This window comes from Mustela erminea, chromosome 12 (genome assembly GCF_009829155.1).
Source record: "Mustela erminea isolate mMusErm1 chromosome 12, mMusErm1.Pri, whole genome shotgun sequence".
Classification (NCBI taxonomy): Eukaryota; Metazoa; Chordata; class Mammalia; order Carnivora; family Mustelidae; genus Mustela; species Mustela erminea.
Genome location: NC_045625.1, coordinates 49,301,163 through 49,521,762, shown reverse-complemented (window position 1 = coordinate 49,521,762; position 220,600 = coordinate 49,301,163). Strand labels below are relative to the sequence as shown.

At 39.7% G+C, this 220,600-nt stretch overlaps 3 protein-coding genes across 4 annotated transcripts; 1 reads left to right on the top strand and 2 right to left on the bottom strand.

The window, feature by feature from the left end:
• Window positions 1–30,847: 30,847 nt before the first annotated feature.
• LOC116571134 (proteasome subunit alpha type-2-like) lies at window positions 30,848–31,728 on the bottom strand. The gene has a single exon (XM_032308923.1). It carries the CDS (start codon window positions 31,712–31,714, stop codon window positions 31,160–31,162), a length of 555 nt encoding a protein of 184 aa, XP_032164814.1. The 5' UTR covers window positions 31,715–31,728; the 3' UTR covers window positions 30,848–31,159.
• A 43,091-nt stretch (window positions 31,729–74,819) lies between these two features.
• Window positions 74,820–215,763, top strand: DENND4C (DENN domain containing 4C). 2 transcript variants are annotated; one of them, XM_032308920.1, is made up of 33 exons: window positions 74,820–74,912; window positions 112,223–112,544; window positions 122,390–122,642; window positions 124,435–124,504; window positions 126,249–126,418; window positions 137,793–138,031; window positions 140,001–140,067; window positions 141,138–141,196; window positions 142,229–142,373; window positions 145,627–145,802; window positions 152,188–152,288; window positions 152,618–152,836; window positions 159,827–159,972; window positions 161,141–161,176; window positions 161,255–161,385; window positions 163,391–163,523; window positions 166,381–166,587; window positions 170,481–170,609; window positions 170,803–170,947; window positions 171,223–171,369; window positions 176,812–176,934; window positions 180,440–180,586; window positions 183,207–184,372; window positions 187,219–187,396; window positions 188,079–188,188; window positions 188,478–188,653; window positions 193,204–193,386; window positions 194,197–194,392; window positions 196,620–196,865; window positions 197,947–198,064; window positions 210,748–210,898; window positions 212,596–212,660; window positions 212,874–215,763. In XM_032308920.1, the coding sequence occupies exons 2-33, from the start codon at window positions 112,240–112,242 to the stop codon at window positions 213,008–213,010; spliced, it is 5,874 nt and encodes a 1,957-aa protein (XP_032164811.1). In that variant the 5' UTR covers window positions 74,820–74,912; window positions 112,223–112,239; the 3' UTR covers window positions 213,011–215,763. The 2 variants fall into 2 exon arrangements, with proteins under 2 accessions (XP_032164811.1, XP_032164812.1); XM_032308921.1 differs by lacking the exon at window positions 171,223–171,369.
• Window positions 215,764–216,057: 294 nt separating this feature from the next.
• On the bottom strand, window positions 216,058–220,249 carry RPS6 (ribosomal protein S6). The gene is made up of 6 exons (XM_032308922.1): window positions 220,154–220,249; window positions 219,492–219,623; window positions 218,834–219,044; window positions 218,317–218,463; window positions 216,285–216,442; window positions 216,058–216,194 (listed from the first exon to the last, which is right to left on the bottom strand). The coding sequence occupies exons 1-6, from the start codon at window positions 220,157–220,159 to the stop codon at window positions 216,099–216,101; spliced, it is 750 nt and encodes a 249-aa protein (XP_032164813.1). The 5' UTR covers window positions 220,160–220,249; the 3' UTR covers window positions 216,058–216,098.
• Between the last annotated feature and the right edge of the window lie 351 nt (window positions 220,250–220,600).

The window sequence follows — 220,600 nt, the reverse complement described above, 5'->3', positions numbered from 1 at the left end:
TAAAATAAAATAAAATAAACTCTAACTCAAGCTTACTTACCAGGAGCAATGCTAGAAAAATAACCAATTCCCAACCTCAAGGCCTAATAACCCAAGAACTTGGGATTTGGGTGTTACTAGAGCATAGGAGTTTGCAAAATTAGTGACTTTGTCCCAAGTAACCTAAGCAGCTCTGCCTGAAGGTCACAATCCATTGTGTAGCCAGGTCCACAACAATCAGAACTTGACCATGAGAAAATTGAAGCAGGCAAAGTGTTTTCTGAGGGCTCCGAGCCTACTTTTCCACCCCTTTTCTCGCCTTAAAAAAATTTCCTTTCCCAAGGTGGTTTAATGTTCTTTGTCTGCTTTAAGTCTCTGCTACAGTATCCTCCCCAACACACTCCAATCCTAACAAGCCTGTGATCTCAGTGTAAAAGTCAAATGCGCTTTGTAGATGAATTCGAACCAAAATGCTAAAGACAAGTCCAGTAGGTCCTCTTTTCTGGGGGCATTTACAGGTTAATAAAAATCTTTTTCTTTTCTTTTCTTTTTTTTTTTAAGATTTTATTTATTATTCATAAGAGATAGAGAGAGAGAGGCATAGGCAGAGGGAGAAGCAGGCTCCCCAAGGAGCAGAGAGCCTGATGTGGGACTTAATCCCAATTCCCTGGGATCACGACCTGAGCCAAAGGCAGAGGCTTAACCATCTGAGCCACCCGGGCCCCCAGTCTTTCTCTTTTTTAAACAATTTACAAAATACACTCTCACAGGAGGAGGAAGGACCTGCTTTTCCTATTCTGTGCTCTGGCTCAAGGTCACCAGTTCAGGCATACCCGGTTTATAAGTGCTGGAGTTGGGTCTCAGATCGTGTCTGCAACCATCAGAGCCAAAGTTCTTTCAGCTGTCATGCTATCTTGGTGGGAGGAAGGCCTGAAAGTTCCCAGCAAATGTTTGTGGAATGAATGCTCATATAATGCTCAAGAGGGAATGAGGTAGTAAGGAAGAGGGAAAAAAAAGGTGAGGACCATTTCCTTAGAGGAAGGACCAGAAAGGAACTGTTTTTGGTAGATGGTGAAGAAGAAGGCTATATGAAGTTAAGAAAGTCTACCCCCAACACACACACACACACACACACACACACACACACACCCCTTCTCCCATATAAGACCTGTGTGTCAGTCTCTAGGCCTGATCAGTTCCCCAAGGACATCAGATCTGTGCTTACCACGTTTATATCCTTTTTGCTCTTCCTCAGGAGTTAAGAATTGTAATCAGGTCATTTTAATTTGCAGCCACAAAGCCCAGATGACAGCCATGGAATTCTAGATCAGGAAGAAGCCCTATTGATTATCTATCTAATTCGGTGGGTCTCTCATGCTTCTGTGTGCATGAAAATGGCCTGGGGCACAGACCTTCAGTCCAAGCACCTCCTTATTCTTCAGATGGCTGCCTCAGCAGTTTTGTCGGAAGCAAAAATCTGTGGCCAGGCACAGCTGTCCCTGTGGTCTGTCCTTGGAAAACCTGTCCTTGTGGCCTGATCCTTCCATGTTTGAGTCTTCCTATTAGGAAGGTAGGAAGTAGGGGCAGGAAAGGAGTGATTTGTTTTGTTTTTTTGTTTAAGTATGTTAATTTTGGAACGATGACTGAGTCAAAAGTTTCAGGAGCGACTTAGCTATTATATCCACTGTCATTCCACATCCTAGCTCTGGAATGTGATTGGGCAAAGATTATTTTCCTAGCCTGGCTTCTGACAGGGCCAATATGAACAGTCCTTGATGACTCAACAAAGAACTGAGAAAGTTAGGGGAAACATGACTTTACCAACCACTGCCAGGGCCACTTCCAGAATCATCCCACCCTCTGAGTGGTAGAATGAAACTCTCAAGGTGAAGTTCAGTTTGTGTCATCCAAGGATGAGTCATTCCTTTGATCTGAGCCAATTAACTAAAGTTCTACATTCAACTTAATATTTTATTACAGAAAAATCCAAAAAGCTTCCCTAAGTAAAGACAAAGGGGTATATCATGATCTCCCAAGTTCACTAGATATGCAGAAACACGCTGATACAAATACTACAAAATTCATCAAGAATTCAGGGGCGCCTGGGTGGCTCAGTGGGTTAAAGCCTCTGCCTTTGGCTCAGGTCATGATCCCAGGACCCTGGGATCGAGCCCCACATCGGGCTCTCTGCTCAGCAGGAACCCTGCTTCCCCCTTTCTCTGCCTGCTTGTGATCTCTGTCTGTCAAATAAATAAATAAAATCTTTAAAAAAAAAAAAAAAAAAAGAATTCAGAGCTGACCTAAAATTTAAGACCAGACTGGGGCTAAGTAATTCTGATGTCATTTTAACTGATCAAAACAAACAAAGCAACATAAACCTGTCATTGATGATCTTCAAATGTTAGAACACTGAAATGAAAAAAAAATAAAAATAAAAAAGATATGTGACACAAAGTTATGCTGTTGAAAATGAAATCTATGATAGCTACATTGCTTTTCCAAGGCTGCTGAAATTTTCATGTTTGACTTTAGCGAACTAAAACCATTCTGATCTACCGTCCCAGGAGAAAGGACCATTTTTCTGAAACTGAGATGTAGATCAGCCAACTACCACCATACCCCCCCTTCACCATTTACACTCATTTCTTAGATTCTGATTAGTTATAACAGGATGGTTATGGAATATGGACCCAAAAAAACTCTGTTTCCTCCTCTCCCACATTAAGGGGCTTTGGGCTGGTTTTACAGATTGAAAAATATAATCTTGAAAATGCAGACAAAGAACTAAATACATACGTACTTAGGTAATATACAGCTGAATTAAATTGAATGTCATGCATATCATACATGCTGGTGTTTTATTCCTCTTCCCACTCTGCTCTTTTTTTTTTTTTAAAGATTTTATTTATTTATTTGACAGACAGAGATCACAAGTAGGCAGAGAGGCAGGCAGAGAGAGAGAGAGAGAGGGAAGCAGGCTCCCTGCTGAGCAGAGAGCCCGATGCGGGGCTCGATCCAAGGACCCTGGGATCATGACCTGAGCTGAAGGCAGCTGCTTAACCCACTGAGCCACCCAGGTGCCCCCCAACTCTGCACTTTTTACAAATTTTCTGCTCCTCAAAACCATTTCAGAGTTGAGGAAACCACATAGCACTTAGTTTGACAAAAGTTTTAGATAAGGAGGAGAGTTATTGGGAAGGAGAATATGTTGGAAATAAATGCAATTTCCTTTTTTGAAGTGTTATTTTATTTTTGATCAATCAATCTGCTCCTAGGATCTTACCATGAAATTTTGATTATAAAAATAATATGTGAGGAAAAAATAATATGTGAAAAATGTACTATATGCCTATTGAAAAAACTTTTAAATCTAAAATTCAGTGAAATAATAATAATCACCCATAACTCTATCACCTAGAGATAACAACTGGTAATATTTTGGATTACAGCATATCTATATGTGTTCCATGTAAATGTATTTATCTAATCTTATACTTTCATGAAAGTAGATTTATATTATCAGTATTATTTGGTAGCTTGCTATTTTGGTAAATGTATGGTGAACATTAAATTTTCTATAGCTATGTGTCCACGTACCTCCTTTCTGTTACCCAGTTACCTACATAACTCCATTCTGAGTAATATGATTCTTCAGTTGAATAAATCTCTTAGAAAACAAAAGACTTACAGGGTGCCTGAGTGGTGCAGTTGGTTAAGCATCTGCCTTTGGCTCAGGTCATGGTCCCAGGGTCCTGGGATCAAGTCCCACATTGGGCTCTCTGCTCAAGCGGCGAGCCTGCCTCTCCCTTGCCTTTCTCTCTCTCTGTGTCTCTCATGAATAAATAAATAAAATCTTAAAAAAGAGAGAGAGAGAGATACAAAGACTTAACAAAAACTCAAGGAGGGAATACAGAAACAACCCAAGTTGAAATTTAGAGGATAGAAATATTATAGCCTCTTTTCTTTCTGTTTCTTTTTTTAAAAAATATTTTATTTATTTATTTGAGAGAGAGCATGAGCAGAGGGAAGATGGAAGATGGAAGAGGGAGAGATGTTTAACCGACTCAGTCATCCAGGCACCCCCCATAGCCTCTTTTCTGTTCAAACTAAAGCAATGCTAAGCACAGTCCAAGAACTTTTGTCTGGGGATCAACATAAAGCTCTTTTTAAAACATCACCTTCCTAAAAAATATATATATAAGTCAAAAAGAATGCCAGTTGGACAAAACATATGTTTAAATAACCAAAGTAAACCGATTTTTCATCTGCTTCTCAACCTGTAGGTAATAGAATGATCTTAATACTTTCATAAATAAATATCATAGCTCTCAGTGTCTATCCAGAATATAAGGATTCAGATGTTTAAAACCCTCAATGTTGTCATTAAGAAGAACAAAAATAATTCATGGTCAACTGCATTTTTTTTTTAAGATTTTATTTATTTATTTGGGGGAGCAAACACGAACGGGGGGGGAGTGCAGAGGGAGAGAGAGAGAGGGAGACTCCCTGCTGAACAGAGAGACCCCAACATGGGGCTCCCTCCCAGGACCCCAGGATCATGGCTTGAGCCGAAGGTAGAGGCTTAACCAACTAAGCCACCCAGGTACCCTATGATCAACTGTCTTTGAAAAATACAAATAATATAGCAAGTCTGCAGAAAAAAAAAGAAAAAAGAAAAAGAAACAAAACATAGAAAGAAACATCATAGCTATTCCTAAGTTGAAATAAAAAGAGGAAGGATAACTTTCTGATGTAACTATAAAATATTTATTGAAAGGTTATTAAAGTATGGGAATTTTACAAAGAAATCTACCAAAATGTTAATTATAGTTATCATTTGGTGGGAGGATTATAGTTCATTTTTTCATATAGTTTATCTCCATTCTCTAAAATGAACTATATTGCAGGAAATTAATTAATTAACTAATTAATTAATTAAATGAACTATATTACTTGTGACAGAATAAGAAGCCTTTATAGTGAATACTTTTTTTTTTTTTTAAAGATTTTATTTATTTATTTGACAGAGAGAGATTACAAGTAGGCAGAGAGGCAGGCAGAGAGAGAGAGGAGGAAGCAGGCTCCCTGCTGAGCAGAGAGCCCGATGCGGGACGCGATCCCAGGACCCTGAGATCATGACCTGAGCCGAAGGCAGCGGCTTAACCCACTGAGCCACCCAGGCGCCCCTATTGAATACTTTTTTAAGGTTGAACTTAATGCTCAAAAATTAAATACCTAGCTGCAGGAGTCACTGATGATTGCTAAACTGTACCTAGCAACTTGATTACAGAAAGCTAATAACTGGGTAGAGCTTACCTGTCCTAGAAAATCCACCTGAGAATGTTACACGAGTACCTGAGTCAGGAGGCCCCATAGCTGCTTGGAGATGGCCGGTTAGGAAGTCTCAAAACTGCAAGTCTAATTCATGAAAGAAGGCATATTCTCTCAAATGTTCTGAAAAAGGTGGGTATGGGAGTACAAACTGAGCAGAGGCAGCAGCAAGATAACAAGACCCATTCCTAGTCCCCTTTAGGTCTCTACACCTGCCTTCTCCAAGCAACATGCATTCCCAACCAGCCAGTACCAACCTCCAGAACACCTTGGTGGTGGGGCATCCCCAAGGGCACAAGGTTTCACTTCCATAAGAGGTCTCCCAACCAATCATTTCCTTAAGAATTCTTCCTAATTCTTCCAGGGCATCTTTGCTAAGCATCTAAGACATGACTCCTCCCCTTCATGTATTTGTAAGAACTTCAAGGATCCTGGGCCAGAAGCCACACATAGGCCATCATGTTCTTGACAGCTCCCCAACAGGTGAGCACATATGTGGGTCACAACTTATAACCTGTCACTTATTTAAAAGGTTTTTTTTTTTTTGTTTTTGTTTTTTTTTTTTTTTTTTTTAGATTTTATTTAATTATTTGACAGAGAGAAATCACAAGCAGTTGGAGAGGCAGGCGGAGAGAGAGGAGGAAGCAGGCTCCCTGCTGAGCAGAGAGCCCGATGCGGGACTCGATCCCAGGACCCTGAGATCATGACCTGAGCCGAAGGCAGCGGCTTAACCCACTGAGCCACCCAGGCGCCCCAACCTGTCACTTATTTAATTTATCTATTTATTTATAGATAATTCTTATTAGGGTGCTCTGTAACTGAAGTAAATTTTAACATATTCATGTTAAATAAATGATCTGGATACCTAATTCATAATACGATTTCCTATGAAAGATAGAAATCAAGAACTGAAGAGCATTTCCCAGAAAATGAGTAAGGGTGATTTTATCACATTTATTCTGTGAATGTGTGTGTCTCTCTCTTTTTTACACACAAACATACACCTAGCTTGATACCTATACTCCAAACTACTGAGAAATCTCAGTTTGTGGTGCAATTTATTTTTAGTCAGAGATATACACAAATAATTTGTTTCAAAATTACAAAGTATGTATTTTTGTTTTGTTTTGTTTTGTTTTGTTTGAGAGAGAATGGTAGAGCACATGTGCAGGGGGGATGCAGAGAAGAAGAGAGAGAATCTTAAGCAGGTTCCATGCCCAGCATGGAGCCCAACTTGGGGCTTGATCTCATGACCCTGAGATCATGACCTAAGCTGAAAAGTCAGATTATTTTTAAAGATTATTTATTTATTTATTTGACAGAGAGAGAGAGATCACAAGCAGGCAGAAATTTGGGGTGGGGGGGAAGCAGGCTCCCTGATGAGCATAGAGCCTGATGCAGGGCTCGATCCCAGGACCCCAAGATCATGACTTGAGCTGAAGGCAGAGGCCCAACCCACTGAGCCACCCAGGTACCTCTGAAGAGTCAGATTCTTTTTTTTTTTTTTAAAGATTTTATTTATTTATTTGACAGAGAGAAATTACAAGTACACTGAGAGGCAGGCAGAGAGAGAGAGAAGGAAGAGCAGGCTCCCTGCTGAGCAGAGAGCCCGATGCGGGACTCGATCCCAGGACCCTGAGATCATGACCTGAGCCGAAGGCAGCGGCTTAACCCACTGAGCCACCCAGGCGCCCCTGAAGAGTCAGATTCTTAACCAAGTGAGCCACCCAGGTGCCCCACAATGTATGTCATCTTGAGAGACATATCAAATAACTGACAATGGTAACTTGAGGTAGGTAGTTAGGGACCAAAAAAAACCCTCCCATTTTTCATATCACATATTTCTAAAAACATTTGAAAATGCATAATGAGCCTAAATTTCTATTTTTGTAGGCAGAAAGCATAACAAATTTTAAAAACAAAAAGCTTCAAAATGTGAGTGACTTAAAGCTTTCCCACAAAGATCGGGTACATGGGAAGGATGTCCCCTCCCGCCATTTCCTTTAATATTGTTCTGGAAGTTCTAGCTAATACATTAAGACAAGGAAAGGAAATAAAATGTATACAGTTCGGGAAGGAAGAAATAAAACTGTCTTTGTTCACAGATGACATGGTAGTCTATGTAGAAAACCCAAAAGAAATGCAAAAAGAATTTCTAGAGCTAGTAAGTGATTATAGGAAAGATTATTGCAGGATACAAGGTTAATACACAAAGAACAGCATGCATGACACATTTTTCATGGCACCCAAAAGAACAATACACGTATTCAAGGAGGCCCCGTCATGCAACCAAAACAACAGGTGGAAAATTCATGACCCCTGCTTTTGGAGAGCTCCAAATACAGTTACTGTCTGAGGCTTCTGACGTTATAAAGCAGAAAGGGAATATTGGTCCGTGTGTGTGTGTGTGTGTGTGTGTGTGTGTGTGTGTTTGTATGTGTGTGGCACTTGTACACAGAAAGAACAGATTCCTGCTAATCATCATTTGATAAAGTACAATTATATTTTTAACAAGATAGAATAACTTCAACTTATATGCCCACAGAATATGCCAGACATAATTATATACACATAAAAATAAATATCATAAAGAATTAAAAATAACAAGCTGGTAGGAAAATGATGTGCCCATCTAATGACTCCAGTTAAAATGAATTTCATGAAAAGAAAGACAATATAGTGCATTGATTAGAAGCACAGCCTAGGGGCGCCTGGGTGGCTCAGATGGTTAGGTCTCTACCTTCAGCTCTGGTCATGATCTCAGGGTCCTGGGATCAAGCCCCTCATCAGGCCCCCTGCTCAATGGGAAACCTGCTTTCCCTCTTCCACGCCCCCTTAAAGAGACTTTCTTCATTTCTTCACCAAACCAAGAGCTGCTGCTCAAGCTCTCATTTTCCTTTGGATGTTCTGCCTTTGACACTCTCCTATTCTCCAGCCACACTTCCTACCTGTAAGGATATATGAGCAGGAGGTAAGTATTATAATGCTCAGGTCGGCTGCTATGAGGGTTGAAAAGACTCAGCTTTTCAAGTTGCTCAAAATCTCCACCGTCCTTATCCTGTCATCTTCTTCCATGCATCATTTCAGGGCCAACAATTCCTAGAACACGGAAGCATTCTTGCTTTCTTTCCCAGCCAAGAACACTTGAGGAAGGAAGCCCTGATCGTTCTGACAAAACATTCTGTCCATTCAGAATGAACTCCCAAAGGAATTCTGGGAACTCAAGCCAACAGTCTCCTGGATTGCTGCTGGCCAGTTCCAAGAAGAGCCTAGAAGGAAGAGCCTGCTGATGCTTCTGCCTCCCCTCCCCCCACCCCACCCTATGTTGTATGGTGTCAAGCTCCCAGCTTACAATGTCCCCATTCTTCTGGTGACACCATTTCAAGAGACTTACACAGCTTCCTCCTTTGACTAGCATTTGTGGGTTTATGACATTCTCTGCCAAACCATAAGGGTGACCTGCAAATAGTAGTTTTTCTGGCCTGTGTACATTCCTAGAATCTCTAGGTTGACCAGCATAATTACAAACCCCAGAACATTAATAAGAACGATGAAAAGTGGGATGAAGAATCGTAGACGGCAATTGTTAACAAAGAACAACAATAGGGGGCGCCTAGATGTCTCACTCAGTAGGCCATGCAGTGCTTGATCTCAAGGTTGTAAATTCAAGGCCCACATTGGGCATAGAGTTTACTTAAAAATAAGTAAACAAATAAAATCTTTTAAAAAAGAATAACAAAAGAAACCTCAAAGTCTGCACATAAACTAAACAGAAAGCTTTGTGAAACTGAATCTTGTAAGTTTACATAATTTAATAAAGCCTCGGGCGCCTACTGACTCTGTCAGTAGACCAAGCAACTCTTGATCTCAGGGCTGTGATTTCAAGCTTTATGTTGGGTGTGGAGCCTACTTAAGAGAAAAAAAAAGGGAGGGGCACCTGGGTGGCTCAGTGGGTTAAGCATCTGCCTTCGGCTTGGGTCATGATCTCAGGGTCCTGAGATTGAGCCCCGCATCCGGCTCTCTGCTCAGTAGGGAGCCTGCTTCTTCCTCTCTCTCTCTCTGCCTGCTTCTCTGCCTACTTGTGATCCCTGTGAAATAAATAAAAGAAATCTTAAAAAAAAAAAAAAACTTAAAAAAAAAAGAATAGTCGGGCGCCTGGGTGGCTCAGTGGGTTAAGCCGCTGCCTTCGGCTCAGGTCATGATCTCAGGGTCCTGGGATCGAGTCCCACATCGGGCTCTCTGCTCAGCAGGGAGCCTGCTTCCCTCTCTCTCTCTCTGCCTGCCTCTCCATCTACTTGTGATTTCTCTCTGTCAAATAAATAAATAAAATCTTTAAAAAAAAAAAGAATAGTGATTGATCATAATTTAATAAATTATAATTATATTTTTAAGAAGATAGAATAATTTCAACTTATATGCCTATGGAATATGCCAGACATAATCACATAACCATAATATAATAAAGAATTAAAAATAACAGCAAGCTGGTCAAAAAATGATGGGCCCATCTAATGACTCCAGTTAAAATGAATTTCATGGGGCACCTGGGTGGCTCAGTGGGTTAAGCTGCTGCCTTCGGTTCAGGTCACGATCTCAGGGTCCTCGAATCGAGTCCCGAGTCGGGCTCTCTGCTCAGCAGGGAGCCTGTTTCCCTTCCGCTTCTCTCTGCCTGCCTCTCTGCCTACTTGTGATCTCTCTCTCTCTCTGTCAAATAAATAAATAATCTTTAAAAAATAAAATAAAATAAAATGAATTTTATGAAAAGAAAGACAATATAGTGCATTGATTAGAAGCACAGCCTAGAATCATCCAGATCTCTGTTTGATGCCCAAACAGTATCCTACTTGCAAGAAATGCCTCTAAGAGAAAATAGACGGGAACCAGGAGAGGTTGATAGAGCCCTCGGACTGTGCTGTAGGGCTCACCCGCAGCAAGGAAGAGAGGGAAGGAACTGTGGGTGAGCAGAAGCATGTTAGTTCACAGTGTTTTCTAAGGTAAATTCAGCAAGGCTGGTGGGGAGCACTCAACTCTCCAGAGAAATCCCATCTCCAGCTAACGAGCCTGCCTTTAGAACCCTGTGCACCCCACCCCTGGCCTGGGGCAGCCCATGGGTAGCACGGTCTTAGCTCAAATACATTGTGGTGCATTTCACAACCCAGGAGGGCCCTCCAGTCAGTTGCTTCCTGCAGCTGGAAGGATATCTGAGAGGTGTATCTCATGGCCACCACACTTAGCTTCCTCTTCAGTGAAACAAGACAGAACCCATACTCACCAACTAGAGCGGTTGTGTTGCTTAGAGGAAGCGGTGTTTATGAACACTCTGTAAACTCGAAGGTATGTGATATGTAAACCATTATTTACCCAGAACTGTGCCCCAGTCATGAGGTGTGGTTCTCACTTCCTATCTCTGTCTGCCTCCTTTAATGAAAGTCTGCAGCAGTCTAACTCCAGTCTGCCTCTGAACCCCTCATTCTTTTTCTTTTTTCTTAAAGATTTTAGTTATTTATTTTTAGAGAGAGATAGAGGGAGAGTACGAGCAGGGAGAGGGGCAGAGGGAGAGGGAGAGAGAGAATCCCAAGCGGACTCCCTGCTGAGCACAGACCCCAGTGCAGGGCTCAATCCCAGGACCCTGAAATCATGACCTGAACTGAAATCAAGAGTCGGACACCTAACGGAGTGAGCCTCCTAGGCATCCCTGAACTCCTCATTCTTCTGGGCTACCCAACTAGTTATTTCCTGGGCCCAGCCCTGCCTAGAAAATGGGAATGGAAAATGTAGAGCTTTGGCTCATAGTCAAAACATCCTCAAATAGACAGGCAGGCAGCTGGGTGCTGACTGGTCAGTCTAGGCCCATAATGCCCCACTTCATGAAGCTGGACATTGACTTCCTTGCTTCCATGCACATCAAGTTCTGTAATTTAACACTTGCTACACCACTTGGGAAAGAGGCAGACCATTGGCTTTGAGAGCTCTACATCTGTTTTTTATTTTATTGATTTTTTAAAAAAGATTTTATTTATTTATTTGACAGAGAGAGATCACAAATAGGCAGAGAGAGAGAGAGGAGGAACCAGGCTCCCTGCTGAGCAGAGAGCCCGATGCGGGACTTGATCCCAGGACCCTGAGATCATGACCTGAGCCGAAGGCAGCGGCTTAACCCACTGAGCCACCCAGGCGCCCCTATTTTATTGATTTTTTTAAAGATTTTTTAATTGACTTATTTTAGAGAGAGCGAGCAAAAGCAGGAGGAGGTAGAGGGGTGAAGGGAGATTGAGAAGCAGACACCCTGCTGAGCAGGGAGCCCAATGCGGGACTCGATCCTGGGACCCCGAGACCATGACCTGAGCTGAAGGCAGCGGCTTAACCCACTGAGCCACCCAGGTGCCCCCTGAAAGCAATTTTTTAAAAAAGATTTTATTTATTTAACACAGAGAGAGAGAGATCACAAGTAGGCAGAGAGAGGGGGAAGCAGGCTCCCCACTGAGCAGAGAGTCCGATGCGGGGCTTGATCCCAGGACCCTGAGATCATGAGCAGAGCCGAAGGCAGAGGCTTTAACCCACTGAGCCACCCAGGTGCCCCTCAAAGCAATTTTCTAACACATGTTTTACTTTTGCTAATGGCTTCTTTTTTTCTTACTATTTCTACCGTAACCTGGAGTCATTGACCAAGTGTTGACTATTCCAAAGGGAAAGATTTAACAAATAATCTCTAACATTACAGTGTCAGTGTTAATCCTCATGTGCTCACAAGAATAAAATTTTAATGGTATGTAAACTTTATTCATACCCCACTGATCTGTACGAATTATCTTTCTAGAAAACAGAAATTTCTGCTAGCGACCAAAATAATCTATATCTGTGCTAAACACATACTAGCCAGTAGCCATGTGAGGCTGTAGAGCATCGGAAATGTGGATAATGTGACTAAGGAACAGAAGTTTACATTTTATTTACTTTTAAATTATTCAAACTCTTAGCTACCTGTGGCCACGGTCATCTGATCCCACAGTGCGATTCTAGAGCCTTTCATCCACACCTGAAAGATACCACCTCATTCATGAAGAGAGGAGCACCACCTGTTACTGTGACCTACCTCATGAACAGGTGATTTACGAAATGTTGCCTGGCATTTCTTTTACTCATAAGAAATAGACTATTCAAGGGGGCACTTTGAGAGTCTCTCCCTCTGCCCACCCACCTGTGCTCTCATGCGCGCTCTCTCTCAAAATAAATAAATCTTTTTTTTTTTTTAAGATTTTTATTTATTGGGACGCCTGGGTGGCTCAGTTGGTTAAGCAGCTGCCTTTGGCTCAGGTCATGATCCCAGCATCCTGGGATCGAGTCCCACATCGGGCTCCTTGCTCCGTGGGGAGCCTGCTTCTCCCTCTGACTCTGCCTTCCACTCTGCCTGTGCTCCCTCTCGCTCGCTCTCTCTCTGACAAATAAATAAATAAAATCTTTAAAAAAAAAAAAAAAGATTTTTATTTATTTGACGGACGGAGATCATGAGTAGGCAGAGAGGCAGGCAGAGAGAGAGAGCAGAGAACCAGGCTCCCGGCTGAGCAGAGAGCCCGATGCGGGGCTCAATCCCAGGACCCTGAGATCATGACCTGAGCTGAAAGCAGAGGCTTAACCCACTGAGCCACTCAGGTGCCCCAAATAAATCAATCTTTTAAAAATATATATATATATTTAATCTATTTATTTATTTGACACAGAGAGAGAGATCACAAGTAGGCAGAGAGGCAGGCAGAGAGAGAAAAGAAAGCAGGCTCCCCGGCGAGCAGAGAGCCCGATACAGGGCTCAATCCCAGGACTCTGAGACCATGACCTGAGCTGAAGGCAGACGCTTTAACCCACTGGGCCATCCAGGTGCCCCAGTAAATCAATCTTTTAAAAAGAGACTATTCGGGGCACCTGGGTGGCTTGGTTGGTTGAGCAACTGCCTTTGGCTCAGGTCATGATCCTGGGGTCCTAGGTTAGAATCCCACATTGGGCTCCCCCGGCTCTCTGGGGAGCCTGCTTCTCCTTCTCCCCCTGCCTGCCACTCTCCCGGATTGTGCTGTCAAATACATAAATAAAAAAATCTAAAAAAAAAAAAAAACTATTCAAGGGGTGCCTGGGTGGTTCAGTCAGTTGAGGGTCTGAGTCTTGATCTGGGCTCAGATTGATGAAGTTCTAGAACATATGTGAGGTTGAGTGGGGTGAGGTCCGGAGCCGATGACCAAGAAAACATTCTTGAGACATCTTCGATGCAAAATGGTGGTTTATTAAAGCACGGGAACAGGATCAGTGGGCAGAAAGAGGGGCTGCCTCGGGGTTCTCAGAAGCAGCTGGTTGTGTACCCTGAGTTGGGAGGAGGGAAGGAAAAGGAAGTTTACATAGAACTTTCATATGCTAACGAGGACCTACAAGATACCAGATACCAGAGGCCCTGCCCTTGCTAAGGTCATTTTGCCCTCCAGCAAGGTATTAACATTAAGATGGGTGGGAGATTCCTAAAGAATGTCACAGATGTTCCACCCAGGAGTGGGGGTTGGAGAAGGTTGGAGGGTGTCAGCTTTTGCTTTGTCCTCAGCCAGCCTTCTGTGCCCTCGTCAAGATCATGATTTCAGGGCGCCTGGGTGGCTCAGTGGGTTAAGCCGCTGCCTTCGGCTCAGGTCGTGATCTCAGGGTCCTGGGATCGAGTCCCGCATCGGGCTCTCTGCTCAGCAGTGAGTCTGCTTCCTCCTCTCTCTCTCTGCCTGCCTCTCTGCCTACTTGTGATCTCTCTCTGTCAAATAAATAAATAAAAAAAATTAAAAAAAAAAAAAAAGATCATGATTTCAGGGGGCGCCTGGGTGGCTCAGTGGGTTAAAGCCTCTGCCTTCGGCTCGGGTCATGATCCCAGGGTCCTGGTATCGAGCCCCGCATCGGGCTCTCTGTTCAGCGGGGAGCCTGCTTCCTCCTCTCTCTTTGCCTGTCTCTCTGCCTCCTTATGATCTCTGTCAAATGAATAAATAAAAATCTTTAAAAAAAAAAAAAAGATCATGATTTCAGGGTCATGGAATGGAGCCCTCCATCAGACTTCACTCAGCTCCAAGTCTGCTTGGGATTCTCTCTCTCCTCCTTCTGGCTCTCACCCATTTGTGTGAGCTCTCTCTCTCTAACATAACAACAAAAGAACAACAAAAAGAAATAGACTAGGGAATTTCCAGTTGGTAAGGGAGGAGAAGGCAAGTTGAAAGCAAAGCACAAATTGACCGCCCCACCCCCCATTCCCCGCCCCTTCCAAGTGGGATCTGTGTGACATTCCCCAGGCTTTCCTGGCTGCCCTAAGGCTAAGGGAAGGGGAAATGAACAACCACTAGGAGTTAACTTACAGTTGTACTCCATCATTTACAAAAGTCTTAGTGATATACAAGAAAAAAAGCAATCTTATCAATCGCGTAACTTTCAGAAAACCGTAGACTCAATTTCCCGGAGCCTTAATGTCACCCTCCGCTCCATAGTGATGTGGGAAACAAAGGCAGAAGGGAACTGAAGTAAAATTCAATGTCCCTATAACCTGCAGCCCATTGACAAATACTTGAGGACTTGAGGTAGGTAAACTATAACATTCCTCCAGAAGATTCCCAACGGTCTTTAAAGATTTTTATTTATTTGACAGAGACCACAAGTAGGCAGAGAGGCAGACAGACAGAGAGAGAGAGAGAGAGAGAAGCAGGCTCCCTGTTGAACAGAGAGCCTGACGTGGGACTCGATCATGAGTCGAGTGATCTCATGATCTCATGAGGACCCTGAGATCATGACCGGAGCGGAAAGCAGCAGTTTAGCCCACTGAGCCACTCAGGCGCCCCCAACAGTCTTAATGTTAATGCCTTGCTAGAGGGAAAAACAATCTTAGCTTGATCATAGCCAGGCCTCCAGAATCCTGCAAGTCCTTTTGGGCACCTTTCTTTGCCCTTACCTCCCCCAACTCCAAAGTATATAATCAGTCACTCCTCGCAGCCCCAGTGCAGCTCTTTTCTGCTCACAGGTCCTGTTCCAGTGATTTAATAAACCACTTTTTTACACCAAAGACGTCTTAAGAATCCTTTCGTGGCCATCAGCTCTGGACCCCAATGACACTCCAAACAACATCACAATGGAAGTGATCTCTGTACCAGTTACTTTAGTAGAACTTGGAAAAGGAGACAGAAATGAAATAGTGTCCTTCACCATTCTCAAGGAGGCTACAGTCTGTTCGAGGAGAAAAGACTTATCAATTAATAACACTAGTTGAAGATACAATGTAATGGAAACAGAGACTCATAGCCTCAGGAGAGCTGAAGCTGCCCCCCACTTAGATTAGGGGTGGGGTGGGAGGGAGTTGGAGGGAGTTGCAAGGAAGTGCTCATAAAGGGGATGGCGTTGAGGTGGGGGTTTTTAAGAACAGGTGAGGAACAGGAAAGGGAATGTTATTAGCAAATAGCATGATACGCATGGGGAAGGCTTAAGTGTGCTGAGGCTGTGGGAGAAGGTACTCTGGAAGGTAATAGAAGATGAGACTAGAAAGATAGATCTGGGAGATCCCTGAAAAGCATGCGAAGGGACTGACTAGAACAGAGGTGACTCACTTCATTATGGAAGGGAGTGAAATGAAGAGTATTTGGAGCAGTGGCGGACAGAGAGGCAGGGACAAGATCCTTACTGCTTGCTGTGATGAGCTTAGGAGTTTAAATTCACTCCTTTTTTTTTTTCTTTTAAGATTTATTTATTTATTTAACAGACAGATCACAAGTAGGCAGAGAAAGGGGGGGGCAGGCTCCCCGCTGAGCAGAGAGCCTGACATGAGGCTTGATCCCAGGACCCTGAGATCATGACCCAGGCAGAAGGCAGAGGATTTAACCCACTGAGCCACCTAGGTGCCCCAGTTTCCTTGCTTTTTACAAAACAAAGGTAATAATAGAATCCGCCCCTGTGAGTACTACCCAAAGGGCTTACAATAATATCTAGCATGCAGTAAGAGCTCAGTAAATTCTTAATTATTACTATTACCACAGAATGAAAAAGATAGGCAAAGGCTCAGGGCGCCTGGGTGGCTCAGTTGGTTGAAAGTCCAAACCTTGATTTCAGCTCAGGTCATGATCTCAGGGTAGTGAGATCGAGCTCTGTGTGGGACTCTGCACTCAGCCGGGAGTTGAGGTTCTCCCTCTCCTTCTGCCCCCTCCTCTACCTCCTCTTTAAAATGAACAAATAGGGCGCCTGGGTGGCTCAGTGGGTTGGGCCGCTGCCTTCGGCTTGGGTCATGATCTCCAGTCCCACGTCGGGCTCTCTGCTCAGTGGGGAGCCTGATTCCTCCTCTCTCTCTGCCTGCCTCTCTGCCTACTTGTGATCTCTGTCAAATAAATAAATAAAATTTTAAAAATAAAATAAAATGAACAAATAGAGACGCCTGGGTGGCTCAGTCAGTTAAGCGTCTGCCAGCGGCTCAGGTCATGATCCCAACTAGGATCAACTCCAGCATCCTCTCCCTACTCAGCGGAGAGCCTGCTTCTCCCTCTCACTCTGCCTGCTGCTCTTCCTGCTTATGTTCTCTCACTCTCTCTCTCTGGCAAATGAATAAATAAAATCTTAAAAAAAAATAGGGTGCCTGGATGGCTCAGTTGGTAAAGCAACTGCCTTCAGCTCAGGTCATGATCCTAGAGTTCCTGAATCAAGTCCCACCTGGGGCTCCCAGCTTCATGGGGAGTCTGCTTCTCCCTCTGACTTTTGCCCTCTCCTGTTCTCTCTCACTGTCACTCTCTCAAATAAAGAAAATCTTCAAAAATAAATAAATAAATAAATAAATAAATAAATAAATAAATAAAACAAAATGAATAAATGAACCTTAGGAAAAAAAGATAAGCAAGTTCTGTTTTCTATGGCTGAGATAGAAGCGTGGTTTTACCTTTATTTTTTGGTTTGTTTTTATTTCTTTTTTAACTTTATATGTATGTGCTAATAACATTGATGAAGTATTTAGTTGTCTCAAGTATCAATATATAGTACTAAAAAGAATTCTTGGGCCCATATACAGTCCTATTAATAACTAAGTATCTAGGTAACACAAACTGGACCAAAGTTCAGAGGCAGTTAGAGTTGCTGAGTTACTCATTTATGAGACCAGTAAACCTTTGAGGACCACAAGGTGGTTGTAAAACTTAACAGGAAATGACTCAAATCTGGAACAAAGTTAGTCTCATGTACAGTGAGAAGTTGTGCAAGAGAAAAATGATGAATGTTAAATGCCAGGATGATGTGATACATTGCTCAACATACTGGTATGCAATCTGTCTTTGCAGGGGTCAAGATCATCATCTCACTTTAGAAAAGGTTTTCCCTGGGTTGGGGTGGGGAGGGATGGGGTGGCGGGGTGATGGACATTGGGGAGAGTCTGTGCTATGGTGAGCGCTGTGAATTGTGTGAGTCTGATGATTCACAGACCTGTACCCCTGAAGCAAAGAATACATTATTTAATTTAAATAAATAAATAAAACGTTAAGAGAAAAAAAAAAAGAAAAGGTTTTCCATTTACCCTCGACAATTTCAGCCTCTGGGTCACTTCTCAAAGTACATTTGCCTTAAACCAATAAGCGAAGAAAATCTTTCTCAAGTGCTGTGAGTGTACAATTTCCCTTTTCTAGACTTTGTCATCAGGGTCATAGGCGTGTGAATGAGGGTCCAGATCCCCTGAGGAGACTGTTCACGAATATAAGAGTTGTTCAGAAGTGACTATGATGGGGGAAACAAAAGCAATAGAAATGTAACTTAAATTAAAATCTCCTTAGAGATAGGGGTGCCTGGGTGGCTCAGGGGGTTAAAACCTCCGCCTTCAGCTCAGATCATGATCTCAGGGTCCTGGGATCGAGCCGCCCCGCATCAGACTCTCTGCTCAGCGCGGAGCCTGCTTCCCTTCCCCTCTCTCTGCCTGCCTCAAAAAAATCTTTAAAAAAAATCTCCTTAAGAGATTGCTTACAGCCAGTGACAGACACCTGAAACTTGAAGAATGTGACCTTCCTCAAGGAGCTCAAGGCTGCCTTCGTACCTTTACATTTAAAAGGAACCTTATCTTGGCAGCAGCTGGCCCCTCAGGGCCCAGAAAGTCTTGCTTCCAGATTCCTTGGAGAGTTGTGGTACCCCTGACCCCCACTAACTGAAAAGTACACAATCAGTCACTCCTCACAATCCCAGTATAGCTGTTTCCGCCCACAGGTCCTGTCCCATGAATAGGGAAGGGGTGAAGGACAGGGAAGGGGCGAAGGTCTAGCAGGAGAGAGAGAGAGGAGGCCCTTGACTCCCCTGACTGGGTTCTGGAACTATTCCTGGCAGGAGGAGACACTGAGGCAGAGCGGAACAAACGGAGACACAAGAATGTCAAGGCCACAAGCTTCCCAGTCAGTTCTCAATAAAAGACTGCCACCGAAAACCCTCAGTGGCAATCCTTTCCGGACTCCTCTCACTTTAAAGAGGCTTTCTTTCCCCCTTTCTGCTGTCATCTTTACTTCATAAACTTTGACTTCATTTCACCCTTTTGTGTTCTCCAGATTCATTCTTGGACTCTATGAGACAAGAACCCTGCCATCCTGCAACACTTAACACCGGGCACTGGGAGACAACAGTCACAGGGGTAAAGACACACACTCTCACAAAACTGAGAGGAGTTCCGAAGAATGACCCTCTCAAATCAGTCAACAACATAGGGGAGGCAGTGTGGTGTGGAAGTAAGTAGCTTTAAGGCCAGACAGATGTAGGTTTTAGTGCCAGCCGTCACCTTTGCCCATGGTATATTCACAAGGTAATTCATTGCAGAACTGTTGATAATAACAAGTAACTAGACATATACTAACATCTACCTAACTACATATCTACCAATAGGGGACCAGTTAAATAAATTATGGTGTAACCACATGGAAAGTTACCCAAATGGAAAAACAAAGTACAAAGCAGTGTGTAAAGAGGGAACTATTTTCTATCTTATATCTGCTTGTTTAGGCAATAGAATATCTCTGAAAGAGTGTTCAAGAAACCAGTTAAGACTGATTGCCAGCGGGAGGGAAAGTGGATAGCTGAGGAAAAAAAAGTTGGAAAGAGAAACTTGGCATTTCACTTTTAAATTATGTGATTCTGTCACCTGTTCTAAAATTAAAGAATGGTTGGGATGCCTGGGTGGCTCAGTTGGTTAAGCGGCTGCCTTCAGCTCAGGTCATGATCCTAGCATCCTGGGATCGAGTCCCACATAAGGCTCCTTGCTCGGCAGGGAGCCTGCTTCTCCCTCTGCCTCTGCCTACCACTCTGTGCTAGCATGCTCAATGTCTCTCTCTCTCTCTCTCTGACAAATAAATAAATAAAATATTTTAAAAAAATAAAATTAAAATAAAGAATGGTTAAAAGGAGATATGTCTGGAGAAAACTTACAAAAAGAAAAAAAAAAATCTTTCCTTTTTACTAGTTACGCAAACTTGAACAAGTTACTTAACTTTTACAGGGCTCGGTGTCCTTAGGTCTAAACGAGGATAACAACAGGACCTTATAACCTAGGTTTGAGTAAAGATTAAATGGTCAAATATAAATCTACATTAAAAGATTAATTTTACATTTACATTACTGGTGCTTTGCCTGGCACATAAATTAATAGACACATAATAACATTATTATATTTGTTGGGATTCTGATAATGAAGGCTAGAGAGAGGTTGCAAAGAAAGAAGATACTGGCTCTTCCTGTATGGAGCTTACAGATACATATATATCTGTAATGTATATATATCTGGATAATCTCATATATGTGTGTGTATATATATATATCATGTTTCTCTTGCACAGTTGTGCATATATATAAATATATTGGTATATACAGATATGTTTATATTTTTATATATTTTTAATATATTACATATATACATATATATAACATATCTCTCTATCCCCTCACCCCTACCCTGCTTTGTAATCAGTAATTTCATCCTTGCAGTAATTCTGACCAAAAATCTTAGAATCATCCTTGAATCCTCTTTCTCTCACAGCCCACATTTAAACTATTAGCTATATCTGTTGCTTTTTGACGTCATTATCAAAATATTTCCAGAATTCAGACCTTCCTCCTCTTTTCTTTCTACACACCCTAAGCCAAACCATCATCTTCTCTTGTCTGATCTTCCACAATAGTCTCTTAGGGCACCCCACCCCCGCATCCTGTTCTGTTCTCAGCACAGCATGGGTGTAATCCTCTGCTCATAATCCCTAATGATGGTTCCACTCACTCTCATTGTAAAATTCAGAGCCTTGAAGACATGACCTGGCCCTACGGCTTCTTTGACCTCAACTCCCCCTTACTGTGTCTGAGTCACATGCTGGCCTCCTTGCTGTCCCACATGCATGACAAGCTAGGAGATTACAACAGATATTTCAAAAAATGAGAACTCCAGCCAAAAAAATACTTTAAGAGTGTGAAATTTGTACAACACAAACACCTCCTCAAAGGACAGAGAGGGAGCTCTGAAGTCAACAATTAGAGGGGGAAAAAATACTTTTAAAGCACACAGTGACCATTTAATAAAACTGACAATGTAGTCAGCCAAAAAGGTGTCCAAAAATTTTTAAAATATCAATATTATATAACCAGATCCTCAGATCACAACACAATAAAATGAAAAACTCGTTACAAGGGTGTCTGGTTGGCTCAGTCGGTTAAGTGTCCAACTCTTGATTTCGGTTCAGTTCATGGTCTTGAGGTTGTGGGATCGACCCCCGTGTTGGGCTTTACAATCAGTGTGGAGTCTGCTCGCCCCTCTCCCTCTGCTCCTCCTCCATTCTCTCTCTCTAAAATAAATTTTTAAAATCTTAAAAACAAACAAACCAACAAAACCTGAGAACTTCTGGTCATCAAATGACACCCTCAAGGAAATGAAAAGGCAAACCACACATGGGGGGCACATATTAGCAAAGTTAATATATCAGTTAAAAGTTTGGTATCCAAGATCTATAAGGAATTCCTACAGTTCAATAATAAAAAGACAAAAACCTCATTTTGCAAATGGGCAGAACATTTGCATAGTCACTTCACCAAAGAAGATAAGAGAGTGGCCAGTAAGACAAGAAAAGGAGCTCAACCTCACTAGCCATCATGAATGTAAAAGTGGATGGGGTACCCAAACATCTGCTGCGGTACCCAGCAGAATAGCTAAAATGTTTCGACCAAAAATTCATACATTGCTGGTGGTAACTAGACTTAAAAGCATTTTAAGGGGTGCATGGGTAGGGCTCAGTTGGTTGAGTATCTGACTCTCGATTTTGGCTCAGGTCGTGATGATCTCAGGGTTCTAAGCAGGAGCCCCACATTGGCTTCCATACTTGGCAGGGAGCCTACTAGACACGCCCTCTCTTCCTTTCTCTCCCTCTGCGCTTTCCCCCACTTGTGCACATGCGCGCGCGCTCTCTAAGATGAATAGATCTTTAAAAAAGAATTTTAAGATATTTAATATTTATTTTAATTTTAAGACATTTAATACTTAAGATATTTAATATTTAAGTGTTTTATTTGTAACTTTCCTATGAATTTTGTTCACATTGATCAATATACACAGAAAACAGGCAAAGAAGAAAAAGATGGTGTGAGGGAGGGTCCCAGAAAAAATAAAAATAGGTGTCCAAGGACTGAGTGTTGAAACAGAGGAAACTAACGGGAACAGAGTAACAGAGGAAAGGAATAGGAGTCAGAGGCAAAATGTGAGCTACCAGAAGGAAGAAGGCAGTTTGGAGGAGGGGAATCCAAGTGGGAAGCCAGAGGAAGGCTTAAATGAGGTGACACATGACATGCCTACAATATTGCCTGACACATAGGATACACAGTATCCAAATATATTTATTAACTATAAATCAGGAGGAAAACTGAAAGGGCAGGTATTCAATTAACTGTTTTATTCAATAAATGTTTAGTTGCTCTGGTGGTATATAAAATAAATTGGTTTTAAGTGTTCTGTGCTAAATTAACATTGCATTTTTCCATGATTCTATTTTTACTGTAGCCCCCCTCCCCCACTGTGTGTTTTAGATCTATTGTTGAGGTAGCAATAAATATTTGAATGTAACTTGGGTTTCTCTTTTTCTGGTAACAACCCTACAAGAGGTGAATAAGTGCGACTGCCTTTCAGAACAATGTATTTCTTAAAATATAACCCCTGGAAGATTTTACTAGTTACATAGCACATTTAGATATGGCCTTAAGAAAAACATTACTGGCAACAGGTCTTTAAAGGGGGAAAGGACAAAAGACGACCTTGAAGCTGAGCAGCTGGGAATGCCCAGCCTACTCAGGGCGGAGTAGGAAAGCTACCTGCTTCCCTTTTTTAGTTATCTCCCCTCTCTCCTCCCAAAAGTGCCTGTTGTTGGTTAGATGAATCTTTTGAATGTGCTTGTTTAAATATAAACTTTACCCTCCTTCTTGTTTGTCCACAAGACACCTGACTAATGTCTGACCTTCATCGACTTTTCTATTGGTTATTGTTTCTATCTAATAAAAGTGAGACTGAGGAGTTATTTGGGGCAGCGGTCTTTTCTAGTGTTGTCCCCCATTCTCTTTCTCTTGCAGCTGACTTGTTTGTGCCTAATTTCTTCTCCCATTCCCCGCTGGAAGTGGTGCCCGAAGAGGGGCCAGAAACAAAACAGGAGAAGAAGCCCCAACGTGAGTTCTTGCACGGCTGTACCTTTTTCCCGCTGGTGAGTTGTGGGTACTTACTGCAGGGTATGGGTAATCTAGAGAGCACAAACGATTATCACCCTTACGTTTGCTTACTGAGACAGATCCTAAAGGCGGGAGGAGCAAAAGTCAGCGAGGGCCAACTTACAGAGCTTTTAAAGGTAATTAAAGAACATTGCTCCTGGTTCCCTATATTACAGATTTTAGATTTACAGACATGGGAAAAAGTAGGTCATGAGTTAAAACTTTTGTATACTAAAGGAAAACCAATTCCATTGACTATATGGCCTACTTGGACCCTCATTCACTCCGTTCTGGAGACTTTACAAACCCCTGATTCAGAGAGCGATAATGAATGTTCAGGAGAAACTAAAAAAGAGGAACCTGAACATGCCATTCAGGAGGAGAAAGAAATTACTAAGGTCATCAGAAAGGAATACATAAAAGAGGAATATTCTTCTTCTCCTCCAGTAACGGAACAAAAGGTGCAAATGGCACTGCTGCCATCGGCTTCATCCTATAAGAAGGCACCATTTAATGAAAAAGATGAAAAATATATGCTATCAGCTATTGAGAAAGGCCTCCTTGAAGCACAGCGAGCGGGAGACCAAGATGCCTTACATTTTAATATCCCAGTTACTACCGAACATGTCCTTCCAGGACATGACCCTAACAACCCTAATGGTGTCTATGAGGCCAAGCAGGAGCCGTTTCCCTTCAAATTATTGAAGGAACTAAAACAAGCAGTCCGAAACTATGGAGTTAATTCCCCATTTACAATGGGAATCATTAAAGGCATCGCAGAAGGCAATCAACTTACTCCAACTGATTGGTCATTGTTAGCAAAAACGGTTCTATCTTCAAGTGAGTTCTTACAATTTAAAACATGGTGGCAAGATCATGCAGAAACAGCAGCTGCCCATAACAGAGCTCGTAATGTTCCTATTTCCATGGAACAGCTCATGGGTGTTGGGCCATGGGCCCAGGTGAAAAACCAGGTACTGATGAACGATCAAGCTGTTGAGCAGCTCCGGCGTTGCTGTTTGAGAGCCTGGGAGAGAATAGAATCTCAGGGAGAGAAGTGCTCCTCTTTTCAAAAAGTGGTACAAGGTCCAAAAGAACCCTATACTGATTTTATTGCGAGATTACAAGAGGCTGTCAAAAGACAGATAAATACTCTTGAGGCTGCGGATACCATTCTGCAACTATTGGCTTATGAGAATGCTAATTCTGATTGTAAGGAATTGATAGCACCCTTTAAAGGCAAAGGAACATTGACAGATTACATTAAGCTATGCCAAGGAGTAGGAACAGAGACCTATAAAGCTGATCTGTTAGCTCAAGCAATGGCTGCTCTGACCACAGGAAAATTTAAAGGACGATGTTTCAACTGTGGACAAGCAGGACATACTAAAGCTCAATGTAGACAAAAAGGAAAAGTCTTTCTGCAAAGTGTAAAAAATAAAACGCCTGGTCTCTGTCCCAAATGTGAAAAGGGAAATCATTGGGCAAGTCAGTGTCGCTCCAAATTTAGCAAGGATGGAGTCCCCCTTCAGGTAAATTTATTTCAGGACAAGCCTTCAACCCTGAAAAACAAGGGGGCCAATTCTCCCATAACACCCAGCTTTCGGACAGATGTACCATTTTAAATTTATTACATGACACAACTGGTAGTGCTGGATTAGATATCCCCATTCCCAAAGATTATTTTCTGATGCCTACCAAGCTTCCCATTAAAACTCCAACTAATATTTATGGCCCCTTACCAAAGGGGACCACTGAGTTACTTGAAAGGAGAGCTAGTTGTACTTCAAAGGGAGTACTAGCTTACACTGGCATTATTGATTGCAGATTATGCTGGTGAAATTTCAGTTGATGATAACTACTGTGGCTCCATATCACTTTCAAAAAGGAGACTGCATTGCCTAGTTGTTACTTTTACCCTATCTCCAGGGTCAGTCTAAAAACAAAATCCAATGGGTTTGGAAGTACTGGAAAAACTGGAGTGTATTTAACTGAGAAAATTTATCAAGATAGACCAATTTGTCATCTTAAAATACAAGGAAGGGAATTTTCAGGCCTAATTGATACTGGAGCTGATGTCTCTGTCGTAAGCTCACATTACATTGGTCTAAAAAAATGGCCATATAATTCCTCTTCCTGCTACAATTACCGGATTAGGACAGGCTGGCAATGTGCGTCAAAGCTCCCAAATTTTCTGTGAAGGACCTGAGGATCAAAAGGGTTATTTACAACCATATATTGTAGACTTACCCATTAACCTTTGGGGGCAAGATTGACTAAGTGGGAAGCCTCTCTGGTTATACCTTCTTCTAAGGAGGATTCCCAGATTTTTCACTGAGGGTCACTGCTCCTGAACCTGTTAAATTAAATTGGAAGAATGACAAACCCATTTGGGTGGAAAAAGAAATTACTTACTTTGCAAGCCTTAGTAGAGGAACAGATAGAAAAGGGACATATTAAAGAATCTCACAGCCCTTGGAATTCACCAGCTTTTGTTACTAAGAAAAAATCAGGAAAAGACCTGCGTGTGGTTATCTGCTATCTAACCCATGGGGTTTCTCCAGCCTGGGTTGCCTTCGCCTAATCTAGTCCCACGTGAATGGCCAATAATTAATAACTTCCAGGATTGCTTTTATCTTATACCACTTGCTGAGGAACACAGTCCCCATTTTGCTTTCACTATGCCTAGTGTAAATTCAAAAGAAGCAACCAAACGGTATCGATGGAAAGTTGTTCCACAAGGAACAGTGAATAGGCCCACAATCTGTCAGGAGTGTGTGGCAAAAGTTATACAGCCAGTTGGAAATCATTTCCACAAGCTTATTTTATCCATTATACGGATGATCTGTTATGTGGAGCCTCTGACAATTCAGAGGAATTGCAGGAGGCATTCAGAATGCTTCAAGGCAGTTTGAAAAATACAAATTATAGCTCCAGAAAAAATACAAGTCACCACACCTCTCTCACATTTGGGGTTCATGATGGACAGAACCTCAGTTAAACCCCCAAAAGCTCAAATCCGTAGAGGTAAAATTAAACAATCTTGAATGATTTGCAAAAACTACTGGGAGACCTCAATTGGATGAGAACTAAAATTGGAATTCCCACTGAAGCTTTACAGCATCTATTTGCCTCTTTAAAGGGAGATCCTAATTTAAACAGCCCTAGGACCCTATCAAAAGAGGCCTTAAAATAATTACAATTGGTTGAAAGCTGGATTCATTCAATGCAAATGGATAGAGTCCCACCTGCGGGTACCGTTAGATCTTCTCATTTTTCATACCCCACATACACCCACTGGGTTAATTATCCAGGAAAAACTAATTATAGAATGGATTTTTCTCCCAAATACTGGTAAAACACTCAACTACCTATATAGACCATATTGGCAGTATTACTCAATTATGAAGGAAAAGAACTCGCCAAATACAGGGGCATGATCCACAGGTTATTGTTCTGCCTTTAAATAAGACACAAATTGAAACGGCATTCCAAAATAACTTAAATTGGCAAATTGCCCTTAGTGGCTTTACTGGAAACACCTCATTATTTCTCTTGACTTGTTTCCTTTTTTTTTTTTTTTAAACATACTGCATTTTTTCTTCCTAAAATTACTTCTAAAAATCCAATAACAAATACCCCTACTTTTCTGATGGCTCTGTCAAAGGTAAAGCTTGTTATTATGGTTCTACTTCGAAGGTCGGATCTACTACCGGTCTCTCAGCACAAAAATAGAATTAATGGCGGTTATTGGCATTGTTTCAAGATGTTTCTTCGGCATTTAATCTGCTACCTAATTCTTGATACACAGTAAGTGTTCTGCAGCTTATCAAAACTACTACTGTTTCTACATCGAATGTAATATAATGACCCTCATCACGGTAGCCGTAAGTCTTCCCTGGATGTTACGCACAAATACGTAACTTTACTTACTGGGCTTATATAACCAATCCTCCTCTGCTCTGTCCAATAGAGTGGGGAGAAGATAGAATACCAATTTATTTAAATGCTTCAAAATGGGTACCTGGAATTTTTGGATCCTAGATTGCCACTATTTGCCCTTAGAGGAGGGCACAAATACTAATCTTACCTTAGGATATCAAAGTAGACCAATATGTATTGGCAATCATTCCAGTTGTCTTAATCCCTGATGATCAGAGATGGTTGGTGGACTTTGCTACTACTGATAAATAATCTGACTAAAGTTCAGTTACGCTTACTCTCTACTAAAGGATTCCTAGCCAGTGAATATCAGGGTCCTAGCTATAACATAGCAGCACCCCCTATTCCCAAATGGAAACACAAATACGGTCTGATGAGGGAATCGCCCTTTATGGGAGGATTGTCGAGCTTCTCATCCCAGTAATGATTCCTATGGAACTGTATGGGACTGGTCCCCTAAGGGGATGACAGTCACCAATTGCACTGGGAGACCCTGCTCCTCTCATCGAAATTTAAAATGGCAAATTTTGATGATCTCCTCTAACCACAAACCTTAACCTCAGGAGATTCGCCTCTGGTATGGCTTGGGCAAGGATTTTCTATGCCATCTTTTGTTAATCATAAAAGACAAAAGAATTTATGGAAGGTTACCACTGCTTTAAATGATACAAGAGTTTGGAATAGCATACATTCGTTAGTCTAATAACTATGCATTTCTTTTTTCCTAATGGATGAAGAATGGGGAAGAGCTTGTGTTAGAGATCCCTATGTTTTTGTTACTGATGAGAACAGTAGAGAAATAAGCTGTCTCAAATGTAAAATGTTCACCTGTGTAGATGAGGATGTTTATACAGACAATTCTATTATCCTCATAGCTTGAAGGATAGGCATTTGGTTACCGGTGAAACACCACCGTGTTCGGGAAAGCTCTCCAGATACAGCTACACTTTTCAACAGTTTAGAAGGACTGGGTCCATAGAACGAAAGATTTCATGGGTTGCTTATAACAGCTATTCTAGGAATTACAGCCATTACTGCTACAGCTACCACTGCAGGAATAGCCTTGCATCAAACTGTACAAACCACACAATGTGTACAAAAGTGGTAAAAAGAATGCTAGCAAAGCTTGGAATCAACAAATGATAGTAGATCAAAAATTAGATGAAAGTATCTCTGATGTAGAAACAGCCATGATATATATAGAAGATGATCTTCAAAATACAAAGCTTAGGCTTCATAATTTATGTGACTGTAATGTTTCTTCTTTCTGTGTTATACTCCCCATGCCTATAACGAATCATATCTTGGAGCAAAATTCGCCAGCATATTACTAATCATTATGGTGATAATCTTAACTTTAGATACTAAACAACTTCGAGATACTATTCAAAGTATTTTCACTCATCATTACAGTCAGCCCCAGGGATGAGTTTTACTCAAAGAATCAATGATACTCTGATTTAAACCCTTTTACTGGGATCAAACTGTGGAGGCCGAGAAAAATTAAGGCCATCCCACTTCAGGTTTAGCCTTAGCATAAGTAAAGCCATCTCAGACCCCTGTGCCCAAGGGCTGAACTTGCCCTACTTTGCTTTAGTTCCAGAAGCCCCACCCTGCTTTGGTAACAGGAACCCATAAATACCCCTGGCTTAGCTAAGCAAGCTCAGGGTCCAAGTCCCTACTCCGCTGTGCCGGGTATACTTGGGCCCAAGCGTAATTAAGCTTGTCAAAGAAACTCTCATGTGATTACATCTGTATTGGTTCCTTGGTGGTTAGATGCGAAAACTTGGCGCATAACATTTGGAGGTTCCACTGAGATCTGGGAGACTCTTAGGACCCCAATCCGGAGGGTCTAACACCGGATGGTGAGTGCCCTCATTGGTTGTGTTTTGTTTTTTGTTTTTTGAATTCTGTTTGGGCACATACTTTCAGGAAGCTCCAGTCTGCATTTTTACCTGTAGGAAGTCCAATCTGTATTGGGAGTCGACATTGGCTCAAGGGGATGCGCGGCGGGCTGTCGACCAGGGAGTCTTAGATGTCCCTTTGCTCCTGCCTGGAGGCTCTGGCTGCTGTTGCAGTTGGGGCTTAACTTCCTTCCAGTTTTGTCTTCACGGCCACGCCAGATCCTTTGTCTTTGTTAGTGTGTGCTTGTTAATTGTTGTAAGTGTATTTGTCGTGTTGCGGACTGAGGATGTGATAGGACAGATGCAGAAGAACCCTCTGTCTCTGGTGATGGGCCACTTCTCGGATGTTAGGGAAAGAGCTCATAACCTGAGTACGGAAAGGGAAAGTTTCGGACTTTTGCATGTCTGAATGGACATCCTTCAATGTTGGATGGCCGTGGGAGGGCCGCTGGGTCTGCGGCTGTCTTTTTTTTTTTTTTTTTCTTTTTGAGGATTTTATTTTATTATTTATTATTTTTTATTTGACAGGGATCACAAGTAGGCAGAGAGGCAGGCAGAGAAAGAGGAAGCAGGCTCCCTGATGAGCAGAAAGCCCAATGCGGGGCTTGATCCCAGGACCCTTGATCCCAGGACCCCGCGATCATGACCTGAGTAGAAGGCAGAGGCTTTAAAAACCACTGAGCCACGCAGGCGCCTGGGTCGGCGGTTGTCTTTGTCTTGTCTTTTTGTTGTCTTGTGTTGTCGCTGTGTTTGAAGAAATGGGGCAAGCTGAGAGGGTACTCTGCCTTTCATCTCTCGCTGTTCCTCCTAATAGATGTGGGGCTTCTCCCTTACTCATTTCTTGTGTTAACGGCTAGCTATAACTGGAGCCAACTGGGGTTGATCTAACCCGAGACAGATTTTAAGGGATCTGCCCAAGCAGCTGCCGAAACTTCTTTGTTCCGGGGAAATTCCTGTCTCTTCTGGCCGGACAGGACTGCTCAGCCCCTCCCCCTTGCAGGCGGGAAAGCATGGCGTCTGCTCCTCTGTTGGAGCTGAGGAGCCCTAGAACGGGGACCACTTTCTCTGCGTTCTGGTGGCACTTTGTTCTGTTCTTTACTGTCCGGAAACAAGAAGAGCGCCCCCTGGACCCAACCCCCCCCCCATCTTCCCATTCGTGTCTCAGGTAAACACTCAAGATGGAGTGGGCCCAGGTGGAGCGTAAAGCAGTATTCAATTAAAGTTTGTTGGTTTAATTAAGATATGCATGTCTTTTAAAGTATTAGCACTAAATGTGAAACTTCAAAGTTTACTGAAGGTCAAATAAGCTCGTGTTATTTGTTAAAATCTGTTAGCAAAGAAATGACTGATGGTTAATTGTCTAAAAGTTTTAATGGGTAAGTGCTGAGATAGCTTTCAAAGTCTTCGGTAATCTGAAAGGTCAAAGTTTTGCTTGGATGACAAATGGAATTTAAATTTGTTGGACATTTAGGTCTTTTCCAAAGAGGATAAAATGCTAAGTCATTGAGTACTGGATGTAGGTTTGTGCTTTTGACTTCTTACAGCAAAGAAAATAATACTTAAATTTGTTAGTGAGCATGGTTTGTGCTTAACTGATTCATAAATCGGCATCTAAAGAATTCTGTTAAAACCATTCACGGTTGATGAATGACTGACTAGAGGTTAATAACTAAAGGTGTTTCTAAGAGTACAAAATTCTAACTGTGCTAACTGTAAGACTGATGGAATTAAAGGAAGCAACTCTGTATGTAGGAAAGTAGAAGATTTGTAAGAAAGATTTAAGGAATGGGAATATGTTGAAGGGAAGGGAAGGTAATTTTGTCATAAATGAGACGGTTAGAAGGAAATGGCTTGGTGCAAAACCTGGATGCAGAAGAAAGTTGTGGAAGATTTGCAGAGGGATATCTTTGGAATGGAATCTAGGATGCTCAGGACGGACTAAGATTGAAATGAATGTTTTTTTTTTTTTGGATTTAACAGTTTATTATGATTTATAAGTGTCATTTTAAAAACATCAGTCCATTAAACCATGTAGAAATAAGTATGCAAAAAGTCTGCAAAACAAAACATACTTTAAACATGTTTGAGTAGAGGGATTATCTGAGATTCCAGATTTTTCAGTCACTCATTTATTATGCTATGGCTGCCAAGTAATCCTTAACTTCAGTCGGAGTGAGCCTCCTGAATCCGGCTTCATTGCAGATTCCAACCTCTATGTTGTCTTCTGTCATCTGTCCTTCAAAGCTTTCCTTTAGGGTTAATATGGCTGTATGAATAGCATCTTAAAGTTCCAGGTCTTCATTGTATCTTTTCTCAAGGAAAGTCTTCCCATTCACATAGTTCTTTCCCATTGCTGTGGCTTTCCAGGCAAAGTAAGCTCCAGACGGATCGGACTGAAATAAATATGGTCGCCCCTCATTCCAACCACAAATTAGTAGGGAAACTCCAAATGGACAGACACCACCTGACTGAGTGTATTCTTGCATCACTGAAGCGACTCTCTGCACCAGCTGAGCTGTGGGGATGGGTTTTTGGTAAACGAGATAGTATTGCTGAGCTAGTTTCCGGGCTCTGTGCACCAGCACTCTGTAATCTGGGCCCATGCCACTATACACCAGGCCAATATGCTTGGTAATTGGTTCCACTTTGTGTACACTTCGCTCATCATACAGAATGGATTTCTGTTTCTTCTCAGTTGCTAATACCACACCATTTGCAGCTTTAATTCCTACTGAAGGGGCTCCTCCAGCTACAGCAGCCAAGGCATATTCAATCTGGACAAGTTTACCAGATGGGCTGAACGTAGTCAGCGAAAAGCTGTAACCGCGCTCCGCCATCTTTACCTGGAGTGCCCAAATGAATGGGTTTTAAAGGTACATTGGTATAAGACTGAAATTCTCTGTTTAAAAGGACAAAGTTTTGGGGGCGCCTGGGTGGCTCAGTGGGTTGGGCCGCTGCCTTCGGCTCAGGTCATGATCTCAGGGTCCTGGGATCGAGTCCCACATCGGGCTCTCTGCTCAGCAGGGGGCCTGCTTCCCTTCCTCTCTCTGTGATCTCTTCCCTTCCTCTCTCCTACTGTGATCTCTCTCTGTCAAATAAATAAAATCTTAAAAAATAAATAAATAAAAGGACAAAGTTTTCTTAAATTGATCTGTTAAAATGTAAATGGTTTTCTCTTGGCCCGCCCAAAATTGTAAATGAGAGCGCTCTGACTCATAAGGCTTTTCCTTGATACACTAAGCTACACCTTGGGTTACATTTGGGTAAATGCTGTAGCTACTCTAGAGGTTCTGTACACTCTATACACTTCTAAAGTTTTAATGTTTTGATACGGTTTATCTATTGAGTTTCTGTCATTTATAATTGTTTTAATTCTCTTGTAAAATGAGTTTTATATTCAAGGAGATTCATATAAAGGACTTAAAGGACAAATACAGGTCTTTGATACATTAAAATTCCTAGAACTGAAATGGGTAAGAATTTCCCGAAGTAAAGGCTGCATTGGACTAAACCAGAATTAGCAACATGGGACTTACATGAACTGGAGCATATTGTAATGTTGCGTCTCTTAACGTTTTGTCTTATTTTAAACCTGACTTGTTCTGTAATGTTTGCTCTTCCAGAGTAGGGAAACTTTTCTTAAGTTCTCTGTAACTTAGAGCCGTAAAAGTATCCATTTGTAAACAAATCAAGGCATTCAATTTTTCTATCTGAATACTCTGAAACCAAAAGATCTCAGCAAGTATTCTTTCTTCCTTGGCAATCAGTCATTTGCATAAGTTCAATAAGAATCTGTTCTCCTTGTAACAGGACACCATTGGAAAAACTGGTTATTTTACCGAGGCTTTGACTGGAATGTCATATTTGAAAAGACTCAGATATGACAGTTTAAAGGAACTAAGGTTGACTTTTCCTGGAGCCGTAAAGCCCTTCGGAACTGTTGGCCTGATACCTTGCTTACAGAGTTCCCAGCAGCCTCACCAGGTGAGTAAAGAATGTCACTTCCTGGCAGGGTACTTTGGGAACCTCAGGAAGAAGTATTTGCCCAAATCAACAGGTATTGCAGGCATGTCTGGGCAACTATGTGGCTTGGCTTCCTGCCTGGAGAGGCTACTAAGAAGTTCAACCTAGAGATTCCTTACAAGAAGCTCCAGCAAAGCAGATTCTAAAAGATCTATATGATTATTCACTGTTCTTGCTGAGCTTATGTAAATAATTAGGCCAAGTTTGTTAAAACTGGACTTGTTTTTCAAATAGTCCTGATTTGACTATCTCTGGAAATGAGGGTTATTCTAGAGAGAAATTATGTTTTAATGACACACCTTTATGGGTGTTAAATTCTAAATTTGATTGTTTTTAAATGTATGTTTGTCTAAGCTAGACAACTGGAGGTAAACTTGAGAGAAGTTGCACGATAGCTCATTTAGACGATCTTGCTTTTGCCAGTCAGCCTGCCCCAGATACAAGCAGCATTTCAGGAATTAACAAACAGCCTTACTGTGTGCCCCCCACATTGGCCATCCCAGATGTTACCAAGCCCTCCCACTTCTATGTGGATAAAGAGGCAGGGGTGGACAAAGCAGACTCCGGGGCCTTGGCAAAGGCCAGTAGCCAATTGTAGCAAGAAACTAGATCCAGTAGCAGCTGGGTTCCCCCTTGTCTCCGCATAATCACTGCTACTGCTGCCTTGGTCAAGGCTGCAAGTAAGTTGACTTTGGGTCAAAATCTCACCTTGACCACCACTCACGCGGTGGAAGGCCGCCTCCAGACTCCTCCAGACCGGTGGATGACAAACGTTGGAGTGATGGGGTATCAGGCCCTCCTCTTAACAATGACTGATCAGTCTGTACTCCAGTCTGTACTCCAGTCGCTACAGGCATTCCAGTCTGTCTAGCCCACGCAGAGACCCTGACTGCCCACACTGAGACAGACGGAGCTGGAACCACATCCTTACCAACCCTGGGGACTTGATTTGGATGTGCTGCTGCCAAGTGGAAAACTTGGAGCCTTGCTGGAATGGACCCTACATCGTGATCCTGACCATTCCCACTGCTCTCAAGGTCAACGGGATTACTCCCTGGGTCTGCTACACCCACGTGTGACCAGCTGACCCACACGCCGTTCTGAAGGATTTCGTCCCAGTGGAAAAGTCAGCCTGACAAGGACAATCCCCTAAAGCTAAGACTGCACCATTCTCACTTACCTCACTAATGTTGCTTGATTTTGTCAAAGACAGTACAGTTCAGCTCATGGTATTCAGACAGCAGTACCAACCACTGGGCCTTGTTGCTTAGACCAGACTGGACCCATGATTGGGTCCATCCTTAGGTTCCTCTGTGAGGGGGAAATGTGGGGGCCGAGAAAAATTAAGGCCATCCCACCTCAGGTTTAGCCTTAGCATAATTACAGCCATCTCAGACACCTGTGCCTAAGGGCTGAACTTCCCCCTAACTTTACTTTGGTTCCAGAGACCCCCCACCCTGCTTTACTAATAGGAACCCATAAATACCCCTGCCTTCACTAAGCTCAGGGTCCAAGTCCCTACTCCGCTGTGTCAGGTATACTTGGGTCCAAGCTTAAGCTTGTCAAATAAACACTCAACGTGATTACATCAGTGTTGGCTCCTTGGTGGTCTCTCAGACATGAAAACTCCGGCATAGCAAAACAAACTGGTCACCGCGTTATAGGTGGAATAATTATTCTTTATATTGCTGTAATTTTTTGATGCTTAGTCCTCAGATTTATACGAAAATCCCTCTGATGACTGAAGAATCAAGAAGCTGCAAAATCAACTTTTCTACTACTTCACAAACAAAAAGGGGGAAATGGACTGCCTTTCAGAACAGTGTATTAACTTAAACCCCCTGGAAGATTCCAAGCACATTTAGATACAGCCTTAAGAAAAACACCTAACTGGCAACAGGTCTTTGGGGGAGAGGACGATATACGACCTTGAAGCTGAGCAGCTGGGGATGCCCGGCTCACTCAGGGCGGAATGGTGCCTGCTTCCCTTTTCTGTTATCTCCCCTTTCTCCTCTCAAAAGCGCCTGTTAGATGAATCCTTTGAATGTGCTTGTTTAACTATGAACGTGACCCTCTTTCTTGTTTGTCCACAAGACGTGTGACTATCTGACTTTCATGTGTGACTTACATCGACTCTTCTGTTGGGTATTGTTTCTATCTAATACAAGTGAGACTGAGGAGTTGGCTTGGGGCAGCAGTCTTTCCGACTGTTGTCCCCTGCTCCCTTCTCTTGCAGCTGACTAGTCTGTGCCTCATTCTTCTCCCGTTCACCAACTGGGAGTGGAAAATAAGAGTCTTTTACTGAAGGGCTTTTTTTTAAATAAAAAATGAGAGCAGGGGTGACTGGCTGGCTCAGTTGGGAAGCTGTGGGGCTCTGATCTTGGGGTGTTAAGTTGAAGCCCCATGTTGGGTATAGAGATTACTTAAATTTTTTAAAAAATGAGAGCAATTAAGAGGACAGCTGGCTTGCTCAGTCAGTGGAGCAGAGAGCTCTTTAACTCTTCCTCCCCGCCTCCCCCAAGTAGGCTCCACACCCAGTGTGGAGACCAGCATGGGGCTTCATCTCATGATCCTGAGATCAAGAGCCGGTCACTTAGCCAACTGAGCCACACAGTCACCCACAGCATGTAACTCTTGGGGTCATGAGTTCAATCTCCACGTTGGGTATAGAGTTTACCTAAAAGGCACAGAACAATTAAGTAATCCACCTGTGGTTAAAAATTGCAGTACTGAGGGGCGCCTGGGTGGCTCTGATGGTTGAGGAGCTGGCTCTTGATTTCAGCTCAGGTCATGATCTCCAGGTCGTGAGACTGAGCCCCTTTTTGGGCTCTGCCCTGGGCATGGAGCCTGCTGATGAGTCAGTCCTCCTCCCTCTGCCCTTACCCCGCCCACATCTCATACACACACACACAGACTTACTCTATAAAACACAAATTTGCTGCGCTGAAATTCAGTCTTCATCTGAAAGCACAGTTCAGGATGATCATGATTACACTCAAGATTGTGTACTGAAATGTGGTTGGTAAGGCTGGAGCACTTCATAGAGTCTTTGTGCCTCAGTTTCCCTGTGCAAGTTGTAAAATGCACAAATTAAAAAGGATTTTAAAGCACTGCTCAGGTATGAACAACATTTTGAAGAATGAAAGTGGGTCAAAGTGGTGAATACCAGATTTCTTCCCCAATCTCAGAATGTCAATTCAATGATCAAAAAGCTACCTACTGGAAGGTGGTAAGGACTACCCAAGACAGGTCTTGGGGTATCAGTGGCCCTTTGATCACCTACCTGCCAGCTCTCACACTTAGCACCACCTGTCTTCTCCAGGCCAACATTTGCCTTTCCCAACTCAAGTCTGTCAAAAACGCACTCAAGCTTCCTGTTACTCTTCCTCATACCAAATATTTTCAGTTTATTAGTCTAGGAACTGTTAATCATTGACCCGTGATGAATTTTTTACCCCTGGGCTGCCTAGTGTGTTCTACATCGTGGGAGTTTTCTGGAAAGCCCATCTTCAGCTGTTACACATCAGCAGAACAGAATGGTGATTGATGAACTTAAATCGATTTATTTCCGAAAGCATTTTATCCATAAATTGCTAACTTCTTTTTGACTTCTGGAACCTCCACTCTTTTACATATGAGACCACCAAGATGCTTTCATGCAGAATAATACAATGAAAGAGGAATGAAGATGCCAGGAACCAAAAGTAAAATATACTTAAATAATTGGCCACTATTTCTTTTTAAAAGACTATATTTGTTTACTTGACCAAAAAAGAGAGAGAGCACAAGCAGGGGGAGCAGCAAGCAGAGGGAGAAGCAGGCTCCTGAGGATCATAACCTGAGCCCAAGGCTCACACTTAATCAAGGCTGGCTGAGCGACCCAGGTGCCCCTGTTGGTTACTATTTATCAAGAAACAGATACAGCTTACAAATCTATATTGTATTAAGGACATGTTAGGCCAGAGGCTTTTTATATTATTATAAGGAAATAGAATGAACTCATATCAGGGTATGGGTAATTGAACAATTGAAGTATGTATATATTTGGCAAAAACATAGATGTTTTTGTTAAATTCATCTCATACATCAAAATTCAAAGAGATCATTTTTAGCATAATATACAAGTGTGTTTACCAGGAAACTGTGTTCTCCAGAGATCTGTGTTATAGGACTTAAGGCTCCCATGGGAGATTCTTTTTAAAGTGACACTATTGTTTTTTTATTTTTTTAAAGATTGATTGATTGATTTGACAGATCACAAGTAGGCAGAGAGGCAGGCAGAGAGAAAGAGAGGAAAGCAGATTCCCTGCTGAGCAGAGAGCCCCATATGGGGCTCGATCCCAGGACCCTGAGATTATGACCTGAGCCGAAGGCAGAGGCTTTAACCCACTGAGCCACCCAGGTGCCCCTAAAGTGACACTACTGTTTAAAAAAAAAAAAAAATTCAGGGGTTCCCTGTCTGGTTCAGTCAGTAGAGCATGTGTCTCTTGATCTTGGGTTTATGAATGTAAGTCCTATGTTCAGCACAAGGTTTGGGTTTTTTTTTTTTTTTTAAAGATTTTATTTATTTGACAGCGAGAGAGGGAACACAAGCAGGGGGAGTGGAAGAGAGAGAAGCAGACCCCGCTGAGCAGAGAGCCCGATGCAGGATTCAATCCCAGGACCCTGAGATCATGACCTGAGCCGAAGGCAGACGCTGAACGACTGAGCCAGCCAGATGCCCCTAAAGTTTACTTAAAAAAAAAATTTAAGGAGTGCTTGACTGGCTCAGTCCAGAGAGCAAGCGGTTTTTGATCTTGGGGCTGTGAATTCAAGCCCCACCTTGGGCGTGGAGCTGATTTAAATTTTTTTTTCCTCTTTATAAAGATCTTAACTTATTTGGAAGGAGTGAGAGTGAGCCGTGGGAGGAGCGGAGGGAGTGGGATAGGTGTGGGGCCCCGTTAGAACTCAATCTCACAACCTGATCTGATCGTGGGCTGAGTCAGAATCAAGAGTTGGACACGTAACCGATTGAGCTACTCAGGCAGTGATTCATTTTTTTTTTTTTAAGATTTTTTTTTATTTGACAGATCACAAGTAGGCAGAGAGGAAGGCAGAGAGAGAGAGAGGAGGAGGAAGCAGGCTCCCTGCTGAGCAGAGATCCCGATGTGAGGCTTGATCCCGATGTGAGGCTTGATCCCAGGACTCTGGGATCATGACCTGAGCCGAAGGCAAAGGCTTTAACCACTGAGCCACCCAGGTGCCCCTAGAAAGTGATTCTTAAGACCAAGTTCACATTTGAATCACTTGGGAAGCTTTGACTGAAATGCCAGTGCCTGGGCCCTTCCCCCAGAGTCTCATCCACTTCACCTACAACGGGCCTAGGCAACAGTAGTTTTTTTTATTATTATTTTTTAAAAGATTTTATTTCTTTATTTGAGAGCATGAGAGGGGAGAAGTTCAGAGGGGATGCAGTCTCCCCGCAGAGCTGAGAGCCCAATGCAGGACTTGATCTCCAGACTCCGGGATCATGACCCTAGCCAAATGTAGTCACTTCACGGAGCCACCCAAGCGACTGCAACAGTAGTTTCAGAAGCTCCCCTGGTGATTCTAATAGGTGATGAAGGACGAGACCCACCGGGACGAAAGTCTCTCTTCCATCCTTGGTCTAAATTTAGCTCCCAGTTCTGCGAGATGCAGCCAGCCTTACCACGCTTTTCTAGAGCCCCCCTATATCTCCCACACGACTGCACATAAATGAGGTCTGGTGATGAAGAGATCGTCTCCTGAAATCAAGATTATCTGGGTTTAAATATCAGTTCTTCTCATCACTAACTAGCATTTGGACAAATTATTTAGCTTCTCTCTGCCCAGTTTTATCTGTAATATGGTGATAACAATAAATGCCTATTTCCTAGGTTTTTTTTTTGTTTTTAAGATTTTATTTATTTATTTGATAGAGAGACACAGTGAGAGAAGGAAGACAAGCAGGGGGAGTGGGGGAGAGAGAAGCAGGCTTGCCACTGAGCAGGGAGCCCCATGCAGGGTTCAATTTCATGGCCCATGAGATCGTGACCTGAGCTGAAATTGAGGGCTGGACACTTAACCGACTGAGCCATCCAGGTGCCCCCCTTGCCATTTTGTGATGATACATTTTGTGGATAATTTAATTTTTTTATTTTTATTTATTTATTTATTTTTAAAAGATTTTATTTATTTATTTGACAGATAGAGATCACAAGTAGGCTGAGAGGCAGGCAGTGAGAGAGAGAAGGAAGCAGGCTCCCCGCTGAGCAGACAGCCCGATGTGGGGCTCGATCCCAGGACCTTGGGATCATGACCAGAACCAAAGGCAGAGGCTTTAACCCACTGAGCCACCCTGGTGCCCTGTGGATAATTTTATATTGACGTGTAAGTATACTTCCTTCTTTTAACAGCTGCATGGTAATTCACTGTAAGATGTACCATTTAAAACCAGTCTCCTGTTAATGAACATTTTGGTCTTTTTTAGTCTTTTGCGGCCACAATTTTGCAGTGAATATCTTTTTATACAGATCTTTGTGCATGTGTGCAAGTATCATCTAGCACCAGGACAAATGTATAGAAGAATTGCTGTCAATTTAAAAATCTTGGTGGAGGGCGCCTGGGTGGCTCAGTCGTTAAGCTGTCTGCCTTCAGCTCAGGTCATGATCCCAGAGTCCTGGGATGGAGGCCCACATCAGGCTCGCTGCTCAGCAGGAAGCCTGCTTCTCCCTCTCCCACTACCCCTGCTTGTGTTCCCTCTCTCTTTGTGTCTTTCTCTGTCAAATAAATGAAATCTTTAAATAAATAAAAATGAATCTTGGTGGATATTGCCGAAGTGTCTTCCAGAAAGCACAAACCAGTGACACTTCCACAAAGAATGTGTGAGAAAGGTGGTTACCCTCAAACAAATATATTATCAAAATTGTGGAGGGGCGCCTGGGTGGCTCAGTGGCCTTTGGCTCGGGTCATGATCTTCAGGTCCTGGAATGGAGTCCTACATCGGGTTCTTTGCTCAGCAGGGAGCCTGCTTCCCTTCCTCTCTCTCCCTCTGACTGCCTCTCTACTTGTGATCTCTGTCAAATAAACAAATAAAATCTTAAAACAACAACAACAACAACAACTGTGGAGTGGCACCTGGGTGGCTCATTTGGTTAAGCATCTGCCTTGGACTCAGCTCGTAATTCCACGGTCCTGGGATCGAGTCCTGCTTTGGGTTCTCTGCTCAGAGGGGAGCCCACTTCTCCCTCAGCCTGCCAAGCTCCCCCTGCTTGTGCACTCTCGTAAGCACTCCCTCTCTGACAAAAAAATAAGTAAAATCTTAAAAAAAACCACAAAAAAAAACCTGTAGCTATTTGCCAATCTCCTGCATAAAAAGGCTTCTCTTTTGTACGTTGATTGATTGATTGATATGGTGAAGGAGATTCAGAATTCCTTCAGAGATTTGTAAACAAACACAATTCAACAGCATCTTGACAAAGACTTTCCTGTGGTGCTTTGGGTTGGGAAGGAAGGTCAGATGCGGTTCCACGGAGGAGGGGACATGCGAGCTATGTTTGATCCCCGTATGGAGGAAGCCAAATTCTTACCAACTCTGGGTTGAGTGAAGTTGCAAACTCAAGACGGTTGGAAAACATGCCTTCCGGGTGGCTGAAGGGATTTGGGGTTACAAACAGCAAGGCACTGATGCGCAAATACAAATAAGCAAACCACAGATCAGATGGTGGGAAGGGTTGGGTCTGGGGGACCCACCAAGCGTTTTAGAATGTATGGCTGGTTTCTGGCACTTCCTGGATGTTGAGCGACATCTAATGGCCAAATGTATGAAGAGGTCTATATTTTCAGTATTGTATTTTCAAGGAAAAGTCTGTTGTAATGACATAAGGACAATTTAAAAAGGTTTACCTGCAGATATATATAAAAGTGGAAATTATATATATATATTTTTTCTTTTTCTTTTTCTTTTTTTCCCCTGTGAATAGAGGCGAAAACCGAACAAAAATTAATTTTGGGTGGTGTGGTGCACTGAAGGCTATAGAAGGAAAAAAAAGATGTTAGAATTGGAAGAAACCTTAGACCAGCATCCAGGCTCTTTATTTTGTCAATGAGAAAATTCACTTCCAGGGAGAAATAACATACCTACAGCTACACAGCTAGTGAATTATTGGTTCTCTGATAAAGTTACGATTTGGGCCCAACAAAGAACAGTGAATATTTACCCACCATTTACAAAACACAAGATGAAACAGATACTTTTGATTACACTACTGCCTGTTAATTCACAATATGGGGCATGTATGGAATTTAATGCTATCTACAGTACCTGAGATAATGAAATAGTCAGTTACTGGTTATTAGGCTCCTGCCTAGGGCTGTCTGATTTTTCAGTTACTGGTTATCAGGCTCCTGCCTAGGGCTATCTGATTTTTCAGATCAGTAGTGGACAAAAGCTGAGAAGTTCAATGGATATCAGACTATACTGCAAAAAGTCCAAGGAAAGATTTGACCTCTGTAACCTAAGAGTTAATTCCCTAATTTTTCTCTTTGCCTTATATCTGCTAACAGGCAAAGTTGGGACAAGAGACCAGGATCGATTCAATAAACTAACCCGCAAACACTCACTGACCCTTTGTGTATGTGCACCGTTGTAGATATTTTGTTGGAATTGACACAGTACAAAGCAAAGAACAAGTGACAGTGAGCTTACTTCTTCAACCTGTTGATCTGAGTTAAATCGAGGGTAGCTTAAATATGGAAAAGAATTTCTAGTTGTGCAACCATAACTTTGAAAAATACAGTTATGAATTCATCAAATAAATACATATCGAACAACATCTACCATGTACTAGGGACACTGCAGAGATCCAGACCCAGACTCTTGTAAAGCTTACAGCCTGGTAGTTTTATATGCTAGCAATTGTGGTAAGTACACAAAGAAAAGTACAGGTGCTATAAGTATAAAATACAGCTAATACTAACTGAGGACTTGCTGTGTACCATTCACTATTCTTAGCATTTAACATGCATTAAGTCCTTTAATCCATAAAGCAATAATAAAAGTTCCTTATCCTCATGTCATAGATGAGAAAATTGAGAAACACAGGGGCTTTTGTAACTTGTCCAAGGTTACACAGATGGTAAGTGTATCCTTGGCTATGTATCCTTGGGCCAAAAAAAGAATGGATGAGAGATTTAACCTACATGGGAGAATTAGGGTGTAGGTAAGAAGGAGTGTAATTGTTACCTGTCTTGCCTAGGAAGGGTTGATTGCAGAGACATCCAGCTGAAAACTCTCTGCTGAGCTCTTGATCCATAAATGCCATAAACTCCATGTGGATGTCCCATAGACACTGCAAAATCAATGTATTCAAAATCAAAGTCTTCCCTTCTCCTTAGGCTAGTCTTCCTATGTTCTCTCTCTCAGTAGACACACCACTATCCACTAAGTTACCCAGGCCATCAGTTTTAACCAACATGAATTTTGGACAATGAGTGCGAAAGTCAACACATGAAATATACAAATACAACCTTTATATTATTAAAAACATACTTGTTTTAAAAAGAGGGTTTTAGGGCACCTGGGTGGCTCAGTGGGTGAAGCCTCTGCCTTCGGCCTAGGACATGATCTCAGGGTCTTGGGATCGAGCCCCACATCGGGCTCTCTGCTCGGCACAGAGCCTATTTCCCTCTCTCTGCCTGCTTCTCTGTCTACTTGTGATCTCTCTGTCAAATAAATAAACAAAACCTTTAAAAATAAATAAATAAAATAAAATAAAAAGAGGGTTTCATTTATTTGAGAGAGAGAATGTGTGTGTGAGAGCACTAGCCGGAACGGGGCAGAGAGAAGCAGACTCCCCGCTGAGCAGGGAGCCCAATGCTGGGCTCAATCCCGGGATGCTGGGATCATCACCTGAGCCGAAGGCTGATGCTTAACTGACTGAGCCACCCAGGAGCCCCTTGCACAGTGATTCTTACGTATTTTGGTCCACTGCTTTCTAAAACCAGTCTTTTCAGAAATAACTATTTTGGGGCCGCCTGGGTGGCTCATTCCTACACCAGGACAATCCAGGAACAATATTGCTATTTCCTTAGCGCCTCCTTTTTTCCTCCTAGAGCAACCCACTACACTATCAGACGTGGCATCTTGAGGAGGACAGGGTGACATAACAGCATGCCTCTTCACTAGGACTGCCTCCTCTGGCCATCGCCAATGAAAGCGTGTGAACTTGGATTTAGCTGATTCCATTCTGTGCACGCAAACGAGTTGCACTGCTTGTTAAAATCAGATACCCGCTTCCTTCTCTAGAGATAGCGGGTCCTTAATCCCAGTGATTCTCCCTTATCCTGGGCCACACCTTGAGAAACAACGACTGAACCCTGGTAAAGAAAAGTCTGGAGTGTGGTCTCTTGGAATCGAGAGCTGGACTGCTGAATCCTGCCAGCTTCATTCTCCCAGCTAATGAAAATGAGCCCTGCTGGAAGGAATCGATTCATGTTGGGAAGAGTGGAGCCAGTCATCTCCGAAGCACAGAAACATTTTTTTCATCTGTCATGTGCAAACAGATTGCTGGCCTTCAGGAGGCAGAACAAGACAAAAATCTCAGCAGGCCCTTCTGGGCAGCATTTTTCTACAGATGAAATTGGGTCAAAGAGAAAATTCAAAGCAATTGAAGGAGAGGGGGGAAAAAAAGTCTCCAAACTGCAGCATAAAACTGGAGGGCCAGTACGAGACATCCCACCTGCTTTGTGTGCCCTGATGAAGGCCAAGGGTGTGTCACATGAATCTCATGCCTTCCTGTTCCCTGCAGCTGCCTTCTGAGTAATTGTGGTGGCTGGGGAGGGCCCCCAACAGTCAGAGGGGACGTAAAACCACTCGCTGACCATAGAACTTGTAGGTGAGGCTCTTGTTCCAGGCCAAAGTGAAAATCAGAGAGCAAGTGAATTGTGGCTTATTCCTGTTGACTTAAAGAAGTTCCTTAGTCTGGCTTTGTCTGCAACTGCAAATTAGCAAAAGGTGAAAAAAACCAATCTGGTAAGGAGACTTCACATCTGCTAAGTGAGAGCTGCTGCCAGTCCTATTAGTCACCAAAATCACTGAAGGGTGGATCACACCAGCAGGATAAACATTAAACCAAAACAACACTTCCTTCTAAGCGTTGGGGTTTCCTAAGAAATCCTTAAAATGAAAAACCTCAGCGCCAAGGCAGGCAGATACTACATTCCGAAAGCCAACCCTCATGTTTCTCTTAATGCTGTCGTCAGCTGTCACGGAATGGGGTTGGGGACACGATACTCTGTGAACTAAGATTGCTCAGTAAGCACGTTTACATGTTCCGTTGTTTACGTGGAAGCACTTAAGAACCACTCCAAGGGACAGAAGGAGCCCTGAGGTGTAATGCCTTTGCACTTGGAGTCCTGTCTCTGCCCCTCAATTCAGGGCTTACCTGGGTTTCAGGGTTGCTGTTCCTTTAGTGCCCGCAGTTCTCCTTCAGGCCACTTGGAAGAAGTAGACCAGGGTGGTGGGCAGCAAAACAAGGTTTACTGAGCGATAGGACAAAGCTCCCCAAGAGGGAGGGGCCCGGAGAGGGTTGCCATCGGAGTTTCTAAATGTAGGGGGTTTTATGAGATTGTCAGCCAGCTGTTATCTCATTAACCCTCCAGGTACCTGCCACCCAATCAGGTTTTTGTCCACGTGCTCATTTACCTATCAGGTAGATGAACTCTTGGTTTCAGCTCAGGTCTCTGATCTCAGGGTTGTGAGATGGAACCCCACCTAGGCTTGGAGCTCCACAGGAAGTCTGCTTGAGATTCTCTCTCTTCTCTCCCTCTGCGCCCCCTAAGATAAATAAATAAATCTTTTTAAAAGTGCATTATATATTTCTGAAAGGATATATAAGAAAGTGGAACTAGTGGTAATATCCAGGTAGGGGAACTGAGAGATAAGGGGTCATGGTTAGACAAAAGATTTTCTTTTCATTGTATGCACAGTATTTTCCACCCTATGGGAGAAAAAATGCATGTGTAAGAATCACTAGTATGAAATGTAGGCTTTAATAAAATCTTCATAAAATGGGCGCCTGGGTGGCTCAGTGGGTTAAGCCACTGCCTTCGGCTCAGGTCATGATCTCAGGGTCCTGGGATCGAGTCCCGCATCGGGTTCTCTGCTCCGCGGGGAGCCTGCTTCCTCCTCTCTCTCTCTCTGCCTGCCTCTCTGCCTACTTGTGATCTCTCTGTGTCAAATGAATAAATAAAATCTTTAAAAAAAAAAAAAAATAAAATAAAATAAAATCTTCATAAATATATTAAAATGCAGAAATATGTTATTTCATTTACATTTAGATCTTTTATGACTGCAATGCCTTGTAATGGAGTCTGGACTGAGTGTGTTCTACATGAGAATTAAAATTATACAGTAAATGGGCCTCTGGTTGACTCAGTCAGTGGAGCATGTGACTTTTGATCTCAGAGTCATGAGGTCAATCTCACACTGGTACAGAGATTACTTAAAAATAAGCTCTTGGGGGCACCTGGGTGGCTCAGTGGGTTAAGCCTCTGCCTTTGGCTCAGGTCATGATCTCAGGGTCCTGGGATCGAGCCCCACATCGGGCTCTCTGCTCAGTGGGGAGCCTGCTTCCCTCTCTCTCTCTCTGCCTTTTGCTTTACCCACCTGTGATCGCTCTCTCTCTGTCAAATAAATAAATAAAATCTTTTAAAAAAATCTTAAAATAAAAAAAAAAATTATACAGCAGAAAGCTGCATACTTTTTCGGGTTACATTTCTTATCTGATGAAAGTCAGTGCCCTTAAACTATTTCATACAAATGGAAATATTAGTTCAGAGACACTTGAAAAGGCAAGGCAGAAAGAACAGTTTGGAATTTATATACTGGAATTTGATATAGTACTTGTAAAACTAAACATTTTTTTATCCTGGCAAAGTCTGAAATGCAGAGATAACAAGATTACTTGTAATAACACAATAGAAAATATACCATAAGCTTATTGTGTGCCAAAAAATTTTACTCGTTTAATATTTTTGACATAACTACAATCTCTTTTTTTATTAGAACTTAACAAAATTTTTAAAATATTTTATTTCCTTATTTGAGAGAGATAGCAGGAGAGGGGGATGGGGGTAGGGGTAGAGGGAAAGAGAGAAGCAGACTCCCTGCTGACCAGGGAGCCTGATATGGGCTAGATCCCAGGAACCCCAGAATCATGACCAGCCAAAAGTAGATGCTTAACCAACTGAGCCACCCAGGTGGCCCTGATTAGAGCTTTGACTCTGAAATGGGTTCACTGAAAATTAAAACTGTATCAGAGAATACATCTGAATATACAAATTCTCATCTGGACATTTTAGTGGTCTGGCCATAACTACTCTATAACCTTCTAAAAAATAAATCCGAGTAGATGTGATGGTGAAATCTCTCCTTAAGTTCCTCTTTCTCATTAAACTATAATTCAGCAAACTTGAATTCTCACTTTACCAAGAAAAGATTGGGTAATAAATGTAATCATAGAATAGATAGTCATCAACTCTGTCCAAAGAATATATGCTCCTTAGGGTGCCTGGGTGGCTCAGTGGGTTAAAGCCTCTGCCTTCGGCTCGGGTCATGGTCCCAGAGTCCTGGGATAGAGCCCCGCATCCAGCTCTCTGCTCAGCAGGGAGCCTGCTTCCTCCTCTCTCTGCCTGCCTCTCTGACTACTTGTGATCTCTGGCTGTCAAATAAATAAATAAAATCTTAAAAAAAAAAGAATATATGCCCCTTGAATGATTCAGGAAACTAAGAAAAAAAAATGCAAGATTTGTTTCCCTGTAAGCAAGACATAAGATTATCTGTAACTATTACTGAGCATTAATGATTTGAGAATTTCCTTCCCATTAGCCTCAAGAGATTATCATGTCTTTTCCTTAGTGTCAGGAGACCTAGAGCTCTGTTCCAGCTTTGTCCCTATAGTCATAACTTGATCTTATCTTTAAAACTTTAAAACCCTTGTCTTTATTTTGAAACTGGGCTAACAGAAGAACATAGTGTGATTGTTGCAAAATCATAGAATCTTGAGCTGAAAGAACCTTAAAGATTATCTTGTTAGAGAGTTACTTGCTTATTTTTAAACAGAAGTCTTAAAAAAAGAAGATATTATTTATTTAGCAGAGAGAGAGAAAGCAGCAGAGGAAGGAGAAGGAGACTCCCCACTCATCAGGGAGCCCAAAGTGGGACTCCATCCTAGGACCCCAGGATCATGAAATGAGCCAAAGGCAGACGCCTAATCAACTGAGCCATCCAGGGGTCCCAGAACCCTTTTTTTTTTTTTAAAGATTTTATTTATTTATTTGAGAGAGAGAGCGAGCTCAATTGGAGAGAGGGGCAGAGAGGGAGAAGCAGACTCCCCGATGAGCAGGGAGCCCGATGCAGGGCTCAATCCCAGGACCCTGAGATCATGACTTGAGCTAACGCTTACCTGGCTGAGCCACCCAGTGCCCTTATCCAAACAAAAATCTAAGGAGTAAGAGGAAAGATAAACAGCTTTGGTTGACAGAGAGAGGCCGCTCAGCCTCTGCCTGCTGGCCTTGCCAGGCCCTCCTACTGTCCTACAGGGGAGTCCTGAGGCTCCGCCGCACGACCTAAACCAGACTTAGTCTAGTCTCATTTCACAGACTGATAAACCGAGGAACTTTGGGAGCTTATTGCAAAGTAATAGCCGATTCAGGACACCTTGTTCCATTGTTGTATCTATTTTCATAGCAACAAACATCATATGACACATTTGTGCTAAGCAGGGCTCTAAGTTCTTTACTTGCCTTATCTCCTTTAAGCCTTAAAATAACCCTCTGAGGTGTGGGTCCTGCTGAGATCAATGTACTAGATAAGAAAAAAAAGACAAAGGGAAAATAAGTAAATGGCCTGAGGTCGCACAGTCACCACCTTGTCTTTCCAGGCTTCAGCTGTTTCATCCATAAGGAACAGGATTAGGGGCGCCTGGGTGGCTCAGTGGGTTAAGCCTCTGCCTTCGGCTCAGGTCATGATTCCAGGGTCGTGGGATCGATCCCTGCATCGGGCTCTCTGCTCAGGGGGGAGCCTGCTTCCCCCCACTCTCTGCCTGCCTCTCTGCCTACTTGTGATCTCTCTCTCTGTGTCAAATAAATAAAATCCTTTAAAAAAAAAAAAGGAGCAGGATAAGAAAATTTCTTAAATGCACACTCTAAAACTTCGTGATTTTACGATTTCACGTTATGAGACTTCTTCTCCCAAGAACTGTTTCTTCAGAATCTGCTACATTCCTTTGAGACTCTTAGGTCTTTGAGGCCAACAGAGGGACATTTGACAACGTAATCGTTTCTGTTCATTGGTCAGTTGAGTCTGACAGTCTTTCTTCACCCGTGAGCAAGAACTGCCATTGACCCAGTTTTGGGGGGCTTTTTGTTGTTGTTGTTTTTAAAGATTTACTTATTCATTTATTTATTTGGCAGACAGATCACAAGTAGGCAGAGAGGCGGGGGACGGGGGTGGGGAGCAGGCTCCCTGCTGAGCAGAGAGCCTGATGCCCATTCAATCCCAGAACTCTGGGATCCTGACCTGAGCCAAAGGCAGAGCCACCCAGGCACCCTGACCCGGTTTGTTAATGCAAGAAACGGTGGTGCGAGGTGTGATGGTGGGATATTGCTTTGGTCTTGGTCTTTGTGGTCAGAGAACAATGAAGTAGGAAGCCACAGCATGAAAAGCTTCCTTTGAGATGACTGTGTAGCAACAGAAGGAGCAAGAGAATGCAGATCGTGACGGATAAACAGGAACCTGTAAGAGGAGTTTAAGAAACCGCAAGGGGGGGTGGGGGTGGGGGGCACAACTACCGGTCACTTGATCACGATAAATTTGGAGCAGTTTTTTCTACGCAAATGGACACAGATCCACCAAGGATACAGAAAATGATGTTGTCCATTCAACTTGGCTAAATTCATAACTTCTTTTGCGTAAGAAACGAAACTTATTACCCAAGTAATTCTTGAACTGCTGTGATGGCCTTGCAAAAGAGGAGAGCAATGTTTTTATAAAGATAACCAGTTCTTGAACTTTGACCGGTGTATTATATATAAAGATGATTACAGACATCAAAGTAATGTAATCATTCATCTTATTTATTTTATTGGTGCAAATAATATTTAAACTCAAGGATAGTTCACTTGGTTTGAATTTCCTGCACACAGGGTTGGAGTTCTTATCTCCCTGTAGACATGCCAACCTGAAGAATGTGTTTTTCACTCAAAGAGTAAAAGTACTGTGATTCTTTTTTTTTTTTTTTTAAAGATTTTATTTATTTATTTGACAGACAGAGATCACAAATAGGCAGAGAAGCAGGCAGAGAGAGAGGCGGAAGCAGGCTCCTTGCTGAGCAGAGAGCCCGATGCGAGGCTCGATCCCAGGACCCTGGGATCATGACCTGAGCCGAAGGCAGAGGCTTTAACCCACTGAGCCACCCAGGCGCCCCGAGTACTGTGATTCTTACAAGAGGAATTATGCTTTTGTTCTGTTCTGCCTTGGACCTCTTCTCTTCCAGCCTCTTCCCCTCCCACATTTACAGTGTCTCGTTTTCTCCAGTCATTCCCAATTTTTTTTTTTTTAAAGATTTTATTTATTTATTCATGAGAGGCAGAGGGAGAAGCAGGCTCCCCAAGCCTGATGCGGGAGCCCGATGTGGGACTCAATCCCAGGACCCTGGGATCATGACCTGAGCCAAAGGCAGATGCTTAACCATCTGAGCTGCCCAGGCACCCCATTCCCAATTTCTTATGGTTTCCCAAACATGGGAGTCTGTCACATCTCTGTATCTTAGTGCATGCTGTTCCCTCCCCCTCCGATGGAACAGGTTTTCTGCTTTGTATTCCCAATAGGCCTACTTATTTCCTGATCACCCTCTTACATTCAGCTCAGTTGTCATGTCCTCCTGGAGGCCTTTACTATTAAAAAATTGCAGTGAATACCCTTGTGTATACCTTTGCACATATTTCTGAATGTGCCTTTCGTGGAAATTATTAGAAGTAGATTTACTGTGACAAAGATTATTAACATGTATAAGGGTCTTAATACACAGAAGAGCTCATTCTCTTAAAATAGGGATGGATGGATAGAATGTTTCTAAAGTCAATCACTTCCTCACTTGAAAAGGACAGCACAAACCAGTGGCCCCTTCTGCTTCTCTCTTCTTGCCGCTGAGCTCTCCTGCTGCCCATACTATTTCCTTCTCATGATGCTCCCATTCCTGTTTCTCGGGGAGCGTGTAAAGAGCTGGTGCAGCTCCTTTCCTAGTGCTAGAAACCTACCCCACTAACCCCTTATTTGCCCTGGATCTATCCACCTGTCTCACCCACCTCCTACCACTGTGCTAGACAGAGGCTCCAGGTTGTAACATACAAGATTAAGAAGGGCCAAATGGTCAAACTGCAGGTACTTCCAGGGCCCTGGGGCTATGATTTATTACACTGGTGGCTTTCAAGGTCATGTTCTAGGATTTTTCAGTGGTGCTCTAGGGACCTCTAAAGGGAGAGACCGAAGGAAAGAGAAGTTCCAAAGCTAAAGCCCCAGGTGCTCCCTTCTGCACATCAGCCAGGGTCCAGTTTGCCTCTTTCACATGTTCTGTGCTGGAGTGAGGTTTCATTTGAAGAGGAAGTAGTAGAAGAAGAAACAAAAACAAAGACAGAAACAAAACTCTAAGCCTTAAAGAAAAAAAAAAAACAGTCTTACTATGATTTATGAGTTTATGAGTTTGCCAAGATTAAGTGGGCTGGCCTAGGAAACTCACCTCCCGATGACATTTCAACTTTGGTCTCTTGTGGAAAATGCATTCATTCGTTTATTCCTAAAGTGACCAGTTTGTTCTGGTTTGTCTGGGATTTTCTTGGTTTTAGCACTGAAAGTTTTGTGTCCTGGGAACCCCACTTGTTCCAGGCAATGTCACCTTATTCAAGTCATTCTTTATGCCCATTTATTAAAAAATAATAATAATAAAACCACTTAGCAATTTCCACATGCAGGGCACTCTACTAGACACTGGAGAATAAAGAAAAACTTGGACAAAAGTCCCTGACCTTGAGGAATTCAGAGGAGTGGGTTCAGAAGGACACTAATACTCAACAACAAAAATTTGGTAAGTGACACTACAGAGCAGTCTTCAAAAATTGTGTGTCTCCATCATAAAAATATTGAGCATTCACCTAAATATATTATATCTGTAAAGTATACTTTATTTTTAACACCATATGGCACTACGAAGTACTAAGCATTGTTCTAAATCCTCTACAAATAGTCGCTCAGGGGCGCCTGGGTGGCTCAGTGGGTTAAGCCTCTGCCTTCGGCTCAGGTCATGATCTCAGGGTCCTGGGATGGAGCCCCACATAAGGCTCTCTGCTCAGCAGGGAGCCTGCTTCTACCTCTCTCTCTCTCTGCCTGCCTCTCTGCCTGCTTGTGATCTCTGTCAAATAAATAAATAAAATCTTTAAAAAACAAAAAACAAATAGTCACTCAGTCAACCCTCTACAACAACCCCGAAGTAAGTACTATTATTATAACCACAGTGTTTTAAAAACAGCTGCAAATTCTTTGACATAACCATCAGGAGGTCTAATTCCTCATCCCTTGAAGCTGACCTGACCTTGGTGACTTGCTTGGTTAATAGAATGCAGGAGGTTTGACATTTGGGGACCCCTGAGCTTATGTTACTAAAGGCCTTGTTCTAGGGGAAGTGTGAAGAAACACAAGTTGGACACCAGAGAAATGCCCAAGGGGCCCCAGCTGTTAAAACCTTCCTAACCCAGGTATGAGGTATGTGAGTGAAGAAACCTAAAGATAACACCAGTTCCTGTCAATATATGGCTGCAACCATACAAGAGATCCCAAATGAGGACCACTGGAGTCCAGTTATCCTCCAAAACCTTGGAAGATAATAATGAAGTATTAAGTCTTCAACCCTTAGAGTGGTTTGTAACGCAGTAATAAGTAGTTGGAACTATGTCCACTTTACAGATGAGAAAACTGAGAGACAGAGTGGTTCAGTAACTTGATGGAATCAAACACAACTAGCAAGTGGCAGAGTCAGCATTTGAGCACAGGCCACTTAGCTTCAGAATCCACTGCAGTGTTCTGCCTTTGCATTAAAAAAGCTTACACACACACACACACACACAAATTATAAGGGCAAAAAAAGAATTAAAGTTATGATTTTTTTTTCCCCTGTGGATCAACTAAGGATCCCATTGGTTATTCTCCTGGCAAAGGCCTTAAGTCATTGTGGGACCATCAGGGACAACAGCATAGAAAAGGTCATCTAGGCTGGATCTTGAAGGATGCCAAAGGTTATTGTGCAAGGAATGAGGAAGAAGGCAGTAGAAGGGCAATACATTTAAATTGTGGGTTACAAGGAGAAAGGTGGTAGGAGCCATGATGGGAAAGTGTGCTAGAATAAGGCAGTGAAGAAACTTCGCACCGAACTGGGAGTAGTCAAAGGCTGTTCAACAAAAATATAATGGGATAAAAAAAAAGGTAATTTCAGTGGCAGCAAGGGGTCAGCTACAGAGGAAAGATGGAGGCCAAACAGGCAAATGCTATAGACCTGGTACGGGAGGACCAACGCCTAAGCAAGTGGGGGAAATACAAGGAGGCAAGTTTGAGAGATTCGTAGCGTGGCTGACAAGATTGGGTGGCCAGTTTGGTGACATAGATATTAAGTGACCCTCCAGACTGTCTCCAGATTGTCTGACTGGTTGATGCTGCCTCTGCAGCTCAGTAATTCTTCAAGAGTCAGCATATCACCTTCTCAATAAATACAAACAGGTGTTCAATGCAAAATAGATATTGAAAACCAAGGTACAGATCAAAGGGGTTAGAGAAACAAATTAACTTGTGGAGCTAAGGCCAAACCCTCCTCATTTGGCTCGCTTGAGATCGCACTTGGGAATTTGTATTTTCTTTTTAAAGATTTATTTATTATTTAGAGAGGCAGAGAGAGGCAGAGAGAGAGCACATGTGAGGAGGGCAGGGCGAGAGGGAAAGAGGGAATCCCAAGCAGACTCCCCACCCAGCTCAGAGCCCAACTTGGGACCCCATCCTATGACCCAGAGCTGAAACCAAGTCAGACGCCCAAAGGACTGAGTCACCAAGTGCCCCCAGAGCTTAAGGAATTTGAACCAAGATCAAACAAGCCTTCAGCTATAACCACCTTTCCCAAACTTACAAAATGCTGTGAACAGTAAACTTTGGATGAAAACAGAGAGGAAGGGAAAGGCTTATATCAAAGTCAATGAAATAGTCTGAACAAAGGGCAGCTGGTTTCCATTGATCTTTCTTATCTCTTAGATAAAGGTAGTTAATGGCCCATAAATACAAACAAAGGATTTGCTTATCCCAGGGGGCAGGAGGGTGGCAGCACCTCAGGGAAAAGCAGAAGGAAGGTCCTCCCCTGAGATGGGAACCTGGCCACTGGTCAGATAGCTGGGGTATGGGCAAACACTTGACATTTTAGGAAAAAGAAACTAGTCGGTGAGTGGAGGCCAGATTTGTGCTGGCTAGGGTGCTGCCAGGATGCGGAGAGGCGGTGTGAAATAAAGGACATGGCAGCCTTCACACAGCAACATCTGAGGGAGAGCCTCAGCAGGTCTTCTAGAAACATGGTCCTAACTCTTTGTACTCACATTGCGGGCCGTGGACCAGCAGCAGGGGCAGCACCAGTGAGTTTATTAGAAATCCTGAGGGGTGCCTGGGTGGCTCAGTCGGATAAGCATCTGACTTCAGCTCAGGTCACAATCTCAGCATCTTGGATCTTGGGATCCCTGTGCCCAGCTCCCCATAGGGCTCTGCACTCAGTGGGGAGTCTGCTTCTTCCTTTCTCTCTCCCTCTGCCCCCACCTCCTGCTCATGCACACGCTCGCTTTCTCTCTCTCTCAGGTAAGCGAAATCTTAAAAAGGAAACCCAGAATCTCTAGTCCAACCCATCCCTATGAGATCACAACCCACACTTAAAAAAAAAAAAGATTTATTTATTTGAGAGACAGAGAGCGTGAGAGAGCATGAGAGGGGAGAAGTTCAGAGGGAGAAGCAGACTCCCCTTGGGGCTGGGAGCCTGATGTGGATACGATCCTGGGACTCTGGGACCATAACCCTGGGCGGAAGGCAGTTGCTCAACCAACTGAGCCACCCAGGCTCTCCACAATCCGCATTTTGACAAGATTCCTGGGGTGATCACATAGTAGAGTTTGGGTGAAGCTGGAATTGCAGCTTCACAAAGATGGCAACTATGCTTGCTAGTCCTAGAGACAGGGAGGGCTCCCAAGCACTCGAACAATCATATCTGAGTCCCAGACATCTTATAAAGAAAAGCCTAAAAGTTAAAACAAAGGGGCACCTGGGTGGCTCAGTTGGTTAAGCATCTACCTTTAGCTCAGGCCATGATCCCAGGATCCTGGGATCCAGTCAGGCTCTCTGCTCACTGGGAAGCCTGCTGCTTCTCCCTCTCCCACTCCCCCTGCTAGTATTCCCTCTCTCGCTGTCTCTCTGTCAAATATATAAATAAAAATCTTGAAAAAAAAAAGTTAAACAAAAAAAACCCTTCATTCTAAAAATGATTAAAATCCTCCTTCAATCTTGGAAAAGTTGATATAAGCTTAGATTAATTGTGATTAATCCTGAATGTGGTAAGTCAAGATGATGCAAGATGAAATGATCCTAAGAGTTCGCATCAGAAGAAAAATATTTTTCTCCTCTCTCTTTTTAAAATTTATTTATTTATTTATTTGACACAGAGAGAAAGAGAGAGAGAGAGGGAGGGAGCGGGAGCAGGGGAGCAGGGGAGGAGGGGCCGGGGGGGAGGAAGAGGATGACTCCCCCCTGAGCAGGGGGCTTGTCGTGGGGCTTGATCCTAGGATTCTGGGATATGACCTGAGCTGAAGGCAGATGCTTAGCTGTCTTAGCCACCCACGTGCCCCTAAATTTGGTTTTAATTTCATGGGAATCCCTGAATTAAAAAAGGGTAGATTTCTCCAACAGTAGCTAATTGTCTGTTCCATCTTCAGATATGTTCATGGAGAAGTGACTCCCCTTTCATTCACTCATCCATTTCTTTGACTCATATGTTTCCTGGGCAATGTGGTAGGTGCGTGGTAAGTTTGTGCCAGGGGTATTGTGCTGAATAAACCAGACGTGTCCCCGGCCCTCAGACGGCTCACAGTCTGGTATGTTCCCGGCATGCCACCCTTACCAATTGTATCTTGTTTTCTGATTTTGTTTTCGAGATATAATTCACATACCATTATATATGCCCTTTAAAGTACCAGTTGGGGGCGCCTGGGTGGCTCAGTTGGTTAAGCAACTGCCTTCGGCTCAGGTCACGGTCCCGGAGTCCCGGGATCGAGTCCCGCATCAGGCTCCCAACTCCATGGGGAGTCTGCTTCTCTCTCTGACCTTCTCGCCTCTCATGCTCTCTCTCACTGTCTCTCTCTCAAATAAATAAATAAAATCTTTAAAAAAAATAAATAAATAAAGTACCAGTTGTATTTTCATTTATTTTTGCAAATATTTGTTGAGTGTTGGGTTAATTGTAAGGTACTATGTTAGGTAAGTGAAATACTTATAGACTGAACCCTCTTGGGCCTTATAGGGAAGATTTACTAAATAGTAAAAATATTACAATTCAGTTTCTTTATATCCATCGGTTAATTTTTCTCTAGTTTTATTAAGATACAATTGACATACATTACTATGTAATTAAGATATACAGCAGGGGGTTCGCCTTCCATATATTGTGAAATGATTACTGCAGTAAATACAGTTAGCGTCCATCATCTCATACAGACAAGATAAAAAGAGAAGGCAGGGGTGCCTGAGTGGCTCAGTTGGTTAAGCATCTGTCTTCAGGTCACGAGCCTGGGGTCCTGGGGTAGAGCCCCCATCAGACTTCCTATTCAGCAGGAAGCCTGCATCTCCTTCTCCCTCTGTCGTCCCTCCTGCGTGTGCTCTTTCAAGGTCTCTCTCTCTCTCTCTCTTTTTTTTTTAAATTTGTTTATTTGACAGAGAGCTAGAGAGAGAGCACAAGTAAGCAGAGCGGCAGGGAGAGGGGGAGAGAGAGAAGCAGGCTCTCTGCTGAGTAGGGAGCCCGATGTGGGGCTCGATCCCAGGACCCTGGAATCATGACCCAAGCCGAAGGCAGCCGCTTAACCAACTGAGCCACCCGGGTGCCCCATCAAGGTCTCTCTCTTAAATAAAGAAATAAAATCTTAAAAAAAAAAAAATACAAAACCAAATTTACCTGACATTGAAAAGGAGCATGAATATGCCGTGAGTAGATATCATATAATGCCCACCATCATAATTTATTTTCAGTAGTTTAAATTATTACCAGGGACAGGCTTTTTAAGTAAACAAAATTTACCATAAAATGTGGGTAAACTTTGGCCTAATGTTGGTCTAATTTAGCCTAATATGGGTAATGCCCATATTGGGTATAAGGTGTAATGTCCTACACATTCTAGTTTTCTTTTTTTTAATTGATATATTTTTTAAAGATTTTATTTATTTATTTGAGAGAGAGTGAGAGAGAGCATGAGAGAGGAGAAGGTCAGAGGGAGAAGCAGACTCCCCCAGGGAGCTGGGAGCCCAATGCGGGACTCGATCCTTCGATTCCAGGATCATGACCTGAGCTGAAGGCAGTTGCTCAACCCACTGAGCCACCCAGGCACCCAAGTTTTAAAATATTTTTAGAGGGGTGCCTGGGTGGCTCAGTGGGTTAAGCCTCTGCCTTTGGCTCAGGTCATGATCTCAGGGTCCTGGGATTGAGGCTTGCACCAAGCTCTCCGCTCAGCAGGGAGCCTGCTTCCCTGTTCTGCCTCTCTGCTTCCTGTTCTGCCTACCTGTGATCTCTCTCTCTCTGTCAAATAAATAAAATCTTCAAAAAATATATATTTTTAGAAATGCTACTTATCTAGCCACATTATCCATAAAGAAGTTCCTCAGCATGAATCCTGCCATGCAAACCTGGGTAATACTGGGGAATGAAGTTTATCTTTGGCCCTTTCAGGATTTTCTTTTCTTCCTTCCTTCCTTCCTCTCTTTCTTTCTTTCTTTCTTTCTTTCTTTCTTTCTTTCCTTCTTTCTTTCTTTTATTCTTAATTATTTGAGAGCAAAAGCGAGAGAGAGAGAGAGAGAGAGAGAGAGAGAGAGATGCGAGCATGTGTGCATGTGCACTAGAGTTGGGGGAGGGGCAGAAGGAGAGGGAGAGAATCTCAAGCAGACTCTATGCTGAGCAGAGAGCCCCACCCAGAGTTCCATCTCGTGACCTGAGCTAAAATCAAGAGTCAGACTCTTAACAGACTGAGCCACCCAGGAGCCCCTCAGGATTTTCTTTTTTTACTTTAGAAAAAAAAACCAAGAACACTTCAGTATAGTATTTAATACAAACAAAAGAATGCGTTATAGTAATATGTGAATATGTGTTCTGCTTAAGAACAAAAACATTGTTGGGGCGCCTGGGTGGCTCAGTGGGTTGAAACCTCTGCCTTCAGCTCAGGTCATGGTCTCAGGGTCCTGGGATCGAGCCCTGCATCGGGCTCTCTGCTCAGCGGGGAGCCTGTTTCCTCCTCTCTCTCTGCTTGCCTCTCTGCCTACTTGTGATCTCTGTCAAATAAATAAAAAAAAATCTTTAAAAAAAAAAAGAGCAAAAACATTATCAATATCAGGATTTACTACCTTTTGGGAACTTATACCTATTTCTGAAGTATTCTGGCTTCTAGAGACCTGACATTAAGGTAAAAAACCACCCAGGCGCCCCTAGATTTGCCATTCTTGAATGTATAAAAATTTTAAGCATTTTTTTTCCTGTTAAGAAAAGTGTATATATTCATTGTAGACGTTTTTGAACATAGGAAAACATATGAAGAAAATTAAAATAATAATCCCACTGCCTCCAGATAATTGTTAATGTTTTGAAATATGCAGACAGGGGCGCCTGGGTGGCTCAGTGGGTTAAGCCTCTGCCTTTGGCTCAGGTCATGATCCCAGAGTTCTGGGATCGAGCCCCATATCAGGCTCTCTGCTCAGCAGGGAGCCTGCTTCCTCCTCTCTCTCTGCCTGCCTCTCTGCCCACTTGTGATCTCAGTCAAATAAATAAATAAAATGTCTAAAAAAAAAAAGAAATATGCAGACATACACATATACACACACTCACATAAGAACACACTATTAGGTGTCTTGATTTCCTTTCAAGACATAAAGATAGGAGTCCCTAATAGTGGAATTTCAGATGTTGTGATTGGTTGATGGGAAACTTACTTGTAAGCAAGGTTTTTCTCAAACTGTACCAAACAAAACATTGCATTTACCAAAAGATAGCATTATAGTGATGTTCCTCAGATAATATTCAGCTATTAAGTAACCTAAAGAGCCCCTAGGGCCATGAGAAGGGTATTAGTAATTTCACAGTAATTCAACAAACTGACATCAAATTCATATACTCAGGGTAAGATAAGAGCATTCAGCCAAATTCATGCAAAGGAAGCATATGCCTGAAGCCTTATGCATTCACAAGCTCACAGATACAAATTTACCCAGACTAATGGGTGGTGGTAGAATCAGAAGAGTTTGAACAGTGAAATGACACGAGAATAGAACTGGAGTGCTAGGAAACCTTAGTTCCTCCTGGTAAACCATCTACAAACCAGACAAAGCCAGGCAGGCAAGTGTGTCTGTATCTGGGTGGTAAATGAGGAGATGAGAGGTAAATGAAAGACAGACCGGTTTCAAGTGTGTCTCACATGAATGTCTTTTTTAATTGAGTGATGGTAACTAGTCCAGCAGGTTCTTCTTGTCCCCTTGTGGGGAAAGCCTGTGCAAACAGGTAACTCTTGCACAAGGTTTTTTTGGATTAACAAATTTTGGGTTTTATGTGAGGACCCTCCACCAAAGAAGAGAGCCTATCTAGAGACTAGAAAGATGCTTTTCTAGAAAGCAGAGCTAATATTTCCTTGTTGGTTTTAGTCTCTAGGACTTAGGGAAAGAGTATCTCCGTTTAAGTGGCTTCGAGGTGGAGCTTGGGGGTGTCAAGTTCAGGAATTTGAATTGAGAGACAAGCTTAGCAAGGAACAAAAATGAATAAACATGCCAGAGGTAGGGTCCAAAATATGAGAAACCAAATAAAATAAAATCGGAGTCCAAAGCCAAGCTCACAAATCACAGGGTTGAGGGAGAAAAGGCTAATGGTAAAATTCAGAATACAAGGAAAGTACAGGAAGGCTGGCGTCAAATAGTAAGCTTCTGTATATTTTTTTGAAGAGAGCACTAAAAATGTAAACAGTTGCCTACATGAGCAGATCTGCTGGGTTTGGAGGGAGACAAGGTCACTTCAGCACTCACAAGCCCAAAAGTTCATATCCAGCATCCAACCTTGATACCTAACTATATGGTATGTCAGCCTGTACAGGTATTTAGCAAACAATATATTTTTAAGATATTTTATTTATGTATTTGAGAGAGAGAGAGGAGTGGGGGGGAGGAGCAAGAAGGAGAGGGAGAAGCAGGGAGCCAGACTCAGGTTCAATCCCAGGACCCTGAGATCACCACTTGAGCAGAAAGCAGACACCCAATGGACTGAGCCACCTGGTGCCCCATTTAGCAAACAATACAAAGCAAATAAATTAATATACCTTACATTTGTTTAAATTGTTATATTGAGAAAGTCCTCAGAATTTTCCATTGTGATGCTTGTAGATAGAAAAGATTGTGTGACTCACTTGAAAGAGGTCATCCCTTAGAGATTTATCAAACAGAGAAATCACCATCTGTATGCTATAGCAAACTATTGCTGAAAATCTAAAAATAATAGGTCAATCTTGTAAAAGCCACTTGCCCATTAATCACGTGCTTAATAGCTTTACTGGATTTGATGTTCCCACTGTAAGTGCTTTAGGTTTTAAATTCAGCATTCTGGTCATTTTTTGTTTCTTTGGGTTTCATAGCTATAAATTATGTTTGGTGTTATCTTGACTAATGTTTTGTTGTCCCAGTGACTGGACTTGAGCAGTAATGCTTAACTGAGAGGTAGATTATCACATTCTTACGTTCCTCTTCTAATATGAAAAATACATATAGGGCTCTTGCTTAACACTATGTTCAGATGATACCCCCATCAGGCAAGATTTCCTTGAAAACATACACAGCCTAGGGTGCCTGGGTGGCTCAGTGGGTTAAAGCCTCTGCCTTCAGCTCAGGTCACGTTCTCAGGGTCCTGGGATCAAGTCCCGCATCAGGCTCCTTGCTCAGTGGGGAGCCTCCTACCCCCTCCATCCCCCCGCCTGCCTTTCTGCCTACTTGACATTATTCTGTCAAATAAATAAATAAAATCTTAAAAAGAAAAGAAAAGAAAAGAAAAAATACACAGTCTAAATACAATAGTTTTAACCACCTTTCAAAATGTCTCACATTTTGGTTTATTCCTTGATGGAGTAGAAAGGTTTCTCTCTAACTGACCCTGAATATAAGACTGTTAGAAGATCTCCCACCAAGCACAGTCCCCACCCTTCAGGCCAATCTCGTCTGAAAATTCCATTGGTAACAAGAGCGCAGTCAGATTTTTCTCCGGCTTCATGCAGTCCAGATTATTCTCTTGCTACACAAAATTACTTCAAGAGTTAATTGAGGTTTGGTTTTCTTAATTCCCCTTACCCCCTCCCCCAGATCAGTTAAAGGTCTTTATCAGTTTCTTCTGACTGCTTTGTTCTCTTTCCACTTGGCTTAAGAATAAAGAGATGATAGTCAACAAAGGCACATCCTTATACTGATAGAGTGAACTCCAAATCCACGGGGAGTCATTTGTTATTCTCTTAAAAAGAGAGCAAACCTTCCATACCAATAGCAATCCAGCTGTTCTGTTTGCTTGTGTTTCCTGTGCAGTCTCCTTCTCATAGAAAGTCTTAATATTTTAACTAATACCAAAGCACACTCTTTATTTAAACATTGTATAGCTTTTATTAAATGATTGCAATGTGTTCACTGGAAATACAATTGAGCAAATTAAAGGAAACAAATTCTCCATGACCTCACCAGTCTTTAGGGCAGTGTTTTTCTATATATGTTCATGCATACAGATATTCATACTAATTTAAATAGCAATCATCTGTGCATACAGGTTTTTAGCCCACACTTTTCTGTATAATAAATTTTTGGTCAAAAATGTTAGCTCGGGGGCACCTGGGTGGCTCAGTGGGTTAAAGGCTCTGCCTTTGGCTCAGGTCATGATCCCAGGGTCCTGGTATCGAGCTCCGCATCTGGCTCTCTGCTCAGCAGGGAGCCTGCTTCCTCCTCTCTCTTTGCCTGCCTCTCTGCCTACTTGTGACCTCTGTCTGTCAAATAAATAAAATCTTTGGAAAAAAAAATTAAAAAAAATATATACTTTTCAACATCATTCTTCATATGATGTGTTGCAGTCCACCTCATAGATGTTCCAAAATTCGGTTGTTGAATATTTGCTGTTTTAAATTATGTCTCACTATAGGATTTAAACCTTCCTGTAATGGCCTTAACTAAAATTTAATTAATTTGTAGCTTTAATTTAAAAAAAAAAGATGTAGCCTTGGTTGTTTTTTAGTTAAAATTTCGGCAAATGGCTTCATTGGGTAAAAAGCTATACATAGTTTTTTGTTTTTTTTTTTTAAAGATTTTATTTATTTATTTGTCAGAGAGAGAGCGAGCGAGAGCGAGCACAGGCAGACAGAGTGGCAGGCAGAGTCAGAGGGAGAAGCAGGCTCCCTGCGGAGCAAGGAGCCCGATGTGGGACTCGATCCTAGGACGCTGGGATCATGACCTGAGCCGAAGGCAGCTGCTTAACCAACTGAGCCACCCAGGCGTCCCAAGCTATACATAGTTTTAAGGCATTAAAAAAACATGGTCAAACTGTCTTGTTGAAAGATTTTACTTTTAAGTAATTTCTATACCCAATGTGGGGCTTGAACTTACAACCCTGAGATCAAGAATTACGTGTTCCACTGACTGAGCCAGCCAGGTGCCCCACAAACTATTAGTAATGACCTGTAAGAGAAAAGATAGCATTCATTCATTCATTTTTAAGTAGGCTCTACACCCAACATGGAGCCCAGTTTGGGGCTTAAACTCATCATTCTGAGATCCAGACCTGAGCTGAGATCAAAAGTCAGCTACCTAGCTGACTGAGCCACCTAGGTGCCCCTACAACAAAAATATTTTTAAATCAAATAGGGAATGGCAGCTCTAGGTGTACAAATTTTGGGTAAATGAAAGTCGGTGGGTCTGCTCAGAATCTCTGCTGTCACACAAAATGCACCAAACTCTCCCCCAATTTCCTCTTGGCACTGTCTTCCACCAATATTTAGTAACTTCATCTGAAAATATTCTTCCTTAAGAGAGCAATACTGATAATGAGCCAAGGCTCCCGAGTCAGATAGGCCCGGGCTCAAATTTAGGCTCAAGGTCTCTGTGGGTTTGGGCAAGGTATTTAATCTTTCTGAATTCCAGATCATTGATCTATAAAATAGGAGAGATAATATTATCTACCTCACTGACGTTCTTCTAAGTTTCAGCCAACTAAGTATATATAATGCCCTTATCAAACCTTCTGGCAATGATTTTAATTATCATTATTTATCAAATTTTTATTCATATATAAAGCAACACAATGCTATGTTCCAAAACAAGTTGTCCTAAGTTGATCTTAATATTCCAGTTTTCTAAAGCTATTCAAATTTTAATCAAAGTTGAGATTAGCTTATGCAAATTAAACTTTTCTATATTTGAAAATCCACTTTGATGTAAAACAGAACTATATGCAAAGAATTTGATACATATTCCTAATAAAAAAACATTCACGGGGATCAAGGAGTCATGTAAATCGTTCATAAGATCCATATTCTACTTAATTTATACACAAAACCCGGTTAATCATCTTAGCCACATATATTTACTTCCTGGAAAAAAAAAAAGGGAAGTTTTATTTCATCTAGGCTTATGTAATTAATGACTTGAACTGATTACAAAGAAGAGGAATCACAGCATGTGAGAGTTCCTCAAATGAAGATCCCAGGCCTAGAAAGGTACATGTAACCTACTCAAACTGCAGGGGTAGGCAGGGGCGTACCTGATACCCCATGCCCAAAGCTGTTGATTCAGTGCTTTCCAGGGTACTGCACCGTATCTCAAATGGAGAGAAATTCTAAGCTGGATTCAGTCACCAGTTTATCTGCAATAGCAAAAGCTAGGGGAATTTTGCTTTCACGTGGTTTCCGCTCCTAGAACTCAGTAGCATTTACATATTTATTTATTTATTTTAAAAATTTAAAAATTTTATTTACCATGATGAAATAGTCTTTAAAAAAAAAAAGATTTTACTTATTTGTTTGAGTGAGAGAGAGCAAGAGAGAGAGAACAAGGGGAGGTAGACAAGGAGGAGGGAGAGGCAGACTCCCCGCTGAGCAGGGGCACCCCCTCCCCCAACATGGGGCTCGATTCCCAGGACCCTGGGATCAGGACCTGAGCTGAAGGCAGATGCTTACCTGACTCTGCCACCCAGGTGCCCCTTCTATTTATTTTGTTGATTGCCTCTTTTCCCTCACTAGCATATAACTTTCCCAAAGGCAGGAATTTTTGTCTGTTTCATTCTTACTCCAACCCTAATGCCCCGGACAGTGTAGGCACCTAGTAGATGCTTGATACTCCCTGAATGAGTGAAAAATTATTGGCCCTTTGCCTTTCCTTTACATAACATGAATTGTAATTTAGGCATGTTTTCTTTTCTTTTTTTTTTAAGATTTTATTTAGTTATTTGACAGAGATCACAAGTAGGCAGAGAGGCAGGCAGAGAGAGAGAGAGAGAGAGAGAGAGAGAGAGGAGGAAGCAAACTCCCTGCTGAGCAGAGAGCCCGATGCGGGGCTCCATCCCAGGACCCTGAGATCATGACCTGAGCCGAAGGCAGAGGCTTTAACCCACTGAACCACCCAGGTGCCCCTAGGCATGTTTTCTGACTGAATTATATAAATCATTGAAACTTTCTCTGAAACTAAAATGATTTTCTAACATATCAGTTCAAAACCTTATTTTCCACACACCAGGACAACATTACTAATAGTACTTTGATTTTAGCTGCCTTCTGAGCAAACCAGTCTGTAAGTCCAGCTCTAAAAATAATTTTTATATGTTTAAAAAATGAAAGAGCTGAAGAATATTAGGATCAAAGTTTAAAAAAAAAAAAAATTGAACTGAATCCAAACAGGTAAATTTAAAAACGCTTCTGAGTTTTGTCCCAGAATGGGATGGAATCTTCAGGAAAGTGGATATTAAACAAGTTACTACTCTGCTTAAAAATTCTGGAGATGCCATGACTTGCAAAATACATAGTGAAAACGGCTTGTGAACGATAAAAATCTAGTTGAGGCGAAAGGACAGTGTACATTAGAGTCAGAGCTCCCCTGAAACGACCCTTAAGGTGGTTGCTTGATTTGTTTTTTTTTTTTTTTTTAACTTTCCAGAAATCATTGTCCTTTCCTACAACTACAGAAGTATTTTAAAAGATGGTGCTGTCTTGGGGCAGGGTGTTGGGGGGAAGCAAGGAAGCAAAAGCATATCAAAAAACAGGACTAAGAAATTCTGATAGTATGGTTTCACTTTCTTTTCTTTTCTTTCTTTCTTTCTTTTTTTTTTTTTTTAAGATTTTATTTATGTATTTGACAGAGAGACACACAGCAAGAGAGGGAACAGTAGCAGGGGGAGTGGAAGAGGGAGAAGCCGGCTTCCCTCCTAGCAGGGAGCCTGACCGTAGGGCTCCATCCCAGGAGCCTGGCTGGGATCATGACCTGAGCTGAAAGCAGACATTTAATCGACTGAAACATCCAGGTGTCCTCCTTTCCTTTTTCTTTTTAACCACTGAATTATTTCAAATTACTTTTCCGCACTATATGGCCTCCTGATTGCTGCAGCTCCAATAGGCTTCAAAAATGAAAAGAGCTTCCTTGACAGAGGTGCTGGATACCGACAGTGAAAGCACTGATGTTGTAAGGCCTGGTCACTTCTGGCCTACAAAATTCACAGGTCAGACCATCAGCTTCCCCAGGCCACTGACTCTACCAGGACCTGGGCTCCTATCCTGGGCAAAAGCAAGTGTATAAGAAGAATCCTCTTGGGGGTGCCTGAGTGGCTCAGGTGTTGAGCGTCTGCCTTTGGCTCCGGTCATGATCTCAGGGTCCTGGGATCCAGCCCCACATTGGGCTCCCTGCCCCATGGAGAGTCTGCTTCTCCCTCTTCTCCCTCTCCCACTTTCCCTGCTAGTGTTCTTTCTCTCTCTCTGCCAAATAAATAAGTAAAATCTTTAAAAAATCGATTAAAAATAAAAAAAAAAAGAAGAATCCTTTTGAAATCGTGAAGCCAGGTTTGTCATTTCTGTCATCATCTTCAGTCCCACTTCAAAATAGAAGTCCTTTTTGCCATGCGCTTTTGTGCTGCTTATACTCTTGCTTCCTTTTCCCATTCTTGACCTCCCACTAGTGGGAAGTGCCAACGGGACGTTAGGGAGCAGCTCCAGATCTCCCAGAATCTCCTTCCTCTCACTTCCCTCATTCTTGGTATGGATAAGTGACATTCTTTCAAGCAGTGACACCTCTAAGTGCCTTTGTTAAAGACATTCTGGAACCCCCATGGCGTCACTCTTCCTCTACAAAGCTTTCCACTCTGCCTCCTGAGATTTTCTTTTTCTTTTTTTTTTTTTTTTTAAAGATTTTATTTATTTATTTGACAGAGAGAAATTACAAGTACACTGAGAGGCAGGCAGAGAGAGAGAGAGAGAAGGAAGCAGGCTCCCCGCTGAGCAGAAAGCCCGATGTGGGACTCGATCCCAGGACCCTGAGATCAGGACCTGAGCCGAAGGCAGCGGCTTAACCCACTGAGCCACCCAGGCGCCCCCTGAGATTTTCCATGATAAACAGATTTCTTCTCTACATCCTTAACCTACTCTATTCATTGGCTACTTTCCTGTTGACTGGCCCCTGAGGACTCATAACTAAATTCTAGTTCATTCATAAGTGTATTCCTTGCCCCTTTCTATATTGGAGGCTGCTCATTCTGAAAAATGCAACGTATCTGGAAGTCACAAATTAAGATCTCCATTTACCTCTATTCTTCCCCTCTTTCTATGGTAAAAATCTTTGATCCCTTGGGACTCTAGTCATTGGTGACCCATTTTCTACCCCAGTCTTTTTCTCTTTCTTTCTTTCCTTTTCTTTCTTTCTTTCCTTCTTTAATTCATTCTTTCTTTCTTTCTTGTATCCTGTTTAGAGGGAAAAGTAAATCAAATTAACGTTTGTTAATCTCCTAGTTTAAGAATTGGCAAACTTTTTTTTTTTAAAATAAAGTATCACACAGCAAATACTTCTTTCTTTGTGGGCCATACTGTCTCTGTCATAACTCTTTAAATCCTCTTTAAATGCTATTTTTAGTGCAAAAAGAGCTATAGACAGTAGTAAACAAATGTGCATAGCTGTGTTCCAATAAAGCTTAATTTACAAAAACAGGCTTCATACTACAGACCAAAGGGCTGTAGTATGCCAACCCCTGTCTGAGTATGTGACAGTCACTATACATTTGTCAGGGGAAACGATAATGACAATTCCCCAACAGGGCGGAGTAGTAGACAATGAAGGTTAAGGACCTAGCATGGTGCCTGGCTTACAGTAGGCGCTTGGTAAATGGTTGCTACAAATGATGATTAATCTTAAATGACTCAGCAAGATAAATATTTTATGCTGGAGGAAAGAGGCTCAGGGACATTAAAGAACTTGCTTATGGAGGTAAACAAGGGTCCAAAAGCCGAAACTGTCTGCTTGATCCTTGATGAATGAACATAGTTTGAATTTCATTTAACTGTAGAAATCTAGGTGAAAGAAGTAGTAAGTCCCAGGAAACGAAGTTTAGGGGAGTGATGGGAATAGATTCAAATTTTCTGCAGAAACCTGCTTTCTCCTTTTGGTTTTCTAATTAATGCTCCTCATTAGGACCCATTAGCATATCAAAAGAGTATTAAAATAGCAATTAACTTTGGTGGCTAAAGTAAACACAAACACAATTTTCCCTCTGACAAGCTCAAAAGAAAATGCTCTAATAATTCTTAATGAAGGCAGCAGGCATCAGTAAATAAATCATTATGTTGAGAATGAACATGTCATTTGAGTCAGTTAAGACAGGATTTGCTAACTTGCTGTTCTCTTTTAGGCATTGTCAGTTAATGGTTATTGCTAGCATAGGATTATTCACAACTATATTTAAGGATCTGGACCCAACTCAAAGAACTTTCTCACATAGACTGCACAGGGAAGAAATATGGGTGAGAGTGCCAGACGTTTCAAACGTGTGCAGGCATATCTGCAGATTGGAGAGGCGGAACTAGTTGGGGTTTTCCTGTACTAGGGTTTTGGTAATCCCAGGGAATGAACAATGACCAGAAACATGGAGATTGAAAACTGATGGAGAGGACAGACTCCTCACCTGCTGCTTAATTATTTGATTGATTCACCAATAATATTTACTACCGTTGTAGGTACCAGGGATATAGTAGTGAATACACTAAAGTTCCTGTCCTTATGGAATTTACATGCTCATAGCAAGCACATAAATAGACAAGAAACATCAATGTCCAGAGGATGGGGAAAATTTAAAACAGGGCAAGATGATAGAATGTGAATGTTGTTTTAAATAGGGTAGGCAGGGAACATTGAATTAGCAAACACTAAGCACTACTCCCAGCAGAAAGAGTTTCCTGAGAGCCCTTGTTCACATTTGCTTCAACTAATCAACACAGAACCTTGTTTTATGTGTTTCTGTTTAAAGAAACTTTATTTGAGGTGCCTGGGTGGTTCAGTGGGTTAAGCCTCTGCCTTCAGCAAAGGTCATGATCTTGGGGTCCTGGGATCGAGCCCCACATCAGGCTCTCTGCTCAGAGGGGAGCCTGCTTCCCCCCTCTCTCTCTTCCGCCCTCTCTCCCTATTTGTGATCTTTCTCTGTCAAATAAATAAGTAAAATCTTAAAAAAAAAATAAAGAAACCTTATTTAATATGTATCATTTATTTCTTAACATTGAACTCACAGCCAACAGCATTGTAAGCCATTCCTGAATACAGCTTTTCTAACACACTTCTGCCCAGTCCCTCCAATGCTTTCCCTTCTGTTCCACTAATGCCTTTCTGGGTGTCAAGGTCACCCAGTTCTGTATCCTGGAAAACTAAAAAAGAGCTGTTGTTTACAGGCACAATGTGGTTAGATGTTCAAGTCTCAGGATACGGGCTTACATTCTGTGGTCAAGAGCCACAGGTCTATGGAAGGACTATACGTCTCAAGGGTGGGACACACAGCTGAGATGAGTGCTTCATTTGACTGCACATAATTGCCTCCTGTGCCCCACTAAATGGCCATCAATAGTCTATAGGCATTGGCCCTTTTTGGCTCCCCAGTAGTGGCCTCTGGGAGCGCTGGACAGTTCTCTCAGTGCTCTATTTCTCCTCTGTCTTGCCAAATGACATCCTCCCCAACCCCTAGTGCACCTTTGGATCTGGGGGTTCAAGAGGACATCATTTGGCAAGATAGAGAAGATGGTGGTACCAAATAATGAAATGAGGTAGCTCCAAAGGGAATAGATTTTGAGGGGAGATACAGTGCAGGGAGGGAATTAAGAGCTGTTTTTTTTTTTTTTTTTAAGATTTTATTTATTTATTTGAGAGAGAGACAGTGAGAGAGAGCATGAGAGGCGAGAAGGTCAGAGGGAGAAGCAGACTCCCCATGGAGCTGGGAGCCTGATAAGGGACTCCATCCTGGGACTCCGGAACGGTGACCTGAGCCAAAGGCAGTTGCTTAACCAACTGAGCCACCCAGGCGCCCTAAGAGCTGTATTTTGAACACCTAAAATGTTAGATGCCATCGAGACATTGGAGGTAGTTTCATGGTTGCCATAGCTCAGGGAAATTTGGGGCTAGAGAGTTAAGTTTGGGAGTGAACAACAAAAAAGGGTTGAAATTATCCTAGTTTCTATTGATCCTTTTGAGAGACACCTTCTAGTATTTAGTTCATCTTCTTTTCTGTGTGAAAGGAATCATAAAGGGAGGGGATTAGCACGAGATCATAACTATTTTTTTTTTTTGTCAGGGCATGTAAAACAATACTGACCTTATTGAACTCATATTAAATACAATCCAGAAATTGAACATTAGTTTTGAGATTTTAAGGCCATCTCTGATTCTTATGTATTAGGAGGTCTTTGACCTGAATAGTGAAACATCTTTAAGGGGGACAATTTCAGAGGAAAGAGTCCCTATCCTATATTCTCTGAACCATGGAGGAAGCTAGGTGGCAACATTCTGGTTTACCAATCAGAGGTATATTGCAGACTCAAACCTTCCAGGCAGGAGGTGCTTAGATCCATGAGGAGTGGGAAAGGGTGAGAGGGATGCAGTAGCAATATTTTGTAGGGTTTTTTTTGTCGTTAAACCAATAATAAAATATTTAATAAAATAAAATGTAAATTAAAATAATTTTTAGTGGTGACAGTGGCCTTGTACTTATGTTTTGAAATAAAAAAAAGTCCGGATCTTTCAGAACCACACGCTGAAGTTTTTACAGATGAAGTGAAATGTCAAGTATTTGTTTCAAAATACTTGGGGTAGGGAGGGGAGTGGGGAAGGTGATTCATGAAACCAAGATTAACTATGAGTTGAAGCTGGGTGAGAAACACAGGAAGAGTTTATTATACTATTATTTTTGTTGATGCTTCCATTTTATTGTTTTTTATTTCTTAATACAATTTAAAAAAATGATCTTTGAAATAGAGAATATATATATTTCTCTTTTAAAAAATATTTGAGAGAGAGAGAGAGAGCACATAAGCAGGAGGGGCAGACTCAATCAGACTCCACACTGATATTGGAGCCCCAGATAGGGCTTTGATCTCAAGACCCTGAGATCATGACCTGAGGTAGACACTTAACTGACTGCATGACTTAGGTGCCCCTAGAAAACATGTATTTCTTGATCTGTGGTGAGGACACTTTGCTATGATGTGAGAAATGAAAGAGGACACTTTGCTACGATGTGAGAAATGAAAGAAAAGAGGTCTTGTGTCTCAGATTTTCATACAGACTGTCTTCCTGTCAACCCCTCTACCCATTACTTTTTCTCCCTTTGCTAATCCCTACTCTTCTTTGTGATTTGTTCTCAGGATCATTTACTCTACTTTGATTCAAGACCAAGAGCCATGTGTCAGTCCTCCCACTGCTAGCCCAGCTGTGTTTGGCCTCCAGGCCTAGTAAAGAGTGTTGGATAAAGAACACGTGAGTAACTCCAAAAAAGACTCTCGATGAGGCCATTCTGATAATGCTGAGACAAGAGTCAGTCCACAGCCAGATAAGATACTGGAGTGGAGCACAGAGAGAGTATGCTAATGGTCCCTGTGGAGAGTAGGACACACTGGCTGGTTGAAATATATGAATAATGCAGATCTCGTGTTTGTTGATGTCATTCTTACTTCGAACTCTTTTCTGGAAGAATAACACAGTGCCTGCAGGCATGAGTCACCAGGCCTTCAAATGCTATGTTTTCAAAAATTGATGAGTGAGGGGCTGGAACCACATAACTTGCCAGTGTGGGACGTGTAGATTATACACTTGAAAGTGGAGATCAGGCTCAGATTTTCACACTGTGGGGGGTATCCTAGGGTATCCAGAGTTCGGTTATTCTGACGGGGGTGGGGGGAAGAGCTAAGAATTTAGCAGTTTCTCCTCCATACTCAACTATGAAATCATCAAAGCTGAGACTGGGAGACTCTAGGTACATCAAAAAACTTGGCTGGGCCTTAATTTCCCCATCTATCAAATGAGTTAATTAGGATAGATGATCTCTAAATTTCCCCTTTACTCCAAACTCACGATTCCATGAAATACTTAAAACCACATTTTTTATTATGAAAAATTTTTAAAAGCCATATTAGAGAACACAAAGAACCCCCCAGTAGCACTCAACTCCATTTCAACATACATCCCGGTTTTACCTAAAATCCTACTTATTCACCGTCCTACCTCCATTGCATGATTTTGAAGCAAATCCTAGATAGTGTATGAAATACATTTTAATGGACTCTTTTGGAGCAAAGATAGTTTATAAGTAACAGATCAGAAGTCAGACCTTCCACTTTTCCTGGATACCTTCTCTTACTGCAACTGTAACCACAATCATTAAATTTAGCATGCTAGGATGCTAAGAATCACACGCTAAACCCTGTTATACTCAAGGAAGAGCTATCATTAATGAACACTTGCTATCTTCTGGGTTTTACTCTGATGCATTAATTATTTTTTCTATGTAACAAGTTACCCCCTCTCCCCCCAATTTTGCAGCTGGAAATAAGAAAACATTTAAAAATATATATATATAGTTTTTAAGATTTTTATTTATTTATTTGACAGAGAGAGATCACAAGTAGGCAGAGAGGCAGGTAGAGAGAGAGAGGAGGAAGCAGGCTCCCCACTGAGCAAAGAGCCCAATGAGGGACTCCATCCCAGGACCCTGAGATCATGACCTGAGCCGAAGGCAGAGGCCCAACGCACTGAGCCACCCAAGCACCCAGGAAAACATTTTTTATCTGATAGTTGCCTTGAGTTAACAATGCAAGAGCATCTTATTTGGGTGACTGGGGCTCAGGATCTGTCATGTGGCAGAAATAGAGGGGTTGGCTGTGGCTAGTCATCTCCAGGCTCAACTTGGCAAGGATACAATTCTGAAGTCATTCACAGGGCTGCCTGATGACATGGTAGCTGATTCCCCCAGAGTAAGCAATCCAGCAGGACGAGAGAGAAAGTATCCAAGGGCGAAGCTTTTTTAATAGCCTGGTCTTGTTAGAGATACCTCATCATTTCTGATGGAGTCTGTGTGTTGGAAGCTAGTCAGTAAGCTCACCCCACACCTAGTGGAAGATTACACTAGGGCATAAATCAGGAAGCAGGGGTCACTGCAAGCTGCAGTGAATGCTTATCTATCACATGGGCTAAATATTCATTACTGGACTAGTCTGTTGGATATTATAGCTTATTGTAAATTAATAAATGATCTCATTTCTTATGAATATAATTTTACCCATTTTACACACAAGGAAAATTAACTAACTTGCCTGAGGATGGAGTGGAAGAAAGTGAGGGAACCATGATTTATTTCAGTCATTCATCAAATATTTTTTTGAAAGTCTACATATATTGGTTATTCTGAATCTGAAAGAGAATGTGACATATGAATACACATGTGACAATGTGAACCTTGCTCTCAAGGGCTTGCATTTTAGCATGGAATTCAGACATTAAGAAATTACAAAAATAGGGGTACCCGGCTGGCTCAGCCCAAAGAGCACGTGACTCTTGATCTCGGGTTTGTGGGTTTGAGTTCCACATTGGGTGTAGAGATACTTAAAAATAAAATAAAATAAATTATAAAAATAATAAATTACCATAATCAGATTAAACTGGTAGATTTATAATGCTTCTGTTAAACATGGAGTTGAATAAAACAGATCAAATAGATCAAAAGAAATAAAGAGATATAAAGGTCTTTGAATATTCCCACGAAAACCAATTTTTAGTTTTTTGAGGGAACAAATAGGAAGTGGAAAATAATTTGGGATGTTTCAGCACTGAAGATGGCAACCCCAAATACCCTTATTTTAAGGAAAATTTCAGAATTTTCATTCAATTCTTTTGCATTGCTGATCCACAGAAATCTGCAGTGACCATGCCCAATCACAGTGTATTCCCTTCTTCAACGGACTGGATGTTTCTTCTATGCATTCTTGCAGCTAGAAAGGCTCAACTGAAACTGATACTATAAGGATTGTAACAATTATGTCGTTATTGGACTCTTCAGCTCCTATCCCATGTTTTAGACTCAAATATTTACATGTTAAAAATTAAAATGAACTTATTTCAGTGCTAAGCACATAAGATTGCAGTTGAGGTTACTGAATCAAGGACTTTCAGGCCTAAGAGCAGCTACCAAGATAAGAAAATTAGGCCCCAAATACACAAGGTCATTTCATGACACTTTAGGTAGACGACAAAGAAAAATCTATGGGAAACCATTAGGGCAATTAAAATAGTGAAAAAAATTTAAAGAAATTCCTAAATCCCACCTTGCAAATTGAGAAAAATCTGTCAATCAAATGGAAGAGATACATTGGCTTCTTCCATTTTTCATTTCTATGGTTGCAAAAAACCAAGAAGAAAAAACTCCCAAAGTTAACAAAATTTATCGATTAAGACATCTTGTCTATATTAAATCTTTCTTAACTATTAATTAATGTGCCTCGAGAAAGGAAGGACGAGAAGTCCTCGAGCTAAATTTCTGAGCATTAGTTCCTTGAAAAACTATGCCCCGATTGTCAAAGATTGGTTTTGCACTGTGCTTAAACTGACTCCAGACTATTACTAAATAAAACTTACATCCATTGCTGTGCATTTCTACAGAATCAATTCCGTCTGCTAAGGTAGTTAGGAAAATACTTTCTGCCATTGGCTACAAAGTTCAAACTATCTGTACATGCAATAAACTTCAGAAGTAAACCGACAACAGAGCGCTCATGACTGAGGTGTAATCTTAAACTTTCCGGCAAAAGTGCAGATAGAATCAAGAGAGTAATTCCCAGGAAAATGATCATTATATATTCGAATATTCACCAGAGATACCCAACTATTACCTGTTCTAATTTTGACTTGCCATGAAATCTACGAAATCATTCGCCATTTATTTTTATTTTTTTTCCCCAGGAGATAAAAAATGTCCTGTTTCAAACTAGTTGTTACTTTTTCTTTTACAACTTCCAAACGTTTGTCAAAAATATTTTGCAAAATTTGCATGAAGGCGAAAAGACTTTTTTATGCATACGTGTAGATAAGGAGCCTACACTTAGGAGGAAGGAGAGGATTTAAGCGACGTCTACGTTCGGAGTCCGCATCCCGACCTCCCGGCAGAGGCAGCGACACCGAGCGCAGCCAAGGAAGGACTGAAAGGACTTCGGGAAGCCCCAGTCCCGCGGGTCTCTCTCCAGCCTCAGAGGCGCCCCCGTCCTGCCTGGAAATTCCAACTCCCACCGTGGGAACAAAACTTCTCTTCCACAGACCTGTATCCGGCTCGGCATTCACCTCAAAGACTTTAAGGGACTCAGCGTCACTGTCCCTGTCTTTCATTTTAAAGCAGAGAGGAGCAGCCGCCACCTGCCTGAGGCCAAGGCAATAAACCTACACCACACATAGAGTCTGCGCCCTGCAAGACGGGGTGCAAAGCAGCGCTCACGGCTTTCTCCTCCCAGCTGGGTTTCAGCCGGGGGCCGGAGGAGCGGACGCAGAAGAGGGGCTCCAACTGGGTAGGGCGGGGACCTCGCGTCCCACGGTGGTCGCCGCGGGAGGTGGGGGGAGGGGAGGAGCGGCCGCACGGGCACGGCCCTCCCGGGGGCGGGGCTCCAGCTGTGCCCCGCCCCCGCGACCTCCCTCTCCCTCCCCCTCCCCCACGTCCTTTTCCACCCGCCCCCGCAGTAGGAAAGGGAGAGGGAGGGGGAAAAGGAAAGTGCTGTTCTGTGGAAAGGGGCGGAAGGAGGGGGAGAAAAAAAAGAAAAGGGAACAGAAACATGGCCGTCAGCTGTCGGAGCGGTGGTGCAGCGGGCAGCTCCTAGGCGACCCTCCACCCGCACCGCCGGACTCGAGAGAGCAGAGGCGCCCGCGAGAGCTCGCGCTCCCGGCCGTTATCGCTGCATGCGGCGCCCCTCGAGACCGAGCCCGTGAGGCGGCGCAGGCGCAGATCGGGCCGTGGCGGCGGCGGCGGCGGCGGCCGCGGGAGCAAGTCCCCCGCCCGGCTGTGCCGAGGGCGCGCAGGCCGCGAAGCCGGCGCTTTCATGCCCCAGGAAGGGGCTGTGTCCGGGTGGCACTGAAGGTGGAGCAGGCGGCAGGTGAGTCTGCGGTGGAGCGCCTTTCGCGGAGGAACCCTGCGCCGCGCCGCCGCCGGGCCCGCGCTCCTTGGCTGCGAGGGCGCGGGGCAGGTAGCAAGTCGCAGGGCTGAGTTCCGATGGCTCGCCTGCGGGGGGCCGCCGAGGAGGCGGAAAGTGGCCGCGGCTGGCGTTCCCGGCCTAGTTTCTCCGCGGTTTCCGGGGGCGGGGAGTCCCCAGAGCCTGCGGGGAGTGATGATCAGGGAGAGGCCGCGCCGGGACAGGCCTCCCCGCGCCGCCCGCCCTCGCCGCTGAGAACCACTTGCCGGGACGCGCGAGAGGGTCTGGGCCCTGGGGACCTCCTGGGCCACTGCCGGGTGGGAGGGGGCTGGGCGGGGAGAGGGCGGGGATTGGGTTAGAGTGGGTGGAGAGCGAGGGCTGGGGTCTGGCGAGTAGGGTCCAGAGACCGCGAAGGGGGGAGATCTGGGGGCCCGGGCAGGTGTCGCAGGTGACTTGAGGGCACGTCCTCCTCTGCCTTACCGCGGTTGATCCTCAGGGCTTCCTTGTGGGGGGTGACTTTTCGGAAGGCTGGTTTCATTACGCAAATAAAACCAGCTAGTGAGCCTCTATGCTGACTTGTGTAGAGGGCTGTAACTTTCCTGCACTGAGGATGCTATCCTGTCTTTTTTTCTTTCGCTGCTTCATGCACATTTTTCCCTTCCGTCGCATCAGAACAAATAAGAAATGACTCAGTTTTTTACATAGTGCCCTCGTCCCATCCCTTTATGTGTTTGCTTCACACGGGAAAATTTAGGCCAGATACCGAAGTTACTTGTGCAAATGGTGAGGGTTAAGTGTCATCTCTAGTAACGAACCCTCCGCTGTCTGTGTGTTTTTGCCTGAGATTGTCAAGCATTGTTATCTGGGAATTTGATTTACGGAGACTGCTTAATCGCGTGCAGACTCGTGTTAAGTCTTTTCCCCTAGACCCCAATTTGCGGTAGGAGTGGATCTTCCCTTCCGGTCTTCCGGTTTAGAAGCTGAAGGGTATGAGAAGACAGGGAAGAATATTAGCACTAAGGCGCCACGTTTTTAATTTGAGGTGATCCTGTATATTAAGCTATCCGAAATGAAGAGCACAGTTTATGATGTTCTGTGTACACGTAAGAGCAAGATCGGTACCAAAAGGAAAACTTTTCTATGAACGTTGAAGAATGCTTCTCAGTTCTTGTTCAGTTTTAACCACTAAAACAAAAAACAAAACAAAACAAAAAAACCAAAAAACCCACCTTATATTTTATTTTCTGCCTTGTTCTTTGTATTACTGTTAAAAAGTTGGTAAACTGTCTTGCTGTGAAACTGGGATCTCAGAAATGAATTTAGGTATTTATTCGTGAGGGAGATTTGCCTCGTAGAGTAGGCTTGATTTGACTAATTTTTCCTTCTAATGGCAAGCTCCATCCACACTTTGCACTACATTGGTATCTCCTGTGGCCATTTTGCAAAATAGTTGATCTTTTGTATTACCGATTTTAGTGAACTGGTCATGTTGCTAGTTGACTTTGTCCATACGTATTGCCTCAGTGCACTACAGTTTTAGACTTGTTATTTGGATAATAGAGAAGCAATGATGTTAGAAATGTTGAAGTTGTATATTGGAGTAATTTACTCTTGTATAATTTGTAAATGAATGCATCCTGTTGTTAAGAGTAATCATAGTATTTTGTAGTATAAACTTGGAGTTTTCAGCTAAAGAAATTGGCAGTAGAGCTGGTGTGTGGAGGCTGTTCTTAAAACGCAAATGTTTTAAATTATAAAGAACTGCAGTGGTGTGTAGGCTGTGACAATTCGTGGTGCCAGACTTGGAAGGTTATTTGGTTGAGGTGCTCTCTATAATAAAGAAACATGTTAAGTGTCTTCAGTAAGAGCTAATTTGTAGCTATGCACAGGGAATTTTGCATGATAAAGATACATAAAGGAGGCACCTTTGCTCTTTATATATCTTCCATTTAGGACCGAAACATGTCATATTTTCTTTGGAGTTTCCTGCCAAGACAGTTACTGATTTTGCATTGGCTTTGCTGCTCAGTTTGAACATTAGTCTTACGCTTGCAACTTAAGTACAGGTTGTAAAGAAAAAGAAAGCTGCTGAGTCAGAGGCAGGTTGTCTCATTTGGTCTTTCGGATTTGCAGAAGGGAATTTCTCTTAGCATTTTAATTTCTAATATGCATGCTGAAACTTAGATATTAATGGCAAATAAGCTTCCCTAATACAAGAATTAAAATTTTATCTTATGTCAGCTACTGCCTAGAGTTTTATCTTCTCTTTCAAACTGTTAGTTTGACAGGTTTGTAGTAAATGGGATGCCTTGTTGGGATTGGAGATTGCTTTGTAAGGCTTAAAAGTTGGGGAAGGTTATACCTGATACAGTTGGTGTAAAGTTACAGGGTTAGCATCAGATTGTAGGAAATTCCAAAATCAGATACATTTACTATTTGAAATTTAAAACAGTATTTTTGGAGAAGAAATTAGGTAGTTTATAAACTTTAATTTTCTTTCTATTTATGTCAGTACATAATAGATACAAGTCAGTGTAGTAGATCTTAATGTGCTACTTGAAAACTTTTTGCTGGCGGGGGGGAGGGGGGGTGCCTGGGTGGCTCAGATGTTGTTTAGGCATCTGCCTTTGGCTCAAATCATAATCTCCAGGTTTTGGGATGGAGTTCAGCATTGGGCTCCCTGCTCGCTGGGAAGCCTGCTTCTCCCTCTCCTCAGCCTCTTCCCGTCCTCTCTCTGTCTCTGTCTCTCAAATGAATAAATAAAATCTTAAACAAAACAAAACTTTTTATTGGAAGAGAATATAATATGATTAAAGGAAATTCAAAAGGAAAAAAGTTTCTTACCTATCTTACAGTTTTCTGTATTTTTATTCTACTTGTATTATACTAATTAGTATAATGTACTAATCCTGTCCATGCTTGTAAATAATTCTGTAGTTAATAACCATACAATTGTTTTTTTTTATTTTTAAAGACTACTTATTTAAGATAGAGCACGTGCATGAGCAGGGAGGAGGGGCAGGGGAAGAGGGTGAGGGAGAAGCAGACTCCCTGCTGAGCAGGAACCCAGAGATTCAAGACTTGGGTCTGGATTGATTCTTTCTTTCTTTCTTTCTTTATTTTTGTGTGTGTATGTATTTACTACAGAGATAGCACAAGTAGAGAGAGAGCACAAGTAGAGAGAGGGAGAAGCAGGCTGTCCGCTGAGCAGGGAGCCCAATGTGGGGCTTGATCCCAGGACCCTGGGATCATGACCTGAGCTGAAGGCAGTCACCTAACCGACTGAGCCACCCAGGCACCCCTATAACTGTGTTTTTTAAAAAGGGGATTTATTTTAGAGGGAGAGAACATATGCATGTGGAGGGCAGAGGGAGAGAATCTCAAGCAGACTCCCTCCAGAGCCCATTGTCTGGGTGCTTTATCTCAGGACTTGGAGATCATACCCTAAGCTGAAATCCAAAGCCTGCCCCTTAACTGACTGAGTCATTTAGGTGCCCACGTAATTGTGTTTTTAAACATAACATGTTTTCTTGGTGCTGATTATTACTGTTATTTTATGGCTTTGTAACAGTCCACAGTTTTACTATTTCATAGTGGATTTAACTATTTCTTTGTCTTTTAACATTTTAGTAGTTCTGCTTTATTACTCTTAAAATGATGTGATAATGAAATCATTTTGCTAATATGATGGTCCAAACCAAATTACTTTTTAAACTTGAAAAATTAAACATTCTTTGAAATGTTTCACTTGCAGTGGATTATTAGGGTTCCTATAAAAAATATTTAATTGATAACAGAATTAAAGAATAAAAACTGAAGATACTCCTGTATGACTTGAATTCATTAAGTAGGTATCATAATATAAATTCATAACTGTCCCTGTTACCAACTTGCTACATGTTTCTATGTTTATTAATTTTACTTTTAAAATATAATCAATCGGTGATACTAGAGGGTACTATGCTAAGTTAAATATGTTAGAGAAAGACAGTTATCTTATGATCTTGCTGATATGTGCAATTCGAGAAACAAGGCAGAGGATCATGGGGGAAGGAGAGGAAAAAATGAAATGGGATGAAATCAGAGAGGGAGACAAACCATAAGAGACTCAATCTCAGGAATCAAACTGAGGGTTGCTGGAAGGGAGGGATTGGGAGGGATGGGGTGGCTGGGTGATGGACATTGGGAGGGTATGTGCTATGGTGAGTGCTGTGAATTGTGTATGACTTATGAATCACAGACTTGTGCCCCTGAAACAAATAATACATTATATGTTAATAATAATACATTATATGTTAATACATAATAAGTAATATTGTTATAGGAGTATTTATTCTTATAAATATTCTTATAGGAATTCTTAATTCTTAAAGTAATAGTGTGGGGCGTAAATGTTTCTCAGTGTAACTTACTTCAGCCAGATCTAATATTTACAAATCTAGATTTATATGGCTTTAGACTTACAGAAGAGTAATTTTATAGGATTTTAAAAGTCTTTTAAATATTTTAAAGGATTCCTTGAATCTGGTTTTTTATTGTGTATATGCAGTTTATATGTCTTAATTTAGGGACGCTTAAATCCTAAAAGCATAAATGTTATAAGTCTCTTTAATTATGGAAAAAAGAATGTATTAAATAGGTACTGTGCTATTGGCTGGGATAAAAAGTTGAATAACATACAGTCTGAATATTAAAGTCTAGTAGGATAAACAGTTTTATAAATATGCATCACAAGTACAACTTGACAAATCTACACTTGATCTTAGCCAAAAGGCCGAGAAGCGATACAACTTGACAAATCTAGAATAGAGGAAACTTCTCTACAGGAGCTGAGGGAAGTCCCTAACTATTTTTGGTGTGGATTAGAGGTGGTGAATTTACATAGAAGGATGCATTTGATTTAAAACCCAAAAGAATGATATGAGAAGGGACGCCTGGGTGGCTCAGTTGGTTAAGCAGCTGCCTTTGGCTCAGGTCATGATCCCAGGGTTCTGGGATCGAGTCCCACATCGGGCTCCTTGCTCGGCGGGGAGCCTGCTTCTCCCTCTGCCTCTGCCTGCCTCTTTGTCTGCCTGTGCTCGCTTGCTCTCTCTCCCTCTGTCTCTTACAAATAAATAAATAAAATCTTTTAAAAAAAAAAAGAATGATATGAGAAGATGCAAAGTAATGAAAATGGTGAATTTAATTAAAATGCGAGTAATGTATAGGTGCACAGGTAGTATTGGAGGGAAGTATGAACTAAACTGGAGGGGAAAGCAAGGCTATGTCTTGAAGGGTCTTAAAAGTCAAATAAGAAATCAAGACCATACACTGGGGGAACAGGAAACCATACAGTTGTTTTAGGCTGTAAATATCTTTGGCTCAGTTGTGAAGAATGGATATGGGAGAGCAACTTGAGTGAGGTTGAGATCTTCCTCAGAAGATCTTGAAGGCATTCAGGTGAGAATTGAGAACAACAGTGGTAGGGATGGAAAAAAATGAATAGACTTGAGAACTATTATGTAATACAAACATTTTTCTCTGGCTCAAAAGCTTTGCCTTTATCCTTATCTTCTTGTCCAGTATGCACCTGTCACACCAGCCAACTTTCATATTCTTTCTCTTAGAGTCCTTGCATGTACTCTTCCATTTACATGTTTTTCTGAGCTGGCTTTCCTGATCATACTGTCTAGTTAGGGAGATCACTTCCTATCAGGCCACCTAGTTATTTTATTTTGTAGAATTTATTTGCTTTCCTTCCTTCTTTCAGATTTGTTTTCCTTACCAGTTTGGAGGTTATATGTGATCTGGCTCCTTTTTATTTTTTTTAAGTGTGGGTCTGTTTCTTGTCTCTCTCTTTCTGTTCCTTTGGTCTGTATTCTTATACCAGTACTATATGGTTGTAATTACTATTTGTATATAGCAAAGCTTACAATAAGGTATTATATGGCCTTCAACATTGTCTTTTTTCAACATTGCTTTGGTTATTTTAGAACTTCAGCATTTTCGTATAAACTGCAGACGGTGCTTGTCAGTTTTTACAAAAACCCTGATGAGGGCAGTTGACATCTTTGAGTCTTCTGATACTTTAACATGGCATATCGCTCTATTTACTCAGGTCTCTAATTTTTTTTGGTAGTTTTTTGGTAATACTTTTTTAATACTTCTTTTGTAGGTCTCATATATATTTTGTTCAGTTTATCCTTAAGTAGTTAATGTTTTTTGATGCTTTTGGTTGTCAGTGATACTGTGTTTTAAATTTCTTTTCCCCAGTTTTTTGTTGATAGTGTAAAAAATACAGTTGATTCCCTTGCATATCCTGTTTTGTATCTGTTACCTTACTAAATTCACTTTTTATGTCTAAGAGTTTTTATGTAGATTCCTTAGGATTTTCTGTTTATTTATTTATTTAAAGATTTTTTTTTTTTTTTAAAGATTTTATTTATTTATTTGACAGAGAGAGATCACAAGCAGATGGAGAGGCAGGCAGAGAGGGAGATAGAGGGAAGCAGGTTCCTTGCTGAGCAGAGAGCCCAATGCAGGACTCGATCCCAGGACTCCGAGATCATGACCCGAGCTGAAGGCAGCAGCTTAACCCACTGAGCCACCCAGGCGCCCTATTTAAAGATTTTATTTATTTATTTGACAGAGAGAGATCACAAGCAGATGGAGAGGCAGGCAGAGAGGGAGATAGAGGGAAGCAGGTTCCCTGCTGAGCAGAGAGCCCAATGCAGGACTCGATCCCAGGACCCTGAGATCATGACCCGAGCTGAAGGCAGCAGCTTAACCCACTGAGCCACCCAGGCGCCCTATTTAAAGATTTTATTTATTTATTTGACAGAGTGGGACAGAGCTAGAGAGGAAACACAAGCAGGTGGAGTGGGGGGAGGGAGAAGCAGGCTTCCTCCTGAGCAGAGAGAGGACACTGGGATCATGATCTGAGCTGAAGACAGAGGCTTAAGGACTGAGCCACTCAGGCGCCCCTCCTTAGGATTTTCTTAATACACAGTCATGTCTTCAGAGAAAGCCATTTTTGCTTCTTCATTTCTGACTGTGTCTTTTTTTTAAGACTAGCTAGATTAGTGCTGTTCCCTAGAAATATAATGTAATTTAAAATTCTTAGTAGCCCCACCGTAAGAGGCAACAGTAAGTCATGAAATGTAATATAGTTTTTACTCTGCTTCCTCCAACATATTATGGACATATGTAGTAGTTCCCCCAGTGCTGCTGTTAAAAAATTACCACAAACCATGGGGTCTAACACAGTAAATTAATCTCGGTTCTAGAAACTGAAGGTTTGAAATCAAGGAGCTGGCAGTGACTTGCTCCCTCCAAATCTAGGAATCTAGGAAAGATTCTTTCCTTGCCTCTTCTTATTTCTGGCAGTTGCTGGCAATCCTTAGATATAGGGCTACTTAGATTTTCTTTTTCTTTTTGTGTCAGTTTTGATAATTTATGTCTTAAAAATTTTGTCCATTTCAGATAAGTTGAATTTATTGGAATGAAAGTATTTATAATATTCCCTTGTTACTTACCGATATACCTTCTTTCATTCCTCATTCCTCATGAATATACCTTCTTTCATTCCTCATATTGGTAATTTCACCTCTTTTTTCTTGATTTAGAGGTATTAGTTTCTATTACTATTGCTTGTCCGTTTTCAATTTTATAGATTTCTGCTCTTTTTATTTTTTTGTCTACTTTTCATTTAATTTGGCTTTCTTTTTCTAGCTGCTGCTTTTTTTTTTTTTTTTTTAAGATTTTATTTATTTGACAGAGAGACAGTGAGAGAGGGAACACAAGTAGGGGGAGTGAGAGATGGAGAAGCAGGCTTCCTGCTGAGCAGGGAGCCTGAAGCAGGGCTCAATCCCAGGACCCTGGATCATGACCTGAGCTGAAGGCAGATGCTTAACAACTGAGCCACCCATGTGCCCCCTTTTTCTATCTTCTTCAGGTGAACTCTTAGATCACTGATTTAAAAAACTTCCTCTTTTCTAATATACTTGATAAAGCTATAAATTTTCTCCTAAACATTACTTTAGCTACATTTCACAAGTTAATTTCTGTTATTTTCATTCAGCCCAGAATATTCTCTAATTTCTCTTGTGATTTTTTTTTTCTTTGATGGATTATTTGGATGAGTGTTGTTTAATTTCTAAATTGGAATTTGTGGAAATTGTGGAATTTTAGAAGATGCCTTCCTGTTAATGTTTTCAAATTTAATTCAGTTGTGGTAAGAGAACATGTTGTGTATGATTTGTATTCTTTTAAATATATCGAGGCTTTATTTATGGGCCAAAATCTTGTTTTTTTTCTATGTGCACTTGAAAAAAAATATGTATTTTGCTGTTGTTAGGTGGAGTATTCTATAAATATCAATTATATCAAGTTGATAGTGTTCTTCAAATTTTATGTATCCTTACTGATTTTCTGTATACTTGTTCTGTGAATTACTAAGTGAGGAGTTTTGGACTTGTGGATTTGTTTTTTTCTCCTTTCAATTCTGTCAGTTTGCATATGAAAAGATGCTCAACATGACTCATAATAAGGGAAATACAAATCAAAACTACAATCAGATACCACCTCCAATCTGTTGGAATGGCTAAAATTAACACAAGAAACAGCAGATGTCAGCAAGGATGCAGAGAAAGGGAACCCCTCTTACTCTGTTGGTGGGTGTGCAAAATGTGCAGCAACTCTGGAAAACAGTATAGAGGTTTCTCAAAAAGTTAAAAATAGAGCTACCCTACAATCCAGCAACTGCACTACTGGGTGTTTATTCAGAGGATACAAGGATAGTGATTTGAAGGTGTACATGGACCCTGATGTTTATAGCAGCATTATCAATAATAGCCAAATTATGGAAAAAACCCAAATGTCCATTGATTGATGAATGGGTAAAGAAGAGGTTGTGTGTGTGTGTGTGCACACGCGTGTCTGTATGCGCACCCACGCATCCATATACATACATAAAATGGAATATTTGGAATATTACTCAGTCATCAAAAATAACGAAAGCTTGCCATTTGCAATGAAATGGATGGAGCTAGAGAGTATTTTGATAAGAGAAATAAGTCAGTCAGAGAAAGGCAAATACTGTGTGATTTCACTTATGTGGGATTTAAGAAACAAAATAGATGAACATTGGGGAAAGGAAGAAAAAGGAGAGGAAGAGGCAAACTCTGACTCTTACTATAGGAAACAAACTGAAGGGGAGATGGGCAGGAGGATGGGCTAATAGGTAATAGGTATTAAGGAGGGCACTTGCTATGATGAGCACTGGGTGTTATTTGTAAGTGATGAGTCACTAAATTCTGCTCCTGAAACTAATATTACACTATATTTTAAGTAACTGAAATTTAATAAAAACTTAAGATATTAAACCCCCCAAAGTCCCCTGATCTATCAGTTTTTGCTCCATGTACTTTGATGCTCTTGTTCGATGTATACACTTTCAGAATAGTTAGGCTTAATGAATGAACTTTATTATGAGATGTTTCTGTTTATCCCTGTTCTGAAGTCCTTCTTTTTTTTTTTTTTTTTAAGATTTTATTTATTTATTTGCCAGAGAGAGAGCGCGCGAGAGAGAGGGAGCACAGGCAGGCCGAGTGGCAGCAGAGGCAGAGGGAGAAGCAGGCTCCCCGCTGAGCAAGGAGCCGGATGTGGGACTCGATCCCAGGACACTGGGATCATAACCTGAGCCAAAGGCAGCCGCCTAACCAACTGAGCCACCCAGGCGTCCCTGAAGTCCTTCTTGACCTGTTGTTTTGTTTGTTTTCTAATGATTTTATTTATTTATTTGACAGACAGAGATCACAGTTAAGCAGAGAGGCAGGCAAAGAGAGAGGAAGGGAAGCAGGCTCTCTGCTTAGCAGAGAGCCCAATGCGGGGCTTGATCCCAGGACCCTGGGATCATGACCTGAGCCGAAGGCAGAAACTTTAACACACTGAGCCACCCAGGCGCCCCTGTCTGTTGTTAATATGGCCACTCAGGGATAGCCTGGGTGGCAGAGTCAGTTAAGCAACCAGTCCTTGATTTCTGCTCAGGTTGTGATTTCGGGTCATGAGATCGAGCCTTGCATCAGGCTCCATGCTCTATGCGGAGTCTGCTTGAGATTTTCTCTCCCTCTTGCTTTGCCCCTTGTGCTTGTGCTCTCCCCACTCCTCAAATAAATAAATAAATAAATCTTAAAAAAAGAATATGGCTACTCACACTTTTTTACATGTTAAACGTTTTTGCATATGTTTACTTTTTTAGAAAGTAGACTTTTTAAATTTATTTTTAAGATTTTTAATTTGAGAGAGAGCGTGAGTGAGCATGTACAGGGGGAAGGAGCAGAGAGAGAGGGAAAAACAGACTCCCTACTGAGCAGGAAGCCCTATGCGGGGCTCGATCCCAGGACGCTGAGATAATGACCTGAGCTAAAGGCAGATACTTAACCAGTTGAGCCACCCAGACACCACTAGACTTTATTTTTTAGAACAGTTTTAGATTTACAGAAAAGTTGAGAAGTTGTACAGAGAATTTTCTATACCTAGACCCAGTTTCTCCTATTATTAAAATCTTACTGATTAGTATGGTACATTTATTAAAATTAATGATCTAATGTTAATACATTATTATTAATGAAAGCCTATAGTTTATTCGGATTTCCTTCATTTTTACCTAATGTACTTTTTCTGTTCTGGGATCTTATCCAGACACACCATTAACACTGAGTTGTCATGTTTCCTTAGGCTACTTTTGGGTGTAACATTTTCTTAGACATTCCTTGTTCTTCATGACCATGACAGTTCAGAGGAGTATTGGTCAGACATTTTTAGGATATTCCTCTAGTGGAATTTCTCTGATGTTTTTCTTAGGATTAGAGAGGGGTTATGAGTTTTTGTGAGGAAGGTAGGTCACAGAGGCCAAGTCCCATTTCCGTCGCATATTAAGGATGCCTACTATCAACATGGTTTATGATTTTGATGTTGATCTTGAGTACCTGGCCAGAGTAGCATTTGTCATGTTTGTCTGCTGTAAAATTAGTCCCCTCTTATCCCTTTCCATTCCGTGCTCTTTGGAAGAAAGTCACTAAATACATTTTACACGTAAGGATTAGGGAGTAACATTCCTTGAGAGCAGAGATTTTCTCTGCATAAGTTATTTGAAATTCTTTTGCAAGGGAGATTTGCCTGTTTGCCTTAATGTGTTACTTTATTCATGTTATTAATTTATATCAGTATGGACTTGATGGATATTTATTTTGTACTTTGGGTTATAATGCAGTACTACTTTATTTACTTTATTTGCTCAAATTGTTCTAGGTATTGTTTTTGGCGATTGGGAGCTCGTTCAATCGGCTCCTGTGCTCCTTTGACATAGACTCTCAGTGTGGGTTTATACTCTGGGTGTTTATTTTTGGAGCACTTACTTTCTGGCACTAAAAAGTGCTCCAGGCTCATTTTGTATATTTTCTGTTCCAGTCCTAGAATTAGCCACTTCTTCAAGATGTATTGGTTCTTTTGATTGGAGAAGAGTGTTATAAACCAAGATCTTGGGGTGTTAGGTGTGCTGATTGCTATTGGGGTGTCACTGCTTCTAGGCCTTCTCAGCTGATTGAGCAAGGAAATATACTTTGTGTATATCAATCCATTCTATCCATATATTTATAAGTCTTTTATTTGTCACATCTGTATTTATATTAAGCTAAATATGAGTTTATTATTTTTTTTTAAAAAGACTTTATTTATGGGACGCCTGGGTGGCTCAGTTGGTCAAGCAGCTGCCTTCGGTTCAGGTCATGATCCCAGCGTCCTGGGATCGAGTCCCACATCGGGCTCCTTGCTTGGCAGGGAGTCTGCTTCTCCCTCTGCCTCTCTGCCATTCTGTCTGCCTGTGTTTGCTCTCTCTCCCTCTTTCTCTCTCTGACAAATAAATAAAAAAATCTTAAAAAAAAAAAAAAGACTCGGGGCACCTGGGTGGCTCAGTGGGTTGGGCCGCTGCCTTCGGCTCAGGTCATGATCTCGCGTCCTGGGATCGAGTCCCGCATGGGGCTCTCTGCTCGGCGGGGAGCCTGCTTCCTCCTCTCTCTCTCTCTGCCTGCCTCTCTGCCTACTTGTGATCTCTCTCTGTCAAATAAATAAATAAAATCTTTAAAAAAAAAAAAAAGACTTTATTTATTTATTTGACAGAGAGAGACACAATGAGAGAGGGAACACAAGCAGGAGGAGTGGGAGAAGGAGAAGCAGGCTTCCCACTGAGCAGGGAGCCCCACGTGGGGCTTGATCCCAGGACTGAGGTGAAGGCAGATTTAATGACTGAGCCACCCAGGCGCTCCTAAATATGAGTTTACACTGAGTCTCTATTCCATTACTAATGGATCATCATAGTTTCCTCCTCTTATTTATCTGTAGATTCCTGCTTTGACAGTGAGATACCTGGCTCCACTGTGTATCATCTATTTATGTAATTGTTCAGTTCCCGTACACATTTATAGCAGTATCAGAATCATTAAGTCCTACTCCTGTGGGAAACAAGTTTATCAACCAGAGTGCCTTTTGGCAGTTCCTTTTGCCTTTAGTTTTAAAGACTCCACTCTTTTTTCCTTTTCTTTCTTTCTTTTTTTTTTTTAAATTATTTTTATTGGGGCACTTTGGTGGCTCAGTGGGTAAGCCTCTGCCTTCAGCTCGGGTCATTGGGATCGAGCGGGGCTCTCTGCTCCTCAGGGAGCCTGCCCCCCCCCCCCCCCGCTTGCCTCTCTGCCTACTTGTGATCTCTCTCTCTCTCTTTCTGTCAAATAAATAAATAAAATCTTTAAAAAATAATTTTTATTAACATACCTGCTCATTTTTTTTTAAAGACTTTATTTATTTATTTGACAGAGAGAAATCACAAGTAGGCAGAGAGGCAGGCAGAGAGAGAGAGAGGAGGAAGCAGGCTCCCTGCGGAGCAGAGAGCCCGATATGGGGCTCCATCCCAGGACCCCGAGATCATGACCCAAGCTGAAGGCAGAGGCTCAACCCAGGCGCCCCATATCTGCTCATTTTTAAAGTTAGTTTGGTCAGCATCTTTTTCTTCCAACACTCTTCAGTGAGGCGGTTTTATACATTTGTAATACAGTTATATTCTCTTGACCTACTCCGCATTGCTTCAGGGGATCCCCTGGCCTCCTGAATGGTTTTTAAGATTTTTGCATACATTAAAGCTCATACTCTGTGCTTTAAAGTTCTATGAATTTTGACAAATGTCATATATCCACCATTACAGTGTCCTATTGAGTAGTTTTACTTCTGTAAAATCCCCTGTACTTCAACTCTAAAGACATTTCTGCCTCACCTTAAAGGTTTGGAAATTGCTGATCTCTTTTTACTATTTCTGTAGCTTTGCCTTTACTAGAATTTTACATAAATGGAATCATATAGCAATTAGCCTTTTCATATTAGCATCTTTCATCTTGCTGTGTGCATTTAAGGTTCCTTTAGGATTTGTTTGCTTTCAAGATTTTATTTATTTAGTTGGTGGAGAGAGAGCATGAGAGGGTGAGAGGGTTAGAGGGAGAAGCAGACTCCCTGCTGAACTGGGAGCCTGATGTGGTACTCAGTCCTGGGACTTCGGGATCATGAACTGAGCCGGGAGGCAGTCGCTTAACCAACTGAGCCGCTCAGGTACCCTGCCTTCATGTTTTTTTTTTAATGGCTTGATGGCTCATTGCTTTTTTTTTTTCTCTTTAAAGATTTTATTTATTTGACAGAGATTACAAGTAGGCAGAGAGGCAGGCAGAGAGAGGAGGAAGCAGGCTCCCTGCTGAGCAGAGAGCCTGATACGGGGCTCAATCCCAGGACCCTGGGATCTTGACCTGAGCTGAAGACAGAGGCTTTAACCCACTGAGCCACCCAGGCGCCCCGGCTCATTGCTTTTTATCACTGAATCATCCATTGTAGGAATGTGTCTCAGTTTGTTATCCACTCACCTGAATGACATCTTCCTTGCCTCCAGTTTTTGGTAATTATGAATACAGCTGCTATAAATATTGCATGTAGGTTTGCATAGACAGAAGTTTTCAGATGAATTTGGATAAGTACCTGGGAACATGATTGCTGGATCATATAGTAAAAATATATGCAACACACTGTTTTCTCATGTCTGTTCCATCTCATATACCCATCAGCAGTGAATTTCCTGTTCTAGGTCCTCATCAGCATTCGGTATTGTCAGGTTTTCTTTTTTTAAATTTTAGCCATTCTTATAGGTATGTATTGGTGTCTCTTCAATTTGGATTTCTCTAATGACGCTGAGCGTTTTTTCATACACACATTTGTTATGTGTAGTTTATCATCTTTGTTGAAGTATGTGTTCAGATCTTTCCTCTATTTTTTTTTTTTTGCTCATTGGGTTTTCTTGCTGTTGAGTTTTCTGTATATTAAGTATACCTGTACTTTATCAGATATGTGTTTTGCAAATATTTTCTCACACTCTGTAGTTTGTCTTTTCATTCTTTTCACAGTGTCTTTCATGGAACAGGAGTTTTTAATAGAGTCTGCCTTATTTTTTATTCCAGGGATTATGGTTCATCGCCAAACTCAAGATCACGTAGGTTTTCTCCTACATTTTCTTCTGGTTCTTTGTAATGTTGCATTTTATATTTAGGTATATGATCCATTTTAAATTACTTTTTGTAGAAGGTGTAAGATCTCAATCTAATTTTTTTTTTGCTTATGGAGATACAATTTTCTTCTACTTTTGGTTGAAAGACTACTTTCTCCATTGAATTGCCTTTGCTCTTTGTGAAAGGTCAGTCATCCTTTAACTTTTAAGACATTTGTGTCTTTGTATTTAAAACATATTTCCTAGATGTTGACTCTGTTTTTTTTTTTTAAATCTAGTCTAATAAATTCTGTCTTATAATAAGAGTCTTTAGACCACCTGAAATAAAAAAAATCGGGGTGCCTGGGTGGCTCAGTCATTAAGCATCTGCCTTTGGCTCAGGTCATGGTCCCAGGGTTCTGGGATCGAGTCCTGCATGGGGTTCCCTGCTCAGCGGGAAGCCTGCTTCCCTCTCCTGCTTGTGTTCCCTCTCTCGCTCTCTCTCTTTCTCTGTCAAGTAAATAAATGAAATCTTTAAAAAAAAATCAGTTTTATAGAGATCTAACTTAAACATCATGAAATTCATCCATTAAAAGGGTACAATTCAGTGGTTCTTAGTATATTTACAGGGTTTTCTAGCCATCAGTGTAATCTCATTTAGAACATTTTCACCCCAGAAAGAAACCTTGTGTCCATTAGGAGTCACTGTCATACCCTGCTTCCCCATTGCAGCCCTAGGCAACCACTCATCCATTTTCTGTCCCTATAGATTTGCCTGTTCTGGACATTTCATATAAATGGAATCATACAGTAAGTGATCTTCTGCAACTAGTTTTCATTTAGGATAAGGTTTTTGAGGTTCATTCATGTTGTATAAGTAATTCGTTCCTTTTTTTTAATTGTGGCAAAATTCACATAAAATTCACCATTTTAACAGGGGGGATGGGCAAAATAGATGAAGGGGAATGAGAGGTACAGGCTACCAGTCATGGAGTGAAAGGTACAAAGCATAAGAATATAGTCAGTGGTATTATAATAGCATTGTATGGTGATAGGTAATCGTTACACTTGTGGTGAGCATAAGCTAATGTATAGACTTGTGGAATCACCATGTTGTACACCCGAAAATAATGTAACATTGTGTGTCAACTATACTTCAATTTAAAAAAAAGACAATGAGGGGCGCCTGCATGGCTCAGTGGGTTAAAGCCTCTGCCTTCAGCTCAGGTTATGATCCCAAGGTCCTGGGATTGAGCCCCATATCGGGCTCTCTGCTCAGCAGGGAACCTGCTTTCCTCTCTCTCTCTCTCTGCCTGCCTCTCTGCCTACTTGTGATCTCTGTCAAATAAATAAATAAAATCTTAAAAAAAAAAAAAAAAAAAAAAACGGGACGCCTGGGTGGCTCAGTTGGTTAAGCAGCTGCCTTCGGCTCAGGTCATGATCCCAGCCTCCTGGGATGAGTCCCACATCGGGCTCCTTGCTGAGCAGGGAGCCTGCTTCTCCCTCTGCCTCTGCCTGCCATTTTGTCTGCCTGTGGCCGCTCTCTCCCTCTCCCTCTCTCTCTGATAAATAAAGATTTTTTTTTTTATTTTTTATTGACAGAGAGAAATCACAAGTAGATGGAGAGGCAGGCAGGCAGAGAGAGAGAGAGGGAAGCAGGCTCCCTGCTGAGCAGAGAGCCCGACGCGGGACTCGATCCCAGGACCCCGAGATCATGACCTGAGCCGAAGGCAGCGGCCCAACCCACTGAGCCACCCAGGCGCCCTCTCTCTGATAAATAAATAAAATCTTAAAAAATAAAAAAAGACAATGAAAAAAATTCCCCATTTTAATAATTTTAAAATGCACAATTCTGTGGCATTTAGTACATTCACAGTGTTATACAGCTGTCAACCACTATCTAGTTCTAGAATGTTTTTATCACCCCAAAAGGAAACTCCTTTTCCTTTAAGCAGCCACTCTCTATGTCCTTGCCACTCCCCAGCCCCTGGCAACCACTAATCTGCTTTTCTGTGGATTTGCCTAGTGTGGATATTTCCTATAGATGAAATTATGTGGTGTGTGACTTTTTTTTTTAATTGAGGCAAAGTTGGTAAAAACATACTAGTTTCAGGTGTAGAACATAGTAATTTGATTTTTGTATGCATTACAAAGAGTAGTCTAGGGGCACCTGCGTGGCTCAGTCTCTTGGGTGGCTTCCTTCAGCTTGGGTCATGATCTCAGGGTTTTGGGATTGAGCCCAATGTCAGACTCCCTGCTCAGTGGGGAGCCTGCTTCTCTCTCTCCCTCTATGCTCCCCTCTGCTTGTGCTCTCTAGCTCAGGTTCTCTCTCTCAAATAAATGAATAAAATCTTAAACAAAAACAAAAACAAAGCATAGTCTAGTTATCATCTGTTACCATGTGCAGTTGACCCTCTTCACCCATTTCACCGATTACGAATCCCCTTCCCGTCTGGTAACTACTGATCTTTTCTCTGTATCTGAGTTTGTTTTCTTTTGTTTTTTAGGTTACACATAAAAGTAAAGTCATATATAGCATCTGTCTTTCTCTGTCTGACTTACTTAGCATATACCCTCAAGGTCCATCCGCGTTGTCACAAATGCAAAATTTCTTTCTTTTTATGGCTGAGTAATATTTCAGTGCATGTGTGTATGTGCACACACACAAGTCTTTAGCCATTCATCCAACAGTGGACAGACACTTAAGTTGTTGCCGTATCTTGACTATTGTGAATAATGCTGCAGTGAACATAGGGGTGAATATATCTTTGTGAATTAGTGTTCTTGTTTCTTTGGATAAATATCCAGAAGTGGAATAGCTGGATCATATGATATTTGTTTTTTATTTTTTAAAATTTATTTTTATTTTTATTTTATTTATTTATTTTATTATTTATGATTATTTTTATTATTTTATTTTATTTTATTTTATTTTTTTTTTTTAAGATTTTATTTATTTATTTGAGAGAGAGAGACAGTGAGAGAGAGCACGAGCGAGGAGGTCAGAGGGAGAAGCAGACTCCCCATGGAGCTGGGAGCCCGATGCGGGACTCGATCCCGGGAATCCAGGATCATGACCTGAGCCGAAAGCAGTCGTCCAACCAACTGAGCCACCCAGGCGTCCCTATTATTTTATTTTTTATTTTGAGGAACCTCCTTGCTGTATTCCGTAATGGCTACACCATTTGATAATCCCATTGACAGTGGATGACTGTTCTTTTTTCCACATCCTCTCCCAACACTTGTTTATTTTTGGTAATTGCCATTCTAACAGGTATAAGGTAATATCTCATTGTGGTTTTGATTTACATTTCCCTGATTATTACTGATACAATATCATTAATAGCATAATACTTCCTAAGTTCATCTGTGTTAGGGCATATATTAGTAGTACTTCATTCCTTTTTTTTTTTCTCCTACATCATTTATTTACTTCATTCCTTTTATGGCTGAATAATTTAGTGCATGGAAAGACCACATTTTGTTTATTGATTCTGACTTGATATTTGGGTTGTTTCTGTGTTTTGGATATTTTAAGTAGCACTGTTATGAATATTTGTATACAAGTTTTCATAGGGACATATTTTTTTTTTTTCATTTGTTACGATAGTGGCTTAAATTTAGTGAAATTATCGATAAGGTTGGGTTTGAGTCCGTTACCTTGTTATTTATTTTATTTTTCCTTGTTATTTAATTTTTCCTATCTGTTCTTTTTTTTTTAAAAGATTTTATTTATTTATTTATTAGAAAGGGTGGGGGCAGTGAGCATGAGAAGGCAGAGTGGTAGGCAGAAGCAGGCTTCAAGCTGAGCAGGGAGCCTGACATGGTGCTCTATCCCAGAATCCTGGGATCATGAACTCAGCCAAAGGCCGACTCTTAACCAGCTGAGCCATCCCCGAGGCACCCCTGTTCTATCTTTTTGGTTATATTTTATATATATATATAAAATATATTTTAGTATTCTGTTTATCGCCACATTGTCATCTTAGTTGTATGTCTTCTTTTTTCCATCCTTATAACTCACACAGTTTATCTTCAGATAGTTTTGTTTTTTAAAGATTTCATTTATTTATTTGATAGACGGAGATCACAAGTAGGCAGAGAGGCAGGCAGAGAGAGAGGGAGAAGCAGACTCCTGGCTGAGCAGGGAGCCTGACGCAGGACCTCAAGATCATGACCAGAGCCACCCAGGCACCTAATAAATACAGTCTTTTAAGAAAAACTGTAATTGAGGCAAAACTTCAGTTCTGATTACTTCATTACTTTGCCAACTCTACTACCTTGAACCTGAGCAGCTGAGTGTCGCTGGAGGAAACAAACAATAGTTCTAGGTCTCACTTTAAATTTATGGCCACAGGGGTACCTGGGTGGCTCAGTGGGTTAAGCCTCTGCCTTCAGCCCAGGTCATGATCCCAGGGTCCTGGGATCCAGCCCTGCATCAGGCTCTCTGCTCAGCAGGGAGGCTGTTTCCCCCTCTCTCTTTGTCTGCTGGTCTGTCTACTTGTGATCTCTTTCTCTCTGTCAAATAAATAAATAAAATCTTTTAAAAAATAATAATAAATTTATGGCCACAAATATAATTTGTGTCCCCAGCATTACCTACTCATTTGCTCTTCCACTTTGACTATTAAGAAGACCATTTAATCTCTTTCCTTTCCGTACTCTTACTTTTGCAAAGAGGTCTTCCCTGATGCACTGTAAAAACAAGCCCTTGTGTAATCACTTTCTTTCCCTCTGTTTTATTTTTCTTCATAGTACTTAACATTTTCTGAAATTATTTATTTGTAAGTTTATACTTGTTTACTGATTATTTCCCAGCTATGATGTGAGGTCCGTAAAGACAGGGCATTTGGTGTTTTCATCACTTTAATTCCCAGCATTTAGAACAATGTCCGAGGCCCCGTCATAGGTTATTAATAAACTAGCAGTGATTGATTAGCAAACATAAGAGCTCTTTCCTGTTAGCCATGAAACTATAAAATACTTAGGAATAATCCACACAAGACCTGGATGAAAAAGATTATGATACTTTGCTTAAAAGCTTTTTTAAAAAAAGACCTGAATAAAATGGAGAATCACACCATGCTTTCGAGTAGGGAACTTAATATTGTAAAGATGTTCACTCTCCATGAATAATAAACTGTATTTTGAGCAATTCTAAAAAGACCTCAGCCTCCCCATCTCACCCTCCCAGCCTCCACTGAAGCTTAATAAGCTTGGATGAATAAGGTTGGAAAAATCTTTAAAAAAGGTGTGTGTGTGTGTGAGGAGGAGGTTTCTCTCTCAGATCAGAAAATATTTAGAGCTGTTATAATTAACTGTGGGTGATACCGAGCTTGAAAATTGGCTAATGCCACAAAACAAAGGTTGGATTTTATAGGATTATATATTAGTATATGAGAAAGATGAGAAAAGAATTTTTCAGTAAGTTAACCTTTCTGTAATAAGTAGAGGACACAGTTCTAAATTTTATTCTGTAGAGCATTTTTCTTTTATCTTTTTTTAAGATTTAAATTCAATTAATTAATATAATATTTGTTTCAAGGGTACAGGTCTGTGATTCATAAGCCTTATATAATACCCAGTGCTCATTACAACACATACTCCCCAGATGTCCAGTACCCACTCCCCTTCCCTCCAGCAACCCTCAGTTTGTGGCCTGTGATTAAGAGTTTCTTAGGGTTTGTCTCCCTCTATGATTTCATCTTGTTTCATATTTTCCTCTTTTCCCCTACCATACTCTGCCTTGTTTCTTAAATTCCACGTATTAGTGAGATGACACAGTTGTCTTTCTCTGATTGACTTAATTTCACTAAGCATAATACCGTCTAGTTCCATTCACATTGTTGCAAATGGCAAGATTTCATTTTTTTGATGGCTTTGTAATATTCGTGTGTGTGTGTGTGTGTGTGTGTGTGTGTATCCCAGCTTCTTTATCTATTCATCCGTCAATGGGCATCTGGGCTCTTTGCATAGTTTGGCTATTGTGGACATTGTTCCTATAAACATTGGGTCCAGGTGCCCCTTTGGATCACTACCTTTTTATCTTTGGGGTAGGTACTCAGTAGGAAGCTCCATGCTGTTTTCCAGAGTAGCTGCACCAACTTGCATTCTCACCAACACTGAGGAGGGCTCCCCTCTATCTGCATCCTCACCAACATCTGTCATTTCCTGACTTGTTAATTTTAGCCATTCTGACTGGTGTGAGGTGGTATCTCACTGTGGTTTTGATTGGTATTTTCCTGATGCTGAGTGACACTGAGCACTTTTTCATGTGTCTCTTGGCCATCTGAGGTCTTTGCAGAAATGTCTGTTCAAGTCCTCGGCTGCGCATTTCTTGATTGGATTATTTGTCCTTTGGGCGTTGAGTTTGATCTTTATAGATTTTGGAGACTAGCCCTTTATCTGATAGGTCATTTGCAAGTATCTTCTGGTGCTTGTCTTTTGGTTTTGCTGACTGTTTCCTTTGCTATGCAAAAACTTTTTATCTTGATGAAGTCCCCCTTGCCTTTGGCGATGTTTCTAGGAAGAAGTTGCTGCAGCTGAGGTCAGAGAGGTTACTGCCTGTGTTCTCCACAAGTATTTTGCTGGATCCCAGTTTCACATTTAGGTCTTTCATCCATTTTGAGACTGTTTTTGTATATGGTGTAAGGAAATGGTCCAGTTTAATTCTTCTGCGTGTGGCTGTCCAATTTTCCCGAAACCATTTGTTGAAGAGACTGTCTTGTTTCCAGTGGACATTCTTTCCTGCTTTGTTGAAGATTAATTGACCGTAGAGTTGAGGGTCTGTTTCGGGGCTCTCTCTTCTGCTCCAGTGATCTATGTGTCTGTTTTTGTGCCAGTACCATAATTGTCTTGATGATAACAGCTTTGTAATAGAGCTTGATTTAGAGCATTTTTTAAAGATTACTGCCTTATTTGAGGTTTAGCATTAGGTTTATTTGAGGTGTGTGGACCCTTTACTCTCTATAGTTAGGGATCTAGTTATCTAGACCTAGTCCTTAGATCACCTTGTGTGTTTTTTTTTTTTTTTTTTTTAAAGATTTTATTTATTTATTTAACAGAGAGGGGGAGAGAGAGAGAGAGAGCGCGCACCAGTAGGTAGAGCAGCAGGCAGAGGGAGAGGGAGAAGCAGGCTACCCACTGAGCAGAGAGCCTGATGTGGGGCTTAGCCCAGGACTCGTGACTTCAGCCGAAGACAGATGCTTAATGGACTGAGCTACCCAGGTCCCCCCATGCCACTTTGTGTTTTATTCCTACACAGCTTTTTTTTTTTAAAGTAGGCTCCATGCCTGAGTGTGGAGCCCCGTAAGGGGTTTGAATCCACAACCCTGATAATATCAAGACCTGAACTGAGATCAAAGTCAGATGCTTAACTAATTTAGCCACCCAGGTGCCCCAACAGTTTAAGTTTTTGATCTGATAGCATCTTGACCTCTCTTTTTTTTTAAATCATGATTTTTCTTTTTCTTTTTTTTTTTTTTTTAACGATTTTATTTATCTGACACACACACAGGGAGAGAGAGATCACAAATAGGCAGAGAGGCAGGCAGAAGAGAGAGGGGGGAAACAGGCTCCCTGCTGAGCAGACAGCCTGGTGCGGGGCTTGATCCCAGGACCCTGAGATCATGACCTGAGCTGAAGGCAGAGGCTTAACCCACTGAGCCACCCAGGCACCCCTCTCTTACTTTTAATTTGCTCCAATTTCCACTATGTATTTAGTAGTCAAATAAACAATAGAATTTTTTGTAAACTAACACTAAATAGACTGTGAATGAGAAAACTGAAATGCATCAAGGATATATGTTTTGCTGCTTCGTGGTATCTATTTTTGATCTTCATGGCTGGTTCTGGGCTGTATATGAATTGGTGAGCTTGCCAGATAGTACAGTTTTAGAAACTTGGGAGGTGTGAATTTACCCCACATTCCCTTTATGCTCAGTGAATAAAGTTTAGGAATGATAATTCAGCTTTTAAGGAAAAGAAGGAGAAAAAAGTCCATGGGGAAAATTTTAAATTAGATATTTGTCTTGCATCTCTCTGTGTCTCTGTATATTTACATATGTGTATATGTGTATATACATATGTGTATGTATATATGTATGAGATATTTTAGCATGTTTTTGTCAGAGGCAGGCCCCTGGCCAGGGCGGCCTCCGCCATTAAAAGATGGTGCCTGGCTAGTTGCCCGTTTAGGATTGCCTCGTGAGACTAAGCAGAACGCCCAAGGGGAAGTAAACAGCATTGGTTGCTAGCGAAGTTGTTCGTTTAGGTGCACAGCCTGATTCGCTCCCTCCTGTACCCTGCTCACTGATTGGTCATGTAAACGTATATAAGTGTGTAGACTTGCGGCAATAAAGAGAGAGAAGATGCGTCCGAACCAGGCTTCTTGTCGTCCTTGTGGGCTGAGGGCGATAGGTTTTGTGTTCTGCTTTTCCAATTTTATAGAGTTTAGTTAAAATAGGGAGTATTCAGATTGGCAATTATGTTTTCCTGCCTATGTCTTGAGTTTCAACCAGTGTTATGGTACTCCCATTATTTTCTTAGCATTATTTTCTTAGCTTTTCCACTTTCCTTCATTTTCCCCTGTACTTTTTTTTTTTTTTAAGGTTTTATTTATTTATTTCGTAGAGCAGAAGCAGGGGGAGTGGCTGGCAGAGGGAGAAGGAGAAGGGGACTCCCTGCTGAGCAGAGCACCTGATGTGGCACTCGATCCCAGGCTCCTCAGATCATTACCTGAACCAAAGGCAGAGGCTTAGCCCACTGAGCCTCCCAGGTGCCCCTTCCCTACACTTTTGTTGAAATCTCGGAGGACATGAACTTCTTTTTAAAAAGCCTTTTAATTTGGGGGTGCCTGGGTGGCTCAGTTGACTCTTGATTTCAGCTCAGGTCATGATTTCAGGGTTGTGAGATTAAGCCCTGCATAGGTGTCTCTGTTGGGCATGGAGCCTGCTTAATTCTCTTCTGCTCCCTCTGCTTCTCTCTCTCTCTCTCTCTCTCCTTCTCAAAACAAAACAAACAAACCACTTTTATTTTGAAAAAAATTCAGGAAAGTTGAGTCCAACTTTGAAGAATAGTTTGAAGAATATTGTAATGAGCCTTTCACTTAGGTTTCACCTTGTGTTTTACCTTTCACTTCATTTACTGGTTATGAACATTTTATCACATTAACACACTCTCTGTGCATAGTAGTATTCTGTTTTTATTTTTTAAAGTAAGCTTTATGCACAAGGTGGGGCTTGAACTCAACAACCCCAAGATCAAGAGTTGCCTGCTCTACTGACTGAGCCAGCCTCCCACCTTGTGCGTCGTATTATTTTTAGATTAAACCATCTGAGAATAAGTTAAGCATGTATTTCCCAAGAACAAGGACATTCTCTTATACAATCTAATGATCACATTAGGAAAATCAGCTTTGTTACAAAATTTATTTATAGCCTACACTGAAATTTCTCCAATACTATTTTTTATAGCAACTTTTTGTTTTTCTGTTTCCAGATACATTCTAGGATCACTCATTGTATTTAGTTGTCATTTATTCGATATTTAGTTGGATTATTTACATAGACAGTCACGTCTGCAAATAAGGACATTTTTACTTCTTCCTCTTTTGTTTCTTTTTCTTCTATCTTAATTTCTTCCTTTTGCTTTCTTTGGCCAGATGAGAAATAATTTTAGCATCAATTAATGACAATAGTAAATTTTAACACATTGATTTTTTTTTAAGCCTTGTGTATACACTGATATTTATAAAATAAATGAATGAAGGGGAGGGAAAGAAGTTTCTTCACAATAGAATGCCAACTAATAAACACAGAAGGAATGATCAAAAACCATTTTACAATGATTAAAGTTTTCAGTTTCAATCAAGAGTTACCAGTGGATCCTAAAATCTCTGGGCAGAAGGCTGCTGAGTACAAGATTACTTAACATAATCTCAAGGCCTTTTCCTAGACATAGCAATAATTACAAAATAATAAAATGTTATCAGGGCATCTGGGTGGCTTAGTTGGTTAAGCATTTGACTCTTGACTTCGGCTCAGGTGATGTTCTCGGGGTTGTGGGATCAGCCCATGTCAGAGCCTCCTTAAGATTCTTTTTCTGCTCTTCCCAACCCTCTTAAAAAAGAAAAGGAAGAAAATGTAGCCACCACTTTAACTAAATACTCAAAATTAATATCATTAATGATTAGTCAAACTGCTATTCAGACATGTCTTCTGATATGATGCACCAAGGACACATTACTTATGTAGTATTCCTGATTTTATTATTATTTTTAAAGATTTTACCCATTTATTTGCAGACTGAGATCACAAGTAGGTAGAGAGGCCGGCAAAGAGAGAGGAGGAAGTAGGCTTGCCGCAGAGCAGAGAGCCTGATGCGGGGCTCCATCCCAGGACACTGGGATCATGACGGGAACAAAGGCAGTGGCTTTGAGACACCCAGGTGCCTCTATTCCTGATTTTAAAAAATGCATTGCTTTACTCCTCTAACACTCCAAAAAAAAAAAAAAAAAATTCATTGCCTATATCTGAACATGAGGGATTAGACAACCTGAAACTAAAGGGGAGAATTCTAGTCACGGGAAACAAAAGCAAAAATAAACCACTGGGACTACACCAAATTGAAAAGCTTTTGCACAGCAAAGGAAACCATCAACAAAATGACAAAAGCAATCTACTGAACCGGAGAAGATAATTGCAAATGATACAGCCAATAGGGAGACTATTCAAACTAGATCTGTGTCCTTTTGATAGGACCCCACTAATCTTAGAGTAGTGTTTTTTGTTTTCTTTTTTTCTTTTTTAAAAGATTTTATTTATTTATTTATTTGGAAGGTAGAGATCACAAGTAGGCAGAGAGGCAGGCAGAGAGAGAGAGAGAGAGAGAGAGGAGGAAGCAGGCTCCCTGCCAAGCAGAGAGCCTGATGCGGGGCTCGATCCCAGGACCCTGGGATCATGACCTGAGCCGAAGGCAGAGGCTTTAACCCACTGAGCCACCCAGGCGCCCCTGTTTTTTGTTTTCTTAAGTAGGATGTTCTCGGTATATCTTTTGCCTTTTTTTTTTCTTTTCTTTTCTTTTTTTAAGTAGCCTCCACACCTAGCACGGAGCTCAGCTCGAGGCTTGAACTCAGTACCATGGTATCAAGACCTGGGCAGAGATCAAGAGTTTGACACTTAACTGACAGAGCCACTCAGGCTCCCCTATCTTGTGCTTTTCTTTCCCAACCTTGGAATTGGTAATTTCTCCAAAGAGGTCTAGTATCGTTTGGTGAGGAATGGTTTTAAGAAACAAAGATCTAGGTGCTGAGTATATTTGTTGCTGCTGGTGGGGTGACACTAGTTTTGGGTTTCCTTTTTGGTAGACAGGAGGAGACATACACTCAATTTCAACAGCTTTATTGATAAATCACATATCACACAATTCACCTATTTAAAATATACAATTCATTGGTTTTTAGTGTAGTCAGAGATTGTTTAACCATTACCACAATCAAGTTTATCACACTGAAAAGAAACCCCATCCCCATTAGAGTCATTCCCCACTTCTCCATCCCCCCAATCTAGGCAACTTTCTCTTTTTATAAATGGCCTATTTTGGACATTTTATATAAATGGAACCATACTATATGTGATATATTTTTTTAAGGATTTTATTTATTTATTTGACAGAGATCACAAGTAGGCAGAGAGGCAGGCAGAGAGAGGTGAGTTGGGTGGGGAGGGAAGCAGGCTCCCTGCTGAGCAGAGAGCCTAATGCAGGGCCCATCCCAGGACCCTGGGATCATGATCTGAGCCAAAGGCAGAGGCTTTAACCCACTGAGACACCCAGGCTCCCCTATATGTGGTGTTTTGTGACTGACTTCCTCCACTTAGTGTAATGTTTTCAGGGTTTATCCATGTTTAGCAGGTATCAGTACTTAATTTCTGTTTATTGCTGAAGATAGTTCATTGTATGGATGTACTACATTTTATTTGATGCCTCATATGTTGGTGGACATTTGGGCTGTTTTTTGTCTAGTGTATTTTTTGTCTAGTATAAAAAATGTTGACACATATATTTAAAAATTAAAAAAAAATTTTTTTTTTAAATTTGTTTGTTTATTTATTTGTTGAGAGAGTGGAAGCAAGAGAAATCACCGAGGGAAAGGGAGAGGCAGACTCACTCCTGAGCAGGGAGCCCTATGTGGGGCTCGATCCTGGGACCCTGAGATCATGACCTGAGCCAAAGGCAGATGTTCAACTGACTGAGCCATCCAGGTGCTCCTAAAAAATTTTATTTTTGAATTATTTTAGGTTTACTGAAAAGTTGAAAAAGTAGTACAGAGAATTCCTATATTCCTCTATGGTTAACATCTTGTATTATCATAGTGAATTTGTCAAAACTAAGACAACATTGTTACACTGCTTTTAACTAAAATCCAGATTTTATTTTAATCTCACTAGTTTTTATGTTAATGTGATTTTTCTGTTCTATATTCCAATTCAGGGTACCACATTACATTTAGTGCGTATGTATTTTAAAATTATGAGTTCATACTGATGGCTCTAGTTCAGTTTCAGTACACATATTTGTTTAAATATATTTTTTATTTATTTGAGAGAGAGGGAGAGGGCACATGCAGGGGAGGGAAAAGGGAGAGGGGGCAAGCAGGTTCCCTGCTGAGTAGGGGGCCTGATACGGGACTCATCCCAGGACCCCAGATCATGACCCAAGCCAAAGGCTGATGCTTAACCAACTGAGCCACCCCGGCATCCCAGTACACATATTCTTACTTGCCCTCTGCCATCCTATATTATCTCTCTCTTTTCTTACAGTAAGATCTCTGTCTTCAAACAATTGTTCAGGTATAGAGTACATACAGAATAATGTTTGAACCATACTACTATAAGCCATATCACTATGTCTAAAGGCAGGATTTTTTTTTTCAGTTCTTAATGTTAAATTGTTTAAATTACTTGCATTAGCTCTTTTTTCATTTCCTTTTATGTGATTATATGGTCAATTTGGTATATAATTAGGTTTATTGGCTCATATATTATTAATGGTGAAGTTAGGTATTTAACAACATTAAAAAAAAGTTTTTTAAAAGATTTCTTTTATTCATTAGAGAGAGAGAAAGAGAGAGAGCGTGCACAAGTAGTAGTAAAGGTAGAAGGAGAGAGTGAAGCAGACTCTCCACTCAGATGGGAGCCCCAGGTTGAGCTCCAGGGCTCCATCCCAGGACCTGGAGATCATGACCTGAGCTGAAGGCATATGCTTAACTGTCTGAGCCACCAGGCGCCCCTCAAAAACAAACATTTTTTTTAATAAAGATTTTATTTATTTATTTGACAGACAGAGATCACAAGTAGGCACAGAGGCAGGCAGAGAGAGAGGAAGGGAAGCGGGCTCCCCGCGGAACAGAGAGCCTGATGCGGGGCTCGATCCCAGGACTCTGGGATTATGACCTGGGCCTAAAACAGAGGCTTTAATCCACTGAGCCACCCAGCCCCTCCCCCCCCCCCCATATTTTTATAATGGAATTTAGAAATTGTTCTTTTCTAGACTTTTAATTTAAACTTTACAGTGAATATACCCTGCTTAATGGGTTTTGTTTGAACTTAGTAGTGTTTCCAAGAATTCTGAATTAGTTGCCAATATTTTAAAATTTGGAAATTTTACATCAAAAAATCCTGATTTCTGGCTTCTTTTAAGAAGCCAGAAAGAAATTCTGGTTTTGCCAAGTCCATTTGGCAATAATGGATGGATCTCACTAGTAGTGACTGCCTGTGTTCTCTGGTTCCCACGACTCTTACATCCTGCTTGACCCCTTTAGGCATTTGTGTTTGCAGCCTTTCTTTACAACCCTCCTTCTTTACAAAACTTTTAGTGGCACGTGCAACAGTAGAGAATTACACTGCTTTGTATTTGGAAAAAGGAACTGATTTTGTCTGAAATGACTTTTTCTTTTTTTTTTTTTTTTTTTTTTAAATTTTATTCATTTATTTGACAGAGAGAGATCACAAGTAGGCAGAGAGGCAGACAGAGAGAGAGGGGGAAGCAGGCTCCCTGCTGAGCAGAGAGCCCGATGTGGGACTCGATCCCAGGACCCTGAGATCATGACCTGAGCCGAAGGCAGAGGCTTTAACCCGCTGAGCCACCCAGGTGCCCAGAAATGACTTTTTCTGTTTTGTAATTTCATGACCCAGCTGGTGTAGCTCATGTTGATAATGCTTTCTAAAAGGATTCACCAAGGCTGTATTTTAAATTGCTTAAATGTAGCAAATAAGTTTGATAAAACTGCATTCTCTTTGCAGTTTACATGACATTCACCATTTATTCTGCATGGTTTGGAACACGAAGGAACACAACTTTTTGAAGCCTTAAATATTTTTGTTACAGTGAGAAAATTGTGTAAACTACATTTAGCTTTATAGATTGAAGTTACTGACATTTTGTTGATATTAACAGCATTTATTCATTAATGTGTATGCCATTCTAAATAGTAGGAAAGATTATCTTAGCAATAGTTAGTTGGAAAATGAAATTTAATTATTAGACTTAATTTATTTATTTATTTGAGAGAGAGACAGTGAGAGAGAGTATGAGTGAGGAGAAGGTCAGAGAGAGAAACAGACCCCCCATGGAGCTGGGAGCCCGATGCGGGACTCGATCCCGGGACTCCAGGATCATGACCTGAGCCGAAGGCAGTCGCTTAACCAACTGAGCCACCCAGGTGCCCAATTTTTTTTTTTTTTAAGATTTTATTTATCAGAGAGAGAGAGGGAGAGAAAGCAAGCACAGGCAGACAGAATGGCAGGCAGAGGCAGAGGGAGAAGCAGGCTCCCTGCTGAGCAAGGAGCCCGATGCGGGACTCGATCCCGGGACTCCAGGATCATGACCTGAGCCGAAGGCAGCCGCTCAACCAACTGAGCCACCCAGGCATCCCTAGACTTAATTTTTATAAATATTTTAATTGTTTTTCAAAAACTTTGGTTAATATAGAGTAATTTTTATTAGAGATAGAGAAGGCCATTTCATAATGATAAAGGGGTCAGTTAATGAAAAGGACGTAACAGTTCTAAATGTTTATTATGTTGATAATGGAGCTTCAAAATACATGAAGCAAAAAACTCGTAAGAATTGAAAGGAGAAATAGATCTGTAATTATAGTCAGAGATTTTAATGTTGTTCTCTTAATAATGGAACAAGGGGACAGAAGATCAGCAAGGATATAGTAGACTTGAACAACACTGTTAACCTACCTGATAGGCATTTGTAGAGCCATCTGTCCAAAAACAGAATACACATGCTGAATTGGTGAAGTACACATGGTATATTTATCAAGACAGGCCATATTCTTAGCCATAAAACTAGTCTCAATAAATGTGAAAGAATTTAAGTCATACATAGTGTATTCTCTGACCACAGTGTAATTAAATTAGAAATTAATAACCAAAGATTCTTGGAAAACTCCAAAGTATAAAATTTGAAAACTGAAAAATACACTTTTAAATAGTCCAGTGGTCAAAGAAAGTACTTTAAGAAAGGGAAATTAAAAAGTGTTTTGAGCTGAATAAAAAGAAAACATACACACATTTTTGGATGCCATTAAAACATTACCTGGGAGGGGCGCTGGGTGGCTCAGTGGGTTAAAGCCTCTGCCTTCGGCTCAGGTCATGATCCCAGGGTCCAGGGATCGAGCCCCGCATCAGGCTATCTGCTCGGCGGGGAGCCTGCTTCCCTTCCTCTCTCTCTGCCTGCCTCTCTGCCTACTTGTGATCTCTCTCTCTCTCTGTTAAATAAATAAATAAAATCTTAAAAAAAAAAATTACCTGGGAGATTTATAACACTAAATACCTACAATGGAGAAGAAGAGAGGTCTCGAATCAGTGACCCCAGCTTCCACCTTAATAAAATAGAAAAATAAGAGTGAATTAAATTTTGCGTAAACAAAGGGAAGGAAATAATAAAGATCAAAACCGAAATCAGTGAAACACAAAACAAAAGCAATAGAGAAAGATTAGTGAAGCCAAAAGATTCTTAGAGAAGATCAATAAAATTGATAAATTTCAGGACACCTGGGTGGCTCAGTGGATTAAGCATCTGCCTTTGGGGGTGAGGGGTTCCTGGGATCAAGCCCTGAGTCCTACATCGGGCTCTTTGCTCAGTGGGGAGTCTGCTTCTCCCTCTCCTGCTCTTCACCCACAACCCCAGCTTCTCTCTTTCTCTTCTCTGTCTCTCAAATAAATAAATAAAATCTTTAAAAAGCTGAGAAATTTCTGATCACACTGGTTAAGGAAAAAGAAGATCCAAATTACTAAATTGGGGATGAAAGAGGTGACATCACTACATATTATACAGATATTAAAAGTATAATAAGGAAATATTATGAATAACTTGTTAGTAAATATGACAGTTTAGGTGAAATGGACAGATTTCTTGAAAGACACTGCTATAGACTAACCGTCTCCTCCCCCCCTTCTGTGATGAAACCGAATTCCCAGGGTGATGGTATTTGGAGGTGGGGCTTTGGAAGGTATTTTGGTCCTGAGGGTAAAACCCTTATGAGAGAAATTATTAAAAGAGATCCCAGAGAGATCCCTCCGCTCCTTTCCATCATGTGAGTTACAGTGGAAAGACAGCCTTTTAGAAACTAGGAACTAGACAATAAAGCTGCCAGTGCCCTGATCTTGGACTTCTCAGTCTCAAGAACTGTGAGAAATAAATTTCTGTTGTTTATAAGCCACTCAGTCTATGGCATTCTGGTATAGTAGCTTGAATGGACTAAGACACAAATGATGAAAGTTTATTCAAGTGGAAGTAGGTAACCTGAATAGCCTATATGTTAAAGGAATTGAATTTATAGTTATAAAAACCTACCTCCAAAAAAATACTCCAGACCCAGATGAGGTCACAGGTGAACAAACTATCAAACATTTAAGAAGAAGTAATACCAGTTCTATACAAACTATCCCAGAAACTTGAAAAGGAGGGAATTCTTCCCAACTTATTTTGTGAGACTATCAATACCTTGGTACCAAAACTGGATAAAGACGTAATTACAAGAAAAGAAAACTACAGACCAGTATCCCTCGTTAACATATATAAAATTTCAAGCAAAATTTTAGCAAATAGAATTTAAGAATATATAAAGGGGATTATAGATCATGACCAAGTGGGGTTTATTTCAGGAATGCAGTGTTGATTAATAACTTGAAAATTAATCATCGTCATTCACTGTGTTTAACAAAGAGAAAAGTTTCATGTCAGTAAATGCAAAAAAGTTTGTGATAAAGTCTAACGTAGGCTCCTGATAGAAGTCTCAGGATTAGAAAGGAATTTTCTTAACTTGATAAAGAGCATTTACAACAAACCTACCTAACAGGTATTTACTGATAAAAGACTGAATGATTTCCTTGTTAAGACTGGGGACAAAATGAAGATGTTTACTCTCAACATTTCTCTCCTTTTTTTTAAAAAAAGAATGTATTGATTTAAGTAATGTCTACACCCAGCATGGGACTTGAACTCAAAAATCAGAGATCAAGAGTCACAGGCTCTACTGACTGAGCCAGCCAGGTGCCTCTCCTTTTTTTTCCTTTTAAATCAAAGAAATGTGTATTAAAACCTCTCTATACCAATTTTACTCTAACACAATAAACATAAATACAGTTGTAACACCCCTTGGATCGTAGATACACTACTGTTGCGGTGGTAAATTGGTATATTCTTTTCAAAAGACGAGAAGCATGTAATAATAGTTATGCATGGGTTTATATACTCTGATCTAGAAAGCTGGTTCTGGGAGTTTACTCTGTAACTTACCTGAAGCCCAGAAGGTGAATATGGAGAGATGCTTATTGATATATTCTCTTGTTTTTATTGTGGCAAATATGTATAACATTTATCATTTGTAAATATACACTTCAGTGGTGTTAAGTACATTGCCAGGGTTGTATAACCATTGGCACCACTATGCTCAAAACTTTTCCATCATCCTCAACATAAACTCTGTACCCACTAAACAGTAACTCTCCATTTTGTCCCTTCCCAGCCCCTGGGACCTCTACTTTATATTTTCTGTATTTATTCAGTGTACCTCATATAGGAACCATATAATATTTGTTCAGTGTCTTTCTGGGTTATTTCACTTAGCATAAAGTTTTCAGATTTCATCCATGTTACAGCATTTATCAAAATTCAATTTTTTTTTTACGGCTGAATAATACTATTATATAAATATATCACATTCAATTTATTTATTTATATTTTGGATGGATATTTGGGTTGTTTTTACTGTTTGGTTACTGTGAATAACGCTGCTGTGACTCGCGATGCTGAGCACCTTTTCATGTGCTTATGGTCATTTGTATATCTTTGGTCAGCATTTCTTCTGAACACTGCACTGAATGTTCTGCCTAGTACAGTAAGATAAGAAAAAGAAATAAAAGCTTCTGTATTGGAAAGAAAGAAGTAAAATTGTCTTTATTCATAGATACTTTATTATCTACGTAGAAAATTTGATGGTACCTACAAAATTCTGCAACTTGTAACTGTATGAAGATTGCAATATATAAGGTCAAGATATAAAATTAAGTGTATCTCTGTGTAGTAGCAAAGAATAATTGGAAATTGAGCTAAAAAGGAAACAGCATCATTTATAATAGCATTAATTATTATGTATTTAAGCAAAATCTGATAAGATGTGAAGGACATAAGCTATAAACTATAAAACAATGAGAGAAAGTTTTACAAATCTCAATAAATGTAGAGATGAATCTTGTTCGTGGATTTGAAGACTCATCATTGATAGTCTTGCTTAAGTTGACCTATGGTTTCAACACAATGCTAGTTAAATCTTGGTAGGCTTTTTTTTGGGGGGGGGGTTGGTAGAAATGAACAGGCTGATTCTGAAATGCTTATTGAAATGTAAAGGACCTAAAACAGAATAATCAAAACAGTTTTGAACAAGAACAGAGTTGAAGACTAACACTTCCTGATATCAAGATTTATTATAAAGCTACAGTAATCAAAATCATTTGGTACTGACATTAATAGACAAATAGGTCAGGTCAGTGGAAATAAAGAATACAGAGATGAATATAAACATGTTGGTCAGTTGGTTTTTGACTAAAGGTACAAAGGCAGAACAGTGGGGAAAAGTTCCCTTTTTCAACCAGTGGTACTGGAAAAATTGGGTATCTGTATATAAAAAGTGGATCTTTATTCAGACCTCACTATATACAAAAACTAACTCAAAATGGATCATAGACCTAGGTGCTAAACTTGAAATTATAAAACTTTTAGAGGAAAACATTGGAGAAAACCTTTGTGACCTTAGATTAGATGGTGATTTCTTTTTTTTTTTTTTTTTTAAAGATTTTTATTTTATTTATTTGACAGACAGAGATCACAAGTAGGCAGAGAGGCAGGCAGAGAGAGAGAGAGAGGAGGAAGCAGGCTCCCTGCAGAGCAGAGAGCCCGATGTGGGGCTCGATCCCAGGACCCTGGGATCATGACCTGAGCCGAAGGCAGAGGCTTTAACCCACTGAGCCACGCAGGCGCCCCTAGATGGTGATTTCTTAAATATGATACCACAAGCATGCCCCATAAAAGAACAGGTTGGTAAACTGAACTTCAAAAATAAAAACTTCTGCCTTTCAAAAGGTACTACTGTTAGAGTAAAAAGATGAGTCAAAGATTGGGAGGAAATACGTATTAAGTATATGCATGATAAATGATTTTTCTATAGAATATATAAGGAACTTCAGGGGCTCCTGGGTAGCTCAGTCGGTTAAGCGCCTGTCTTCGGCTCAGGTTATGATCATGAGATTCCATGAGATGGGATGGAGTCCTGCACCAGGCTCCCTGCTTCCCTGCTCAGCAGAGAGCCTGCTTTTCTCTCTCCCTCTGCTGCCACTCCCCCCACCCCGCTAGTGTTCTCTCTCTCTTTTTCTTTCTGTGTCAAATAAATAAGTAAATAAATAAACCTTAAAAAAATATTAAAGAACTTTAAAAACTCAAGAATGGGGGTCCCTGGATGTGGCTCAGTTGGTTGACCGTCTGACTCTGGGTTCAACTTAGATGGTGATCTCAGGGTTGTGAGATTGAGCCCCATGTAGGGCTCCGCTCTCAGCGGGGAGTCTCCTTGTCCCTCTCCCTCCCCTTTGCCTTTTCCGCTCTACCCCTTCTCCTGCTAGCACACAAGCTTTCTCATTTTCTCTCTCTCTAAAATAAATAAATAAAATCTTAAAAAACAAATAAACAAAAAACAACTAAAGAATGAGTAAATAAACAGACCAAGTAGAAAATAGGCAATGATTTGAACAGAAGCTTCACTGAAGGAAATACATGGATGGAAAATAAGCACATGAAAATGGGGTTAACATCACTAGTCATTAGAAACATGCAGTTCACTGGGTACCGGGTAGCTAGTCAGATAAGCATCTGACTCTTGATCTCAGAGTTGTGAATTCAAGCCCTGAGTTGGGCTTCATATTAGTTGTGGAACCTACTTAAAAAAAAAAAAAAAGCAAATTAAAATGATAGTAAGTATCACTTTAGACATATTAGAGTTACCTACATTTAAAAGACTGACCGTATGGAGCTTTAGGGAGGATGTGGGACAACTGGAAGTCTCCCATACGGATGGTAGGAATATGAAATGGTATACTCACCTAGGAAGGTGTTTGGCAGTTTTTTAGAACTATGTTTACCTAGCAGGTGATGCAATCCTTTCATCTTAAGAATGACCTAAGGTGAATGAAAGCTTATGTCCGTAAGGCTGATACATGGGTGTTTATGACTGCTTTATTTGTAGTAACTCCAAACTGAAAATAACCCAGATGTCTTCGTAAGGTCAGTAGGTAAACATACTGTGGTGTACTCAGCGGTGGAATAATGCTTTGCAGTAAAAAGGAATGAGGAGCTCCTGGCTGGCTCAGTCCGTAGGGCAGATGAATCTTCCATTTCCAGGTTGTGAGCTGGGTATAGAAATTACTTAAAAAAAAAAAAATTAAAAAATATAAATAGGAAAGAACTATTGTTATAAACAACAGCATGAATGAATCTCAAAATAGTTACAAAGAAAGGTAGACAAAAAAGAATGCATGCTATAGGTGGTGCCAGGGTGGCTCAGTGGGTTAAAGCCTCTGCCTTCGGCTCGGGTTGTGATCCCAGGGTCCTGGGATCGAGCCCTAAGTCGGGCTCTCTGCTCAGCAGGGAGCCTGCTTCCCTTCCTCTCTCTCTCTGCCTGCCTCTCTGCCTACTTGTGATCTCTGTCAAATAAATAAATAAAATCTTAAAAAAAAAAAGAATGCATTCTGTATGATTCCATATATATCAGTTCTAAAAACTATAGTGACAAAGCAGATTACTCATTGCCTGGGGAGGAAGAGATACGAGGGGGTATATGAAAATTCGGGGTTTGAATGGATATGTTTACTGTCTTGATTGTGGTAATGATTTCACAGGTATATATATTTATGAAAATTTACACTCTAAATATGTACATTTTATTGTATGTAAATTGTACTTAAAGTTTTAATTTTAGTTTTTTGGAAGATTTTGTTGATTTATTTGACAGAGATCACAAGAAGGCGGGGTGGGCGGAGCATGTTCGCCACTGAGCACAGAACCCCATGAGGGGCTCGATCCCAGGACTCTGAGCTCATGACCTGTGACCTGAGTTGAAGGCAGAGGCTTAACCCGCTGAGCCACCCAGGCCCCAAATAAAGTTGATTTTAAAAAGCACATGAAATCCGTGAAAATATTTAAAACCTTAGAAGCCTAATTTTATTTTTAGAGGTGCCAAGTTTAGAGATAATAGAAATCTTTACTCAATGTTGATAATTTCTGGGTTTCTACCATGTATTACCTAAGTCTCTTAATATGTGTTTTATGTATAATTTTGTCTTCTTTGGTTATAGTATTTTATACCTTATCTGGTATTTACATAGGAAATACATAATGACTTCTGAACTTACTTAGTTTACATGATGTTCTCATAAAGTTCCTTTTCCATAAGGAACAGACTCCTAACTGGATTAAGAGACCAGTTTGATCATGTTTATTACTATTACCTTTATTATTATAATTTTTTTGTCTTAGACCTTGACTTAATTTGTGATGAACTCAATTCATTTGTTTAAATGTGAAGCTTAGGGCGCCTGGGTGGCTCAGTGGGTTAAGCCGCTGCCTTCGGCTCAGGTCATGATCTCAGGGTCCTGGGATCGAGTCCCGCATTGGGCTCTCTGCTCAGCAGGGAGCCCCTTTCCCTCTCTCTCTGTCTTTGCCTGCCTCTCTGTCTACTTGTGATCTCTGTCTGTCAAATAAATAAATAAAATCTTTAAAAAAAAATAAATGTGAAGCTTAGCCTTAGGAATTTGGTAACCAGAAGAGAATGATTTTTTTTAAGTGGTCTGAAGTTTGTTCATTAAGTACATTTGCTGAAGCACCATAGCCCATTTGATTATTCTGACAGTTTCATTATTCTTCACAGGGCCTTGGCACATGAGAGGATCATAGTTGCCTTACAAATGCGTTGATTCTGTAAACTTGTACTTGGAGCAGGTAAAAACTGACAAGATAATACTGAAACAGGCTGCTTCTCTGGAAGGACAGCAGTTGGATTATAAGTCCGGCTGGGTGATCACTGCTAACTCAGGAATATTTGACTTTAGGAAGTCAAGATGAAGTGTCTTATTTAATGGATGTCTTTTTTCTTTTTTTCCTCTTCTAGGAAATACAGTAGCAACCATGATAGAAGATAAAGGGCCAAGAGTGACTGACTACTTTGTTGTGGCAGGTCTCACTGACACATCTACTCTTTTAGATCAAGAACTAAATCGTTTAGATACTAAGTCAGCTGGGCCCAAAGCTCCCATTACAGACATTGCAGTTATTAACAAATCTGCTGGCGAAACAGTACCTGAAGGTTACACCTGTGTTGAAGCCACTCCATCAGCTCTCCAAGCAAATTTGAACTATGGAAGTCTGAAAAGCCCAGAACTTTTCCTCTGTTACAAGAGAGCAAGAGATAAACCACCCCTTACTGACATTGGGTATGGTGACTTACTTTCTTTTGCTGTCGTGAAGGAAATAACATTTATTCAAAGTGCATGGAAATAGAAATTTTAAATCCTTGGTAGTTCTGTTTCTTGTTACTTCAGGATCAAGTGTAGTAAGATATTACATAACTCTATCCACCCTTACTGAATTTCTCTGCATTGTACTTGAATCATTAGATCATTTCCTTTCAGAAGATTGAAATGAAGGCATTGGAGCCTGAAATATGATTCCATTTCTCTTGTACTTTTAAGATAAGCTTAGTAATTAAAAATAAAAGAGCAAGGGATGCCTGGGTGGCTCAGTTGGTTGGACGATTGCCTTCGGCTCAGGTCATGATCCTGGAGTCCTGGGATCGAGTCCCGCATCAGACTCCCAGCTCCATGGGGAGTCTGCTTCTCTCTCTGACCTTCTCCTCGTTCATGCTCTCTCTCACTGTCTCTCTCTCTCTCTCAAATAAATAAATAAAATCTTTAAAAAAAAAAATAAAAAAAAATAAAAGAGCAAGTAGCTATAATAAAAGACTATATTTTTAAGGAGCTACTTAGATTATGTGTTGAGGTTTTGTAAAGCCCTGAACTCCTTTAACAAAGGAACATTCCTGTTTAAAAAACAAACAAAAAACTGTGCTGTGTGGATTTGAGTCCCCAAGGGAGGAGGTATTTACAATTTAGAATGAGTGTAGTTGTTATAAGGCATTTAGTATCTAGTCCACAGCCAGAAAAGTACATTCTTTGTAAAAGCCTTTTTCCCAAAAATGTCTACATTGACCCTCTTTTGCAAATGAGATGCTTTTAGAATACCTGTGATTACTACTTTAATAGGTATACATGTCATGTATTAAGCTGTTCTGATTATTATAGTAAAAACATATAGGTATTTGAGAGCATCTTAGGAAGTATTTGAGATCAGCTTGTTCATTTATGTAAAACATGAAGTTGGAATTTTGGTGGGAATTGCATTTAATCTATAGATCAAATTATGGAGTACTGCCGTCTTTATACCAATTACATCTTCTAACTTATGGATGTGAGTTATCTTTCCCTTTATTTAGACCTTTAGTATCTTTCAGCAGTGTTTTGTAGTTTTTAGTGTACAAGTCTTTCACCTTTTAATTCGTTTTATTCCTACGTATCTTATTCTTTTGGATTCTATTAAAAATGGGATTGTTTTCTTGATTTCTTTTTAGATTGTTCATTGCTGTTTTATACAAACACAGCTGAATTTTAATTTCATGTGTTAATCTTATACCCTGCAAGTTTGTTGAATTTGTTAGCTCTAATAGCTTTCTTTTGGATATTCAGGGATTTTTAAAAAATACATAAGATCATGTTGTCTGCATATATAGCTAGTTTTACTTCTTCCTTTGCAGGTTGTTGTATTTGCTCCCTTGTCTTATTGCTCCATCTAGAACTTAACGTACAGTGTTGAATAGTGGTAGCAAAAACAGACATTCTTGGCTCATTCCTGATCTTAGGTGGAAAGCTTTCAGTCTTTCATCCTTGAATATGATATTAGCTGTGGGTTTTTCATAAATGCCAATTATCATATTAAGAAAGGTCCCTTCTGTTTCTGATTTTATGAGAGATTTGTCATGAAATTGTGTTGGATATTTTTCAGATGCTTTCTTTGTTAATTGAGATCATGCAGGCATTTCCTTCTTTCTATTAATGTGATGTACTACATTGATTTTCTTACGTCAGATCTCTTAATGTCATCACAATACCACATTGTAGAAATGATTGATTACTTAATATCATCATATATCCAAATTTTCCTGATTGTCTCATGAAGTTGTTGTTGTTGTTGTTGTTTTTTTAATGGTTGCTGGTCTGTCTTTTCTTCTCTATTTTTAAAGGTTTTATTTATTTGACGGAGAGAGAGATCACAAGTAGGCAGAGAGGCAGGCAGAACGGGGAGGGAAGGAGGTTCCCCACTGAGCAGAGAGCCCGATGTGGGGCTCAATCCCAGGACCCTGAGATCATGACCTGGGCCAAAGGCAGAGGCTTAACCCAGTGAGCCACCCAGGCGCCCCATGGTGTCTCCGATAATAGTTGTTCAGATATTAAGAAAGGTAATGAGCTGTTCCATTTGACCACCACTTGTTGTCTTTGTCATCTTATATACTTTTGCAGTTGAGCTCTGGGGAAGTGGTCCTAGGTCCTCATTACATTCAGATTTCTGAAGTCAAAGGATGATTTGTCGTTCTCTTACCTGACATTTATGCAGCATCTGTCTGACTCCTTAAGTATTGGCCACCTTGTTGAGCTCTGTGATTCTCCTTCAAGTTAATACAGTTAGGATGGTGGTCATATAGCTTTATAGGATCCCTGGGAACAGGAGCCAAGTTAGAAAGGGCTGAGAAATTATTGGAATTGGATTAATAGAGCTTTTTGAAAGCTTGACTTTAAGAGAGAGAGAGAAGATAGTTATGGGCTTTGCTATTTAAACTGTGGTCGTTGAACCAGTATCATCTGTAAGGCCTGGAAAATGTTAGAACTTCAGAGTCTCAGGCACTGCCCCAAACCTCCTGAATTAGAATCTGTATTTTGACAAAATCCCCAGAAGCAACTGTTGAGGATACCTGGGGGGTAAGGCAGTATGGAGTCATGGGCTGTTTTTTAACTTTCTTCCAGAGGATAACCTTGAACATCTTTATTTGAAGGAAATAAACCAATGGAAAAGAAAGGGTGAAAATAAAAGAACAAGGAGATATTTGATAGAATAAAATGATGAAACAGATTGAAGGGGTAATGTCAGCAGCATCGGTGACTGCATTAGCCTTTAATGGGAGGGGCTTTTCCTTAGAGAAGGGGCAAGGAGGTTAAAATTGGTAATTCAGGACATGTAATCGTTTTATGATAGTTCTTTACATTTTTTCCACGAGTTTTTTAAGAAGGTAGGTAATATCCATAGAAGGATGGGTACAGTATAAAGTTTTGGTAATATCAATGTCAGTTGGTACAAATCAAGCCAGAGACATAACTTGTGTTTCAGGCTCCAATGTTGACTGTTAGCTGTCTCTAAAGAAATCTTTTCATATCCTCCTCCTCATCCCCACAACGATGCAGTCATGATTGAAAGGATTTGTAGCTTTCAGAGACTGTTGTTGCTTGTGGTTCAGGGGCACAACTTGAAATGATGACTTAGATAATTATACTTAGATACTTTCAGATTGCAGGTCACTCTTTCATATACGTCTTGTAGTTCCCCCAATTTGCAGATCCAGGTTTCCCAGAGTGTAGGTTGTCTGTTAGTTAATCATGCCTGGTAAATTTTTCTTTCCAGATCAGATAATTGTTAATATCTGGTGACTGCAATATTTTGACCTGTCCACCCCACTCTCCCCCCATTTAAGCATGTGAGTGAGGAGATGAGATATTCATCAGGGTTGGTTTTTTTTTTTTAGAAAAATGTTATTTAAGTTTAAAGTATAAAGACCTGATATTCCCCCATAATATCAAATACTCTGTGAAGTATGATTTAAATAGTACAATATAGGGGCACCTGGGTGGCTCAGTGGGTTGGGCCCCTGCCTTCGGCTCAGATCATAATCTTAGGGTTCTGGGATCGAGTCCCACGTGAGGCTCTCTGCTCAGCGGGGAGCCTGCTTCCCCCTCTCTCTCTGCCTGCCTCTCTGACTCTTGCCAAATAAATAAATAAAATCCTTAAATAATACAATATATTATCTTATGTGTCAGATATGTTTATTAAGATAAAGAATCACAAATTACTGTATACTTTTCTTATTTTCCCCATTTATCAGATTCATTGATTTAAAAAAAAATATTTTATTTATTTGAGAGAGTGAGAGTGCACGTGTACACGAGAGAGAGAGAGAAAGAGAGAGAGAGTATGCACTCCCACGCATGAGCAGAAGAGGTAGGGGTAGAGGTAGAGGGAGAAGCAGATTCTCTGCATAATTTTTCTATTATTTATTGACATTTTGCAGAGTCTTGCCAGTTGTCTTATAGAATGTCCCCCACTCTAGATTTATCTGATTGTTTCCTCCTTATGTAGTTTAACTTAGTATCTTATTGTCAGTTTACTGGATGTTAGTTTTAAAGTCTGAATTAAATTTATGAGTATTTTTAGCAAGAATACTTACAGGTAGGGCTAGCATTAGGAAGGGATGTAGTGTCCATTGTCCCATAATTAGTGATGTGTTCAGTTCAGTCACTTAGTTAAGATGGAATTGCCAGATATCTTTTGTTATTTTCATTGTTATTTAAGTAATTTGTAGAGTTTTGGGCCTTGTTTAAATACCTGGTTCCCTAGTTCCTTTTCACCTCTCATTTTTTAGGATCCTTTGATCATTGCCTGAATTAGATCTTGTATGGCAGGGGATGTAAAATGAGACTTTTCTAATTCTGTCATTTAAAAAATAAATTTTTTAACTGGCAGTTTTCTCAGAGAGCTTGAATGAAGTTTTTTCTATTCTCTCTCTCTTTTTTATTGTTTTGAGAATAACTAAGAAACTGGATTTTAATTTATTCTGTGTGATAAAAACCTATTATAATCCTTAGTCTGTTTGCTTCTATGGTTCCAGGTTTGGCCAGTGGGAGCCCTTTCCAGCTGACTGCTTTGCCAAACAAAATCTGGATTTACGTGTGTTCATTGTTACTGAGGTGTCATACACACACACACACACACACACACACACAGACACATACATATGTTCATATAGATATGAGCTCCTTATCCTTGGAATAAGACCTATCAAGCATTTACAGAGTACTTACTGTGTTAAAAAACTGTATGAAGCAGTGTTTCTGTGTGGTTATGTTACCCATTTGTTATACAGTATGCAGTTAGGTTCATCTGTTGCTATTTGTGTTAAACTTGTTTTAGAAATATTTTCTGTTAATATGGAAAATATTGTCACAGCTCAAAACCTGTAAAAAGATACATTTAGAGAAGTATTGCTTCAGTCTTTGTTTCCTTTACTTTTTTCTCCATACTTTCTGCCCTCTTCTCCCCTGTTAATGCACTTTTTGATTTATCCTTTCACTGTGTTTTTACAAAAATAAACACATAAGTGTATTTTTATACACTTATTTATACTCTTAAACAAACCATAAATACAGTATACACTATTTTACACTTTGCTTTTGTCACCCAACAGTATATCCTCGGAATCACTCTGTATTTGAACATGGTGGTCTTTCTCATTTTTTTGTAACTCTGTAGTACCTATTTGTGTGGATGTATGTACTTTATTCATCCAAACCTCTGTTGATGGACACTTGGGTTCTGTCCAGTCTTGTGCTATGACAGGAATGCTTTGGTGAATAACTGTGTATGTATTATTACATATTTGTAGAAGTGTATTTTCAGGTTGTCCGGGAAGGGCATTGCTGGGATAAAAGATAAATGCATGTGTAATTCTCTTAAATCTTACCACATTTCTCTCCATTGTGTCATGCAACCATCAATATATGATACATGTGCTTCTTTCCCTCCAGTCCTAACCACAAAATACGTGATCAAATTTTTGAATTTTTGTCAGTCTCACAGTCGAGAGGCTGACAAAAATTTAAAAGTTTGATACTGACAAAAATTCAAAAATTTGATCATCTGTTTTGTGTCAGAGTAATTTTAATGAGATTAACTATTTTTTCATTTGTTTAAGGACCATTTTTCATTTTCTTCTTTTGTGAATTGTTAATGTCTTTGGGCACTGACTTTGTTTATGTCTTTTTTTTTTTAAAAGATTTTTATTTATTTATTTGACAGAGAGAGATCACAAGTAGGCAGAGAGGCAGGCAGAGAGAGAGGAGGAAGTAGGCTCCCTGCTGAGCAGAGAGCCCGATGCCGGACTCGATCCCAGGACCCTGAGATCATGACCCGAGCCGAAGGCAGCGGCCCAACCCACTGAGCCACCCAGGCGCCCCTGTTTATGTCTTTTTAACAACGGGTTTTTGGGATGCCTGGTGGCTCAGTTGGTTGAGTGTCTGCCTTCGGCTCAGGTCGTGCCAGGGTCCTGGGATTGAGTCCCACATCGGGAACCCTGCTTCTCCCCTGCCTGCCACTCCTCTGCTTGTGCTGGTGCTCTCTCTTGCTCTACCTGACAAATAAAGGAAATCTTAAAATATAATAAAAAGAAAAAAAAAACAGGTTTTGGCCTTGGTTTGTTTGTTTGTTTTTACAGTATGTTTTTATGTATTAGGAAGGTGTACTTTTTGTGAAATAAGTTTCTGGATTTCTTTTCAGGTTTATAATACGTCTTTTCGCTTACATTTTTTTCATGTAGAGTTTACTTGATGAAGTTTCTTTTCTTTTAAGATTATTTATTTATTTATTTGGCAGAGAGAGAGAGAGAGAGAGAGAGAGAGAGATCGCATGTAGGCAGAGAGGAAGGGGGAAGGAGGCTCCCTGCTGAGCAGAGAGCCTGATGCGGGGCTCAAACCCAGGACCCTGAGATCATGACCTGAGCTGATGGCAGAGGCTTTAACCCACTGAGCTACCCAGGCACCCCAGAAGTTTATTTTATTGCTTCTGGATTTTGAGTCATAGTTATATTTTTACCAGTGCTAAGTTTTCTTTTAGTACTAGTATGTTTTCATTCTTGACATTTTTTTTTTAAAGATTTTATATATTTATTTGTCAGAGAGAGAGCGCACAAGCAGGGGGAGCGGCAGGAAGGGCAGGCAGAGCAGGCAGAGGGAGAAGCAGGCTCCCCACTGAGCAAGGAGCCCCAGGACCCTATGATTATGACCTGAGCCGAAGGCAGCTGCTTAACCCACTGACATTTCCATTCTTTTTTTTTTTTTTTTTTGACATTTCCATTCTTGACGTTTATATCTGTGATCTGCTGGAGCTTTTTCTGGTATATGGTGTGAAGTTCAGATACACAGTTTTATTTTTTTCAGAAATTGTAGTTCAGTTATTCAAGCACTGCTTATTACTATTAAAAGCCCATATTTCTTACAGTATATTGAGGTGTCACCTTTATCCATTTCTGGTATTTCTTTTGTGTTCGTTGTTCTTTCTATTGACTCATTTGCCAGTACTATGCTGATTTAAATATAGAGGCTTTATACTGTATTTTAATATTTAGTTGAGTTTTATCAGTTTTATTGAGATATAATTCAGATATCACACAATTCAACCCTTTCAGGTATACAATTTATTGGTGTTTAGTATATTCACAGATTTGTGCAGCTATTACAGCTAATTTTAGAACATTTTCATCCCCCTAAAAGGAGACCCTGTATTCATCAGCAGCCGTTCTCTGATGTCCCTTTCCACCCTTTAGCCCTAGGCAACTACTGATCTAATTTTGTCTCCATAGATGTGCCTCTTCAGGGCATTTCATATAAATGGAATCATACTACTTGACTTGCAGGCAGTCTTTTTTGTGTAGGTTCTTTCAGTTAACATGGTTACAAGACATCGATCTTGTACCTCGTATTAGTACCTCATTGCCCTTTTTTTTGGTAAGTTTATTTATTTAAGTAATCTCTGCACCCATTGTGGAACTCAAACTCGTGATCCTGAGATCAAGAGTCAAATGCTCTTCTGACTGAACCATGCAGGCACACCTGTGCTTCACTGCTTTTTATTGCTGGACAATATTCTGTTATATGCATATGGCACATTTTATGTATCTTTCCAGTAGTTGGTGGACTTAGATTATTTCCACTTTTTGGCTGTTATGAATAATGCTGTTAAATGTGTATTTGCATACCAGTATTTGTGCAGATGGATGTTTTCATTTCTCTTGGGTATATTTCTAGAAGTAGAATTGCTGAGTTATACAGAAACTCCATGCTTAACCCTTTGAGGAACCACTGGACTGTTTTCCAAAGCAGTGTTGCTTCCCACCAGCATTGTATAGAGATTCCAGTTTCTCTATACTCTCACCTTACCAGCGCTTGTAATTGTGTCTTTTGATTATAGCCTTCCCAGTGTATGTGAAGTGGTACGTATCTTATTGTGGTTTTGATTTGCAGTCCCCTAAGGGCCAGGACGCTGAGTCTCTTTTCACGTGCTTTTGGCCATATCTTCTTTGGAGAAATGCCTATTTAGATTTTTTGCCCACTTTAAAAATAAAAAAAGAAAAGGTCTTATTTTCTTTTTTTTTTTTTTTTTAAAGATTTTATTTATTCATTTGACACAGAGAGATCACAAGCAGGCAGAGAGGCAGGCAGAGAGGCAGGCAGAGAGAGAGAGGAGGAAGCAGGCTCCCTGCTGAGCAGAGAGCCCGATGCGGGACTCGATCCCAGGACCCTGAGATCATGACCTGAGCCGAAGGCAGCGGCTTAACCCACTGAGCCACCCAGGCGCCCGAAAAGGTCTTATTTTAATAATTTTAGTTTTACAGAAGAGTTTTTAAGGATAGTACAGACAGTTCCCATATATTCTTTGTCTGCCCTTTATCCATTTTTAAATTGCTATTTATCTTTTTATATTTATTGATAAGAGTTCTTTATATATTCTGGAAAGGATATTCTAATTATATGATTTGCAAATATTTTCTTGCATTTTATGGGTTGTCTTTCCACTTTCTTGATGGCATCACTTGTGGAACATAAGTTTTTTATTTTGATGAATCCAGTTTTTAATTTTTTTTTTTTGATCACTTGTGCTTTGGTATCCTGTATAAGGCTTTGTCAAACCCAAGGTCACAAATTTTTATTCCTGTTTTTTTCCTAAGTTTTATAGTTCTATCTCTTACATTTAAGTGTTTGATCCATATCTGGTATGTAGTGTAAGGAAGGGATCCAACTTCTTTTTCTCTAGCATTCTTTTTGATTTATTTTTTAATTTTTTTAAGATTTTATTTATTTAATTGACAGAGAGAGAGATCACAGTAGGTAGAGAGGCAGGCAGAGAGAGGGGGGGAAGCAGGCTCCTCGCCGAGCAGGGAAACTGATAGGAAGTTCGATCCCAGGACCCTGAGATCATGAACTGAGCCGAAGGCAGAGGCTTAACCCACTGAGCCCCCCAGGTGCCTCTTTCTCTTGCATTTGATATGCAGTTGTCCCAGCACCATTTGTTGAAAAGACTATTTTTTTACTATTGAATTTTCTTGGCAGTCTTGTTAAAATCAATTGACTATAAATGTATGGGTTTAATTCTGCAGTGCCCATGCCATTTCATTGATCTAAATGTTTATCCTTGTGGCAGTAACACATGGTGCTGATGACTAGATTTGTAGTAAGTTTGAAATGGGGGGAGTGTGAATCCTCCAACTGTGTTCTTATTTTTCCAGATTAGGCAATCTGAGTCCCTTGCATCTGGGTATGAGCTTAGGCTCATGTTACCAATTTCTACACAAGAAAGCAGCTAGGATTTAGATGGGCATTTTGTTGACTCTGTAGATCTCTTCAGGAAATCTTGACATCTTACCAAACATTAGGTGTTTTTATCCATGACCATGGGATGCCTTTTTATTTATTAGCTCATCTCTAATATCTTTAAACCATGTTTTATAGTTTCAGTCAAATAATTTATATATATATATATTTATTTTCAGTCAGGATTTTTAAAGATGAAGTTTTGACAGGAATTATGAAGGAAAATTTTGTGAAAACATCTGAATGCTTGATCTAGGAATCAACCTGAGGATGCTTATTGTGTGGTTTCATATGTTTTTTGTAAAAAGCAGTAAAAAAAAAAAAAATCAGGTTGTTGGATCTTATTTACTTTTCTTAAAATTATATTCCAGCTCTTGAAAAATAGTAAAGAGATCTATAATTCCCAAAGTAGTAATCTTACTTTTGGTTCATAATTAAGATTTGAGAAACAGTAGAAGAACCCCTCCCACCATTTTTTTGTTTGTTGAAAACCAGCTTTTAACTTGTATTTATTTATTTCTCCCCTCCCTGCCTTGCAGAGTTTTATATGAAGGGAAAGAAAGGCTTATTCCTGGATGTGAAGTGATCCAAGCCACACCCTATGGTCGCTGTGCCAATGTCAACAATAGTTCAACTACTTCACAAAGAATCTTTATCACTTATCGAAGGGCTCCTTTAATTCGACCCCAGAATTCCTTGGCTGTAACTGATATCTGTGTTATTGTAACCAGTAAAGGAGAAACCCCTCCTCATACTTTCTGCAAAGTTGACAAAAACTTAAATTGTGGAATGGTAAGAATATAGTTGTTTCATTTTTAGTTTTATATGTACTGGCTCCCACCCCGAAAAAAGGATAAGTTTTGTACTCCTGTTTATTATTGGGTGTAGAATTTACTCTGCTTATATTTTTTGTGGTTTTTATTATTTTTAGGTCTGTAACTTTTATGATTCATAATAGTTTTGAAAATCCTTAGCTATCTGATTTTTAGAATAATTTCATTGAGAAAATAAAATCAGGGATTCAAAAAAATTTTTTTTGGTATGTGCTAATATTGCCTGTCTTACATCAGTACAGATGTTTTATTACCTTTTGTGTTTCACTGGTGTCTTCATGGACAACCACAGGGAGACTGGATAGGAACTTCCTATTTATTTATTTATTTAAATTGTTGCAGTTTTACATTCTTGCTTTCCTAAGTTTTATAGTTCTATCTCTAGGTGGGCTCCACATGCAACCTGGGGTTTTGAACTCACAACCCCAAGATCAAGAGTAATATGCTCTACCAAGCATGCTAGGCCCCCCACTCTCTACATACTTATTTTTATATATATATATATATATATATATATATATATATATATATATATATATATATAAAATATATATATATATATATTTTTTTTTTTTAATTTGTCAGAGGGAGAGAGAGGAGAGAGCGCATGAGCGGGCACAGGCCGACAGAGTGGCAGGCAGAGGCAGAGGGAAAAGCAGGCTCCTGGCCAAGCAAGGAACCAGATGTGGGACTCGAACCCAGGACAGTGGGATCATGACCTGAGCCAGAGGCAGCTGCTTAACCAACTGAGCCACCCAGGCATCCCTACATAGTTATTTTTTTAAAGGGCTCTCATGAACAAGAACATGGAACATACACCTTTGATTTATAATTTTATGAGACTGAGGTTTACTGTTGGGTCAGATTTATTCTGAAAAATATCTTTAGATAAAACTATTATTAGCTTTAGTGGGATACAGGCAAAGATGACTGACTAATGTATCCTGGGTATTGGTCAAGACAGTTTGCCTCTGGAGGTAATGACTTCATAGTACCTCAGTTACCTTAATAATATTAGTCTGGGCTCCAGGGCCCACTCAGCTTTGTGCCGTTTCTTTCAGAGTGTCTGATTACAGCATTCTAAACTTTTTGCAACTGTTTTATGTCAGTTTAATTTTGCAACAGATTTTTTTTTACTCCTTTAATACTCTGAATTTCATGTTTTGCTGTGTTCTGTAGTCTGTAGTCTTTAAAAAAAAAAAAGATTTATTCATTCATTTTAAAGAGCGAGAATGTACAAGCATTCATGGGTCAGGGGGAGGGGCAAAAGGAGAGGGAGAGAGAGAATCTCAAGCACACTCCCCGCTGAGTATGGGGCCCAACATGGGGCTTGATCCCAGGACCCCAAGATCACAACCTTAACTGAAACCAAGAGTCAGGCACTCAACCAACTAAGCCTCCCTAAGCCTCCCAAGCACCCCTGTAGTCTGTTTGATAAACATGTTTTAAATAGATTTCACTGATAATCAGAACCTTTAGAAGATTAAAAAAAAAAATCAATTTAGGGGTACCTGGGTGGCTCACTGGATTAAAGCCTCTGCCTTTGGCTCAGGTAATGATCTCAGGGTCCTGGGATCAAGCCCCATATCAGGCTTTCGGCTCAGCAGGGAGCCTCTTCCCCCTCTTTCTCTGCCTGCCTCTCTGCCTACTTGTGATCTCTCTCTCTCTGCCAAATAAATAAATAAAGTCTTTAAAAAAATCAATTTATTTTCACTCTTTGTTCTTTTTTAAACATAATTTATGTTTTACAGTGGGGTTCCAGTGTATTTCTGTGTTATAAGAAGTCTGTGCCTGCTTCTAATGCAATAGCATATAAAGCTGGTGAGTAAATTTAAAAAATAATTGTTACTCTAGTTACTGTTGTACATTAACATTTGGTTAGTTCCCATAGTGTAGTGGTCATGTTCACCCAAGATTTTTATTTGGTTAAAAGAGACAGTGTATGCCCCCTTATGTGGTTTATGGGGTTGTTCAATTCATAAATTGAATTATCTATAATATTAGCATGTAAAGGCACAAGTTTCCTTAAATACATTACATACTACAAGATATATTAATATTATACCCTCCCCCAAATATGTTGTTAAATAGAAATTACCATCCCAGTAAGCATTGGTGAAATGAACAATCAGGCTTTTAGTCTACACCAATAGATTTAACAATTCAATGGAAAACTGCTTACTCTCTCTGACCTTTTTATTTTGGCAATCAGAAAGGTGTCAAACTGCATCTTTACTTCTTATATTTCCTTCTCTTATCTCTGTGTGTCTGATTTGAAACCTCATGTTACTTGCCATGAAAGGTGGACTTGCTTCCTTTTTCCTTTGTTGCAAAGAATCAGCTATATGGAGGAGAGGAGGGCCTGAGAAACTTTTCTGCCATGAAGTGTTTGAGAAATCTATCGCCACATTCTTACTGCACAGTAAAGTGTCAAGGGCTGTAAAGATTTAAGTGTGACCTCTTCATCCCACTGGTATGGTGGGATAGAAACTGAACATACAGGTATGCTCCAGTTGTAAATAGAAGAAATACTGGAAAACTTCCTTGTGAAAAGAAGCAGTGTCACTTACTTTTTGATCATGCACAGTTTGTTTTGCTTCAAGAAAGTCAGGCAATTCCATATCTGAAAAATCTTGATTGTCTTCCTAAAGACAATAAGTCAGACCATTTTAATTTATGGTATAAAAATAAAGGCAGCAAATAATAATTACAAATTTCAGTATCATTTTAAAATGTGATACTGTTTATCTTGCTGTGATATGTTGATTGTATGTGATTTCCTAAATTGTGTTTGTATGTGTATGTGTGTGTGGTGAGAGTGTAACTTAAAAAAGGAACACTTACTGAAATAAGCTTTGTGAAAGTATTCAGGTATTCGATAAAAGACGTATTTTAGAATATAGAGCTTTGCACACTGAATTTTGACTCAGAAATTTTCAGGAGTTTTAACTTAACGGGTGGTCTTCATATTAGAGACATCAGAGCTTTGTAGATACTTGATTGTGAAGGGGCTTTGTTAGCTTGCTCGAGGCCCCCCTCCTCCTGCTTCCTTGGTCTCACATACTCTACTCAGACAGAGGATTTTGGTCTCATTTACTTTTCATGCTGAATACTTTCTACACTGCTGCTGTCCCAAGATGAGTAAGGGCTCTGATCATTTCTGTTGCCTTGCCGTGATTATGTAACACTTAACCCTTCCCTGAATTTTTTACTGAAATAGTTGGTGAATTTTCCTTACCACACTCTGTAAGATGTTGTGGTATACAGAAGAAAATATATTAAAATTGATGGTCTTGTTGAATAGAGTTTTAACTTGTATATTTTGTACATTTTAACGTTACAATGAACGTACAATGAATGAAAAGTCCATGAGTTAAAAAAGAAAGGGTAAACTTGTTAATTAATTTAAGTTTCTGATATGGCAAGAGGAAAATTATTTTGAAATTTCACACATAAATATTTTCATGAAATTTGCTATTAAAATATCCTATTAATATGCATCACATATAATTTATGTGAAAGTAACTCTTGAAAAAAATTTAATACTGTCTCCTTTCTCCAAAAGGTTTAATTTTTAGATATCCAGAAGATGATTATGAGTCATTTCCGCTGTCAGAATCTGTACCTCTCTTCTGCCTTCCCATGGGAGCTACTATAGAATGTTGGGATCCTCAAACTAAATACCCACTTCCAGTTTTTTCAACTTTTGTCCTGACAGGTTCTTCTGCTGAAAAGGTATTTTTTTCCTCTTTTATTAAACCTATATTGTCCATGTTTTTATCCTATAAAATAATAAATATGTCAGTCTATTGAATGTTAGGATTATTTGGCCACAGTGTATTATGGGTTGAATTTGTACTACAGTGCCCAAGGTGAGAAGTCACCATGAAAATTGGCATCAGGAGGCAGCGACCTTTGGAGCTTCTGCAGAAGCAAATACAAAGTCTTCCTAGAGAGATAGCCCCTAAACCCAAGCCTCAGGATGGTATTATAGTAAAAGTTAGAAGACATAACTACCATAGGAAGAATCAGCAAGATACTATACAAAGCTGGATTAGACCCTGAATATATTGAATTGATATAATGACAATATTAAAGGTATAAATTAAATATATATTTGAAATGATTGAAGATTTTGAAACATCTGGGAAAAACAGAATATTTTGTGAAATGAGTAGACAGGGAAGAGAATCAGACGTCTAGAAATGAAAAATATGGTCCTTAAAATTAGAGTCACTGAATGGTTTGAATAGCAGATAAGACATACGTGCAGGGAAAATAAATGAAGTGCAAGATAGATACCTCAGACTTGCCCCCCCCCCACTAAAAGCACATCTAAAAGAGTTTCAAAATGTAGAGGATAGAATCAGAAGGATCAGTGGATATTTAATGAATTCCAGAAGGAGAGATTACAAAAGGGAGAGGTAGCATTTTAAGGGATATTGATTGGTTGTTTTCCAGGGCTGATGAAAAATGGAATCTTTATTTGTTTATTCAATTTATTTATTTTAAAGATTTTTTAATTTGTTTGACAGAGAGTGTGAGAGAGGGAACCCAAGCGGGGGAGTGGGAGAGGGAGAAGCAGGCTGCCCACTGAGCAGGGAGCCCGATGTGGGGCTCGATCCCAGAACCCTGGGATCATGACCTGAGCTGAAGGCAGGTGCTTAAGGACTGAGCCACCGAGGCACCCCTGAAAAATTGAATCTTTAGACTAAAGGTATACTTGTAAAACTTACAGCAGAAAGGTTGCTATTATAGTGAAACCATAGAACAGCAAAGAAAAAAAGCAACCAGAAAGAAAAGACATGCTTATTTTTAAAGGGACAGCTATGAGATTGTTGGCTAATTTTTCAATGACAGCATTAAGGCTCAGAAGACAAATGATATACTAAAATGGAGGGAGTAAACAATAAGCAGTTTAATGGCATAGAGAAAGTACTATCAGATTTCGCAGAAGATGGCAGAGTTGGGAGGATCCTGGCTTCACCTCATCCCGTGGATATATCTAGGTAACACTCACATCAGTGTAAATAACCCAGAAAACAACCTGCAAATGGGCAGAACAAACTCCACAACTAAATGTAGAGAAGAGGCCACATGAAAAAGGGTAGGAAGGGTGGAGAAGTGGTTGGGAGCTAAAGGGACATGCATGGACTTTCCAAGTGGGGAGAGGGACATCACACTGAGAAGCCTGTGTGGGTAAGACGAATCTCTATAATATTGGGCTCCGAAAACTAGAGGGGCTGAATTTCGTAGGTTCTTAAAACCAGTGGGACTTAAAGCCTGAAAGTTTAAAAATCAGCAGACTAGGTTCTAGGACAGCAGGGTGAGTGACAGGAAACTGAGTCCTCACGCTTTTTTTTTTTTAAGATTTTTAAAAATATTTATTTATTTGACAGAGATCACAAGTAGGCAGAGAGGCAGGCAGAGAGAAAGAGAGAAGGAAGCAGGCTCCCTGCTGAGCAGAGAGCCCGATGTGGGACTTGATCCCAGGACACCGGGATCATTATCCAAGCCAAAGGCAGAGGCTTTAACCCACTGAGCCACCCAGGCGCCCTGAGTCCTCACTCTTAAAGAGATAGCACAACAAACAGTCCACAGTTAGACAGCTCTGAAGCAGCAGTTTGCTAAATGCCTGGTCCCTAAAGGAGGGAGAGTTATTTTTCATGTCAGAGTGGATCTTTAAGGGTAGGTTTCCCGAAGTGACTTCGACAGAGCAAAAGAGCTGGCAGGTGCTTTTTCCCTGACCTCCCAGCATAAACACACAGCTACCAGTGGGAATCATTCACTATCTAAGTTGATTAACGGCATCCCGCTTCTCCAGCCAGGCCTGCCTCAGCCCTAGTGCTGTGAGTCCTCTTCCCCAGAAGACCGGCGCAAAGCTTGCCAACACCAAGTCTCAGGACTCTGCACTCTGTGGGGCTTCCATCCTGGTGGTGATGGCTGGTCACCTCCTGTGGAGGATGCATGCACCTTGTTATGCTCTTTGCAGGTCAGCTCTAACTGGTTCTGGTCTTGGCAGCACTGGCACATCCTCTGTGGAAGAGGACCAGCACAAAACTAATAGGTACTGTGTGTGCCATCCCACTACTTTCAGGAGCAGGAGACTTAGGTGACTTTCCTAACTCACAGAAACAGACACAGAGTTAGACAAAATGAGGAGATAGGAATATGCCTCAAATGAAAGGACAGGACAAAACCAAAGCAAGAAATGTAAGTGAAACTGAGATGAGTAATATGCCTGATGGAGAATTTAAACTAGTGATCATAAAGATACTTACTGAACTTGAGAAAAGAGTGGAGGGACATCAGTGAGACTGTTAAAAAAGATAAAAAAGAACCATTTGGAGATAAAGAACACAATAATTGAAATTAAAAATACCTGGATAATGAGGGGCTCCTGGGTGGCTCAGTTGTTAAGCATCTGCCTTTGGCTGAGGTCCTTGTCCCGGGGTCCTGGGATTGAGCCCCACATTGGGCTTGCTGCTCAGTGGGAAGCCTGCTTCTCCCTCACCCACTCCCCCTGCTTGTGTTCCCTCTCTCGCTGTGTCTCTTTCTGTCAAATAAATAAATCTTTAAGAAAAAAATAAGCTATTTGAAATAAATAGCAGACAAGAGGAAGCAGAAGAATGTAACAGTGACCTGGAGGACAGACTAATAGAAAGTATCAAGCTGAGCAGGTGAGAGAAAAAAATTATGCAAAATGAGAGTAGGCTTAGGGAACTCAATGACTCTAAAAGCATAATATGTTTCTCATTATAGGGATCTCGGAAGAAGAGAGAAAAGGGAGCAGAAAATTTATTTGACAAAGTAAAAGCTGAAAACTTCCCAAATCTGGGGAAGGGAACAGAAATCCCAATATAAGAGTCATTGAGAAGTCCCAATGAAATCATACCAAGGAGGTCCCCACTAAGACACTTAATAATTAAAATTGCAAAAAGTAGTGATAAAGAGAATTTTTAAAGCAGCAAGAGAGAAGACAGTTACATACAAGGGAAACTGCATAGGCTATGAGCAGATTTTTTTTAGCAGAAACTTTGCAGGCTAGAAGGAAGTGGTATGATGTATTCAAAGTGCTGATTGGGAAAAATCTGCAGACAAGAATACTGGATCTAGCAAGGTTATCATTCAGAATAGAAAGAGAGATAAAGAGTTTCTTAGACAAATAAAAGTTAAAGGAATTCATGAACACTAAACCAGTCCTATAAGAAATGTTAAATAGGACTCTTTGAGTGGGAAGGAAAGGCATAAATAAAAGTAAAAAAAGTAGGAAGCATAAAAACAGTAAACATAAGTGAAACATCTGTGAAAATCAGTCAAGGGACTCATAAAATAGAAGGATGTAAAGTATGACACCATCTTTCTAAAACATGGGAAGAAGAGGAGTAAAGAATGGGTTTAAACTTAACCAACCATTAACTTAATATAGATAGATTGCTATATGCGCAAGGTCTTATATACAAACCTAATGGTAACCACAAATCATAATCCCGTAGTCGATATGCAAAACATAAAGAGAAAGGAATCCAAGTATATTACTAAAGAAAGCAAACCTACTGTAAGAGAAGAGAGCAAGGTAGTAAAGGAACAGGGAAGACCTATAAAAACAACCACAAAACAAGTAACAAAATGGCAATAAATACTTACCTATCAATGATTACTTTGAATGTAAGTGGATTAAATGCTCCAGTCAAAGGGAAAAGGTATGACAGAATGGATAAAAAAAATAAGACTCATTTCAGAACTAAAGATACCTGAAGATTGAAAATGAAGGGGTGGAGAAGCATTTCGTATGCAAATGTCAAAAAGAATCAGGGGTAGCAGTACTTATGTTGGATAAAACAGACATTTTTTAAAGATTTTATTTATTTATTTATTTATTTATTTGATAGAGGGAGCACCCCCTGAAGCGGGTGAGGGAGAAGCAGGCTGCCCCCAGAGCAGGGAGCATTACGTAGGGCTCAACTTCAGGGCACTGGGATCATGACCCGAGCTGAAGGAAGATGCTTAATGACTGAACCACCCAGGTACCCTGATAAAAAGGAAAGACTGTAATGAGACAAGGAAGGCACCACACACACACACACACACACATACACACACACACACATTGTTTTTTTGTTTTTTGTTTTTATTTTTTAAGAGGGAGAGATAGAATCTTAAGCAGGCTCCACGCCCAGTGCAGATCCCTATCTTAAACCCTGAGATCGTGACCTGGGCTGACATCAAGAGTCAGATGCTTACCCAACTAAGCCACCCAGGTGTCCCAAAGAGGGACACTCTTAAAGTGGACAGTCAAACAAGAAGTTAGAACAATTGTAAATACTTATGCACCCAGCGCAGGTGCAACACAGGTAAAACAGTTAATGACAAGTATAAAGGAACTCATTGATAATAATACAATAACAGTAATAATACAATAACAATGGTCAGATCATCCAAACAGAAAAAAAAAAACAAGGAAAACAATGGCTTTGAAAGAAACATGGACCAGATGGATTTAATAGATACATTAAGAACAGTTCATCTTAAAACAGTAGAATACATATTCTTTTCAAGTACACATGGAATATTCTCTAGAATAGATCATATATTAGGCTACAAAACAAGTCTCAACAAAGTCAAAAAGATTGAAGTCACGCCAAGCATCTTTTCTGACCACAACACAGTGAAACTAGAAATCAACCACAGGAAAAAAGCCTGGAAAGAGCACAAATACATGGAGGTCAAATACCATGCTGCTAAACAATGAATGGGTCAACCAAGTAATCAAAGAAAAAGTCAGAAAATATATGGAGACAAATCAAAATGAAAACGCAATAGTACAAAATCTTTGGGATGCAGCAGAACTGGTTCAAAGAGGAAAGTTTAATAGCAATACAGACCTGCCTCAAGAAGCAAGAAAAATCTGGGACGCCTGGGTGGCTCAGGTTGGTTAAGCAGCTGCCTTCGGCTCAGGTCATGATCCCCGCGTCCTGGGATGGAGTCCCACATCGGACTCCTTGCTCGGCAGGGAGTCTGCTTCTTCCTCTGCCTCTGCCTGCCATTTTGTCTGCCTGTGCTCTCTCTCTCTCTGATAAATAAATAAAATCTTAAAAAAAACAAGAAAAATCTCAAGCAACCTAACCTCATACCTAAAGGAGCTAGAGAAAGAAGAAAGAAACAAAATTCAAAACCAAAAAAAGGAAGGAAATAATGAAGCAAAAGGAAGGAAATGATGAAGATTAGAGCAGAAATAAATGATTTAAGAATTTAAAAAAAAAACAGTATATATATCAATGAAACTGGAAGCTTATCCTTTGAAAAGATGAACAAAATTGATAAAACTTTAGCTGGATTCATTGATTTAAAAAAAAAAAAAAGAACTCAAACAATTACAGATTAAAGAAAAAACAGCTGACACCGTAGAAATACAAAGAATTTTAAGTGTGTAAGGGAATGTTATGAAATTATATGCCAACAGACTTACCAGTCTATAAAAACCTAGATAAATTCCTGGAAGCATAGAACCTCCCAAAGCTGAATCAGGAAGAAAGAGAAAATTTGAACGGAGCAGTTACTAGCAATGATACTGAATCGTAATAAAAAAAACTCCCAACAAACAAAAGTCTAGGACCAATGAATGGTTTCACACATTCATTCTGCCAAACATTTAAAGAATTAATACCTAGTCTTCTCAAAGTTTTCCAAAAAGTAAAAGAGGAAGTAAAATTTCCAAATTCATTCTATGAGGCCAGTACCAAAACCAGATAGACAATATAAAAAAAGAGAACTATAGGCCAGTATCTCTGATGAATATAGATGCAGAAATCCTCAACAAAATATTAACAAACTGAATCTAAGAATACATTAAAAAAATCATTTATCACAATCAAGTGGGATTTAGCCTGGGGATGCAAGGGTGGTTCAATATTTGCAAGTCAATCAATGCAATAAATCACATCGGTAAGAGCAAGGATAAAGACCATATGCTTATTTCAGTAGGAACAAAGTACAACCATCCATTCATGATAAAAACTCTGAACCAAAGTAGCTTTAGAGGGAACATACTTTAGCATAATAAAGGCCATATATGAAAAACCCATGGTGAACATCATCCTAAATGGGGGGAAACTGAGAGCTTTTCCCCTGTCAGTAACGAGCAAGGATGTCCACTCTCACCACTTATTTAACATAGTATTGGAAGTCCTAGCTACAGCACTTGTACAACAAAAAGAAATGAAAGGGATCAGCAAGGAAGAAGTAAAGACTTTTTTTTTTAAGATTTATTTATTTACTTGACAGATCACAAGTAGGCAGAGAGGCAGGCAGAAAGAGAGAGGAGGAAATAGGCTCCCTGTGGAGCGGAAAGCCCTATGTGGGGCTTGATCCCAGGACTCCGGGATCTTGACCTGAGCTGAAGGCAGAGGCTTTAATCCACTGAGCCACACAGGTACCCCAAAGTAAAAGACTTTTATTATTTGCAGATGACATGATACTATATATACAATACCCTAAAGAGTCCACCAAAAAACTGCTAGAACTGATGATAGAATTCAGTAAAGTTGAAGGATATAAAATCATTGTGCAGAAATCTGTTGCATTTCTGTACACTAATAATGAAGCAGCAGAAAGAGAAATTTAAAAAGGCAGTCCCGTTTGCACCTGCACCAAAAATAATAAAATTCTTAGGAATAAGCATGATTGGTGGTGAAGATGATGCAAAGAACTGGAAAGATAGCCTATGCTCATGGATTAGAAGAAAAAATACTGTTAAAATATCCTTACTACCCCAAATGATCTACAGATTTAATGTAGCTCCTCTCAGAATACCAATGGTATGTTTCAGAGAGCTAGAACAAACCAACCTCGATTTTGGATGGAACCACAAAAGACCCTGAATAGCCAAAAGAGTCTTGAAAAGAAAAAACAAAGGTGAAGACATCACAATTCCAGATTTCATGTTATAATAAAAAAGTAGTAATCAAAACAGTAAGGTACTGACACAAAAATAGACATATAAAACAATGGAACAGAATAGAAAGTCCAAAAATAAAACCCTCAATTCTATGTCAATTAGTTTTCAACAAAAGAGGCAAGAATATGCAATGGGAAAAAGCCTTTTCAACAAATGACATAGGGAAAACAGGACAAGTACATGCAAAAGAATGAAACTAGATTATTAACCATACACAAAAATAAACTGAAAATGGATTAAGGATCTAAATCTGAGACCTGAAACTGTAAAAATCCTAGAAGAGATTATAGGCAGTAATTTCTCTAACATAAGCCATGGCAGTATCTTTCTAGATATGTCTCTTTTTTTTTTTTTTTTTTAAAGATTTTATTTATTTATTTGACAGAGAGAGATCACAAGCAGGCAGAGAGGCAGGCAGAGAGAGAGGAGGAAGCAGGCTCCCTGCTGAGCAGAGAGCCCGATGCGGGACTCGATCCCAGGACCCTGAGATCATGACCTGAGCCGAAGGCAGCGGCTTAACCCACTGAGCCACCCAGGCGCCCCTAGATATGTCTCTTGAGGCAAGGGAAACAAAAGCAAAAATAAGCTATTGGAATTACATCAAAGTGAAAATCTTCAGCGCAGCAAAGGAAACAGGCAACAGAGCTAAGAGACAGCCTACTGAATGTGTGAAGGTATTTTGCAAGTGAAATATCTGATAAAGGGTTAGTATCCAAAATATACAAAGAACCTGTGCAACTCAACAGCAAAAATCCCTATAATAAACCAATTTAAAAATAGGCAGAAGACATGAAAAGACATTTCTCCAAAGAAGATATACAGATGGCCAACAGGCACATAAAAAAAGATTTTCAATGTCACTCATCCTCAGGGAAATGCAAATCAAAACCACAATAAAATAATCACCTCATACCTGTCAGAAGGGGTAAAATCAACCCAAGAAACAACAGGTGTTGGTGAGCAAGTGGAAAAGAGGGAATCCTTGTCCACTGTTGGTGGGAATGCAAACTGGTATAGTCAGTGTGGAAGATAGTATGGAGGTTTCTTAGAAAATTAAAAATACAAGAGATATGTGCATCCCTATGTTTATTGCAACAGTATTTAAATTATTGAAGCAGTCCAAGTGTCTGTTGATGGATAAAGAAGAAGTGGTATGTATATACAATGGAATATTGTTCAGCCAGAAAAGAATGAAGTCCTGCCATTTGCAACATTGTGGCATAATGCTAAATGAAACTAAGAGAAAGACAAATACCATATGATTTCACTCATATTTGGAATTTAAGAAACAAAACAAGTAAATGAACAAAGGGGAAAAAAGAGATAAGCCAAAAAACTAGACTCTTACCTATAGAGAACAAGCTGATGGTTACCAGAGGGGAGGAAGTTGAGAGGATTGTTGAAATAGGTAAAGGAACTGAAGGGTACACTTTTATCTTGATAAGCAACTGAGTGATACATGGAACTGCTCAATTACCGTATTGTACACTTGAAACTAATGTAACGCTATATATAAACTATACTGGGATTAAAAAAAAATACTAGACTTAGAAGAAAAGATGAGGGGCACCTGGGTGGCTTAGTTGGTTTGGGTGGCTGTCTTTGGCTTGGGTGGTGATCCCAGGGTCCTGGGATGGAGCCCTGCATTGGGCTCCCTGCTCAGTAGGGAGCCTGCTTCTGCCCACCCTCACCCCTTGTGTGTATGCGTGCACACTCTCTGTCAAATATGTAAAAATAAAATCTTAAAACAGAAAAAAGATGAATAGTAGAACCCCACTGGAATAAAAAACAATCTGTTTATTTAGAGATACCAGGGTTTCCTGGGTAGCAGCTCAATTAAGCATTTGATTTCAGCTCAGGTTGTGATCTCAGGGTCCGCGAATTTACTTGTCCCTTTGCCCCTTCCTGGCTTGTGCATGTACTCTCTCATGCTCTCTCTCAAATAAATTCTTTTAAAAAAAGAGAGAGAGATACCCTTAAGATGATGAAAAAGCAGACCACAGGAACACCTGGGTGACTTGGTTAAGTGTCTGCCTTCAGCCCAGGTCGTGATCCCAGGGTCCTGGAATGGAGCCCCACATCAGGTTCCTTGCTCAGCAGGGAGTCTGCTTCTCCCTCTGCATATTTCTCTTTTCTCTCTACAGATAAAAGTAAAAATCTTCAAAAAAAAAAAAGGCCACAGGGTGGGAGAAAATAATGCACTATCTATGTGTACACACACACACACACACACACACACACGGTGTCTTGTGTCCAGAGTATTAAAGAACTTACACATTACCAGCAAGAAAAAGAAACAACTCTGTGCCCCGGCAGTTACATTCTTGAGCATATCCCGAGGGAAAAGACTGTATATATTTTCCAAAAGACAGTATATGCTTTATTTGTAATAGTAATTGAACAAAAAGCATAAAGCAGTAATAATGACAAATAATAATTTAAAATAAGAAAGATGGTGAAATTATTTTAAGATATAAAAATTAAAACTATGAATTTAGTAGAAATTTAAAAATTAAAAGCTCTCTTATGAAATTTGATAAAATAGTTTATTGAAAAGTATAACCAGTGCTGACTCTTATGGATCAAGTAAAACACATCCTTGGCCTCATTCTATAGGGTATAAGTTTAAAACCTCCGTATTAATGATAATGAAGGTTAAGTGTCCAGCATAATGTCTGGAACATAAGTAAAATACGCACTCAATGAAGGCCAATACTATATTAACTGGTTGTTTACAGCTAAGTTAAGTCTTTAGCTAAGAGTTATTTATAGTTCTCTCATTTAAAACAATAACTAGCGGACGATGGACTGCTAAAACAATAACTATACGTAAAAATTTTAAGATCTTCAAACACTTAAGAATTACTAAATTTACTTTGGTAGAGACCAACAAAGCCTCATTGAGATGCTTTTGTCATAGTGTTAAAAATCTCTTGAGAGCGGGGCGCCTGGGTGGCTCAGTGGGTTAAAGCCTCTGCCTTCAGCTCAGGTCATGATCCCAGGAGCCCCGCATCGGGCTCTCTGCTCTGCGGGGAGACTGCTTCCTCCTCTCTCTCTCTCTCTCTGCCTGCCTCTCTGCCTACTTGTGGTCTCTGTCAAATAAATAAAGAAAATCTTAAAAAAAAAAAAAATCTCTTGAGAGGGGCACCTAGGTGACTCAGTTGTTAAGCGTCTGCCTTCAGCTTGGGTCATGGTCCTAGCAGCCTGGGAACGAGCCCCATATTGGGTTCCCTGCTCTGCGGGGAGTCTGTGTCTCCCTCTGCCTCTCCCCTTGCTTGTGTTCCCTCCCTTGCTGTGTCTCTCTCTGTCATTAATAAATAAAATCTTAAAAAAAAAAAAAAAACCTCGAGATCGTTGAAATAATTGTATCTAGGAGCGTTGTATTTGTAAAGGGTTAATGTGATAAAAGCACACGTGTTTTTGTGCGTATATATATATAGTGTGTGCATATATACGTGTGTGTATATGTGTATATTTATCTGTCTATCTAGATAGATAGACTAAGTAGTTCTAAGATTTATAAAAGAGAGGTATCCTTATTTGTCTCCAGAACTTTTTGATTACCTTAAACAGGAACTTCCCCTACCTCTGCCCCTGGTTCCTGGCAGTCTCTCTTTTACTTTATATGAGTTTGCCTATTTTAGGTAGCTCATATAAGTGGAATAAGTCCTTTTGTGTCTGGCTTATTTCACTTAGTATAGTGTCCCCAAGGTTTATCCATGTTGCAGTATCTATCAGAACTTAAGTCCCTTTTAAGGATGAATAACATTTCATCACATGTATATACCACATTTTGTTTATCCTTCATCTGATGGACTTTGGGGTGGTTTTCATCATTTGTCTATTGTAACTAATGCTGCTGTGAATACTGGTGTACAAGTGTCTGAGTCCCTGCTTTCAATTCTTTTGGACGTATTCTTACTAGTGGAATTGCTGGATCATATGGTAATTATTTTTTTTTAATTTTGGAGAAGCTGCCAAACTGTTTTGCACGGCAGCTGTGCCATTTTATGTTCCCACCAGCAGCATTTGAGATTTTTTCTTATCATCTCTGTCATATCTACTCTAAGTTAGTGGTTCTGTTGTAATGAGAGATAAACAAATTTTTAAAAACAAACTCGAGTCTTATAATGGAATTCTGTTGCTTTGTAGGTCTATGGAGCTGCCATCCAGTTTTATGAACCTTATTCTCGGGAACTTCTGACGGAGAAACAGCTTATGCAGCTGGGCTTGTTGACCCCTGTGGAGAGAAAAGCGGTCTCCAAATCCATCAATTCAAACAAATGCATTTGTTTACTCTCACACTGGCCTTTTTTTGAAGCTTTTAGAAAATTTCTCATGTTTATCTACAAACTTTCTGTGTCTGGACCACACCCTCTTCCTATTGAAAAGTAGGTATAATGATTAGAAAGATGTCTGGTGGGAAAATGGGTTGTATATGTATACATTTCATTGTTTACCCGACTTTAAGCAGAAAAGTTTAAAGGGAAGAAAAATCACAGTCACCTTACTGTTTTACTTGTTCCCTTCCTCACTTGAATCATGGGTTTTAAAGTTGAGGAGTGGTAGTTAGGATGATCAAATAATAATCTTGTGGAAATTCAGCTGAAGAAGGAACTTGTTATACAGTGTGTGTGTCCTTCCTATTGATTCTCTTGATAACCAAGAGAAACATAGCTATTACACACATAAACACCTGAATCATGCAAGTAGACATTCCTGGTTCTAACTATAAAGCATCTCTAAACTGATGTAGAAATTAATAAGGGTGAGTTAATTGATGCTAAAAGTGAGGTTTGAGTTTTAGCATTGAGAGGTCCTAATGTTCATTCTGTTTGTAATTCCCTTTGCCGTGGAAATCTTCTGTAAGCAAGAAAAATATATGTGGAGCTGCTGCCTTTAATTTTTTTTTTTTATCTATTTTAAAATTTAAGTTCAGTTAACATAAAGTGTATTGTTAGTTTCTGAGGTAGAGTTGAGTGATTCATTAGTCTTATAATACCCAGTGCTCACTGCATCACGAGCCCTCCTTAATGTCCCTAGTCATTCCATCCCCTAACCCCCTCCCCTCCAACAACCCTCAGTTGTGATTAAGAGTCTCTTTTGATTTGTTTCCCTCTCTGATTTCCTCTTGTTTTATTTTTCCCTCTATTCCCCCATGATCCTCTGGCTTAGTTGGTGGAGCATCTGACTTTTGATCTTGGGGTCATGGGTTTAAGCCCCCATGTTGGGTGCAGAGCTTACTTTAAAAAAAACCATGTTTTCTGACTTCACTGATTTTTGTTTATTATAATTAATGATTTATTTATCCTCCAGACAAACAAGGTGTCAAGAGCTTTATGGAAATACAGTATGCATAAACAGATTTTTCATACAGTTTCAGAAATTTCACATTATAGGAGAAAGAATGTCAGCAAAGCATACTAGTTAGTGGAAAGGGAGGGGCAGTTATTGGACTTTCATGTTGTGCTTTTGGGATGCCTTATTAGTAGTTCATAGTTCTAGATTTAACTTTGAGCTTTCAAATTAGCTTAAAATTGTTTGAAGTAAAACTTAATGTTAGGGACAAATTAGCAATCTTTTGAAAAATTAAGGTTCTATGAATAGTTTGAGGAAATAAAATCAGTATATGTGATCAATATTTTTTTCTCAGATGAAATAATATTTTGCATGTTAGTGGCTCTTGAGAGCTCAAAACTTTGGGGAAACTTAAGAAGCATTCTTTGTAGGTGGAGAAATAGGGTAAGTGGTCTGCTCAAAGTTATGAGAAAATAACTATTGATTGAATTAATATTTAATTAATTATTTGGATTATAGTTTTTTTATTTAACAGAGTGGCAGTGAGAGAGGGAACACAAACCAGGGAGAGGAAGAGGGAGAAGCAGGCTTCACACTGAGCAGGGAGCCTGAAGCAGGGTCGATTCCAGAACCCTCGGATCATGGACCTGAGCCAAAGGCAGATGCTTATTAACTGGACCACTCAGGCACCCCTAATTACTGGAATTAAATTCAGTATTAGTTTTAATTTATTGTAGTACAGTTAGTTGCTCCCCATACCAGCACTCGTAACCAGACAATAAAAATTAGCTTCTTTCATGAAAACTATATTTGTCTTATTTTTATTTTCCTGACAGTATTAGGGTATATTAATAAAGACTTTTAATCAGGAAATACATTGTGCATTTCAGAAGTTTAGTGGGATGAATACATTTAAAATAAACTTTAGGTAAGTGGTTTTGCCAGATCTGGAATGATATAAATAAATAAATAAATAAATAAATAAATAAATAAGATATTTGTTGAAATCTGTGAAACATTTTAGAAAAGTAATTATGATCTGTATTTTAATTTTTTTTCTAGGCACATTTCACACTTCATGCAAAACATCCCTTTTCCCTCACCACAAAGACCAAGAATCCTCGTACAGGTAATCCAAACCAAATGTGTTTGAGGGAAGCTCTGCATATCTTCACTCTAGTCATTGCATAGTGGTTTCTGTGGCCCTTTGAGTTTGAAGTGGAGCAATATGTGTTCATAAAGTCTTTGAATTTCTTATATTTTACCTTTTATTTGGGTGTACAGAATTGGAAGAAATATAGTCTTTGATTTATGACATTATCATCTTTGGTCTGTGCGTGGCTTTTATGTAGCTGATTTTAGTAATGTAAAACCCAGAATTGTGTTATGGGCATGTTTTTAAGTCAGAGCAGCTAATAAATATGAAATGATATGCGGTTGGAGGGAAAAAGTGAAATAATCTATAATAGTAGTCTTCAAACATTTATGTGTTAAAGAACCAGTTTCTTTTTATTTCCAATCAGTAGCAGACATATAAGTTTACAGCTTGTGAAATGTGCACCTTAGCATGTGAGCAGTGTAGACATGAACATGTCTGTCCCCTGTCCAAAGAGAGGGGCCCTCTCATCACGTACTTGGGGGTGGGAGCAGTGTTGCCATTAGAGTTCCTGAATGGCTTGCTCTCCAGTTATATGCAATCATTTCCTGGACCAATAACAGTTTGCAGACTGGTGCTTTGAGTGGTACTGATCTATAGAGGCAAGCTGTTTAAAAATTGTTTTCTAAGATGTTATCAACATTATATGTAATATGGTGGCATTAAGGCAAATGTTGTTAATCTTGAATGTACTTCAGTTCAGTTATGTACTTCAGCAGGTTTTAATGTATAGTAATCAATTGCCAAATGCCTACCAGTCTATAGAGTAAATAAACTTGAAGCTGTTAAAAAGCAGTTATTTCATAATTTTAAAATAACTGTCTTAAACAGTTAACTAAATCAAAATTAAGTTGAATTAACAATTTAATTTAAAAGAACTAATATAATACCTTTGAGTAAATACAGCTATCATTTTATATCTTAGTATATTTCTAAAACTATGTCAGTCTGCATATTAAAGTACTTTCAGTGTTACCCTTGATATAAATATTTAGGTTTCAAAACTGGCTTGATTAATTCATCTTTTTTTTTTTTTTTTGAAGCTTTCAGTCCATGATGCGTTAATATTATCACAGCCAGTTTCTACACCTTTACCACTAAGGTAATCAGTAGTATCTAAAATGATATATCCATTCACTTGGGAGAAGAATGCTTTAAAATATTTTAAGAGCTATAATAATAAAGTTAAGTATTTTTTTTACATAAGCGTAGCCTTAATGTGTCTGTCTGTGATAGCTAGATGGGTGGTGGCCATCCACCCTTTAAAAATGGGTGCCTGGGTGGCTCAGTGGGTTAAGCCTCTGCCTTCCGCTCAGGTCATGATCTCAGGGTCCTGAGATCAAGTCCCGCATCGGGCTCTCTGCTCAGTGGGGAGCCTGCTTCCCTCTCTCTCTCTCTGCCTGCCTCTCTGTCTACTTGTGATTTCTCTCTGTCAAATAAATAAATAAAATCTTTAAAAAAAAAATGAAGTACTTACGAGCGTTGCAAGATTGGGTGTAGGGAATACCTCCCTTTTCGTTTCCTCTCCCCTCCTCCTATCCAGTTCATAGCTAAATATTCAGAGTAAACTGATTTTAACCTCCCCAGATATCTCAGATCTGTTCATCTGCATCACTAGTACAGGGTGGCATGATCTCTTGCCTGGACAGCTTTGTTACTAACATTTTAGTTGGTACTCCTCTTCTTTCATTTCTTTGTCCATACTGCATTCAGGTGTCCTTTTGAAAATGCAGATAAATTGTGTTGTTTCTATTTTGACATAATCTCTTGCCCCTTTCTTACTGTGCTTTAGTAATAGAAAGTGTATTTCAATTTCCTGGAAATGATGGTAGCTTTTCTTGTTTCACTGCCTCTGCATATGTTGGCTTCTCCCTAAATTCCATTCTTTGAGCTCAACTCAAATGCTTCTTTGGGAAAATCTTCCCTCATAAACTCCTCTTTGTTACGAAAAGATGAGTTTGAATCATTCTGTTATATTATTTCATTACATTTACTACTTCTCAGTGATAACTAAATCAGGACTTGAAATTAGCACTAGATTCTCAATCGTAATATTTAGGAAATAATTTAATAAGCAAATCTTAACATGTTTTAGCAAAGTAGTTTACAATCATCTTTTTCTCTTTTCTCTTAGTGGAGCCAACTTTAGCACCTTGTTAATGAATCTGGGTCCTGAGAATTGTGCGACCCTGCTGCTCTTTGTTTTACTTGAGAGTAAGATTCTGCTGCATTCTCTCAGGCCAGCTGTGTTGACTGGAGTAGCAGAAGCTGTCGTAGCCGTAAGTATAGAATTTTCCTTATAGTACTGAGTAACTGACAGAGTATTTACTCTAAAGGGAAATTTCCTTCAATGAAAGCAACTTTGAAATTTCCAGGTAACATTTAACGTAAATATAATAGAAGTGGCAAAGGGAAATAGTAATATAAAGAAGAAAAAAAATGATTTCTATATGAGAGAAAATTTCAGTTTCTGATTTTTCGTATGTTAGAGTACTTCAGAGAATCTATACGATTTTATAACAAAAACTCATGAATAAAGCTTTCTATTTTAAATAAGAGGCTCTGGCCAGTTTCATTTGCCCTGAAATTATACATATGAATTATATACTACTCCCTGTTTTAACTTTTAATCAGATTAATTGTGAGCCTGTAACATTCTATTTTTTATTTTTATTTTTTAACTATTTTATTTATTTACTTGACAGAGATCACAAGTAGGCAGAGAGGCAGGCAGAGAGACAGGGGGAAGCAGGCTCCCTGACAAGCAGAGAGCCTGATGCGAGGCTCGATCCCAGGACCCTGGGATCATGACCCAAGCTGAAGGCAGAGGCTTTAACCCACTGAGCCACCCAGGTGCCCCGAGCCTGTAACATTCTAAATGATTGTGAAATAGGATAATGTACAAATGCTTAGCTCTTATGTAAAATGTAGATAAAATTAAATCAAGTCTTCCTCTGTTTTTTGATGATTTCCCATTGGAATTAGGTGTCTGATCATGTAGGGCTTTATAGATCATTGTATAGAATTTCGGATGTTCCATTTCTCCAACTTTATTTTTCATTATATGTTTAATTTAAAATAGCTGACTCTCCTGTCTTCCCTTCCCCATTTTAAGAATGTAACTCTTATGGAAATAAAGACCTATCTCCTTATTATCCTTGTGTCCTCAGCTCTAATCACAGCTTAATAGCATGGAGTAAGTGAGCACTCAATAAATACCTGTTAAATCAACAACTGGTGTATGTTTCCACGATCTTAATTTGGTCGGGGAAATGCTACTATGAGTAAAAAACTGAAGGAACCAATGTGTGAGATAGTTTATGGGGAGCAGAGATCTTTGTTGTGTATTAATTTTTCAAACTTCCATTAGAATGTGCATTTGTTAATGAATTGAAGAGTTTTAGAAAGTTTCCACTCCTTCCTGTAAAACATCAGTGTTTACCTATGTTCGTTGGTCAGAATCTTTGTGGCCCAGTCTCTCGATTTCAGCAATACAGTGCAAGAGCAGGTGGAACAATTGTACTATGTAATAGGAAATCCATGTAAAATGCAAGATTGCATGAAATTTGTGTAACCAATGTTGGAGAACTTCTGAAATGCATGCAAAACCATTGATAAATGAGGATTTGGCAATTGTTGGAGAACTTGCCTGAATTGCATGCAAAACCTTTGATAAAGGAAGATTAGCAGTTTACCATTTAAAGAAGAAAAAATGGAAAGGAATGATGACAGGATAAATTCTTCAGAAGGAGAATGATTTGAGTATCAAAGAACACCGGAATTAATGGAGGCCCGTAACAAACATTGATGGAATCAATGGGTAGTTTTGTAAAAAGGACCCTATTTTTGATTGAGCAGTAAAAGTCAAAGGGTGCCACATTTTCCTGTTAGTTTTGTTTTTAAAATTTTTTACATAGTTGCAGGTGTAATGTACCTTTTGTTGAATGGAAGATAGTTTTCACTGTAGGTATCTGAAGTCCTTGCAACGTCCTGTGGGAGTGGCTCTGTCTGCCTGCCTGTCCTCTGATGATTCCTGCTACTCTGTTGCCTTGCTCTGCTCTGCTCCAGCACACAAGCTTCTCCTGAAGCATATTAGGCAGGCCCCACACCGTAAGGCCTTTGCTGTAGCTGTTCCTTCTCTCAAAAGCACTCTTCTCCTAGATACCTCCTTCAGGTTTAGGCTCAGTTGTCACTTTCTTAATGAAGTCTGCCTGTTTTGCCTATTTAATAATACAGCCTGCTCTCCTGTTTCCTACTCTGAACTCTCATCTCCTTTGCTTGGCTTTCCTTTTTCTTTTTCCATAGCACTTAGTGCTTCATGATAGGATGTATGTATTATTGTGTACTCTGTTAATTTTCCTCCTCTTTCTGCTAGACCGGGTGGTGGTAAACTGTGGCCCAGTGGTCAAATCCTGCTTGCCATCCGTTTTTGTATATGAAGTTTTACTGGAACATAGGCCATTTATTTACATACTGCCTATGAGTGCTTTCATTAATGGAGACAGAGTTAAATATTTGTGAGAGACAGTATGGCTCAGAAGGCCTAAAATATTTTCTGTCTTTCTTTTACATAAAACTTTGCTGACTTTTGCTGAACTATAAACCTCAGGAGAGCAGCGATCTTTATTTTATTCACTGTTATAGCCCCATCTAGAACAGTGCTTGGCTCATACTAAGTGCTGAAATATTTGCTAAGTAAATAAATGAAGACAAAATCCCATCCCAAAGAAATGTTTGGAATAGCTGGCAGATGTAATAAATGCTATAGGCATTTCTTTGGGGTGAGTGATGATGAATAAAGTATAACAAGTATTTTTTATAGTAGAGGAAAAATTTTATTGGTGATTAGAATTTTCATATTAGCTGATAATTAAAATTATAGTCTGTTTTTTAATTTATCAGAACTTGTCTTTTTTGTTTTAAAAGCACATGACACAAGGTAGAGCTTTGTAAAGATTCTTGAGGTATGTTTTGTATTGACTAGTATTTTTTAAGATGCCACGCTTCATTGAAGTTGGATCATTTTGTGTTTATTTGAACAGTTAGGGAATTTTTTACTGAAATTTTCAGTTGACTATTAATATTTTTAGGAGAATCATTTTAATTTTTTTCAGCCCTTGGAATTCTTAGTTGGATTTTAGTCAAATGTTATTTTGAGAATTAATAGAGGGATGAAATGCATAAGAGTTAAAGATCATGAGTTTGTTTTATAATTTTGGGGGGCAGTGCTCTCTCTCTGCTGTGACTTTTTCCAAAAAATGTAGCTGTGGGTTTTATATGGCGTTAGAAGAATTAACATGCAAAGAACTGTTAGTGTTTTTATTGTGCTTGTGATAATTGTCATGCTTGAAGATTTCATAGTATTGCTTAGTATATTTTATAGTCCTTTAGCTTTTGGAATGAAGTGGAAGGTAAAAGCAGCTACACTTCCCTGCTTTTTTAATGGTCCCTTTTGAGTAATATTAGTTAATTACATACTTTATGTTGCAGATTTCAAATTTGGTTAATTTTTTAATTTTTAATTTTTCCCAGATGATCTTTCCATTTCAGTGGCAGTGCCCATATATTCCCCTTTGTCCTCTTTCTCTGGCGGCAGTCCTTAGTGCACCTTTACCATTTATAGTTGGAGTTGACTCGAGGTATTTTGATCTTCATGACCCACCACAAGATGTTGTATGCATTGACTTGGATACAAACATGTTGTATATGTAAGTTGATTCTTTTTATATTATCTCCCATTTATATTTTCTCCCATCTGTGGTTTACAGTTCATTGAAAGCATCTAGAAATATGCTATTTTTGACATTTTTAGTAAGTTTTCATCTTTAATACAGTAATTCTCAATGAGGGCAGCTATCAGAATCCTGGAAAGTTTGGAAAAGAACATGTTAAACATTAGTTTATATTTTAATAATAATGTTGGCAGTTGGCAGAAAATATTTATATTTGTCTAAAGAGAATATGGATTTGAAAAAGAAGGTTAAACACTGCTTTCAGAGCTCAAGAGAAGATATGCTTTCTAAGTATAATTCAAAATCCATTTATAAGCTATGAAAAAATGAGTTCATCTGTTTAAATTTAGTTAGAATATAGGGTGATATTATGCCATTTCCTTACTTGTCAAGATTTGAATTTTTTAGGGCTCTGTTTTATTGCAGAGTAATTTTATTTTATTTTATTTTTTTAAAGATTTTACTTATTTATTTGACAGAGAGAGATCACAAGTAGGCATAGAGGCAGGCAGAGAGAGAGAGGAGGAAGCAGGCTCCCTGCCGAGCAGAGAGCCCGATGCGGGACTCGATCCCAGGACCCTGAGATCATGACCTGAGCCGAAGGCAGCGGCTTAACCCACTGAGCCACCCAGGCGCCACAATTGCAGAGTAATTTTAAAAAAGATTTCAGTTATTTATTAGAGAGAGAGAGAGCATGAGTGAGGAGAAGGATGGGGGGGAGCAGAAGACAGGGAACTGGATATGGGGCTTGACCCCAGAACCCTGGGATCATGACCTGAGCCGAAGGCAGATGCTTAGTTGACTGAGCTACCCAGGTGCCCCTTATTGCAGAGAAATTTTTATTAAAAATCAGTCACACTTTGTATTTACTGGAGGTGATAAAATGTATAGCAGTGGTATAACTGAGGATTCAGAGACAAGAGTATGACATTAATAAAAGCAGCTCTGGGTCAGTGCTCAAGAGCCAATCTCTTCCTGCCCACCCCCCAGGGAAAAAAGTGGGAAAAGGCAGTACGTGTTGAAAATTCCTGTGTTGGTGCCGAACTCCAGATCCTGGAGTATTTTTATTCTTTACTGTTTGAGATTGGCAGAAAATAAATAGAGTGAGAACTGTTCTGAGACTGCAGTGGTAACAACAGTAGAGGAGGTTGGCAAAATACTCCAAAGCGAACCAAAGGAATAGATGAAGGAAGGAAACATTTGCTATCACTTAAAATGTTTTTGAAATGGATCTGCCATTTACTTTTGAAACTGTATAATTATGGTAGCTCTTTACTATGTATACTTCAACCTAGAGCCGTGAAGTAAAGAACCACCAGATATTTCCTGTAGCACACATTTTGTTATTTTCCAGCTGCTGTCCCTGAAAAACAGTTATTTCAAGGTTGTATACATTGTGGTGCTTTTGGAAATGATTACTTATAGAGCTGTAACTCAAGATACTTGCCTTACTTTCATTACTATTCTGAATAAAATAATATTATGGGGATTCTTCTGTAACATTCTGTTTATCAAAAACTGTTTTCTAAAATAACTTTGAACTCTTTTATAATTGAACTCAATTATACTTAAATAATTATGAAATGTTCTAGATACCCAAGAATTATAAAGAATAATGTAAATAGCTCCCATGTGTCCATCACACAAATTAAGGCATAGAATATTGCCAGTGAATTTGAAACCCTGGATAGTCTTCTGCAGCATATCTTGCTCCTGGTTGACTGTTAACCTTGATTTGGGGGTTTATCGTTATCATTTCCATGTTGTTTCCATGTGTTTTAGAAACATTTATTATACATGTATTAGTTTAAATGATGTTTTGTTTTGCATGTTTTAAAAATTTTGTGTTTGTATAGTTTCCCGTGACTTGCTTTTTTACTCGGCATTCTTTGTGAGGTTTATTTGTGTTGATACATGTAGCTCTATTTCATTTTTAGGGCTTATCAGTGTTGCTAGATATTTAGGTTGTACCTGCGTTTTTTGTAATTTTGAACAAGGCTTCTCTGATCATTATTGTGCATATTTTTGAGTCTGTGGGCAGGAATTCCCCTGAAATATTTATGTAGAAGAGCTAATGTTGCTTTGTAGACATAGCTAATGTCATTTTAGTCTTCCAAGTTTACCTCCTCGTTGGAAGCAAATGGGAATTCTCTTTATTCTGTTCTTCGCTAATACTTGTTATGGTCAGACTTTAAAATTTTTGCTAATTTGATGGTAATGGGATCTCATTGTGCGTTTAATTCATATTTCCCTAATTAGTACCAAATGGGGCATTTTACTTTATTTTTTTAGAGGTTTTTTTTTTTTTTAAGATTTTATTTATTTGACCAAGAGTGTATAAGTGCACAAGTAGGGGGAGCAGAAGGCAGAGGGAGAGGGGGAGGGAGAAGCAGGCTTTCCACTGAACAGGGAGTACGGTATTGGGCTCAATCCTAGGACCCTGAGATCATGACCTGAGCTGAAGGCACATGCCCAACCAACTGAGCCACCCAGGCACTCTGCAGATGGGGCATTTTAATTTCTTTTTGCCCTTTGATGTTCCTCTCTGTGAATTAGTGTATTTTTTGTTGTTGTTGTTCATTTTTCTATTAGAGTCTTCTTCTTTTGATTTGTATCAGTTCTTTATATCATCTGGTTAATTCTTGGTCTGTTACATGCTTTGCAAATAGCTTCTCCCACACTGTGACTTGTATTTACATTCTGTTGTGTGTTTTGATGAACAGAAGCTTATTTTAGTTGATCAAATTTATCAATGTCTTCTTATTTTTTTTTTTTTAAGATTTTATTTATTTATTTGACAGAGCGAGATCACAAGTAGGCAGAGAGGCAGGCAGAGAGAGAGGAAGGGAAGCAGGCCCCCTGCTGAGCAGAGAGCCCGATGTGGGACTCGATCCCAGGACCCTGAGATCATGACCTGAGCCGAAGGCAGCGGCTTAACCCACTGAGCCACCCAGGCGCCCATCAATGTCTTCTTATTAATTGTATATGAAATCCTCTGCCTTGAGGTCATGAAATATTTCTCTGGATGTTCTTTTTCTTTCTTTTTTGTTTTTCATTTTAAGTAAACTCCACACCAGGGGTTCGAACTCACAACTCTGAGATCAAGAGTCACATGCTTTACCAGCTGAGCAGCCAGGCACCCCTATTGTGGATATTTTTAAATTTGTAAAGTTTTGCCTTTCTCACTTAGGGCCTTAATTCAGTTGAACTTAATATTACTGTATGGTATAACATAGACGTACAATTTCATTTTTCTTTTTTTTTTTAAATTTTTTTTAAAGATTTTATTTATTTATTTGTCAGAGAGAGAGCGAGCGAGAGCGAGCACAGCAGACAGAGTGGCAGGCAGAGTCAGAGGGAGAAGCAGGCTCCCTGCGGAGCAAGGAGCCGGATGTGGGACTTGATCCCATGACGCTGGGATGATGACCTGAGCTGAGGCAGCTGCTTAACCAACTGAGCCACCCAGTAATTCTCACATAGCACTGTATATTGGGTAACCAGTTTATCTCTTCCCAGTGGTCTTTAGTGTCAGCACTGTTGCATATAAATTTTTATATTTATACATATTTTATATTTTACAATTCTTTATTATATATTAATTTGCAAATCAATTTTATATTTATAATATGCTTATTATTCTGTTCCTTTGGTCTGTTTTAGCCTCTTGCTAGTATAATACTGTCTTACTGGCTTTTAAGTCAGGTTGTCTAAGGGACGCCTGGGTGGCTCAGTCCGTTAAGCCTCTGCCTTCAGCTCAGGTCATGATCTCAGACTCTTGGGATTGAGCCCCCGCGTTGCACTCCCTGCTCAGCGGGAAGCCTGCTTCTCCCTCTCCCTCTGCCTTCCACTTCCAGTACTGGAGCATGCGCTCTCCCTCCGTCAAATAAATAAAGTCTTTTAAAAAAATTAGGTTGTCTAAAACATGAATGAACCTTGAAATCACTGTGCTAAGAGCTTAGATTATCTCATTTATACTAAATGTCCAAGGCAGATCTGTAGACAGAGAAAGTAGATTAGTGAGGAATAGGAAGATGAGAGAATTGGAAGTTAATGACTGAGGTGGGGGGTGCAGGGTTTCTTTTTTGAGGTGATGGACATATTCTAAAATTGTGGATTGTTAAACAGCCCTGTGAATATCCAAAAAAAAAAATCAAGTTGCACGTTTCAGATGGGAGAATCGTGTGTGAATTATATCTCAATGTTTTTTTTTTTAAAAAAAAAGGTGTATTGTGAGATGACAGGTCCCTTTCTTTTCCCTTGTTCTTTAAAATTGTTTTGACTCTATTTAGTCCTTTGCTTTTCTGTATAACTTTTGATATATTGTTAAGTTCCATGCAAAGTCACGCTGTGATTTTGATTAGAAATCTATTGAATTTATAGATTAACTTGGGGGCAAATGACTTCTTTTTGATTTGGTCTTCTTACCCACATGTATAGTATTTTTCTTTGTAGATCTTTCTACATTTTTAAAAAATAAACTTCGCCATTTTCTCCATAAAGACCATGAACATCTTTTGTTAGACTTATTTATTCCTTTTTTTAAAAAGATTTTATTTATTTATTTGTCAGACAGAGATCTCTAGTAGGCAGAGAGGGTGGGAGGGAAGAGGCTCCCTGCTGAGCAGAGAGCCCAACTCGGGGCTTGATCCCAGGACCCTGAGATCATGACCTGAGCTGAAGGCAAGGTCTTTAACCCACTGAGCTACCCAGGTGCCCTAGACTTACTTATTCCTAAGTATTGTGTGGTTTTTATTGTACTATAAAAGATATATATTTTTTAATAAATGATATTTTAAATTACATTTTCTATTTGTTGCTACACTATAGAATGCTGTTTGGTTTTCAGGTAGCCTGCACAGTGACTTAATTCAATTTTGTAAATTCTCTTATATTTTCTGGCTATAAACAATCACATCATGTATAATCCTTATATATTTTTAGATTCTTACCTTAATTCTCTGGCTAGGATTGAATAGTGTAGTCATAGCTGGTATCTTGTCGTACTCCTAATTTTAAGGGGAATGCTTTGAGCACTCTATCATTAAGTATGACTGTGGCTTTAAGCAAGAATTGACATTTGGCCATAGCCTGTTTTTGTAGATAAAATTACAAAACTCATTCATTTACATATTCTTTGAGGCTACCTTCATGCTATAATGCTACATTTGACAAGTTGTGACAGAGGCTGTATGATCCTCAAATCATAAAATACTTAACATCTGACCCTTTCGAGAAAAGGTTTGCTAGCCCCACTCTAGGGTTTTGATTGCTTACTAATAAATTAAGGAACTTTCCTTCTACTTCTACATAGTGATTTTTAAAAACCTCTTAAATAGGTGTTGAATATCATACTTTTGTACAACTATTATAAAGAAGTGTTAAAATCTAGCTCTTTGGGATACTAAATGCAAAATAAATCTAAAATTCTTTCTGAAATGAAACTGATTGTTTCTCCTTTGTTTTCTGTGCGGTAAATAACATTATAAAATCAGTAGTGAATAATCTTTACATTCCTGAAATAAATATCATCTTACTCTTCATATCCTAGCAGATTAAATTTTCTAAAAAATTTTAAATGTTTGCTTTGTGCTCATAAATGATATTGGCTTGATGATGTATATAATGTTTTCTGTGACCTGTGGTTAATACATAGGTTTTCATCTTTGTAGAGGTGTTCCCCCCACCCCAGAATATTTATTTATTTATTTTAAAGAGAAAGATTGAGAGAGCATGAGGAGGAGAGGGGGAGAAAGACTCTCAAACAGACTCCACACAGACTATGGAGCCTGACGTGGGCCTCTATCCCAGGACCCTGAGGTCACAACCTGAGCCAAAACCAAGTCAGTCACTCAGCCGACTGAGTCACCCCGGCACACCATCTTTGTAGAGTTTTAAATATTTCTTATTTCTATTAAACTATTTTGACTCATGCATTATTTAGAAGTATTCTTTTGAACTTCCAAGTTTTTTTCCTTAAATGCTATTTGAAATATAGTTGCTCTACATATTACTCTCTGATATTTATTGAGATTTGCGTCGAATCGGTAGTTTGAAGTATCAGTGAAGTTTGTCACTTAAAATATTATAGTTCTAAAATGTAACTTTTGAAGCAAGATTGGTGTTGAATTCATAGCTCCAGCCTTGAAAATCTGTGTTAGAGCATTAGAATGAGATGACCAAATTTGATTGAGGTTGTTTGAGATGTAAAGGGAACTTCCTTGAAAACCATTTATTCAGACTGTCCATGTCAGTTGTAATTTGAGCAAAAATAGCCTGTCCATTTTCATTTTTAGTTTGATGTAAGAGTTTTGCTAAGTAAAAAGATTATAACAGATTTTATTAATTGTGTTTTTATTAATAGATCAGATGAAAAGAAGAACATGAACTGGAAGCAGCTTCCCAAAAAGCCATGCAAAAATCTGCTTAGTACCCTGAAGAAGTTGTATCCTCAGCTGTCTTCAGGTAAATGTGAAGGAAAGGAATATTTTTAATGAAAGAATATAAGAAAATTCTTAAATTTAAACATAATTTTGCTCTCCTTAAAAGGAATCTCATTACAAAACAAAATTTCAGCACTAAGACATTAATATTGTGGTTGATGATTTTTTTAAGTATGTTCTTTGTGTCCTGTCTGCTTGAGCCTCCTTATTAGTTCCTGCCAGTGATCCCTTTATATTAGTGAAGAGAGGAATTTCAGGAAGTCACGGGTTTTATTTTGACAATTTTCTTAATTGTTTAATCATTACTTGTCTAATATTATATATTAATGCCATCTTCTCTGGATATGTCAGTTCACCGAAAGACTCAAGAAGGTTCAGCGATAGAGATGACTCCAATCGAAGCAGATTTCTCCTGGCAAAAGAAAACAATACAGCTTGAGATGGAAATTCAAGAGGCATTTTTGCGTTTTATGGCATCTATTTTAAAAGGATATAGAACATATCTCAGGCCAATCACAGAGGCTCCTTCAAATAAAGCCACAGCTGTTGATTCATTGTTTGACCGACAGGGTGAGTGGCATTGAAAATATAGTTAACTTTTCATTGAAATGAAAAACACTTTCTATTTGGTATTGCTCCCCCCAAAATATTCACTATGTAAGTTCTTAGAAATATATATTAAAATACAGGGAAATTTTGGGTTGTTGTGATCTAGCTCTATGAAGAATTCCATTATACTCTAATTTTTCCTGAGAAATCTGAAAGCGGAGATCTTTAATTATGAAAAGTCAAAGATGTTGCTTGTATTTACTAGATAGCTAGTTATCTTAGTAGAACATACCTGGCAATTTGCTTTTAGATGGTTCCTCAGTTTTGCATAATTCTTTGATTTATACATTCTTGGCTTTATAATATTCCCTAACAGTTAGTTTTTGGAATAAGGCCACAAGTGTTTAGATGTTTTGAAAAATATAGCTTTGTTTCAGGGGAAAACACTATACTCATCTTTCTGAGTGTTTGCTATTTTAGGGAATTATCAAGATTTTTGTTGTAATTCAGCTATTGTTCTATGTGGTAGCAATCTTACAAATACAGTAATATTCATATGAAAATTATTTTCCATTTCTGTACTTTTAGCCACTACTTACTTTAAAAAAGACTCCACTTTTCTCATAATCATTTCGACTTTTATCATCTCAGCTTCAGGATAATGTATCTCTTGAATATTTAGTTATCACTTACCAAGTCTGACTAGTTATTAGATAGGGATTATAAAGAAGTGTTAAAATCTAGCTCTGTGGGATACTAAATGCAAAATAAATCTAAAATTCTTTCTAAAATGGAACAGATACTCAAGAAAACAGATTTTACACAATTAATAATTCACTGGGAAGTTCCCAAATTTAGAAAAAGGGAGCATGTTTCCCAAATGACTATTTCAGAAGACTTCGTGGAAAAAGAGTGTAACTTTGAGGAAATGGGTAGAATTTAGATAAATGGAGCTTATCAGGAAAGGCTTTCTAAAAAAACAGTATGCTTTAGGGGTGCCTGGGTTGCTCAGTTGGTTAAGTGTCTGCCTTCTGCTCAGGTCATGATCTGAGTGTCCTGGGATTGAGCCCTGTGTCTTGGGCTACCTGCTCAGCAGGTAGTCTGCTTCTCTCTCTGCCCCTCCCTCCTGTGCTCCTTCTCTCTCAAATAAGTAAATAAAATCTTTAAAAAATAAAAACATATGTATTAAAAGCCAAATCTGAATAGAATTTCTCCTTTGCTATTTATTAAGCCTTTTTGAGGTCTTGTTTTTTCATGAATAAAATGAGGATGACACCTACTTCATGAATGGTTGTGAGGATTAGATGTATATGAAGCAACGAGTAAAATTACAGTACTCATGGTAACAGCTGTTACCACTAGTGATAATGACAGAATGGAAGAAACCTCAAGTACAGATGTGTAAGGCATGTGTATTAGTTTGTCATGGCTGCCGTAACACAGTGCCATAGATTGGGTGGCTTAAAGAACAGAAATTTATTTTCTTGCAATTCTAGAAGCTAAAGTCCAAGGTCAACATGTTGGCAGGACTGGTTTCCACTGAGGCTTCTCTCCTTGGTTTGTAAAGATAGCTGTCTTCTTCCTGTGTCTTCACGTGGTCTTCCTTCTGGGTGAATCTGTATCCAGATTTCTACTTTTATTTTATTATTTTTTTAAAGATTTATTTATTCATTAGAGAAAGAGAGGGAGAGTGTAGAGGGATGTGGGGAGGGGCAGAGGGAGGGAGAGAATCTCAAATAGACTCCGTGCTGAGTGCAGAGCCCATCGTGGGGCTCAGTCCCATGATTCTGAGATCATGTAAGAGGGTGAAGTAAGATGAAGTAAGAGATGAAGTAAAAGTTGGTTGCTTAACTGACTGAGCCACTGAGGTTCCCCCAGATTTCACTTATAAACATTAATCATTGGATTAGAGCCCATCCTAATTACTTCATTTTGACTTAATTACTTCTTTAAAGATCTTATCTGCAAATACAGTAAATTCTAAAATACCAAGAGTTAGGACTTCAGCATAAGAATTTTGGGGGGTGGGACACCTCGGTGGCTCAGTGGGTTAAAGCCACTGCCTCCAGCTCAGGTCATGATCCCGGGGTCTTGGGATTGAGCCCCGTGTCCAGCTCTCTGCTTGGCGGGGAGCTGCTTCCCTTCCTCTCTCTCTCTTCCTACCTCTCCGCCTGCTTGTAATCTCTATCAAATAAATAAATAAAATCTTAAAAAAAAAAGAATTTTGGGGGGACAGTATTATGGGGTTCAGCCCATGACAGCATGTTATGTACAGTTTGACCAACGTGAGGAGTTTTAGTGGTGTTGTGAAATACAAGGCTGAAAATAAGATTAGGGGTCAGATAATGGGTAGTCTTAAGTGCCAGACTTAAAATACAGGTTTCCTAATAGGCAGTAGTAGGTCACTAATTCATACATATTCTTTCTCTCTCTCCCCCTCCCTCTCTCTGGGGGAGAGTGGCATTACTAATGGAATTTAGAAAGATATTGCATTAGTATCTTAGGCCTAAGATTTTTGTTGTTAACAGAATAGTATTTAGAGTAGTGAGGGCTATAGATAATTAGACAGTAACGGAAATACTAATTACATTTTACTAATTGTATTGTAAAGGAACATTGGCTATTCCTTTGAGAGTGCTAGGTCAGGGAAAGGTTCCCTGAAGAAGTACCAAATGAACTTGGGCCTGAAAAATGCATAGGAATTACTTGTGGGTTTTGGATTAACTTTTTATCAGGGGGACTTTTGCAACATGTATGGAAATAGAATAATGTACTCTCATGTAGCACCTTCCAACTTCAGCAGCAGTAGCAATCAACATTTTGCCATTTTTGTTTCATCCTTCTTCCCTTTTTTTCCCCATATATGACATCATTTCACCCATAAACTTTGAATTATCCTTTAGAATTTCCTAGATATGTATGGTATGTGCTTTTGGCTGATCGTGTCCCTCTGGCACTGTATAATGTTTCTTCCATTACTTGTATTTCCTGTAAACTTGTGGGTGGATTAAGAACACATTGTCCAATAGAAATGTAATGTAAGCCATACATATAATTTAAAATTTTCTAGTAGCTATAATTTTTAAAAAAGCAATAAGGAAAATTAATTTTCATAGTATATTTTTGTAACTTAAAATATCCCAAATGGTATTTCAGAATGTAATTACATTTTTGAAATTTTAATGAAAAAAATAAAAGAGACATCTGGGTGGCTCAGTTCAGGTCATGATCCCAGGGTCCTGGGATCAAGTCCTACATTAGGCTCCTTGCTCAGCAGAGAACCTGCTTCTCCCTTTGCTGCTCCCACCTGCTTATGCCCTTTCTCTCTCTTTCTGAAGAGTAAATAAAACCTTTTAAAAAATAAAATTTTAATGAAATATTTTACATTTTTTTTATACTAAGGCTTTGAAATCAGCCTGTTTTATATTTATAGCACATCTTAGTTTGGACCAGTTACGTTTCAGGTGCTCAGTTGTCACATGTGGGTGGTGGTTACTGAATTAAGTAGTACTGCTCTAGAGCTTGATTAGATTCAGATTCCGTTTTCTTGGCAAGTAGTGCCAATATTCAAAACACATGGTGCTTACTACTTCCAGTTGCAACCCACATGCATGTCTGGCTGTCCTGTTTTTAGTGCTCCTAGGATTGACAGTGTGTTTTAAGTGTTGTCAGCCTCATTTCATGCATTATAGCTCCCCAACAGCCTTTCTTTTCTTTTCTTTTCTTTTCTTTTTTTAAAGATTTTATTTATTTTTTTGACAGAGACACAGCGAGAGAAGGAACACAAGCAGGGGGAGTGGGAGAGGGAGCACAGGTTTCCTACCAAGCAGGGAGCCCGACATGGGGCTTGATCCCAGACCCCTGGGATCATGACCCGAGCCTGAGGCAGGCACTTAGCAACTGAGCCACCCACGTGCCCCCCACCCGACATCAGTCTTTCATTAAATTCTTTTTTTTTAAGATTTTATTTATTTATTTATTTGACAGACAGAAATCATAAGTAGGCAGAGAGGCAGGCAGAGAGAGAGGAGGAAGCAGGCTCCCAGCTGAGCAGAGAGCCCGATGCGGAGCTCGATCCCAGGACCCTGAGATCATGACCTGAGCTGAAGGCAGAGGCTTTAACCCACTGAGCCACCCAGGCGCCCCCATTAAATTATTTTATTAGCCTTTGCTTATCATCGCCTGGATCCACTAGGAGAAGAAAAAGGACTTTTTGTTACTACTTGTGAAGAATAATTTATTTCTATTTTACTTAAGCATTTCTCAACTAATTAGTATCTCAAGGGGATGGAGTGAAGACTGCAGCTTGTGCACCAAAGAAAGGCTGGAGGGAAAAGTGGCTCAAAAACCATGCTTGAAAATGGTGGATATGAGCCAAAACGTAGGATCTTTTAGGACCAGTGAAAGCTTTCTGTCTTTAAGAGTAATTGGAAGCCAGTGAAGTATCTTTTTTTTTTTTTAAAGAATTTTTTTTTTAAGGTTTTATTTATTTATTTGACAGAGAGAGGTCACAGTAGACAGAGAGGCAGGCAGAGAGAGAGAGAGGGAAGCAGGCTCCCTGCTGAGCAGAGAGCCCGATGCGGGACTTGATCCCAGGACCCTGGGATCATGACCTGAGCCGAAGGCAGCAGCTTAATCCACTGAGCCACCCAGGCGCCCCAGTGAAGTATCTTTAAGTAGGTAATAGGATCAGATTTTCATTTTTATTTTATTTTTTTAAATTTTTTGAAGATTTTATTTATTTATTCGACAGAGAGGCAGGCAGAGAGAGGAGTTAGCAGGCTCCCTCCAAGGAGACAGCCTGATGCGGGGCTCGATCCCAGGACCCTGGGATCATGACCTGAGCCGAAGGCAGAGGCTTTAACCCACTGAGCCACACAGGAGCCCAGGTTTACATTTTTTTTTTTTTAAAGATTTTATTTATTTATTTGACATAGAGAGGGAGCGATCACAAGTAGGCAGAGCAGCAGGCAGAGAGAGAGGAGGAAGCAGGCCCCCCGCTGAGCAGAGAGCCTGCTATGGGGCTCGATCCCAGGACTCTGAGATCACAACCTGAGCTGAAGGCAGAAGGTTAAACTACTGAGCCACCCAGGCATCCCCAGGTTTGCATTTTTAAAAGATGAAGTAATAAAACATTTTTTTCTTCGCCTTCTTTGCAGAGATTGAATTGGAGGCATCCAAAGTATGGATCTGCTACTTAGTTGGTTATCGCATTGGTCCTAGTGCTTATGGAAGTGACCTGGTTTAATTAATAGTAGTATGAGTAGAAGAGTGATGTTTTTTAGGAGGTAGATTGAATATGGGATATAAGATGGGGATGTCAAGAGCAACTTCGTAATTTTTGTCTGTCAACCAAGTGGATGGATGGCCATGCCATTTATTGAGAAGGGAAATAGCAGAAAGGGGAAGGATCTGATTATTTTTTTAAGGAAAGTTTTTTAAAATGAGAGACTTGAGATGGAAAATTGTCCAGAGAACACTGAAAGGGCTGGAATCCCAGGCTCATATGGTGGGCCTGGCCTTAGAGAAGAGGGACACAGCCGTTGTAGAAAGAGGGAAGGAGTAACTGATAGCTGTGGAAAGCCATAGATTTTTGTAGTGAGATAATGGTGGCAATTCTCTTAATGATTTTCATTTTCTCTGCCTATAAGGTGTGATCATTACAGATGGGAGAGAGAACATGATAGGAGAGAATTAAAAAATTGGAAATAGGGGCGCCTGGGTGGCTCAGTGGGTTAAAGCCTCTGTCTTCGGCTCCGGTCATGATCCCAGGGTCCTGGGATGGAGCCTCGCATTGGGCTTTCTGCTCAGCAGGGAGCCTGCTTCCTCCTCTCTCTTTGCCTGCCTCTCTGCCTACTTGTGATCTCTGTCTGTCAAATAAATAAAATCTTTAAAAACAATTGGAAATAGTTGTGAAAACATGGTAAAGGGAAATTACATTGATTCCAGAAATTTAATAGGGTTGCTAGTCAGCAATGAAGGTGTAAGTGGTTCTGGCCAGCCTAGTTGTAGAATTGGTTTTTTTCCTCTTTCAAGTTGTACTCAGCCAAACTGGTGTAGGTCTAGAGAAAGCAGGCAATACAGTCTTCCAGGGCTAAGGTTTACTGGGTGAGTTTGACAAAAAAGACAAAAGAACATAAGAATTGAGAGTGTAGACAAGAAAATAATTGAAATGATGGACTTGGACTTGGAATTAATACTGGATAAGGAGAGAAGTGAAGACAGGAGGGTTAGGGAGAAAGTAAAAGGTTATGAATGATTGTAGATTTCAAAGAGCCCCCACCCCATGCCTGGTAGAAGTACTTAAGTAAGCAAATTATATCTAATACGTAAATTAGATTCAGGAGGCAGAATTGTTTTGAATGCCAACAAGAAAGGTCCTGGGAGTGTGTGACTGTGTAGAAGTTGGTGACTGAGGTGGGTTAGACCATAGGTCATTAGCATTCAAGGCCTTAAGAACTCATTAAAATATTGGGTGGTTTATGCTTATGGATGTTGAAGAATGATAATGGTGGGAGTTGGAGAGAAGTTGGAATTATGTGCCCTAGGCTTCAGTGAATGAAACAGAGTGTCCCCGAAGTCAGTAGATGACTACAGTTAGCAGGGGAAAGGGTGGAGTAGCCAAGTCACACGAACTATCGGGGGGGAGCAGAGATTTTTACAAGCCAGTATAGGAATTGTCTGGTGGCATTACAGAATAAGGACATTGACCTTTCTTACTTAAGAGTAGGCAGAGTATAAAAGAGAAATTTCTGCTTGAGAACTTTTTAGGGCTAGAGGTTCCTTATAGGAGGTTCAGATTTAAGTGAAAAGGTTAGTGGTTTAAGTTAACTTTTTTATGGTTGAATCAGGCAGAAAGAGTGATGGTTACTAGAATATGGTTACTGAAAGCTTCTATAAATGTAGATATATGTAAAAATAATATAATATAATATGTACAGGTTTAAGATACTATTTTGTCTAACATCTAGTTCCACTTTAAATTTTGAATTTAATTACAATTTTTTTCAGGATTTTTAAAAAGTCGAGATCGTACCTATACAAAGTTCTATACTCATTTATCCAAAACACAGATATTTATTCGTTTCATTGAAGAATGTAGTTTTGTAAGTGATAAAGATACTGGATTGGCATTTTTTGATGACTGCATAGAAAAGGTAAGTTTGTCCTGTATATAAGTGTTAAAGAAAAAAACATTAACAGTTTGGCTGCCTGTATAATCATCATTATTATTAGTCCAGATGATCTGAGGGGGACAGTGTAGGTTTGTGCATGTGTGCAAGTGTCCAGTTCTAGGCTTAATATAAGAATACTTTTCCTTTATGATACCTAGTTTCCACTATACATAGCTAATTTTTCTTGAATCTCACTTTAGTTTGCAACTGTTAAATACTAAGAACATTTCACTGAAAATCCTAAATCTTACTTTTTTATTTACCTAAGTAAGATAAGATTCTGTAGTTCATTAAGAAAGTTTAGTTTTATGGGTAATGGAGTCTTGGGTTTTGGTTTCTGTTTTCTCTTCATTCAGTTACACATTTTAAACATTATACATTTTTGCAAGGTAGTCAACATGTGCCATTTTGTTCCCTTGTTTTAATCCTTCCAAATACTTTTGCTAAATATATATTTTTTATTTTAATGAAGCACATTTGGAAATATGACTATCAAAAGTTTTACTTACAAATTGTAAGGAAGTTTAAGTTGATTCTTCACGTTAATGACTCACATTTTTTTTTCTCATTTTTAATAGAGTTTTTATTTTTCTAAGTGTATCTTGGGGTTGATTTGTTTATGTGAGCCATAGTATGTAAAATTTGAGATTATATCTAAAAAAGGTAGAATATTATGACATAATGTTTGTAGTCTCCTTAGAGGACTTGAATGATTTTCTCCCATTATCCTAATGTGATGTAGACTTCTGGGGATAAGATTAAAACTGTTCAGTGTTTTGATTACTTAAAAATTGATAGTCTGACATCATCCAGTTAGAGGAAAGCTTAGATGATATCAATATGTAACACAAGGTTTTAATAACAATGAAATTTTTTATTTGAGAAGCCAGATTCCCCTTGTGACTGGCCATTTTTTGCTTGTGAAGAGGATTTATGAAAAACCTATTTAAAATAAATAGTTTCTATTCTAATAGCCATAAGAAAAATATTATATGGTAACCTGACAGTGTAGGGTCCCCCAAATATATATAAAGTGTTTCCTATCGGCTCAGTATTAAAAAAAGGATAGTTTTTAAAATAAGAATTTAAGATAATCTCTAATAAATTCACATTAGACATTTTCACCAAGAATTCTTTTCTTCTTTTCTAGCTGTTTCCTGATAAAGGCACAGAGAAAACTGACAAGGTATTTTTTTACATTTTAAAATTTCGAAACTAGATACTCCTTGTATGCAGATTAATTGGAGAAAATAATTATTTTCAGGTTGATTGTGATTCAGCCGAAGATACCAGATTGATAGAGCTAGATGATTCCCAGAAGAGTGAGCACACGGTATTCATCATGCCGCTGGAGCCGCCCCCTGATGATGGGAAGGATCTGTCCCCGAAGTACAGGTAGCAGGGATTTTTTTAGATTGCTGTTTGGGTTCAGCTTTAGTATTCCAATTTGATCTTTTGTGATTATTAGTAGATATGTATATTAGTCATTTGTGAAAGTCATTTTCAAAATTAATTCAGCGAACTAATGAAGATGAATGTTATATGAAGATGTTATCAGGTATTGTAATTTAAAAATCGGACAGCCTTTTTAGAAGGGGAGCCAAATCACTGTTTACTTAAACATTTAATCATATTTTAATCTTTAAAAACTTCATTTCTGGAGAAGAATAAGCTTACTTCTGTGAGGTTTCTTCTACGTGTGGGAGTTTTATTGTCAGTGTAAAGACTGAAATTCTTATTTATTAGTAAGATACCAGAGAAAACTTAAGAGTAGAGGGCCAGGAATCATTATTTATTAAAATAGGTGATGGGGATTAAGGAGGGCGCTTGTCCGTGATGAGCACTGGGTGATGTATGGAGTTCTTGAATCACTGTATTACACACCTGAAATTAATAGAACACTGTATGTTAAGTACACTGGGATTTAAAACAAAATAAAAATAATAAACTTGGAGAATAAGATTTGGATGGGAACCTTTTAAGAAGTTAAAGTGTACTTGATTTTTATTTGTTGTTATGGTAATACACAGCTTAATGTCTGTTAACCACTGTATGTATATCTTTCCTACAAGTTTGCATTTACTATATTAAAACAAGTATGAGTTTGTATTGTACATATTCTTTGTAACCTGTGTCTGCCTTTAGTGTTCTGGACATTTTTCCATGCTAACAAATATTTTTGTGCCATATCATTTTGAATGACCATATTGCATGCATTTATTGTGGTTTGTTTAATCTCTTGTGGGTTTTTTCCCCCTTGGTTCTTTGATATCTATATCCTTGTGTATATACATAGTTTTTTACTTAGGCTGCATTCCTAAAAGAATATCTGAGGCAAAAGGAGTATAAAATAACTGGCTTCCACAAATATGGAATTAATATATTATCTTACCTAGACTGGATAAAAATGAAGACTATATACTGGAGTTTAGTGGCTTAATTGTTATTTTGATCACATGTTAATTATAGAATTTTTTTTTAACTTTGGTTTAATTACTATACATTGGCATCCATGTGTAAGGTAAATCAAATAGGGAAAGACCATATCTCCCAGAAGAAAATTGGCCAAAGGCAGTGAGTAGGCAATCTCCAAGAAGAAATTCCAATAATTAATAATATGAAAATATATTCAGTTTTTCTAGTACTCAAAGAAATGCAAACCAAAATGGTGAGTAGAAGCATTTTTAATCTATTGGATTGAAAATAGGTTATGCTACTATATAGACTGTATATAATTGAAATATTAAAATATTGAAATTGAAATAATTTGATAGTGACTATAATATTTTGATTCTCTTGATAAACATTGACTATAGCAAACTCTGTTATTGGGCATTATCCTAAGACATTAAGCAAAAGTTTCATAAAGATATAAGTAACACAGATCTTTTCATTGCAAAAATTGAAAAATAACCTAAAAATGTCTGATAATAAAGAATGGTGAAATTATGGTATAGCCCTAAAATAAAAATATTATGGATTCTTTCCCCCTTAAATACCACTGCAAGGTATGTTATGAAGTTAAATTGTTATGAAGAAAAATATTACAAAGTATACTAAATGTTAATTTTTAATATGAATTATTATTGAACACATGGTTTCTGTTCAAAGTTACTAATTCCTCTGTCAAGGAAGATATCAAGATTTTCTGTTTTGCAGGGATTGGTTGAAATTAAATTATAGGGTGGGGAGGAAGCCAAAGTTTCCATGTAGGTGTAGTCTGTGTATCTTATAACTACATCATCTTACAGTTTTGAAAAATATTATTTTTCTATATCTGGATTTTGGGGAATAATATTGGGTACTATTTAAGATGTAGAAATACTCACCTAAATTCTGGAATAATATGAAAAGTTAATATATTTTAAATCAGCAGCTCTATTTTTGCTTTTTATTTTAGTTACAAATACTTTCCAAGACTGGACCTTAAACTTTTTGACAGACCACAGGAGTTGAAACTTTGTTTTAGTAGACACCCTACTGGGACTAGCATTACAAACAGTCCAGCACTCATGGCTAAGAGAACTAAACAGGTCAGATATTCTTTATCTAATACATGTTAATTTAAAATGTGAAATATGTGTATGTGATATGCAGCCCATGGTTTAGAATTATCACCCATGTCAACCATTTGAAGACCCTCTATGGTTGTTAAGTAAACGAGATGTCTCGCAACCCTTTTATAATATTGAGGCTGAAGTTTTGAATGTGTATGTTTATGCTTTAAGAGAATCTTGGGGAACCAAATACACTTTTTAAAAAACAACTTTATTAAGGTACATTCCTATACCATACAGTTCACCCATGTCAAGTCTACTTAGTGGCTTTTATTCATAGGGTTGTGCAACCACTACCATGGTCCATTTTAGACCATTTTCATTACTCCAGAAAGCCTGCACCTCTGACTTGTTAACCCCCCCCCATCCATTCCCCACAGCCCTAGGCAACCACTTATCTATTTTCTATCTCTATGGTTTCACCTATTCTGGGCATTTCATAATAAATATTCCATAAACGGAAATATATAGCGAAAGGCCTTTTGTGACTGGTTCCTTCCACACAGCATGATATTTTTAAGTTTCTCCATGTTTCACTGTGTGCCAGTTCTTCATTTATTTTTATTGCTGAATAATCCTCCGTTATATGGATATATACCACATTGTATTTATTCATTCACGTTCACGTGAGTGGTTCCTATCTTTTGGCTGTTGTGCGTAGTGCTGCTGTGAACATTTGTGTACAAGTGTTTGCGTGGATGTGTGTTTTTGTTTCTCTTGGGTAAGTGCCTAGAATAGAATTGTTGGTCATATGGTATCTGTATGTTTTAACCTGTTGAGGAACTGTCAAGACTGCTTTCCAAAATAGCTCTACCATTTTAAATTCCTGCTGGCAGTGTATGAGGGTTCCAGTTGCACCATGTCCCTGTCCATTCTTGTGATTATCTGTCTTTCTGATGATAGCCATCCTTGCGTGTGTGAAGTGGTATCTCGTTGTGATTTCTCTCGCAGTTATTTATCTTGCCAGATGTTACATTTAAAGGAAGTTAAAGGGAGTTATTTTAGGACAATTTAGACATCTTATAGACATACTATATTTGATTTAGGTATAAAGAGTTAATCTATGGTTAGGTGTGAGTTAAAATGAAACTTGTACATATATTGTTTATATATTTGTGGTTTACAAAACATGGAAAATTTCAGAATGAAGTTTTTAATTCAGGTGTTACCAGCTTGTGTACAGTCCCCCAAATGCTAGAGGTAACCTGAAGTGTTCCTTAATTTCAGATAGTATACGTTTCTCTCAATGTTGGAAGGAAATTAGCATATATGTATTTTGCTATTACTGGCTTAATAAAAGCCAGTTTTTACAGTGGGAGAATTTGGTTACTAAATCTTTAAAGCTCCTGTTCACCAGAACTTTTGTCCCCTAGGCTAGCTGGAAAAGAAAAGAACGTTCCCATCTTAGAAAAACAAGTGACTCTATTTTCAAATATGTCTTCCGAGTGTAATGGAAATAGAGCTTATAAGAAAAATGAAGGGCTAGGACATTTTTATTTAGAACACATCCCAGCAGAGGGATCTTTAGTGCAAGGCACACAGTGGTAGTCTGACGTACCTGGAAGGTTCTGTGGTTTCTAAGAGTATATATAGTTTCTGGTTTTTGTTGTTGTTGTTGTTGTTTTAAGAGTTATTTGTTTGTCTGAGAGGGAGAGGAAGAGAGCATGAGCATGTGCACAAGCAGGGGAGGGGAGAGAGAGAGAATCTCAAGCAGGCTACTTGCTGAGCATGGAGCTCGACATGGGGCTGGATTTCACAACCCTGACTTCATGACCTGAGACAGGTGCTCAACCGATTGAGCCACCTGCGTGCCCCATGGGGTATATAGTTTGATTAAAGCTCTGCAGGTGGTTTTGATACCTCTTTTTCACCCAAATGAGAATGAGAATCAGAGGTAGAAAATACAATTACCGGTCTGTGGAGTAAGAAAGTCTGTGATCTTGATCACAGTGTTGCCTGCAATGACATACATCTTTTAAAGGATTCAGTCAGTGAAAGAATTAAAGATTGGTGAGGGAGGATAGAGGGGAAGTCTTGGCAGGAAATAGCCTGTGGGATCTTAAACATTTTCGGCAGGGAGAAAGGTGGAAAGACTATCACTTTTCAAGAATGACATCACTGGACTGACAAGCTCTAAATGGTTCAAACCCTTTTATCCATAAAGCATATGAGTGCCTTCTATGTGAGGGGCAACTGATTAGCCATTATGTTATATAAATATGAATAATCTCTATTTCTTTTTTTAAATTTTTATTTTTTAAAAAATATTTTATTTATTTGACAGCGTAAGTAGGCAGAGAGGCAGGCAGAGAGAGAGGGGGAAGCAGGCTCCCGGCTGAGCAGAGAACCCAACATGGGGCTCGATCCCAGGCCCCTGGGATCATGACCTGAGCCGAAGGCAGAGGCCTCAACGCACTGAGCCACCCAGGTGCCCCTGATCTCTATTTCTAAGGGATTTCTAGTCTATTGGGAAACATGTGCTTGCCAGTAAATAGTTACAGCACCGGATAAAGTGCTTCTGTAGATGAATGTTGAAGGCCCTACATGGCACTAAGTGGGAAGCCACTCATGAAAGTAAACTGTAAAATGCTTAATGTTAGAGTCAGGTTTTATATTACATTCCTCTCTTTTCCTTCTCACTTTTATCCCCACCCTAGCGGATTTTAATAAATACCTTGATTTTTTTTTTTTCCTTAATTTTCTTTTTGTAAGTAATCTTTACTTCCAGTGTGGTGCTTGAACTCATGACCCAGAGATCAAGAGTTGCATGCTGTCCTGACTGAACCAGCCAAGTGTCCCAAATGCTGTAATATGTTATTTATTCTCTTCCTAGGAGATCAGAACAGCTCATAAGTTGGCAAAGCGATGTTACACAAATCCACCACAGTGGGCCAAGTGCCTCTTCAGTCACTGTTACAGCTTGTGGTTTATCTGTCTCCCGGCCCACGTGAGAGTTTCTCACCCTAAGGTCAGAGCATTGCAGCAGGCGTATGATGTTCTCATTAAGATGCGGAAAACAGACGTGGATCCGCTCGATGAGGTGATTATAACAAACCGAGTTACCATTACTAGGATACATTTTATTTTTGTATTTCCAAGGGAATTTAGGTCTCAGTTGCTTTAAAGTGTTCTCATGTATTTCCATTAAGCAGGAAAGGTTACATTATTCTCTGTTCCATGGAGCTAATACTTACTGTTTATATTTAAATATATTTATTTATTTTATAATAATATAATTTATAATATAATAAATTAATATATAACATATAATAAATAATAAATATATAAACATAATATAAAATACAGTGTATAAATATATAAATATAAATATTGTGAATATAAAATAATATATGAATTTATATATGAATTTATATTTAAATATATTTATTTAAAAATTACTGCTTTGGAATGAAGCAGAGACTGCCTTAGGTCAGATAGTTTGCACTTGATAAATAGAAAATAATATTGACATCATTTTATTCTTTTTTTTTTCTTGAGAGTGGGGAGGGGCAGAGGGGAGAGGAAGAGAGAGAATCTTAAGCAGGCTCCACGCCCAGGTCCCTCTCACAACCCTGAGACCGGGACCTGATCTGACATCAAGAGTCAGATGCTTAACCGACTGAACCATTCAGGTGCCCCTACTTCATTTTATTCTTTTTATTTTTTAGTTTTTTAAATTTTTAAAAAGATTTTATTTATTTATTTGACAGAGAGAGAGATCACAAATAAGCAGAGAGGCAGGCAGAGAGAGAGGGGGAAGCAGGCTCCCTGCTGAGCAGAGAGCCCGATGAGGGGCTCGATCCCAGGACCCTGAGATCATGACCTGAGCCGAGAGCAGAGGCTTAACCCACTGAACCACCCAGGTGCCCCTCATTTTATTCTTGATACAACTTTATTAGGAAGCAAATAGGGAATAGGCTGTTAGTAAGTGGCTCTCCTCTTAGGCCCTGTGTCCTAGAATGAGTTATATAACCTGTATGTATTTCAGATAATGTATCTGAAAATGTTGATCCAGACTCCTCAACCTTGGCACTGTTGATGTTTCGGCCTACATAATCCTTTGTCGTGGGCCGGTCCTGTCCATTGTAGGATGTTTAGCTGCATCCCTGGCCTCTCTAATGCTCCTGGTCTGACTAATGCCAGGAGTAGTCCCCCTTCTACGCAGCATTCAGATATGTCTGCATACATTGCCACCTGTCCCTGGAGGTTAGAATTGCCCCACTGATGTAGATAATTATAGTTGGTACCGTCTTTATAAGTTTAATTTGAGGGTTAAATCTGCTGATGTACAGTATGCCTAAAATAGTACCTGGCTTATAGTGGAAGGTGAGCACTCAGTGACGGAAACACTAAAGGTTTTACAGGCACTCTCTGTCTTAAGCTTCAGCGCCATCCTAAGAGATAGGTAGTGATACTGTCCAGTTAATCATTGAGGAAACTGGACAACTTATTTAGCCTTTGTCTTTGCTAGTTTTCCCTCTTAAAAATAACTTTTGGTGTTAAAATAACTATAAATGATCTTTAGAATCAGGTTAGAACTTAAAATGAAGTTGAAATAAAAACTCAGAATAATGGGTCTCTGAAGGGAAAGCACAGGGATAGAAGAGAAACGGGATTGAAGAAGGGCGCATTATAGGCTTCAGCGCTAATATTTTTTCTTAAAAAATCTTAAGTGAATATACACATATAATATGAAGATTTGATAATGCTTGTGGGGACACTAAAGCTCATTTTCTCTAAATATTAACTGTATGTTATGAAAGCTTCAAAAATAAAATTACAAAACAAGTACTAAAATATATATTCTCATATTTGATTACATTGCTTTCATCTGATGTTCATGAAACTATCTGGAAATTAAAAGTACTTGATCAGAATCTGTGTTTCGTACCTTATGCATTTTAATGTTTTAAAAAAATTTGTTCTAATAGAGTTACTTAGTTTTCTAAGATGTGTTTTAAGATGTGTTTTAACTTGTGAAAGGCATAAGATTTTTTAAAGTGTTCTTAAATGTGCTCTGAAATATTTTCAAAGTGTTTTAAAGTATGCTCTATGAATGATGTTATTGTACTCTAAATTCAAAGCACAGTGCTTCATTAAGTTTGTTTGATAAGTTTTAAGTTCATAGTACATATCATAAATTTCCTGAAAAGTATTTTCTTCTGTAGGTATTAAAGTTCATTGGTAGTCTTTGGTACAAGGAATTACGTTCTCTCATTTCTAACACATAGCAATTATGACCAGTAAGCTAAAAAAATTTTTTGGACTATTTCCCTAATAAACACTGATAGGAAGCTTAAAATATGGAGCTTAATTTGTTGTACTCCTACTTCTAATGAGTTATTTTGACAGATTTTTAGTCTCCTGAAGTCATTACATCTCCACGACTGGAAGAAAGAAATACTTATTTTAAAACTTAAGTATGCATATCTGGGGCCTCCTGGGTGGCTCAGTGGGTTAAGCCTCTGCCCTTGGCTCAGGTCATGATCCCAGGGTCTTGGGATCGAGCCCCGCATCGGGCTCTCTGCTCTGCGGGGAGCCTGCTTCCCCCCTCTCTCTGCCTGCCTCTCTGCCTACTTCTGATGTCTGTCTGTCAAATAAATAAATAAAATCTTAAAAAAAAAAAGAAAGTCTATAGCATGTGAGATCTTGCCTATGCTTGAATTGGGTCTAATGTTCAGGAAGAGTTTGTGTTTCTTGTTGAGCTCAGTTTCACCTCCCTGTGGCTTTTTGGGAATTGCACAGACTGTTTATTCCCTCTTTCCTGCGACATCTCTTCAGATACTTGAAGAACGCTCGTGTGCTACATTCTCTTTCCTCCCTTCACACATCTATGAGTTCCTTCAGTTTCCCGGATTCACGTAGTCATTTATACAGTTGCTCTCAGTTTCTGACCTCCTGTTTCTAAATTACATTCTCCATTTCTGGCTTCCAGATACTCATCTTTTTAACCCTTGGCCTCTTCATGTCTCCTTTTCTATTTCATTTCTTCTATTCTCTTGACTGAAATATCCTTTCTGAAATCTTTTTACTTTCCCCTTTACTTGAGAGCAACTTGGCTTTACAGTACCTTTTTGTTAGCCAACTCTGTCATAAACAGAGCACATTTGACAAGTCCCAAGAAGAGTATCTTCTGTCTGTGCGTTTCTTTATTCCCAGACTACGCTGTCTGAGAGTCCGTGGCTGCTCCGGCCCTGCTCCCGCCCTGCTCCCGTCAGCGGGCTCTCCTCTTCGCCGGGAGCCCTTGCCGTACCCGTTTATTCTCCATGCTTTCCACTGCGTCTTTGATGTGTGAGATTTGGACTTCGTCTTCCAACCTCACTTGTCCGCTTGTGATAAGATCGAGCCCTCCTCTGTAAACACATATTCTTAGAAAAGCCTTTGCTAATAATATTATTTGAGAGAGAGAGCATGTGTGCACAAGCAGGGGGAGGAGGAGAGGGAGAAGCAGAGAGCTGAGCAGTCCGGTCTCAGACCCAAGACTCTGGGATCGCGAAGGCAGATGTTTAACTGACTGAGCCACCCCGGTGCCCCTCAAGTTTCTTCTCATACTTTCCTAAAACGTGGATTTACAAAATCTTTTTTGTTACATAGGCATCGGGGAGATGTTGTCTTTAATTTCTTTGGCACAGAATATAGAGCCTGATTTTTAGATTTAAAAAATAAATTTCTTCTCAAATTATGGGGAATAATAGTCATTCTCTTTGTGTAAACTTTGCTGAAACAAATGTCGGTCATGCATATTGGTCTTACGTGATAGAGTTGAGGCAGGTGTTTTCATTAATGAATAGATTTTTAAAATAATTTATAGAGAGAACAAAGGATAAAATAGTACTTAATGCCTTTGAGAAGAAGAATTGAGTAATTTAAACATTTCTGTGAGCCACTGACTGACTAACCAACTGCTTATGCTTTGATGTTCTTTTCTGTTAGGTGTGCTATCGAGTAGTCATGCAGCTCTGTGGACTTTGGGGTCACCCTGTTTTAGCAGTGAGAGTCTTATTTGAAATGAAAACTGCTAAGATAAAACCAAATGCTATTACTTATGGTTATTATAATAAGGTAAGTGGGATCGACATTGGACAACCTGTGCTGCTTAACTAAGATTGATACATTTTTGTACGTTTTACTATTCATGAAACTTCTTTTAGAATTTTAAGCTATAGTGACTTAGTGTATTTTATTTGTATGTATTTCTTTAAAAAAATAAAGTATTCCTACCAATCTTTATTTTTAACCGTTATTTTACCTGTAGGTAGTTTTGGAGAGCCCATGGCCTAGCAGTACCCGCAGTGGTATCTTCTTATGGACGAAGGTACGGAATGTGGTACGTGGCTTGGCACAATTTAGGCAGCCGCTTAAAAAGACCGTGCCAAAGTCACAGGTCTCCTCACTATCAGGTAATACACGTGGTTGGAAAGATATTCTGTTGCTGAACCATAAGCTTTATATAGGCATACAAGTGTTTAATTGTATGAAATAGAAAACATAAATGAAATTTTGGTTGATGTTTTCATATATAACTAAAGATAGAGATTACATTAGTCACAAATTATTTTGCCCCCATAAATTTAGAAAGTGTTGTGCAACTGCAAATGAATTGTGGGGCATTCGTGTTTCGTTTCAGAAATGGTCAGTGCATGAGTTATTGAACTGCTGTTGTCCTTATCTTTAGCTCCTCCGAATGCCACAGGTGGAAGTGATGGGGACACGGTGAGCCACGGTAGCGTGGATAGTTCTAATGATGCTAACAGTGGGGAGCACACAGTCTTCGTCAGAGATTTAATCAGGCTTGATTCCACTGATAATCACTTTAGCACAGGTACTAAAATCTGGATTTTACTAACCCTTCACTTACTCTCTTGTAAAGTCTTTACCTTTTTAAAAAGCTTTTACCTTCCTTTCTTAAGAGTTTGTGCAATGAGTACTTTAAAAATACTTTATATAAATAAGGGAAGAAATTACACCTCTGATTGCAGATCCCTTCTTTTTATTTCCTAAAATACAAGAAATTAACTTTGGAGTGCTGTGCAGAAGGCTCCAGCGTGGTGTTCCTTTGTATTTGTTCATCATTAGTTCGTGAAGGTACATGATACAGCTGTAGGAATGATGAACTGGGGGACTTGAATTTAGTGATACAAATTGCAGATCTCTTTTTCATTAAGTGGAACATATTTTAAGAATTTGAAATTGTGAATATTAAAGAGAGAAGAAAATAAGTCACACACCATGAGAAAGAGTATTCTCTTCATATGGTCATTCTCTTCAATGACACTTTTTAAAATCTGAGAAACTTCTGAAGCGCCTTTTACATACAAAGCTCCGGGCATCCCCTCTGTCCTCCCAAGTTAGAAATATGCGTTATTCCACTAGCACCTGGAGCAAATATGTGTGTGTTGCACATCCCTCTTTTTGTGTTGTTTTTCTTTTTTGTTGTTGTTATTGTTAATAATCTCAAGCTTTTCTTTAAAAAGAATCCTAAGTCTGATTCCTGTGCTTCATCTGATGAACTTGTCTCAATGACTGAAGTTTCCTTTTTTCTGCTCTTTGTTGCTCTGCTTTTTGCTCTGTGCTGTTTCTTGGTGCTGCATTTGTCCTTGGCTGTCATGGTGTGGGGTGCAGACAGACTTGTATGACGTGAAGCTATGGATACGCGTGTGCATTAATTCTACCCTTGAATGTTAACCACTTCAGGTAATTTCCCGTTTATTAGGTTAAATTTTGCTGACATGCAAGGGTGGGGGAGAGACCTTTGTTGTGCTGAAAGTATTGTTATAGGTAGAAAGCAATTTTAGTTTTCTTGACTTCTTCCTCTTCAGATAAGAGTAATCCTGTATATACCATTGAAAATATCTAGCTAACATTTCTCTGTCATTTTGCAAAGCATATTTGTTGTCCTATTTGAAAATACACCGTGCCTTGCTATAATTCTTCCTTTGGGGTTGGTTTGTAGCATCATTGTATCCACTAGTTTTATGGAGATTAAATGTTTCTGTGTTCCAGCTGTTGAGATGATTTTGCTTGCTAAAACTGCTTTGCTAAGTTCTTGTGCTAAAAATTACCCCATAATTACAGAAGCATGTATAAATCATCAAAAGTCAACATAGAGCTCTAAGTTACAATCCTGTTTGTAAATTCACTGTCTTCAGCAGTAGGAATTTTTATATGACTTCAATTTTAAAGTAGTTTTACTTTATTTCTTCCTGTATTTGTTCCTAAAACTTGTATGAAGAATGGACTTTTATGAAGAAATGGACTTCATTTATGAAAAAAAGAAAACTCAAGGGAATAATTTTGTGATATGAAGCCATTTAATCGAATAATTATAATTTTAAAAAATTGTGTTCTTATTCTTCTAAACTTACCTTCCTTTAGTTTAAAAAAAAAAAAAAAAAAAAGATTCCAGTAGTTGGGGAAGAAACTTCAGATCCCTTTTCCATATGTATCTTTTTTTTTTTTTAAGATTTTATTTATTTATTTGATAGACAGAGATCACAAGTAGGCAGAGAGGCAGGCAGAGAGAGAGAGAGAGAGAGAGGAGGAAGCAGGCTTTCCGCGGAGGAGAGAGCCCAATGTGGGGCTCGATCCCAGGACCAGGATCATGACCCGAGCCGAAGGCAGAGGCTTTAACCCACTGAGCCACCCAGGCGCCCCTCCATATGTATCTTTAAAGTTACATTTCAAATGGCTGAAGCCCTATTGCTGAATTTACAGTGATTGTGTGTCCTTGTAGAGTTTCTGGTGACATCATTTGATACTTTTAGAGACTTCCAACCAAAGTTGGAAGCTTAGGTTACTCTTTCTTTAGGGATTCTGTTGTAGAACCTTTCCACTCGGTACCTGATACAGAGTCACTTAGCTTGTTGGGGGGCATATCTTGATTTAATGGTCTGCATAGTCCCCAGTCTGGTGTCCATTTCATGGCACATCACGCCTTACCAGACTTTCTGAGGGGCCAATAAAAAACCGACAAATTAATCATTCTAACGAGGGGTATGTAAAGAAGTTTAGTTCTTTTTTTCTATTGCAGACCCAAAGTTTGGCAGTATAACATGCAGCAGAAGGTAGAAGGCACTACAGTTAACTCTTGAACAACATGGGTCCACTTCCATGCCAGTTTTTTCCCCCCCAATAAATCCAGTACTGTAAATGTATTTTCTCTTCTTTATGATTTTCATCCCCCCCCCTTTCCTTTAAATTTGAGTATGGTTTATACGTGATGTTACATTAGTCTCCGGTCTGCAACATGGGGATTCAACTTCTCTCTATGCTGTGCTCACCATAGTCACCGCACAGCAGTATTACAATACTTGAAGACTTTTTAATAATGTTTTCTTTTCTCTAGCTTCCTTTACTATAAGAATACAGTATGTAATCACAGAATACAGGGTATGTGCTAATCAGTTGTTTATGTTATCAGTAAGGCTGCCATGAACAGTAGACAGTTATAGTTCACTTTGGGGGAGTGAAGAGTTATGCCTGGATTTTTGCTTGTACGGGGCGGGAGGGCCAGTGTTAAAGGGTCAGCCGTGTTGCTCCTGTTTCATTTTCACTAACGTCCTCTGTAAGGATTCTCTAGGATCTTTGTTTCAGTTAGTCCTAGTTTAGTCTTCAGTCTTTGTTTCCATTTTAAATGACAGAACTCGAAAGTCAAATAGACTTGTTTAAAACTTTATTTTGAAATTATTTCAGATTTATGAAAATGTTGCTAGTATAGTGCAGAGAACAGGTGAATAATTTCTATCCAGAGTCATTCGTAGTTTGCCCTGTTTGCTTTATCATTTTCTTTCTGTACACACATGTACATTCTTTCTCTGAGTCCTGTGGCAGCAGGTTGCATACATCTTGCCCTTCTACCTTTTAAATACCTCAGTGGTGTTTTTCTCTGATAAAACCATAGTATAGTCAACCAGATTCAGACAGATACCGATACACTACTTTAATCTGTAGGCTGCATTCCAGTGTTGTCAGTTGCTGTAATGTCCTTTGTGGGACTCTAGATCCCTCTCTTTGGTCTCCTTTAACCGGGCGCAGTTCCTTATCCTTTCTTTGTCTTTTGACCTTTCTGAAGAATTCAGTTATTTTGTGGAATGTTCCTTCGTTTGAGTTTGTGTGATGTTCCCTTGTGGTTAGCTTGGGCTGTACATTAATGTCTCTGTTGCAGAAGTAATTGTCCCTCCCGAGGCGCACACTGTCTGTCTACCTCTCATTGGTGATACTCATTTTGATCACCGGTTCTTTCTCATTATCATGATTGCCCCTGCAGATGATGAGCTGTCTGGAAGGAGACTCTGAGACTGGGCAGTAATACCCTCCTTCTCATCATGCTTTCTCTTTTAAATTTAGCATCCATTGATGATTTTTGCCTTAACTGGTCTTCACTATAAAGTAGTGATATTGAGGCACCTGAGCCTCAATATCAGTTGGTTGGGCATCTGAATCTGATTTCTGCTCACATCATGATCTCAGGATCCTGAGATGAAGTCCTGTGTGGGGCTCTGAGCGCAGTGTGGAGTCTGCTTGAAATTCTCCTCTCCCTCGGAAGCCTCCCACTGTATTCGCTTGCTCTCTTCAAATAAATAAATCTTAAAAAAAAAAAAAAAAGTAGTGATTTGCCAACTCTGTCCTCCATCCAGATTTATAGGACGGTATTCTGTGTCTTTTGGTTTAATAATTTTACTCAGGCATATCCTGAGTATGTTTTTAAACACTTCCTTTCTTGTACAACAAAATGTTCCTGGCTCGTTCTTGTAGCTTTCCTGCCAGAGATCTGATATCAGCCATTTATTCAAGGATCCCAGGTTCCTTTCAATGGGCGGTAGATTCTAGAAGCCAAGATCTGGGCTCTACGTATGCTTACACTACAGGTTATTACTGCTTTTAGAATTTTTCAGCAGAGCTGGAAAATATGTATATATGAGGGGAGAAAAAAGAAAATATGTATATTTTGGAAATACCTCCATTTTCTTTTCTTTTAAAGATTTATTTATTTATTTGAGGGTGGGGCTGGGCAGAGGGAGAGGGAGGGAGAATCCCAAGCAGACTCCCTGTTGAGTGCAGAACCCAACACAGGGCTTGATCTCAAGACTTGAGATCATGACCTGGTCGAAAACCGAGTGTTGGATGCTTAACCAGCTGAGCCGCCCAGGCACCCCTAGAAATATTTCCATTTTCATATCAACCCCATAGGTTTTTCTTTGACTTCCTTCATTTCATTTTTTTTAAAAGATTTTATTTATTCATCTGACAGACAGAGATCACAAGTAGGCAGAGAGGCAAGCAGAGAGAGAGAGGAGGAAGCAGGCTCCCTGCTGAGCAGAGAGCCTGATGCGGGACTCGATCCCAGGACCCTGAGATCATGACCTGAGCCGAAGGCAGCGGCTTAACCCACTGAGCCACCCAGGTGCCTCTTCCTTCATTTCTTTTTTTAAAAATCTCTCTTCTTCCACAGTCAGTATCTTGGCTTCCGGTAACTCATTTGCTCAGTCCTGCAGTATATATAAAATAATTTCAGAATTGCTACATCTGTTACTCAGACTTTCTAAGGACTTTAGGATTTGTCTGTTACCACCTCCCTTCCCAGGTTTAGGGTATATACTCAAAATAACATGTTGAAGAGTTTCTTGGATTAGTCCTCTCCCCGTCCCACCCCGTTCCCCATCCCTTCATTACGGTTGTTCTTGTGAAATACAGTTGGTCCCATTTGTTCCTGTTCACATTCAGTTTTAGTCACCACCTTCCTCCCAGTTTTGTTGATTTAATTTTTTTGAATATGTAAAAATAAAAATACAACACAATAAGCCATATTTAGAGGAGTGTCTGCTCTCTTTATCCCTTCCATCCTATTTCCCCCCATCCCTTGTAGTTAACCAGTTGTGTTGTTTTCTTGTATGTTATTTCTGCATTTCTTTTTGCAAAAGTAAACAGATACATGCTTGTTTTATTTCCTCTTCTTTCTTTCACAAAAGGTAGCATTGTATACGTACACCAAAAGAGACTTCCCAGAACATCTTGTCCAGATCTGTTAATCTGCGGATGAGGAAGCTGAGATTCAGTGCTTCCACTTTGAGCCTTCGGTGCTCCTCTTCTTCCTGCTCTTGGCTGCTGACCTTCTGTTTACCGTGTCCTGCGTGCTTCGTGGGCTTTCTTGTCTTCCTCCATGAGTTTAAATCGTGTAAATCAGTGCAGGTTTCTTCTGACATTTTATAGCTGGTCTATGCATAGATGAACGCTTCCACCTGTAAGCTTGATTCTTTCTCAACAGGCGGTCAGTCTGACCAAGGCTATGGGTCTAAGGATGAACTTAGGAAGGATGATGCGGAAATTCACATGCCCAAAGAACAAGCAGCAAGAGACGTGATACCCAAAATGAAAGTGCACACAGAAGGTGAAGTACTGGTATTTACTTGCTCTTCTTAGAAAAACACTGTTACTAATTCTTTTTAAGTTTATTTATTTTTTTATTTTTTAAGAACCTCGACACCCAGGGCGCTTGGGTGGCTCAGTGGGTTAAAGCCTCTGCTTTCGGCTCAGGTCATGATCCCAGGGTCCTGGGATTGAGCCCTGCATAGGGCTCTCTGCTCAGCAGGGAGCCTGCTTACTCCTCTTTCTCTCTGCCTGCCTCTGCCTCTGTGCCTACTTGTAATCTCTGCCTGTCAAATAAAATAAATAAAATCTTAACAACAACAAAAAAATCTCTACATCCAGCGTGGGGCTTGAACTCACAGCCCTGAGATCAGGAGTCGCGTGCTCTTCTGGATGAGCCAGCCGGGCCCCCCGTTACTGATTAAGTCGGATGTGATCATTCTGATGATAATTTCAAGAAAGAAATACAGGGTCTGGGCTTATAAAATCCTATGTAATATGATGTATGGAGAGAGAATGAGTAGTTTCTGAGTTTTAGAATTTAAGAGATCTGTAGAGACTGTAGGTCAGCCCTCAGTTTGTAGACAGTGCAGGCCACTGAGGTTATTTGTCAGAGGCAAAGAGCTATTTTGTGATAGAACCAGGGCTGAACTTTGAGTCATCAAACTTGTGTTCCAGTGCTTGTTTTATTTAAAAATGCTCTTTGATGGAAGTCCTTCAAATATCTAAGTACGTATTTTTTCATTGGTAGGTTAGATATAGTGTCCAAGGTTTTTCTGTCTTTTTTCTTTTTTTTTTTTTATGGGACTCATTGAGGTACATATGATTTACATTAATCATTTTATGGAAATGTGGAGGAATTTTCTGGCTTTGTGGTAATAAGATGTTCTTCCTATCCTTTTACACAAAAGGACACTTTCTTTAATGATCTTACTTAATTGATGCTCCATAGTTAGCAGAAGCAAGCCTCTCTCCTACTTTGTAAGCAGAGGGATTATAAATGGAGGCCAAAACCTTTCATTTACTCACAGGAATGCTCAAGTTAGGGTTATTGATGCTAAAATAAAGCATTTATTTGTATCAGTACTGGCAACATTTTATGGCATAAAGTAAATGAGATACAATAAATTAGTGATAAAATAGTCATCTCTTCACTCCCACTTGGGAAAAAATATTTTTAAAAATACTAAAATCATTGCCAGTTTGGATACCTTTTATTTCTCTTTGTTGTCTGATTGCTGTTGCTAGGACTTATAATACTATGTTGAACAAGAGTGGTGAGAGTGGGCATCCTTGTCATGTTCCTGATCTCAACGGGAAGGCTGCGAGCTTTTTCCCATTGAGGATGATATTTGCTGTGGGTCTTTCATAGATAGATTTTATGAAATTCAGGAATGTTCCCTCTATCCCTATACTTTGAAGCGTTTTAATCAGGAATGGATGCTGGATTTTGTCAAATGCTTTTTCTGCATCAATTGAGAGGACCATGTGGTTCTTCTCTCTTCTCTTATTAATTTGTTCTATCACATTGATTGATTTGTGAATATTGAACCATCCTTGTAGCCCAGGGATGAATCCCACCTGGTCATGGTAGATAATCTTTTTAATGTGCTGTTGGATCATGTTTGCTAGGATCTTGTTGAGAATCTTAGCATCCATATTCATCAGTGATATTGTTCTGAAATTCTCCTTTTTGGTAGGGTCTTTGCCTGGTTTGGGGATCAGGGTAATGCTGGCTTCATAGGAAGAGTATGGAAGTTTTCTTCTGCTTCAATTTTTGGAAACAGCTTCAGGAGAATAGGTGTTGTTTCTTCTTTGAAAGTTTGGTAGAATTCCCCAGGGAATCCATCAGGTCCTGGGCTCTTGTTTTTTGGGAGGTTTTTGATCACTGCTTCAATCTCGTTACTAGATATCGGTCTATTCAGGTTGTCAGTTTCTTCCTGGTTCAATTTTGGGAGTTTATAGTTTTCCAGGAATGCATCCATTTCATCTAGGTTGCTTAGCCTATTGGCATATAACTGTTGATAATAACTCCTGATGATTGTTTCTACTTCCTTAGTGTTAGTTGTAATCTCTCCTTTTTCATTCATAATTTTATTAATTTGGGCTTTCTCTCTTTGCTTTTGGATTAGTGTGGCCAATGGTTTATCGATCTTTTTTTTTTTTTTAAAGATTTTATTTATTTATTTGACAGAGATCACAAGTAGGCAGAGAGGCAGGCAGAGAGAGAGAGGAGGAAGCAGGCTTCCTGCTGAGCAGAGAGCCCGATGTGGGGCTCGATCCCAGGACTCTGGGATCATGACCTGAGCCGAAGGCAGAGGCTTTAATCCACTGAGCCACCCAGGCGCCCCTGGTTTATTGATCTTATTGATTCTTTCAAAAACCCAGCTTCTAGTTTCATTAATACCTTCTACTGTATCTCTGGTTTCTGCCTCATTGATCTCAGCTCTAATCTTGATTATTTCCTTTCTTATGTGTGGAGTTGGTTTGATTTGTTGTTGATTCTCCAGTTCTTTAAGGTGTAGAGATAGCTGGTGTGTTCTGGATTTTTCAATTTTTTTGAGGGAGGCTTGGATGGCTATGTATTTCCCCTTTAGGACCGCCTTTGCTGTATCCCATAGGTTTTGGACCGAAGTGTCTTCATTCTCATTGATTTCCATGAATTGTTTCAGTTCTTCTTTGATCTCCTGGTTGATCCAAGCATTCTTTTTTTTTTTTTTTTAAAGATTTTATTTATTTGACAGAGAGAGAGAAATCACAAGTAGGCAGAGAGGCAGGCAGAGAGAGATAGGGGAGGAAGCAGGCTCCCTGCGGAGCAGAGAGCCCGACATGGGGCTCGATCCCAAGATCCTGGGATCATGACCTGAGCCGAAGGCAGAGGCTTTAACCCACTGAGCCACCCAGGCGCCCCTGATCCAAGCATTCTTTTAAGATTTTATTTATTTATTTGACAGACAGAGACCACAAGTAGGCAGAGAGGCAGGCAGAGAGAGAGAGAGAGGAGGAAGCAGGCTCCCTGCAGAGCAGAGAGCCCGATGCGGGGCTCGATCCCAGGACCCCTGGGATCATGACCTGAGCTGAAGGCAGAGGTTTTAACCCACTGAGCCACCCAGGCGCCCCAGATCCAAACATTCTTAAGCAAGGTGGTCTGTAGCTTCCAGCTGTTTGAGTTCCTTCTGAACTTTTCCTTGTGATTGAGCTCCAGTTTCAAAGCATTGTGATCTGAGAATATGCAGGGAATAATCTCAGTCTTTGGGTATCGGTTGAGTCCTGATTTGTGATCCAGTATGTGGTCTATTCTGGAGAAGGTTCCATGTGTACTTGAGAAGAATGAGTATTCTGCTTTTTAGGGTGGAATGTTCTGTATATATCTATGAGGTCCATCTGGTCCAATGTGTCATTCAATGCTCTTGTTTCTTTATTGATTTTCTGCTTCGATAATCTGTCTATTTCTGAGAGAGGTGTGTTAAGATCTCTGTTCAGTTTTAGTAAAAGTAGGAATAACCTCCAAATACTTTTTTCCCCAGAAGTGTGTGATGTCTCTGCTGTTGGGGCAAAACATTCCCAAGCTGGTACAGAGCCACAGAGTCCCACCGAGCCTCCTGCATGGGGTGGCAGTATTGTGAAAGTTCCGTCCGGGATATTTGACTTCACTGGCAGGAGGAGCAGCACTGGTGAGTCTTCACAGATTGCTGGCCAAATATTTAAAATAGTTTTAATGACATCAATTGATGACTTAGTTGTGATGATCATGCTAAAGAGCCAGAAGTTTGAATCCTTTCCCTGGGTTAAGAAGTTGTTATTTAAAATATTGTATCAAAGGAAGGGTATTTATTGTGCTTAGTTGTTATTGGGAGTACCTTTGCTTGTTGTGGTGCCTCTTCTCAGTTTGGTCCCTCTTTCTCAGGGTAGATGATGAGAGGGCCTCCTATACTCATGAAGAACAGAGGGGCACTCATGTTACTCAATTCCAGGGGGGCTTTTGTGTGGCAGTGGAAAGGCAGTGGAAGGAAAAGATTGATATCACTGTGCTGTATTGTGGAAAAATACCAGTGTGTCTCTAATTTGGCCAGTTGTTAAGGCCTCCTGAGCCACTTATTTGTGATTAAGTATTTATAATGAATAACTCTCTTGCCTGTGACTCCTTTGAATTTCAGTTCACTCCTTTCAGTTGTGTTTTAGGCCTCCTGAGTACCCTCCAAACATGCATCTAAGTCTGTGATTTCAAAGGCCAAAGAGATCAGCCTTGTGTTTCTTGCCCTTTTTTAGTAGTAACTATAATTCACTTCTCTAAATCAGCTGTCTTAAGTGTATCTGTTATATGACTTACAGAAATTAATTTGCTCAGCTTCCTAAATTCATGTAGGAATACTCCTTATTCTGAAGTCTCTCCTTCTTTTAGATTCACTAATACCAAATTCATTTTGTTTGTTTTTTGGGGGGGGCAGGTAGTATTCAAGAGGTAGAGCTAAAAAGGTTTTGGAAAAAATAATTAATATGTATGTTGTGTATCCTATTTTCCAAACCTGTTGCTAGTAGGTTTAAAAAAGAAAAAGAGGAAGACAAAGTTTTCTTTATCAGAGGATTATAATCTTCTCAGAATATTGACATGGACAAGGTCTGGTGTGCTTCCCTCCCTCTTTACTCATCCTGTGTCCGTGTCATGTCTTTTCTTTCTTTTTCTTTTTTTTTTTTTTAAAGATTTTATTTATTTATTTGAGAGAGAGCACAAGTAGGCAGAGAGGCAGGCAGAGAGAGGAGAAGCAGGCTCCCTGCTGAGCAGAGAGCCTGATGCGGGGCTCAATCCCAGGACTCCTGAGTTCATGACCTGAGCCAAAGGCAGCAGCTTAACCCACTGAGTCACCCAGGCGCCCCCTGTGTCATGTTTTGATGTGGGAAGATTTATTCTAATAAGAAAGGAAGCGGGAGTAGTGGGGCTTTTGCCAATATATCACGGGTCAAATTTATTTAAATTGAAAAAAATGTGCCACTAAATTCCTGGAAATACTGTGAGAACCAGTAAATTTGCTAAGATCTGTTTCTCATATACTGGTAAAGGTTCACAAATTTTGGAGGTGTAAAACAGGCTAATTTAATTCTCCTAAAAGCTGTGAAATATCTCTAAGTGCTTATTCTGTTTAATTGGTATGATTATGATTATTATTTGGGACCAATTTGGAAGCTTAAAAAGAACCTAGAAATTAACCTGGAAGTTTTAAAAAGAAGACTTTATTAAAGAACTTTTCCCTCAAATCTGCTAGGTCACTATGCCTTTTAAAAAACAAATGAGAATCCTAAATAGGAATGGGTAGACTTGAGTTTTGGTAATGATTCAAGTAGGAAATAGCTTTTGGTCTTGGAATGGGAAAAAAATTGCATCACTAGATTCTACACCTGAAACTAGTATTGTGCTATATGTTAACTAACTGGAATTTAAATAAAAACAAAGAAACAAAAACCCTAAAAACAATAACAAACAGATAAACAAACAAACAAAAACTACTTGCTTCCCCCTACAGCCACCGGCATAATTTTGTTCCACTTGATCAAACAAGACTGAACTCAGAGAGAGATCTGGGATCATGTCTGTTTCATTTGCCTTTATATTTCTAGCACATTATATGATAAATGCTAGTAGACATTTGAGTATTTGTTGAGGGATTGAATATATCTGAAAAATTTGGAGCTATGCAGATTTTATCAGCTTTCTTGGAATTTGCCAAGTCTAAGGACTCTACTCTAGATTCTTCTACTTTGGGGAATTATTTTACTTTGGAGCAGTAAGGCTTTGATTTTAGCAAATCTATAATTCCTCCATGATTATGAATTTACTTTGTGTGGAGTAGATTCCTAGCAAATATTTGTTGAATTAGAGATATGAAAGCCAGAAGGGAAGAGATTTTGTCTTTTTAGGTTAGTTGTTTAACACAAAATATATTTCTTAAATGGAATATAGAACTTTGCAGCTGTAAGATGTATTTATAGATCTGTATTTGGTAAATGCGATAGATTTTGGTGAACAGTACAGGTATCTGCAGCGTATGTTGCCTCATTTTTAAAATGTGTGTGTAGAGAGTGAGAGGCAGGTCATACATTAACAATGTTATCTCTGGGAGGCAGGACTGAGTGGAGGCTTTTTGGTTGTTCTTTTCTCTGTATTATTTTCTTTGTACCTTTTGAACTCAATCTTTCACTCTGAGGATGTGTTACTTTTCCAAAATCAGAAAAGAAACATTTTCTACAAGTTACATCAGAAAATAGAGTTCCTTTCTAATACTGTACTTTCTCTTTCAGGTAGTACATCCAGTGTGCCGTTTGCTACTCAGGATCCGGGTGAAGAGGCAGTCTTCGGTGAAGTTACTAACCCCAAGAAGAATGGTGACAGAGGAGATAAAAGACAAAAGCATTTTCCAGAGAGGAGTTGTAGTTTCAGTTCTGAAAGTCGAGCGGGAATGTTGCTTAAGAAGAGCAGCTTGGATTTGAATTCGAGTGAAGCGGCTATTATGATGGGAGCAGATGCCAAGATTCTCACAGCAGCATTGACCTGTCCTAAGACCTCTGCACTCCGAGCTGCAAGCACCCATAGCTTTGACAGTGTTGGTTGTCATCTGGGTGATACCAGGACCCGATTGTCTGAGAGCACTTGGGATTCAGAGCACAGATCTTCCTCAGTTTTAGAGATGCTCGAGGAAAGCCAAGAGCTCCTGGAACCTGTGGTTGATGACAGTGTAGCTCAGACTCCTGTGGAAAAGGATGCAGGTGACAGTCTACACAGCGATGGTGACAGTAATCAGCCCAGAGACTCAAAAGTAGGATCCAGAGATGTCATGAATAAGAGAAGTAGTTTATATGGGGTTGTTAAAGCTGTTGAGAGGGAGGATGTTGAAACTGGACTAGATCCTTTGTCTCTTTTGGCCACTGAAGGTACAGGAGAAAAAACTCCAGATTCCGAAGATAAGGTGTCTTCCCCAGGCATTGCACGTAATTTGGCTGATGAAATCGAAAGCTATATGAACCTGAAGAGCCCCCTGGGCAGCAAGTCTTCCAGTATGGAATTACACGGAGAGGGAAGCAGAGAGTCTGGTCCAGCCAGTGCGTTTACTCGCCCTTTAGAGAGGAGATCAAGCCTGCCTCTAGAGCAGGGTCCAGCAGCACAGGAAGATCCCGAAAGTGAAAAGAGCTCCCCAGCAGAATCCAGGTCTAAAACTCTCACCGGGCGTTTCAGGCAGCAGACGCCGTCTCGCAGCCAGAAAGAACGTTCAGCTTTATCAGCCCTGGTGCGCTCTTCACCACATGGCTCACTGGGTTCTGTGGTAAATTCTTTGTCAGGGCTGAAGCTAGATAATATACTCTCAGGACCCAAGATAGATGTCCTAAAATCTGGTATGAAACAAGCAGCAACAGTAGCTAGTAAGATGTGGGTAGCCGTAGCGTCTGCCTACAGCTACTCGGATGATGAGGTAAGAACGCTTCATGGGTGTGGACTGTCTCTCGTATGGGAACGTTTCTAGTATTTTTTAATATATAACTTCATATTTAGAGATTTCTGGTAAAACTTTATGCATATCCTATTTTGTTCTTGAAATGACTTGAACATCAGTATAAGGAAATTAATATTAAAGAAACAGAATATCGGGACTACTCTATAATTCCATAGATGAGTCTGAATAACACATTAAGTTTATTTCTTTGAAAGTATTAATGATTAATAATTTAATAACAATGCCATATCATATTTGCATAGCACTTCACTTTTTTTTTTTCCCCCAAGAATTTATTTATTTATTTGACAGAGAGATCACAAGTAGGCAAAGAGGCAGGCAGAGAGAGAGAGAGGAGGAAGCAGGCTCCCAGCTGAGCAGAGAAACCCCATGCAGGACTTGATCCCAGGGCCCTGAGATCATGACCTGAGCTGAAGGCAGAGGCTTAACTCACTGAGCCACCCAGGCACCCAACTTTTTTTTTTTTTTTTTTTAAGATTTTATTTATTTGACAGAGATCACAAGCAGGCAGAGATGGGGAAGCAGGCTCCCTGCTGAGCAGAGAGCCTGGTGAGGGACTCAATCTCAGGATGCTGGGATCGTGATCTGAGCCAAAGGCAGAAGCTTAACCCCACTGAGCCACCCAGGCACCCCATAGCACTTCACTTTTAAATAACTTTTATCTTCGTTCTCTTTAATATATATGGAATCACTCTACAACTTAATCCATAGATTTCATACTGCGTAACAACAATTGCTAATTCTTTTAAAAATTACTGAAAAGAGAATTAACCATTAGACCTTTCAGTGAAATAGAAGGGGAGAAATTTTGCTTATTTGTTTTATAGAAAAAAATTAATTAAAATTTCACCTTCGTGTTCAAAGAATGATAGAGTACTTAGGTACTGTAGTGGGAAGGACAGACACCTATAAATGTTCACTGTTACTAAATTCTTTTTTTTTTTTTTAAAGATTTTATTTATTTATTTGACAGAGATCACAAGCAGAGAGGCAGGCAGAGAGAGAGGGAGGAGGAAGCAGGCTTCCCACTGAGCAGAGAGCCCAATGTGGGGCTCGATCCCAGGACCCTGGGATCATGACCTGAGCCGAAGGCAGAGGCTTTAACCCACTGAGCCACCCAGGCGCCCTACTGTTATAAATTCTGTCTCTCTCCCCATCTCTAAGAAACGAAAGAGTAATATTGAGTTCTGTAAGACAGAGTTGCATTTTGTTGCATTTAAAAGAACTTACAAGGTCAGTGAAGGAAAGACAAAATAAGCTAGCTTCAAAAGTATCTTAACCTATAAGCCGCTGCCTTCGGCTCAGGTCATGATCTCAGGGTCCTGGGATTGAGTCCCGCATCGGGCTCTCTGCTCAGCAGGGAGTCTGCTTCCTCCTCTCTCTCTCTCTGCCTGCCTCTCTGCCCACTTGTGATCTCTCTCTGTCAAATAAATAAATAGAATCTTTAAAAAAAAAAAAAGTATCTTAACCTAGCATTACCTTGAAGTAGACTGAGTGAGCCATTCTATTTTTGAAATTTTATCTAACAGTGTTAATAAAAATAGTAAAAAAAAAAAAACCACCTTTCTACAGAGTACTTTGGACTTGGAATATAGGACTGTAAATTTCAGGTGGTCACATGTCTTAATCTTTCTTTTGTTTTCATTGCTGTCAACCTTGGTACTAGTGCCTGACAAAGCAAATAGGTTATACCTAATAAATATTTCCAAATGAAGGAATGTAGACAAAGTCTTTTTAAAAAGTTCATAACTTTTATCCAGATTTTAATCTAAGGAAATAATTAGGGATATGTATAAAAACAACTCAAAGGAATTCATCAGTGTAACATAAAATTGAAAGCATTCTGAATGCTTAAGCAACAGAGATTTACCAAATGCATTGAAGTCCATCAGTAAACTGGATTAGGTTGCTGGGATTAAATAATTAAGATTTAATGACATCAAAATACATTACATGACAATAGGCTAAAAAACTATCCTATTTTGTAAAAGTATATATATATACACATTTTAAAATGACTAGAAGGATATACATAAAGATTTTAATTGTACTGTGTGGGTGTTGGTAATATAAGTGCTTTTATTTCCTGTTTCACATATCTGTTTAATTGTTCTATCACTTAACGTGGTTTTATAACAAGACACGAGTCTTCTTTAAAGCAGAAACAGAAAGGAACCTGCTTGTTGAATGAAATGTTTTCTCTCTAAACTAAAGCATCAGCAGTCACTAGCAGTTAAGAACTATAGTGTTTGGAACTTTTATTCTTATTTTTGCCTGTAGTATGGATGGTTGGTTGTTCTGCAAATCATATTGCCAGCTATAATTTTCACACCACCTTTGTTTTAAAGGACTTCTCATATCCATATTTTTCAGATGATATAATTTTGTTAGACTAGTTACATGGTTTCTGCAAGGTCACATGAATACTACGTGGTGGGGAGCAAAGACCACAGTCTGCCTGTCTGAGTTTGTAGCCCCTCCAGTCCTTGGGCTGGGGTGCCTGATCCAGGAGACATTGAGTTTCCTGGAGTTCCTTCATTCTGTGATACTGATTATTGGAGAGACATCCCAACATACACCAGGGGTGAAACAAAATCTTAAAAGTATTCTAGGTCATTGCTTGAATTAGAGTGTGGAAAGAAAATTCCAAATAATACTGAGAGTAGTTCATGGTTTTGAAAAATGAGGAGATGATTAGTTTAAGGACTATAGAGAAGTTTAATTCTGAAAAGGGCAGAGTGAATATATTCTTATTGGGGAAGATACTATTTACGTATGTGGGGTTTTATTCTTTTCCATTAAAGGAGGAAACAAACAGAGATTACAGCTTCCCAGCTGGCCTGGAAGACCATATTTTGGGGGAGAACGTGTCACCTAACATGAATATTGCAGGGTTGGTTCCCAGTGAACTTACCCAGAGCAACACAAGCCTTGGCAGTAGCAGCAGCAGTGGAGATGCAGGAAAACTGCAGTACTCAACAGGTAGGAGAGACGGTCCTTTCCTGTCATTTATGTGCCCGTACCTTTCCCTCCGCCTGCCACATTACACAATAGACCCCCTCTGCTGAGATGATCTGATAGACGGTGAGTGTAGCCACATCGTACTATCACTTATTTTACAGGATCTCTAAGTGTTCCAGTCACCTTAGTTGTGTTTGTGGACTCTCTCATTGGTTCTCAGACTTTAGTTTGTTGTCAAAATCACACGGGGAATTTATTTTAAAATATGGACTAATGTCCAAGTCCCAGGCTAAAACTTTTCAGACTGAATGTGAGGGATTGGGGCCTTAGAAATATATTATTAACCAGCTCTCGGGATAAATCAGATGTATACCAGTGTTTGAGAAGCCCTAGGCTATGTCACTGAAATATCTTAGTGCTATGTTATTTTAAGAAATTTAAGTTCTATTTATTTTTTCCAACATTCTGTTACGAAAAATTTCAGATGTCCTGAATAGACGAAAGAATCATATAATGATCGATCACATATTCTCCACTTAGGGTTAACTGTTGTTAATTTTAGATATATACCTACAGAAATTTTTATACTGAACCACTTGAAAATAAATCGTAGACTTCATTATACTCCCCCTGAATACTCTAGTATGCATTTCCAAAGAATAAGGACAGTCTTATATAATGTGTTACATTTACTTCTCTTTAGGTGAACCTACATTTCCAAGAAGCATAAAAGGGCAGGACTGTGAAAAATCAGATCACGGTTCTTCTCAAAACACCAGCATGTCTAGCATCTATCAGAATTGTGCAATGGAGGTAAAAGTTCTGTATTCTGCACATGGTAGAATGGTTGTAAACATGCTTATTTCAGAATGGGACTGGATAGAATTCGTGATACCCTTGTAGACCGAAGAGTAAATCATTTTGTTGAATTTGCTTGTCTTATGTAAGTAAGGCAATAGACTGCTAGTTTTACCTGTACAGTGACTGAACTTAATTCTAAATTGGATCAACAAAATGAGTAAAATGCTGTGTCTCCAAAGGATGGTCTGTGGAGATGACTTCACTATGCAAGTTCTCAGTGTCTGCACTTTTCTACTCTTAGGTTTTGATGTCAAGTTGTTCCCAGTGCAGAGCTTGTAGCGCTTTAGTTTATGATGAAGAAATTATGGCTGGATGGACGGCAGATGACTCAAATTTGAATACCACCTGTCCATTCTGTAAAAGCAACTTCTTGCCTCTTCTCAACATAGAATTTAAAGACTTGAGAGGCTCTGCAAGGTTAGTATTGTGAAAGCTCCTTCTCAGAAGGCATGACTCCTCGAGGGAGAGGGAAATAGTCACGGCACCCTCCAGCTGACCCTCTTCTCTCTCCTTCACTCTCGCTACTGGAGGAGAAAATACGCCAGTATAGGAGACTACTTTTCCAGTTTATTTAATACACAGTTATCAGTAGTAGTTAATTCTTGGAGCTAAACATAGATGATTGAGAACTTCAATATTTATCTTTAAACTTTCTTTCTCAGTGACTTTATATATTCTAGAAGAAAAAACTAAAGGCACGGGCAATGGGGGTTTTTTGACTCTTCTCCCAACTTGTTAACCCTTTATGGTAGTGCTCTGTACAGTGAAATGACCAAATTCCAGGGAATCGAAAAGAGAGTAGGTGATCTATGATTACTCATTAAGTAATCAAGAGTTTGATAACTGCTTAAATAATGATCTTAATATTCTGTTTGTTTTATGGAGAAGACAAGCTTCATATTACTGTCTACCTTTAGCTGCTTTTGAAAAATCTAATCGGGGCACCTGGATAGCTCAGTGGGTTAAGCCTCTGCTTTCGGCTCAGGTCATGATCTTAGGGTTCTGGGTTTGAGCCCCACATCGGGCTCTCTACCTACTTGTGATCTCTCTGTCAAATAAATAAAATCTCTAAAAAACAAACAAACAAACTGTACAGGTGTGTCTTCTTAGCTTAGTTTTTCCTTTTAGCTTCAGGTGTGGAGCTGAGTGAAATCGTATTCTAATTCCTGATGCACTATCATCATTGCTTTGTGCAAGGATCCTCTCTTGTTAGCTCTTCCCCCCGTCCCACTCTCATTCCTTTATCCAACAAAGACATTGACTCCACTGTGTGTGATACCTTTGAATATATACCTTCATAAAATACATAGTTTTGCATGATTATGCAGTTTAAGTTACATAATTAGAATACAATAATCTCTATTACTCAGTTTAAAAGCTGAGTTGCCGTATGTACATCTAGTTTATTCCTTTCCTCCTGTAGGAAGTTAATACTTAATTTTACTTACCCATTATCCTGTATCGGTTCAGTTGCTTCCAGGTCTCTGTTCCTATAAATACCACTGCAGTGAGGCAGTGCACTGTAAAATATGTCTCCTTCTGAACTTGTGAAATAGTTCCTCTCAGAATAATAGTCTTAGCAGCAAGGTCATTGAGTCATTTTCATTCATGATTTCAAGAAACAATGGAAGATAGATCCCATATGGCAGTACTCTCACTACTAATGCCTAAGAATTTTCATTACTGTATATCCGTACCAGCATTTGATATTATCACTTTTCATTTTTTTGTATTCTTATGAATATAAAGTGCTATTTTGTTTTTGTTTTAAGTTCTGTGAATATCAGTGAGTTTATCTCTTCATATTCTTGTTAATTATTCCAGCATTTTCTGTGAGTTGCCTGTTTATGTTTTTACCTTGTCCATTTTTTGGTTAACTTTTTCTTGTTGATTCTTAAATCTTCTTTATATTAATTCCTTGAAAGCATTCATCTTGATGTCATTATCCATTAATTTTCCCCCTATGATTTGTGCTTTTGGTCTTGTTTTAAAAGTCGTTTCCCGGGGCGCCTGGGTGGCTCAGTGGGTTAAGCCGCTGCCTTCGGCTCAGGTCATGATCTCAGGGTCCTGGGATCAAGTCCCTGCTTCCCTCTCTCTCTCTCTCTCTCTGCCTGCCTCTCCATCTACTTGTGATTTCTCTCTGTCAAATAAATAAATAAAATCTTAAAATATATATATATATATATATATATATATATATATATAAATTCTAAAAAAATAAAAAATAAAAGTCGTTTCCCATCTGTAGGACATGAAGAATTTCTCCTGAGGTTTCTTTCATTAGCTTGGTATTTTACCTCTGATATTTAGATCTTTAATCCACCTGGAATACACCTTTGTGTTTGTGTATGGTGGTAGGTATACAGCTTTCTTTTTCTTCATGTAAGGAGACTGTTTCCTATCCTTTCTTCATTGATAGGTAACATCACCTTTATCGTAAAATACATTCCCAAGTACACCTCACCCTGCCTCTGTGTTCCCTGTTTTTTTGGTCTAGTCTATTTTTGATCAGTGTTGTGTTATATCTGGTTGATAGGGTAAACTCCCCGCCATGGACATTTTATTTATTTATTTATTTTGCTTAGAGCAACTTTAGTGTCCCCCTTCCCCATCCCCAAATTCAGCTGGAATTTTCATTGAGATTGCAGCATTAGATGTATAGATTAATCTGGGGAAAATGGACATTTTCAACATTATTCTTTTATCTATGAACATGCCTCTATTTTTTATTTATTTTATTTTATTATTATTATTTTTTAAAGATTTTATTTATTTATTTGACAGAGAGAGACTACAAGTAGATGGAGAGGCAGGCAGAGAGAGAGAGAGAGAGAGAGAGGGAAGCAGGCTCCCCGCTGAGCAGAGAGCCCAATGTGGGACTCGATCCCAGGACCCTGAGATCATGACCTGAGCCGAAGGCAGCGGCTTAACCCACTGAGCCACCCAGGCGCCCATACCTCTATTTTTTAGATTGTCTTTTATGTTCTTTTGTTTTAAATTATTCTCCATAGTCATATACTTCTCTGTTGAGTTAATTGTGTTTTGTAAGCTATTATGTTAAGTACCTTATTTTATATTTTCTGTGAAGGTATAAAGGAGCATTGTTGATTTTCCTCCCCAGTATGTCATTATAGAAAATTTCAAACTTGCAGCTTAAGTTTAAAGATTTTTCTTATGGTGAAACCCAGATGCCCATCTCTCCATTTAAAATGTACCATTTGAAAACTGAATGCATACACTGATGCAGATTTAACCCTTACTAAGATGTAGAACATTACCTCAGAGAGTTCTCGTCATGTCCCTTGCAAGGGCCAACCCTCACTTCATCTCCACCCAGAAAGAGGACAGAGATAAGATGAAACAAAATAATGGATAAAGGGGAAGAGGAAATGACTTGAGACAAAATGTATATTTATGAGGGAGAGGCTACCATACACAGTTATAGGTTAATACATGCTAAAATGCCATTGCTGCTCTATTTTTTTTTATTATGTTCAGTTAGCCAACATGCAGTACATTAGTTTTTGATGTAGTGTTCAGTGGTTCATTAGTTGTGAATAACACCTAGTGCTCATCACAGTTGTGCCCTCCTTAATGCCCATCACCCGGCTGCCTCATCTCCCACACTCCTCCTCTCTGAAACCCTGTTTGTTTCTTGGAGTCCAGCGTGTCTCAGGGTTTGTCTCCCTCTCTCTTTTTTAACTCAGAAAATCAATGAAATGTTTTGCTTTCCATCTTCTTCATAGCTTTCTTTAAAGAATCTTAACACCAAATGGTAATGACTTTGAGAGCTTTTTCATTTGAAAAGTTTATGACAAGGGGCACCTGTGGTTTAGTGGGATCTCAGGGACCTGGGATCAAGCCCCTCATCCGGATTCTTGCTCAGCAGGGAGGTTGCTTCCCCCTTTCTGCCTGCCTCTCTGTCAAATAAATAAATAAAAGCTTTTTAAAAAAAAAAAAAAAGTTTATGACAAGAGAGGATTGAGAATGATAACATGGTGTGTGTGTGCACATGTGGTATATGTTTGGAAGAGACAGTAGTTCTGTGGATTGTGTAAAATTCATCAGTGACTGCTTTATCGTAAAGTAATAAATATGAAATTTAGAGGGTTCTAGGTGGGTTTTTTTTTTGTTTTTTTTTTTTTTGGTAAAGATTTTATTTATTTATTTGACAGCTAGAGAGAGCTTACAAGTAAGTAGAGAAGCAGGCTTTCTGCAGAGCAGGGAGCCTGATGTGGAGCTTGATCCCAGGACTCTGGGCAGCTGCTTAACACGCTGAGCCACTCAGGTGCCCCAGGGGTTCTAGGTTTTCATTTATTTATTTATTTTTTAAAGACTTTATTATTTGACACACAGAAATCACATGGAGGCAGAGAGAGGGGGAAAGCAGGCTCCCTGCTGAGCAGAGAACCTGACTCGGGACTTGATCCCAGGATCCTGAGACCATGACCCAAGCCAAAGGCAGAGGCTTAACCCACTGAGCCACCCAGGTGCCCCTATTTTATTTTTAAAGATTTTACTTATTTATTTGACAAACAGAGAATCACAAGTAGGCAGAGAGGCAGGCAGAGAAAGAGAAGAGGAAGCAGGCTCTCCGCGGAGCAGAGAGCCCAATGTGGGGCTCAATCCCAGGACTCTGGGATCATGACCTGAGCCTAAGGCAGAGGCTTTAACCCACTGAGCCACCCAGGCATCCCTAGGGTTCTAGGTTTTTATTTTCTTTTTTATTTTTTTAAAGATTTTCTTTATTTATTTGACACAGAGAGAGAGAGATCACAAGTAGGCAGAGAGGCAGGCGGGGGGGGGGGGAGCAGGCTCCCTGCTGAGCAGAGAGCCTGACCTGGGGCTCGATCCTAGGACCCTGAGATCATGACCTGAGCCGAAGGCAGAGGCTCAAACCACTGAGCCACCCAGGCGCCCCGGTTCTAGGTTTTTAAAGACATTTTTTTTTCGTTGCTCGTGTTTAGCTTTTTCCTGAAACCAAGTACCTCTGGTGACAGTTTACAAAGCGGCAGCATTCCATTGGCTAGTGAACCTTCAGAGCACAAACCTGTATCTAGTTCAGCAGAACCTGACTTGATCAACTTTATGGATTTCCCAAAGGAAAACCAGACCGTAACTGAAGAAACCATCTCTGCAACTGAATCAAGGTACCACAGAATACAGAGAAGTCTGCACTATAAATTGGGTACCCTTGTAAAAATTCTATTTTTAAAGATAACTTGATGCATATGGGCATAAATTATGGCATTTAAAAAATTCAGTCTTAACATTTTACTATGATGTATTGTTCATATCTAATGAATGAATGTGATGATAAACCATTTTTGAAATTATTGTTTTACAGTGTCCATTTACAAAATGAACTTCACAAGAGTACAAAGTATTTTTCCCTTTTAGTGTAGTCATTGCCAGTTTCCAGAGACCTACTCTCTTTATTGTGAAATATACTACTTCCTCTTAAATGCTGATTGAATCAAATATTTATTAAAAGCATGATGCTAAGGACTAAAAATAAAAAAATTAAGATCTGTTCTTTGTCCTTAGGTGGATCATGGCCTGGTAGAGGTTAAATACTTATCAAAGAATCTATAATACTTGGTTGCATAATTCTAGATGATTTTGTTTAGTAAAGATGAAACGATGTTTGAATAAAACAACTGAGTGGGCACTTAGTCTTTTAAAAAGAATATCTGTTACTACCCTTTGTCTTTCTCCCACCGTTCACCAGAGTTCACCAGAAGAACAGGATGGAGTAGATGACTCTGGTGAATCATCTACTCCATCCTGTTCTTCTGACTCCTTTCACAATGCTTGAAGAAAATGTAAATCTTATAAGGTGGTACTGATTGTTCTCCAGTACAGTCAGTAGACTCAAAATTCGTTGTAGAAAATACTCTAGCTGGACAGGTTTAGATTGTGTTACAGCACAAACACAGCATTTCTTCATTTTTTTAAAGTGATGAAATAAAGAGAGCCAGTGGAGAAGTCCAAACTATGAAAATTTCACCTGCGCCTAATAGTTTTTCAAAGCGAAATGTATCTTTGACTCGAAGTCACAGTGTTGGAGGTCCCTTGCAAAATATTGACTTTTCCCAGCGACCGTTTCATGGCATTTCAACAGTCAGTCTCCCAAACAGTCTGCAGGAAGTTGTGGTATGTAACAAGATGATAATTATCTGTGTATTCATGTAAGTATTTATTAGAGCAGCACATAATCCACAAGTGATAAGAATTTTTCATAAGCAGACTAAGAATTTCTTAAAATTTCAAGTATGTACAAAACTAAACAAAAGAGTGTAATGAATTCCTTTGATCTGCCATCTGGCTTCAGTAATTTTCACCTTAGGGTCATTGTTCTTTCATGTATACCTTTATTTACTTCTTTCCTAGATTCTTCTGAAACAAGCTCCAAACATTATATATTCCATTTGTAAATATTTTAGTATATACTACATAGTTCTTAAGAGTAATACAGAAATGCAATGCCATTATACAACTAAAAAAAATACCAAATTATTCAATCTCTGTTCAAATTTCTTTTTTTTTTTTTAAGATTTTATTTATTTATTTGACAGAGAGAGTTTACAAGTAGACAGAGGCAGGCAGAGAGAGAGAGAGAGAGAGGGAAGCAGGCTCCCTGCTGAGCAGAGAGCCCTATGCAGGACTCAATCCCAGGACCCTGAGATCACGACCTGAGCCGAAGGCAGCGGTTTAACCCACTGAGCCACCCAGGCGCCCCTCTGTTCAAATTTCTAATGGTTTAAAAAAATGTCGAGTTTGTGTGTGCTTTGTAGTTTGAAGAACGATCAAATAATATCTGTACATTACAGCTGATTTGGTTTTTAGTCTTTTTAAATTTGTAGACCCTTTTTTTGACCTTGGAACATACTTGTTGATTACAACCCTGCTAATTAGGGGAAGGCTCCATAGCTCAGGGGTTAGAGCACTGGTCTTGTACAACCCTCCTAATTATCTAGAAGTTTGATCAGAGTCAGGTTTTTCTTTTGTGGTTTATTTTTGTAAGACAATAGCAGTGGTGGGATGTCCCTCAATAGAAAACATGAACTTTCTTCCTGATGCTGATAGCTATTAAATGCCCCATTGCCCAGATCACATTACTCATTTCCAGCTATAAAGGGTGATAGTCTAATTGTCTTTATTATATGGGGTACATCTATAAAGAGAAACTTGCCCTTTGTTTTCTGTTTGCTTTTCCAAACACAGAGTTTACTTTGTAAAGATAGGGTGATTGATTTTTTTTCCTTTTATTTACCAGTTTTCAAAAAAATTAGTTGGATTCCTAGCATTCTCCCAGGTGATCAATTAATTTAGAGGAATAGGGTATCATTATGAACTCACTGATTGAAACATTTGTGTTTACATCATTGCTGTTGCTATCCTTACTAATACTTACCTTATCCCATCTTCGATCAGCTAGAAACCTCTACGAATTGGTGCCCTAGTCCCTTTGATACAATTCTAGTAGCCTTTTGTAAATTTTTTTAAGCTTCCTTGCCTTTTTAAAAAAGATTTTATTCATTTATTTGAGAAAGAGTGAGAGAGAGCATGAGAATGGGGAGGGTTAGAGGGAGAAGCGGACTCCCCACCGAGCAGGGAGCCTGATGCGGGACTCGATCCGGGCCTCCAGGAGCATGACTTGAGCTGAAGGCAGTCGCCCAACCAACTGAGCCACCCTGGCACCCGCTTCCTTGCTTTCTTGTATGACAAGATGTTTCATGCTCATGTGATATATCTCTTTCTCTAGACCTAGAATCAGCCATTTCTCTGAGAAACCCTGGGTCTTTTTAGAGGAAATGGTATTTGGAAACCTCAGCCTGGGCATTAAGGATACTCATTAATGAATTGGTCATAAGCATTTTATTCTGATACAGAGACTAAATTGGATTCTTTCTTCATTTGTTATTTGATTTGTAAGACTGCTCTTTAGTTTTTATTGCAATCAAATGTAAAAGCAGACTTTTACAGGTAGATATAATTATAAAAGGAGTCATCAAATACTAACACAAAGACTGTTCCATTTGTTTAGAGTTTTAGAAAGAAGATAAAGTCAACTTTTTGGGGGGAATCATAAAACACCTGGAATGTAGTATTTCTTAGAAAAATAGAGAAACTTTCAGTGTTTAAAATAGGGCCTATTATATGGATTATCAATTTTCTTTTGTAATCCTTTAACTTCAGGGCATTTATGGTAAAGTATTTTTTTTTTCTTTTTTTAGGTTTTCATTAGAGTATACTACATGTAGCACTGGGTCGGAAATCACTGATTTTGAAAGGATAGATAAAGCATAATTTAGAGAAGTACTCTAAAACATACAGAATAGGTAATATTCACTTCTTACTGTATTTTTATTTTTTAAAGGATCCTTTAGGAAAAAGACCCAATCCTCCCCCTGTTTCTGTGCCGTACTTGAGTCCTCTAGTGCTTCGTAAAGAACTTGAATCTTTGCTAGAAAATGAAGGTGATCAAGTGATTCACACATCCTCTTTCATCAATCAACATCCGATCATTTTCTGGAACCTCGTTTGGTATTTCAGACGTTTGGACCTTCCTAGTAACTTGCCAGGACTCATCCTCACATCTGAACACTGTAATGGGGGTGTACAGGTAGGGTACTTACACATGGTTATACTACATTGTGGTTGGTTAGAATGAAGCATAACTTCAAGTAAGAGAGAATATACAACAGTCATTTAACAAGATGTAGGTTATTTCTCTCTCACATAAAAGTTTGGGTAAGTGGTCTTGGAATGGTATAATGTCAGGGACCTGAGATCCTTCTGTCTTTTTGCTCAGCTGCGCATTACCTCTGTTTCTAAGTTCTATACCTGGTCCAGGATGGCTGCCCTGTTTCCAACTATCACATCCACATTCTGGCCAGCAGTAAGGATAAAAGTGGATGGAGAAAAGTATGTCTTCTTTCTCTGGGGATAGCTCCTGGAGTTGCATGTAACATTTTATCTATGTATCTGTTTGGCCTGAATTTAGTTATATGGTTATGTCTATTTGAAAGGGTGGCTCGGAAAGGTAGTTTTTATTCTGAACTATCAAATCTCCAGCTGAAATTTTCACAACAACTTTATTTTAAAGGTCTTTTACCCATATTTTTCAGATGATACAATTGAAGATTAGACTAGTTACATGGTTTCTGCAAGGTCACATGAATACTACGTGGTGGGGAGCCAAGACCACAGTCTGCCTGTCTGACTTTGTAGCCCCTACTGTCCTTGGGCTGGGGTGCCGGATCCAGGAGTCACTGCGCTTCCTGGAGTTCCTTCATTCTATGATACTGATTACTGAGAGATGCCCCAGCATACACCAGGGGCACAACACAATCTTTGCTTAAAGCATTATACTCTCTTTTGACTCATTTAAGTTTAGCAGTCTGCACAATAAGATAGTAGAAACTAACCTTAAAATTTGTTGTAGTGGTGACTAATCTTTCAGGTGGCCACTGTGCCAGCTACCAAGTTGTCTTTCCAGTCTGTGGAAGTAGGAATGAGAAACCTGCACTTGAGAAAAATAGGAATATTTATCATCAGACACAAAGAAAGTTAAAATTTTTGCTTAAAATTTTAGGTCCAGAATTTTGAAAGAACTCATTTGTTTTATATAACCAAGCTGTGCTAGATCTACTGGTAATTATTATTATGCTTATGGTGACTAATACTCTCTATTGATCTTTTAGCTTCCGCTGTCATCTCTGTCCCAGGATAGCAAACTTGTGTATATTCAGCTATTATGGGATAATATCAACCTTCATCAGGAGCCGGGCGAACCTTTGTACGTCTCATGGAGGAATTTTAGTAAGTAAAACAGAATTAAAGACCTAAAAGACTCAAACTGTACGATCCATACAGTAGAATACTATTTAGCAATAAAGAAGAACAGACTGCTGGGGTAAAAAATAAAATTAAGGAGGTGAGAGAAACAAATTATTCTGCTCTATTTTAAAATTTTTCATGCATTTTTAGTATCTCTTTAATGAAGAGTCTTTCCATTTTAGATCAAATTGATTTGCTCTTTTACTGACCCATTTGACTGTGTCAGGGAGTTGAAGAGTATTTTGTCATCTTTCTGTCAAATGCCAATTTTGGTTAAGTATTGGGAAGGTAAATTCTATATAGTGGAAGAATAATTTGGATGTGTTGTTGGTATAGGATCATAATTTCAAATATATGGATACGAATCTCAAAGATGCTGGCCTCAAAGATTTTCAGCCTTACATTTAGAGCATATTTTTACAGGGCATTTAAAAAGGGATCATCCAGTATTCCAAAGTCCTTTGAGTCAGTAAGACAGCACCGTCCAGTAGCTACGTGAACATGGTATCAATAGGCAGTTCATGGAAGGAACATTACATGACGTACTGGTTTGCTGGGGCTGCCATGACAGAATGCCAAGGACTGGGTGGCTTAAACAGCAGAAATTTGTTTCTCACAGTTTGGAGACTGGAAGTTAAAGATTAGAATGTCAGCAGGTTTTGCTCCTATGGCCTCTCTCCTTGGCTTGCAGATGGTCTTTTCCCTGTGTGCACCTGCATCTCAGACTAGGCCCCTACCCTTACGACCTCATTTAATGTTAGTTACTTCTTTAAAGACCCGGTCTTCAAATATAGTCAAATAGGGGGTTCGAGGTTCAACTTACAAATTTGGGGGAACATAATTCAGTTCATAACACAAACATGAAAAAATGCTCAGTCTCATTTAGTGAAATACCAATTTCTTTGATTAAAAAAGGGAAAGTACTAACTTAGTTACATCAGAATGGCAAAAGACTTTATTTTACCCAATTTTTTTGAGGATATGGAGGAAAGGAACACTCTGATACACTGTTAGACATGAAAATGATACAGTTCTAGAGAAGAATGTGGCCTATATTATCCGTGCCCTTTAACTCAGCAAATACAGTAAGACAACTCTGTTCTGTAGAAATAAGAGTATGGAAAGTTGTCTGCACAGTGATGCTTACTGTATGATTATTTGTGATAATGAAAAACTTCACATAAATACTTAACAGGAGAGTAATGAAATGTTGGCATGAGTCATTTGCATATAAGTGCCTGCATCGGATGTCATGTATCAAGTGGAGAAGGGGCAGGTTTTGGAACAGTATAAGATCTTTTTAATTAAAACAAAACAGCCACTCAAAATACATGTTTTTAATATATACATATAAGAAGGTCTAAAACCACTATTAACAGTGGTGCCTCAGATGGGAAAGGGAACAGTTCACTTTTAAAAATCTATTGCTATTTTGCTATTATTAAAATTTTCTTCCAGTTCTAAGTAAAAAAAAATTTTTTTCCCTTGAAAATGCTGGTCACAAAATTACAGTTTAAATATATTACAAGCTGTTTTTGTCTTTTTGTTGTTTTAGTTCTGATATTTCTTTGTGGTTTTTTTTTTTTTTTAAAGATTTTATTTAGGGGCGCCTGGGTGGCTCAGTGGGTTAAGCCACTGCCTTTGGCTCAGGTCATGATCTCAGGGTCCTGGGATCGAGGCTCTCTGCTCAGCAGGGAGCCTGCTTCCTTCTCTCACTCTCTCTCTGCCTGCCTCTCTGCCTACTTGTGATCCCTGTCTGTCAAATAAATAAATAAAATCTTAAAAAAAAAAGATTTTATTTATTTATTTGACAGATAGAGATCACAAGTAGGCAGAGAGGCAGGCAGAGAGAGAGGAGGAGGAAGCACGTTCCCTGCTGAGCAGAGAGGCTCCATCCCAGGACCCTGGAATCATAACCTGAGCCGAAGGCAGAGGCTTTAACCCACTGAGCCACCCAGGCGCCCTGTGGTTTGTTTTTTTTTTTTTTAAACAGAAGGAGAAGAGCCTTGAAATTTATGCTAAAAAATAATGAATTAGGGGCACCTGGGTGGCTTAGTTAGCTGAACATCTGACTCTTGATCTGAGCTTAGGTTTTGATCTCATGGTCATGAGTTCAGGTTCCAGGCTTGGTATGGAGCCTACTTAAAAAAAAAAAAATAGAGTTGCTATTTTTTTTTAGAGATCTTATTTATTTGAGAGAGGGAGGGAGAGAGAGAGCATGAGAGGGGAGAAGGTCAGAGGAAGATGCAGACTCCCAGCAGAGCTGGGAGCCCAATTCAGGACCAGATCCTGGGACTCTGGGATCATGACCTGAACCAAAGGCAGTTGCTTAACCAACTGAACCACCAGGTGCCCAGAGTTGCTATTTCTTTAGTTACTTTCCTACCTCTCTTGAAATGCATAAGTGTTTCAAAATATTTTTTAATTTGTGATGGCAATAAAATTTAGAGCTCTCAAGAATGGCCTGATTGGCTGTTTGAAGAACTGACCTGTAAATGACATTGAAAGACACAAGAATTAAGTACTTGGGTGATAATTTCTGGAATGGTAGTGATTTCCAGTGATTTCTGGAAGAGGAGCTTCAGAGATCCACTTCCCAGCAAAGGAACCATAATTGGTTTAAAATATATATATATGTGTGTGTGTATATGTATATACATTTTTTTTTTTAAAGGAAGAAGGGAAGATGGCAGAGTACGAGGGTCCTGAGTTACTTTGTCCCACAGACAAACTAAGGCAACAGCTATATCTGTTGTACTAACTCTGAAAATGACCTGAAGACTGGCAAAATGTGTCTTCCAAATCTAGTTGAACAGACCATATCAAAAGGGAGCAGAGGGGCAGTTGGGAACCAAACTCCCAGCACAACTAAACACAGATGGGAGGGACATCACAAACATGGAGGAAGGAGGGAATAATAATCCCACTCCTGGCCTTGGGGACGTGGACTGAGAAGACAAGTCCCTGTAATTTCTGGCTCTGAAAATCCGTAGTGTTTAGCTGAGGAGCAAGAGGATTAACTAAAAAGCAAGAGGATGATAGGAAACCGTGTCCCTACTTTTAAAGAGACAGCATGCTGGGTAATTCGCTGGGGACACAGCAGAGCAGCAGCAGTGTGGAAAAAAGTACCTAGGGTATATGTGAAAGAGGATTTACTGACTACTCTTAAGACATGTACCAAAGGGGCAGGAATCTGCATATTTCTCCAGGAATGCAAGTGCTGCCAGGCACCTTTTTTTTTTTTGCCCTCCCCCAGCCTAGATAGCTAGATACTTGGGGGAGCCAGTATTGTCCCCATGTGCCTTACGAGCACTGCATGCCCACCCTGACATTTCCCGTCCAACCCACCTGCCAAAGTAGCTCCTGCCTTGCCACTCCTGAAGGCAGCCCTGGCTGGGAAAGGTGTCCTCCCAAAGTGACTGCTGCCCTGAGGGGCAGGAGGTAAACACGCCCACACACTAGCATGTCTGCAGTTCCTGCATTCTGGCCTCTTAACTGGCTGCACAGGCACTGCACCCAGCAGTGTGCCCACAGCTGTGGTTCAGGCTAATGGCAGAGAGCGAGGCTGAGGGCCAGCCCCACACACTAGTGCATTCATGGCGGCTACAGCTGGACCTCTCAGACCCTGCCTGGTGCACCCACAGTGCTAACTGCAGCCAGCTGGGCTGAGGGCCAGCCCCCCCCGCCAGCATGCCCACAGCAGTCACAGCTCAGCCACAAGAGGACACACAGAGCCCACAAAGAAAGCTCTTGGAGTACCTGGTTCTGGTGATGGGGTGGGGGGAATTGCGCTTTACGGCACCACAGGACCTCTTCTACACAGGCCACTACTTTCAAGACACACAGATACAGCTGACTTACCTAATATAGAGAAACAAACAGAATCAGACAAAATGAAGAGACAGGAATATATCCCAAATTAAAGATTTTTCCTACTCTAGGGAAGGACATGGACACCCAGGTCCAGCAAGCACAAAAAGCCCCTAAGAAGATGAACCTGTGTATACAGAACACAACAAGGCACACAGTTAAAATGGCAAAATTAAAGCTAGAGAATTTGAAAACAGCAAGAGAAAATAAAACTGTTACATACAAAGGAAACCCCACAAGGCTGTCAGCTGATTTTTTTAAAAAGATTTTATTTATTTATTTATTTATCTATCTATTTATTTATTTGTCAGAGAGAGAGAGAGGGAGGGAGAACAGAGGCAGAGTAGCAGGCAGAGGCAGAGAGTGAAGCAGGCTCTCTGCTGAGCAAGGAGCCCAATGTGGGACTTGATGACCTGACCTGAAGGCAGCAGCTTAACCAGTTGAGCCATCCAGGCATCCCTGTCAGCTGATTTTTTTTTTTTTAAGATTTTATTTATTTATTTGACAGAGAGAGAGAGATCACAAGTAGGCAGAGAGGCAGGCAGCGAGAGAGGGGGAAGCAGGCTCCCTGCTAAGCAGAGAGCCTGATGTGGGGTTCGATCCCAGGACCCTGGGATCATGACCTGAGCCGAAGGCAGAGACTTTAACCCACTGAGCCACCCAGGGGTCCCTGTCAGCTGATTTACCAATAGAAACTTAGCATGCCAAAAGGGAAGATCATGATACACTGAAAGTCGTTAAATGAAAAAACCTACAAAAAAGAATACTGGGCAAGGTTATCATTCAGAATTGAAGGAGAGAGAAAGAGTTTCTCAAAAAGAAAAGTTGAAGGAGTTCATCACCATTAAATAAGCCGTAAAAGAAATATTAAGGAGAATTTTTTAAGTGGAAAGAAAAGGCCATAAATTGAAGAAAATTATGATGGGATTAGATCTACAAAAATCAGTCAAGTAATACACAAAAAGAAATAGGACACTGTACACATAAAACATGGAGGGGGAGTAAACCTCTAGTGCTTTAAAAATGTTTTCAAACTTAAGCAACGATGAACTTAATAATATAGAACACTATATACATAAAATGTTACGTATGAATTCCATGGTAACCACAATCACAAACCTGTAATACATACAAAAAATAATAACAGAGAAAGCGTAACACTGAAGAAAGCCCTGATACTTCAAGGGAAGAGAGCAAGGGAAGAAAGGAAAAGAGAACTACAAAACAACCAGAAAACAAAATCAACCAGAAAACAATTAACAAAATGGCAATAAGTATATACCTTATTCAATAATGACTTTAAATATAAATGGACTCAATACTCTAATCAAAAGAGGGTGACACAAGGAATTTTCAAAAAATGAAAACCCATCTGTGCTGCTGATAAGAGACCCACAGTAGACCTAAAGATAAACAGAGTGAAAATGAAGGGATGGAAAAAGATATCCATGCAAATGGAAGCATACAAAACAAAAGCAACTGGGGTAGCAATACTTTTTTTTTTTTTTTTTTAAAGATTTTTTATTTATTTATTTGAGAGAGAGAGAGAGCATGAGAGGGGAGAAGGTCAGAGGGAGAAGCAGACTCCCCATGGAGCTGAGAGCCCGATGTGGGACTCGATCCCAGGACTCCGGGATCATGACCTGAGCCAAAGGCAGTCGCTTAACCAACTGAGCCACCCAGGCGTCCCATGGGGTAGCAATACTTTTATCCGACAAAAAATAGATTAGAAACAAAGAGTGTGGGGCGCCTGGGTGGCTCAGTGGGTTAAAGCCTCTGCCTTGGGCTCAGGTCATGATCCAGGGTCCTGGGATCGAGCCCCGCATCGGGCTCTCTGCTCAGCAGGGAGCCTGCTTCCTCCTCTCTCTCTTTTGTCTCTCTGCCTCCTTATGATCTCTGTCTGTCAAATAAATAAATAAAATCTTTAAAAAAAAAAAAAAGAGTGTAGCAAGAGACAAAGAAGGGCCTTACATAATGATAACAGAATCAGTCCAAGAATAGGATGTAACAGTTTTGAATATCTGAGCACCCCCCTAGGCGCACCTAAATATATAAAGCAAATATTCACAAAAATTGAATTTCATCTCAAAACACACATTCTTTTTAAGTGCACATGGAACGCTGTCCCAGATAGATCGATGTTGGGTTGCAAAACAGTAAGACTAAAATACTAGCAAGCATCTTTCCTGACCACAACAGTGTGAAACTAGAAATCAGTTACAAGACAAATACTGGAAAAAACAGGTGGAGGCTAAGCAACATGCCCTTAAATAAGCAGTGTGTCAATGAAGTTAATCAAAGCAAATTAAAAGAAAAAATTCATGGAGATAAATGAAAATGGAAACACCATAGTCCAAAATCTTTGGGATGCAGCCAGAGCAGTTTTAAGAGGGAAGTTCACAGCACCACAGGCCTATGTCAAAAGGCCATAAAAGTCACAGACTAATCTCTAACATCTAAAGGAACAAGAAAAAAACCATAGCTCAAAAGTTAAAAAGAAGGAAATAATAAAGGTTAGAGTGGAAATAAATAGAGACAAAAAAAAAAAAAATCAATGAAACCAAGAACTGGCTTCTTGAACAGGTAAATGAAATTGATAAACCTTTAGCCAAACTCATTAGGAAAAAAAGAGGTCTCAAGTAAAATCAGAAATGAAAAAGGAGAAATAACAACTAACACCATAGAACTACAGAGGATTATTACAATACTGTGAAAAATTATATGCCAACAAATTGGACCTAGAAGAAATGGATAAATTCCTAAAAACATAGTCTTTCAAAACTGAATGAGAAAGAACTAGAATATCTGAGCAGACTGATTACTAGTAATGCAATTGAATCAGTAATCAAAAAACTCCCAACAAGCAAAAATCCAGGACCAGACAGCTTCACATGTGAATTCTATCAAACACTTAAGAGTTAATACCTGGTCTTCTTAGGCTATTCCAAAAAAATATGGGAGGAAGGAAAAACTTCCAAATTCAATCCACAAGGCCATCATTATTACACTGATACCAAAACCAGATAAAGACACTACCAAAAAGATTACTTACCAATATCCCTGATGAACATAAATGCAGAAATCCTTAAAATATTAGCAAACCAGATTCAACAGTATATTAAAAGGATCATTTACCATGATCAAGTAAGATGCATTCCAGGGATACAACAAGGATTCTATATTTACAAATCAATTAATGTGATTAATAAGAGGAAGGATGAAAAACATCATCTCATTAGGTTCTGAAAAAAAGAACGTCATTCATGATAAAAACTCTAAATAAAATGTGTTTAGAGGGAACATAACATAAAAAAGCCGTATATGAAAAACCCACAGCTAAGATTATACTCAGTGGTGAAAACTGAAAACTTTCCCTCTAAGATCAGGGACAAGACAAGGATGTCTACCCTTACCATTTTTATTCAACATGGTACTGGAAATCCTAGCTGTGGCAGTCAGACAGGAAATAAGACATCCAAATTTGAAAGGAGGAAGTAAAACTACACTATTTGAAGATGACATGATATTATATAGAGAAAACCTGAAAAACTTGACCACAAAACTATTAAAATTCAGTGGAGTTATAAAAGTAATAGCCAGAGGGTGCTTGGGTGGCTCAGTGGGTTAAGCCTCTGCCTTTGGCTCAGGTCATGATCTCAGGGTCCTGGGATCGAGCCCCCCATCGGGCTCTCTGCTCAGCGGGGAGCCTGCTTCCCCCCCACCTCTCTCTGCCTGCCTTTCTGCCTACTTGTGATCTCTCTCTGTCAAATAAATAAATAAAATCTTTTAAAAAAAAGTAATAGCCAGAAATTGATAACATTTCTATACACTAAAAACAATGTTGAAGGAAGAGAAATTAAGAAGACCCTTCTATTTACAATTGTACCAAAAAGGATAACATACCAAGGAATACATTTAACAAAGTAAAAGACCTATACTCTGAAAACTGTGGGACGGTGATGAAAAAAATTGAAGATGACACAAACAAATGGAAAGTTACAACATATTCATGGATTGGAAGAACTGATCTCATTAAAATGTCCATACTACCCAAAATAATATATAGATTCAATGCAGTCCATATAAATATGCCAATAGCATTTTCACAGAACTGGAAAAAATTATCGTAAATTTGTATGGAACTAAAAAAGATCCCAAATAGACAAAGTAATCTTTTTTTTTTTTAAAGATTTTATTTATTTATTTGACAGAGAGAGATCACAAGCAGGCAGAGAGGCAGGCAGAGAGAGAGGAGGAAGCAGGCTCCCTGCTGAGCAGAGAGCCCGATGCGGGGATCGATCCCAGGACCCTGAGATCATGACCTGAGCCGAAGGCAGCGGCTTAACCCACTGAGCCACCCAGGCGCCCCGACAAAGTAATCTTGAGAAAGAGGAACAAAGTTGGAGGCTTACAATCCCAGATTTCAAGATACACTGCACAAAGCTATAGTAATCAAAGTAGTATGGTACTGGCACTAAAATAGTTACATAGTGAAACAGAATACAGAGCCCATACTCTTATATGGCCAGTTACTCTATGACAAAGGAGGCAAGAGATACATATGGAGAAAATGTCTTTTCAACAAAAGGGAAAATTGGATAGCTGTAGGCAAAAGCATGAAACTGGACCACTTTCTTACACCCTACACCAAAATAAATTAAAAACAGATTAAAGACCCAAATGTGATACCTAAAATCTAAAACTCCAGAAGAAAGCATAGGCACTAATTTCTTAGACTATGGCATAGCAATATATATATTTTAAATATTTTCTTTACTTATTTGACAGATCACAAGTAGGCAGAGAGGCAGGCAGAGAGGGAAAGCAGGCTCCCCACGGGCAGGGAGCCTGATGTGGGGCTTGATCCCAGGACCCGGAGACCATGACCTGAGCTGTGAAGGCAAGAGGCTTAACCCACTGAGCCACTCAGGTGCCTATAAGCAACATATTTATGGGTATGTCTACTCAGGCTGGGGAAACCAAAGCAGAAATAAACTGTAGGACTGCATCAAAATAAAAAGATGTTGCACAGCAAAGGAAACCATCAACAAAATGAAAAGGCAGTCTGCTGCCTGGGAGAAGAAATTTGCAAATGATACTTTCAGTAAAGAGTTATTACCCAAAATATAAAGAACTTACATAACAACAACAAATAATCCAGTTTTAAAAATGGAAGATCACCTGAATAGACATTTCTCTAAAGAAGACATTCACATGGCCAAGAGACACATAAAAAGGTGCTCAAAATCACTAATCAGGGAAATTCAAATCAAAACCACAGTGAACCTCACACTAGTCAGAATGGCTAATATCAAGAAGAGTAGAAAGAACACGTGGTCTGAGCATGTAGAGAAACAGGAACTTGTGCACTGTTGGTGGGAATGTAAATTGGTGCAGCACTGTGGAAAACAATATGGTGGTTTCTCAAAAAATTAAATCTAGAACTACCATATGATCCAGTAATTCCACTACAGGGTTTCTGCCCAAAGAAATAAAAAACACTGTGTTTGCTGCATTATTTATAGTAGCCAAGGTATGAAAGTAACCCAAGTGTCCAGCAACCAATACAAATTGATAAAGAAGATAACAGGTGTGTGGAGTACTACATAATGGAATATTACTCAGCCATTAAAAATGAGATCCTGCCATTTGCAGTATCATGGATGGATGTTGAGGGCATTAAGCTAAGTGAAATAAGTTAGAGAAAGACAAATACTGCATGGTTTCACTTATATGTGGAATCTATAAAAACAAAAAAACAGGAATAGTCATAAAGAGAACTGGTAGTTGCCAGAGGGGACGGATGTGAGGAATGGACACAATAGGTGAATGGAGTTAAGAGATGTAAACTTCCAAAAAAAATTTTTTTTTTGAGAGCATGAGCAGGGTTGGGGAGGGACAGAGGGAGAGGGAGAGAGAAAGAATCCTAAGGAGGAACCTCCATGCCCATTGCAGAGCCTGATGCAGGGTTTGATCTCACGACTGTGAGATCATGACCTGAGCTGAAATCCAGAGCCACACACTCAACCAACTGAGCCAGTCAGGCTCCTCAACAATAAAAGTAATCTAACAAAAGATATAGAGAGAATACACACCCTATATGGAAGTAATAACTTAGCAAAGTTGAGGATACTAGAGCAATACACAGAAATTACCTGTATGGGGGGGATGTGGGGTAACTGGGTGACGGGGATTAAGAAGGGCATATGATGAGCACTGGGTGTTATATGCAACTAAGGAATCATTGAACACTACACCAAAGACTAATGTACTATATGCTGGCTAATTTAAATAAAATTAACTGTATTTCTATATACTTTTTAATGAATAATACAAAAATAATCCCATTTACAATAGCATTAAAAAGAATAAAATAGAGGGCCCCTGGATGGCTCAGTTGGCTGAGCTCTTGATTTCTTGAACTCAGGTCGATCTCAGGTTCTGGGATCAAGCCCCACCTGCAGCTCAGTGGGGAGTCTGCTTGAGGATTTCTCTCCCCCTGTCCCTCCCTCCCTCCACCCCTGCTTGTATCACACTCACTAGGCAGGCCTTAATTTGAGGCATCAGATACTAACAAGTATTGGTGAGGATATAGAGTAATTGGAATCCTCATACACGCCTGAGTGGAATAAAAAGTAGCTGCTTTGGAAAACAGTTTCAAAGGTTCTCCAAATGGCCCAGTTATCATGAGACAGAGCAGTAGCATTCGGGTATGCACCCAAGAGAAATGAAAACATACATATGTCTAAAAAGTAGTACACTGTGCTTAACAGCATTTTCTTATAGCCAAATAATGAAAACATCCTAAATGTCCATCCACTGAGAAATGGATGAAGTATAGTACATCCATACAATGGATTCTTACTTAGAAATAAAAGTTATTAATATTGATACATACTACAATATGGATGAATTAGAAAACATTATAGAAGAAACCACTCACAAAACACAAAGTATGATTACTTTTCTTTTTTAAGAGAATTTTTTTTTAAAGATTTTATTTATTTATTTGACAGAGAGAGATCACAAGTAGGCAGAGAGGCAGGCAGAGAGAAAGGAGGAAGCAGGCTCCCTGCTGAGCAGAGACCCCCCCCACCCCCGATGCGGGACTCGATCCCAGGACCCTGGGATCATGACCTGAACCGAAGGCAGCGGCTTAACCCACTGAGCCACCCAGGCGCCCCAGTATGATTACTTTTATATTACTATCCAGAACATGTAAATCTGTGGAGAAAAAGTAATTAGTGGTTGCCTGTGGCTGAAGGTTTGGGGAGATAGAGGAGGGACTGCTGATAGGTTTATTTGGGGGAATGATAATCTTCAAAAATTGATTGTGATGGTTGCAAAACTTCATGAATATACTAAAAGTCATGGAATTATACACTTTTAAGTGGGTGAATTGAATGGGAATTATTTCTCAAATAGTAATTAAAAAACTGAACTATGGGAGAAACAGTAAAGTTGCAGATTATATTTAGGTTAGGTTCTAAGATCATAGCACAGCATAAAAGTCAAATATATTCAAAGACCATCATGTAGCAGGTGGAAGAGCTGGAATCAGAACCCGTGGCAGCCAGTATTTCTCCTTTTAACAGAGAACTTTGTTATTTGAATACAAATGAAGTTCTGCTAGTTGTCTTTATTAAGAGGCTGTGTTGAATGAAAAACACAGTAGCTTGTTCTATGACAGGCACTCTAACTGAGGCTGACTACGGAGCTACTGGATACATATTTCCATCTCAACTAACATGGGTACACAGAAAATTGTATAGTTGCTGGAATTACCTGCAGTGTTAAAGTTTTCCCTTTCTTCCAGGCCAATCACCCTTTGTTGAGTTTTTAATTTACTTATTTTAAAAAATATTTTGTTTATTTATTTGACACAGAGAGAGCACAAGCAGGGGAGTGGCAGGCAGAGGGAGAAGGAAAAGTAGATTCCCCGCAGAACAGGGAGCCCATGCAGAACTCGATCCCAGGACCCTGAAATCATGATCTGAGTTGAAGGCAGATGTTTAACCCACTGAGTGACTCACGTGCCCTATTTACTTATTTTTTTTTTTTTTGAGAGAGAGCACGAACAGGGCAAGGGGCAAAGGCAGAGGGAGAGAGACTCTTAAGCAGGCTCCGCACTGAGAGTGGGGCCCCATATGGGGCTTGATCTCACCCAGGAGGCATGGCCTGAGCTGAAACCCAAAGAGTTGGATGCTTAACTAACCAAGCTATCCAGGCACCTGGACTTGTGTATTTTTAATATTAGAATGATTAAATCCTAGTATTAAAGCTCTTTTGTAATTTATGAAATCTATAAGTATTTGTTCTTAGTAATTCTGGAATTACCCTTGTTTCAATTTGGATTATACTCTGCTATATTTAATAGCAAATAATGGAAGCTTAAACAGGTTAAGATTATTCTCTCTCAAAGAAGTTATGAAGTGGATACTCCATGACTGGGAGGTAACTCCTGTCATCAGCGACCCAGGCTCCTGTTGTAGTGCCTTTTCCATTGGTTAAGTTTGCTTCATGGTCACGATTGCTGCCAGAGTACAAGATATCACATCCCAGCCTGAAGAAGGAACCCCTACATTCAGGGAGAAGGCAAAGGGACTGGACTTCCGTATCTGAAGAAAGCAGGAAAAATATTTTTTAGCTGTCCACATTGATACATAATTTTACTGGTGGGGGGGGCAGTGTTGAATAAAAGACAATACTTGTAGAAAATGCTACAACTCTGGGGGAAAAACTCTTTAAACAAAAATAATTAAAAGTATTCTTATTTACTGTGTTCTTATTATTAGATTCTGAAAAGAAATTATCTCTCCTGTCAGAGGAACAAGAAGAAACAAGCACTTTAGTAGAAACCATCAGGCAGAGTATTCAACATAATGATGTTCTTAAACCCATCAACCTACTTTCACAGCTAATAAAGCCAGACATGAAAAGGCAAAGGTAGGAATCCAGTTTTTGCTTCATGCCACTCAAGACAATTTCATGTTTAAGTATTATTTTTAGAATATCTCTAGTTGTAAAGGAAACATACTCAGTGTAGAACACCTGACTGTTTCAAAAAGTGCTGCCCAAATGTATCTGTTCATACTTGAGCAAATATTATAAAAATCGCGTGTGGAAGAATAAAATTTAGGAGGTAGTTCTTTCATGTCTAAAATGTAGAGTCTTTGGGGAAACATTACTGCTATTCACTGGAAACCTATGAATTCGTTAGCAGTGATGTCAGTACATATGTACTACTTGTTCAGGCCCTGTCATACCTGCACATCTTTTATTTTCTTGTGGGACAGTAAAACAAAACAAAACAAAAAAACCTGTTTATGAATAGAAACAATTTATGTAAGTGATGGAAACAGTAAATTACAAAGGATATAGAGCTTTCCTGATCCTTTACTATTGTCTGCTCACAGGCTTAGATCAGTACTAATCCCATTCTCAGTATAAGTGAATTTTGCAGTGGAAACTACAGAAAAGGTGGCATAATAAATGCTACCAAATACCAACAGTTGGCAAGAGTTGGCAAGTCCTCTGCAAGTTTCTTTGGTCATGGCATATTTGAAGATAACCTCAGAAGTGACAGAGCATGAACTGATGATGAAAATGAATGGATCCTTTTGTAATCTCAGGGTCTAAAGGGCAGCAAGTTTCAAGTATCTGTAGTTTAAAGGCAGAGAAGGAAAATTAGAAATAGGTTACGACTTCTGAAGCTTCTGTACAAGTCTGTATGAAGCATTATCAGAATCAGCATTACTCTAATTTTTTTTCTGTGTTAAGTACTCTGAAATCAGTTCGTTTTTTAAGCTTTCCTTCATTTTTAACTGAGCTATGAAGCTCATTTTTAAGGTTTGATTTGTTACACTTTTATGTTCACAAGCCAATTGTAGTCTGTCCTTTATTGATTAAAAAAATAATAATAAAGACCACACCACTTTTCACAGTGTCCAAGGGTTTTAGACCCCTAACTTATTTAAAAATTAATGTTACTTTGTCAAGTGGGAAAAGATGAGAGGAAACTCTTTTGCAAATTATAATTGAGAAGTAGAGTTAAAACAGTTACCTATTATAGCTGACCCTTGAGTGACCCCCCCGCCTTGCAATTGATAATCTGTGTATGATGTTTGACTTCCTCAAAACTTAATAGCTGTTCACTAGAAGTCCTACCAATAACACAAACAAAACACATTTTGTATGTTGTGTAATATAATGAATTTTTACAATAAAGTTAGTAAATACCTTTACAGTACTCTGCTGTATTGAGAAAAAAAATAGAGGTGGACCCATGAAATTCAATTCCATGTTGTTCAAGGGTCAACTGTATTTATATTGCTGAACTATTATAATAAAGTTAAAACACACCACTTACAATAGTTTTTAGTGTGAAGCCTTACGTCTGAAACTTTTTAACTTGAAAAAGAAATTCAAAGTAAATTGCAAAAGTAGCACAGGATTCACCATACTTTCACCCAACTTCCCCTAAACTGACATCTAACTGTAGTATTTTATCAGAACCAGGACACTGACATGGGTACATTACTGTTAACTAGATATAGATGTAATCATTTTTCACCATTTTACAAAACTTTCATGTGTATTTTTATGTTCTCTACCCATTAACTTTAAAAATACTTGTTTTATAGGAGTTTATACCGAGAAATCCTCTTCTTATCATTAGTATCCCTTGGAAGAGAGAATATTGATATTGGTAAGTTGGTTAATTAAGGATTACTAAAGGAGGTTCTTTCATTTTCTAAAGTAATTTACAGAATTATAATTGGTTTGGGTAAATATTGATCCTCTACTTTCCAAAGATTTCTATTTTTAAATATGCAGTTTATAGATACATATGAAATTACTGACATTTTTCATTTTATAACTTCTAACAAATTACAACTGCATTTTTGAAAATGTCTTTCAGAGGCTTTTGACAATGAATATGGACTTGCATACAATAATCTATCTTCAGAGATTCTTGAAAAGCTGCAGAAAATTGATGCTCCACCAAGTATCAGTATGGAATGGTGCAGGAAGTGTTTTGGAGCACCTCTCATTTAAATAAGATGCTCAGTAGATTTTCAGCAAAGCTTGAGGGAATAGATTCCGTTGGCAAACATTCAAGGTTTATTCAAATGCTAACAATTGATGAAAGGGAAATGAAGTTAACGCTTGGGACAACATATAATGAAATATAATTCATACTGAATCATCTCGCAACATAAAAATGCCCCAGGGTTAGTTATCTAAAAGGCTTGCGACTTCTGAATGGTTCATCTGCCTGTGCTTGATCCAAAACGGTTTTTGGATTTCTCAGTGTATTTGTTTGATAATGCAAAACTATTCATTCTTGGCATTTGTTTGTATTTTAAGTTGTTGGTCTTGGGGAATAGCAGTTTAATGTAAACTTGCCTAACCCCCCCAAAAATGAAATCTCAATTACAGGAGCAACTATTTGTGTATGTGTGTGTATATATGTGTGGCTGTGTAGGGATTTGTATGTACAGCCATATTATATTTATTAAAATTCCTAGACTGCGTGTTGCAATACAATTTTCTGAAAGGGGTCTGCAACTATTACATGACTACTACTAAACTCAGCTGTAGTCATTAATCAAAACTGTTTTAAAGTCTGAGGGCAGCCATGCCTTAGGTATTCTCTTCCTTAGTGGATTTTAATATCCAAGTTACTTTTCATCCTCTTCCCAATACCATGTTAATTTACAACAGCTTTAAGATTGGAATAAAGGAACCAATCATAGTTTAAATGAAATCAAACCAGCCTCATAATTTACAAAATTGGAATGTGCTTAAAATTTTATTTTTTTGACCTCAAATTGTTCAGGTACATCAATTGTTGCTATTGGTCACTTTTAAAAACCTGTGGGATAAACTTGCACTGCACACAGAATTTTATTCTTGTATATTTAATTTGTATGCTTGTTATTTGTGCATTTGTAAATAGTTTTTTAGGATGGATCGATTAAGTCTTCTTAAAACGTTAAAGCTTATTGAGCTTATTGCCAGTAGGTTCAAGAAAATCATGACCTCACATGCCTGACATTTATCATGGCCTTTCGTTAAAAACCCTTAGCAACAATTACGTTTGCCTTAACTCTGCAAGATTTGAAAAAGCCACTGGTTGTGTGCTTTTACAGTAATTATGCAGATGACTGAATTAGTTGATATAATTTCCAGGTGTCACAAATCTCCCACCTGGTGTAATCTTTTAGAACTTTTTACTATACTAGTCTTTCAACATTTCAGGGCTAATCTAACCTATGCAGATTTTATTTCAGTTTATTATGAAATTGCTGAAAGAACTTGACAGAAATTATGTACAACTCATTACCTTAAAAATGGATCATTTGCACTATCTCAGAATACGTATTTTTGCAATTTAACACTTGGTACTTAACATTTACTGTCCCAACAAAGTTTGTAATTATCTTACATCTAAGCTTGAGGTTGAATAAAAATGGAAAATTCTTGTTTGCTGTTTGCTTAAGGCTCCTGAAATGTGTGCAGTTTTAACCTTTGTGATTTTTAGAGTTCGATATTGTGTTTTTCCCCTTCTCTGTAGTCTTCATTAACTTGAACTAAATTACGTACCAAAGCACTTCCTACTAAGTTAAGGAGGATCGCCTCACACATTGAAGATTTGGCTCTACCGTTCCAAAGTATACATTTCCTAGTAACTTTTTACAGCATTCTAAATAACTCACCATTATACATTGGAAACCTTACCCTGCTTTCATTTAGAAATAGGGGTTGTTGTATTAAAAGTGCACAAAGGCCTCTTTTAGTACCTGCCACAGAAAGGGGACCACTAAAAATTTACTGCAAACAAAACTGTAAGGCCAGATAATGCAGTCATTACCCACACATTTAGAAATATCTAGAACGATTGTAGCCATGTATTAAATAAACTTAAAAAGCCTGAGAACTTATGCAAACAATCTTTCAAATTAGTCCAGATGTTTAGCATTACTTAACTAGTTTTGGATTTGATAGTCAGGACTGTATACCGGACTTGCCTTCTGGACTTTACCCCAACTGTGGTGTTTATTCCTTTCTTTTATGTTATCACTTACAAATGCTCCATTTTCCCTTTCTGCCTTTTTAGTTTGACCTTAATTTATGGAACATCAGTTGCCAATTAAAATTTTTCATGTTGTTCATCCTTTTTTAATACCATGTATTAAGAGCAGCATTATCTCCCTCAGCTAGCTGGTTCAGTCTGAGGACTGGCATTATTGGCATTAGCTGGGAACTTATTAGTAACGTACAATATGGGGCCACAAATCTTCTGAATCACAATCTGCATTGTGCAAAGCACAGCTTCAGTCTCCATGTTAAAGCAGTTTGAAAATTTTACTTACCTGTGGTTAAAACATGTATTCCAGCAAATAAGGAATTCCCATTCTTCACCCTTAAAGCCTGATGTGCCTTTTTAAGAGCCTTCTAGTCTATAAAGGATACTTCTAACTGCAATTACTATACAGAAACTAGACAGGCTACATTAGAAGTATACTACTTTGTGCATCCTTCACTGATCTGTTTCTTAAAGACACAGTGTGAAACCATAAAATGCATGAGTAACAATTTACTAGAATTGAAAAGCTTTTGTTAATATAATTTGCACTGGTTTTAAAAGCTTTGTGAACTGTTTTAAAATGTTATCTGTTAACTATGCTTTTAACAAGGTATCTTTTTTACATATGACAATGTCCATCTTCTTAAGGGCACTTTTCATGTATTGTGTATAGATCTTTAAAACTGTACTCCTCAAAATAAAGTGTACAAAATATTAATAGTCCTAGTCCCTTATTTCCCCCAAATTGTTCCACGCCTTGCTTGAAAAAGCAATAGGTACCTTATGCTCAGAATCCTTTCCTGAGCCACCCACCGATCCCAAAAGAAACCCTGTTCTGGCCATCCACTGTTACAGTACTGTCTCAACTGCTCACCTTGAAGGGTTTCACTTTGAACTATCTCTTGCAACTTTACCAACCATCAGATTGCTGTATATAATATTCCCCTATTTATCTCACTTTTTTCATCCATTTATCTATGATTTATCATCAATGAAAAGTCAATGAAGGGGATTTAATGTCTGATCTTATTTATTTGTCACTCTTAGAAAATCTCATTTTTGACTGGACTCAGACTTAGAGGTAGAAGCTCTCAGAGAGGACAGCCTCCGTCTCTTGGCAATCTGTTCCTGGCGTTTTTCTTTGGCCTCCTAAACAAAACAAAAAAGCAGTTATAGTTTGTCCGGCTTAAAAATCCAAAGTCAGGCCTGACTTTCCCTCCCCCAGTCTTCTTGATTTACCTTCATTCTCTTGGCCAAAAGTTTAGCATATTCTGCAGCCTCTTCCTTGTTTTTCTTAGTGCGCTGTTTCTTCAGAGCAATACGCCGACGTTTGTGTTGGAGGACACGTGGAGTAACAAGACGCTGTATCTTGGGCGCTTTGGTTCTAGGTTTCTTACCTGAAAATTCAGATGACGATTCAATCACTTATCAATACCCGTGTTCATCAGGATCCACATCTACATTTTAAAAACATTACTAACAGGACTACCTAGGACTTACATGTAGGAAGCCTTTTAAGCCAAATCTAAACTACTATATAACTCAATAGACTTACCACCCTGTCAACAAAACCCAAGACGGGCTAAATATTCTCAAAAGAGAAACTTTTCCTTCTGAAAAGTGAACAGATTAACTCTGTCTACTGGGTGCCAGTGTTTTCCCGATTGACACATTTAATCCTAAAACAGCTCATCAAACTACATCACTAGCTTGGATGTCAGCTTCTAGACTATAGACTACTCTGGTGGTGGGGGGGGGGGGGGGGGGTCATACCCCAAGCTTTTTTCTACTCCAATTTCCCTTCCACAGTAAGATTGTCTTTATAAGGTATTACGTATTTGTGTACTTTAGGACACAAGAGCATGATTTTAAAACAGTATTAACTGTGCATGTGTAACTTATCTATGAAAACTAAGTAAAGCTCTATCTGCACCAATCCCCTAACCACACTCTGAAATCCCATTTATGCTTGAATCCAGTATTTGCCAAGGCAGATCCTGCCAACCCAGGGAACAAAACCACTAACATTAGAATGCGCAGTGCACTGTTCACAAGGTATCTTTACTTAGCCCGTGTGCTAAGTCCCAAATCCTACGGTTTATCTGCTTTGAAGCAGACGGCTCTTTAGATGTAATCATCGGAGTCTGTAGACACCTGGTGGGAGTAACAAATAGCTCATGCAAATTCTAAAACTAAGTAATTGTTCAGGTTTTCCTAAAAATCAAACACCTTAAAAATATAAGAATGATGCTATTATCGCCTATTAACCAGAACATTTAACTACACTGGTATTGCCAGTGGTGTTGCAACTGCCATGTACCTGCCACTTCTAAATGTAAACTATAGAAGAGTAACTTGTCCTTTGTTACTATACCCCCAACTCTTAAAGTAGTACCTCACACACAAGTGGTTCTGATATCTGCAGTGACCCATGAGCACTCACTATATGCCATGTTTAAGTTTTCACGTACTCAGTGCCAAAACCCAACCCATTTTTTTCCCATTTGTCAAGAAAACCCAAACTGAACTGACATGCTCTTTACTCCACATAAACAAATACTCATACACTTTACTAGAGAGACAAATCATGTTACAGAGCACTGCTGCCTCACCAGTGACAGGTTATGTTCCCTAACAAACCATGTCTACTATATACCATCTCAAAATATTAAAACTCCAAAACCCAAACACCTGTTCCTAGGGTTGTTTTTGTTTTTTAAAGATTTTCTCCATTCATTAGAGAGAACGCGCGCGCGCGCGCGCGCGCGCTGAGAGGCAGAGGAAGCAGCAGACTCCCCACTGAGAGCCCCACATGAGGCTCAATCCCGGGACCTGAAAATCATGACAACTATCTGAGCCACCCAGGCGCCCTGTTCCTAGGATTTTGAATCAAGTATTTTCCTTCTAATGGCCACAACTCCTACAACTGCTATCCACATCTCAGATCAAGAAAATAAAGGCCAGGAGTTAACAGTCCCAGAATTTCCCATTATCTTCCTGACTCCTAACCAAAACTAATGAACTTTAGGTCTGGTAAGTTATCTTCAGATAAACATACGTCAGTAACCCAGGCAAAATTTCACGTAAAATTCTAATACTCTAGAGAACCATCAGATACAACAAGGATTAGTAACAAGTGCCCATCTTGACCCTCTTCCCAATATTTTCCTAAAATACGGTAAATACATAATATGTGGACTTTCTATTATCTGTATAAGATGTATAAGACAACCGAAATTGAGCAAACCCCGAATTGCATAATTTCCCCTACCTTCTTTGTTTAAGGGCTTTCTCACAACATACTGGCGGACATCATCTTCTTTAGAGAGATTAAAGAGTTTGCGGATTCTGCTGGCTCTTTTGGGCCCCAGGCGTCGAGGCACAGTAGTATCAGTGAGTCCAGGAATATCCTTCTCCCCTGAGGAGGAAAGTGATCAGAACTTTTTAGTTCCACAACTTGCTTACAAACAAGAACCGTAATTACTGTTTATGCATTGGTAAAGAAACAAGTCCAATGGTCAAACTGGATACTGCAAATAAAAAACCATTTTGGTAATCAGTGTCAGCGGTGCCTTAGTGGCTCAGTGGGTTAAGCCTCTGCCTTCAGCTCAGGTCATGATCTCAGGGTCCTGGGATGGAGTCCCACACCTGGCTCTCTGCTCGAGAGGAAGTCTCCCCCACCCCCACTGCCCAGCCTACTTGTGACCTGTCAAAGAAATAAATCTTTAAAAATAAATAAATAAGTCCGTGTCAACAGAAACTGAACTCAAGAACACAAGAAACCTCACCTTTCTTTACAATGACCAAGTTGAGAACACTGAGATTGGCATCCACGATGCAACCCCGAACAGATTTGCGCTTTCTCTCTCCTGTCCTCCTTGGTCTGTAGCAGGAATGCCCCTTACTCAGCAGCAGGCGGACACGACCATGGGTCAAGACACCCTGCTTCATGGGGAAGCCTTGTTTGTCATTGCCACCACTGATTCGGACCACATAACCCTGCAGAATACAGTGACACGTTGTAAAATAAAGGATTACGGCCCTTAAATCCTAAATCAAAGCCCATTTGAAACTTACAGTTTTCTCTGGTTACTAAGTTTTGTCTGTACCTTCAATTGGCCAACATCAACGAGCAAATTCTTCTCAATTAAGTCTCATTTCTAACCTATGTTTTACTAGATGTAACAGTTCGAGCAATGGAAAGATTATGTTAAGAAACGAAAAGTACAAACGAGCAACCAACCAGAAACCACCCTTGTTGGCACTTTCTAAACCACTTTAGGTGTGTATTCTCCTTTGGCCTACACAGAACCCCGCAAGGTGACAGCTCTACTTCAAGCGAAACGTGGAGGTGTAACCCACGGTCAGAAGACAGAACCCGGAGCAGGAACCCCGCTCCACAACTACCAATTAGCAACAGCACCGACAGTTAATTCGGTAACCAACCTTCCATTCTTCACCGAGGGCGTCCGCAGCAACTTCTGTGGCCATACGCTTCTCATAAAAGGTTCGAAGTTTGCGTTCATCGTCCACTTCAATGAGTTTCTGGCAGCCAGTAGCTGGGAAAGAGATGTTCAGCTAAGGATTAAGGGGGGAGGAAGGGGAGAAGAGCTTTAGAAAACCGCAGAACCACCAAAAAGCCATTACCTAACCCCCCAGACGAGGAGCTGGTACCTTAAGGTGTCGGTTTTGTTAGCTAAAGCACACGTGTGCATAATAACGCACAAACATCCCACTAAAACTAAGCTCATTTTTCCTCAAGCCTCGCGGAATGACTCCGGGGCCGAAGGGCCCTCCGCAGCCTTTCAGCCCGACAGAGCAAGAAGCGCGACCCACCGGCCGCCAACGAGGCAGCAGGGCCGCATTCGCCCGGCCGAGCGTGAGGACGCCACCATGGCGCTCCCCGCCCGGCGCGACTCCAGCTGTAATCGCTCGCCATCCGCTCTCCTGAGGGCCCTCGGACCCGAGAGCGGCAGGCTTTCTCCCGCCTCAGACTCTTCTCCACCTGGAGCTAGGACTCTGGAGAGCCAGGACGGTAGCACTGCAATGTTCTGGGGCTCGATTCGCCTCCCCGGAGCCCACTTCCAAAAGCCTCCACCACTTCCTACCTTCATCCTGAAGCAGCCTAACGCCTCCGAGGCGCCACGAAAAAGAGGCCCGACTTCCGCTTAGCCCATGTCTCATAGGCACTTCTAATTCTCGCGAGATAAACTGCCGCCAGGGATAGCGGAAGTGAGCGCCGGCGGGCGGTACTTCCGGAGGCGGGGTTAATAAGCCCTGAGAGGTGGGCTCGGTCGGCGATGGGACACCGGCTCTCCTTCGGAAGTTTTTCTGAAGGTTATATTCTCTTTGGTTGACCTGTTCCGCTCTGTCCTGAACCAGGGTGGACTCCCGGTTGGGTCCCGAACACTCTCTCTTTGCTGGTACCATAGGGGAAGGGCAGGACCAGAGTTCAGCTCTTTTGGCCTCTCCTGTACATTAGACACCGTCTGAGTATTTTTAGTTTTTAGTTGAGAAGCTTGGGGTGCTCTGGTTCCGGTTCACAGCAGGACGCC

Bases quoted from the DNA above. Each gene is read 5' to 3' on its own strand.
- LOC116571134 (XM_032308923.1), bottom strand. From the start codon at position 31,714: ATGGCGGAGCGCGGTTACAGCTTTTCGCTGACTACGTTCAGCCCATCT.
- DENND4C (XM_032308920.1), top strand. From the start codon at position 112,240: ATGATAGAAGATAAAGGGCCAAGAGTGACTGACTACTTTGTTGTGGCA. The intron at 138,032-140,000 runs GTAGGTATAATG...TTTTTTTTCTAG, and splicing joins CACCCTCTTCCTATTGAAAA to GCACATTTCACACTTCATGC. The intron at 210,899-212,595 runs GTAGGAATCCAG...CTTGTTTTATAG, and splicing joins CCAGACATGAAAAGGCAAAG to GAGTTTATACCGAGAAATCC.
- RPS6 (XM_032308922.1), bottom strand. The intron at 216,443-218,316 runs GTAGGGGAAATT...CTGAATTTTCAG, and splicing joins AAAGCCCTTAAACAAAGAAG to GTAAGAAACCTAGAACCAAA. The intron at 216,195-216,284 runs GTAAATCAAGAA...TGTTTTGTTTAG, and splicing joins TTTTGGCCAAGAGAATGAAG to GAGGCCAAAGAAAAACGCCA.